Here is a 281,759-nt window from a genome sequence, read left to right on the forward strand (position 1 = left end):
TTGTGCTTGCTGGTGTTGAGCAAGCTAGATGACCTTTCAGCATGTTCAGTTTTGGGTGGAATATAGAGAGTGTAACTTATAACCAGATGCATCTAATTATTCTTAGTAAAAGATATACCCATTAGCTTTATTATTAACAGCTCAATTCAGTTGGTCCTCAACTTCAGTTTCCTTGATTTTTTTTTCTATTAGGAAAATATCTACAGTTATTAATCAAGATCCACAAAGTTATTGTTCTTTCGTCATGCTTCAAATTTGTTCTAAGTACTTCTTAGGTTTAAAATTTGTGATTTATAGTTGTCCAAAAAGTAATTAGAAATCCCTTGTTGGTAGGCTTCCGGGAAGAACTTATTTTTAGAAAAATCCACATTTAGTAACTAGTCTTACCCCTCTACTCGTGTGAATTGTTTAAATTAACTTGATACCTTTATAAAACATGAACACTTTAGCTGTCACGTTTATTTGTCAATTTCTTGAATATGATAAAAGCATGCTTTTACACGTTTGTTGCAATGGAACACCACGTCTTTCTCCTAGATTAATGAAATTGTAACTAAGTATTATGTACATGATATTATGGTAAATATCTTCAATTACATTTTTGTGTTGGGTTCAGTTGCATGAATAACAGAAGTTATCATTCAGCAAACCTTAAAATTCTGGTGATTCTTTAAAAAAAATACTCAAAAGGGATATTTTGAAGATTTTTAAAAACTGCTTGTTTAGGCAAAAAAAACTTTTAAAACAAAGTTGCCTGTCAAAGAACAGTAACTTACTTGACGCCATTTATATATTGTTGCCTTTGCCATTTCTATTCCATTCTGTTTTGATTTCTAATAACACTAAATAAAGGTGCCTTAATATTCTGCCAATGCTAGGCACTTTGTAATATGATTGAATTCATGTTTATAGATACTGTACTTGGTGCCTGAAATTATTTGGAAGTTACAAGACCCTTACATCAGTTACGAAGATTTCTTGAAATTTATAGATTTAAAAAAAATTGAGTTCCCTGTAGAAAATGTGCCAAAAATGCTGAATAAAATTGCTTTTAAAATGCAAATTCCTGTTGTCATGTCATTTTAATTTCCTTTTTTGGGGCTGTAAATTTGAAGGGCAAAGTAAAATGCAGTGTTGCTGGTGGTCAAATAACAATTTGCATTTGTATAGCACCTTCTACATAGGGATAACATCTTAAACTACTTTACAAATATAGAGTAGGTGCCTGAGATGAAGATGGAGACCTGAAGATTAGGGGGGAGGTGGTTGAAAGTGCAATCATAGATACTGATTTTTTTAGACTGTTTTTGAAAGCTGCGAGGGAGGAATAAGGCAGATGTGTATATGAGAACAGAATTCAGAGGGCAGAGGCGAAGTGGCTACAAGTTTGCCTGTAAATAACAACAAGATTACATTTGTACAGCGCCTTTCACGTCGGGAGGACGTCCCAAGGCGCTGGACAGTGTACAGCATTTCAGACCCGAGCTGGGGTCAGGGAAGAAGGGAGGGGAGGGGAAGGGGGCTGACCGATGGCATGGTCGAAGAGGAGGGTTTTGAGGCGGAACTTGAAGGAGGCTAAGGAGGGGGTGAGGCGGAGTGATTGGGGGATGGAATTCCAGAGGTTGGGGGCAGAGTGGCTGAAGGCTCTCCTGCCAATGGTGGGGCAGGTGGGTTGGGGGACGTGGAGCAGGTCAGAGCCATCTGAGCGGAGGGAGTGGGCGTGTTGGTAGGGGGTTAGGAGGTCGCAGAGGTAGGGTGGGGTGAGGCACTGGAGGGCTTCGTATGTGAGGACCAGGATCTTGAACTGGATCCTCAGAAGGATAGGGAGCCAATGGAGTCGGGCGAGAGTGGGGGAGATGGGGTCACGGAGTTCGGTGTGGGAGAGGACACGGGCTGCAGAGTTCTGGATTATCTGCAGCCTGCGGAGGGAGGAGTTGGGAAGGCCGACAAGCAGGGGGTTTGCACAGTCGAGCCTGGAGGTGATAAAGGCATGAACAAGAGTTTCAGTGGCCTGAGGGATGGGGTAGTGGTGGAGTCGGGCAATGTTACAGAGGTGAGGGAAGGCAGAGCGGGTCGTGGCTTGGATGTGGGAGAGAAAAGACCGTTGAGGGTCAAACAAGACACCCAGGTTCCTGACTGGCGGTAAGTTGTAGTGTGCAACCATGGAGGTTGATACTGCCAGAGCCTGAGGTGCTGAGGCGCTGGCGTGAGCCAGTCAGGAGGGCCTCAGCCTTGTTCACATTCAACTGTAGGAAATTTGCCCTCATCCAGGACTTGATGTCTGACAGGCAGTCTGTCAGGACAGCAGTGGTCCTGGAGTTGAGGGTGAAGGCAGAAAGATAGAGTTGGGTGTCATCCGCATACACGTGGAAGTTGACCCCATGTCTGCGGATTATGTCACCAAGGGGGAGCATGTAGATATTAAAGAGGAGAGGGCCAAGGACAGCCCTGGGGGACGGCCAGGGAGAGATCAGACAGTGGCATGAAACAGGACCTAGTTGGTGAAGAGGAAGGAGTGGATGGGGAAGTAGGGCCCAGAAGATTTTGAGGACAAGTCGTGGGACAAGGCCATGGAAGGATTTCTAAAGCTAAGGATGAGGATCTTAAAGTTTGATCTGCTAGGAGACGAGGAGCCATACAAAGTGCAGTTTTGCACAGGAGCAGAAACCAGTCGTTGTTTAAAAATTTGACAACATGCTCTCATAAAATCATAGAATTATACAGCGCAGAAGGAGGCCATTCGGCCCATTGTGTCTGTGCCGGCTCTTTGATGAGCTATCTAATTCAATCCCACTCCCCTTCGCTCTCCCCATAGCTTGCAAACTTGTCCTCAAATAATTATCTATGCTCTGGTCAAAAATGTTTTTTAAAAAAAAACAAAGTGTACAGAGCTTAAAATCAATGACTTGATGTCCGACAGGCACCATTTTACAAAACCAGAAATGTTTTTAAAATTCACAAATTTTGTCTAGATGGCTTTTGTTAATTCTGCAGGAATTTATCAAAGCTGATAAGACTCTTTATTACATAACTAGCTGTACCCGTTGCAGCTTCGCTTGCAACCAAAGGATCCAATATGGAATGTAAATTTCAGTGATACTGCTCACAAACCATTTAACGTGCCATAAACCCTGTGTCTACACCATAAGCAAAACTGCCATACATGCATGATGAGCTTGTTTAGGTCATAGCTCATCAACGAAAGAAGATTCTATCAAAGGGCCATAGCTCATGAACGATAGATCTTATCCAAGCTACACTAACCAAAGGTTTTTACTGTTTGATCCAGCAGGTTCTTGAGTTATTGCAAGGCTTCCGTGTAGATGACATTTGCAGTTTTTCATCCTTCAACCATGATGTACAGGTTTTGAGATGAACCCACAACATAATGGGAAAAGCAGGGTGTATTCAAGAAAAGGCCAGCAACCTTTAAGCTCTGCCCCTATGCCTTGTTAATTGACATGGCAAAGCACATTTGCTCGTTGGATTGGATTGCTCGTTGACACAATCACTTATGATTATAGTTATGGTTGAGGTTCAGGAAAACTTTGTTTTTGAGCTCTGCTATTCATGTACAATGGTCTCACAACCTTGGGAGATCTGAATTTGGCCATCTGTTGGATCCACTGGAATTTTGCCATTCCCCAATTTCCACAAGGAGGTCGGCATATGCTCCAGCTGTGGAACTGCCATGAAGATGGACTTGCATGTTTGTCCTGAGCTTCATCTTCTCTGCACACACCCACAGCCTGGAAGTCTTACGACTGGCATCCAGTTCATCAGCAAAGGTACCTGGTTGTATGATAAATAGTGTCTGGCTTACAACCAAAGGATTTCCCAACAAAATAAGTGTCACCCCTCTCATCGTGTTTTCCCTGATGTCCTGAAGTGTCTTGTCCAGAGCCTCCAAGGTATGATTGTGCAACATGGTGCATTCATCCCACACATTGGTTTTATAGTCCTTGATCAATATGGCTGCAGCTGTACCTTTCTTGATATTGCACACTGGCTCCTCTGTATGAGAAGGGTTCAGTGGCAGCTTAAAGACAGAATGGGCTATTCTGCCGCCCGTAAGTAAAAGTTGCTGCAATACCAGAGGATGCAACAGTAAGTGCAATTTAGCCCCTGGACCGAATCTTGGCCAAGATAAGATTGATGAGGTATGTTCTTCCTGTACCACCAAGCACACCATGAAAGATAATAACTCCTTCATCGTGGTCAACCTTGTGAAGGATACTCTGATACCCTGCAGCTTGATCTTCTGTCATGGTTGATTCTCTCTCCTGGACAAAGTTTTGCATTTCATCTTAGTTATAGTTGATTTCCTGCAAAATTTCTCTGGCCAAGCTGACATCCTCTTTTCTGTGAGTACAGGGCAACAACAGTAGCAGCAAATTACACTTGTGTAGTGCCCTTCATGTTGTAAAGATGTCTCAGGGTGCTGGACAATCAGGGGTTTTGGACCTGAGCTGGGAGTTGGGGTCAGAAGGGAAGGAGGGCAGGTGGGGGGTGGGGGTAGTAGGGTTGCAGAAGGCACGATCAAAGAGGAAAGCTTCAAACAAGACTTGAAGGAAGCAAGAGACAGTGAAGCAGAGGGATTGCAGGATAGAGTTCCAGAATGTGGGGACAGAGATGTTGAATGCCCGACCAGTGGTGGGACAGGATGTGCGGGGACCTGAAGTAGGCCAGTGTCCAATGAGCGGAGGGAGTGGACAGGCTGATATGGGGTTATGAGGTCGGAGAGGTAGGGGGAAGCAATACCGTGGAGGGCCTTGAAGAGTTTTGTACTCGATTCTCTGAGGAATAGGGAACCAGTGAAGCTGGGCAAGAATGGGGGTGATAGGTTCCTAGAGCCTGGTGCGGGAGAGGACATGAGCTGCAAGAGTACTGAATAATCTACAGTTTATGGAGAATTATTAGTTGGGAAGTCCAGTGAGCAGGCAGTTGTCGTAGTCAAGCCGGGACAACGACAACAAAAATTACATTTATAGAGCGCCTTTCACGTCGGGAGGACGTCCCAAAGCGCTGAGTAATTAAAGCGTGGATCAGGGTCTCGGCGTCCTGCAGTGGCGGAGGCGGGCAATGTTGCGGAGGTGTGGAAAGGTGGAACGGGTCACGGCACAAATGTGGGGTTTGAAGGATAGCTGAGGGTAGACCATAGTGTGACAATGCCTTTCCTCCCAATGCCATTAGCTTGTCTTCTAAGTGTATGAGGGCCTGGTTGACGATGGCATCACCGTAGTCCAACTCTGTTTGTGGAATTGCACTGCTTAGCTAATGAAAAACGTCTTCTGACATGCTTTCTTTGTGGTTATTCCACAGCTGTCTCGGATTAGACAGACCGCAGGTGTGCACCACGATGGTAAATAAATTCCTCAGTCAGGTAGTAGACTGTACCAAGGTTGCTTCTTCTAATGTCTAGTTCCAGTGAGCATTGTCTTCTCGAAGATCCCTGTGGTGGCATGCTTCTCGGAATGTTTCGCAGACTTCATCATCAACGGTTTTAAGATCCTTACAGCTTGTTGGGCCTCTCACAGTGTGCAGTAAAAGCCTTAGGAAGTAGCATTTAAAGTTGTTTGGATGCATTGTGCACACCCTGCCGAGTACATCACTGGACTTGATACGGGAATAGCCTTCCACAGGAGTACCTTGAACTTTTCTCTTCCACTTCTTGGCCTGGGAGTTCCATGTGAAATACTTTGAGAACTCAACAGTAGAGAAGGATTCTTGCAAACTCGTCCTGTTGGTATAGTTCGAAGAATGCAGTTAGCGTGGTTTTGCGAGATTCAAGTGAACATTCCCGAACATTTGCTTCGTAAAAAACACCCTTTGGCAGTTTTCAAGGTGAATCTGAAGGTGTTGGACCACTGAATGTTGATCATGTATGTGGAAGTCCAAAGTTCTCCAGTTTGCTTCATTGATGCTCACATATCTGCTAATCTGGTAGTATGTTATCTCGAATCTTCGGGCTTCCTCCCTCTCAAGTCCAAACACAGCCATGTTGCAGCCCTTGTTCACATATTTGATGCTCTTAACAGAGTTGCAAAACTACATTGATGTGAGCGTTGAAGAGTTGAGAGAGATAGGGATTGTATGGGACAACCCAATGGTTGTCCACTTCCACCTACTGTTTGTTGTTTGTCAGTACTGCATGGAATCCAACACCTCCAGTTGACCTCTGCCTGTACAAAGAATACCCATCATGACCTGTTTGGGTCTCCTGTACATAACTCCTTGGCTATTACTCTGAGCAGGAGCCATCTTTCATGCAGGGAGATTTTTTGTTGAATTGTCTACATGGGCCATGAATTATGTGTTTCTTTATGATTTCAAAGAGCACAGGGTCTCGGTCTGGGTTTGGCACTTCTGCAGAGATGACATTGATGATTTGGTTAGGTCGTATATTTTTGTTGAGCCACAGAAGAATGTGTGCATGAGGAACACCATGCTTTTGCCTCTCAATGGTGTAGAGATAACAATGGACTTTGCTAAAGACATGATTTTTGGTGATAAGCTCCATCAGTTTAAGAACTTTAAGGTGGAAAACCCTGGCTATGAGATCATGGCTCTGGCTGTTGTCCAGGCAACAGTTCCTGCTTGATCTCCTCCCAATTACGATTCCAGGTGAATGTGATGAACAGGTCAGGTCGACTGTACTCTCACACATAGCACAATGCATCCTGAATTCTTTTGTGCATAAACCATTGTCCCCCAGTGAAACTGGATGGCAAGACGATCAGTTGACCTATGTCACCATCATTTATTTATAAGTTTGTCCCGCAAATGAATGTTCTCCTTAGCCCTGAGTTACTTCTGTTTCAAGCCTCTCAGCTTCGATCTTGGCATACAACAACAAAATTACATTTGTAAAGCGCCTTTCACGTTGCGAGGACGTCCCAAGACGCTGGACAGACAGAGTCACGGACCCGAGCTGAGGATCGGGGGGGGGGAAGCAGGGAGATCAAAAGCATGGTCAAAGAGGAGGGTCTTGAGATAACACTTGAAGATGGCAAGGGAGGGGGTGAGGCAGAGGGTCTGCGGGATGGAGTTCCAAAGGGTAGGGGCAGAGTCGCGGAAGTTCCGCCCGCCAATGGTGGAGTGAGCGAGGCGGGGAGGTGAAGCATGCCGGAGCACCGCCTCGCTCATCATACATGTCTATGATGAATTGATGGTGCAGGTCTTTTGTATGCAGAAAGTTGTCATTGCCTTCACATTGCATCAACCTGTGCACATAAAGAGCCACAGCAGACACCTTTTTGTCAGGTCTTGACTGTCCAGTGCTGGGATTTGTTTGCCATATCTGGAAATGGTAGCCATCTTCACCACATGGGAATAAGATTGGGTAGTTGATTGGGTACTGGAGGGCATTGTTAGTCTCACACATTTGTTTGAGTTTGTTGTCACGTTGCTGCAACACAATGTCCCGCTTACCATGTTCTTCACCCACAATCAGGATGGCTACTTCATCAGTAGTCGGTGCATTGTACCATCGCTCATTATCTGCATGGATGATTATTCTATATTCTTCTGCAGTCATTCTTTCCATTGCAGACTTTAAGCTCCTGATGTATGTGTTGCTGTGAAGTATGTCTTGCAGATCTAGTATGAGGGCTTCGTTCAACCCCAGAACATTGTTTCCACACTGTATGGCTTGTTCTTCTCGGTTCGTCATGAAGTAGATCTGTAAGAATTTTGGTGACTCATTTGGTGTTCAGAGATCCTGATAAGGGATACACTTGTCCTTGCTTGGAATCATTTGATGTACCATCCAGCAGACTTTTCAGGTGTTCAGATGGCTCTGTGAGTTGCTCTGGTTTCACTTTGCCAAGCGAGCAGCACATGGAAGGAACTTCTTTTGCCCATTTCATGGCTCCGGAGTGGGCACATACGTTCAACATATTCCCTATATGATTCATAGTCTCTGCCTGGATCATAGTTGAGCCCAGCTAAATGGAGTGACCTCTGCTGCTGGGTGTCATTTATCCGTATTCTTGCATGCTTTTCTGCGTCGAATTCCAGCCGTGCTGTTCTTTGTTCTTCAATGTAATTTAATCAGCTTTCTCTCTTTTGTCTAGCAATTTTATTTATCCTTGAACGGCTTGATCTTCGCTGATGCATCTTTATAGTGGTAAATATAAATTTATAATTTATAATCACTGTGATGTCCTCCTGTGAAAGTTGCTTTACAAATGTCATTTTGTTGTTTTTGTTGTATATTGTTCCCGTTGTTGGTTATCTTGTTCCCGTTGTTGTTTATCTTGTTCCCGTTGTTGTTTATCTTGTTCCTGTTGTTGTTTATCTTGTTCCCGCCACTTGGCTTCGTCTGAGTGCGTGCTGCGTGCGTATATTCGTGCTCTGTGAAGCTTGATGCCACAGCGCCACTGGGAGTCGGCACAGCCACCAGGTGTAACTGCAGCGCAAAACGCAAAACTGCCATACATGTGTGATGAGCTTATTTAGGTCATAGCTCATCAATAATAGGAGATACCTGAAATTTTTTTCAAAATATGCCCATGACACTCCTAGATGCAAGACCATTCCGATGAGGTATAAATCATGTCTCTATGTCAATCGGTTATTGAGATCTTGGCTAATACACACCCACACACAGACAGTCATTTTATTAGTGCAAATTTTCAATAAATTGCAACTTTGTTGATTGTGACTGCCACTTGTGAGACAATATCATGTTTAACAGCTTACATTAAATAAAATACTTTTTATACAAAAATAATTTAAGGGATCAGATCCGTGTTCAATGTGGGGGTGGGGGTGGGGAGAAAGCACAGTATAAAGCTTGAATGAAGAAGTCTACCAATTAAACAATTTGAAATTGAATGAGCTAGTGTACAGTAAGATGTCTTGCCCTTTTGCTACACCTTAAATACAGTTGTATTCTATTAGTGGAAAATATATTCAACTTATGTACGTCAAACTAACAAAGAATTCAAAAGCTAAAATAAATTGCCATTCTTCCAATTTCACTCATGGTAGATCCATTATTGACATATCCTTGACCTGGAACTATGGGAATATTTTCATAAATTTGGACAGGGTGAGGGTTAAGGAAAGAGAAGGGTTTGTATCTGCCGGACAATGCTTTTTTTTTTTAACTGTGTTAACCTTCCTTTCAGTTTGTAGTTCCCTTTCAGATTGCAAATTGAGCAATTCCAACAGGTCTGGTATAAATGATGAGCTCCGTTTCCATTTCCTCTCTCTCTCCCCCCTCCCCCCCACTCTTGAGTGGGCAGTAACCTGGCCGTTCAACATTCACATAGTTGCATGAGACATTAAAATAAGTGAAATGCAAAGTTATACCCAATAATTTCACAAACGACTTAATTGCAGCCAATTTCTGGATTCACCAGACTTTTACAACAATTTTAACAATTAAGTATTCGGGAGGAAAAGATTCCTGGCTTCAGAACTCCATGATTCAAACTTCTCCCTAAATTCCAAATTCTGTTGGGCATTTTATGTGAACGTTAAATGTCTAAATCAGGTTTACAACTTTAAAAACATTTCTATGAAACAAATGGGCAATTAAAAGTTTCTTCATATAGAAAATTTTAAAGTTCAACAATAACAACTTGCATTATATAGTGCCCTTCATGTGGGATAGTATCTAGGAGTGCTTCACTGTAATTAATGACATGATAAGGTGCTATATCAAATGCAAGAACTTTTATGCAAAATTCAAACTTCAACTATAATTGTGCAAAACTTGAGGTATTAGTATAGTTAAATAGTTTGAAATGCAGATCTCTCCATGCAGCTAGAGTGCAATTTTATTTCACTTTGCAGAGTAACAAAGGTACAGAAAAATAGATTTATTTGGTCCCCATGGACCTACATTGTTGCTGTAGGTTTGATTGGCATTTGCCAAATCAGGATTTGAGAATAAAAGCCTTTGTTAGTTTTACCCAAGTCTCAGTGACCTGTATTGTAACAGAAAATAACTCAAGTCCTTCATGTTCTACACTAGTTGTACCCGTTGCAGCTATGCTTGCAACCAGTGTCATTTAATTGTCTTTCTCTCTTTTGTCTGACATTTTTATTTGCTCTTGAAAGGCTTGATCTTCGCCTCTTAGGCATCTTTATCCCTAAGATTAAGAAAATGTGCTATTAAACTCATTGGCATCCCTTGTTCACATATTTGTAACAACAACTTGCATTTATATAGAGCCCTCCACACCGGGCGGGGTCTCAGTACACTTAACAATGGCGAAGCCCGAGGCCAAGCCAGGGGGAGAGGGAAGATGACCGTAGACGCAGTTGAAAAGGAAGGTCTTCAGGCATGATCTGAAGATAGGAAAGGAGGGGGCAAGGCGAAGGGGTTGAGGAAGGGAGTTCCAAAGTTTCGGGGCGTAGTGGTTGAAGGTACGGCTGCCAATGGTGGAGCAGAGGATTCGAGGGACAAAGAGTAAGCCGGACTCAGTAGAGCTGAGGCAGTGGGTACTGCTGTGGGGAGAGAGGAGGTTAGAGAGATAGCAGGGTGCCAAGGAATGGAGGGATTTAGAGTATCCAGCCGAGAGGTGACAAAAGCATGGACAAGGGTTTCTGCAGCTTTTGGGGTGAGGTATTGTCGGAGACGGGCAATGTGGCAGAAATGGAAGAAAGCAGTCCTGGTCAGGGACCGGATGTGGTGGAGGAAGTATAACTGGGAGTCAAACCTGAAGTCTAAGTTGCGCACAGGTTCAGAGAGTTTTAAGGACAGGTCGGGTAAGTTGAGGAGGTCAGAATTGTGGGATAGAAGACGTCGGTGGGAGCCAAAGGTTTCTGGCTTGTTGACGTTTAACTGCAGGAAATTTACACTCATCCAGCTCCTGATGTCCAACAGACAAGCTGACAGAACATCAGGGGATTGGGGCTCACAGCTGGAGGTGGAAAAGTAGAGTTGAGTGTCATTTGCATACATGTGGAAGTTAACCCAGTGTCTGCGGATGACATCACCGAGAGGGAGCATATAGATGAGGAAGAGAAGGGAGCCAAGGATGGTTCTTTGGGGTACCCTGCATGTGACCGGGGTAGCTTCATCCCTCTGCCCTGTGTCGCCTACCACCACCCCCTTAAGCGCAAAGAAAAGCCATTTGCAGAAATGTAGTGCTGGCAGTTTGTAAGGTAGGACTCGAACCAAGTGAGTGCGGTCCCATTGACGTGGACGATGGAGGACAGGCGGTGGTGGAGGATGGCGTGATCAACTGTGTCGAACGCGGCGGAGAGGTCCAGGAGGATGAGGATGCAGAGGGAGCCATGGTCACAGATAGAGAGTATATTGTTTGTGACCTTCACAAGTGCTGTCTCTGTACTGTGGGCAGGGCAGAAACAGGACTGGAGGGGTTCGAGTAGGATGTGGAGGGAGGGGTGTACACGAAGTTGGTTGGCAACAACGCGTTTCAGAGCTTTGGCAAGGAAGGGCAAGTTTGAGATAGGGCGGTAGTGGCCGAGGTGGTGGGATGGAGAGTAGGTTTTCTAAGGAGGGGGCGATGACTGGAGTCTTGAGGGCGAGTGGAACTGATCCTGAGGAAAGAGACTGGTTAATAGTGTCTGCCAACAGTGGGCAGAGGAGGGGGAGCTGAGCGATCAAGCAGATGGGTGGGGAGTGGGTCAAGGCAGCAGGTGTTGGGCTTCATTGTGGTGAATGTGGATGAGAGGGAGGAAGGGAAGATGGGGGCAAATGAATGTAGGATGGGGGCTGTAGTAGGAGCTGAGGGCAGGGTGGGTGAGGGAGATGGAATGGGGATGGTGGTAGGCAACACGGGGCAGAGGGATGAAGCTGCCAGGCGGATGTTGTCAATTTTAGAGGTAAGGAAGTCCATGATCTCTTCGACTTGGCGTTAGATGTGGTGATTGAGAGTACTTGACGGGGTGCATGGAGAAGGTAGTGAGCGTTGGAGAAAAGGATTTTGGAATTATTGTTGGCCTCCAGTATGATGTTTGAGTAATGCGCAGTCTTTGCTTGCGACAGGGAGCGGCGGTAGGTTTGAAGATGCTCAAGCCACAGTTGGTGGTGAACTGTTAGGTGGTCTTCTGCCACCTGCGCTTGAGCAGCTGGATTTGGGATTTTAGGGAGCAGAGATGGCTGTTGTACCAGGGGATGTGGGTGGGTTTGGAGACGATCCTGGATTTCAGGGGGATGAGGGAGTTAAAGGTGGAGGAGAGGTAATCATGGAGCAGCTTGACGGCTGCTTCAGGTTTGCTGCAGGTGGAAGGCCAGAGGAATAGGAGGTCTGAGGATGAGAGGGCCTTTGTGAGCGTCTCGGGGTGGGGGGCAGCCTTTTCCATGGGCGGAAAAGTATGGTTGAGGTCTTGATGGAGGGGAGAAGGATGTGAGAGGAGGAGATGAGGAAGTGGTCCAAAATGGCCTTGTCCGTGATGCACAGGTTGGCAATGGCGAAACCATGTGTGATGATGAGGTCGAGGGAGTGGCCACGGTTGTGGGTCGGAAAGTTGATGTAGAGGGTGAGGTTTAGGGCGGAGAGGAGGGCATTAAAATCTGAGGATGTGGTGCAAGGGGAGTTTAGGTGGAGGTTGAAGTCACCCATTATGAGCAGGTGTTCTGAGCAGAGGGACAGGGATGAGAGGAGAGAGGAGATATCGGAGAGGAAGGGACCAGGGGGTTTTGGGGGCAGTAAACAAGGAGAATTTTGAGTGAGAGAGGAGGGTTGATAGAGGGTGAAGTGCTCCAATGAGGAGAAGCAGCCAGAGGAATAAGGGGATAGACCAAGGGAAGCTTGGGAGATGAGGGCTACCCCACCACCATGTTGGTTTGGGCGGGTGGTGTGGTGGAAGGTGTAGCCAGGAGGGGAGGCTTCAACTCGGTGGATGGAGTACCTGGGGGAGAGCCAGGTTTCTGTAAGCCCAAGAATATCCATGTGCTCATCCAGGATGAGGTCTTGGATGGTGAGGGCTTTATAATAATAATAATAATAATCCTTGCATTTGATATAGTGCTTTTCACGTCTTCTAGATGTCTCAAAGTGCTTCATAGAATATATTGTAAAGTGAATTGACCGTATATGGGCGAAACGCAGCAGCCAATTGCGCAAAGCAGTGTCCCACAAACAGTCGTGGATTGAAACTGACCAGTTTATTATTGTTTTGTTTTGGAGAGATTATTATTAGGGGTGTGGAGTAAGGAAACTTGCTCAAGGTTTCGCCCTGCCTGGAATTGAATCCAGGTGTCTCGCTTGTAAGGCGAGTGCTCTGACCACTGAGCTACAGGACTCCACAAATTGCAGAGGGAACGGGCATTTTGTAGAAAAATGTGGATGGTGCTGGTGGGTGGGGGTAAACGGAGGAGAGAGTGGTATGGAGAGGATTCGGGGTCGTGGGGGAGAAATGACTGCAGTTTGAGGAGGGAGGAGAGTTGAGAAGGTATGGCTGAGGAAGGAGGAAGGGGTGTTTGCCTTTCGAAGGCTGTTCACGTCGATGGTTGTCCCAGAGCAGCCACCCCGACTGCCCCCTTTCCCCCTCTCTCTACAAGGCCCTCCTCCACCTCTAAAAGGCAAACCTGGTCCATTCTCCTCCCCCCTCAAACCCCACGGTCATTTTCCCCCACAGCTTACAACCCCCAAACCCCTCAGCCCCTCCACCCTCTCCCACCAGTGCCCCTACCCATATCGGCCAGCAAAACGTCCACTCCCTCATCATCCATGACCTCATCCTGGATGAGCATATTGACATCCTAGGGATCACATAAACCTGGCGGTCCCCTGATGACCCCGTTTACCTCATCGAAGCCCCCACCCTCCAGCTATACTTTCCACCCCGCTCCCCCACCCCAACCATCATGGCGGTGGGATGGTCTTCATCTCTCAAACCTCCTATCTCCCTGCTCCTGTAACTGTTTCCCTTCATTTGAACACCTCATCCTATATCATTCCTCCTCCCTCTCCCTCAAAATTTTTTCTAGTTTACCAACCCCAAAACCTCCTCGCTCCTTCCTCAAGGATATCTCCTGTCTTCCCTCATCCCTATCCCTCGGCACTGTGTCCATCCTCGCCTCATCCCTAAATTGTCTTATTCTACAAACATCTTGGAGGCTAACAACAATCCCAGGATTCTCTTCACCACCACAAACCAGTTCCTTCTTCCACCTTCCCATACTCTCAACTTACTCCAAAAGTGAGATGATGGACTTCCTTGAGTCGAAAATCTAGGGGATCCCCTCTGCTGTCTCTGCCCTTTCTACCACCACCCCCTCCCTACTTCCCTCTCCCCTGCTATATCAAGTAATGATCTCTTGAGAGAGAGGGGGGAGGAGAGAAGCATATTTCTTTTTCAATACACCAACAGAAATAACCATCCAAAAAGATTGTTTTAACCAATGCTCCAAGAATCAAGCTTGAGCTAGTTTTAATAATTATCAGGCCCAGAGACTTAAGGATGTGTGTTTGTATGTATATATGCCCTCCTCACCACCATATCAAACAAAACTGATTATGGGCTTCACTCTAAAAAAAAATCCCACGCTATTGTAATTTTGTGGGACACTGCTTTGCGCAATTAGCTGCTGCGTTTCGCCCATATACGGTCAATTCACAATTTAGAGTAATTACTTGTGCTTTAAGAAGTTTTCATTGTGATCAAGGCCTATAAAAATGTTTTGTAAGTGGAGGCCAAGGAAAGTTCTTCACAGGCTAAGATTGCCCCCTAAGGTCTATAAAAAAGCAGTAATCACATGTTCAGGGTTTCTTATTTCAGATGAAAAGATTTCTTTCTTGACCATTTGACAAATTTTCGTTGTAATGGACACTTTAACCCTGAGGGAGATGACAACCACAGGTACCATCTAAGAAGATAAAGGTTTGCAATGTTCTCAAATGCCCAAAGATTCCAGGATATTCATACAATTGTACAACCTGCATTTACCACTTTGACCAGCTGTGATCTACAGGAGTCTCTGCCATCCATGGTTTCAGAAGCAATTAAGTATTTTGTGTTCCTATTTGAAAAGGGAGACTGATTAAAATTAAATCCTCTTGAATTTCACACATCAAAATTGTGTCACAAGTTTTAAAGTAGCCTTAGCATATGTAAAGTAATGGGTTACACTCTGTCTTCCACCACCTCCACAACATTGACTGGCTCCACCACTGTCTCACACCACAGGACCCTCCTACATGCATTCATTACATCCGGGCTTAACTGCGGAAACTCCCTGCTTGTCGGCCTCCCAAACTCCTCCCTCCATAGGTTGCAGATTCATAGATTCATAGATTCATAGAATGTTACGGCACAGAAGGAGGCCATTCGGCCCATCGAGTCTGTGCCGGCTCTTTGACAGAGCGTCACTCTCACTAACCCCAATCACCAGCTTTCTCCCCATAACCCTGCAAACCCGTCTTCCCCAGATACCTATCCAGTTCTCTCTTAAAAGCTGTTATCGAATCGGACTTCACTACCCTTTCAGGCAGATCATTCCAAATTCGAACAACTCGCTGAGTGAAAAAATTTCTTCTAACCTCCCCTCTGCTTCTTTTGGTAGATATCTTAAGACTGTGACCACAGGTCACAGACACACCTACCAGTGGAAGCAGCTTTTCCTTATCTCGCCTGTCGAAACCTTTCATGATCTTGAAGACCTCTATCAGGTCCCCGCGTAACCTTCTCATCGAGAACTCTGCAGCCCGTGTCGTCTTCCGCACCAGGCTCCGTGACCCTGTGAGATGTTTATGTCCCCTTCGGATGAAGGCCCTATGGAGTAACTTGTCTGTTTTGGTCCTCCTTGTGGGGAAATCTCTGTTTTCTACTTTGCTCTGGCTCATGGCNAAAAAACATTGATCATTGTGTGGAAAATCATTGATATAATAATAATAATAAAATCCTTGCATTTGATATAGCGCTTTTCATGTCAGGAGGACATCCCAAAGTGCTTCACAGAACATACTGTAAAGTGAATTGACTGTATATTTGTGGGCGAACGCGGCAGCCAATTGCGCACAGCAATGTCCCACAAACAGTCGTAGATTGAAAATGACCAATTTAGTATTGTTTTTGGTTTTGGAGGGATTATTATTAGGGGTGTGGAGTAAGGAAACTTGCCCAAGGTTTCGCCCTGACCTGCCTGGAACTGAACTCAGGTCTCTCGCTTGCAAAGCGAGTGCTCTAACCACTGAGCTACAGGACTCCACTATAAATGTCCTAAATAGAATAATTCATCAGCAATCTTTATTTTCAATGGTTTATTTCCACTGTATGTAGCAATCTCTTTATTTCTACTGACTTATGACTGACCAAACCCGCTTTTGATATTGAAGTTTACCTATCAGTAAGTAGGAACCCAGTTATTAGTTGATTGGTGGATCGCTTTTCCGGGGTAATAATTCCTTCCAAAGAAATAATAATAATAAATTGGTCACTTCAATCCACGACTATTTATGGGACAATACTGTGCACAATTGGCTGCCGCATTTCAATTCACTTTACAGTATATTCTGTGAGGCGCTTTGAGATCTCACGAAGATATGATAAGGCGGTATATAAAATGCAAGGATTATTATTATCAGTATGAAGTCTGGGAGTTGTTCAGATCTACTACATATAAAAAAACCCTCTTTTATATTGTTTTTATGTAACACATGTTGTAGTTACTCAGTTATTGTCTGCTGATAAAACAAAGGTGGAATTCTTATCTTATGAATCAGGCTATTGAGAAATGCCTTCTGTGTTAGTCCTGTGAAAATATTCAATATGGCATCAATTAATCATTAATCTAATTGCCATGGGGATAGTCTGTTCAATTGTGGTACAATATGGCAAAACCAATTAGAACATTCATTCAGTTCCTGCTCTACAACAACAAGAAGATTACATTTGTACAGCGCCTTTCACGTCGGGAGGACGTCCCAAGGTGCTGGACAGTGTTCAGCATTTCAGACCCGAGTTGGGGTCAGTTGGGGGGAGGGGAGGGGAAGGAGGGTGACTGATGGCATGGTCGAGAGGAGGGTTTTGAGGTGGGACTTAAAGGAGGCAAAGGAGGGGGTGAGGCGGAGTGTTTGGGGGATGGAATTCCAGAGGTTGGGGGCAGAATGGCTGAAGGCTCTCCCGCCAATGGTGGGTCGGGGATGTGGAGAAGGCCAGAGCCGGCTGAGCAGAAGGAACGGGTGGGTTGGTAGGGGGTTAAGAGGTCATAGAAGTACGGTGGGGTGAGGCCATGGAGGGCTTTGTAGGTGAGGACCAGGATCTTGAACTGGATCTTCTGAAGGATAGGAAGCCAATGGAGTCGGGAGAGAATGGGGGAGATGGGGTCACAGATTTTGGTGTGGGAGAGGACGCGGGCTGCAGAGTTCTGGATTGCCTGCACCCTGTGGAGGGAGGAGTTGGGAAGGCCGACAAGCAGGGCGTTTGCATAATCGATCCTGGAGGTGATGAAGGCATGAACAAGAGTTTCAGCGGCCTGAGGGGTGAGATGGTGGAGGAGTCGGGCGATGTTATGGAGGTGAGGGAAGACAAAGCGGGTCATGGCTTGGATGTGGGGAAGAAAAAACAGTTGAGCATCGAACAAGACACCCAGGTTCCTGACTGGCGGTGAGTTGTAGTGTGCAACCATGGAGGTTGATGCTGCCAGAGCCTGAGGTGCAGAGGCGCTGGCGCGAGCCAATCAGGAGGGCCTCAGTCTTGTTCACATTCAACTCTACATTTGCCACTAAATATTATTGCAGTTCAAAACTAACATTGAAATATATTTTAGCTCTTCAGCAGTGCAGGTTACACTGTGTGCAATCTGTAGTAACTACATTGGCTTATCACAGTAAGATTGGAATATTAGTTAATATGTTCCCAAATTCTTGTAATTGGCAACTAGATGTCTAACTCAGTGAGATGGTCCATATAGCTTTTCTTTTAGATGGTAAAGCTCTATCAAAATTAGATAGTGGGATTTCATTATAGCAATAATCTTCATCTATGTTGATCATTTATATGCTAATTATATGTTAATTACAAATAATTAAATAATAATAATCCTTGCATTGATATAGAGCTTATCACATTGTCAAAACGTTTCAAAGCGCTTCACAGGATATATTGTAATACCTTAATATACTGTTTGATATGGCTGTATATCAAAAACAATAATAAATTGGTCATTTTCAATCTACGACTGTTTGTGGGACATTGCTGTGCGCAATTGGCTGCCGCGTTCGCCCACAAATATACAGTCAATTCACTTTACAGTATATTCTGTGAAGCGCTTTGGGACGTCCTCCCGACGTGAAAAGCGCTATATCAAATGCAAGGATTATTATTATTATATTTTGTGGATGAAACTCAGCAGTCAATTGTGCACAATTTACTGTGAAGAATAAAAATATTTTATTAAATAATACAATTGATTGACTGTACAGTAAATCCTTTGCCATAGGTTAATTCCACTCTTTTGGGAACATAATTTTTTTTCTAGCAATGCTTTTCAGGCATGAAATAAAATATTCTTAATCCCAAGAGAAAGTTTTTAAAATGTAATCTGAAAGATTCCTCTCCTGTAATTACCTAGCACTCTGTACCATGTACATAAATGGGAAGACTGCAGAGCAGTTTAGGAACTGGAGAAGGTCACAGTTCAAGCTGCCACAGGTCATGTGTTTAGATGGTAAGCACATTATTGCTGGGTAAAATAGCCAAGGAGAGGGAGGAATAGAACAGCAAAGGAACAATTTCTTTGCTTTTGATTTCAGATTTAGTTTGATCATTTATTTTTTTAAAAAAAGCTATTTATGGAACTGCATTGAGAAGATTTCAGTAATGCCATTTTTGAGCCATCACTATGTTGTGCCATGCAGGATTTGCCAGAACAAGTGATAGGCACATCCCTTTAAAACACTTCTGTGCTCAAAGAGCATATTACCTGCCTATCCTATCAGTTAGCGAAATGCATCTGGGAAATTTAAGGAGAATGGAATAAAATTGAAAGAAATAACAATACTTGTGAGGGGATTGAATGACAGGGAATAGCTTCTCTTAAAAAATATATGGACAACAGCTCAAGAGGAGCTGCTTTTTTATTTCAAGTTAANTTTTTGTTTGGAAAAACAAGTCAAATTTTTGACAAAGCTTTTCATTTTCAACTAGCTGTACCCGTTGCAGTTATGCTTGCAGCTAGTTTCATTTAATCGACTTTCTGTCTTTTGGCTGGCTTTTTCATTTGTCCTTGAAAGACTTGATCTTAGCTTCTTAGGCATCTTTATCCCTTAAGATTAAGAAAATGTGCTATTGAACCCATTAGCATCCCTTGTTCACATATTTACACACATATCCTTTTGGGAGGACTCCTGTTGGGAGGACTCAGTGGGAAGACTCAGTGGGACGACTACTGGTTGGGAGGACTACTGGTTGGGAGGACTCCTGTGGAATTCTCCTGTGGGAGGACTACTGGTTGGGAGGACTCCTTTTGGTGTCTCTACATCAATCGGTTAGACTTTTCGTCTTTATTAGTACAGATGTATCTCTCTAGAAGGGTGTGCAACCTCTGTCACTACTTTGTTGCAGAATACTATGCATACCTTTTTGGGGGCTTAATTAAAACATTTTTTCAATACATTTTTTAATATAGCTCATTAGCGATAGGAAAAAGATATATGCCCGTGACACTGCCCCATGCAAGACCTTTCCGATGAGGTATAAATCATGTCTCTACGTCAATCGGTTATTGTGCTCGTGGCGGACAGACAGACACAGAGACACAGATGACAGAAGTTAAATAAATCCAGAGCAGGTTCTCTAGTCTCCAGATACTTAAGTACAAGTTCCCTGGGGAAAAATATTCTTATTTCTTAACTTTCCACAAATAGAAAAAGGATAGCATTTATAATATCAACTTGTGATCTGAGTGCAAACAGCGACCATATAGTGAAAGACTCAAATTTCATTGTTGGCATGTATTTATAATATAAGAAGTTGTAAGAGATTTATGACAGTCAGAGGCATTGTAAGATTAGGTTGGACAAGGGGAACTGTAATTAGGACAACTGGCTTGCTTGAAATGCTGTATTGTTGAGTCTTGTATGAGCATTAAAGGCTACCTCTTAACCTTTAAACTGCAGTACGGAACACAGAGGTAATACTGCCAAGCAGTAGACACCATTTCTGGATCTACTCCCAGTATGAATTATGATTGTTGTTCACAAAGTATAATAAATGTAATGCTTTGGGCACTGAAGATTTGACACTCATAAACATTCCATTTTGATTTAACTAAGTGAACTTGTTATACTTACTAGGGTGCAGAACTATACAGTAATATACAAATCAACTAAGTTAATAGAGCCTGTTTTAGCCTTTTCATAACTTAATTAGTTTATTTAACAATTTCAAAAAGTCTATATGGGTGGTAATAAATTGAATATCTCAGTTTTATCTGGTTTTCCAGGAACATGATTGTTTTCTGTTGATTGTTTGGCATGGGATATCTAAGGTTGCTATGTAAACGTGAAAGCTAACTTTCTTCAGTCGAACGTCAACAAGACCGAAGCTCTCCTGATCACCATCCATGGTTGCACACTCCACCTTGCTAAGCCAGTCCAGAACATTGGGGTCTTGTTTGACCCTCAACTATCCTTTCTACCCCACATCTGTGCCATGACCCGCTCTGCCTTCCCCCACCTCCGCAACATTGTCCGGCTCCACCACTGTCTCACACCGCAGGCTGCCGAAACCCTCATACATTACATCAATACATCGAGACTCAACTATGTAAACTATGTAAACTCACTGCTTGTCGGCTTCCTCAACTCCTCCCTCCACAGGCTGCAGATCATTGAGAACTCTGCAGTCCGTGTCCTCTCCTGCATCAGGCTCCAGAACAATATCACCCCCATCCTCGCCCAACACCACTAGCATCACGCAGAGGATACAGTTCAAGATCCTGGTCCTCACCTTCAAAGCCCTCCACGGTCTTGCTCCCCCCTACCTCTGCGACATCGTAACCGCGTACCATCCTGCTCATTCCTTCCGCTCAGCTTGCTTCATGTCCCCCGCCTTGCTCGCCCCATTATTGGCGGGCGAGCCTTCCGCCACTCTGCCCCCACCCTCTGGAACTCCATCCTGCAGTCCCTCCACCTTGCCCCCTCCCTTGCCACCGTCAAGACCCATCTCAAGACCCTCCTCTTCGACCATGCTTTCAATCACCCTGCCCTCCACACTCCCCAACCCCCACCTCGGGTCCATAACTTTGTCTGTCCAGCGCCTTGGAATGTCCTCCCGATGTGAAAGGCGCTATACAAATGGTTTGGTGGTGGTGGTGTTGTTGATGGTCCCTGGTTTTGGTCCCCCCACCAGTGGAAACATCTTCCCTATGCCTACCCTATCAAAACCTTTCATAATTTTAAAGACCTCTATCAGGTCTTTACCCTCCTCGCGCTTTCAAGTAGTAGTGCTTTAATCCCCAACCTTGGAATAGAACTCCATTTCCCAAACGATCCATTATTACAGTCTTTCTGAATCTGATTGACAATTGATGCTGAATTATAGGCTGTAGATATACACATGAAGTAATGCGTCCAGGCTACCCAAACTCATTTCATTTAGTTCTCTTGCAGTTATCAGAATGAATAGATATTAATTCCAACACACTGAATTGGATGAAGCCTAACTCGAGAGGTGAAGCATCAGCTACAGTACTGCATCACCAATTCACCCTTCCCAAAGTGGATTCGATTTCAACAGCTTGGAGTTTTGTACTTTGAGGATTTCTTCAGCACAATTTAAATCAGAAATCCTCAGTGGATATGTGCATGTAGAAACCTCGAGCAGAAGCACAGAAGCAAGAGAAATCTGAGAAGAACAAACTCGAGTCCTTCTTTCACAATACAGTTTTTTCCTACCAATTTTCTTTTCCAATCTTCTCCCCTCCTCACCTGATGATATTTGGCACATAGTTCCATGGCACATTCCACCATTGTCCATGTGTGAATGTTGGCAGTGTCACAGTAAGCCATACTGGCAAGTAATGCATTAAGTAAGCCAAACCCAATCTTGTCCTTGTGCAATATTCAAAGACATGCATCTCCAGCAGAAATTGTTGTATTGTAATCAGGGAAGAAAAGTGGTTATACAATATAAAGACAGAGGAATAATATCCAGAGAGCTCGACCTATCTTCTCGAGGGCTCGACGGGTGGGCGTAGAGGGGGAAAGAGGGGGGATTAGATGGAGGTTACATGGGGGTAGAGAGGGGGGGTTAAGGGGTAAGAGAGAGAGTATGTGTGTGAGAGAGAGGTAAGAAAGGGGGAGTGAAAGAGTTTGTGAGAGAGTGATTGAGAGAGCAGAGAGATTGAGAGTGTGAGAAGGGGAGAGTGAGAGGGGGACAGAGTGAGCAGAGAGGGAGTGTAATTGAGAGTGTGAGAAAGAGTGGAGGGGGAGCGAGTGGTTGGGGGCTGAGGGCGAGATGGAGTGTGAGAGGGAAGAGAGAATGTGAGAGGGTGTGAGAAGTGGAGTGAGAGAGTAATTGAGAGAATGTGTGCGAGAAAGTGGGGGAGCAGAGAGAGTGTCCCCCACGATCTATGTCCTCCCTCTATGTGCCTCTATGATATAGTTTTTTCTCAGCATAAAATTTATATTCTTCAAAGGACTTTTACAACTTGTCTCGTTGTTTTCACTGGTAATATTTATTAAATTGCCTAATAACTCGAGCGTGTCATGGACACCTTATTTTTATTAAAGCTCTGCCTTGATCTAATGATATTTGCTGTAGATAGTCTGTTTGGGTTAAAATAAGCCGCTTCACTTTAAGCGCAATTATATTATATAATTTAAAGCAATACTGCTTGAAGACAAAAAGTCTGATCTGGGTGAGTGTTGCAACAAAAAAAGTGGGAAAAGATATCGAGGGATGCATTTGAAAAGGGGAGGAGTTAAAAATCGTATAAAAGGAGGGGGTTCATTAAACTCGGAGTCGCTCTTCGCCTTTAGTGTCATCAAGGAGGTACATGTCTGACCTGAGAGCCTTGTCTCCAGATGAAGGTTGTTTTTTCATTGTCTACTCACTTTGGGTAAAGCTGCTCGTGTCACAGTTATGGTGTCAGGGTTTTTCTATGTCTTAACATTGTGACGGTTTATTGTATTATCGGGCAGTGTAAGTGAGGCCTAGGGCTATAAGGACCAATAAAATACTGTTGTGTTTTCTAAAAAGTGCATCTCAAGTCTTTGTTGAATTCAGGAGAGAGGGCGCGACATGACCAGGTCATTGCTGAGGTCGGCTCTCTGGTAGTGTGAGGGGCACTGATTGGGGCATTCCATTGTTCCATAAGGCTTTGGGATTCCTGATGTTTGATTTTCATACACAGCGAAGTTCCACAACCTGTAGGTCACAGAGGCTCCTGGTAACTCCCTGCGCTTTACACATGGGGGGTATTCATTAAGGGCTGAGACCCGTTACACTTGGCGCCCAACGTCGGGCTCAAGAGCACTAAACAGACCAACAGAACATGTATTACTACTTACACTGAAGGATAAAATAGTGGGAGATCCAGCAAGCTTTAGGATGGAATACTAATATGTCCCTTATGCCTGTCTGTTGTTTAAATATATTGAGTGGAGCTTTAAATACATTTTATAATGCATGTTATAATGTATTTAATGTTTTTGATACTAACCCTAAGTTAAAGTCGATTGCAACAATTTTGCAGTAACTGACTATCTATAATTTGCATAAGTGGATAGGAAGGTGCACTATTTCCCTATTGGGTCACTTAAAGGATGATTTTGATGGGACCAGAAGAAAGGCACCAATTACATCAAGGGATTGGTGCTGTACAATTACCAATTAGGGGAGGGGTTCAATACCCATAAAAGAATGAGCGCCATGTGCTCATGGTCGCTATTTTTCTACCTGATGACGTCAAAGTTACGTGCTCTGACTATTGATGAGTAGTAGTCAGAGGTTGGTTCTTCGTGCACTTTACATGAACTTCATTAGCTAGCATGTACAGTTTAAGTGTGTTTAATGTTTGTTAACTCATAGTTGTGTTGGTTGATATTTATTGTGTCGTTTAAGATTTAATGCTGATAGTTGTGAATTTGAAGCTACAATAAAATTCTGTTGAGCTAACTTAACCATGCTTAACGCGAGCTTTCTGTATACATCAAAGAAGGAATACACAACCAGGTTCAGCCTAGGTCACAGAGGTGTAAAATAAACCTTTGATTGACTGAAGCTTCCCAATTTGCTTTCATTTAAATGGCAATTGGTAGTACCTGTTGTCATGGAAGACCTCATTGTCAAGTTACACCTAGTTATGGGGATTCAGCAAGAGATGAGTTTTTGGGGTTCAGGCGAGGTAATAAACATACCTACAACAAACGGGAGAGTGAGGGGTAAGGGCAGGGACCGCATGGGAAAGTGTCACAGCATGGAGAAAATATCCCAAGAATGCTCAATCAATTCAGGATTTCTGGAAAGAACCTTAGCAAGGGGAATGAGGAGCGAATGATTGTAGACAAAACTCCCAATAGGAGAGCAGATCCAATACTGCATCTAAACTGCATCTTTCTCAAGAAAAGAAAAACAGGAGCAGCCATTTTGGCTCTCGCAGTGTTGCAGTATAGGAATCGCGCAAAAACCCTCGTTAGGGTTAGGAAACTTATACTCAAGTTAGAAAGGTATGAGATAATCGTTAATGCAAGATAGCGTTGAAATGGGATTACTAAAAAGAATTTGAAGTGTGGAGACATAAGACTACAAACAAATGGAAACAGAAGAAATAATGAAAAAAATCAACAAGGTTTTGGAAAAAGGGGACTGATGAAAGGGGAATACACAATAAGATTAAAAGAAACAGTAAAGCCAGTGATATTGCCGCTTAGGAGAGTGCCAGAAGCGCTGAAAAAAGGCTAAAAGAAAGGTTAGATAAAATGGAAAAGGACCAGATAATAAAAAATTAGAGAAACCCACTGATTGGGTAAGTGCTGTGATAATTGTTGAAAAAACGGATAAATCGTTAAGAGTATGTCTCGACCCACAACAATTGAACAAGGCAATAAAAAGGGAGCACTATGCGATACCTACTTTAGAGGATATTCATGCGCTATTGCATGGAGCCAAATTTGTCTCGACATTAGACTGTTCATCTGGGTATTGGCAGTCATATTGTCAGAGGAAACTACACATTTGACAACATTTATGACGCCTTATAGAAGATATTGCTTCCACAGAATACCATTCGGCATCAAATCGTCTCAAGAGGTATTTCAGAAAAAACTGTCACAACTAATAGATGGAATACCAGGAGTCATAAACTATATTGATGGCATCTTAATATATGGACGAACAAGAAAGGAACACGATAAAAGTTTGAAACAAGTACTGAAAAAACGTTTGCAGGATAATGTTAAATTGAACAAGGAAAAATGCTGGATAGGACTATATAAAGTAAAATATTTGGGACATATCATTACCCAGGATGGGTTGAAAATTGATCCACAAAAAGTTACTGTAATCACAAAAATGTCTACACCTATAGGTAAAACGGTAATAAAAAGTAGGAATGGTGAATTGGGTGGGGAGATTCACTCCCAAAGTTACTGAAATCATGGAGCTTGTCAAAAAAAACAGAGAATTCATATGGGGAAAGGAACAGCAACGACCCCAAAAATAAAAGAAGTCATATCAAAAGCTTCAGTATTAAAATTTTATGATGTAAGTGCACCAGTGACAATATCTGTGAATGCAAGTCATCAGGAATAGGAGCAGTAATAATAATAATAATATAATAATAATCCTTGCATTTGATATAGCGTTTTTCACGTCGGGAGGACGTCCCAAAGCGCTTCACAGAACACACTGTAAAGTGAATTGACTGTATATTTGTGGGTGAACGCGGCAGCCAATTGCGCACAGCAATGTCCCACAAACAGTCGTGGATTGAAAATGACCAATTTATTATTGTTTTTGGTTTTGGAGGGATTATTATTAGGCTCTGTGTGGAGTAAGGAAACTTGGCCAAGGTTTCGCACTCTGTCTGGAATTGAACTCAGGTCTCTCACTTGCAAAGCGAGTGCTCTAACCACTGAGCTACAGGACTCCACATAATAACAATACTACTAATAATTACAAATAATCAGCTGCGGCCAAAGGCGACTTAAAATCGTTCGTTTAAAAAAATAAAATTAAATTCTCGCGCCAAGCTTAAGATTTGAACGAAATGGACTTAAGTCTCAAACCCAAGTCGAATTTCAGCGATAGGATAGGAAAATGTGGGGCTTTTCCCTGTTTCCTCCCCCCCCCCACCCCCGTGCTCTGAGATGGGTGGGGATTGATTTGGGGGGGGGGCGGTGTGGGGGCGGGGGGGGGGGGGGAGTGTGGGGGGGGTGTGGGGGGTAAGGGTGATTGAGAGAGAAAGGAGGAGGCAAAAAAGTTTTTATGTCTTTGGATGGTGGTAGTGGGGGAGGGTGTGGGCATTCGGGCACCATTTACCCAGTCACCTACCCATGGGGGGGCGCAGGGGTGGGTGGGTGGGGGGGAGGAGAGCAGGCACCGGTGGCCAGGGATGGGATTCTTTTTGCGTCACAAAAATTCCCACCTCCCCTACCACCCCAATATGTTTTTTGTGCGTGTGTGTGGGGGGGGGGGGGGGGGGGAGAGAAAGAAGGTAAGAGTTAATTGACCTGAATATATATATATATATTTTCCTTTCGTAACTTTTTTTGTTATACATATCGCGCATTGAAAAAAAGTACCCCCAGAAAATTACAATTTTCTCTTCTGAATGTGCAGTACAAAAAAGGATATAAAATATGTGGTGGGGGTGTGTGGGAGTCGTGGGTGGGGGTGGTGTGTGGTGCGAGGGGGGAAAACGGGGGACGTAGAAAATAGCTGGGAGTGGGTTCGAACGAATTGTCATGTTGTTCTTCGGTAACACTGTGCTCTTAACTTTTGCGTCAATTCTTGTCTGTTTCCCTCCTCTCTCACATCCCTCACACTGCCCGTCCCATAATTTTTTGGCTCAGGATCTTTCCGTCGCCGAGTAATTGGTACACGGTGGTGGTGGTGGAAGAGGGGGGGCTTTAGTTGCTCAGGGGTACGTTGGGTTTCACCCCTCCCCGTCCGACCCGGAGCCATGGCAACTTGGAGCGGTTTTTGAAGAGCTGTTCGATGGCGATGTAACGGACCTGTAGCTCGGACGACAGAGAATCTTTCTCCTCCAACTCCTGTGTCAACTCCTCGAAGACGTCTTTGATGTGACCCAAGAGTTCATCGTTCAACTGTGTACCAAGTCCTCAACACTGGAAGCGTTCAGTTCCTCTCGGCTCCTGTGACGATGCCGTTGTTGCCGGGACCTGGCGGTTGTTCCCTCCGAGCGAGGCACCCCCTCCCATTCCTCCTCCTCCTCCTCTGCCCGCTCTCCGTCTCTTCCTCGCCCTCCTCTTCCTCCTCTTCTTCCTCCTCCTCCTCCTCTGGCGACCACCGGACGCAGACCCCGGCCAAAGCCGCCCCCGGACGTGCCCAGTATCCCCAGCCGGAAGGCGCAACCCACCTCGCCCTCAAGGACACCCCGAGCGCACTCCGAGAGTCCCCGGGGGCCGCTGTCCGGCCAGCAGGGGGCGTAGCGCGGCAGCTGCGACCCCACCAGCAGCGTGTGGCCCGGGTGCAGGTGTTGGAAGGGGATGGAGTCCAGGCTGGAGCCTGTCCTCAGCGAGACTCGGGGGCTGTCCTGCTCGAGGTCAGCCTCCACCCGCTGATTCTGGGCGTACTGCACGATCTGCTGATCCTCCGGCTCAGCACGTCCTTCATGTCCCTGTAGGTGCTCCTGGACACCTTGGGGCGAGGCAGGTCCTGGTTGGCGATGAGGTGACATTTCTCGAAGCAGTCCCGGTGGCCTTTCAGCGACTGGGTGTGCAGGAGAGTGGAGCGGGATATTCCTTCGATGCTGAGTTCAAAACAGAGGTGGCAGAACGAGAGCATCTCGGTCTCGGTCTCCGTCTGACACACGCAGCAAACATTGTCGTCGTTCAGGTCGATGTTAACAAACTGCTCTTCGTTCATATCGCACGGAAATGGCAACGCTGTATCCGAACAGAGACTCACAACCGGTGACACTGTCGCAGTAATGGGACCCAGACTTTGTATTAATGTAAGGAGGAAAAATCATAGCATATGCATATGCATATCTTTTGGAAATCGAGAAAAAATATGCCCAGATAGAGGAGTGTTTAGCTGTGGTGTTTGGATGCGAAAGATTCAAGCAATATGTATTTGGGAAAAAAATGATTATACAAAATGATCACAAAAGATTAGACGCCATTCTGGGAAAAGGGCTCAATGAAACACCATCAAGACGACAAAGAATGAGAATATGGCTACAGAGATATAGCATTGAATTTCAGTACAAACCTGGGAAAATACTATATGTGGAAGACATACTAAGTCAAGCCACCAGTCAAAAGGCAAGTAAAGAGGACAAGCAACTAGAAAAAGAAATGGAATTCTAGGTATGGGAAATAGCAAAGCAACAAGACAGGAGAAAGAGATTAGAGAAGCAAACGAAAGAGATAGCATAAGTAAATATACCAGTGAAAAGGCATCATATATTGAGGAGACAGAATAATGATACCAAAAGAATTAAGGAATAACGTATCGAAAAACATACATGAAGGACACTGGGGAATAGAAAAAGCAAAAAGAAGAGCGAAGTTCTGTTTTGGCTGGACATAAATAAGCAGATAGAGGACTGTATTGGAAAATGTGAAACGTGCGAGATATCAAAACCAGGAAAGACACAAACCAATTATATGGCATGAGAAACTAAGTAAAGCCTGGACCAAAATAGGAACTGATTTGTTTTATTTGTTTGTTTTTATTTGTTTTATTATAATTTAATGATAATAGACTATACATTGAGATATAGTGAGTATACAAGAGTTGATTGACACAACATTGGAAACTATAGTGGAAACAAAACAAGGAAATCTTTGCCCAGCCTGGCATACCAAAGCAGATACTTAGTGACAATTTTCAAGCAAAGAATACAAGAGATTCACAAGGAAATAAACCACAAGACAACTTCACCGGGGTATCCCTAAAGCAATAGTCTGGTGGAACGGGAAATACAGACTAAAAAGAAAATGTGGAAGAAGTCAGGCAACGCAAAGGCAGATAAGCACCTAGCAATTCTGGCTGATACAAACACACCAAAACACAATGAGAGACATTCACCAGCACAAATACTGATGTCAAGACAGTTAAGAGATTTGTTAATATCGGAAAAGAAAAAATTGAGACTGCAGGTACAACACAAGAGAAATGGAGGGAGACCACAAAATGAATCAGGAAAGGAGAACATTTTTACAAGAGGAGAGGGAATCTGATTCAGGAAGAAAAACCTAAAAACAGAAGGTTGGACAAAAGGAGAAATTTGGAAGAAGGATAAAAACCCAAGATCACATTGGCTTAAAAGTGATAAAGGAAAAATATATTGAAAGACATCATGAGAAATATGCCATAGAAGGACAGAGGAAGATAAGTAGAGCAGAAAGAAGATCCGAGTATACAAGAAACATTGAGAACCACCAGGTCAGGAAGAGTAGTAAAACCACAAGGAGATTATTGAACAAAACTGAGACACAAAGAAAAAATATAAGGAGAAACCAAAAAGGGGAAGAAGTTGGATATTAATTAATAAATAAGGACCAATTGACTAGGACCAATGGAAGGAGATCAGGAGTGAGAGAAAGCAGGAAGCAGAGAGAACTGAGTAGAGGGTATTTGGTGGGATTATTGGATTTTGGACTATTGGACTATTGGAAAAAGAGTGTTCTACACATTGTTTGTTGAGAACATAACAAATCTGAGACAAACTTGCCTCTTCTGCCAGTTAAAAACTCAATCGGTCCTGGAGAATGGTGGTTGATTTCAGACACCTTAATAACGTAACCGCAAAAGCCGCAGGACAACGTACCTACTTAAGTGGTGAATTAGACAATTTACCTAGAGGTAAATCCAAAACCACTTTAGATTTAGCTAATGGTTTTTGGAGCCCACCTTTAACAAGTGAAGATTGGTGGAAAACTGCCCTTACATTCAAGGGTCAGCAATATGTATGGAATTGGATACCACAGGGTTGATGTAATAGTCCATCCATTTTCAATGAATGTACACAACAGCCAGTGATAGGGACACCAGGGTAACCTGTTAAGTTGACGACATATTCTGGGCTGACGATAACTCGAATGACCTTGTTGAAAAATTAAAAAATGTGCTGGAGGCACTTACGACAGCACGGTTTAAAATAAACCTATGTACAAGCCAAGTAGTAACATTCCAAGTGGAAATCCTAATTTCCGATGACAGGGTAGGTTTTTCTGAACGCTACCTTGAAAAAATTGAAAAGTTGAAAACACTACAGACAGAAAGCAGTTACAGGGGGTTTTAAGAAGACGTAACAATATAGCTACATTATATTGGTAAGACCACTATAAAAGAGGCTTACTAAGATCGGGGGAATAGAGAGTATAAAAGACTTTGACCAAGTTAAAACGGAGGTAGGGAAATTGCAAAAAGCAATTTTGCTGGGTTGTCCTCTAGCAAACAGAATTTTGTAGCCATTAGAATACGAGGAACAAATTTAATAGTAACCCTTCACGTGGGGGAAAATACTGCAGAATTGGGCAGGAGAAAGAACTATTCCTTTTAAGTATATTAGCTTCAAGTGCAGAGTGCAGAATGGAACAGCAACCGATCAGCTGTGTAACGGCTTGGCATGTCAGACACTCTCCGATTGCATTGATCGTCAATGTTGGGAAACCTCTGCCCTCTGGCCAGTCGACTTTTGTGTCAAGATGCTGAGTGGTTGGTGTGACTGTGGGGGGTGGGGGTGGTTGGTGTGACAGTGACTGAGGGGCTTGTGGATGGTGTGACTGTGGCTGTGGGTGGAGGGGGGGGCGGAGTGGTTGGTGTGACTGTGGCTGTGGGGACGGGGAGTGGTTGGTGTGACACAAGGTGAATGTCAGGTTGGAGCTGTTGGTACGCCTTGTGTTATGAGTGATTGTGCCAAAGCACTCCAGCACATAAGGGGTGTTGCTGACCATGACATCTGGGTGAGGCTGTGTGTGAGGCCTGACAGCGCGGATTTATCAACTGACGATGTAGCCAAGAACTTTTATGCTTCTGCAGCGAGGTAGTAAGGAAGCGGAATCTGCAGCCTGTAAGGCACTCCTTTCTGACATGGGGCTTATCAAGGTAATGAGAAAGGGAAGGAGAGCCATTTGATGAAAGCAGAGGCCTTTAAACGGGTTTGGAAACTTTCTTCAAGCAAACTAGAACCACTGTAAAGGCAACTTACGACCAAGCACGGCATGAAGCCAGAAAGGTTATTAGAGAAATGAAGTGGGATCATCACTCAATAAGGAAGTGTAACTATACATGAACAATTCCAAATCTTTTCTCCGCTGGCTGAAGTCTGTCATCAATCATAACTGGTCTCTCTGGGCTGTGTCACTGTTTGACAAATCCTTAGGGGGGTCTGCATTAACTAGAGTTGGCATCTGACCCAACAGCAGAGATTTATCTGCATGGAGGGTGGAAGAACTGCAGGAAATGTGGAGCAGATTATTTGGAGGTTCAGAATGGTGTCTGACACATTCGGAAACCCTCATCATTCTGAAGAATATCCAAAGCAAACTGAGAATTCCATGTATCCCACCTACAGTGAAATTCCAGAGATATTTGTTAGGATGGAATAAGCACTCTCTCCCTGGAGGGACGCATCCTGCTTATCTAATTCCAGAAAGTAGTATAATAATAATAATCTTTGTGTTTGATATAGAGCCTTATCACATCATTTAGATGTCTCAATGCACTTCACAGAATCAGCGCAGTTGGCATAAACCAAAGCTTGGCGACCCCAGAATGTGTTGCGGTACTGCTGGAGTTCAACCAGCTAAAAAACTCATATCTTGCACTACCTGGCAAGCTTTCCAGCTGCTTGTCCAGTTTAAGACCACGTTACCCGTTAGAGCTTTGGCTTGCAGGGTTAACAGCAGCTGAGTGGGAAGAATCCCTGTCCTTCCAAGATCTGCTGATTAGCCAGATCTGCTGTGCTGTCATCAACAGTGCCTTGGAATACCGTGAACCCACCTGACTCAGGAACTGCACTGCCGAGACCACCACAGAGGGTGGGTTCGATTCCAACAATCTGTTGCCAAACCTGTCATCTTGTAGCCAGTTCAGCTCCAAGGAAACCCTGCTTACTCCACCCCTCCCTACCACCATCCAGGATAATAGTCACTAGTTTGTCATTTGACATCTGACAGACAAGTGAGGATTTGAGCTCACTAGGTGGATGGTAGGTACTAAAAACTCCCTGCAAGCTTCTGGTGGGCAACACAGCTCAGCAAATGTGTGAGAGCATTGCCATCATGTTCCTGTCCACAGCTCAAACATACATCCCTTCCCATTTAGCGATGGTTCCACCAGTATCTTAAGCAGCAGCTGCTTGCCTCTCTGCAGGTCAATTAAGGTGGATGGCAGGCACTGAGGCAGTATGTTCATGAATTTGGACTCCAGGTAACGCCTTCCAGAAGCTGTCATCCCAAGCCTCAGTTTCCTCATCGGCTATTTGGGAAAAAAAAGTCCTCCCCAGGTGGAGCAGATTAAAGGCCTCAGTAACCCAATCTGTTGAGTGGACTGCAACACTTTGCTTACCATAATGACGGCGACACTTTCTAATGGCAAGGCAGCAGATGTGGATGGCATTAATGTTGAGTTCCTAAAAACTCCTTTGAAGGCGGAGGTAGTGAGTGGCGAGGATTTTATAGATCTAAGCCAGGAACCTCCAATTGGCCTCGGACCTGCCCTCCTAGTGTGTGTCAGCAAGACTCTGAAGGCATCAGTGTTCCTGAGTGCAATGGTAGTATCTCTCCACAAGAAGGGGCACCCTAGTGAGACCAAAAACTACAGAGGATTCTCACTGATTTCGGTGACTCTTAACTTGGTGCTTCAGGTCGTCACTGCACATGTATCGCATGCATTTGGAGGCTTGTGATTTGATCAGGAAGGAGCAGGCTGGCTTGTGTTCTCAGGAGGAATGTGTGGGACAGATTGTGGCTTTGTATGAGACGCAAAATGTTGTAAGGCAGAGGGGAAATCCACCTATGTTGCATACATTGATTTTTGCAAGGCTTTCGACCTCATGGCTCATGAAGCCCTCATAATGAAACTGGAAGCCATGGGAGTACATGTCCAAATCTTGATTTTATTTGGAATGTGTACTCCAGCTCCAAGCTCTGTGTCAGGATCAATGGTTGGGTAAGGGGGTAAGGAATCACCTTTCTCCCACCATGTTTGATGGAGTCGAGTTCAAGATCATTTTTAAAACTTTCCAGTCTTACCCCACCCTACTTCTATGGCCTTCTAAAACCCTACTAACCCGCCGCTCCCTCTGCTCGCAAGGCCGTGTGCCCCACAATGGGGAGGGTGAGGAACATGAAGCAGTCTTTCTGCCCCCAATTTCTGGAACTCCATTCACCTGAACTGGCTCTAAGGTGTCGCCCTGTTTGGTAACGGAATGTCAGAATTGAGCCAAACCTCTGTGGCGGTCTCAGTAGTCTCGTTCCTGAGCCAGGCGGTTCCGAGTACTCCAGGGCACTGCTGATCACAGCCCAGCCTGGCTCATCAGCAAAACTTGGAAGGGCAGACACTGGGGGCAGGGATTCTTCCCACTCAGCTCCTGTTAATCCTGTAAGACAAAGCAGTATTATCCACCCTTATCCAGCTAGGGTGATCCTAGCTGGACAGCAGTGGGAAGCTTTCCAGAAAGTGATATCCGTATCAACCTATGTAGTTTTAGGTGGTTTGATTCCAACAGTTACCCCTTTGCACACCGTGGGGTCCCTAGGCCTTGGCTCTTGTCAACCTGCGTCTAATACTTTCCAGAAAACAGGATGCGTCCCTCCTTTGAGAGAGACTATTCCATTCCAACACTCTATCTCTGGAATTTCCAGGTGTAGGTGGAATACATTGAATTATCAGTTTGGTCTGGATATTTAAACATGGTGATGGATTTCCGTATGTTTCCGATCCCCTCGCTCCCAGTCCATTCCTGATTGCTCCCCTGTCCATCTGCCCTTGCATCCCAGTCTATTCCCCTCGCTCCCCAATTTATCTTCTCTCATTCTCCACTCCACTTGGCTCTGCTGTCTATCCCTTTCTCCCCTGTCTATCCCCCACTCGCTCCCCTGTCTTTCCCCCCCCTTGCTCTCCTGTCTATCCCCCCCTCACTCCCCTATTCCTCCTCTCTAAGCTTTTCTGATTCCCTTGTAAAATAATTGAGTCTCAATCTCTGTGAGTTCCACATTCTCACTATCCTCTATGTAAAGACGTTCTCTAACCTCCCCTTCCATTCTTTTTGGATTATCTTCAATTCGTGCCTCTGGTGACTGACTCACTGACTAATGACCAGGGCTCCTCTCTCTGTGACCAGGGCTCCCTGTGCCTCCTCGTCCTCCTGGATCTCTCTGCCATGTTCAACAGTCGACTACTTCATCCTCCTCTGCTGCCTCTCCTTCCTCATCCACTTTAGTTGGACCTCACTTGCATGGTTCGAGTCCTTCTTAACCAACCACCTCCACTTCATCTTGGCAAATGCTTTCTCCTCCCACCCCTGCCTGATCATCTGCAAGGTACTCCAGAGCTCCATCCTTGGTCCTCTTCTTTTCCTCATCTATATGCTCCCTCTTGGACATCTGCAGACACGGGGTAAACTTCCACATGTATGCGGAAGATACATAAATCTACTTTGCCTCCTCCAGCTGCGATTCCAGGTCCGCCGATGTTCTTTCAGTTGCCTGCATACTTGCCTGGACCAAACTCTGTACCCCCATGTACTCCCCTGGCTCCCCATCACCGAACAGATTGACTTCAAGATCCTCACACTTGTTTTCAAATCACTTAATTCCCTGACAACTCCCTCCCTCTCCGACCTCCTCACTCCCCAATCCACCACCCAGCGCATCCGCTCGATAGGCACCGTCCTCCTTCTTGTCCCTTGCACCCTCCACTCCACCATTGGAGGTCGCGCATTCAGCCAGCATGCCCCGAAACTCTGGAACACTCTCCCTCAATCCCTCCGCCTTGTTCCCCATCTCTCCCCTTTTCAAGTCCTGCCTGCAAACCTTCCCTTTTGACTGTGCTTACAGTCACCTCAACCCCCCTCCCTCCCACCCCAGCTCAGAGTTAGGACGGTCACTGTTAAGCCCTCTGAGACGCTACCCTTCCTGGAGAGTGCTATATACAACAATAACAAGAAGATTCCATTTATAGAGCACCTTTCACGTCGGGAGGACGTCCCAAGGCGCTGGACAGTTGGGTCAGGACCCAAGCAGGGGGGAAATGGTCAGGGTGAGGGGAGGGAAGGGAGGGAGCGAGGAGGGGGTAGAGAGTCGAGAGGGGAGCTGAAGGCACGGTCAAAGAGAAAGGTCTTGAGACCGGCCTTGAAGGAGGAAAGGGAGGAGGCAAGGCGAAGGCACTGGGGGATAGAGTTCCAGAGCCAAGTGCATATAAGTGCATGTTGTTGTTGTAGTGGAAATAATCTGTTACTATTTACCGCATCGTAACCTGTCAATTGTGAAGAGCTCCAGCAGGGCACCCTTTACCTTCTCAGCTCCGGTCAAAAAGCCCCAAATTCTCAAACCTTCATAACTGAATTTCTTGTCCCTGGTAACATCCCAACAATCTACACTGCTCCTTTTCAGTTACTTTATATCGTTGGAGTAATACGGTACCCAAAACTATACACAATACTCCCAACTGTGGGTTAACCAAAGTCCTGTAAGACTTGGGACATCAGTGTCAGCGCCTTGGACGTCCTCCAGACACAAAAGCCGCTGTACAAATGTAATTTTATTGTTATTGTAAGAGGTCCTCGCTATTGTAATTTGTGTCTCTGGATAGAAAACCAACCTTTTACTTTATTTACGGCTTTCTCTCTGTGCGCTGCCTCCTTTAATAACCTGTATACTCTGCTTCTCTACACTGTTTAAAATCTCATCACTTAAGGTATAATTCCTGACAAAATGTCCTACATTTCGGTATTAAACTGCATTCATCATCTCTATCTCGGAGTCCAGGAGTTGCGTTCGCAGAAGTTGTGACTGAGCACTAAGTACTATTAAATGTTATTATTTTAATGTTATATATTAAATATATATTATTTATTATTATTAAATGTCTCCTGCTATGCTCCCAGTTCCATCACTCTCTTCCCAAACTTATCGTGTCCGCCTCTCTCTCCCCACGCAAGCCTGCGCTGTGCTGTGTTTTGGGGATTCTCAGTCACACATATTAGACGGTGCTGCAAACCAAGTTTAATAATCAACAAGATTGATTTCAATCATGTTGCTCCTCTTCAGCCTCTGGCCTCTCACATCGCGGGCCTGTCCGCTTTCATCCGCTCCGCCAGTACTGCCAGCAGCCGGGCTGAGCAACTCCCAGCCTCGGACAAGCACTGGCTGATCCTCTCCCTCGCCTGTAACACACCCAGATAGTTACCCACACAGCCAGTCACACGCACAGCCTCACCCACAGACACAAATATATCCACACAGACAGTCTCACACACACAAATACACAAACACAGTCACACACACAGTTACACACGGCCTCACACACACAAATACACAGTCACACACACACAGCCTCACACACACATGAAACAAACACAATCACAGCCTCACACACACAAATACAGTCACACACCCAGCCGGTCACACGCACAGTCTCTCACACAAACACACACACAAACAATCACATACACACAAGGAGAAAATTGACTCTCATACAGAGACAGTCACACGCACACACAAAGTCTCACGCAAACACATAAAGGCGGTCATAGACACAGCAAACACACACACAAACACAGCAAACACACACAGCACAATTACAAACACAGCAAACACACACACAGCAATAGGAGCAGAGAGCCCAGCAGCGTGAAGAGGGAATTGAGTGAGATGGAACAGAGTGAGAATTCTGTTAAGGAATTTAGTGAGAGGGGAATTCGGTGCAGTGGGGGAAGGAGGTGCATAATTATAAAATATATGATAGTTATATTAGAATAATATAAAACATGTCTGGGAATATGGCAGGACAGCTGAGACCGGTTGCATGCACAATGTGTGCCATGTGGGAACTCCACGATGCTTTGTTTGCCCTTGACAGACACATGTGCAGGAAGTGCCTCCGGCTGCTTGAGCTTGAGCTCAGGGTTTTGAGCTTAAGGAGAGACTGGTGTCATTACATAGCATACGGGAGGCTTCATGGATCGAACATTTCAGGAGGTGATCACCCCACAGCCACACAGGGTTCAGAAGGAGAGTGAGTGGGTGACCACCCACCGTGGTAGAAAGAGGGGACGGGCACTGCAGAAATCCCTTGAGAGTGTGGCACTCACAAACCAGTTCTCCGTAGTGAATACCGGTGAGGGTGATGATACCTCTGGGGAGAAAGTCAAAAGCAAATGGATGCACAGGGGGACACCAGGAAGACTGTCAATGCAATAGTTATTGGGAACACAACAGTGAAAGGAGCAGGTAGACGTTTCTGCAAACAAAAACGTGACTCTTGCATGGTACGTTGTCTCCCTGGTGCCAGGGTTGAAGACTTCATGGAATGGGTGCAAAACATTCTACAGGGGGAAGGGGAACATCCAGAAGTCATGGTCCATGTTGGGATCCATGATGTAGGGAAAAAAGGGCTGAGATCTTACAAGGAGAGTATCAGAAGCTAAGGAAAAAGCTAAAGAGTAGGACCTCAAAGGTGGTGATCTCTGGATTACTCCCAGTGCCTCGTGCAAGTGAGCATCAAAACAGCAGGATGCATGGCTGGAGAAATGGTGCAGAGAGGAGGGCTTCAGGTTCCTGGATCATTGGTACCAGTTCTGGGGCAGGTGGGACCTATATAAGGAGGATGGGTTACACCTGAACAGGGCTGGGACCAATCTCATAGGATTATAGAATTGTACAGCACAAAAAGAGGCCATTCGGCCCATCGAGTCTGTGCCGGCTCTTTGAAAAGAGCAAGTCAGTCCCACTCCCCAGCCCTTTCCCCATAACCCTGCAATCGCGTCCTCCTCAAATATCCATCCGCCGCGTTTTTAAAAGTTATTATCGAATCGGCCTCCACCACCCTTTCAGGCAATGCGTTCCAGATTCGAACAACTCACTGCATGAAAGAAAATTCTCACCTCCCCTCTGCTTCTTTTGGAGACTATTTTAAATCTGTGACCCCGAGTCAATGGGAGCTGAATATTCCTGGCTACAATGTATTCAGGAGGGATAGGGAACAAAAAAAAAGGAGTGGGGGTGGTTAATATTGGTTAAAGACATGGTTACGGCCCTGGAAAGGGATGATTTGCTGGAGGGTCCAAAAACAGAATCTATTTGGTTAGGGTTAAGGAACAGTAAAGGAGCTGTTACTATGTGATGTATATACTATAGACCACCAAATAGTGGGCTTGTACCTGACAATTGAACTGCTGGTCACTGATGTCCCTGAGGTTGGTGAGGACGTTGCACTGAGCCCCGAACACTCCCAGCTCCAGTGCTTTCACTGCAACCTAGAAATTAGATTGTTTCAGACACATTTGATATCTTGCTGACACCACACCGACCCCGTCCTCATGCTAACCCCTGACCTCACGCCAATTGCACAACTGAGGGTATATGGGGGAGCATATATGGGGAAGTGTGTATGCGCGGAGAGTGAGGACACGGGGATACTTACCTGTAGGTCTGAGGTACAGGCCAGATTTCCACAGGTTGCCAACTCTTCCAGCGTTGACCACAGGCTGGTCACTGTCTCTGCAAGAGCGAGGGGCACATTCACTGCCTCCTTCAGCCCCGCCTGGACTGCAGCATTTCGCCTGTCAGTGGACAGGTCAGTCACTCCCCTGTACTCTCTTCCTGTACTTCTCTCCTTCACTCTCCCCATATCACTCTCGCCCATCACTCTCTCTCAGTCACTCTCCCCCATCACTCTCTTTCTCTCCGTCATTCTCTCCCCCATAACTCTCTCTCCACCATTTTCTCCCCCATCACTCTGTCTCCTTCACTCTTTCTGTCACTCTCTCCATCACTCTCCCCCCATCATTTTCTCTCCCCTGTCGCTCTCTCTCCGTCACTCGCTCCCCATCACTTTCTCTCCGCCACTCTCCCCATTATTCTCTCTCCGCCATTCCCTCTCCATCACTCTCTCTCCCCCATTACTCGCTCTCCGTCACTCTCCCCCACTCTCCCCCATCACTCTCTCCGTCATTCTTTTTCCATCATTCTCTCCCCATCACTCTCTCTCGATCATTCTCCCCCATCACTTTCTCTCCCACTGGCACTTTCTTGCTGTCACTCTCTGCCCCATCACTCTCTCGCCATCACTCCCTCTCCCGTCACTCTCCGTCACTCTCTCCCCCACCACTCTCTCTCCCCATCTCTCCCTCTCCAGTCACTATCCCTCTCCGTCACTCTCTCCCTCTCGTCATTCTCTTCCTGTGATTTACTCCTCGTCACTCTCTCTCCATCACTCTGTCTCCGTCACTTTCTCTCCTATCACTCTCTCCATCATTCTGACCGCCACTCTCTCTCCATCACACTCTCTCCATCACTCTTTCCCTGTCACTTTCTCCTCATCACTCTCTCTCCATCACTCTCTCCCTGTCGGCTCTCTCCCCATCACTCCACTCCCCCCCTCCCCCACCTCACCGCCTTGTTACCTTGCTCTCTCCTCCATCGTGGATTTGGGCAACTTGAGGGCAGCCTGAAAAGAACAGAACAATTTAAGACAAATCAGGTACAAGTCTGAGTGGGACACGCAGAGCAAAGCCTGGCCAGACAGTGCTCTCAGGGCAAGCTATGTGGAGCCTGTAGCTCAGTGGTCAGAGCACTCGCTTTGCAAGCGAGAGACCTGGGTTCAATTCCAGGCAGAGGGCGAAACCTTGGGCAAGTTTAATTACTCCACACGCCTAATAATAATCCCTCCAAAACCAAAAACAATAATAAATTGGTCATTTTCAATCTACGACTGTTTGTGGGACATTGCTGTGCGCAATTGGCTGCCGCGTTCGCCCACAAATATACAGTCAGTTCACTTTACAGTGTGTTCTGTGAAGCGCTGTGGGACGTCCTCCCGACGTGAAAAGCGCTATATCAAATGCAAAGATTATTATTATTATTTTAGCTGGTTAGACTCCAGCAGTTACCCCAGTACACATTAAGTGGTTCCCTCTTGTCAGCCTGCACCTAATAGTCTCCAAAATTAGGTAAGCAGGGTGTATCCCTTCAGGGAGAGAGTGTGCATTCCATTCAAAACACAGGAATTTCCATGTGTTGGTAAGATGCATGAAAATCTCAATTTGGTTGAGAGTCAAACAAGACACCAAGGTTCCTTTCTAGCTCCGTGAAGTGGATTATGCATCAAGTGATGCTTTAAGTGTTTGAGATGAGGAGGCGCTAACGGGAGAAAAGCAGGAGGGCCTCTGTCTTGAAGACATTTAGTCCTGCAGATCAGTGGTTTCTTGGAGTCCTGTAGCTCAGTGGTTAGAGCACATGCCTCGCAAGTGAGATACCTGGGTTTGATTCCCGGCAGGGCAAAACGTTGGGCAAGTTTCCTTACTCCACACGCCTCTGTTTGCCTAGCAGTAAGTAGGAACCCGATTGTTAATCGATTGGCAGATTGTTTATCCAGGGGTAATAATTCCTTAAAAAATGATAAAAAATTGCTCCCTCAATCCACAACTGTTTGTGGGACACTGCTGCGTCAATTGGCTGCCACATTTCACCCACAAAATATAGTCAATTCACTTTACAGTATATTCTGTGAAGCACTTTGAGACGTCTCAAAGACATGATAAGGCGCTATATCAAAATGCAAGGATTATTATTATTTGAATGATGAAAGTTAACTCTCATCAAGGACTTGATGTCTGTTGGTCAGAACAGCAGGAGTCCTACAACTGAAGGTGGAAGCAGAGAGATAGAGTTGTCATCTGCATGTAGATATTAAAGAGGAAATGGACAAGGATAGAGCCCTGAGGAAGCTCTGAGGAATGCCACATGGGACAGTGTGAGGAGCAGCTGTTGGCAGAAACAAAATGAAGACGTTGGGATAGGTAAGAGTGAAACCAGGAGAGGATAGAACTGTGAAGTTGGAGCTGAGAGAAGAGGCTGCAAAGAATAGTGTGAAGATGGCAGAGAGGTGAGAACCACCTACCATGTAATTGCTGAACACGCGTGAGTCAGTGTCCACCATAGTGAGCAACTGGTGGGCGGTGTGGTGCAGCGGGGGGATCACACGTCTCATCACAGCATCAACAACTTCAAACTGTCGCTTCCCGTAACTCATCAACCCCACCATTGAGCCCAGGGCTGCACCCTGGAGACACAGAGTGACAGACACAGTGACACAACAGTGACACAGCAACACAATAACACAGCAACAGACACACAATGACACAGACATCCACAGTGACACAGAAACACAGTGACACAGACATCCACAGTGACTCAAACACATGGTGCCACAGACATCCACAATGACAGACACACAGTGCCACAGACACCCACAGAGACACAGACACAGTGCCACAGACACTCACAGTGACATAGACACACAGTGACACAGTGGCATAGCAGCACAGTTACAGACACAGTGATACAGACACACAGGGACACACACACACACACACAGTGAAATGGCCACAGTGATACACAGATGCAGTGAGAAAAAGTGAGACTCAATGAGAAACAGGGAGGCACAAACACAGTGATACAATGAGAGACAGCAAGGCAGTGAGACATTTGCCATCTCCATCATCCTGAACATGAGGGAATGTGAGTGAGTGAGCGAGGCTCACCATGGCAGCCACAGCAGCAGCGACGGACCCTCCCCCGGGGGCCGCAGTCCTGGCTCCCACACTCCGGACAAACCCAGTCAGCGACAGCGATGCCAGACCCGCCTCTTCCTGTCCAGGGACCATGTACCTGCCAGGAGACATCCAACGCTGACACATTATTACTTCAGCACCCGGCTCCGATGAGGGTTTACAATCAAGCTGGGTGTTGGAATCAAGAGTGGTGGAGCCAGTGGAGGTGGGAGGGAGGCCAAAGGCACAATCAAAGAGAAAGGTCTTGAGATGAGCCTTGAATGAGATGAGGGAAGAAGCAAGGAGAAGGGAGTCCGATTCAGAGTTCCAGAGGGTGGGGGCAGAAAGGTTGAAGGACTGACCACTGATGGTGGAGCGGGCAGGGCAGGAGACATGTGCCTGCCAAGTGGAAGGAGTGGGGAAGTTAGTTTTAAAAAGTCACAGAGGTAGAGTGGGGCAAAACCATGGAAGGATTTAAAAATGAGGATGAGGATCATGAACTCTATCCTCTGGGGGATGGGGAACCAGTGGAGCCGAGCAAGGATGGGGGTGATCGGCTCATGGAGACTTGTGAGGGAGAAAACATGAGCTGCAGAGTACACAATCTTACAGTTAGGGGAAAGCTGAACAGATCAAACCAGGATGTGAAGTTTAAAGGACAGTTGAGAGTCAAACAAAACTCTGAGGTTCCACACTGACTCCAAGTGTGCATCCATGTATCCTCATGCTGGCAATTCCTGAGATGAGGAGGTGCTGAAGGGAGCTAAGCATGAGGGCCTCAGTCTTGTTGACATTCACTGGAGAAAGTTAGCTCTCATCCAGGACTTGATGTCTGATAGGCAATTAGTCAGGACAGCAGGTGTCTTGGAGTCAAGGGTGGAGATAGACAGGCAGAGTTGTATGTCATCCACACAGGCATGTGGAAGTTAACTCCATGCCTGTGGATGACATCGCTGAGGAGCAGCATGTAGATATTAAAGAGGAGAGGAGCGAGGATTGAGCCCTGAGGACAGTACAGGAGGAGGAGGAGAAGCCATTGGCAGAGACAAAGGGGAGACATAGGGATAAGTGAAACTAGGAAAGAACAGAACCATGGAGATGCAGGTGAAACAAAAGAAAGTGAAGAAAGGATAGAATAGTCAACAGTGTTGAAGGTGGCAGAGAGGTCAAGAAGAACAAGGAGGCAGAGAGAGCCCTGGTCACAGATGGACAGAATGTTTTATGACTTTGACCAGGGAGGTCTCAATACTGTGGGCAGCACAGAAGGCGGATTGGAAGGACTAGTGCAGGGATTGCAGGGAGAGAAAAGAGCGAAGCTGGGAAGCAAAGACTCGTTCAACTGCTCTGGAAAGGAGAGGCAAGTCCCAAGTCACTTGACATTTGAGGGGAGGGGAAGCGATGGGAAGGGAGAGCGAGGGCAGGAACACTTACTCTATAATTCTCTCTTTCACATTGAAAGGAGCCAATAAATTGAGGCCAAGTCTGCTCACAACCTACAGTAAAACAATGGAGGTTAACAGGGAAACACCCCACCCCACACCCTGCACTCACTCTTCTTCTCTCTCTCACACACTCACACTTTCACACTCACACTCACACTGTCTCACGCTCTCAGATGTGATAAGATAACAATTATAAGATGAATGTTGAGGGAATAGAGGAAGAAGTTGTGAAAGAGGGGGAAAGAGAAGCTGTGAGGGAAGAGGTGGGGGAGGAGAGGAGAAGGAGGGGAGGGAAGTGGAAAAGGGGAAAGAGAAGACGAAGGGAAATGGGAAACAGGAGGGAGGGAGGGAAGGTGAGAGTGTCGACAACAGAGTGTGAATGAAATGGATTGTTGGAATTTGTGGGGATGGTGGAAAGAGAGTCTCCATTGATGACAGAGGATTTCAATTTTGGAGAGTGAAGGAGAAGGGAATTCGAGAGGAGCAGATAGGGCTCTCACACAATCACTCAATCTTCCTCTCTCACACCCACTCTCTCTCTCAAACTCACATCCTCTCTCGTTCTGTCACTCTCTATTTCACACACTCAATCTCTTTCTCTCTCACACACTCTCTCAAACTCACATCCTCTCTTTCTCGTTCTCTCACTCTCTTTCACACACCAGTCGTAGTTTCTGCTCCTCTGTCAGGATGAATAGTTTGTCCCGTGTGATGTAATACTGGGCGGTGTGGAGCATGGCAGCGAGAGGCACCAGCCCCACCAGCTGTGACCCAATCACCGGCATCTTCAGCTCCTGTGGATACATACCGTTAGCTCACCCAGCCTAACTCCACTCCATCCTCACTCCCAAACCTAACCCACACCCCCTCATTCCCCAGCCTAACCCCACTCCCCCTTACTCCCCCAGCCTAACCCCACTCGCACCTCACTCTCCCACCCTAACCCTACTCTCCCCTCACTCCCCCATCCTAACCCCACTCTGCCCTCACTCCTCCAGCCTAACCCCATTCTCCCCTCACTTCCCCAGCCTAACCCCACTCTCCCCAGTCTGATCCTACTCTCGCCTCACTCCCCCAGTCTAACCCCACTTTCTCCTCACCCCACAAGTCTAACCCCACTCTCCCCTTGATTCCCCCCACCTAACCCTATTCTCCCCTCACTAACGCAGTCTAACCCCACTCTCCCCCAGTCTAGACCCACTCTCCCCTCACTCCCCCAGTCTAACCCCAGTCTCCTCTCACTCCACGAGTCTAACCCCACTCTCCCTTCACTCCCTCAGTCTAATGCCATCTCCCCTCGCTCCCCCCAATCTGACCCCACTCTTCCCCAGTGTAACCCCACTCACCATTCACTTCCTCAGTCGAACCCCACTCTCCCCTCACTCCCTCAGACTAACCCCACCCTCCCCTCACTCCCCCCAGTATAACCCCAAAGAACCAGTCTAACTCTACTCTCCTCTCACTTCCGCAGTCTAACCCCATCACTCACGCCCCCGTCTAACCCCACTCTCGCTCCACTCTCCGAATTTAACCCCACTCTACCCTCACTTCCCCGTCTAACCCATCTCTCCCCTTTCTCCCCCATCTATCCCCACTCTACCCTCATTCCCTGAATCTAACTCCACTCTCCCCTTGCTCCCCCCATTCTAGCCCCACTCTCCTCTCACTCCCCCAATCTAACGCCACTTTCTGCTCACTCCACCCCCCTGTCTAACCCCACTCTTGCCTCACTTCCCCAGTCTAACCCCACTCTCCCCTCACTCCACAAGTCTAACCCTACTTTCCCTTCACTCCCCTAGTCTAATCCCTCTCTCTTTTCACTCCCCCCATTCTAACCCCACTCTCTCCCAGTCTAGCCCTACTCTCCCCTCACTCCCCCAGTCTAACCCCACTCTCTCACTCCCCCAGTCTTACCTCACTCTTGCCTCACTCCCCAGTCTAACCCCACTCTCCCCTCACTCCACAAGTCTAACCCTACTTTCCCTTCACTCCCCTAGTCTAATCCCTCTCTCTTTTCACTCCCCCATTCTAACCCCACTCTCTCCCAGTCTAGCCCTACTCTCCCCTCACTCCCCAGTCTAACCCCACTCTCCACTCGCTCCCCCCAGAGATAGGCAAAAAAGGAGAGACTGTAGAGAGAAATGTAGATAGACAGATGAGAGATAGAGAGAGATGGAGAGAAAGAGGTAAAGGGAGATAGCCAGTTGGAGAAGTGGAAGGGGGTCAGTGTGACCTTGGCGTCTCTCCGGATCTCCTCATATACGTTGTGCAGACCCGTCACCTTGAAGTCCATCAGGTTAGTGGAAACCTGAGCAATGTCCTCCTCCTCCAGGTACCAACCCATCGCCTGCACCTTCAGCAATCGCCCTGGCTACAAGAGTGCACACACTGTAGACACCACACACTAAACACACTTTACACCCCTGACACACTGTATATATACACTGTACATGCCTCCACACACTGTGCACACCCCACACACATTGTACACCCCCCACACATTGTACACACTTTACATTCTCCACACACTGTACACATTGTACATCCCCCACACATTGTACACATCCCACACACTGTACACACCACACACACTGTACACACCCCACACACTCTACACACACTGCCCATACCTCTTACATGCTGTAAAATGTTCAAACTGCATACACTGCGGTACCCTGTGCATTGGCACTGACCTGCCCGGGGCCGCGGCCCTGCTCCCTGATGTTGAGGGCGAGGCGATGGGCCTGCTCCCTAGTGCTCAGCAGGTTGATGTTGAAAGCGATGAGGAAGGTTCGGGCTCCGGTCACCGTGGCTCCCCAACTCGGCACGAACTCCACCGGCCCAAAGTCAGGCTTCCACTGGGCATCGCACAGCTGTAACCACAGCCACAGGCTGACCCCACCCAATGTCAGCCTGACCCCAATCTGACCTCACCCTGACCCCACTCTGACCTTGCCTGACCTCACCCTGACTCTGCCCTGACCTCACTTTATTTTCACCTCCACCCTCACCTTCATCTTACCTTCTCCCACACTCTCAACTCACCATCACCTCACCCTCACATCATCTTTCCCTTAACTCACCCTCACCGCACCCTCATCTCACCCTCACCCCCATCTTCACTCCACATCACCTTACCCTTACCTCACCCTTAACTCACCCTTACTCCCACCTTCACCCTTACCCTCAACTTACCTTCTTCCTCACCTCCACCCTCACCATTACCTCACTCTCATCTCACCCTCATCACCACCTCACCCTTACCTCACCCTCATCACCACCGAATGGCTCTCCATAGAGAAGACACAAAGCCCTCCCACCCAGTTACGTACCTTCTCCTGAAGCCCTTCATACTCCCCAGCACGGATACTTGGCAACGTCCGGCGATGCTGATGCCGCGCAGCTTCTCCATACAAATACACTGTAACAGAGACCACACCATCACTCGACCAAACCGTCACCTCCCCCACGTTGTCACCCCAATCACACCATCAGCCCCCCACAATCACACAGTCACCACGTCCACACTGTCACACCCCCAACACTGTCATCACCACCCCCCCACCAACACCATCATACCCCCACACCATCACACCACCACCCCACCCTCACTTGTGGTTTGTATGCGGGTGGGGTCGGGTGAGAGTGGGATTGTAGTTGGGGTGGGGTTGTGGATGGGGTGAGGGTGGGTTGTGGGGTTCGTAGGCAGAGGGTGAGGTTGGTTTGCGGGGCATGTGGGGTGACAGTGGAAGTGTAGTTGGGGTGGGTGTTTGGTGGGGTCGTAGTTGGGGTGGGGATGTAGTTGGGGTGGGGGTGTACTTGCGGTGGGGGGTGGTTGGGGTGGGGGTGCAGTTGAGGTGGGGGTGCAGTTGAGGTGGGGGTGGGGTGTAGTTGGGGTGGGTTGTAGATGGGGGTTATAGTTGCAGTGGGGAGTGGTTGGGGTGGGGGTGTAGATGGGGTGGAGGTGGGGGTGTAGATGGGGTGGAAGTGAGTGTGCTGTTGAGGTGGGGGTGGGGTGTAGTTGGGGTGGGATGTAGTTGTGATGGGGATCTAGTTGTGATGGGGGTGTAGATGGGGAGGGGTTTTGGGTGGGGTGGATTTGTAGTTGGAATAGGTGTGTAGTTGTGGGGGGGTGTAGTTAGGGTGGGTGGTGGTTGGAGTGGGAGTGTAGTAAGGGTGAGGGTGGGGCTGTAGTTGGGGTGCGGGTGTAGTTGGGTGAGGTTAGGGTTGGGTCAGGGTGTAGTTGGTGTAGAGGTGTGGTTTGGGTGGGGTGGTGGGGGTCGGGGTGCAGTTGGTGTAGGGGTATAGTTAGAATGGGGCTATAGTTGGGGTGGGAGTGGGGTATAGTTGGGGTGGGGGTGTAGTTGCCATGTGGGTGTAGTTGGGATGGAGTTGTAGTTTGGGGGGTAGTTGGAGTGTGGGTGTGGTTGGGGTGGGAGTGTTGTTGGGGGTGGAGTTGTGATTTGGGTGGGAGTGGGGATGTGGGTGGGGTGGGGGTGTAGTTGGGGTGTGGATGCAGTTGGGGTGGGTGTGGAGTGGAGGGTATTTGGAGTGGGATGGGGTTGGCGGTGAAGCTGGGATTGAAGTGGGTTTGGGTGTGTAGTTGGAGTGGGGGTGTAGTTGGGGTTGTATTTGGGGTGGGGTGAGGGTGCAGTTGGTGTGGGGATGGGGGTGTAGTTGGGGTGGGTGTGTAGTTGGGGTGGGTGTGTAGATGGAGTGGGTGTGTAGATGGGGTGGGGATGTAGTTGGGGTGGGGGTGTAGTTGGGGTGGGGATGTAATTGGTGTAGGGATGTAGTTGAGTGTGGGTGTAGTTGGGATGGGGTTGAGATCAGGTGGAGTTAGGGTGGAGTTCGGGTTGGGGTTGGGAGTGTACTTAGGGTGGGGATACAGTTGGTTTATTGGTGGGGGTGTATGGGGTGGGGGTGTAGTTGGTGTGTAGTTGGAGTGGGTGTGTGGTATGGATGGAGTTGGGGTGTGGGTGAAGTTGGGATAGGGTTGGGGTGGGGTCGGGTGTAGTTGGGGTAGGGGTGTAGTTGGGGTAAGGGTGTATTTGGGGTGGAGGTGTAGTCAGGGTGTAGTTGGGGTGGAGTTGTGGTCAGGGTGGGGTGGGGGTTGGGGTGTATTTGGTGTAGGGGTTTAGTTGGGGTGGGTGTAGGGTGGGGGTGTATTTGGGGTGGGGTGTGGTTGGCGGTGAGGCTGGGATTGGGATGGGGTTGGATGTGTAGTTGGGGTGGAGGTGTAGTTGGGGTGGGGTTGGTGGTGTAGTTGGGTTGAAGTTGGGTGTGCAGGTGGGGTGGGGATGTAGTGGGGGTATAGTGTGTGTGGGGTTGCCGTTGGGGAGGGGGAGTTGTTGGGGTGGGCCGCATTGGGTGTGGAGGTGTAGCTGGAGTAGGGGTGTAGATGGGGTCGGTGTGTAGTTGCGGTGGTGTTTGTGATGTAGCTGGGGCGGAGTTGTAGTTGGGGAGGGAATGGGGTGAGGGTGGGTTTGAGGTGTAGTTATGAGTTTATTTGGGGTGGGTGTGGGAGTGTGTTTGTGGTGGGGTTATGATTGGGGTGAGGGTGGGTTGTGTAAGTAGAGGATGGGAGTGTACTTGGGGTAGGGGTATACTTGGGGTTGGTTTGAAGGGTGTTTGGGTGGGATTGGGGTGTGGTTTGGGTGGGGATGTGGTTGGGGTGGGGGTGTAATTGTGGTGGAGTTGCAGTTGGAGTGGGGTTGTGGTTGGGGTGAGGGTGGTTTGTGTATGTCGAAGGTGGAGCTGGGGTGATGGTGTAGTTTGGGTGGGTGTGTAATTAAGGAGGGGATGTAGTTAGAGTGGGCTGGTCATGTAGTTGGGATGGGGGGGACTGGTGGTTTTGTTGGGGTGAGGGTTTCGTTGGGGCGGGGTTGTAGTTGGTGTGGGTGAGGGGGTATAGTTGGGTTGGGGGTGTAGTTGGGGTGGCAGTGTAGTTGGGGTGGGGGTGTAGTTGGGGTATAGTTGGGGTGGATGTGGAGGTTGTTGTCTAGTTGGGATGGGGTGGGGTTGACGGTGAGGCTGGGATTGGGGTGGGGTTGGGTGTGAAGTTGGGGTGGGAGTCTAGTTGGGATGGAATTGGTGGTGCAGTTGGGTTGGTGGTGTAGTTGGGGATGGGGGTGAGGTGAGCGTGGGATTGTGGTTGGGTTGGGTTGTGGTTGGGGTGAGGGTGGGTTGTGTAGGTAGAGGGTGGGTGTGTAGGTGGGGGTGTAGTTGGGGTGGGATTGGCGGTGTAGTTGAGGTGGGGGCGAGATTGGGGTGGGTGTGTAGTTGGGATGGGGGTGTAGTTAGGCTGGGGTTGTAATTGGGTGGGTTAGGTTGGAGGTGTAGTTGGGGTGGGGGTTTGGTTGTGGTAGGGGTGTAGTTGGTATAGGGGAGAAGGTGCAGTTGGGGTGGGGGGTACTTTTAGTGGGGGTGGTTGGGGGTATAGTTTGGTTGGTGGTGTAGTTGGGGTGGCAGTGTAGTTGGAGTGTAGTTGGGGTGGGGGTGTAGTTGGGGAATAATTGGGGTGAGTATGGGGGTGGTTGTCTAGTTGGGGTGGGGTGGAGTTGGTGGTGAGGCTGGGATTGGGTGTGAAGTTGGGGTGGGAGTTTAGTTGGGGTGGGATTGGTGGTGTAGTTGGGTTGGTGGTGTAGTTGGGGAGAGTGTGTGGTGAGGGTGGGATTGGGGTGGGGTTGTGGTTATAGTTGGGGTTATAGTTGAGTTGGTGGTGTAGTTGGGGATGGGGTTGGGATGAGGGTGGGATTGTGGTTGGGGTGGGGTTGTGGTTGGGGTGAGGGTGGTTTGTGAGGTGTGTAGATAGAGGGTGGAGGTGTGGGTGGGGTTGTAGTTGGGGTGGGGCTGGTTGGAGTTGGATTGAGTGTGTAGTTGGGGTGGGTGTGTAGTTGGGATGGGGGTGTAGTTGGGGTAGGGATAATAATAATAATAATAATAATCCTTGCATTTGATATAGCGCTTTTCACATCAGGAGGACGTCCCAAAGCGCTTCACAGAACACACTGTAAAGTGAATTGACTGTATATTTGTGGGCGAACGCGGCAGCCAATTGCGCACAGCAATGTCCCACAAACAGTCGTAGATTGAAAATTTCCAATTTATTATTGGTTTTGGTTTTGGAGGGATTATTATTAGGCTCTGTGTGGAGTAAGGAAACTTGCCCAAGGTTTCGCCCTCTGCCTGGAATTGAACTCAGGTCTCTTGCTTGCAAAGCGAGTGCTCTCACCACTGAGCTACAGGACTCCGATTTGGTTGTGATGGGGGTGTAGTTGGTTAGGGGTGAGTTGTAGTTGGGATGTGAGTGTATTTGGCGTGGGGTTGGGTCTGTTGTTGGGGTGGGGGTTTGCTTGGGGTGGGGTGGTAGTTGTTGTGGGGGAGTGGGTGTAGTTGGGGTGTGGGTGTATTTGGGTGGGTGTGGGGGTTGGGTGGGGGTGTAGTTGGGGTGCGGATGGGTTTGTGGTTGGGATGGGGTGTGATTGGGGTGGGTATTTGTTTTGGGGTGAGCTGTTGGTGTAGTTGGAGTTGGGGTTTGGTTGGGTCGGGGTATAGTTGGAGTGATGGAGGGGGTGTAGTTGGGGTAGGGGTGGGTGGTAGTGTAGTTGGGGTGGGGTTGGCGGTGAGCCTGGGATTGGGGTGGGGTTGTATTTGGGGTGGGGTGAGGGTGTAGTCGGGGTTGGGGTGTGGGGGTGTCGGTTGGGATGGGGTTGTGGTTGGGGATGTGTAGCTGGAGTAGGTCTGAGGTGGGGGTGTATTTGGGTTTAGGGGTGGGTGTGATTGGGGGTGTATTTGGATTTAGGGGTGGGTGTGGTTGGGGGTGTGGTGGGGGAGGTGGTTGGGAGTGTGGTTCGGTGTGGGGGGTGGTGCGGTGGTTTGGGGGTAGGGCAGTGCTCACCAGGTACCAGCAGCTGGCTGGCGAGCTGTTGGCCGAAGCTGACAGCACACTGGACACACTCCTCCATGGTGACGTCACGGACAGGAACAAATGGGCAGACGTCCAACGCCCCCAGGCGTGGGTGTTCACCTACAGCACAGTGTACATCACACACAGCTCAGGGTACAGCACAGTGTACATCACACACAGCTCAGGGTACAGCACAGTGTACATCACACACAGCTCAGGGTACAGCACAGTGTACATCACACACAGCACAGAGTACAATACAATGTACAGCACAGTGTACAGGATAATGTACAGCAGTGTATAGCACATACATCATAGTATACAACACAGCACACAACACAGAATGTATAGCACAGAGGCACATTTGCCCTATCCACATCCCCGCCCTTACCCAACGCCCCTCCCCTTTGCCCACTCACGTTCTCCCTCTCCCCTCACCACTGTGCGTTGCCATATTGATGAGTCGGTGGGCTTCACGGGCTGCGTTCAAAGCTCCCTCCACCACGGCCGCTGGAGATCCCACAAAGGTGTAGACGGTGCGATTGGTGGAGGGGCCAGGGTCCACATCCAGGAGAAAACAGCCATCTGACTGGGCAATGGCCTGAGCAATGGCATCAATAATCTGCAGGCAAGGGAGCCCACACCCTGACCGTCAGTCACACACACCCTGACCGTCAGTCACACACACCCTGACCGTCAGTCACACACACCCTAAACGTCGGTCACTGCAAGACACACACACACAACAATAACAACAACTTACATTTGTTGTTATTGTTGACATACCGAAAGAATAATTTGCATCTGTCTTCACAAAAGAAGAGGATGTAGCCAATGCCACAGTATCGGAGACGAGGGTAGAAAAATGACAGTGCTCAAGTCACCCAGTCATGACGTGATGAGATTACTGAGGGAAGTAAGGGTGGAAATAGCGGAGACTCTAGTCACAATCTTTCAATCCTCCTTAGATATCAGGATGATGCCACAGGAGTGGGGGGTTGCAAATGTTACTCCCCTGTACAAAAAGGGCCAAAGGATAAATCCGGGAACTACAGGTCAGCCAAAGGACAGCCAACACGGATTTGTTAAAAGCAAGTTTCCTTATTCCTTACTCAAGAAAAAAAACAATATTAAATTGGTCATTTCAATCCACGACTGTTTGTGGGATGCTGCTGTGCGCAATTGGCTGCCGCGTTTCGCCCACAAATATACAGTCAAATCACTTTACAGCATATTCTGTGAAGCGCTTTGAGATGTTGAGAAGACGTGAAAATGAAAATGCAAGGATTATTATTAATTTCACGTCTAACAAACCTGATCGAATTTTTTGATGAAGTAACAGAGAGGGTGGATGAAGTTAGTGCAGTTGATGTAGTTTATATTTAATTTTAAAGGCATTTGATAAAGTGCCACATAAGAGACTTATAAAAAAAACAGAACCCCACGGTATTAAAGGAATAGTGGCAGCATGGAAAGGGAACTGACTGGGAGACAGAAAGCAGAGAGTGATGGTGAACAGTTGTTTTTCTGACTGGCGATGTCCCCCATGGTTCGGTATTGGGACACCTGCTCGCTTTGATCTATATAAATGACCTGGACTTGGGTATATGGAGTACAATTTCCGAGTTTGCAGATGATACGAAGCTAGGAAAAGTAGTAAACAGTGAGGAGGATAGTAGCAGACTGCAAATGGACATAGACAGACTGGTAAAATGGGCAGACATGTGGCAGATGAAGTTTAATGTGGAGAAATACAAAGTGATGCATTTTGGGAGGAAGAATGAGAAGAGGTAATATAAGCTGATGGTACAATCTTAAAGGGGGTGAAGGAACAGAGAGACCTGGGGGTTAAAGATAAGTAGTTGGCAGGGCAGGGCATAGAATTCAAAAGTTAGGAAGTTATGATGAATCTTTATAAAACACTGGTTAGGCCTCAGTGGAGTCCTGTAGCTCAGTGGTTAGAGCACTCGCTTTGCAAGCAAGAGACCTGAGTTCAATTCCAGGCAGAGGGCGAAACCTTGGGCAAGTTTCCTTACTCCACACAGAGCCTAATAATAATCCCTCCAAAACAAAACAATAATAAATCGGTCATTTTCAATCTACGACTGTTTGTGGGACATTGCTGTGCGCAATTGGCTGCCGCGTTCGCCCACAAATATACAGTCAATTCACTTTACAGTGTGTTCTGTGAAGCGCTTTGGGACGTCCTCCCGACGTGAAAAGCGCTATATCAAATGCAAGGATTATTATTATTATTATTATATAGCTGTGTTCAGTTCTGGGCACCAAACTTTAGGAGGGATGTCAAGGCATTGGAGAGGGTGCAATGGAGATTTACCAGGATGGTATCAGGAATGAGGGACTTTAGTTATGAGGAGAGGCTAGAGAAGCCTCTTCAGTTCTGGGCACTGCACTTTAGGAAAGATGTTAGGGCATTGAAGAGAGTGCAAAGGAGGTTTACCAGGATGGTACCAGGACCTTAGTTATGAGGAGAGGTTAGCGAAACTAGGATTATTCTCCCTAGAGCAGAGAAGATTAAGAGGGGATTTAATAGAGGTGTTCAAGATCATGAGACGATTTGATAGGTTGAACCGGGAAAAACTGTTTCCACTGGCATGTGGGTCAGTAACCCAAGGACACCGATTTAAGTTAGTTGTTAAAAGAAACAGAGGGGAGGTTAGGAAAACATTTTTCACCCAGCAAGTTGTTTGGATCTGGAATGCATTACCTGAAAGGGTAGTGGAAGCCGATTCAATAACAAGTTTTAAGAGAGAAGTAGATGGGTATTTGGGGAGGACAGGATTGCAGGGCTATGGAGAGAAAGCGGGCCAGTGGGATTGAGTTGGATTGCTCTTTTCGGAGCTGGCGCAGACACGATGGGCCGAATGGCATCTTTCTGTGCTGTATGATTCTATAATGCTTTAAGCTAGGATTATTCTCTTTGAAGCTGTAAAGGTTAAGAGGAGACAATAGAATTTTTCAAAATTATGAGCGGCTTCGATAGGGTGAACAAGGAGAAACTATTTCCACTGGAGGGTGGGTCGGGAACCCGAGGGCACCCATTTAAAAAGGTTGTTAAAAGAAACAGAGGGGAGGTGAAGAGAAATGTTTCCACACAGCGAGTTGTTCGGATCTGGAATGCATTGCCTGAAAGGGTGGTGGAAGCCGATTCGATAACAACTTTTAAGAGAGAACTTTTCAGGGCTATGGGGAGAGACCGGGGGGAGTGGGATTGATTTGGATAACTCTTTTTAAAGAGCTGGCACAGATACGATGGGTCGAATGGCCACCTTCTGTGCTGTATAATTCTATGATTCTCTAATCAGGTAGTGGTATAGGGAGAGAGCAGATTGGTAGGAATAGGGGGTGTGCCAGGTCATGAAGGGATTTAAATACAAGAGTGAGGATCTTCCAATCGATCTGCTCTGTGGCAAGGAGCCAATGGAATTCGGTAAGGACTGGGGTAATGGAGGTGAGGAGTTTAGTGCCGGTGAGAATGCAGGCGGTGGCATTTAGAATTTTAAATTTTGTGAATAGTGAAGCAGGGGAGACCAGTGAGAAGGGCATTTGAGTAGTCGAGGCAAGAGGTGACGAAGGCCTGGACGAGGATTCCGGCAGTAGAGTGAGGTACAGATGGAGGCGGGCAAGTGGCGGAAGTGGAGGAAAGAGGTACTCAGTCCCTCCACCCTCTTACATCAGTACGCCTACCCGCATTGGCCTCCAAAATGTCAGCTCCCTCTCAAACAAAGCTCTCGCCATCCACGACCTTATCCTGGACGAGCATATTGACATCCTAGGGCTCACAGAAACCTGGCTGTCCCCTGATGACCTCATCCCCCTCATCGAAACTTCCCCGCCAAGGCTACACTTTCCAACCCCCACTCCAACTGTCACGGTGGTGGGATGGCCCTCATCTCTCAAACCTCCCTTGGTCTATTCCCCTACTCTTCTGGCTGTTTCCCCTCATTTGATCAATTCACCCTATATCATCCCTCCTCTCTCTCTCCCTCAAAATTCTCCTAGTTTACCGACCCCAAAACCTCCTGGCTCCTTCCTCAAGGATATCTTGTGTCACTTCTCAATTCCTGTCTCTCTACACTGATTGCCTGTTCATCGTGGAGTCCTGTAGCTCAGTGGTTAGGGCACTCGCTTTGCAAGTGAGAGACCTGAGTTCATTTCCAGGCAGGGCGAAACCTTGGGCAAGTTTCCTTACTCCACACGCCTAATAATAATCCCTCCAAAACAAAAACAATAATAAATTGGTCATTTTCAATCTACGACTGTTTGTGGGACATTGCTGTGCGCAATTGGCTGCCGCGTTCGCCCACAAATATACAGTCAATTCACTTTACAGTCTATTCTGTGAAGCGCTTTGGGACGTCCTCCCGACGTGAAAAGCGCTATATCAAATGCAAGGATTATTATTATTATTATTATTATCATGGGCAACTTCAACCTTCACCTCAACTCCTCCTGCTCCATCTTCTATGACTTCACTGCCCTCCTCTCTGAACAACGTCAATGTCTCCCTAAACTTCACCCTCCATATTAATCCACCCGAGTCCCTCACAAACGCCTTCTCAGCATTGGACCTTCTCTCCCTCTGACCTTCCACCCGCAGCGATCTCGATGCAGCCGTCAAGCTGCTAAACAATTGCTTCTCCTCCACTTTTAATTCCATTGCCCCCTGAAATCCAGGACCATCTCCAAACCTACCCGCTCCCGCTGGTACAAAAATCACCCTCACGGTTCACTGCCAAATGTGGCTCGAACATCCTCACACTGCTCCCACTGCCTCTCGCAAGGCAAAACTGCATTCTACTCACAATTCATCCTAGAGGCCAAAACAACTCCAAAATCCTATTCTCTACCAACCACCACCTCCTCCACATGCCCCATCAAGCAACCTCAATCCTAACATCTAATGCCAATGCAAAGAGTTTGTGGATTTCTTTATCTCCAAGATAAATGTCCCATGTCCCCTCCTTACCACCCCCCATTCCTTCAACCGTATGCGATACCGTCTCATGTCAAACCTGCCCTTTCTGGCCAAAGTCCTGGAATGCAAACCAACTTGGCTCACCACTCCCTACTCAAACCCCTCCAGTCCGGTTTCCACCCAGCCCACAGCACAGAGACAGTACTCATCAAAGTAAGAAATGGCACACACACACTGACTATCACACGCACCCATATTGACCGTCAGAGACAGTGGCCAGAACGCACACATAACACACACAGTGGTACAAACACACAGTACATACACAATACAGCCACAATACATACACAGCTCAAACTCACTTCCTTGCTTCGCCCATTGGAGAAGTTGGGAACACACTCTACCAGTTTAGACATGGTGACCGACTTTCACTCCAGGCTTGGATGCTGGACTCAGCAAGAGGACAGAGAGCTCCAGATCCCAATGTCACTGATTAACAGTGACTGACAGACACTCTGTAAATGAGTGACTCAACATTCCTCCTGTTCTAAGTAGTATCTGACTGTCAGGGGGTTAGGGGGTAGGGGAGAGCGGAGTCTTCTCGGGGCTGAGCTCAAAGTGGCTCCAACTGGCACGGAATGTGGGAAATGATTCCGCTCTTTGTGCCAGTCTCCAGTCCAGTTCTTGAGCCACAGGAGAGCTCCTCCAGGGCACCAGGCTGGCTCAATGGAAGGACATGAAGGGCAGAGCTGATTTGGGATGAAGTGACCAGCAGACATCCCTCTGGGGAGAGTGTGTGATATTGTTGTTTGGTTTTGAGACACGAGCCAGATGATGGTGTGCATAACAGAGAGCTGCAGGTAGCTGTGATGGAGGTCCTGACTGGGCTGGGTCATGGGAGCTTGAAGTCCTGGCTGGAGGGGAGGGGCTAAGGTCTTGGTGGTGGGGGCTGAGGTCCTGGTCAGGGTGGTGGGGGGCTGAAGTCCTTGTAGTGGGGGGGTTAAGGTCCTGGCCATGGGGGCTGAGGTTCTGGCTGTGTGGGGAAGCTGAGTAGGCTGAGCCGCATTCACAAACACATGAAGGTTAATCAATGACCAAACATGAACTAATGGTTTAAATAATAAACAAACCATCTGTAACTAACTCTGTAATTCTGTAACCAAGGAATAAGTGACTGAGTTGAGATTGTGTGTGTGTCAGTATATGTATGAAAGTGTATGAGACGCTGTGAAATGGTATGTGAGAGAGAAGGGCAGGCTCTGTGTGTGAGAGTAAATGAGTAAGTGTTAGTGTGTGTGTGAGAGTGTGTCCAGTGAGAGAAAGTGTGTGAGAAAAAGTGTGAGAGTGTATGAGAATATCCTTATGTGAGTGTTGTTAAACTCCAGCAGTACCGCCAACTCACACTCTGAGGTCCACAAACCTTGGTTCTTTCCAAGGTGTGCCTAATACTTTCAGAAATTAAGCAATCAGGATGTATCCCTCCAGAGAGACAGTGCACATTCGATTCTTACTTTCAGGAATTCCCATGAGGTAGTGGCAGACTTGCAAATCTCCTTAGAATTTTGAACACCTCTATTAAATCTCCCCTCAACCTTCTGTGCTCTAAGGGGTTTTGACTGTTTCCTCTGGTGGGTTGGTTGGTAACCAGAGGACATGGATCTAAGACAATTGGCAAAAGAACCAAAGGCAAGATGAGAAGACTTTTTGTATCCAGAAAAATTGTTATGATCTGGAATACATTGCCTAAAAGGGTAGTAGAAGCAGATTTCAATAGAAGCCATGATGAACCGAATGACCTCCTTGTGTGCTGTAAGATTCTCTGATTTTAAGTTGCTCTTGAGGCTGTTCAATAAAATATTTCAGTTGGGAACTGGCTCAGCAACTGAACAGCAAAAACATTAAGGATTTGAGTAGCGAGAGCTGGAGAGTGGGATAGATTTAGAAAACAGACACACAGAGACAATACCAGAAGCACAGCTTCTGGTGAAACTATTTAATATTCTTTTTTATCATTCCATGGTTAGTGACCACACCCCAGCCTTCTTGGAACAGAGACTGAAATCAGCAGCCAGCGAGCAAATGAGTGAGTGTCAGTGAGTGAGTGAGTTAGAATTATGACTGAGTCATTGAGTTAGTCAGTCAATGAATGAGTAAGAGTGACTCAGTGAGTGAATCATTCAGGTTGAGGTCAGGGATGTATAGAGGCACTGGTCACCAGGGGAAGAGGGGCTTCTTGTCGCTGCGGGACAGCTCACACAGGCAGTTGAGCAGCACTAGGGTGTCACGGAGGAACTTGGCTGGTACCATGTCGATGACCATCTTACGCAGGATGATTGGGTTGTAGGTGATGTTGGTGTAGGCATTCGGCCGCTGTTTGAGGATGCCATAGGTATTGATGAGAAACTCACTGAAGCCAGTGTGGATGTCATTGTTGTAGTTCAGCTTCTCCAGCTTGGACAGCAATGCAGTGTAAGTCTGAGTCATCTGGCGCCACTTTTGCTTATCCACACTTCCATCAAGGGGATTAATAGAGTTCTATACCAGACAGTGTGAAACCCAGCATCAAACACAGAGCAATATGCAGTGCACAACCCACCAACTCCCCGTTGGGATTAAGGTTGGGGTTGGGGTTGAGGTGGGGGTTGGGATTGAGGTTGGGGTTGATATTGGGGTTGGGTGGAGGTTGGGGTTGATATTGGGGTTGAGGTGGAGGTTGGGGAGGAGGGTAGAGGTGGAGGTTGGGCTGGGGGTTGAGCTGGGGGTGGGGGTTGGAGTTTGAGTCAGTATCAATGTCATGATTGGTACCTGCTTGATCTTGGAGGGAATGTTGGAAACAGTGTAGCCGTAGAGACGGGTCAATCCTGGGAAGACGTTTGCGAGGATCCGGCGGTCCAGCTGGAAGGCAATCTCTCCAATAACACGGCTGTTTTTCTCCAGGTTAGAAAACGAATCCATCTCTGAGAGAGAGAATGCAAAACAGATAGAGTAAGAGAGAAAGTGAGAGAGTGTGTGGGAGAGTGTGTAAGTGTGTATATGTGTGTGTGTGTAAGCATGAGTCTTGCTCTTACACCAGCCAAATCAGCCATTATCTAGAGTTGGCAGTGAGCATGGCACACTGTTGTGAAATATATCTTGTTTGTTCGTGCAAAACAGATCTGCTAGCACAGAGTGTAATAGAAAAGATCTGTTCTTATTGTACATAGCCCTGAACCATGTGCAATATTATTCTGGACTAAGATGGGTGGAATGTGTAACATCCGACAAGGAAGTAAAATGTTCACATGCTGAAATGTCAATATGCGGATTAAACATGCAAAGATGAAGGAAGTGGAAGTAACTGTGTTGGGGTTGTTTAAAATATTCTGGGTTGGAGGAAACAAACAAAAATGCTCAGACATGCAGGAGAAAGAGTGGAGCCTCTTCTGCCATGATCGATGAAGAACATCCTCGCAAGCAAATAGCACAAAAGAGAGGACAAGAAGAGAACAAGAAGAGAAGCCAAGAGAAAAGACAATCTAAAGTGTTGTAATTAAAGGAGAAAATCAACGCCCCCCAAAACAGCGTTCTCCTTGAACTAAAGACACTTGAATCAGATTGCATGATACTGGGGATGAATAGTTTGGCCTATGAGCGGAGACTGAAGAAATTGGGACTTTTCTGCTGGAAAAAAAAAGTTGAGGGGTCTTAGAAATGTTGAGGGGATTTTATAGAGTCAATAGGGAAAAATTATTTCCATCAGTTAGTGAGTCAGTGACTACAGGACATCAAATTTAAGATAGTTAGTAAACTATGCCCTGCTAGGAGTGGTGATTGCGGCAAATCCATTTTGGCCTTCAAGAGAAAAGTGGACAAATACCTCAAAATGAATCAGTTACAGGGGACAGGGCAGGTTAGTGAAAAGATTGTTCTTGAGGGAACGCCACAGACAAATTTATGTGCATTTGTGAGCATAATAAATTGTTGAATTTGATTCTTCCTTTCTTGGGTCCTACAAATTAGTCTCATGGGTCTTAGTGGTGGAGCCAGTTCACCCTCACTGCAATATCACACACACTCTCACTGTGCGCTCTCACCATTTACATAAAAGACTCGTGTTTTGTTGCCTTCCTCCAGAAACAGTTTCTTGGATTCTTCACTGTTGGCCGACTCCGAGAACCAGATCTTCTTGGCTTTGTTGTGAGCTTCGGCATCTGGTAACTGCTTGCTGATCTCCTCGTCCGGTAACCCGCCCGGCACATTCGGTGTCCGTTTCTCGTATAGTTGGGGGGAGCGGCAGTAGCTGGGCAGCTTGCTGGGATGTGGGCTGGGGAGAGAGCTGCCATAGGTCAGAGATCGGGGATCATCAGACAGTGAGAGGGTCAGCAGGTTCTGCAGCGTGGGGCTGGCCTGCCGTTCCTGCAGGCCAGTCACACCACATGGCTCAGGGGAACTGCACAACGTGACACCTGTAAGAGAACAGACACAACACTCAACATGGGCTGGAAGCGCAGGCCAGAGAGTGGGCATCACTGCTTCCCAGGCTTAACTATTAAAACTGAGAACCTTATCAGAGAGTCAAGACACCTCAAAATGCTTCACAGGATTTACTGTTGTGCCTGTATATTTTTAGGCAAACGAAGCAGCCAATTTTCACACAGCAATGTTCCACAAACAGCCGTGAATTCATAGAATCATAGAATTATACAGCACAGAAGGAGGCCATTTGGCCCATCGGGTCCGTGCCAGTTCATTGAAAGAACTGTCCAAATTAATCCCGCTCTCCCGCACTCTCCCTATAGCCTTGCAAATTTGTCCTTCCAAAATAATAATCTACTTCTCTATTGAAATTTGTCATCAAATCGGCTTCCACCACCATTTCAGGCAATGCATTCCAGATCAGAACAACTAACTGAAAAACATTCTCCTCACCTATCCTCATTGAGAGTGGAGTGAACAATATTCCCCCGCTCCCACTGTGGGTATGGGGGTTCCCTGGCATTGGGGGGGATACCTGGCAGTGGGGGGGCGGGGTAGCTGATAGTGCGGGGGGCGGTGTACCTGGCATTGGGGCAGTGGGGGAGGACCTGGCAGTGGGGGGGTGGGGGGAGTGAGGGTAGGGGGGTACATGGCAGTGGGGAATGGGTACCTGGCAGTGTTGGTGGGTACCTGGCAGTGGGGGGTGGGGGGGCGCACCTCACGGAGGGGTCCCTAGCATTGGATGGGGGTAGCTGGCAGTGGTGGTGGGGGGGGGGGGGGAGGTTGGTACCTGGCAGTAGGGGTACCTGGCAGTGGTGGGGGTGTAGCTGGCAATGGGGGTGTTTCTGGCAGTGGGGAGGCAGAGTACCTGGCAGTGGGGATGGATACCTGGCAGTGGGTGGGGGTACTAAGCAGTAGGGGGGGGGTATCTGGCAGTGGGGGCATAATTGGCAGTGGGTTGAGGGTACCTGCCATTGTGTGAGGTACCTAGCGGTGGGGGAGGGGTTCCTGGCAGTGAGGAGGGTGGACCTGGCAGTGGGGAAGGTGGACCTGGCAGTGGGGAGGGGGGTACCTGGCAGTGGGGAGGGGGGTTACCTGGCAGTGGGGAGGGGGGTTACCTGGCACTGGCGGGGGGTTACCTGGCACTGGCGGGGGGGTACCTGGCAGTGGGGCGGGGGGGGGTACCTGGCAGTGGGGCGGGGGGGGGGTACCTGGCAGTGGGGCGGGGGGGGGTACCTGGCAGTGGGGGGGGCGGGGGGGGGGGGTACCTGGCAGTGGGGCGGGGGGAGTACCTGGCAGTGGGGCGGGGGGAGTACCTGGCAGTGGGGCGGGGGGAGTACCTGGCAGTGGGGCGGGGGGAGTACCTGGCAGTGGGGCGGGGGGGTACCTGGCAGTGGGGCGGGGGGGGTACCTGGCAGTGGGGCGGGGGGGGTACCTGGCAGTGGGGCGGGCGGGGGTACCTGGCAGTGGGGCGGGCGGGGGTACCCGGCAGTGGGGCGGGCGGGGGGTACCCGGCAGTGGGGCGGGGGGGGGTACCCGGCAGTGGGGCGGGGGGGGGGTACCGGCAGTGGGGCGGGGGGGGGTACCCGGCAGTGGGCGGGGGGGGGTACCTGGCAGTGGGGCGGGGGGGTACCTGGCAGTGGGGCGGGGGGGGGGTACCTGGCAGTGGGGCGGGGGGGGGGGCGGGGGGGGGGTACCTGGCAGTGGGGCGGGGGGGGTACCTGGCAGTGGGGCGGGGGGGGGTACCTGGCAGTGGGGCGGGGGGGGGTACCTGGCAGTGGGGCGGGGGGGGGGTACCTGGCAGTGGGGCGGGGGGGGGTACTGGCAGTGGGGCGGGGGGGGTACCTGGCAGTGGGGCGGGGGGGGTACCTGGCAGTGGGGCGGGGGGGGGGTACCTGGCAGTGGGGCGGGGGGGGGTACCTGGCAGTGGGGCGGGGGGGGGGTTACCTGGCAGTGGGGCGGGGGGGGTACCTGGCAGTGGGGGGGGGGGGGTACCTGGCAGTGGGGGCGGGGGGGGGTACCTGGCAGTGGGGGCGGGGGGGTACCTGGCAGTGGGGGCGGGGGGGGTACCTGGCAGTGGGGGGGGGGGGTACCTGGCAGTGGGGGGGGGGGGTACCTGGCAGTGGGGGCGGGGGGGTACCTGGCAGTGGGGCGGGGGGTACCTGGCAGTGGGGGCGGGGGGTACCTGGCAGTGGGGGCGGGGGGGTACCTGGCAGTGGGGGCGGGGGGGTACTGGCAGTGGGGGCGGGGGGGTACCTGGCAGTGGGGGCGGGGGGGTACCTGGCAGTGGGGCACCTGGCAGTGGGGGCGGGGGGTACCTGGCAGTGGGGGCGGGGGGGTACCTGGCAGTGGGGGCGGGGGGGTACCTGGCAGTGGGGGCCTGGCAACTGAGGCGGGGGGCAGGGTGGGGGGGGTACCTGGCAGTGGGGGCGGGGGGGTACCTGGCAGTGGGGGCGGTGGGGGGGCGGGGGGTACCTGGCAGTGGGGGCGGGGGGTACCTGGCAGTGGGGGCGGGGGGGTACCTGGCAGTGGGGCGGGGGGGTACCTGGCAGTGGGGGCGGGGGGTACCTGGCAGTGGGGGCGGGGGGGGTACCTGGCAGTGGGGGCGGGGGGGTACCTGGCAGTGGGGGCAGGGGAGTACCTGGCAGTGGGGGCGGGGGGGTCAGGTACCTGGCAGTGGGGGTGGGGGGGGTCAGGTACCTGGCAGTGGGGGGTCAGGTACCTGGCAGTGGGGGTGGGGTGGGGGGGGGGGTGGTGAGTGAGTGTGTGGGTGTGCGTACCTGGCGGAAGGGTTCCTAGCATTCGTTGGGGGTTACCTGGCAGTGGGGAGGCAGGGTCCCTGGCAGTGGGTGGAGAGTACATGGCATTGTGCGAGGTACCAGTAAGTGGGGGAGGGGTACCTGGCAGTGGGGGGGGTAACTAGCAGTGGGGGAGGAGTAACTAGCAGTGGGGGAGGGGTAACTAGCAGTGGGGGCTGGAGGGGGGATGGTACCTGGTAGTGGGGAGGGGGGTAGTTGGCAGTGGGGGGGGTGCTATCTGGCAGTGGAGGGGGTGTTATCTGGCTGTGGGGGGGTGGGGGGGAGTGGTACCTGGCAGTAGGCGGTCTGGGTTGTGGAGGTTGTAGCTGGATGGTTGAGGTGTGACTAATGGGGCACAGTTGGAGGAGAGGAGGTTGCGGAGCTCCTCATTCTCTTTGAGGAGACTGATCTGTCTCTTCAGAGCCTTGTTCTCTGCCATGAGCTTCAGGTTGTCTCGCCGAATCAGGTCGGCATCATCACACATGTTTAAAGATCAGAAAGCAGAGGCCAAGGCCGGTGAAGGCCGGCAATTGTGAGTCAGAGATCGGAACGCGCTGTCACAGAGAGAACTCTGACACATAGAACAGCGCAGAACCCATCCCATCTATTCCATTACCCCGACCCCCGCCAACTCCATTACTTCCAACCACCACTGTAAGAAAACTATGTGTTTCTTATTCAATTAATAAAATAAAGTGAGTAATTTCATAAAATCATAGAATTATACAACACAGAAGGAGGCCATTCGGCTCATTGTGTCTGTGCCGGCTCTTTTAAAAGAGCTATCCAAATCAATCCCACTCCCCCGCTCTCTGCCCATAGCCCTGCAAACTTATCCTCCCAAAATAATTATCTAGTTCTCACTTAAAAGGTTGTTATCGAATCGATTTCCACCACGCTTTCAGGCAATGCATCCTAGATGCAAACAACTTGCCGTGTGAAAATTTCTCACCTCCCGTCTGTTTCTTTTAGCAATTTTAAATCAGTGTCCTCGAGTTACTGATCCACCAGCCAGTGGAAATAGGTTCTCCTTGTTCACCCTATCGAATCCCCTCAAAATTTTGCAAACTTCTATTAAGTCTCCTATTCTATGCCCCTATTTATAAAGCCTGGTATCCCGTATGCTTTTTTTGAACAGCTTTATGTACCTGTCGTGCCACCTTCAAAGATTTACTGATATGAACCCCAGGTCTCTCTGTTGCTTCACTTCCTTGAAGATTGTACCATCAGCTTATATCGCCTCTCCTCATTCTTCCTCCCAAAATGCATCACTTTGTATTTCTCCACATTAAACTTCATCTGCCACATTTCTGCCCATTTTACCAGTCTGTCTATGTCCATTTGCAGTCTGATACTATCCTCCTCACTGTTTACTACTTTTCCTAGCTTCGTATCATCTGCAAACTTGGAAATTATACACCCGATACCCAAGTGCAGATCAGTATAGATCAAAAACAGCAGTGGTCTCAATACTGACCCCTGAGGGACACCACTGTACACTTCCCTCCAGTCAGAAAAACAACCGTTCACCACCACTCTCTGCTTTCTGTGTCCCAGCCAGGTCTGTATCCATGCTGCCACTGTCCCTTTTATACAGTGGATATACTGTTTGATAAAGTGCCATATACAAGACTTTTGCTTACAAGTCTTGTATATGGCACTTTATCAAACAGCTTTTGAAAATCCATATAAACTACATCAACTGCACTCCTTCATCCACCCTCTCCATTACTTCATCAAAAAACTATCAGGTTTGTTAGACGTGATTTACCTTTAACAAATCTGTTAGCTGTCCTTTCTTAACCCATATTTTTTAAGTGAAGATTTACTTTGGCCCAGATTATAGTCTCCAGAAGTTTCCCCACTACTGATGTTAGCCTGACTGGTCTATAGTTCCTAGCTTTATCCTTCAGCCCCAAGAGAGTAACATTTGCAACCTTTAAGTACTCTGGCACCACCCCGGTGTCCATGGAGGCTTGAAAGATTGTGGCCAAAACCTGTTATTTCCTCCCTTACTTCCCTCAGCAACATCCAAACCGGGTGACTCATCTATCTTGAGCACCGTCAACCTTTTTAGTAGCTCCTCTGGTTTTATCTTATTCAATTACTCTATCCTCTCCTCTTGACACTGTAACAATAGCAGCATCCTCTTCTTTTGGGAAGAGGAGTCACCCTAACTTTGACTAACCTTTTATTTTTTGTATGCTTATAAAGTATCTTAGGGTTCGCTTCTATGTTTGTCCAGTGCCTTGGAACGACCTCCCGATGTGAAAGGTGCTTTACAAATGTAATTTTGTTGTTCTTATGTTACCCGCTAATCTTTTCTCATACAATCTCTTTGCCACTCGTTTCCTTTTTTAGCTCTCTTCTGTACTTTCAGTATTCTATTTGATTATCTTCTGTATTTTGAACCTAACATTTATCCTTACGAATTTGAATGTTAAACATAGTTTCCTTTATTAGTTCAACAGTTATACAGAGAACATTGAACGGCAATCACTTGATGTGATTATAGCAGCAACCAGGTTTCAGAGAACAAGCACAGATGACCTATCCCTGGGAGAGCAGCAGGAAGTTGGTCCGATCTGCATTTCAGTGAAACCAACCAAAACTCCTTTATACACAAAGTCTATACTCGTGAAGATTGGTTACAGAGGTGGAGTTTGAAGTTGGTTTGTCCAATGATAGAACTAGTTTGGTCAATCGCAGCTCAAAGCTGTTTAATCTAATCTTCTTACGACATCCCCATCATCAACCCGCCACCATCACCCTGGCTCATTACCACCCCACCCCCATCACCCCAGCCCATCCCTGCCACCACCCGTCCAGCGTCACCCCCCAGTCCCTCCGCGCTGATCACAGCTGAAGTTTGCCGGCCAGATCGCTGTTGGGGTAGAGTCTTGCAAAGCGGCCGAGGGTCCAAATGGGGAAGATGTTGCGATATGCAGAGTAGCTGATGGCACAGGACTTGTTGAAGACACCGGCGATGTTCTCCTGGGAATAAAGATCAGGCATCACCGGCAACATACAGCACCACCAAGGGCAGGGGGGCAGGGCAGGGGGGGTTTCGAGACATCTCAAAGCATTTCACAGAATGTACTGTTAAGTGAATTGGGCATAAACAGAGGTGTTTGCAGTAAGGAAACCAAGAAAAAAATAAGGAAAATAAGGAAACAACGTATCGCCCTGCCGGGAATCGAACCCAAATCTTCTCACTTGTGAGGCGATGCACTCACCACTGAGCTACAGGACTCCACAAAATAAAACAAGGAGGTTTGAGGTTTCGTTAAACTCGGGGTCCCTCTTCACCTTTAGTGTCATCAAAGAGGTACGTGTCAAATCTGAGAGCCTTGTCTCCAGGTCAAGATTGTTTTTTCATTGTCTACTCACTTTGGGCAAAGCTGCTCGTGTCACAGTTATGGTGTCAGGGTTTTTCTGTTTCTTAACAGTGCGACCGTTTATCTTGTAAGTGAGGCAATAAAACAGTTGAATTTTCAAGTCTGTTAAATTCAATTCCATTTAGTACACTGAGCGCTATTATAACCCAGGTATACAATTAGATGTGAGAACTGTCACAGTACCTGAGGCCAGTCTCCATTCAGCTGTTGTTTGTTTATCAGGGTTTTGATGCCTTTCTCGATCGCCCGGGTCCCGGGATATCTGCACAGAAAGAAAGAGAGAGAGAAACACAGACTCATGCGGCTGGTGTTACCACTTCCCTCAGCCCCCCCTCACTCCCTCCCCTCACTCCCCCTCAGCCCCGCCCCTCACTCCCCCTCAGCCCCCCCCCTCACTCCCCCTCAGCCCCCCCCCTCAGCCCCCCTTCCCTCACTCACCTGGCCACCCCTCCCCACCTGGCTGCCCCTCCTCTCACTCACCTGGCTGCCATCAGTGCAAGCAGGGCCCAGCAGGTGTTGTGGACTTGGGAGGAGCTGCTCTGCACGTACTGTCGACTCTCACAGGACTCAAAGTCTTCGCCCCAACCCCCGTCCACCATCTGTTTTGAGAGCAGGAACTCACACGCTCGGGTTATCTCTCGACAGGCAGCCCTGGAAGGAGGGGGAGAGAGAGAGAGAGCGACAGTGTCCATCATAACCCTTTATCTACAGAAAGAGGTTCACACCCGCAAACACACCAGAAACACACAAAAGCCTGATTGTCCAGCGCCTTGCGACATCCTCTCAACGTGAAAGGCACTTTACAAATGTAGTTTTGTTGTCGTAAATCCAGAGACAAACTCCTGATGTCAAAGGCTCCATATCAAATGGAACGATTATTATTATTATGCAATTGCTGGTCCATATGAAGACATGATGGGAAAGTGTTTCTAAGCAATAATTATCTACTTCTTTCTTAAAAGTTGTTATCGAATCAGCTTCCGTCACCCCTTCATTCTGGATCCAAACAACTCGCTCTGTGGAAACATTTCTCCTCACCTCTCCTTTTTCTTTTAACAACTATAGTAAATCAGTGTCCTCAGGTTAGGACCCACCCGCCAGTGGAAGTAGTTTCTCCTTGTTCATCCTATCGAATCCCCTCATAATTTTGAAAACGTCTATTAAGTTTCCTCTTAACCTTCTCTGCTCCGAGGAGAATAATCCTCATTATTCCCTCATTCCTGGTACTATCCTGGCAAATCTCCTTTGCACCCTCTCCAATGCCTTGACTTCCTTCCTAAAGTGTAGTGCCCAGAATTAAACACAGTACTCTAGCTGAAACCTAACCAATGTTTTATGGAGTTCATCATAATTTCCTGACTTTTGTATTCTATGCCCCTATTTAATCAAACCTAGTATCCTGTATGCTTTTAAAAAAAAAAACAGCCTTATCCACCTGCCACCTTCAAAGATTTACTTATATGAAGCCCCAGATCTCCCTGTTCCTTCACCCCCTTTAAGATTGTACCATCAGCTTATATTGCTTCTCCTTATTCTTCTTTCCAAAATGCATCACTTTGTATTTCTCCACATTAAACTTCATCTGCCACGTGTCTGCCCATTTTACCAGTCTGTCTATGTCCATTTGCAGTCTGATACTATCCTCCTCACTGTTTACTACTTTTCCCAGCTTAGTATCATCTGCAAACTCGGAAATTGTACTCCTTATACCCAAGTGCAGATCATTTATATAGACCAAAAACAGCAGTGGTCTCAATACCAAACCCTGGGGGACACCATTGCACACTTACCTCCATTCAGAAAAACAACTGTTCACCACCATTCTATGCTTTCTGTCTCCCAGCCAGTTCTGTATCCATGCTGCCACTGTCCCTTTGATATCGTGGGCTTCTATTTTGCTTACATGCCTCTTAAGTGCCTTTTGAAAATCCATCTAAACTACATCAACTGCACTCCTTCATCCACCCTCTCCATTACTTCATCAAAAAACTTACCAGGTTTGTTAAGACACGATTTGCCTTTAGCAAATCCATGTTGGCTGAACTTTATTAACCCATATTTTTCTAAGTGAAAATTTATTTTGTCTGGGATTATAGTCTCTAGAAGTTTCCCCACTTCTGATTTGGCCTGTCGTTGGGCTATAGTTAGGACGTTAGGCTGATTGGCCAGTAGTTAGGCTGTAGTTCCCGGGTTTATCTTTCTGCCCCTTTTTGTACAAGGGAGTAACATTTGCAACCCTCCATTCCTCTGGCACCACCCCCCGGTGTCCAAGGAGGATTGAAAGATTGTGGCCAGAGCCTCTGTTATTTCCACCCTTACTTCCCTCAGTAACCTAGGCTGCATCCTGTCCGGACCAGGTGACTTATCTACCTTGTGCACCATCTAGCTTTTTAGAACCTCCTCTCGGGATTTTTTTTTTTTTTTTATCCAATTTCTCCACCCTCTCCCGTTTTAACTCACTGAAATTAGCCCTCTTCCAGTTGAGTATCTTCACCTTTGATTGTTCCTTTAATCAATAAGTACTCTAAACCTAATGATGTTGTGATCACGGTTATCCAGATGCTCTCCTACTGAAACCTGCTCCAGAACGTTATCCTATACACATTTCAAGAATCTTTCCCCCTCCTTGCCCTTTCCACTGTTATTTTGCCAGTCTATGTTAGGATAATTGAAGTCTACCATTATCATTACTCTTATGGTGGAGTCCTGTAGTTCAATGGTCAGAGCACTCGCCTCGCATGCGAGAGAGCTGGATTTGATTCCCAGCAGGGCAAAACCTTGGGCAAGTTTCCTTACTCCACACGCCTGATAATAATCCCTCAACAAAAAAATTGGTCACATCAATCCATGACTGTTTGTGGGACACTGCTGTGCGCAATTGGCTGCCACGTTTTGTTCACAAATATAATCAATGCACTTTACAGTATATTCTGTTAAGCCCTTTGAGACTTCTATAAGACGTGAAAAGCGCTATATCAAATGCAAGGATTATTACCCTTTTGGTTTTGCATCTTTCTGAAATCTACTTGCAGATTTGCTCGTCTATCTCCTTCCCATTATTTGGTGGTCTATAGTATACACTTAACAGCTCCTTTTCTGCTCTAACCAAGTAGATCCTGTTTTAGGACCCTCTAGCACATCGTCTCTTTCCAGGGCCATAACTGTGTCTTTAGTCAATATTGCCACCCCACTCTCCNTTTTTTCTTCCCTATCCCTCCTGAAGACATTGTAGCCAGAAATATTCAGCTTCCATTCCTGCCCTTGTTTGAGGCAGGTCTTCGTTATTGCCACTACATCATAACCCCATGTGGCACCTTGCGCCTGCAGCTCACCAATCTTATTTGTCACGCTCCGTGCATTTATGCACATGCACTCCAACACCGACTGAGTCTGCTCTGCATTTCTCCCCAGTCTAATCCCTCCTTTTTCTGGACTACTTATTGCATTGCTATTTGTCTCTCCCAGCCCTCTATGTAAATTGTTTCCCCCCCTCTGATGTTACATACTGATTCCCTTCCTTGCTCAAAAGTACTTTAAACCCTTCCCCACAGCACCAGTTAACCTCCCTGCGAGGACATTGATCCCAGCCCTGTTGAGGTGTAACCCATCCACCTTGTACAGGTCCCAACTGCCCCAAAACTGATCCCAATGTTTCAGGAACATGAAGCCCTCCTTTCTGCACCATTTCTCCAGCCATGCATTCATTGACAGTCTTCTCTGTGTCCCCCTGTGCATCTATTTGCTTTTGACTCTTCTCCTCAGAGGTGTCACCACCCTCATCGGTATTCAGTACGGAGAACTGGTTTGTGAGTGCCACACTCTCAGGAGATTTCTGCACTGCCCATCCCCTCTTCCTACCATACCAAGTGGTCACCCACTCACTCTCCTTCTGAACCCTCTCTGGCTGTGGGGAGCCCACCTCCTGAAATGTTCGATCCATAAGCCTCCCGTATGTTATGTAGTGACTCCAGCTTCTTGTTGAGCTCAGAAACCCTGAGCAGCCAGACGCACGTCCTACACACGTGTTTGTCCAGGGCATACAAAGCATCCTGGAGTTACCACATGGTACACATTGCACATGCAACAGGTCTCAGGTTCCCTGCCATATTCCAGAAATGCTTTATATTATTTTAATATAAATATATATTTTACACAACAACAAAATTACAAATGATGCACCTGTCTCCCCCTCTGTACCTGTTTTCCACTCTCACCAAATTCCTGAACAGAATTCCCACACCGTTCCAACCTCACTCTGCTGGGCTCTCTGCTCAAGTGAAGCTCTTGCAATTCTCCCTTTTATTTAGGCCTTTGACACAACCAGTTTCAACTGGTCAGCAAATAATTAACTAATTAACTAATCCCTAACACCTGGTCCATGACTAACTGCCAATTTTACACCACCTGCTCTCTTGATCCCCACCCCCAACCCTCTCCTTTCCTCCCAGCTCCACCTCCATGCCTCTCTACTCTCCGACATCATCAATCTCTCCCTATCATCCAACACTATTCCCATCCCACTAAAAACAGCTATGATCACCCCCATCCTGAAAAAATCTTCCCTGGACCCATCCCTGCTTTCCAACTACCAGCCCATCTCCAAGCTCTCTTTTCTTTCCAAGGTCCTTGAAAAAGTTGTTCTTCCCAACTGTTCTGGTCAAGGTTACAAACAACACCCTGTCCATCTGTGACCAGGGCTCCCTCTGCCTCCTCATCCTCTCTGCTGCCTTTGCTACCACAAACCACTCCATCCTTCTCCACCGCCTCTCCTCTCACCTCAACCTTCAAGGTTCTTTCCTTGAATGGTTCATATCTTATCTCTCACACTGTCTCCAATTTGCCCCTACAACGGTTTCTCTTCCAGTCTTATAAGGTGTTCCTCGGGGCTCTGTCCTCAGTCCCCTCCTTTTCGCTACATACCTCTACATACTCCCCATTGGTGACATCATCTGCAGACATGGGGTCAACTTCCACATTTATGCGGATGACACCCAATTCTATCTCTCTGCCTCCACCCTCGATTCCAGGACCACTGACGTCAGTCCTGGATGAGAGCCAACTTTCTGCAGCTGAATGTCAGCCAGGAGGCCCTCCTGATTGGCTTGCGCCTCAGGCACTGGCAGCATTAGCATTCACGGATGCACATTCCACCTCACCAAGCCAGTCAGGAACCTAGGCATCTTGTTCGACCCTTAACTGTCCTTTCTCCCCCATATCCGAACCATGACCCACTCTGCCTTCCCCCACCTCCGCAACATTGCCCGACTCTGCCACTGCCTCACCCCGCAGGCTGCTGAAACCCTCATACACACATTTGTAACCTCAAAGGTCGACTACGGAAACTCCCTCGTCGGCCTCCCCAACTTTTGCCTCCACAAGCTGCAGATCATCCATAACTCTGCAGCTCATGTCCTCTCCCACACCAGGCTCCGTGACTCCATTATCCCCACCCTTGCCCGGCTCCACTGACTCCCCATCCCTCAGAGGATAGAATTCAAAATTCTCGTCCTCACTTTCAAGGCCCTCCATGGACTTGCCCCTCCTACATCTCTGACCTGCTAATCCCGTCAACCTGTCCACTCGTTCTGTTCAGCAGGCTCCGGCCTGCTCCATGTCTCGCACCCGACCCGCCCTACCGTCAGTGACCGGGCTTTCAGCCCCCACCCTTTGGAACTCCATCCCACAATCCCTTTGCCATGCTCCCTACCTTGCCTCCTTCAAGGACTCAAGAACCTCCTTTTCGAACATGCCTTCAGCTGCCCGCCTACCTCTGCCCTACCTCATCTCAAACCTGCCCCTTCACGCTCGGGTCCTGATCCCCAACTGTTCACTGCCTTGCGATGTCCTCCCGATGTGAAAGGCGCTTTACAAATGTAATTTTGTTGTTGTTGTTACCACGTCTTTGAGATGTCTCAAAGCACTTCACAAAATATACTGTAAAGTGAATTGACTGTGTTTAGTGTGGGCAAAACGCAGCTGCCATTTGCAGAAGAGGTGGGTCCTATAAACAGTTGTGGATTGAGTGACCAATTTACTACCTTCTTTTTGAAGGAATTATTACCGCCGGAAAAGCAATCCACCAATCAACTGACAACTGGTTCTTACTTACTGCTAGGTAAACTTGATTTATGCCATGAATCAAAAATTTTCAATCAAGAAAAAAATGAAAACACACTATGATCGAACGCCGACTTACCAAATCTCATGTGAAATTTAGCAGGGGTCGGTGGGGCCACACCTTGCCCACTGCTGCTTTAGGCTTTCAGCAGGTAATAATAAATAATAATAATCCTTGCATTTTATATAGCGCTTTTCACGTCGGGAGGACGTCCCAAAGCGCTTCACAGAACACACTGTAAAGTGAATTGACTGTATATTTGTGGGCGAACGCGGCAGCCAATTGCGCACAGCAGTATCCCACAAACAGTCATGGATTGAAGTGGCCAATTTATTGTTTTTTTTAAGGAATTATTACCCCCGGAAAAGTGATCCACCATAAGGAAACTTGCACAACGTTTCGCCCTGCTGGAAATCAAACCCATATCTCTCACTTGGGAGGCGAGTGCTCTAACCACTGAGCTGCAGGACTCCACAGGTAGCAGCCAGCCACTTGGATCAGACAGTCGTGGATTGAAAGCTGACTTTGGGAACTGAGCTTATAATGTTACTGAGGGCAACACCTCAGTATTGCCCTGATGGATTGCTGCATCATCAGATCCATGAATTCCTATGATCAAATTGTCTCTCCTATGAAGTAGAACTGCGTGTTTTTGGTTGTTTACTTTCTCTATTGAATGTATGATTAACTGGAATGGGAATGAGAGAGGGGAAGGGGGTCTCACACACACACAGTGAGAGAGGGGATGGGTGGGGAGTCACACACACACACATTGTAAATGGGGGGGGGCCTGAGATGCCAGGACAGACAAGCTATTGACACTCACCCTCTCTGGTACGTGTGTCCCATACAGGCAAACGCCTCCATCCCAAACCAGGTTCCGTAAGTGAAACACACACCCCAACTCCTGCCGAGAAAGCAAAGAGTAACCCACTGTACCCAACCAGCACCCCAACCTGCCCAGCACCCCAACGCCCCCACCAGCACCTCAATGCTCCCACCAGCACTCAAACCCTCTCACCAGCACCCCAATGCCCCCACCAGCACCCCAATCCACCCCCAGGACCCCAACATTCCCACCAGTATCCTAAAATCCCAGCACCCCAAACCACCAACAGCACCCCAACCACTCCACCAGTACACCAATCCCCAGCAGCCCAAGCCCCCAGCAGAACCCCAACTCTCCCAGCAGCCTAACCACCCAACCATCACCCCAACCCGCCCAGCACACCAAGCCCCACACGAGGACAACACCCCAACCACTCCACCAGCACCCAAAACCCTCCACCCCAAACCCCAGTATGCAAATCCCCACCACTCAGCCCCCCCAGCACCCTGCCCCCAGTATTCAAACCCCCAAGCACCCCACCCCCCCACCAACACCCACCCCACCCGCAGCAGTACCCAGCCCCTCCAGCACTCAACCTGCACAACACCCCATCCCCACAACCCCAGCATCCCAAACACCCAAACAGCACCCCAACTTGCCCAGCACTCCAAACTGTCCATCACCCCAACCCCTCACCAGCACCCCAACACCCCACCAGCACCCCAACTCCCCACTAGCACCACCAACAACAACTTGGATTTATATAGCGCCCTCCCTGCCAGACGGGGTCTCAGAGGAAGGTGACCAAAGGCGCGGTAGAAAATAAAGGTCTTCAGCAGAGACCTGAAAGTAGGAAGGGAGGGAGCGAGGTGAAGGGAGTGAGGAAGGGAGTTCCAGAGTCTCGGGGCATAGTGGCTGAAGGCACGGCCGCCGAGGGTGGAGCGGAAGACTCCAACCTTCCCACCAGTACCCTAAAACCCCAGCACCCCAACCCACCAACAGCACACCAACCACCCCACCAGTACCCCAATCCCCAGCACCCCAAAACCCCAGCAGCACCCCAAACCCCCAGCAGCACCCCAACTCCCCCAGCAGCCCAACCATCACCCCAACCTGCCCAGCACCCCAAACCATGCACCAGCACCCCAACACCCCCACCAGCACCCCAATCCCACCAGCAACCGAACCAACCCACCAGCACACCGACCCTCCATCCCCACCAGCACCACAAACTCCCAATAGCACCCCAACCCCCACAACAGCACCCCAAACCCCCCACCAGCACCCGAACCCACCCAACATTACCCCAAACCCTCACCAGCACCCCAACCCCACCACCAGTACTCCAAACCCCCAGCACCCCAACCCCCCAGCACCCCAACAACCCCACCAGTACCCCAACCACCAGCACCCCAAGCTCCCAGCAGCTCCCCAAGCCCCCAGCAGAACCCCAACTCCCCCAGCAGCCCAACCACCCACTCATCACCGCAACCCGCCCAGCACCCCAACTACCTCACCAGCACCACCAGCACTCCACCCCCCCACTAGCACCCCAACCTCCCCAGCACCCCAGTCTCCCCCAGCACCCCAAATCCCTCAGTTCCCCAACCCCCCCACCAGGACTCCAACTCGCCCCACCAGCAGCCCAACCCTCCCAGCATCCCAATCCCACCAGCACTCCATCCACCCACCAGCACCCCACCCACCCTTACCCTTCCCATGATCCATCCGGCCGCTGGCAGCCACGGCAGAATTCCAGGCCTTTGTTCAGTGTGTCTCTGGAAGAAGAGATGAAGAGTTCAGAACTTGCTGAGTCAGGCGGGTTCGCAGCATTCCAGAGCACTGCTGATAACAGTGGTTGGGGTGATGGTTGGGTGGTTAGGCTCCTGGGAGAGTTGGGGTTCTGCTGGGGGCTTGGGCTGCTGGGGATTGGGGTACTGGTGGAGTGGTTGGGGTGCTATTGGGGGTTTGGGGTGCTGGGGTTTTAGGGTACTGACTCACCTGGAAGGGCAGACTAGTCACCGGGGTCAGTGAAACCTCCCACTCATCTCCCATTGACTCTGCAAGCTAAATCCCCAATGTGTAGGGTGGTCTTAGCTGAATAAGAAGTGGAAAAGCTTGCCAGACAGTGCTCTCAATATCGAGTTGAGTGGTTTTAATTGGCTCTTGCCAACCTGCGCCTAATACTTTGCAGAATTAGGTAAGCAGGATATGCCCTTGAGGGAGAGAGTGTGCATTCCATTCCAACAATCTATCTCTGGGATTTCCATATGTAGGTGGGATGCATGGAAATCTCAGTCTAGTTTGGAGATTCTTAAGCCTGTGATCAGTTTCCGCATGTGTCAGACACCCGGCTACACAAAAACAGTGTAAATGTTATAGACACACCTCAACTGTGACTGATACCTCAGAGAGTAACAGGTTATTCTAGCCCCCGCACACATTCTCGCACACACTCACACCCCGCCCCAACCCCACTACTGCACATGCCCTAACCTGATTTCGAAGGCTCGGTGGTGGGGGTGTTTCTGCTGGAAATGTCTGAGTGCCTGAATCACAGCCGACGTGCACTCCACATACGTGTAGTCAATCATTATATCACCTGTAACAGGAGGAGGTCAGAAGTCAAGAGATCAACCAAGCCCCAGTGACTGAACCCCGTGGATACCGATTGCGGAAAAGAAAGGCAGTGACTGACCGAAGACCTCGGAGGGGTTCAGTAGTTCGAGCAGCCGCCCCCCCCGTTTTCTCTCATACGTAGAGAAGCCGCCATCTGTATTTCTCATCGTTAGTAACTGAAACACAACCAGCAGCTTGTCACCCCCACCACAGACCATTCATAGCCCCACAGCACCCCCGCCCCCCGCTGGCCCCAGCAAACCCCAAACCGCTTCCACACCCTCGTCCCCCACTGCTCCTGTCACCCTTCTCCCCTACCTCCCTCCAATCCACCACACCCCTCTCTTCCCCACTGCTGGCCCCGGCACCTCCTCCCCCACCACTGTTTACACCCCCTCCCCCCGCGCTCTCTGTCCCTGCCTCCCACACCCTCTCGGGCCAGTAGCTCACCACATGGACGGCCTGGTGCAGCTGCTGGTCGATGACATGGTCACTGATGAACGGACATGTTTCCTGAAGCAACAGCAATGACTTCAGGGCCTCGGCCGTGCAGTCAGCCACCACCCAGCCACAGTCCCGCGTGCTGAACGAGAATCCGCCCTGCACACAGGGATCGTCATCAAACAGGGCACTAGACACACAAACAGACACGCCAGGTACACACACAAACGTCGGGCACACACGCTGGACACACAAACACACACACACCGGGTACCTACTCACCAGGCACACACACACACTGGGCACACAAACACACACACACTGGGCACACACACATCAGGCACACACCCCAACACATACACAGACACACATGCCGGACACACACACACACCAGGCACACACCAACACAAACACACACTGGGCACAAACACACCAGGCACACACATACAGACACACACCGGGCACACACACAGTGCACAGACACACACCGGGCACACACACGCTGGCACACACACATAAACGCCAGACACAAACACACAAACTGGCATGTACACCCACACACACAATGGGCATGTAGACACACACCCAGCACACACATGCTGGGCACACACACAAACCCAGCACACACATGCCGGGCACACACACACACGCCGGGCACACACACGCACACATGCCAGGCACGCATATACACATGCCAGGCATACACGCACACACATGATAAACACGCACATACCCGATGGCCATACACACACACTGGGCAAACACATACAGACACACACAGTGTGGACTCAGATTTTGCTCACCTTGTTCAACTGCCGGTAATACTTATCGTAGTCAGGGGGGGCTTCCTGCACCTAAAACAGGACAATCAACATCAGCTTGTCCGCAGGGAACTCCGGGGTCTTTCCACATACCCCATGATCTCCCCAACCCGGGGTCTCCCCCTCTGGGTTTCCCCCCACCCGCCCGGGTCTCCCTTCTCAGGTGTCTCCCCCCACCAAGAGGTCTCCATCCCCCCCAGGGCTCACCCCCTCCTCCCGGGTCTACCCTCCCCTCCAAGGTCTCCCCTTCCCCCGGTACCTGTGTGATGCGCAGATACTGATGGGCAAGCGTGAGGCTGGTGGTGAATTCTGGGCAATTCTGAGCACCGGCCTGAGACAGGAAACAGAGTCAGTGATTCGATCCCCTCAGATACTCCCACCCCCCACCAGCCCGCCCCAGAAACTACCCTCCCCACACCGCTTACCTCCAAGAAGGCCTGGACGGTGAATGCTGTGTCCCACAGCTGAGAGCCATTCGTCCCCTGGACATAAACAAACAGTTCACAACGAGCCCCTCCCCCACAACACACCCAACAAGCCCCACCCCCAACCCACCAACAAGCCCCGCCCCCAGAACGCCCCCACCAAGCCCCACCCCCACAACACCCCTTACAACCCCCCACAAGCCCCTCCCTCACAACAAGCCCCTACCCCACAGCACCATCCACAGCAAGCCCCTCCCACCAACACCCCCATCCCATCCCCCCAACAACCCACCCCTTGCCCCCGACAATTCCTGACCTGCATCTTCATTCCATCGACTCCGAGCCTGGGGACAGATTATTGGAAATTTGAGAGAACGTCTGTCCGCTATTACGGGAAGAGCCACTGCCTCCTCCTCTCCCCACCCCCACCGGTCACTGCTCCCCCCCGTCAATGCTCCCCCTCCGTCACTGTTCACCCCCCCATCACTGCTTCCCCCCCGCCACTGCTTCCCACCGTCACTGCTCCTCCTCGCCACCTCCCCCTCCTCACACCCCCATTGTGGACCCCGCCTCCTGTTGGCGTGTACCAGAGGTAGTCTGTGATCCGCTCCACATGCTGCTGGAAGGCAGCTGATTGAGGCCCGTCCACACTCCAGCGAACCAGCATGTTAATGGTCTTCGAGATCTACAACATCAACACATCATCAACCTCCACCCTGACACCACCACCCTGACACCATCATTGCCCCATCCTGATCCGTCAACCCCCCTCAAACCCGTTTCCCCTCAACCCCCATGTGTGGTCCCCTCACACACACACACACCTCGCCCCCCCACCCCGGGTCCCCCTGTACCGGGCCAATGCTGATGCACTTGGTGAATCTGTCGTCCGCGGTGATGTGATCGTAGACCTCGGTGATGGCCCAGCATCGAAGCCGCTCACTGTGATGATCCTCATATACATTCAGCACGGCTGGAAACAGCGGTCACAGCACCGTCAACTAGCACACTCCGCATGCACACCCCACATGCATACACACCCTGCACGCGCACACACCCCGCACGCGCACTCACCCCGCACGCGCACACACCCCGCACGCGCACACACCCCGCACGCGCACACACCCAGCACACACCTTCCGCACACACAAACAACCCCCACACACAGGCTCACACACGCCCCGTGCATACACACACACACCGCACACACACCGCCCACGCACACAACAACAACAACAAAATTACATTTGTAAAATGCCTTTCACGTCGGGAGGATGTCCCAAGGCGCTGGACAGACAGTTACGGACCCGAACTGGGGGTTGGGATCAGGGAAGGGTAGAGGACAGGGGGGGGAAGCAGGGAGATCGAAAGCACGGTTGAAGAGGAGGGTCTTGAGATTGGCCTTGAAGGTGGCAAGGGAGGGGGTGAGATGGAGGACTGCAGGATGGAGTTCCAGAGGGTGGGGGCAACGGCGGAAGGTTCGCTCGCCAATAGTGGGGTGAGGAAGGTGGTGGAGGTGAAGTAGGCCGGAGCCCGCTGAGTGGAGGGAGCGAACAGGATGGTAGGCGGTTAGGAGGTCACAGAGGTAGGGGGGAGCAAGACCATGGAGGGCTTTGAAGGTGAGGACCAGGATCTTGAACTGTATCCTCTGTGTGATGGGAAGCCGGTGGAGTTGAACAGGATGGGTGTGATATGGTTGCAGAGCCTAGTGCGGGAGAGGACACGGGCTGCAGAGTTCTGGATAATCTGCAGCCTATGGAAGGAGTCCTGTATGCCTGTATGCCTGCAGCCTACAGTGGAGTCCTGTAGCTCAGTGGTTAGAGCACTCGCTTTGCAAGTGAGAGATCTGAGTTCAATTCCAGGCAGAGGGCGAAACCTTGGGCAAGTTTCCTTACTCCACACAGAGCCTAATAATAATCCCTCCAAAAAACAAAAACAATAATAAATTGTTCATTTTCAATCCATGACTGTGACATTCCTGTGCGCAATTGGCTGCCACGTTCGCCCACAAATATACAGTCAATTCACTTTACAGTGTGTTCTGTGAAGCGCTTTGGGACGTCCTCCTGACGTGAAAAGTGCTACATCAAATGCAAGGATTATTATTATTATTATTATTATTAAGGAGGAGTTGGAGAGGCTGACAAATAGTGAGTTTGCATAGTCAAGCCTCGATGTAATGAAGGCATGTATGAGGGTTTCGACGGCCTGTGGTGTGAGACAGTGGCGAAGCCAGATGATGTTGCGGAGGTGGGGGAAGGCAGAGTGGGTCATGGCACAGAAAGGATAGTTGAGGGTCAAACAAGACCCCAAGGTTCTGGACTGGCTTAGCAAGGTGGAGTGTGCAACCATGGATGGTGATGCTATCAGCGCCTGAGGTGAGGAGATGCTGATGGGAGCCAATCAGGAGAGCCTCGGTCTTGTTGACGTTCAACTGTAGAAAGTTAGCTCTCATCCAGGACTTGATGTCCAACAGAGAGAGCAGTGGTCCTGGAGTCAAGGATGGAGGCAGAGAGGTATAGCTGAGTGTCATCCGCATACATGTGGAAGTTGACCCCATGTCTGCAGATGATGTCACCAAGAGGGAGTATATAGATATTGAAGAGGAGGGAACCAAGGACAGAGACCTGAGGAACCCTGGCACCCACACACGCACGGTCCAGCGCACACACACCCCACAGACACACACCCTACACTCACTCACACACCCACAAACACAGCCCGCTCCCACCCGTACCACCTCCCACCCACACCAGCCACCCCCCCACCTGACCTGCACACGCTTTCTCCCCCACTACACAACCCACACACACAGCGCACGCCCTCCACACACACTCTATACCAACCCCCTGCACACACACGTCCCTCCCCGTTCCCCTACACACGCTCACGCCACTGAACATGCGCCTCCCCCTGCACATGCCCCCTCCCCTGCACACGCCCCCTCCCCTGCACATGCCTCTTCCCTTGCACACACCCTCTGCAAACGCTCTGCCCTGCATATGCCCCGCCCCCTACACACACACCCTCCCCTGCACACGCCCCTTCCCCCTGCACACGCCCCCTCCCCCTGCACACGCCTCTCCCCCAGCAAATGCTCCGCCCCTGCATATATCCTGTGCCCTGCACACGCCTCCTCCCTCTACACACACGCCCTCTCCCTACACATGCTCCTCCCCTTGCACACAGAGCCACTCCCTTGGAGACATCCTCACCGTACGCAGTGTTCAGTAACCAGCTGTGTGGTGTATACAGGTCACACGGGGCCACATTGTTCCTCTGGGCCGGCCAGTCAATACTGCAGTAATCCTGCACATACAACTCCTGAGAGTCAGAGAGAGAGGGTCAGAGAGAGACAGAGAGAGAGAGACAGAGAGATAGGGTCAGAAAGAGAGACGAGAGAGAGGGTCAGAGAGAGGGAGGGGGGTCAGAGAGAGAGATTCAGATTGAGAAACAGAGATCAGAGAGAGTAACACAGAGAGAGAGGGTCAGAAAGATACAGAGAGAGGTCAGAATGAGAGTGAACGTCAGACAGAGAGGGTCAGAGAGAGGTGGTCAGAGAGAGGTCAGAGAGAGCGATAGAGAGAGGGTCAGAGAGAAGGTTAGAGAGGGTCAAAGAGAAGGTTAGAGAGGGTCAGAGAGAGGTGGTCAGAGAGAGAGAGAGATAGAGAGAGGGTCAGAGAGAGAGAGAGAGGTCAGAGAGAGAGATAGATTGTTAGAGAGAGAGAAGAGTTAACAACAACAAATTACATTTGTATAGCACCTTTCATGTCGGGAGGAAGTCCCAAGGCACTGGACAGTCAGGGATTTGGACTTGAGCAGGGAGGAATGAGGCGAAGGAACTGTTGAATTCCAAAGGGTGGGGGCTGAGAGGATGAAGGCCTGACCGCCGATGATGGGGCAGGGCAGGCAGGGGATGCGGAGCAGGCTGCAGAGCGGAGGGAGCGGACAGGTCAATATGGAGTTTGCAGGTAACAGGGGTAGGGAGGAGCAAGGCTGTGGAGGGCTTTCAAGATGAGGACGAGGATTTTGAACTCTATCCCCTGGGGGATGGGGAGCCAGTGTAGCCAGGCGAGGGTGGGGTCCAGGGAAGTTTTTTTTGAGGATGAGGGTGATGACGGCTATTTTTAAGGGTGTGGGAATGGTGCCAGTGGATAAGGAAAGGTTGACGATGTCTGTTAATAGAGGGTCAAGGAGGTGGAGCTGGTGGTTAAGGAGACCGGAAGGGATGCTGTCAAGAACGAGGTCAGAGAGAAAGATTTCAGAGAGAGATTGAGAAAGAGAGCGAGCGGGGGTTCAGGGGACGGGGAGGGATTGACCTGGCGAAGGCTGTGGATGAGTGTGTCCTCCTGTGCTGTAAGCCGGACGGCAAAGCAGTAACTCATGGGCAGGTAAACCTGGCGACAATGACACCACAGAGTGGATGGATGGGCGGGCATCCAGCGTGGGAGCAGCCTGTACCAGAGAGAGAGGGTCAGCTACACTGTACCCACAAAACCCTCATACACACACCCTCACAAACACACCCTATACACAAACTCTCACACACACATATCCCCTCACACACACCCTATGCTCACCTACTTTTTCTTTTCATTTCATGCTGAGATGTATTGCCCACCGGGAAGCTGGCAGGGAATTCCTGGTACCTACCATCCACCTAGTGAGGGCTCAAACCTGCATTTGTCGGGTGTCAAATGACCTACCAGTGACTATCCTCCTAGTGGAAGGTGGGGAAGCAGACTCTCCTTGGAGATGAATGCCTCTAAGGTAACATGCACGGAGAGTAGGAATCGAGCAAACCCTCTGGGGTGGGCTCGGTAGTCCGGCTCCTCACTGGCAGGACCTGGAAGGGCAGACCAGTTACTGGAGGCAGGTAGTCATCCCACTCAGCTTCTGTTAACTCTACAAGCCACTGCCCTAACGGGTAGGGTGGTACTAGCTGGAAAAGGAGCGGGAAAGGCTGCCAGACACTGAAAATAACAATGGCAAGCTATGTGGTTTTAGCTGGTTAGACTCCAGCAGTTACCCCAACACACACACTAGGGTCCCCAAGCCTATACTTACCTATTTCCATACTTTCCGGAAATAGGTAAGCAGGATTTGTCCATCCAGGGAGAGAGTCTGCATTCCATTCCAACAAACTATCTCTGGGATTTCCACGTGTAGGTGGGATGCATGGATATCTCAGCTCGGTTTGGATACGCTTAAGCATGGTGATGGGTTTTCGCATGTCAGACACCTGCTCCTCCCACCTCCCAAAGAAAGCTGACTGGCACCCGCTGGGGGTGGAGGGTAACTCACCACATCTCAGGAAACAGGCTGTTGAGCCCCTCCCAGCTGTAGACGTTGAGGACAGCTAACCAGAACTTGCCCCAAGATGGGATGCCCACCGCACCTCCTGAAACAACACAACAGGGAAAGGCCATGAGTCTGTTCCAGCTCCTGACTTTATTCTCTAGATTCTCTAGGTGAACATCACATTATAATAATAATAATCCTTGCATTTGATATAGCGCCTTGTCTCATCTTCGAGATGTCTCAAAGCGCTTCACAGAATATACTGTAAAGTGAACTGAATTTGTGGGAGAAACACGGCAGCCAATCGCTCACAGTAGTGTCCCACAAACAGTCGTGGATTGAGTGAGCACATTTTTAAAAAATATATATTTTGAAGGTGGGGTTTGCCCTGATTGACAGGTACTGTACCTAAGAATTTGATCTTAACAATCTAGCTCAGAGGGGGGTCGAACCTGCTGCCAGGGGCCAGATTCCCTGTTTGAGAAAGGTGTGCGAGTCTCATATAAAATATGTTTGTCTTTTCCTTCCAGAAACATAGCAATTATTCAGCGCCCTTTTCATATTGGAAAGACGGCTCAAAGCGCTCGACACTGCTGGCTGGCCACCTGAGCTGGAGGTGGGAGCTGAGGGAGGTGGGATGGCAGGGAAAAAGATGACCGTAAGAGTGGTCAAAGAGTTAGATCTTGACGTGCCTTGAAAGAGGAGAGGGAGTCGGAGGGACTCCAGGTATGGAGCTCCAGAGAGCAAGAGCAAAACAGCGATGGCAGTGCAGATGGGATGCCCTGGACGGACGCATCACTTTACTGGAGCCCCCAGTACAGTACGGGGGGCTCCAGTACAGTCCAGGGGGACTCCAGTACAGTAGGGCTACAGTACAGGGGGGGCTCCAGTACAGTACGGGGGGCTCCAGTACAGGGGGGGGGTCTCCAGTGCGGGGGGGGGCTCCAGTACGGGGTGGGGGGGGGGGGGCTCCAGTACAGAGGGGGGACCTCCAGTACAGGGGGGGTCTCCAGTACAGGGTGGGGGGGTCTCCAGTACAGGGGGGGGGGGGCTCCAGTACAGGGACGGCTCCAGTACAGGGGGGCCTCCAGTATAGGGGGGGCTCCAGTACAGTACAGGGCGGGCTCCAGTACAGTGCGGGGGGGGTCCAGTACAGTACGGGGGGGGGACTCCAGTAGAGGGGGGGATCTAGTACAGTACAGGGGGAGCTCCAGTACAGTACAGGGGGGGCTCCAGTACAGGAGGGATTCCAGTACAGTACGGGGAGAGAAAGAGCTGACAGTGACCCTGGCTAACCTTTGGTGTGAAGATTGTTCCGGGCCCGAACCAGATCAGGGTCGTCAGCCCCCACCCCGAGCAGTCGCAGCGACGTGTAGTTTAGAGCCGTACCCAGCACCGTGCTGCTGTCCTCAACATGTCTATGTGAGAGAGACAGTGAGAGAGAGTGTGTGTAAGAGAGGGTGTGAGTGTGTGTGAGAAAGTGAGTGTGTGAGAGTGAGTATGAGAGTGAGTGTGTGAGAGTGTGTGAGAGTGAGTGAGAGAATGAGAGTGTACGTGGGAGAAAGTGTGTGAAAGAGTGAGAGTATGAGAGAGTAAGTGTGAGAGTGTGTCTGAGTGTGAGAGAATAAGAGGGAGTGAAAGAGTGTGTGAGAGAGTGAGTGTAAGTGTGTGAGTAAGAATGTGAGAGAATTGGTGAGTGTGTGAGAGTGAGAGTGTGAGAGAGAGCATGAGACAGTGTGTGAAAGAAAGTGAGTGTGAGTGTATGAGTGAGAGCGTGTGAGTGTGAGAGAATGTGTGAGTGTGAGTATATGAAAGAGTTTGTGAAAGTGAGTGTGAGTGTGTGAATGAGAATGTGTGAGAGAATGTGTGAGAATATGTGAGAGAGAGTGTGTGAGAGGGATGGAGAGAGCGTGTGAGAGACGGATGGAGAGAGGTGTGAGAGAGGGATGGAGAGAGTGTGTGAGAGAGGGATGGAGAGAGGTGTGAGAGAGGGATGGAGAGAGTGTGTGAGAGAGGGATGGAGAGAGTGTGTGAGAGAGCGATGGAGAGAATGTGTGAGAGACAGATGGAGAGAGTGTGAGAGAGGGATGGAGAGAGTGTGTGAGAGAAGGATGGAGAATGTGTGAGAGAGGGATGGAGAGTGTGTGAAAGAAGGTGAAGAGCTCACACTCACAATCCCCAGCCTCCGTCCAGGAGCTGTACCGAACGCAGGTACCTCACCATCTCCTGTCTCTGAGAGTCCGCCAGCCCAGCCCCCGTCACATGGCAGGCAATGAGGAGCCCTGAGCCACACACAGCGGGTTAGTCCAATCAGCCCCCCTCGCGCTCTCCTCCCCCTCGCTCCCTTTCCCCCTTGTACCCCTCCCTGCTCACCCCCACTCTCTCCCCCTGGACACCCACCTGGCAACAGGAAGAGGGGCCCTCCGTAGTCGCCAGCCCAGTGGCCATCCTCGGCCTGGAGAGGGGCATAAAACCTCAACCCCTTTAGCACGGCCTCCTGTGCGGAGCGAGCAGCAGCTGAGATCCCCACAAACCGGCTCTGAAACAGCCACAAGACAGCATCAATGTCCGCACCCCACTTAGCCCCATCACAGCACCCGCTCATTCCTCACACACATCCTCCCTCCTCATATCCTTTGCACTGAACATCTCTGCATAATGACTTCCGCCAGCACCCGGACCCCTCCTGCCCCATCAGCCTCCACATCAACTCCCACTCCACCAACCACCAAGGCCACTCCTTCACTCTTATTTCTCCCTCCCAACTATCATCACCCATATCAAACCCACCATCTTCTGCCTCAAATCCCCCCCACCCAGCTGTCTATAGCTGGCAGTCAACTGGTCCATCTTCTCAGGCTCTGTCCCCTCCCCCTCCAAACCCATCACCCCCTCCTCAAAACTCCACTCTTCATCCTTTGCAAACTACTGGCCCATCTCAAGCTTGCCCTTCATCTCTAAAGTCCTGTAAAGTGTTGTTGCCACCTAACTTTGTTTACATGTCTCCCTTCGCTCCTTACTCGAGCCCCTCCAGTCTGTTTTCCTCCACAGCAGAGATGGCGCTCATCAAAGTCACAACTGATATCCTCTCTGTGTGACCAGGGCTCCCTCTGCCTCCTTGCCTTCCTGGACCTCTCCACTGCCTTAGACACAATCAATCACCCTATCCTCTTTCATCACCTCCCCTGGCTCATCCACCTTAATGCACTGCACTCCCCTGGATGAAGTTCTGCTTGATGCACCGCCATCATTTTGTCTCCTCCAATGGTTTCTATGCCCAACACAGTCACTTGTAGTGGATTCCAAATCCCCTCACTTTTCTCATTACATCCTTCCGCTCGGTAATATCATTACAATGTCTGCAGATGACACCCAAATTTATTTTTCCTCCTCTAGCCGTGACCCCAGGTCCGTCCCTGTTCTGTCCACCTGCCTATCACTCTTCAAGACCTGGACGAGCACCAACTTTCTGCAACTGAATATTGTGAAGACCTGTCAGCCTGAGCTCCCAGTATTGACCAGCAGCAAATCACCTCCCCCACCACAACCCCGTCGCTCAATCAACCCACAGTGGTTTCGCAGCCAAGGAAAAGCCTGGGCCATGTCCTTCCTGTGAACTGCGGGGGTGGGAGGGTGGTAACATACGGTGTCCAGTCCCAGTGAGTGCAGCTCCAGCATTGTCTGTGGCCTGGCGTCTCGCTGGTCCACGAAGCTCCAGCTCTGTCTTCCCTCCACGTTACTCAGTCTCCAGCGGCTCAGGTCCGTCGCTGCCGCTGTTTTATACGGACCCCCCCTCCTCCGCAGACACCTACAACATCCAAACTGCTGACACACCAAAGAGATCTCCACACAATCAGGCCATTCAGTCACCATTACCGATCAGTGATTGCTCCTCAATATAGAGCTCTCCAGCCAGCCAGCGGGACATCACAACCTTCCCCAACCTCGCTTTCTCCTCCCAGTCGGTCAGCTCATCCCATCTGGTGCATCACTCACACACACACTGCTCACACACACACAGCTTGCGCACTGCTCACACACACTGCTCACACACACACTGCTCTCACACACACACTGCTCTCACACACACACTGCTCTCACACACAGACACACTGCTCACACACACACACTGTTCACACACACACAGCTCACACATACAGACACACTGCTCACACACACAGACAGTGCTCACACACACACTGCTCTCACACACACACTGCTCTCACACACACACTGCTCTCACACACACACTGCTCTCACACACAGACACACTGCTCACACACACACACTGTTCACACACACACACTGCTCACACACACAAACACACTGCTCTCACACATATAGTCCATATACACACACTGCTCATAAACACACATGCACTGCTCATACACACATTGCTCATACACACACACACTGCTCATACATACACATACACTGATCATACACATAGACTGCTCACACACACACACACACACACACTGCTCATACATACATACTGCCCATATGCACACACTGCTCACACTACTCATACACACACACTACCCATACACACACATTGCTCACACACACACACACACTGCTCACACACACACTGCTCACACACACACTGTTCATACACACACACTACCCATATACACACACTGCTCACACTACTCATACACACACACTACCCATACACACACACTGCTCACACATACTGCTCACACACACACTGCTCATACACACACTGCCCATACACACACACTGCTCACACACACTCTGCTCACACACATACACTGCTCACACACACATACTGCTCTCACACATACACTGCTCACACACACACTGCTCATATGCACATACACCTCTCATACACACACACACACTGCTCTCTCACACACACACACACTGCTCATAAACACACATGCACTGCTCACACACACACTGCTCATACACACACACACTGCTCTCACACACACACACACTGCTCATACACACACACTGCCCATATACACACACAGCTCACACTACTCATACACACACACTACCCATACACACACTGCTCACACACACACACTGCTCACACACACATACTGCTCATACATACACACACACTGATCATACACACACTGCTCACACTGCTCTCACACACACACTGCCCACACACACACACACTGCTCTCACACACATAGCCCATATACACACACTGCTCATACACACACACACTGCTTATACACACATACACACACTGCTCATACATATTGCTCACACACACTACTCATACACACGTACACACACTGCTCACACACACTGCTCGCACACACACTGCTCACACGCAGACTGCTCATAAACACACACTGCCCATACACACACACACTGCTCACACACACAGACTGCTCACACACACACATGCACTGCTCATACACACACACTGCTCATACACACACTGCTCATACACACATACACCGCTCATACATACACACACACTGATTATACACACAGACTGCTCACACTGCTCTCACACACACTGCTCATACACACACTGCTCACACACACACTGCTTACACTGCTCTCTCATACACACACTGCTCATACACACACACTGCCCATACACACACACACACACTGCTCACACACACACACTGCTCACACACACGGACTGCTCACACAGACACTGCTCATACACACGCACACTGCTCGCACACACACTGCTCATACACACGTACACACAATGCTCACACACACTCATTAACACACACACACTGCTCACAAACTGCTCATACACACACACTGCTCACATACACACACATTTCTCATACACACACTGCTCACTAACATACACTGCTCATACACACACACACTGCTCATACAGTGCTCATACACACCCACACATTGCTCACTCACACTGCTCATACACACACACTGCTCACACACTGCTCATACACACACACTGCTCACACACACACACTGCTCATACACACACACTGCTCACACACTGCTCATACACACACACTGCTCACACACATACAGCTGAAGACCTTTCTTTTTGACCACGCCTTTGGTCACCTTCCTCCCCCTCCCCCTGGCTCGGCCCCGGGATCCGTCACTGTAAAGCACTCTTGAGACGCCGTACGGCGTGGAGGGCGCTATATAAATCCAAGTTGTTGTTGTAACATATGCACTGCTCATACACACATTGCTCATACACACACACTGCTCACACATACACTGCTCATACACACACATTGCTCACACACTGATCATGCACACACACACTGCTCACACACACACTGCTCATTCGCACACAACTCACACACATACATACACTGATCATACACACACTGCTCACAAACATACACTGCTCATACACCCACACTGCTCATACACACACACACTGCTCATACATACTCACACACTGGTCATACACACAGACTGTTCACACTGCTCTCTCAGACACACACACACACACTGCTCACAAACACACTCTGCTCATACACATCGACACTGCTCACACACCCACTGTTCACACAAACACACATACTGATCATACACACACTGCTCATACACACGTACACACACTGTTCACACACACACTGCTCAAACATACACACTGCTCACACACACACACTGCTCATACATACACACTGCTCATACACACACAGACTGTTAGTACACACACAGCTCACACACAACTCATACACACTGCTCAAACACACAGACACTGCTCATACACACAGCTCATATACACACACTGTTCGTACACACACAGCTCATACACTGCTCACGCACACACAGCTCTTACACACACACACACACAGCTCAAACACACACACTGATCATCCATTGTTCACACACACACACACTGTTCATTCACATACTGCTCAAACACACACACACTTCATACACACACACTGCTCACACACACACTGCACATACTCTCACACATAGTGATACTGTTCCATGACTCTCTCACACACACTCACTGTTCCATGTCTTTGGATCTGTGTTTATCTGTCGGTCTCTCTCTCGCTGTCTGTATTTCTGCGCGTCTCTCTCTCACTGTCTTTCTGTTTCTCACTCTGTGTCTGTGTCTTTTTTCTGTATCTCTCACTCTCTGTATGTGTCTATCTGTGTATGTGGGGTATGTGTGTATCTGTATGTCTGTGTGTGTCTGTCTGCGTGTCTCTGTGTGTCAGTGTGTGTGTATCTGTTTGTGTCTCTCTCTTTGTATCAGTGTGTATGTCTCTCTCTCTCTCTCTGTATCTGTATATATCTGTGTGTGTCTCTCTGTGTATCTATGTCTCTCTATGTGTCTGTCTCTGTGTGTGTCTCTCTGTATCTGTCTGTGTCTCTGAGTGTCTGTCTCTCTGTGTGTCTGTGTCTCTCTTTGTGTCTGTGTCTCTGTGTGTGTCTGTGTGTGTCTCTATGTCTGTGTCTCTGTGTGTGTGTCTGTGTGTCTATGTCTCTGTGTATATCTGTCTGTGTGTCTCTGTCTCGCGTGTCTCTCTCTGTCGCTGTGTGTGTGTCTCTCTCTGTCGGTCTGTATGTCTGTGTATCTGTGTGTGTGTCCCTCTGTGTGCGTGTGTTTCTCTCTGTCTGTCTGTGTCTCTGTCTGTCTGTGTGTCTCTGTCTGTCTGCCTGTGTGTGTGTGTGAGTCTTTGTCTGTCTGTCTATCTGTGTGTGTGTGTGTGTGTGAGAGAGTCTCCGGTCTGTGTGTGTGTGTCTGTCTTTGTCTGTCTGTGTGAGTGTCTGTCTGTCTGTGTGTGTCTGTGTGAGAGTCTCTGTAGTCTGTGTGTGTGTGTCTGTCTTTGTCTGTCTGTGTGAGTGTCTGTCTGTCTGTGTGTGTCTGTGTGAGAGTCTCTGTAGTCTGTGTGTGTGTGTCTCTGTCTGTGTGTGTCTCTGTGGTCCGTGTGTCTCTGTCTGTCTGTGAGTCTCTGTCTGTCTGTCTGTATCTGTGTGTATGTCTGTGTGTGTGTGGGAGTCTCTGTGGTCTGTGTGTGTGAGTCTGTCTGTGTGAATGACAGCCTCTGTGGTCTGTGTGTATGTGTCTGTGTGTGTGAGTGAGTCTCTGTCTGTCTGTGTGTCTCTGTCTGTCTGTGTTGTCTCTGTCTGTCTGTGTGTGTGTGAGTCTCTGTCTGTCTGTCTGTGTGTGTGTGAGAGTCTCTGTGGTCTGTGTGTCTCTGTCTGTGTGAATGACAGCCTCTGTGGTCTGTGTGTCTCTATCTGTGTGTATGTGTCTGTGTGTGTGAGTCCCTGTGGTCTGTGTGTGTGTCTCTCTATCTGTGTGTCTGTGTGTGTGTGTGTGTGTGAGAGAGTCCCTGTGGTCTGTGTGTGTGTGTCTCTATCTGTGTGTCTGTGTCTGTATGTGTCTCTATCTGTGTGTGTCTCTATCTGTGTGTCTGTGTGTGTGTGAGGGTCCCTGTGTCTGTGTGTGTGTCTCTCTATCTGTGTGTGTGTCTCTATCTGTGTGTGTGTGAGTCCCTGTGTCTGTGTGTTAGTCCCTGTGTCTGTGTGAGAGTCCCTGTGGTCTGTGAGTCTCTATCTGAGTCCGTGTCTGTGTGCGTGAGAGTCCCTGTGTCTGTGTGAGAGAGTGTCTGTGAGTGTGTGAGAGTCCCTGTGTCTGCGTGTGTGTGAGAGTGTCTGTGAGTGTGTGTGAGTGTCTGTGTATCTCTATCTGAGTCCCTGTGTCTGTGTGTGAGAGAGTCCCTGTGTCTGTCTGTGTGTGAGAGTCCCTGTGTGTGTGTGTGTGAGTCCCTGTGTCTGTGTGTGTGTGTGAGTGTCTGTGTGTGTGTGTGAGAGAGTGTCTGTGTGTGAGAGTGTCTGTGTGTGAGAGTCCCTGTGTGTGTGTGTGTGAGAGTGTCTGTGTGTGAGAGTGTCTGTGTGTGAGAGTCCCTGTGTGTGTGTGAGAGTGTCTGTGTGTGAGAGTCCCTGTGTGTGTGTGTGAGAGAGTGTCTGTGTGTGAGAGTCCCTGTGTGTGTGTGTGTGAGAGTGTGTGTGTGTGAGAGTGTCTGTGTGTGAGAGTCCCTGTGTGTGTGTGAGAGTGTGTGTGTGTGAGAGTGTGTGTGTGAGAGTTTCTGTGTGTGTGTGTGAGAGTCCCTGTGTGTGTGTGTGAGAGTGTCTGTGTGTGAGAGTCCCTGTGTGTGTGTGTGAGAGAGTCCCTGTCTGTGTGTGTGAGAGAGTGTCTGTGTGTGTGTGTGTGTGTGTGAGAGAGTCCCTGTCTGTGTGTGTGAGAGAGTGTCTGTGTGTGTGTGAGAGAGTCCCTGTGTGTGTGTGAGAGAGTCCCTGTCTGTGTGTGTGAGAGAGTGTCTGTGTGTGTTTGAGAGAGTCCCTGTCTGTGTGTGTGAGAGAGTGTCTGTGTCTGTGTGTGTGAGAGAGTGTCTGTGTGTGTGTGAGAGAGTCCCTGTGTGTGTGTGTGAGAGAGTGTCTGTGTGTGTGAGAGAGTGTCCTGTGTGTGTGTGAGAGAGTCCCTGTCTGTGTGTGTGTGAGAGAGTCCCTGTCTGTGTGTGTGAGAGAGTGTCTGTGTGTGTGAGAGAGTGTCTGTGTGTGTGTGTGTGAGAGAGTCCCTGTGTCTGTGTGTGTGAGAGAGTGTCCTGTGTGTGTGTGTGAGAGAGTCCCTGGTGTGTGTGTGTGTGAGAGCGTGTCCTGTGTGTGTGTGTGAGAGAGTGTCCTGTGTGTGTGTGTGAGAGAGTCCCTGTCTGTGTGTGTGAGAGAGTGTCCTGTGTGTGTGTGAGAGAGTCCCTGTCTGTGTGTGTGAGAGTGTCCTGTGTGTGTGTGAGAGAGTGTCCTGTGTGTGTGTGTGTGAGAGAGTCCCTGTGTGTGTGTGTGTGAGAGTGTCTGGTGTGTGTGAGAGAGTCCCTGTGTGTGTGTGAGAGAGTCCCTGTCTGTGTGTGTGAGAGTGTGTCCCTGTGTGTGTGTGAGAGTGTCTGTCTGTGTGTGTGAGAGAGTGTCCTGTGTGTGTGTGTGTGAGAGTGTCCTGTGTGTGTGTGTGTGAGAGAGTGTCTGTGTGAGAGAGTGTCCTGTGTGTGTGTGAGAGTCCCTGTCTGTGTGTGTGTGTGTGAGAGAGTCCCTGTCTGTGTGTGTGTGTGAGAGAGAGTGTCCTGTGTGTGTGTGAGAGTCCCTGTCTGTGTGTGTGTGTGTGAGAGAGTCCCTGTCTGTGTGTGTGTGTGTGTGAGAGAGTCCCTGTCTGTGTGTGTGTGTGTGAGAGAGTGTCCTGTGTGTGTGTGTGTGTGTGAGAGAGTGTCTGTGTGTGAGAGAGTGTCCTGTGTGTGTGTGAGAGAGTCCCTGTCTGTGTGTGTGTGAGAGAGTGTCTGTGTGTGAGAGAGTGTCTGTGTGTGTGTGTGAGAGAGTCCCTGTGTCTGTGTGTGTGAGAGAGTGTCTGTGTGTGTGTGAGAGAGTCCCTGTCTGTGTGTGTGAGAGAGTGTCCTGTGTGTGTGTGTGTGAGAGAGTGTCTGTGTGAGAGAGTGTCCTGTGTGTGTGAGAGAGTCCCTGTCTGTGTGTGTGTGTGTGAGAGAGTCCCTGTCTGTGTGTGAGAGAGAGTGTCCTGTGTGTGTGTGAGAGAGTCCCTGTCTGTGTGTGTGAGAGAGTGTCCTGTGTGTGTGTGTGTGAGAGAGTGTCTGTGTGAGAGAGTGTCTGTGTGAGAGAGTGTCCTGTGTGTGTGTGAGAGTCCCTGTCTGTGTGTGTGTGTGTGAGAGAGTCCCTGTCTGTGTGTCTGTGTGTGTGAGAGAGTGTCTGTGTGTGTGTGAGAGAGTCCCTGTGTCTGTGTGTGTGAGAGAGTGTCTGTGTGTGTGTGAGAGTGCCTCTGTATCTCTATCTGAGTCCCTGTGGTCTGTGTGTGTGTCTCACATGACCTGACACCTGCGACCAATCAGAATAAAGAAGGCGAGGAGAGTGTTGACCAATCACACCGCAGCTCCTCGATGTGGCGACAACAACAGCCAATCACAATTGCGCCAATAACTCCCAGAAGGCACCACGGTTTGGAAAGCGGCCAGAGAGCCAGAGTGACAGTGAGGGGAAGCGGCCAGAGAGCCAGAGTGACAGTGAGGGAAGGGGCCAGAGAGCCAGTGTGACAGTGAGGGAAGCGGCCAGAGAGCCAGAGTGACAGTGAGGGAAGTGGCCAGAGATCCAGAGTGACAGTGAGTGCAGTGGCCAGAGAGCCAGAGTGACAGTGTGGGGAAGCGGCCAGAGAGCCAGAGTGTCAGTGAAGGGAAGTGGCCAGAGAGCCAGAATGACAATCTGAGCAAATGGCCAGAGAACCAGAGTGACAGTGATGGGAAACGACTAGAGAGCCAGAGTGAGAGAGAGGGGAAGCGGCTAAAGGTGAAGGGGAAGCGGCCAGAGAGCCAGAGTTACAGTGAGGGGAAGCGGCCAGAGAGCCGGAGTGACTGTGCGTGGAAGCGGCCAGAGAGCCAGAGTGACAGTGAGGGGAAACGGCCAGAGAGCCAGAGTGACAGTGAGGGGAATGGGCCAGAGAGCCAGAGTGACAGAGAGGTGAAGCGGCCAGAGAGCCAGAGTGACAGTGAGGGCAAGCGGCCAGAGAGCCAGAGTGACAGTGAGGGAAGTGGCCAGAGAGCCAGAGTGACAGTGAGGGAAGCGGCCAGAGAGCCAGAGTGACAGTGAGGGGAAGCGGCCAGAGAGCCAGAGTGACAGAGAGGTGAAGCGGCCAGAGAGCCAGAGTGACAGTGAGGGGAAGCGGCCAGAGAGCCAGAGTGACAGTGAGTGGAAGCGGCCAGAGAGCCAGAGTGACAGTGAGGGGAAGCAGCCAGAGAGTCAGAGTAACATTGAAGGGAAGGGGCCAGAGAACCAGAATCACAGTGAGGGAAATTGGTCAGAGTGCCAGAGTGACAGTGATGGGAATTGACTAGAGAGCCAGAGTGATAGTGATGGGAATCGACTAGAGAGCCAGAGTGACAGTGAGTGGAAGCGGCCAGAAAGCCAGAGTGACAATGAGGGGAAGCGGCCACAGAGCCAGAGTGACAGAGAGGGTAAGCGGCCAGAGAGCCAGAGTGACAGTGAGGGGAAGTGGCCAGAGAGCCAGAGTGACAGTGAGGGGAAGCGGCCAGAGAGCCAGAGTGACAGTGAGGGGAAGCAGCCAGAGAGCCAGAGTGACAGAGAGGGGAAGCGGCCAGAGAGCCAGAGTGACAGTGAGGGGAAGCGGCCAGAGAGCCAGAGTGACAGTGAGGGGAAGCAGCCAGAGAGCCAGAGTGACAGTGAGGGGAAGCGGCCAGAGAGCCAGACTTACAGTGAGGGGCCAGAAGGCTGATCAGTGTAAGAGACGGGGAGACCAGTGAGGCTGATCAGTGTTAGATAAGGGAGAGCAGTGAGGCTGATCAGTGTTGGACAGAGAAGAGACCAGTGTGTCTGAGCAGTGTTGGAGACAGGGGAGAGCAGTGAGGCTGATCAGTGTTAGAGACAGGGGAGAGCAGTGAGTCTGAGCAGTGTTGGAGACAGGGGAGAGCAGTGAGGCTGATCAGTGTTAGAGACAGGGGAGAGCAGTGAGTCTGAGCAGTGTTGGAGACAGGGGAGAGCAGTGAGTCTGAGCAGTGTTGGAGACAGGGGAGAGCAGTGAGTCTCAGCAGTGTTGGAGACAGGGGTGAGCCTTGAGGCTGATCAGTGTTGGAGAGAGGAGAGAGCAGTGAGGCTGATCAGTGTTAAACTGGGAGAGCAGTGAGGCTGATCAGTTAGACAGGGGAGAGCAGTCGGCTGATCAGTGTTAGAAACAGCGGAGAGCATCAATGCCTGACTCGCTCTGCCTTCCTCTACCCCTGCAACATCACTCCGACACTGCCTCATCCTCTTCGATCGTGCTTTTGGTCACCCTCTTTCCCCTGCCCTCCACCATCCCCAATCCTGCCCCCCAGCTCGGATCCAAATCCCTGACTGTCCAGCGCCTTGGGACGGCCTCCCAACGTGAAAGGCGCTATACAATTTTGTACTGTATTTTTGTATTGTTTTACCTAGCAGTAAGTAGGAATCTGGAAAACAACAAGATTACATTTGTATAGAGCCTTTCACGTCGGGAAGACGTCCCAAAGCGCTGGACAATGTACAGCATTTCAGACCCGAGCTGGGGTTAGGGGGGAGAAGGGAGGGGACGGTGTGTGGCCGATGGCATGGTCGAAGAGGAGGGTCTTGAGGCGGATTAGTGAATCGCTTTTCCAGGGATAATACTCCCTCAAAAAAAAACATTTGTAATATCTACAACACTTCACATTAAATAGTGCTCTTCACTCAGGGCATCAATGTACCTGAAAGAAGTTTATATATGATCCTAATTGGAATTGAGAAGGTAAATCTAGAACAAAGCGGCACAGGGTCAGGGGATGAGAGTAATTTCAGCACAGACAGTTTTTTCTTTACCAAGAGGGTAATCAACCAATGGAACAGGTTATTGGGAAGTGTGGTTGAAGCCAGGACACTGGACTTGTTTAAGCTTATAATGGAGGGACAAGACTGGGAAGATTGAAGGATGAGATCCTAGCTGCTCGGGATGCTGAGGTGTAAAATGGATGAGGAGCACAGCAAGAGCAGTGTGTCTGGGAGCTGGGCTTATGTGCAGTGAAACATTTGGCAACAACTACTGAGTTAAAGTTTATTTATGCAAAACAGACTACTTTTTACAAAAATAATTTCTTGATAAACATGTGACAAATGTCTGCAGATGAGGTTTGCCAGTGCGACCTGAGAAAAGTACAGCTAGTGCCAACCAGTCTCTCACTCTGGAGGAACATGCCTTGATCGTGTTCACACACATCCTCTACACACGTGTGTACACCCCCCCAAAAGTACACCCACCCTTACATGTACCCTCGTCTATCCCCCCTACATGTATGCACATATCCCCTCACACACACACCCACTGATCAGACTGAACCATTCCACTTGGTGAACACAATACAAAGCATGCACTCAATGCAAATACCCGATGGCTGTGTGATCGGTACCGGTATAGCAATAAAACTCTGAGCGAGCTCTCAATCCCTACAGTGATCGGTAATACACACACACAGCTTCAGAGCACAGAGAAGAACTGTGCTGTCCTTTGCTGGTCAGACTGTCATACTTCACTTCATGTCGTTTGTGTGCTGGGGAGAACCTGGGGAGGAAAGGAGTGGAAGAAGTGAGATTAACCATGAGGAAAGACGTCATACGTCTCCTGGCACACAGCAGAGAAACATCACACAGGCACCCGCTGCCCGACCCCAACCAGCAATTGAATCCTTCCCACTCTGTCCACTCGCTCTACCACCCCTGGTCAGTCACCTCTCTCTTACACTATGTATCCTCTCTCTCTCCTCTTCTGTATCCTCTTTCTCTCCCCCTCTGTATCCTCTCTCTAACTCTCCACCCATCTCCCCCCCTCTCACCCTCTGTATTCTCTCTCTCTCTCTCCCCTTTTCCTTCCTCTCTCTTACTCCTCAGTCTCTCTTCTCTCACTGTCCCATCTCCTCTCCTGTTCTGTCCTCACTCTGACAATCTTCCTTTCTCAAAGACGACTCCCCTCGCTCACACATTCCTCCTTTCACAACTCTCTCTCTCTCAACAGTAGGCGCCGGGTACCTCTTTCTAAGTCAATCGTTCCAGGTTCACAGTAATCATTCTCTCAGAAGCCTCATGTCCTCAAGTGACTGAATAACACCAATCTCCCCTCCTGTGTTGTGTGGAGCACAGTAGGGAGCCTGGCATTGCACTGGAAATATGCAATGAACATGAGCATACCTGTGTGCCCCCCTCCCAGATGATGCTGGATGGCCTCCAGTTTCTGAATATAGTTGGTCAGCATGTGCTCGGGATCCAGGCCAGAAATGGAGACAGATACAAGCGACTGATTGGGCCTGAAATCAAACATTGAGAAGTCAAACACAGACCGTCTGACCATGAGGACGCACTCACACAATCGTGTGTAGCACTGTACCAGCACATAGCAAACAAAAGAGTGACCTTAGGAGAAACTTCTTAAAAATAATAACATGGGATCTTCAATATCCACCTGAACTATTGGCAATCCCTCATCTGAATAATGGCACCCCTATAATAATTCTCACTTGATATAACACCTTATCACGTCTCAAAGCTCTTCACAGAATATACACTGGAATTCTCTTTAGGTGTGGACCCATAAATTGAAAACAGCCAGACCCGATATTTGTATATTTATCTGTTGTAAATATAACGGTTGATTCAAGACAAAAATCCAGGTAAAATGGATCTTGGTTGCTGGTCAATGTACTCACTCTGTGTGTTGAGCGGCTCCAGGAGGGAGATGTGAGGAGTCTAAGATTGATTGACAGCAGACTCGAACCATTCACAAGCATCTGAAGTTGGGCTGTCAATCAGTGAGGGGTCAGAGGAACAGGGAAGACCAAAGGAGGGAACTGGAGGTGTCAAATCGCAATTGATTAACAGTTTAGCTGCTTGTGAATGGCTGGAGCCCAAACATGTACAAGCTGTTCCAAAGCTGTCAAACACATCAGCACTGTCATTAATTGGTCTCCTTCCCGACCAATGGGAACGGCAATGGGAGGGAGATATCGCCATCATTCTGCTGGGCGGGAATGTTATTTGGCTTAACCTCGAATGCCTCTTAAGCCGGACAAAACGGGCGTCCCGATGTGTCTGTCTCAACGGACACTGTATTGTATTATGTATTTTATGGGAGAAACAAGGCATCCAATTGCGCACATCAGTGTCCCACAGTCGTGAGTTGAGTGACCACATTTTTTTGTGCTCCTCCAAGTACTGCACTGGACGGTCAGGGGTCAGGACCTGGGGGAGGGGTGGGGTAGTGGTGAGGGAAGGCAGAGAGGTGAGAGGGCGACTGAAGGCACGATCGATGAGGAGGGTCTGGAGACCGGCCTTGAATGAGGCAAGGGAGGAAGTGAGGCGAAGGGACTGTAGGATGGAGTTCCAGAGTGTGGGGGCAGAGGCTGAAAGCCCGGCCACCGATGGTAGAGCGGGTCGGGTGGGAGATATGGAGCAGGCTGGAGCCCACTGAACGGAGGGATCGGTCAGATTGGTAGGGAGTCAGCAGGTCAGAGAGGTAGGAGGGGGCAAGGCCATGGATGGCCTTGAAAGTAAGGACGAGGATCTTGAATTTGATCCTCTGGGGGATGGGGAGCCAGTGGAGTCGGGCGAGGGTGGGAGTGATGGGGTCACGGAGCCTGGGGGGTGCGCGAGAGTACGCGAGCTGCAGAGTTTTGGATGATCTGCAACTTGTGGAGGGAAGAGTTGGGAAGGCCGATGAGGAGAGAATTTCCATAATTGGGCCTTGATGTGACGAATGTGTGGGTGAGGATTTTGGCAGCCTGAGGGGTGAGGCAGTGGTGGAGTCTGGCGATGTTGCGGAGGTGGTGGTAGGCAGTGACGGTCATAGCGAGGATGTGGGGGAGAAAGAACAGTTCAGGATCAAACAAGATACCCTGGTTCCTGACTGGCTTAGTGCGGTTGAGTGTGCAGCCGTGAGGCTGATGCTGCCAGTGCCCGAGGTGCGGAGGCGCTGACGCGAGCCAATCAGGAGTCCCTCAGTCTTGCTGATGTTCAGCTGGAGAAAGTTGTCCTTCCTCCAGGACTTGATGTCGGACAGGCAGTCGGTCAGGACGCCAGTAGTCCTGGAGTTGAGGGTGGAGGCAGTGTGAAAGGTAGGACCTGAACCAATCAAGGACAGAACCTTGAAGGTTGAGGTGGGAGGAGAGGCGGTGGAGGAGGATTGAGTGGTCCACAGTATCAAAGGCGGCAGAGAGGACGAGGAGGCTGAGGGAGCTCTGGTCACATATGGTCAGGATGTCATTTGTGACTTTGACCAGAGCAGTTTCCGTGCTGTGGGCAGCATGGAAATCTGATTGGAGGGGTTCATGGAGGGAGTGGGAGGAGAAGAAAGAGCGAAGCTGGGAGGCGACGACTCTCTCAAAGACCTAAGACAGAAAAGGGAGATGAGATGGGCCAATAGCTGTGATGGGTCAAGGGAAGGTTTCTTCAAGGTGGGGGTGATAGTGGCTGTTTTGAGTGGAACAGTGCCAGATGACAGGGAGAGGTTGATGATGTTGGGGTGAGTAGTGGGGCAAGGAGCTGGGATTTAAGGAAAGGGGTGGGGAATGGGGTCCAGGGAGCAGGTGGTGAGCTTCATGGAGGATATGGTGGTGATGGAGGAGGAGGTGACAGGTTCAAAGGTGTGGAAGGAGGGATGGGTAGTGGTCTGAGTGTGGTGGGGGGGGCGTGCAGGGAGAGGGTGGAAGCTGAGCGGATTCCCTCAATTTTGGACTCAAGGAAGTCCAGCATTTCCTCGCAGTGGGAGTTGGAGGAAAGAATCTGCAAGGCGTGGCGGGGAGCACCGATGAACCGGTTGGTGGTGGTGAACAGGAGTCTGGGGTTGCCCTTCGCCGCAAGGATTAACCTGGAATAGGAGGACCATTGAGCTGAGTCAAGAGCGGAGCGGTAGGTTTTGATGTGGTCCTTTGGACCGTTAGGCCAGATTTGAGCCAAGTGCGTTCGGCAGTCCGCACCTGGCCCTTGAACGAGTGGAGGTGGCTGGTGAACCAGGGTGAGGATCGAGAATAGGAGGCAGTTTGGGAGGTGAGGGGGGCAAGGGTGGCGGAGAGGGTGCTGTGGAGGAGAGTAAACAGAGGATGGGTTGGTGCAGGAGGTGGGGAGGAGTTCAGAGGACTCCAGGGCAGCGGAGAGGGATTGCGGGGAGATCTTCTTCCACGGGCGGTGGGAGATAGTGGTAGGTTTGGAGGCAGTGGGAAGAGGGATATAGGAGTTGAGGGAGATGAAATGGTGGTCAGAGATGACCTTGTCGTTGATGGTGAGACGCTGAGGCCCCAGGTGATCACTAGGTCGAGCGGGTGGCCGTTAACGTGGGAGGGAGAGGTTGAGAGAGGAGGTGGAGCAGGAGGGGGTGAAGTGGAGGTTGAAGTCGCCCAGGATGATTAGGCGGTCGGAGCAGAGGAAGAGGGAAGCTCGAAGGGTGGAGATGTCAGAGATGAAGGTGGGGGAGGATTTTGGGGGACGGTAAATTAGGAGAATTTTTAATGAGAGATGGCAGAGGGTAAGGTGTTCAAAAGAGGGGAATGAGCCAGTGGAGTAGGGGGATGTGACGCCCTGGAAATGATGGCCACCACCACCACGTCGGTTTGGGGTGTGGGGCGTGGTGTTAGGTATAGCCGGGTGGTGTGGCCTCAGTGAGGGGCAAGGTGTCACCTGGGGTGATCCAGATTTCCGCGAGGGCCGTAATATCAACGTTCTCATCGAGAATGAGATAATTGGTGGCCAGGGTCTTCTTGCAGATGGAGCAGACGGTTTGAAGGCCAATGCGGAGTGTACAGTTGGCAGGGGGATGTGTGGGATAGTAGGGGGTAGTGGATTGGTTGGCAAGGAGGGTGGATGCGGATGAGGGAGGAGGTTAGCCCACTGGGTCTGGGGGGTGGCTTGCGGCGGTAGTGGGGAATGGGGCATCGGTGCGGCTGCTGCTGGACAGCCAACGCTGAGTGCCACGATGAGCCCATGGAAGATTCCCAGGCTGGAGCAGAGAGAGGTAAAGGCCGCTCCCACTTAGGGCAAACAGAGAATCAAGCAAGGGCCGGGCGGGAGATGGCAGAGGTAAGGTGGGAAGGAGGATGGGAGGAATTGAAGGTTGTAGAGGAGTTTCTCACTGGGGAAAGAGTCACCTTTGCTGTGAAGAAGCTGCTGGATGGTGAGTGTGAGAGGGTCACTTGAGAGGGTGACAGGCGTTCTTGTGAGATCAAGGGGAGCCCGGTGTGGATCCCGTTTAAAATGATCTCACTATCTGTCAAGAGGCCAATCGCCATGGGAGGGCATGTCACTGTCTGGCAGCAAGAATGGCCTCTCTGCTGGACGCATGCGCTGTGTGGCTCACTATGTGGCAGTGGCTGGATGCAGTGGGTAAGGAGAGTTGTTTGCCTTCTCCTCAATTCCACAGCGAGTTCCTGACACACTTCCTGAAGTTGGAAATGGCTCTTGGGCCGGAAGGAATCACCCCCCAGGCCGTCAATTGAATCACCCTGGCCTAAATCATACTTGCACCCGAGTCCCATTCAGTGTCCGATCTAAACCACTTTACACTAGTCGTATTAATCATCTCCTGACTCGTAACACTGCTCCCCTATGCTCCATTACTCTTGCATTCACCAGCTGCTTTGAATCTAGGGAAACTTAGTCTTGACCTAACGCCACATGTATAGAAGAACTTCATTTCCTGCGATTCATTGCAATTCCACAGCTTGCCAGTAAGTGCACATGTAGCGATCGGTCAAGACGCATTGAATCATATAGTCCTGACCTGTCACCGCATGCACAGTTACTGGCTGCATTGAATTATGCATGCACTTTGCAGGTTATTGATTATATCCGATTTTATATGACTTATACAAGTTTGCCTGCAACGTGGACTTTGTATAAGTCATATTAAATGTCGTAGTCCCAAATGATATGACTTATGTGAGTTTTACTGTATTTAATATCACAAATTATTGTGTCATCAAAACATCTCAAAGCGCTTCACAGGATTTACTGTAAAATACAATCACTATTTTGTGGTTCAACGCAACAGCCAGTTTGAGCAAACAGCCATGGAGTGAGTGACCAATTCTATCTGGGGAATTGTTGGCCACAACACCAGAAGAGAGAAACTCCTTTCTTGTTTGAATAGTACCACAGGACATCCACGTGAACAGGGAGAAGGGACCTCTGGGTGTCCTCTAAAGGATGAACCTCTAACAATGTTGCACTCCCCCAGCGTCGGCCAATACTGTCATTTCAAAGTCCCCACAACCTTCTGACTCAGGGGAGAATGCAACCAACTGACCCAAGCACATGCAGCCTGAATTCACTAGAGCTCCAGACGAGAGAGATCAGCGCTAGGGGATGCCTGACCTGTGTTGGAGCTGGATGGGTGGTTTGGATGGCTGGAGGTGAGGCCGGCAGCTGGAGCCACGATCTCGAGTGGGCGGCGAGTTGGTGCTGTGACTGGAGTAAGTTTGCTGTTGGCGAACCACCTCTCCCCTCGGGCTGACTGCAATCACAAGGCCTCAGGTCAGCAGCGAACGACCAAAGCAGCACTGTGTCTGCTCAGTGCTGCGGCCACACAACACTCACGTCTCAGGCTGCACCCAGCACCAGGTGGACAGAGAGAACGCATCAAACAACAAGTGTTGAATTCCCTATTAAAAGCTCCTGTGCATTCTGCTTCACCACATAGTTCAGTCCACAGTCCATGTAAAACACTAACTAGTGCGTCCCTTCGGATTTTGGTCATGACCGTAAAGATATGAGTTACTGACCCTTAGACTATTCACCATATAAAAACTCCCAGAGTCCCTCCACCTCGCCCTCTCCCTCCTTTTTCATAGAATTTTACAGCACAGAAGGCCATTTGGCACATCATGTCTACTAACTAGTCCCACTCTCGCACTGTTACCCCATAGCCCTGCAATTTTTTTCCTTTTTAAGTACCTATATCCAATTCCCTTTTAAAACAATCTACAAAGTTGGCCTCAGTTTGTGGCACAAGCTGCTGTGTATATTTGCAGAACCAAGGCTAGGGGATGCCTTTTACACAGCCTCCAGCAGTGAGTGCCACCCTATGAGAAAGAGTCAGCCTCTGACCTGGGCTGTGCATTGACCCCTGACCTGGGCTGTGTCCTGTGTTGTTCACTGTAGAGTGCAGACCTCGGCATGTTGCTTTCCGCCATTTCTTCACCAGGAAGCTGAGTCTGAGCAGACAAGAGTCATGAAACACCAGTTACAGCTTGTTTAGAGTCTAACCGTGAGGTGGTGATTTGGTGGTGATTTGCCAGAGAAGAGGACATTTGATTTGGTGATTTGCCAGAGAAGAGGACAGTCAGATGGTAAGAGTAGGAAACAGACTGGGGGGGTGGAGGGGGCAGGTATGCACTGTGAGGGATGCCTGAAGGGGAGGGGAGGGGCAGGGACAGAAGGTGGAACAACAACTTGCATTCCACGCAGGCAGTCACACAGCCCCCTCCACGCAGGCAGTCACACAGCCCCCTCCACGCAGGCAGTCACACAGCCCCCTCCACGCAGGCAGTCACACAGCCCCCTCCACGCAGGCAGTCAGACAGTGCCCTTCACATACAGATAGCATTTCGGAGGTTAACAATGACAGAGTTTGACGAGAGCTGACCATAGGCACAGTTGAAGAGGAAAGTCTTCAGACACACTCTGAAAGAGGGCAAAGTGGGGGTGAGGTGGAGGGATTGAGGCAGGTAACAGGTGGTGAAGTTCATCATCTGCTACCTTGACTGCATCCCCACCCAGCTGCTGGTCACTCAACTCCCCCTTCTCTCCCCACTGCTGGCCAACACAGTCAACCAGTCACTCTCCTCAGGCTTTGTTCCACTCCCCCTGAAAAACGCCGTTATCACACTCCTCCTCAAAAAACCCACTCTCGATCCCTCTAATCTCTCACACTACCGTCCCATCTCCAACCTACTCTTCTTTGCCAAAATCCTGTTTTTGTTGCAGGTCAACTTCGGTCACACCTCTCCCTCCTCGAGCCCCTGCAGTCTGGTTTTCGCCCTGCCCGCAGCACAGAGACAGCGCTTGTCAAAGTCACAAACAACATCCTCTATCTGTGACCAGGGCTCTCTCTGCTTCCTCGTCCTCCTGGATCTCTCTGCTGCATTCGACACAGTCGACCATGCCATCCTCCTCGATTGACTCTCCTCCCTCATCTACTTTAGTGGGATTGCACTCGCATGATTCGAGTCCTACTGAACCAACCGCCTCCATTTCATCTCAGCAAATGGTTTCTCCTCCCGCCCCCGCCTGGTCATCTACAGGGTACCCCAGGACTCCACCCTTGGCCCTCTTCTTTTCCTTTTCTCTATGCTCCCTCTGGGTGACATCATCCACAGACATGGTGTAAACTTCCACATGTATGTGAATAACACACAAATCTACTTTGCCTCCTCCAGCACCAACTCCAGGTCTGTCGATGTTCTATCAGCTTGTCTGGCAGATATCAAGGCCTGGATCAGTATAAACTTCCTGCAGCTGAATATGGAAAAGACAGAAGCCATACTCCTTGGCTCCCGTCAACATCTTCACTCCTGTGGATCTAAACTCCTCAACCTCCCTGGGCTCTCCCTCAGACTCACCGAACTAGTACGCAATCTAGGCGTCCGGTTCAACCGCCAACTGTCCTTCCTCCCCCACATCCAGTCCCTGACCAGGAACACTTTCTTCCACCTCCGCCATATTGTCCACCTCCGACCGTACCTTACCCTAAGTGCAGCTGAAACCTTTGTGCATGCGTTTGTCACTTCCCGTTTGGATTATTCCCAATGTACTTCTCACCGGTCTCCACAGCTCCATCATTCACAAAATCCAGCTCATTTAAAACTCTGCTGCCCGTATACTGACCTGAACCAAACTCCGTACCCACAACTCACCAATTCTGGCTAAGCTCCGATGGCTCCCCATCACCAAACGGATTCACTTCAAGATCCTCACTCTCGTGTTCAAATCCATTAACTCCGCACCTCTCCGACCTCCTCACTCCCCAATCCACCACCTGGCGCCTCCGCTCCACTGGTACTGGCCTCCTGCTCATCCCTCCCTCAATCCCTCCGGCTTGTCCCCTCTCTCCCCTCTTTCAAGTCCCACCTGAAGCCTTTCTGTTCGACTGTGCTTACGGCCACCTCTCCACTCCCCCAGTCTGAGTCAGGCTCTGACACGGTTAAGCGCTCTGAGACAATACCCTGCGTGGAGGGCGCTATATAAGTGTAAGTTGTTGTTGGAGCTCCAGAGGTTCGGGGCGCAATAGCTCAAACCTGTTCTGTAACAGAAATCATTGCAGCTGGCAAGGAACAGATGGTAGGTGTTCTCTCACCTGGAGATTGCAATGACCACTCGTGTCACAGAGCGGAACCTGGTGAAGGCACGGGAACGCTGGCACGGAATGAGCAGGTCTGAGGGAGACGGATAAACTCCCATCCTTGCAATCAGCGAGAGTGTTGCCTGCTCACAATCCTGGAATCCTCCCAAAAGCAGCAATAGATATTTCTTTTGGTAGACCAGCGCCTTGCGGAAACTCTCTGCCCGCAAATACTTGCTGTACAGTCGCTGCATCTGCACATAGAGTGAGTCGCACACATAGTAATGTAGGCCTGTCACACATACACACAGAGCAAAGTGTGAGCCAGTCACACACACACACACAGCATAGTGTAAGCCAGTCACACACACACACAGAGCATAGTGTGAGCCAGTCACACACACACACAGCATAGTGTGAGCCAGTCACACACACACACAGAGCATAGTGTGAGCCAGTCACACACACACACACACAGAGCATAGTGTGAGCCAGTCGCACACACACGCAGCATAGTGTGAGCCAGTCACACACACACACAGAGCATAGTGTGAGCCAGTCACACACACAGCAGTGTGAGCCAGTCACACACACACAGAGCATAGTGTGAGCCAGTCACACACACACACACACAGAGCATAGTGTGAGCCAGTCACACACACAGCAGTGTGAGCCAGTCACACACACACAGCACAGTGTGAGCCAGTCACAAAAACACACACACAGCATAGTGTGAGCCAGTCACCACACACACAGCACAGTGTGAGCCAGTCACACACACAGCACAGTGTGAGCCAGTCACACACACAGCAGTGTGAGCCAGTCACACACACACACAGCACAGTGTGAGCCAGTCACACACACACACAGCACAGTGTGAGCCAGTCACACACACAGCACAGTGTGAGCCAGTCACACACACACACAGCAGTGTGAGCCAGTCACACACACAGCACAGTGTGAGCCAGTCACACACATACACAGCACAGTGTGAGCCAGTCACACACACACACACAGCACAGTGTGAGCCAGTCACACACACAGCACAGTGTGAGCCAGTCACACACACACACAGCACAGTGTGAGCCAGTCACACACACAGCACAGTGTGAGCCAGTCACACACACACACAGCAGTGTGAGCCAGTCACACACACAGCACAGTGTGAGCCAGTCACACACACACACAGCACAGTGTGAGCCAGTCACACACACACACACACAGCACAGTGTGAGCCAGTCACACACACACACAGCACAGTGTGAGCCAGTCACCTACACAGAAAATCACATTTACTTTTGCGCAATTCTTTTCACATGGTGAAGATGTTTCAAAGTGCCTCACACAGCTTTCTGGGAGACTGAACTGGGGGAGGGAAGTGTCTGTGAGCACAGTCGAAAAATCTTTAAGGTGGAGCATAAAGTCAGAGGCGGGGGAACTCCAGGATGGATTTGCTGAGAATGCTGGGCAGGATGGGCCTGTCACTGACCTTGGTGTTGCAGCTGTCGGTAGGCTCATACAGGAGAGGCCGGTTTTCGATCTCGGCCAGCACTCCGGCCAGCTGCAGCTCAACCTCTTTTAGGGCGTTGAGTATCTGACTCCTCTCTGTGGACCAGGCTGCCCGTTCAGCATCTCCACAGCCTGTGGGTCTGGCCTGAAATAATATGTGAGGCACAGGTTTGTGAGGGAGACAAGAGGATGAAGTAAAAATTAAACGGAGGTTGTGAGCTCCATGCGCACTGAGCTGCTTAGCTCCTGTGTGCCTGCAGACCTGCTGCTCTACTGTCAGTTTGCTCATGTGGCCTCTCTCCTCACAAAGCTTGGCCACAGAATTTCTCAGCTCTGCATTCTCCCTCAGCAAACGATCCACAAGAGACACGGAGCCCTGAGAGGAGAGACATATAGAGCAGCTGAAACTCAGCAGCTGGCAGAACAGATACTACCCCCCCACCCACTGGTGAGCAAGCAAACCAGGCCGCTGTGAGGGTTGGCGCGGGGGAACGCATTGCAGGATGCGCACTGTGTTGTCAGAGTGTTGGGCTGAGAGGTATAGGATGAACAAGGGTGCCAGCTGACCTCAGCTGCTCTCGGTGTGAGCCTGCCAGTCTCAGTCATCGTTCCCCCGTTAGACAATAGAGGAAGAAGCAAAAGTGAACAAGAGCAGATTACAGGACATTAGCCTGGGCTCTGTCGCTGTAGCGCTCTCACATCTTGACCCCACTCACCTGAGGCCTGGAGTAAAGCTGCTGCACGTCACAGCTGATTTCTGACAGGGAACCCAATAGGTTCACAACTTCCTCTTCAGTCCTCATACCACCTGTCTCCAGTCTGCGGACACACAAGTGGCTGGAGCTGAGCACTTAGCGGGTGTGTATCTATGGAATATCCTTTCTCTCGGTGCTCACTGGGGGTGGTGGGCAAGACACAGCACTACTATCATACAATTGACATTGCTACACCCCTTTTCATACAGGGAGGACACTTCAAAGCATTTTATACTGTCAACTGGGCACCTGAGTAGGCAGTGGGAGCCGAAGCTGGGTGGGGTGGGAAAGATGACTGAGAGAGTTAAAGAGTTAAGTCTGGAAACAAATCTAGAACGAGATGAGAGGAACAGAGAGGGTTTCCACGCTGCATCCTACACATCAAGAGACGTGGAGTCCTGTAGCTCAGTGGTTAGAGCACTCGCTTTGCAAGCGAGAGACCTGAGTTCAATTCCAGGCAGAGGGCGAAACCTTGGGCAAGTTTCCTTACTCCACACAGAGCCTAATAATAATCCCTCCAAAACCCCCCAAAAATAATAAATTGGTCATTTTCAATCTACGACTGTTTGTGGGACATTGCTGTGCGCAATTGGCTGCCGCGTTCGCCCACAAATATACAGTCAATTCACTTTACAGTGTGTTCTGTGAAGCGCTTTGGGACGTCCTCCCGACGTGAAAAGCGCTATATCAAATGCAAGGATTATTATTATTATTATTATTATCAATGTTAGAGCCACAGACAGGGTTAGAAGTGTGGAGAGACAGACAGACAGGGTTAGAAGTGTGGAGAGACAGACAGGCAGTGTTAGAGGTGTGGAGAGAGGGAGAGACAGTGTTAGAGGTGTGGAGAGAGACAGTGTTAGAGATGCGGAGAGAGAGACAGACAGTGTTAGAAGTGCGGAGAGAGAGACAGACAGTGTTAGAGGTGTGGAGAGAGAGACAGACAGTGGTAGAAGTGCGGAGAGAGAGACAGACAGTGTTAGAGGTGCGGAGAGAGAGACAGACAGTGTTAGAGGTGCGAAGAGAGAGAGAGAGAGACAGTGTTAGAGGTGTGGAGAGAGAGAGAGGGACAGTGTTGGAGGTGTGGAGAGAGACAGGCCACATACTGGTTTCTGGTGCTCTGCAGGAGCTCACTGAGGTGAGTGATGAACTGAGGTTCCTTGTCGTCTTCAACACTGGATGTGGGGGCACGGAAACTGCTGGTCAGGAGGATGCGGTGCCCCTCCACCTGCTGGTGTGTGCGGGATGTTAGGTTGCGCTCCTGCTCCTCCAGCTCTGCCAACATCTGCTGCAGCTGTTGTCCTCGTTGCTGTTCCCCCTGGAACTGCTCCTCCAGTGCCCGCTGCAGAGAGGCCATGCAATCAGGGGTCAGAGTTCAGTCAGATCAGACCCAAAATACATTCTAACCCATTCAATCCCATGGGGAAAAGAGCAAAATAATTGCTTTGTTACCATTCTCTCCCTGGTCCTGTCATGGCTTTGCTCGCTCTTGGCCAGCGCCTGACTCTCCTCTCTCTTCTCCCGTGCTCTCTGCCTGCTCTGGCTCCGCTCCCGCCGCTTGACTATCAGCACGGCATCCTGGAGACGCTTGCCGTGAGCCTGGAGCTGCAGTCCGTGCTGCCGTTCAGCCTGGAGCAGGCGGCTCAGTTCTTGGGCTTGTTCCTGCACTGAGTGCAGGGTGGAGCGCAGGTGGGAGCTGACCTCATGCTCTCTCTGGCTTTCTTGCCGGCTCAGCTGGATCTCGGTTTCCAGCTGGCGTTTTGCTGCAATCATCTGCTGCTGGGTCTTCTCAATCATGGCGGCGAGCTCCACCGTCCGGTTTCTCTCCTTTTCCAGCTGCCTCTGCAGCTCCTGCATGAAAACATGCTCCTGTGAGGGCTGCGACTTCTGCTGTAGGCCGCTGTCAAGCTGCTCAGCCACCTGCTGGCTGCACTGGTTGCTCAGCAGCCAGGACTCAGGCTCAATGTACAGGGGTGGGCTGTGCTGGACCGCCCGCTGTTGCTGGAGGCTAACGGAGAGCGCAGTGCTGCCCGCGTGTTGCTCCAGAGCACACTGCAACTCCTGACAAAAGAAAAACTATTTACAATCCGACAGAGTTACGCTGGACAAAATCCAGATAAAACAGCAAAATCACATGTTCATACGCCACAGGCTCCGATTCCAAGTCAGGAAACATTGTTAGTGCACACAAAGCCCCAGGAGATTGGGACTGAATTGGCAATGCAATGTGGAAAGATACAAACCAGGTCAACAACAACTTGTATTAATTTAGAGCCCCTCACACAAGGTAGCATTCCAGATTGCTTGACAGTGGGGGCCGTGACCATAAGCACGGTTGAAGCGGAAGGCCTTCAGACGTGACCTGAAGATAGGGGGCAAGGCGGAGAGATTGAGTGAGAGTGTTCCAGAGTATCGGGGCGTAGTGGCTAAAAGAGTGATCACCGACGGTGATCATGAGGGTCAAGCAAAATTCAGTGATTATTGAGTATGCAAGTGGCGGAGTTCTGGATTAACTGAATTTTGTGTATAGTGGAGCTGGGAAACCGGCGAGGTGGGCATTTGAGTAGTTTAGGTGGGAGGTGACAAACCCATGGACAAGTGTTTCGGCTGTGTTTTGGTACGGTCGGAGGCAGACAATACAGCGAGGTGGAGGAAGGCGGTACTGGTCAGGGATCGGAAGTGGGAAAGGAAGGACAGCTGGGGATCGAACCTGATGCCTAGGTTCGGTGAGTCACAGATAGACCGGGGAGTTTGAGAAGATCAGAGCCACAGAAGTATGGCTTCCGTCTTGACAACATTTACTGCAGGAAGTTTATGCTCATCCAATCCCTGATGTCCACCAGACAAGCTGACATGACATCAGCAGACCTGGAGTGGCAGCAGATTTGGGTGTCAACCTCATACATTTGAGGAGGGGAGTGATGACAGTGGTTTTACGGGTGAGTGGAGAACAACTGCGTTTGCCAACAGAGGAGAGAGAAGAGGGGAGTTGAGCGACCAACTGGTTGGAGAGGCATTCAAGGCAGCAGGTGGTCAATTTCATGTAAGAAATGGTGATTGAGAGGCAGGGGGGAAGAATTGGGGGCAGGTAGAGTGTAGGGAGGGAGAGTGGTAGGAGCCATGGCGGAGAGAGTGGCTGGTGTTGACGGATCGGGATGGGGTGGTGTAAGACACACGCACTGAGAGAGAAACTCACATTCACACAGAGAGGGAGAGAGAGAGAGACCCATACTGAGAGAGACCCACACTCACACACTGAGAGAGACCCACACACACACACCGAGAGAGACGCACACACACACTGAGAGAGACCCACACTCACACACAGAGAGAGACCCACACTCACACACTGAGAGAGACCCACACTCACACACACCGAGAGAGACCCACACTCACACACACTGATTGAGACACCCGCACACACAAACACCAAGAGACACACACTCACACAAACCAAGAGTGAAAGATCCATTCTCAAACCGAGAGACACAAACTCTCACACACACCGAGGCCCACACTCACACACAAAGAGAGGCCCACACTCATACACAGAGAGTGAGAGAATCACTCGCACACAACGAGAGAGACACACTCACATAGACCGAGAGAGAGAGTCGCACTCACACACACACCGAGAGAACCACACTCACACACTCCGAGAGAGAACCACACTCACTCAAACACAGAGAGAGACACACATTCACACACACCGAGAGATCCACACTCACCCACACTTAGACAGACCCACACTGACACACACCGAGAGACCCAGCCTCACAGACAATTAGAGAGACCTATACTCACACACACCGAGTGAGACCCACACTCACACACACTGAGAGACACACGCACTCACACACACCGAGAGGCCCACACTCACCCACACTGAGAGAGACCCACACTCACATACACCGAGAGACCCACACTCACACACACTGAGAGAGACCCACAATCACATACACCGAGAGACCCACACTCACACACACTGAGAAAGATCCACACTCACACACACGGAGAGAGACCCACACTCACACACACACTCATAGAGACCCAAACTCACACACACACACACACCCAGAGAGACCCACTCACATAGGGAAACCCACACTCACACACAGAGAGGGAGAGACCACACTCAAAGACACCGAGAGAGACCCACACTCACACACACCGAGAGACTCACACTCACACACAGAGAGACACCCACACTCACACACACTGACTGAGAGACCCACACACACAGAGAGTGAGAGACTCACTCGCACACACCGAGAGACAGACCCACACTCACACACACAGAGACCCACACTCACCCACACTCACACACACTGACTGAGAGACCCACACACACAGAGAGTGAGAGACTCACTCGCACACACCGAGAGACAGACCCACACTCACACACACAGAGACCCACACTCACCCACACTGAGAGAGACCCACACTCACACACACTGAGAGAGACCCACACTCACACACACTGAGAGAGACCCACATTCACACACACCGAGAGACCCACACTAACCCACACTGAGAAAGACCCACACTCAGCCACACTGAGAAAGACCCACACTCACACACACCGAGAGAGACCCAAACTCACACACACACACACACAGAGAGACCCACACTCACACACACCGAGAGACTCACACTCACATAGGGAAACCCACACTCACACACAGAGAGGGAGAGACCACACTCAAAGACACCGAGAGAGACTCACACTCACACACAGAGAGAGACCCCCAAACTAACACACACACCCAGAGAGACCCACACTCATACACACCGAGAGAAACACCACACTCACACACACCGAAAGAGAGACCAACACTCACACAAACCAAGAGACAGACCCACACTCACACACACCGAGAGAGAGACCCCCAAACTAACACACACCCAGACAGACCCACACTCAATCACAGTTAGAGACGCACACACACACACCGAGAGAGAGAGAGAGACACACTCATATACACTGAGAGAGAGAAAGAGAGAGAGAGAGACGCACTCATACAGAGAGAAAGAGAGAGAGAGATGCACTCATATACACCGAGAGAGAGAGATGCACTCACACACACCGAGAGAGACTCCCACTCACACACAGAGAGACATCCACACTCACACCCACTGACTGAGAGACCCACACACACACACACCAAGAGACACACACTCACACAAACCGAGAGTGAAAGATCCATTCTCACACCGAGAGACACAAACTCTCACACACACCGAGGCCCACACTCACACACAGAGAGGCCCACACTCACACACAGTGAGACTCACTCGCACACACCGAGAGACAGACCCACACTCACACACACCGAGAGACCCACACTCACACACACAGAGACCCACACTCACACACACTTAGAGAGACCCACACTCACACACACCGAGAGACCCACACTCACACACACTTAGAGAGACCCACACTCACACACACCGAGAGAGACTCACACTCACACACAGAGAGACACCCACACTCACACACACTGACTGAGAGACACACACACACACACACAAACCGAGAGTGAAGGATCCATTCTCACACCGAGAGACAGAAACTCTCACACACACCGAGACCCACACTCACCCACACTGAGAGAGACCCACACTCACACACACCGAGAGACCCACACTCACACACACTTAGAGAGACCCATACTCACACACACCGAGTGAGACCCACACTCACCCACACTGAGAGAGACACACACTCACACACACGGAGAGAGACCCACACTCACACATACCGAGAGAGAGACCCCCAAACTAACACACACACCCAGAGAGACCCACACTCACACACAGCGAGAGAGAGACCCACACTCACCCACACTGAGAGAGACCCACATTCACACACACCGAGAGACACACACTCACACACACTGAGAGACCCCACTCACACACACCGAGAGAAACACCGCACTCACACACACGGAGAGAGAGACCAACACTCACACAAACCAAGAGACAGACCCACACTCACACACACCGAGAGAGAGACCCCCAAACTAACACACACACCCAGACAGACCCACACTCAATCACAGTTAGAGACGCACACACACACACCGAGAGAGACCCACACTCACACACATGGAGAGAGACCCACCACTCACACACACCGAGAGAGACCCACACTCACACACACGGAGAGAGACTCCCACTCACACACAGAGAGACATCCACACTCACACCCACTGACTGAGAGACCCCCACACACACACACACACACCAAGAGACACACACTCACACAAACCGAGAGTGAAAGATCCATTCTCACACCGAGAGACACAAACTCTCACACACACCGAGACCCACACTCACACACAGAGTGAGAGACTCACTCGCACACACCGAGAGACAGACCCACACTCACACACACCGAGAGACCCACACTCACACACACAGAGACCCACACTCACCCACACTGAGAGAGACCCACAATCACACACAGAGAGACACCCACACTCACACACACCGAGAGACCAACACTCACACACACCGAGAGAGACTCACACTCACACACAGAGAGACACCCACACTCACACACACTGACTGAGAGACGCACACACACACACAAACCGAGAGTGAAGGATCCATTCTCACACCGAGAGACAGAAACTCTCACACACACCGAGACCCACACTCACCCACACTGAGAGAGACCCACACTCACACACACCAAGAGACCCACACTCACACACACTTAGAGAGACCCATACTCACACACACCGAGTGAGACCCACACTCACCCACACTGAGAGAGACCCACACTCACACACATCGAGAGACCCACACTCACACACACTTAGAGAGACCCACACTCACTCACACCGAGTGAGACCCACTCACACACACTGAGAGAGACACACACTCACACACACTGAGAGAGACCCCACTCACACATACTGAGAGAGAGACCCCCAAACTAACACACACACCCAGAGAGACCCACACTCACACACACCGAGAGAGAGACCCACACTCACACACACCGAGAGAGACCCAAACACACACACACGCACACACACACACAACCAGACCCACACTCATACACACCAAGAGACAGACCCACACTCACATACACCAAGAGACCCAAACACACACACACACACCCAGAGAGACCCACACTCACCCACACCGAGAGACCCACACTCACACACACCGAAAGACCCAGCCTCACAGACAATTAGAGAGACCCATACTCACACACACCGAGAGACCCACACTCACACATACTTAGACAGACCCATACTCACACACACCGTGTGACACACACACTGAGAGAGACACACTCACACTGAGAGACCCACACTCACACACTGAGAGAGATCCACACTCACACACACTCAGAAAGAAACCCACACTAACACATAATGAGAGAGAGACCCACACTCACACACACCGAGACAGATCCACACTCACACACACTGAGAGAAACCCACAGTCACACACAGAGACACCCACACTCACACACACCGAGAGAGACCCACACTCACACCCACCGAGAAAGAGACCCACACTCACCCACACTGAGAGACACCCACACACCAAGAGAGACCCACAGTCACACACCGAGAGATCCACACTCAAACACACTGAGAGAGACCCATACTGACACACACCGTGTGAGACCCACACTCACACACACTGAGAGACACACACTCATACACACTGAGAGACACACACTCACACACACCGAGAGAGACTCACACTCACATAGGAAAACCCACACTCACACACAGAGAGGGAGAGACCACACTCAAAGACACCGAGAGAGACCCACACTCACACAGACCGAGAGAGACTCACACTCACACACAGAGAGACAACTACACTCACACACACTGACTGAGAGACCCACACACACACACAACAAGAGACACACACTCACACAAACCAAGAGTGAAAGATCCATTCTCACACCGAGAGACACAAACTCTCACACACACCGAGACCCACACTCACACACAAAGAGAGGCCCACACTCACACACAGAGAGTGAGAGACTCACTCGCACACACCGAGAGAGACTCACACTCACACACAGAGAGACACCTACACTCACACACACTGACTGAGAGACCCACACACACACACAACAAGAGACACACACTCACACAAACCGAGAGTGAAAGATCCATTCTCACACCGAGAGACACAAACTCTCACACACACCGAGACCGACACTCACACACAGAGAGGCCCACACTCACACACAGAGAGTGAGAGACTCACTCGCACACACCGAGAGACAGACCCACACTCACACACACAGAGATCCACACTCACACACACACCGAGAGATCCACACTCACACACACTTAGAGAGACCAATACTCACACACACTGAGAGACACACACTCACACACAGAGAGACACCCACACTCACACACACCGAGAGAGAGACCCACACTCACCTACACTGAGAGAGACACACACTCACCCATACTGAGACCCCCTACACTGACACACACCAAAAGAGACCCACACTCACACACACCGAGAGATCCACACTCACACACACTTAGAGAGACCCATACTCACACAAACCGTGTGAGACCCACACTCACACACACTGAGAGACACACACTCACACACACTGAGAGAGACTCACACTCACACACATCGAGAGAGACCCACACTCACACACACCGAGAGCCACACTCACACACCGAGCGACAGACCCACACTCACTCACAAAGAGTGACCCACATTCACACACACCGAGAGACAGACCCACACTCACACAAACCGAGAGACAGACCCACACTCACACACACCGAGAGAAACCCACACACACACAAAGACGGAGAGACAACACTCACACACACCGAGAGAGACCCACACTCACACACACCGAGAGAGACTCACACTCACACACACTGAGAAGAGAGATCCCCAAACTAACACACACACCGAGAGAGACACACACTCACACACACCGAGAGATCCACACTCACCCACATTCACACACACTGAGAGAGACCCACACTCAGACACACCGAGAGACCCATACTCACACACACCGAGAGACCCACACTCACTCGCACGCAGAGAGACCCACAGTCACATACACCGAGAGAGAGACCAAAATAATAATAATAATAATCCTTGCATTTGATATAGCGCTTTTCACGTCAGGAGGACATCCCAAAGCGCTTCACAGAACACACACTGTAAAGTGAATTGACAGTATATTTGTGGGCGAACGCGGCAGCCAATTGCGCACAGCAATGTCCCACAAACAGTCGTAGATTGAAAATGACCAATTTATTATTGTTTTTGGCCTTTTGAAGAGATTATTATTAGGCTCTGTGTGGAGTAAGGAAACTTACCCAAGGTTTCGCCCTCTGCCTGGAATTGAACTCAGGTCTCTCGCTTGCAAAGCGATTGCTTTAACCACTGAGCTACAGGACTCCATAGATGTCTCAAAGCTCTTCACAGAATAGACTGTGAAGTGAATTGACTGTATATTTGTGGGCGAAATGCGGCAGCCAATTGCGCACAGCAGTGTCCCACAAACAGTCGTGGATTGAAGTGACCAGTTTAGTATTTTTTTTCTTTGAGGGATTATTATCAGGCATGTAGAGTAATGAAACTTGCCCAAGGTTTCACCCTGCTGGGAATCGAACCCAGGTCTCTCGCTTGCAAAGCGAGTGCTCTATCCACTGAGCTACAGGACTCCACAAGTACAGGACTACAGGACTCACACACACCGAGAGAGAGACGCACTCACGCACACCAAGAGAGACGCACTCACACACACCGAGAAAGAGACGCACTCACACACACCGAGAAATAGACGCACTCACACACACCGAGAGAGACGCACTCACACACACCGAAACAGACGCACTCACACACACCGAAACAGACGCACTCACACACACCGAGAGAGATACACTCACAAACACCGAGAGAGAGGCACTCACACACACCAAGAGAGAGGGACATACACACACCGAAAGAGCGACCCGTACACTCTGGACTTCTGCTGTTACCTGCAGCTCCCGCTGTTGCTCTTCAGTTTTCTCTCTGAAGTACTGACGCTCATCTTCCATCAGATCCTGGAGCCCAGACACCTTCTGCCGTTCTTGTGTGAGTGACGTCAAGGCAGCCAGCAGCTCATTCTCTTTTACACTCAACTCTCCCCTGAAACACAGATTGAAAAAAGTGTGTGATAAAGAGTTAACAAAGAAAGAAAGTGATCCAATCAGTAGTTAAGAAAAGTGGGGGTAGCCTTTACTGAAAAGCTAAATTATAAGCCATTTGAAGGTCGTCTCTGAGGCACTGAACTCTGTGTGTGTGAGACAGTGTAGGTCTCCCTTGGTGTGTGTGAGCACGTGAATGCTTCTCTCGGTGTGTGTGAGTCTCTCTCCCTCTCGGTGTGTGTGAGTGCATCTCTCCCTTTCTCACTATCGGTGTGTATGAGTGCATCTCTCTCTCTCGGTGTGTATGAGTGCATCTCTCTCACTCGGTGCATATGAGTGCGTCTCTCTCTCTCTGTGTATGAGTGCGTCTCTCTCCCTCTCTCTCGGTGTGTGAGTGCGTCACTCTCTCTCTCGGTGTGTGTGAGTGTGTCCCTCTCTCTTGGTCTGTGTGAGTTCGGTGTGTATGAGTGTGTGTCTCATTCTCTTTCTCTCTTGGTGTGTGTGATTGTGTCTCTCTCTCTGGTGTGTGTGAGCGTGTCTCTCTCTCGGTGTGTATGAGTGCGTCTCTCTCTCTCTCTCTCGGTGTGTATGAGTGCGTCTCTCTCTCCTCTCTCTCACTGTGTATTAGTACATCTCTCTCGGTGCGTATGAGTGCGTCTCTCTCTCTCTCTCTCTCTCTCTCTCTCTCGGTGTGCATGAGTGCGTCTCTCTCTCTCTCTCTCGGTGTGTATGAGCCTTTCTCTCTCTCGGTGTGTGTGAGTGCGTCTCTCTCACTCTCTCTCTCTTGGAGTGCGTCTCTCTCTCTTATGTATGAGTGTACCTGTGTTTGTGTGTGCGTATGTGTGAGTGCGTCTCTCTCTCTCTTGGCCTGTGTGAGTGAGTCTTCCTCGATCGGTGAGTATGAGTGCGTCTCTCTCTCTCTGTGTGAGTATGAGTGCGTCTCTCTCTCTCTCTCTGTATATGAGCGCGTCTCTCTCTCGGTCTGTGTGAGTGGGTCTCTCTCGGTGTGTGGAGTGCGTCTCTCTCTCTCGATCTGTGTGAGTGTCTCTTTCTCTCTCTCGGTGTGTGAGATTGCGTCTCTCTCTTTCTCGGTCTGTGTGAGTGCATCTCTCTCCGTGTGTTTGAGTGCGTCTCACTCTCTTGGTGTGTATGAGTCCGTCTCTTTCTCTGTGTGTATGAGTACCTCTCTCCCTCTCTCTCGGTGTGTGTGAGTGCGTCTCTCTCTCTCTCTCTCTGTGTATGAGTGCGTCTCTCTCTCTCTCTCGGTGTGTGTGAGTGCGTCTCTCTCACTCGGTGTGTGGAGTGCGTCTCTCTCTCATGTGTATGAGTGCACCTGTGTGTGTGTGTGTGTGTGTGAGTACATCTCTCTCTCGGTTTGAGTATGAGTGCGTCTCTCTCTCATGTGTATGAGTGCACCTGTGTGTGTGTGTGTGTGTGTGAGTACATCTCTCTCTCGGTTTGAGTATGAGTGCGTCTCTCTCTCTCGGTGTGTATGAGTGCATCTCTCTCTCTTTTGGTGTGTATAAGTGCATCTCTCTCTCTCGGTGTGTATGAGTACGTCTCTCTCTCTCTCTCTCTCACTCGGAGTGTGTGAGTGTATCTCTCTCTCTCTCTCTCTCTCTCTCTGTGTATGTGAGTGTATCTCTCTCTCTCTCTCTCTCGGTGTGTATGAGTGCGTCTCTCTCTCTCGGTGTGTATGAATGTCTCTCAGTGTGTATGAGCGCACCTCTCTCTCTCTCTTGGTGTGTGTGAGTGCGTCTTTCCTTCTGTGTGTGTGAGTGCGTCTCTCTCTCGTGTATATAAGTGCACCTGTGTGTGTGTGTGTGAGCGCGTCTCTCTCTTGGTCTGTGTGAGTGCGTCTTTCTCTCTCAGTGAGTATGAGTCCGTCTCTCTCTCTCGGTGTGAGTATGAGTGCGTCTCTCTCTCTCTATATATGAGCGTGTCTCTCTCTCAGTGTGTGAGATTGTGTCTCTCTCTCGGTGTATGTGAGTGCATCTCTCTCTGTGTGTATGAGTGTATCTCTCTCTTTCTCGGTCTGTGTGAGTGCATCTCACTCCGTGTGTTTGAGTGCGTCTCACTCTCTTGGTGTGTATGAGTCCGTCTCTCTCTCTCTGTGTATGAGTGCATCTCTCTCTCTCAGTGAGTATGAGTGCGTCTCTCTCTCTCGGTGTGTGTGAGTGTGTCTCTCTCTCTCTCGGTGTGTATGAGTGCGTCTCTCTCTCTCGGTGTGTGTGAGTGTGTCTCTCTCTCTCGGTGTGTGTGAGTGCGTCTTTCTCTCTGTGTGTATGAGTGCGTCTCTCTCTCTCGGTGTGTGTGAGTGCATCTCTCTCTCTCGGTGTGTATGAGTGCGTCTCTCTCTCTCTCTCTCGGTGTGTATGAGTGCGTCTCTCTCTCTCTCGGTGTGTATGAGCGCACCTCTCTCTCTCTCTCTCTCTCGGTGTGTGTTAGTGCGTCTTTCTCTCTGTGTGTATGAGTGCGTCTCTCTCTCTCTCTCGGTGTGTGAGTGCGGCTCTCTCACTCGGTGTGTGGAGTGCGTCTCTCTCTCGTGTGTATGAGTGCACCTGTGTGAGTGTGTGTGTGAGTGCATCTCTCTCTCTCTTGGTCTGTGTGAGTGCGTCTTTCTCGCTCGGTGAGTATTAGGGCGTCTCTCTCTCTTGGTGTGTATGAGTCAGTCTCTCTCTTGGTGCGTATGAGTGCATCTCTCTCTCTCGGTGTATATGAGTGCATCTCTCTCTCTCTTTCTCTCTGTATGAGTGCGTCTCTCTCTCTCTCTTTCTCTCTCTCAGTGTATATGAGTGTGTCTCTCTCTCTCTCTCTCGGTGTGTGTGAGTGCGTCTCTCTCACTCGGTGTGTGGAGTGCGTCTCTCTCTCATGTGTATGAGTGCACCTGTGTGTGTGTGTGTGTGTGTGTGAGTGCATCTCTCTCTCGGTTTGAGTATGAGTGCGTCTCTCTCTCTCGGTGTGTATGAGTGCATCTCTCTCTCTTTTGGTGTGTATAAGTGCATCTCTCTCTCTCTCGGTGTGTATGAGTACGTCTCTCTCTCTCTCTCTCTCTCACTCGGTGTGTGTGAGTGTATCTCTCTCTCTCTCTCTCTCTGTGTATGTGAGTGTATCTCTCTCTCTCTCTCGGTGTGCATGAGTGTGTCTCTCTCTCGGTGTGTATGAGTGTGACTCTCTCTCTCGCTCTGTGTGTGAGTGCGTCTCTCTCTCTCTCGGTGTGTATGAGTGCATCTCTCTCTCTCTCTCTCTCGGTGTATGAGTGCGTCTCTCTCTCTTGGTGTGTATGAGTGTATCTCTCTCTCTGTGTGTATGAGTGCCTCTCTCTCTCTCTCTCTCTCGGTGTGTGTGAGTGCGTCTCTCTCACTTGGTGCGTGGAGTGCGTCTCTCTCTCTCTCTCTCTCTGTGTATGAGTGCGTCTCTCTCTCTCATTCTGTGTATGAGCGCGTCTCTCTCTCTCTCAGTGTGTATGAGTCCATCTCTCTCTCTCGGTGTATGAGTGCGTCTCTCTCTCTTGGTGTGTATGAGTGCGTCTCTCTCTCTCGGTGTGTATGAGTCCATCTCTCTCTCTCGGTGTATATGAGTGCGTGTCTCTCTCTCTCTCTCTCTCTCTGTGTATGTGTGCCTCTCTCTCTCTCTCTCGGTGTGTGTGAGTGAGTCTCTCACACTTGGTGCGTGGAGTGCGTCTCTCTCTCTCTCTCTCTCTCTCTGTGTATGAGTGCGTCTCTCTCTCTCTCACTCTGTGTATGAGTGCGTCTCTCTCTCTCGGTGTGTATGAGTGCATCTCTCTCTCAGTGTGTATGCGTCCATCTCTCTCTCTCTCGGTGTATATGAGTGCGGTCTCTCTCTCTCTCTCTCTGTGTATGAGTGCCGCTCTCTCTCTCTCTCTCTCTCTCTCGGTGTGTGTGAGTGCGTCTCTCTCACTTGGTGCGTGGAGTGCGTCTCTCTCTCTCTGTGTGTATGAGTGCGTCTCTCTCTCGGTGTGTGTGAGTGCGTCTCTCTCTCTCGGTGTATGAGTGCGTCTCTCTCTCTCGCTCTGTGTATGAGTGCATCTCTCTCTCTCGGTGTATGAGTGCGTCTCTCTCTCTTGGTGTGTATGAGTGCGTCTCTCTCTCTCTCTGTGTGTATGAGTGCGTCTCTCTCTCGGTCTGTGTGAGTGGGTCTCTCTCGGTGTGTGGAGTGCGTCTCTCTCTCTCGATCTGTGTGAGTGTCTCTTTCTCTCTCTCGGTGTGTGAGATTGCGTCTCTCTCTTTCTCGGTCTGTGTGAGTGCATCTCTCTCCGTGTGTTTGAGTGCGTCTCACTCTCTTGGTGTGTATGAGTCCGTCTCTTTCTCTGTGTGTATGAGTACCTCTCTCCCTCTCTCTCGGTGTGTGTGAGTGCGTCTCTCTCTCTCTCTCTGTGTATGAGTGCGTCTCTCTCTCTCTCTCGGTGTGTGTGAGTGCGTCTCTCTCACTCGGTGTGTGGAGTGCGTCTCTCTCTCATGTGTATGAGTGCACCTGTGTGTGTGTGTGTGTGTGTGAGTACATCTCTCTCTCGGTTTGAGTATGAGTGCGTCTCTCTCTCATGTGTATGAGTGCACCTGTGTGTGTGTGTGTGTGTGTGAGTACATCTCTCTCTCGGTTTGAGTATGAGTGCGTCTCTCTCTCTCGGTGTGTATGAGTGCATCTCTCTCTCTTTTGGTGTGTATAAGTGCATCTCTCTCTCTCGGTGTGTATGAATGTCTCTCAGTGTGTATGAGCGCACCTCTCTCTCTCTCTTGGTGTGTGTGAGTGCGTCTTTCCCTCTGTGTGTGTGAGTGCGTCTCTCTCTCGTGTATATAAGTGCACCTGTGTGTGTGTGTGTGAGCGCGTCTCTCTCTTGGTCTGTGTGAGTGCGTCTTTCTCTCTCAGTGAGTATGAGTCCGTCTCTCTCTCTCGGTGTGAGTATGAGTGCGTCTCTCTCTCTCTATATATGAGCGTGTCTCTCTCTCAGTATGTGAGATTGTGTCTCTCTCTCGGTGTATGTGAGTGCGTCTCTCTCTGTGTGTATGAGTGTATCTCTCTCTTTCTCGGTCTGTGTGAGTGCATCTCACTCCGTGTGTTTGAGTGCGTCTCACTCTCTTGGTGTGTATGAGTCCGTCTCTCTCTCTCTGTGTATGAGTGCATCTCTCTCTCTCAGTGAGTATGAGTGCGTCTCTCTCTCTCGGTGTGTGTGAGTGTGTCTCTCTCTCTCTCGGTGTGTATGAGTGCGTCTTCTCTCTCGGTGTGTGTGAGTGTGTCTCTCTCTCTCGGTGTGTGTGAGTGCGTCTTTCTCTCTGTGTGTATGAGTGCGTCTCTCTCTCTCGGTGTGTGTGAGTGCATCTCTCTCTCTCGGTGTGTATGAGTGCGTCTCTCTCTCTCGGTGTGTATGAGTGCGTCTCTCTCTCTCGGTGTGTATGAGTGCGTCTCTCTCTCTCTCTCGGTGTGTATGAGTGCGTCTCTCTCTCTCTCTCTCGGTGTGTATGAGTGCGTCTCTCTCTCTCTCGGTGTGTATGAGCGCACCTCTCTCTCTCTCTCTCTCTCGTGTGTGTTAGTGCGTCTTTCTCTCTGTGTGTATGAGTGCGTCTCTCTCTCTCTCTCGGTGTGTGAGTGCGGCTCTCTCACTCGGTGTGTGGAGTGCGCTTCTCTCTCTCGTGTGTATGAGTGCACCGTGTGTGAGTGTGTGTGTGAGTGCATCTCTCTCTCTCTTGGTCTGTGTGAGTGCGTCTTTCTCGCTCGGTGAGTATTAGGGCGTCTCTCTCTCTTGGTGTGTATGAGTCAGTCTCTCTCTTGGTGCGTATGAGTGCATCTCTCTCTCTCGGTGTATATGAGTGCATCTCTCTCTCTCTTTCTCTCTGTATGAGTGCGTCTCTCTCTCTCTCTTTCTCTCTCTCAGTGTATATGAGTGTGTCTCTCTCTCTCTCTCTCGGTGTGTGTGAGTGCGTCTCTCTCACTCGGTGTGTGGAGTGCGTCTCTCTCTCATGTGTATGAGTGCACCTGTGTGTGTGTGTGTGTGTGTGAGTGCATCTCTCTCTCGGTTTGAGTATGAGTGCGTCTCTCTCTCTCGGTGTGTATGAGTGCATCTCTCTCTCTTTTGGTGTGTATAAGTGCATCTCTCTCTCTCGGTGTGTATGAGTACGTCTCTCTCTCTCTCTGTGTGTGTGAGTGCGTCTCTCTCTTGGTGTGTATGAGTGTGACTCTCTCTCTCGCTCTGTGTGTGAGTGTGTCTCTCTCTCTCTCGGTGTGTATGAGTGCATCTCTCTCTCTCTCTCGGTGTATGAGTGCGTCTCTCTCTCTTGGTTTGTATGAGTGCGTCTCTCTCTCTCTCAGTGTATGAGTCCATCTCTCTCTCTCTCGGTGTATATGAGTGCGTCTCTCTCTCTCTCTCTCTCTCTGGGTATGAGTGTCTCTCTCTCTCTCTCTCGGTGTGTGTGTGTCCATCTCTCTCTCGCTCGGTGTGTATGAGTGCGTCTCTCTCTCTCTCTCTCTCTCGGTGTGTGTGAGTGCGTCTCTCTCACTTGGTGCGTGGAGTGCGTCTCTCTCTCTCTCTCTCTGTGTGTACGAATGTGTCTCTCTCTCTCTCTCGGTGTGTGTGAGTGCGTCTCTCTCTCTCGGTGTGTGTGTGCATCTGTGTGTGTGCGAGTGCATCTTTCTCTCTCTTGGTCTGTGTGAGTGCGTCTCTCTCACTCGGTGTGTGGAGTGCGTCTCTCTCTCGGTGAGTATGAGTACGTCTTTCGCTCTCGGTGTGTATGAGTGCGTCTCTCTCTCTCTCTCTCTCTCTGTGTATATTAGTGCGTCTCTCTCTCTCGGTGTGTATGAGTGTGTCTCTCTCTCTCGGTGTGTATGAGTGCGTCTCTCTCTCTCGGTGTGTATGAGTGTGTCTCTCTCTCAGTGTGTATGAGTGTGACTCTCTCTCGCTCTGTGTGTGAGTGCGTCTCTCTCTCTCTCTCTGTGTATGAGTGCGTCTCTCTCTCACTCTGTGTATGAGTGCGTCTCTCTCTCTCTCGCTGTGTATGAGTGTGTCTCTCTCTGTCTTGGTCTGTGTGAGTGCGTCTCTCTCGCTCTGTGTGTACGAGTGCATCTCTCTCGGTGAGTATGAGCGTCTCTCTCTCTCTCTCTGTGTGTATGAGTGCGTCTCTCTCTCGGTGAGTATGAGTGCGTCTCTCTCTCTCTGTGTGTGTGAGTGCGTCTCTCTCTCGGTGTGTATGAGTGTGGCTCTCTCTCTCGCTCTGTGTGTGAGTGTGTCTCTCTCTCTCTCGGTGTGTATGAGTGCATCTCTCTCTCTCTCTCGGTGTATGAGTGCGTCTCTCTCTCTTGGTGTGTATGAGTGCGTCTCTCTCTCTCTCAGTGTATGAGTCCATCTCTCTCTCTCTCGGTGTATGAGTGCGTCTCTCTCTCTCTCTCTCTCTCTCTCTCTGGGTATGAGTGTCTCTCTCTCTCTCTCTCGGTGTGTGTGTGTCCATCTCTCTCTCGCTCGGTGTGTATGAGTGCGTCTCTCTCTCTCTCTCGGTGTGTGTGAGTGCGTCTCTCTCACTTGGTGCGTGGAGTGCGTCTCTCTCTCTCTCTCTCTGTGTGTACGAATGTGTCTCTCTCTCTCTCTCTCGGTGTGTGTGAGTGCGTCTCTCTCTCTCGGTGTGTGTGTGCATCTGTGTGTGTGCGAGTGCATCTTTCTCTCTTGGTCTGTGTGAGTGCGTCTCTCTCACTCGTGTGTGGAGTGCGTCTCTCTCGGTGAGTATGAGTACGTCTTTCGCTCTCGGTGTGTATGAGTGCGTCTCTCTCTCTCTCTCTCTCTCTGTGTATATTAGTGCGTCTCTCTCTCTCGGTGTGTATGAGTGTGTCTCTCTCTCTCGGTGTGTATGAGTGCGTCTCTCTCTCTCGGTGTGTATGAGTGTGTCTCTCTCTCAGTGTGTATGAGTGTGACTCTCTCTCGCTCTGTGTGTGAGTGCGTCTCTCTCTCTCTCTCTGTGTATGAGTGCGTCTCTCTCTCACTCTGTGTATGAGTGCGTCTCTCTCTCACTCTGTGTATGAGTGCGTCTCTCTCTCTCTCGGTGTATGAGTGCGTCTCTCTCTCTTGGTGTGTATGAGTGCGTCTCTCTCTCTCAGTGTGTATGAGTCCATCTCTCTCTCTCGGTGTATGAGTGCGTCTCTCTCTCTCGGTGTGTATGAGTGTGTCTCTCTCTCAGTGTGTATGAGTGTGACTCTCTCTCGCTCTGTGTGTGAGTGCGTCTCTCTCTCTCTCGGTGTGTATGAGTGCGTCTCTCTCTCTCTCTGTGTATATTAGTGCGTCTCTCTCTCTCGGTGTGTATGAGTGTGTCTCTCTCTCTCGGTGTGTATGAGTGCGTCTCTCTCTCTCGGTGTGTATGAGTGTGTCTCTCTCTCAGTGTGTATGAGTGTGACTCTCTCTCGCTCTGTGTGTGAGTGCGTCTCTCTCTCTCACTCTGTGTATGAGTGCGTCTCTCTCTCTCTCGGTGTATGAGTGCGTCTCTCTCTCTTGGTGTGTATGAGTGCGTCTCTCTCTCTCAGTGTGTGAGTCCATCTCTCTCTCTCTCGGTGTATATGAGTGCGTCTCTCTCTCTCTCTCTGTGTATGAGTGCCCCCCTCTCTCTCTCTCTCTCGGTGTGTGTGAGTACGTCTCTCTGTCTCTCGGTGTGTGTGAGTGCGGCTCTCTCTCTCGGTGTGTGTGAGTGCGTCTCTCTCTCTGTGTGTATGGGTGTGACTCTCTCTCTGTGTATGAGTGCATCTCTCTCTCTCTCTCGGTGAGTATGAGTGCGTCTCTCTCTCGCGGTGTGTGTGAGAGCGTCTCTCTCTCTCGGTGTGTGTGAGTGAGTCTCTCTCTCTCTCTCGGTGTGTGTGTGTGAGTGCGTCTCTCCCTCTCTCGATCTGTGTGAGTGTGTCTGTCTCGCTCTCTCTCTGTATGTGTATGGGTGCATCTCTCTCGGTGAGTATGTGTGCATCTGTGTATGTGTGTGTGTGAGTGCGTCTCTCTCTCTTGGTCTGTGTGAGTGTGTCTCTCTCTCAGTGTGTATGTGTGCGTCTCTCTCAGTGTGTACGAATGTGTCTCTCTCTCTCTCTCGGTGTGTGTGAGTGCATCTCTCTCTCTCGGTGTGTATGTGTGCATCTGTGTGTGTGCGAGTGCGTCTTTCTCTCTCTTGGTCTGTGTGAGTGCGTCTCTCTCACTCGGTGTGTGGAGTGCGTCTCTCTCTCGGTGAGTATGAGTACGTCTTTCTCTCTCGGTGTGTATGAGTGCGTCTCTCTCTCTCTCTCTCTCTCTGTGTATATTAGTGTGTCTCTCTCTCGGTGTGTATGAATGTGTCTCTCTCTCTCGGTGTGTATGAGTGCGTCTCTCTCTCTTGGTGTGTATGAGTGTGACTCTCTCTCGCTCTGTGTGTGAGTGCGTCTCTCTCTCTCTCGGTGTGTGTGAGTGCGGCTCTCTCGGTGTGTATGAGTGCATCTCTCTCTCTCGGTGTGTATGAGTGCATCTCTCTCTCTCGGTGAGTATGAGTGCGTCTCTCTCTCTCTCGGTGTGTATGAGTGCGTCTCTCTCGGTGTGTATGAGTGGGTCTCTCTCTCTCGGTCTGTGTGAGAGCGTCTCTCTCTCGGTGTATGTGAGTGGGTTTCTCTCTCTGTGAGTATTACTGCGTCTCTCTCGGTGGGTGTGTGTGAGTGCGTCTCTCTCTCGTATGTATGAGTGCCTCTCTGTGTGTATGTGTGTGTTTGTGAGTACGTCTCTCAGTCTGTGTGAGAGCGTTTCTCTCTCAGTAAGTATGAGTGCGCCTCTCTCTCTGTGTACGAGTGCATCTCTCGCTCGGTGTGTGGAGTGCGTCTCTCTCTCGTGTACATGAGTGCATCTATGTGTGTGTATGTGTATGAGTGCATCTCTCTCGGTGTGTGGAGTGCGTCTCTCTCTCTCGATCTGTGTGAGTGTCTTTTTCTCTCTCGGTGTGTGTGAGTGTGTCTCTCTCGGTGTGTATGAGTGTGTGTCTCTCTCTCTCTCTCGGTGTGTGAGTGCATCTCTCTCTCTCTCGGTGTGTATGAGTGCGTCTCTCTGTGTGTGTGAGTGCTTCTCTCTCTCTCTCGGTGTGTATGAGTGCGTCTCTCTCTCTCTCGAGCTCTCTTGGCGTGTATAATAATAATAATAATAATCCTTGCATTTGATATAGCGCTTTTCACGTCGGGAGGACGTCCCAAAGCGCTTCACAGAACACACTGTAAAGTGAATTGACTGTATATTTGTGGGCAAACGCGGCAGCCAATTGCGCACAGCAATGTCCCACAAACAGTCGTAGATTGAAAATGACCAATTTATTATTATTTTTGTTTTTTTTGGCGGGATTATTATTAGGCGTGTGGAGTAAGGAAACTTGCCCAAGGTTTCGCCCTGCCTGGAATTGAACTCAGGTCTCTCGCTTGCAAGAGTGCGTCTCTCTCTCTCGGTGTGTATGAGTGCGTCTCTCTCTCTCGGTGTGTATGAGTGTGTGTCTCTCTGTCTCATTGAGTATGAGTGCATCTCTCTTTTCTTTCAAAGGTCCTTGAATCGTTGCTTTCCAGCTTTGTTAATTCCTCTCCTACCACTCCATTCATGAGCCCCTCCAACTGGGTTTCTGTGCTGCTCACAGCATGGAAACTGATCCAGTCAAGGTGACAAACAACATTTTGTCCATCTGTGACCAGAGCTTCCTATGCCTCCTCAACCTCTCTTCTGCCTTCGATACCGTGGATCACTCCATCCTCCTCCACTGCCTCTAATCTCACCTGAATCTTCAAGGTTCTGTCCGCAACATTGCCCGACTCCGCCACTGCCTCACCCCTCAGGCCGCCGAAATCCTCATACACGCATTCGTTACCTCAGGCTCGATTACGGAACCTTCCTCCTTGTTGGCCTCCCAAACACTTGCCTCCACAAGCTGCAGATTATCCAGAACTCTCCTCTCCTGAACAGGCTCCTTGACCCCATCATCCCCACCCTCGCCCAATTCCACTGGCTCCCCATCCCACAGAGGATAGAATTCAAAATCCTCATTCTCACTTTCAAGGCTCTCCACTGCCTTACCCCCTCCTACATCTCTGACTTGCTGACCTCCTATCAACCTGTCCGCTCCCTCCGCTCAGCAGCCTGCTCCATGTCTCCCACCCGACCCTCCCACCCGGCCGAGCTTTCAGCCCCCACTCTTTGGAACTCCAACCAACATTCCCTTCACCTCACTTCCTCTCTTGCCTCCTTCAAGGCATGACTCAAGACCCTCCTTTTTGACCGTGCCTTCATTCGCCCTCCTACCCCCTCTGCCCTCCCTCATCTCAACCCTGCCCCCACACTCGGGTCCTGATCCGATTGTTCAGCACCTTGGGACGTCCTCCCGAAGTGAAAGGCGCTTTACAAATGTAATTTTGTGTTGTGTTTGTGTGAAGGAGAGATAGTGAGAATCCTAGGATCAGTGTGTGTGTGTGTATAATAGTGAGTGCTCTGAGATGCTACTCGTGTAAAGGGCACTATATAAACTGCTGTGTGTGGATGCAACAGTGAGAGATCGGAGATCAACACTGTCCTGTAATTGTGTGAATGGCTAGGTCCCTTGCTCACACACCTCAGACTTTCCAGGTGTTGCCGCAGCTGTTGCTGAGCGGGGATGGCAGCCTCCAGCTCCAGGGTGACTGCAGACAGCTCGGTCTTCAACTCAGTCACCAAGGCTCGCTCAGCCTGCACGTCCTGCTGCAGCTGAGCTGCTGTGCTCTGCTCCACACGCAGCGAGCTCTCGATCTCCACGGCCAACACTTGCTCTTGCTGGAGCTGAGACTGCAGCAGATCCACTGAGTGAAGAGGTCAGAGGTCAACACACAAACAAAGCAGCAATTCTCAGGATACCCCCCACCCTCAATTTTACCCTTGCCAGCCCAGGCCTGCTGGACCCCACTGCTCCACCCACCCTGCTCACCCTGGTTCGGTGGTGTCCATACCTTGCCTGCGGAGGGGGCCGGCCTGCTCCTGGGAAGTGCTCAGCACTTCCTGGTGCTGCAGGGTCAGGAGGCGGAGATGGGCGTGCAGAGCCTGCACCTCGGTCAACAAGCTGCTACCATCTGCCACCAAAAGGTACTCCACACCTGTTCTCTGCTGCTCCTCCTGCAACCCAACAGCAGTTGAGTGTGGACACGCCGCTCCGCAACAACTATTAACACAACCTGTGCTTCAGTGAAATGGTTACATCCAATGTCCCCGGGCGTGGACTATGGGGGCCAAGGGGGAGGAGGGAGTCCTGGGGGAGGAGGGAGTCCTGGGGGAGGAGGGAGTCCTGGGTGAGGAGGAAGGAAAGGGAGAGAGAAGATGGAGGAAGGGAAGGGGGAAGAGTAGAGGGAGAAGGGAAGGGGAGAGGGATGAGGGGTTGGCTAGTGGGGCGGGGCAAGAGAGGAGGAAGGAGGTGCATTGGAGGTTTGGCCGAGAGGGGAGTTGGGGGAGCTGATTGTAAGTTGAGAGTTGGACAGATGGAGAGATTGAGGGACAGATGGAGAGATTGAGGGACAGAGGGAGGGAGTTTCTTGGTCACCACTACAGGACAGGGACGTGCACCAACCCTAAATTAGCCAATCAGAAAAAGAGTCCATCAAGACGTTTTGATGATGTGATCAGGTGCGAGGCCAGGTGCCAAGCTGTGAACGGACAAGAGCCGAGGAAAGGAAACCCGGTCTGTGACAGTGATCTGGCCTCAGTGTGAGGCTTGCTCTGCACACGCTGAACCGAGCTCACCTGCTCTTTAATGAATTGCTGGAGGGCGAGGGTCAGAGAGGTGTGTTTTCCCGCCGCTCACTGCTTCAGTAGGCCAACACCCACTCTTGCTCTTAGCTGAAGATGGCTGGATAGCCCAGAGGTAGTCAACAACAATAACAACTTGGATTTACATAGCGCCCTCCACGCTGGACGGCATCTCAGAGCGCTTAGTCACCTCATACTGGTGCAGGCTTGCCACACAACACAAGAGGGAAACACCCACATGCATGAAAAAAGTGGCATATCTTTTCCATTCCCCACACAATATGTCAGCACAGGGATAGAATGGCCCAACACTCAATATACCCTGTTGTGTAAGCAAATGAACGAACATGGGGAAGGGATCCTGTCCAGCAGGCAGGCAGCGTTACTCCGGCACATTGAGTGGGATCCTTTCGCTAAATGCAGGCAGCAGTTACCTGGGGGATGGAGGGGCTGTGTAAGGCCGCAGTTACCGGGTGGTGTGAGGCTGGAGTTACCTGGTGGTGTGAGGTTGGAGTTACCTGGGGGATGAGGCTGGAGTTACCTGTGAGTGTGAGGCTGGAGTTACCTTGGGGGTGAGACTGGAGTTACCTGTGGGTGTGTGCAGGCTGCGTGAGGCAGGAGGCTCCTCAGGAGCTGAATGGTCTGGAGCAACGATGCCTTTTCTCGCTGCCATTCCTCCAGCCGTATGCGAGAGCCACAGGCAGCCTGAGAGCCAGGCCATGCAGTCAGAGCCAGCACCCGGCACCCTTCCTCATGTACCTTCCTGAGCAGCACCTGAGGGGGAGAGAGAGCAGCACTTTCACTCACACGTTGCCCATGTTCAGTAATGAAGAAATCATTCTTCAAACAACTGAATCGTCAGCATCATGTTGTTGGGGGGAACATTCTATCAGATGTGACGCTGTTAGACAACACGTGGCCTTTTCTCTACATCTACAGCGCCTGGTCAGTACTCACTCACCTTGTCGGCTCTCATGCTCGTCCTAAAGATTGGGGAAAAGAGAAGGGAGATTCTCTCCAGAACAACAATCCTCATGATGAAATGGCTGTTCACCTTGTGGCAGCTTTACAACATTGCTGATGCACAATGGCTTCTATTTGCCTATAATACAGTTATGTCACCTCCCAGCAATTAGCTATGAAACGATGAAGACATCTGACATGATAAACCTAATGGTCTTCCTTTTGATATTGTGCAAGATGTTCACAGGGCTGAAAACAAGATTGCCCAAGCCTGGGATCAGACAGGAGGGTATTGAATAATAATAATATTCATAATCTTTCCATTTGATATAGCGCCTTATCACGTCATCAAGATACCTCAAAGAGTTTCACAGAACATACTGCAAAGTGTTTTGATTTTTTTTGTGAGTGAAATGTGACAGCCAATTTGCCCACAGCAATGTCCCACAAACAGCCATGGAGTGAGTGATTAATTTTATTTGGGGGAGTGTTGGCCAGGACACCGGGAGAGAGAAACTCCCTTCTGGTTTTGAATAGAGCCTAGCCCAAACAGGCAGACAGGACCTTGGTTTAATATCTCATCCGAAGGACGTCACTTCCAATGTTGCAACACCCCCCAGCGCTGCATTGCGAGTGTCAGTTTAGACAATGTGATTCCAAGTCCCTACATGGGGCTTAAACCTTCTCACTCAGAGGCAGGCTGGTCACATGAGAAAAGGAAGCAGATATTTAGGGGATTTCTCTCTTCATGACATCCACGTCAAAACCATCTGAATCACAGATCTGCTCTCACAAGGCTGTAATAGGGCCCAGACCTGGAGATGTGGAGAAAGCGCTCCCCCCTCATTGGCATCATTGGTCAGGGTAGAGTCTCCCTCTGTCAGCACTTCAATTCCATGCTGCTGTAGATATTCCACAAAGCTGCTGTCTAGCCGTTCTGTCCTCTCTAGCTCCTGATTCAGTCTCACTCCCAGATCCCAACTGGCATCTGTGAAAGGAAATGTAAGCAACAGTTCATTGGTCGCACCTTTCCCAGAGTGCAGTCTATGCCTTCCACTGAGAGCAGAGCGATGATCAGGGTCTCTGTCACTCTGGCATCACATGAACCTCACTTGGAAGCACACCTGACCTCCAGCCTACAGGAGCCAGTGGGGAGACATGATAAGAAGCTCCAGGTGCCCTCAGCCAGAGATCCCTTGACAACATGCAACCCAACACTTAAAGGAACAGTGCCTCAGATTGTTCCTTTGCTCTCAGTGGAAGGATAAACTGCACTGAGAAAGGTGAAGCTGGGAAATGGTTATTCCTCTCCCCAGTGTGCGTTCTTATTTGATTGTATTCCCCCACACACACAGTCAATGTATTTGATGTCCATTTCCCCCCACACCCAGTCAGTGTATTGGGTGTGTATTCCCCCTCACACAGTCAGTGTATTTGATGTGTATAGACACACACACACACCCTCTCCCCTGCCTCCTCCCATTCATCCACTCCTTCTCTGTGAAACTCTTGGGAGATATTTCCGCACATGAAAGCCTTAAACTGCACACTATTTAGACACGTCATAGGTGGCAGGGCTCCCCTTCACTGATACTCACTGCTGCTGCAGCCATCGCTGATCCATTCCGGGATGGATAACGTTGATGACCTCTCCACTCTCAGCTCATTCTGTGGCTGGAGGCAGAAACAGAAACCATCATTCATAGTACAAGGGTCAAGCCTGACAAGCCCTCCACCCCCTGCCCCCACTTCCCTGGCACTCACAACCTCCCTGGCACTCAAATTCGCACTCATCGACCTCCCTGGCACTCACACTCACCAACCTCCCTGGCACTCAGCGCTTACAGCCCAGGGATAATAGCCAATCGGTGGGTGGGTCAACAGGTCACAAGAGAGGTTCAGTGAATGTTTGGCTATTTAATCTCATTCCTCCAGAATCCCCAAAGAAGTCTTCCGATCACAGCGTCAAGCTGGGTTTCAAAGGAATCCAGTGTCCTGGCCTCAACGACCTTTCCTGGAAATCTGTTTCAGTCATTAATTATCCTCTGGGTAAAGAAAAACTTCCTGGTGTCTATCCTGAAACTGCCCTCAACCCGCTTGTCCACTACCTGGTGTGTCTGACATGACTGTTCGGGGTTCACTTTCTCATTCCCAGTTCACACAGGGACTGAATCATTACATTTCCAAAGAAAATCCCCCAAAATAAAGTTAACTATTGTCTGTCTCTCACCTTGTCTGTCTCAGACTCTGTCAGAGAGTGTGCAGACTGGCCCAGGGCCTCAGTGTGCTGTGGTGGTGACAGCGGCTGTGGTCGCTGATGGCTCTTCCCAATTGCTTTGTCCTGTAGCGAGGCCCTGCTCAGGCTTATGCTGTGTCCGCCACTCAGCTCCGAGATACGGGTAGAATGCAGCTCTTTCATCCACTCCATGCTCTCCTCATACTTCCTCATCAACTCTGGAGAGCTCAGAGAGCTCTCAGCCCCAATATGGTTATACACAAAATCAGGCTGCTTCTCCTGACCCATAGCCAGAGATGGCGCTTGGAAATTCATTTCCTCAGTCTCCACAGCAGAGAACCGCTGAAGTCCCTGCTCCGGCCTATCTTGCTTCCTCATCACTTCCATCTGACTGGCCTGGTCAGCTAGCTCCTCCTCCTGCCTCAGTAATGCTGCCCGTAGCTGACTGACCTGGGTCCGCAGGTTACACTCGTGCACCTCCAGGTCAGCGATGGTGCGATCCTTCTCCTGAACAAAACAACAAGAGCATGAGTTCAGCAAAATGTGCCCTCACTTGGTTATCATCAGTACTAAAGAAACTCTCAAAACCGGGAGCTGAGCAACACTGGGAGCTTCGGGGATGTATGGTGGTCAGGAACTCAGCATTTTGTTTTCACAAATTAAATTGAACTGTTGCACGACTCAACTTGGGCCCAAGAAATCTTCAGTGACTGTCTCAGGTCAACAACAACACATGGTGAAGTCCTCATCCACTCCTACTGAATCCCAGGGAATCTCACTGCCTCACACTGAGAGTTTCTAGCCACAAAAACTCTCAGTCATAAAACCAAATCCCCCGAGTCCCCCCATCCATTTAGATTCTCCATGGCACTCGTTCCCCTCCACACTGGGACTCAGTTTGACCTGCATCTGTTCCAATAGTATCTGGATGCTCTCGGTGTTGGAGTTCAGTTGCTCTTTGGCCAGAACCAGCTCCTCATGGGTGGCCAGGAACTGGCTCATCTGTTGCTCCTGGTGCTGCCCATCAGTCTGTAACATAACATAACATAACATAACATAACATGTAGGAGCAGGAGTAGGCCATTTGACTCTTCGAGCCTGCCCCGCCATTCAATCATAGCTGATCTTCTAATCTCACTCCAGCTAATAACCTGACCCTGCCTTATCTTCATATCCCTTAATCCCTTTTGCAATAAGAAATCTATCTATCTCAGTCTTGAATATGTTCAAGGACTGAGCGTCAACAGCCCTTTGGGGTAGTGAGTTCCATACATTCACCACCCTTTGAGTGAAGAAGTTCTTCCTCAACTCAGTGCGAAAGGGCTGGCCTCTGATTTTAAGGTTGTGACCCCTGGCTTTAGTTTCTCCAACCAGGGGAAACAATCTCCCACTATCTACTCTATCATGCCCTTTGATCATCTTATAGGTTTCTATAAGATCCCCTCTAATTCTTCTATATTCTAGAGAATATAGGTCCAAATTGGTCAGCCTATCCTTGTGACTCAACCCCTTCATCCCTGGTAGTAACCTAGTAAATCTACGCTGCATCCCCTCCAAGGCAAGTACATTCTTCCTTAAATAAGGAGATCAAAACCGCACACAGTATTCCAGGTGTGGTCTCACTAGGGCCCTATACAGTTGCAGCAAGACTTCCCTACTCTTATACTCCAATCCTTTCATAATGAATGCTAACATACCGTTCGCCTTCCTAATTGCTGCTGCACCTGCAGACAACTTTCTGTGATTGGTGTACAAGGACATCCAAGTCCCTCTGGACGCTAACACATTCCAATCTCTCCCCTTCTAAAAAAATAACCCGCTCTACTGTTTTTGCTACCCAGGTGGATGACTTCGCACTTCCCTACATTATACTTCATCTGCCACCTACCTGCCCAATCACCTATCTATGTCTCGCTGCATTTTTTTAATGTCGTCCTCTGTGTTGGCATTTCCTCCTAGTTTTGTGTCATCCGCGAATTTAGATATATTAACTTCGATGTCCTTATCTAGATCGTTGATATAGATGGTAAATAGCTGAGGCCCAAGGACTGATCCTTGTGGCACTCCACTGGTCACATCCCGCCAATCTGAAAAGGACCCGTTTATCTACTCTTTGTTTCCTACCCGTTAACCATTCCCCAATCCACGTTAATATGCTCCCCCAATTCCATGGGCCCTTATCTTTTGGACTAACCTTTTATGCGGCACCTTATCGAATGCCTTCTGGAAGTCCAAATAGACCACATCCACTGATTCACCCTTATCTAGTTTACTGGAAATGTCCTCAAAAAACTCTATGAGATTTGTCAAACATGACTTCCCTTTTGTAAAGCCATGTTGACTTGGCCTAATTATATTGTGCTCCCTAAATACCGCACTACCACATCCTTAATCAATGATTCTAAAATTTTTCCTATCACTGATGTGAGACTAACTGGCCTATAGTTCCCCATCTTTTCCTTTCCACCTTTTTTAAATAGTGGTGTGACATTTGCGATCTTCCAATCCATGGGGACTGTTCCAGAATCCAAGGAATTTTGGAAGATCAGACATAAGGCCTCCACTATCTCATAAGCTCCCTCTTTTAAAACCCTGGGATGCAAGCCATCCGGACCAGGGGATTTGTCACTTTTTAGTGCTAACAGTTTCTCAGCACCAATTCTCTACTAATGAAAATTTCCCTAAGTTGCTCCCTGTCCTTATCCCTTTGGTGCATCTCTATTGTTGGCAGACTTGTTGTGTCTTCTAGGGTGAAGACAGATGCAAAGTACCCATTTAGGGACTCTGCCATGTCCTTATCCCCCATTACAACTTCTCCCGTCTCTGACTGAAGTGGACCTACATTTACCCTCACTAGCCTATTCCTCTTAATATATTTGTAAAAACTTTTACAATCAGACTTAATGTTCCTAGCTGGCTTACCCTCATACTCCTTTTTCTTGCTCTTAATTAGTTTTTTTTGTTTTATTTTGCTGGTTTCTAAAACTCTCCCAATCTTCAGATTTGCTGCTTTTCTTGGCAGTTTTATAAGCCTTTTCTTTTAATTTGATGCTTTCCCTAACTGCTCTAGTTAGCCACGGATGAATTGCTTTCCCTGTGGTACTCTTATTCCGCAAGGGAATATGCGACCGCTGAGAATTTTGCACTACATCCTTAAATATTTGCCACTGTTGGTCTACATTTTTACCTCTTAATCTTATTCTCCAGTCTATTTTACCTAAATCTTTCCTCATACCTACAAAATTAGCCCTATTTAAATTCAGAATACTTGCCTCGGATTTAACTATATCCCTCTCTAACTTAATGCAGAATTCAATCATATTGTGATCACTCTGCCCTAGAGGATTCTTAATACCTACACTGCCAACTAGCCCTGTTTCGTTACACAAAACAAGGTCTAGGATGGCCTGTCCCCTAGTTGGTTCCTCGGCATGCTGCTCTAGAAAGTTATCTCTCATACACTCAATGAACTCTTCTTCTGACCTACTTTTGCCGATTTGGTTTTCCCAATCTATGTGGAGATTGAAATCACCCACTATTATCGCTTTACCTTTCCTACATGCTCCACTGATTTCTTGATTAATACCCTGTGCTATATTGTGATCACTGTTTGGGGGTCTATAAACCACTCCCATTAATATTTTCTGCCCTTTATTATTTTTTATTTCCACCCATATTGTCTCGACCTCCTGGTCATCGGATTTCAGATCCTTCCTCTCCACTGCTTTTATTTCATCCCTAATTAACAGGGCTACTACACCCCCCACCTCTTTTCCCACTGTGCCTATCTTTCCTGTAAACTGAGAACCCTGGAATATTTAACTCCCACCCTAGATCTCCTTGTAACCATGTTTCAGTGATGGCTACTAGATCGTATCCATATGTGTCTACCTGTGCTTTTAATTCATCAGTTTTATTCCGAATGCTTCGCGCGTTCAGATATAACATTTTTAATTTCCACTACTCTCTGATTCCATATCTATTTTGCCAAGCTTCTTACCCCTAGTTAATATATTCCTGTTATCTGACATGCTATTCTGCACTGTCATCTTTACTTTTTCTAATGCTAACTTATGTTTTCTCTTATCTATATATTCCCCCCACCCCTTTACTAGTTTAAATTCCTATTTATTTCCTTGTTAATTTGTTCAGCTAGGACATTTGTCCCAGCATGATTTAAATGCAGCCCTTTTCTCTGAAAGAGCTCTCTTTTCCCCCAGTACTCGTGCCAATGGCCCATAAAAAGACACCCCTGAGTTCCCCACCACTCTTTTAGCCATGCGCTCAAGTCCTTAATTTGTTTGTTTCTGTAATAATAATAATAATAATCCTTGCATTTGGTATAGCGCTTTTCACATCGGGAGGACGTCCCAAAGCGCTTCACAGAACACACTGTAAAGTGAATTGACTGTATATTTGTGGGCGAACGCGGCAGCCAATTGCGCACAGCAATGTCCCACAAACAGTCATAGATTGAAAATGACCAATTTATTATTGTTTTTGGTTTTGGAGGGATCATTATTAGGCGTGTGGAGTAAGGAAACTTGCCCAAGGTTTCGCCCTCTGCCTGGAATTGTCGTATGGTACAGGCAGTAGTCCTGATATTACCACCTTCGATGATCTCGACAATTTGGACCCCAGCTCTTCGAATTCCCTTCTCAAGTCATCTTGGCCAACTCTACCGATGTCGTTGGTACCTATGTGAAGGACCACCAATGGATCCTTACCCTCGTATTTTAAATTATCTTCTAGCCCTGCCGAGACATCCTTCACCCCGGCCCCAGGGAGGCAACAAAGCCTTCGGGTCTTCTGGTTGGTGTTGCAGATGATTGTGTCTGTCTGCCTAATAGTCTCATCCCCAATGAAGACAACCATCCGTTCTTTTGCCCCAGTGTTAGAGGTAGTTTTTCCTTCCACCTCACCAGCTTTCTTGTCGATACAAGTTCCAAGGATTTGTTGTTCTAGGTTAATGCCGGATTTACTGCCACTCTTTCCGTTGTCCCCCTGATCTCCTGACTGTCCATTGACCTATCCTGACTATAACCAATGTTGACTGTATATTCCCTCAGGGGAGTGGATGTAGCTATCCAGGAAGCACTCACTGTCTCTGATACTCAGCCACTCTGAGCTGCGCTGCCTCAGTTGCAGACATCTTCTGCAGATGTGGTCACCCGGGATCAGGCTGCCCTTCATCAGCTCCCACATGTCACACTCCTCACATAACACCTGCCAGGCCATTATCACCTCTTCCAACTTGAGTTAGTTAATTAGTTAACTTCAGTTAATTAAGTTAATTAGGTTAAGTTAATTATGTTAAGTTAATTAAGTTTTAATTAATCAAGTTGATTCAATTAAGTTGATCAAGTTAAGTCCGTGGTGTGTGATGTGTTGATAGTTTACTGTTGATATTGACGTCGCTCTGACGTCACTTTTTAATTTTCTTGCTGATGTTTTATCCTCTGACACGGCCTGCTCTCCTCGCCCCACCACTGACTGACTGGCTGCTGCTCTCCTCGCCCCACCACTGACTGACTGGCTGCTGCTCTCCTCGCCCCACCACTGACTGACTGGCTGCTGCTCTCCTCGCCCCACCACTGACTGACTGACTGGCTGACTGCTGCTCTCCTCGCCCCACCACTGACTGACTGGCTGACTGACTGCTGCTCTCCTCGCCCCACCACTGGCTGACTGACTGCTGCTCTCCTCGCCCCACCACTGACTGACTGACTGCTGCTCTCCTCGCCCCACCACTGACTGACTGGCTGCTGCTCTCCTCGCCCCACCACTGACTGACTGGCTGACTGACTGCTGCTCTCCTCGGCTGACTGGCTGCTCTCCTCGCCCCACCACTGACTGACTGGCTGACTGCTGCTCTCCTCGCCCCCCACTGACTGACTGGCTGCTGCTCTCCTCGCCCCACCACTGACTGACTGGCTGACTGCTGCTCTCCTCGCCCCACCACTGACTGACTGGCTGACTGACTGCTGCTCTCCTCGCCCCACCACTGACTGACTGGCTGACTGACTGCTGCTCTCCTCGCCCCACCACTGGCTGACTGACTGCTGCTCTCCTCGCCCCACCACTGACTGACTGGCTGACTGACTGCTGCTCTCCTCGCCCCACCACTGGACTGACTGGCTGCTGCTCTCCTCGCCCCACAACTGGACTGACTGCTGCTCTCCTCGCCCCACCACTGACTGACTGGCTGACTGACTGGACTGGCTGCTGCTCTCCTCGCCCCACCACTGACTGACTGACTGACTGAACTGACTGGCTGACTGACTGCTGCTCTCCTCGCCCCACCACTGACTGACTGACTGCTGCTCTCCTCGCCCCACTGACTGACTGACTGCTGCTCTCCTCGCCCCACCACTGACTGACTGGCTGCTGCTCTCCTCGCCCCACCACTGACTGACTGGCTGCTGCTCTCCTCGCCCCACCACTGACTGACTGGCTGACTGACTGCTGCTCTCCTCGCTGTGGCTATATCCCCACTGCTCGGTCTAGGCTCCGCCCCTCGCTCGTGTGCCGCTGACTCTGCACAGACAGGATCAGAGTTTCCACAAGCCCTGGACAATATAATAATCACCTGACCAGCCGCTCCAACAGTAAATACTCTGTCAATTTTGTAGACAGCCGGAGCAGTCAGATTGTGAACAAGGAACATCACACAAACATCGAGAAGTGAACGTAGGTGCCAAGCTGGCCCAGTCATTGAACTCTCACTTCCGAGTCAGAAGGTCGTGGGTTTAAGTCCACAATGGAGCCTGTAAGCTCACAGTCTAGGCTCACACTGCAATGCAGTGCTCTGCGGTGGAGAGGTGCCAACCTTCAGATGATACATTAAGGTTCCACTTGCCTTTTCTGATGGATAATAAAGAGCCCATGGCTGTGTTCAAAAAGAGAAGGGAGTTTCTCTCTCCCGGGGCCAACAATCCCCAGATAAAACTGGTCATTCACTCCACAGATTTGTGGGACATTGCTGCGCACAAATTGGCTGCTGCGTTCGCCCACAAGATACACTCTGGCTACACTTTACAGTAAATTGTGTAAAGAAATCTAGGATGTTTTGATATACAAAAACATCAAGTTATATGATAGAATTATTTTAATCCTTCCTGTAGTTGATGGAGGGTGGGTCCAATTGTGGATGAACGAAGGCCTAGTACAAAGTCATTCTATCGTATTCCTGGTCTCTGCATAGAAAACAGAGTATTACAATATTTACTTCAGGCAGCATCTCTCATAGCAGGGGGACATCTCAAAGCTCTTAATAATACTAGCTGGACACATGAGCTGGGAATGGGGGAGATGACCCAAAGCATGGTCCAAGAGGTAGATCTTGAGATGGAGCTTGAACCAGGTGAGTAAGGGAGCGAGTCAGAGAGATGGAAATGCAGATCAGGGGGGTGGGGGGCAGATAAGCTGATTTCACAATTTTACTGAAAATTTCAGGGATTTTGCAAAATCCCTGGTTTCACAACTGCTGTAACATATATCCAGCCTGGCCTGGGGTGGACACAGACTGTTCAGTGATGGTGATCCCTACATTGACCAAAAGAGGGCAATAGGAAGAGTGGAAATTAAATCAGCTTACCAATCCATCTCCTGCTCCGATTTGCGAGTGTGCGGTTGGCAGGCCATTGTTGGTAACTCCCCGCTCCTTCTGCAGTTGCTTCACATGTTCTTTCAGCTCCTCGCTTTGTGCCTCCTGCTCCGCCAGCTCTTCTTGCAGCTTCGCCAGCTCTTCCTGGCAGGTTAAATACTTCTGGATGGCGGCTTCCAGCTGTGAGTCCCGCTGTTTGAGCTGCGAGTGCAGTGTCTGCATTTCAGCGCTGGCTTGCTGCACACCGGCCGTCTTTTCCGACACTTCTTGTTCGAGTTCCACCAACCTTGCAGGCAAAGCCTCCACTTGCTGTAGCCGCACCTGTTCATATCTCAGCTGCTCCTGTAGTTCCTGCACGCGGGTGGAGAGCTGCTGCACCTCAGCCCCATGCTGCGAGATGTGACGTTGCAGCAAACAATTGTCCTCCCACAGGGTATCCTGTTGCAGGTGCAGGGAGGCTAGTTCCTCCCGCTGCTGCCCATTGACACCCTGCAGATGTTGGAGACTGGCCTGAAGAGCGGCCTCCCTCTCTTGGAACTCAGCCTCCTTCTTAGCCCAGGGCGGAAGGGATGCAGCGGGCTGACTCAACACTGCCTCCTCCTGATGCCGACAGCCAGGAGCACACTCCTTGCACTCTGCAGGCCGCACTGCCAGGAATGCCAGCTCTTGCTGTAGGTTCTCACTGTGTCCTGTCCAGCGTGGTAAACCCAGCCTGGACTCCTCCAGGAGGCCAGACTCCTCCTGCATGTCACTCATTTCGTGCCGGTTTGGGTTCAAGAGCAGCAGCTCTTGTTGGAGCTTCTCGATCACCTCGTGGAGCTGCTCTGTCTCTTCCTCTCGGTCTGCCCGCAGCCTCTCTTGCTCCACAGTCAGCCACTCAATTTTGCCTTTCAGCTCCTCAATTTCACTTTTTTTCTCTTCAAAAACCTAATGAAACAGCAACAATGAGCAGACAGCACTCGTCACATCAAAGAGCAGGAGCGAGTACAGGGCCTGCAGACTTGATCACTCAGTGCTCAACATTGGTAAATTAACAGACAGTTTTATATTTCCCATCCTTCACCCAGCACTGAGTAATGACCACCTGCACAATACCATCAATGTTCAACCTTTTGGCTGCACGGCCGGATTCCCTATTTGAGAAAGAAAGGTCCACGGGCCACATCTAGCGTGGGCCAGCTGGCGGGCCACATCTGGCCCGAGACCATTTCCAACATTCCAACCCGCTCACTCCCTGGCGAACGGCAGGAGCAAGTGATTCGAAGGATGAAGCCCACAGAGCCTTTACTGCAGTCTGTCAGGAATGCAAGAGTGTCTCTTACCAACTCTGTGCTTAGCAACCAACTGCTGTGTCCTGCTGCTGAAGATAGTGACCCGCACTTGGGAGAGAAATGGGGAGAGAGGGGTGGTGGGGGTAGAGAAGAGGGAGGGGAAGGAGGCGATAGAGGGAGAGGGGGTAGAGGGAGAGAAAGAGGGGGGACGAAGTGGAGGAAAGAGAGTAGAGCAGAGACCATAGCAGTGTGAAGAGGAAACTGAGTGAGGTGGAACCAGCTGAGAATTCTGTTAAGGAATTTAGTGAGAGTGGGAATTCAGTGCAGTGGGGGAAGGAGTTACATAATTATAAAATATATAATAGTTATATTAGAATAATATAAAACATGTCTGGGAATATGGCAGGACAGCTGAGACTGGTTGCATGAACAACGTGTGTCATGTGGACTCCACAATGCTTTGTTTGCCCTGGACAAACATGTGTGCAGGAAATGCCTCCGGCTGCTTGAGCTTGAGCTCAGGGTTTTGAGCTAGAGGAGAAGCTGGTATCATTACATAGCATATGGGAGGCTGAAGAGTTCATGGATCAAATGTTTTAGGAGGTGGTCACCCCACAGCCACACAGCGTTCAGAAGGAGAGTGAGTGGGTAACCACCCGGCGTGGTAGGAAGAGGGGACGGGCAGTGCAGAGTGTGGCACTCATAAACGGTTTTCTGTACTGAATACCGGTGAGGTGATGACACCTACGGGGAGAGGAGTCAAAAGCAAATGGATGCACAGGGGGACACCAGGAAGAGTGTCAATGGGGACACAACAGTGAAAGGAGTAGACAAACGTTTCCTCACCAAAAATGTGACTCTCGCATGGGATGTTGCCTCCCTGGTGCCAGGGTTGAAGACATCATGGAATGGGTGCAAAATATTCTACAGGAGGAAAGGGAACATCCAGAAGTGGTGGTCCATGTTGGGATCCATGACGTAGGGGGAAAAAGGGCTGAGATCCTACAGGAGAGTATCAGAAGCTAGGGAAAAAGCTAGAGTAGGACCTCAAAGGTGGTGATCTCTGGATTACTCCCAGTGCCTCATGCAAGTGAGCATCAAAACAGCAGGATCAAACGCATGAATGCCTGGCTGGAGAAATGGTGCAGAAAGGAGGGCTTCAGATTCCTGGAACATTGGGTCCAGTTCTGGGGCAGGTAGGACCTGTCTAAGGTGGATGAGTTACACTTGAACAGGGCTGGGACCAATGTCCTCGCAGTGAGGTTAACTAGTGCTGTGGGGTTTAAACTAATTTCGATGGGGGAAGGGAATCAGGATATAGCATCTGAGAGGAGAAACAAGTTACATAGAGGGCTGGGAGAGACGAATAACAATGTAATAAGTAGTCCAGAAAAAGCAGGGATTAGACGGGGGAGAAATGCAGCGCAGACTCAGTCGGTTTTGGAGTGCATGTGCGGAAAAATGCAGAAATAGGAGCTGAATATTCCTGGCTGTAATGTATTCAGGAGGGATAAGGAAGAAAAAAAAGCAGGAGGAGGATGACAATATTGATTAAAGATACTGTTAGGGCCCTGGAAAGGGACGATGTCCTAGAAGGTCCAAAAACAGAATAACATAACATGTAGGAGCAGGAGTAGGTCATTTGACTCTTCGAGCCTGCCCCGCCATTCAATCATGGCTGATCTTCTAATCTAACTCCAGCTAATAACCTAACCCTGTCTTATCCCCATATCCCTTAATCCCTTTTGCAATAAGAAATCTATCTATCTCAGTCTTGAATATGTTCAAGGACTGAGCGTAAACAGCCCTTTGGGGTAGTGAGTTCCATACATTCACCACCCTTTGAGTGAAGAAGTTCTTCCTCAACTCAGTGTGAAAGGGCTGCCTCTGATTTTAAGGTTGTCACCCCTGGTTTTAGTTTTTCCAACCAGGGGAAACAATCTCCCACTATCTACTCTATCATGCCCTTTGATCATCTTATAGGTTTCTAATTCTTCTCTAATTCTTCTATATTCCAGAGAATATAGGCCCAAATTGATCAGCCTATCCTCGTAACTCATCCCCTTCATCCCTGGTACTAACCTAGTAAATCTACACTGCACTCCCTCTACATCCTTCCTTAAATGAGGAGACTAAAATTGGACACAGTATTCCAGGTGTAGTCTCACCAGGGCCCGATAGAGTTGCAGCAAGACTTCCCTACTCTTATACTCTAATCCTTTCATAATGAAAAAGTATCTATTTGGTTAGAGTTAAGGAGCAGAAACGGAGCTGTTACTATACAAGGTGTATACTATAGACCTCCAAATAGTGGGAAGGAGAAAGACGAGCAAATCTGCCAGCAGATTTTAGAAAGATGCAAAACCAATAGAATAATAATGGGGGACTTCAATTATCCTAACATAGACTGGCAAAATAACATCGACTGGCAAAGTAAAGGGCAAAGAGGGGGAAGGATTCCTGAAATGTGTGCAGGATAACTTTCAGGATCAGTATGTTTCCAGCCCAACGAGGAAGGAAGCAGTGCTGGATCTAGTTCTGGGGAATGAAGTGGGGCAAGTGGAGCAGGTTTCAGTCAGAGTGATCACAATATCATTAGGTTTAGAGTACTTATGAAAAGGACAAGGAACAATCAAAGTTGAAAGATACTCAACTGGAAGACGGCTAATTTCAGTAAGTTAAAAAGAGACATAGCCAAAGTGGACTGGAAACAAAGATTGGCAGGTAAAACCGCTAATGAGCAATGGGAAGCCTTCAAGGGGGAGATAGTTCAGGGACAGAACAAATACATTCCCAAAAAGAAGAAAGGTAGAGCATCCAAACCTCCCTGGATGAATAAAGAAATTGGGATTAAAATAAAATAGAAAAAGGAGGTTTATGATAAATGTCAGGTCCAAAATACAAAAGATAATCAAATAGAATATAGAAAGTAGAGAGGAGAACTGAAAAAGAAAATAATTAGGGACCAAAGAGGAAATCTTCTTGTGGAGGCAGAGGGCATGGCTGACGTACTGAATGAGTAATTTGCATCTGTCTTCACAAAAGAAGAGGATGCTGTTATTGCCACAATATCAGACGAGGGTAGAGAAATTGGATAGGATAAGAATAAACAGAGAGGAGGTACTAAAGGCATTGATGGTGCTCAAGGTAGTTAAGTCACCTGGTCCCGGACGGGATGCATTCCATGTTATTTCCACCCTTACTTCTCTCAGGCTACAATTTCCAAGTTTGCAGATGGTATTAAGCTAGAAAAATTAGTAAACAGTGAGGAGAATAGTAGCAGACTGCAAGAGGACATACACAGTCAGGTAAAATGGGCAGACACATGGCAGATGAATTTTAATATGGAGAAATATGAACTGATGCATTTTGGGAGGAAGAATGAGCAGAGGCAATATAAACTGATGGTACAATCTTAAAGGGGGTGAGGGAATAGAGAGACCTGAGGGTTCATACAAGTAAATCTTTGAAGGTTGCAGGACAGGTAAATAAAGCTGTTAAAAAAAGCATTCAGGATAGATACTAGGCTTTATAAATAGGGACATAGAATACAAAAGTCAGAAAGTTATGGTGAATCTTTATAAAACACTGTTAGGCCTCAGCCAGAGACTGTGTTCAGTTCTGGGCACCAACACTTTAGGAAGGATGTTAAGGCATTGGAGAGGGTGCAAAGGAGATTTACCAGGATGGTACCAGGAATGAGGGAATTCAGTTATCAGGAGAGGCTGGAGAAGCTAGGATTATTCTTCTTGGAGCAACAACAATTTGGATTTATATAGCACACTCCACACAAGACGGCGTCTCAGAGCGCTACATAGTAATGGATCCCGGGGCCGAGCCAGGGGGAGGAAGGTGACCAAAGGCGCGGTCGAAAAGAAAGCAGAGCAGAGAAAGTCAAGAGGAGACCTAACTGAAGTTTTCAAAATTATGAGGGGATTCGATAGGGTGAACAAGGAGAAACTACTTCCACTAGTGGGTGGGTCGGTAACGTGAGAACATTGATTTAAAATAATTGTTAAAAGAAGCAGAGGGGAGGGGAAGAGAAATGTTTTCATACAGAGAGTTGTTCGGATCTGGAATGCATTGCCTGAAAGGGTGGTGGATAACAACTTTTAAGAGAGAAGTAGATAATTATTTGGGGAGGACAAGTTTGCAGGGCTGTGGGGGGGAGAGCGGGGCAGTGGGATTGAATTGGATAGCTCTTTTCAAAGAGACGGCACAAACACGATGGGCCGAATAGCCTCCTGCTGTGCCGTATAATTCTATGATTCTAAAGAGAAGGTGGAGAGAAAGAGAGGGGGAGGACACTTTCTCTTTATTATTCTCTGTCATTCCCCTTCTCGCACCCTCTTACACTCTCTCTTCCCTCTCACACTCCACCTCCCCACTCTCAATCACTCTCTGCCCCCTCTCCTCTCTCACACACTCTCTCCCACGCACTCTTTCTATCCCCTCTCAAACTCTCTTTCAATCACCCGCTCTCAATCTCCCCCCCGTTTCTTTCTCTCCCCCTCTCCCTTACATTCACTCCCTCCCACCTTACATTCTTTTTCACACACAATCTTGCTCACAATTACTCTCTCAACAACAACTTGCACTTATATAATGCCCTCCACCCAGGGTAGCGCCTCAAACGGCTTGAGTGTCTCACTCCCCTACTCACACCCATCACCCTCTCACACTTCACCTCCCCCCTCACCTCTTTCCCTCCACTCCTCCTTTCTTTCATACACAAACTCTCTCTATCCCCTCTCAAACTCTCTCTCAATCTCCCCCTTTCCCTCACATTCACTCCCTCCCACCTCACACTCTCCGCCTCTCTCACACTCTCACCCTCTTTCAATCTCTCTGCTCACCCTAACCCTCCCCAACACCCCCCTCTCCCGCAGCAGCAGGAGCCAGCGCTTCATTGCTAAGGATGTGGCTGGTAAGAGACGCGCTTGCCTTCCTGACAGACTGCAATAACGGCTTTGTGCGCTGTGTCCTCCCAACCACTGGCTCTTGCAGCTGCCCTGTGAGGACCTTCACCAAGGAGGGAGGAAGTGAAAGTTGGAATGGTGGAAATGGTCGCGGGCCGGATAAATTCACAGGCCCGCAAGCCACCTATTGGACCGTGCTGGCTCACTATCCAGTGCACAGTTAAAGTGATCACAATTAGATCTCTGGGCAAAATATGGACATTCAGAGCCAGTGTTAAAGAAGCAGAGGCGACAAGGCAACTTTAAGTTAATATGCTGAACTTAAATATATGTGCTGGGGCTTGTTTTCCACTCTAATCCTATTCCCTGCTTTTCCCTCCCTGTTCTGGTGCTGCCGATACTCCCCATTGAAGTTTTCCACTCTGCTCCTGCTCCGACTCTTTCCCTGAGCTGGGATGAATGAAGGTGGCTTGCAGAAGAGGAAGATTTAATGCCTGAATATTTTGCAGGTCTTTTCTCTGGTGTCTGTACCTTGTTATCTAAGGTGACTGGAAATTCATGCTGCAGTTTGAAGATCTGTTGGTTTAACTCATCAATTTCCTGGTTCTTCTCCTGGAGCAGAACCTGGGGAAGCTGTAGTGCCGGTCCTTGACCACTTTCTGCATTCAGACCCAAACGCAGACGCAAGCCAGCTACATCCTCCTGTTGGGAGGGAGAAACGCGGCAAAGGCGCAGGTCAGGGGAGACTTCTTGGAGCATTTAGCAAGGAGACAGGCTAAGACAGAAGTGCTTTACAGCCAGTCAGAGGGCTGCAGATTACACTCATCACAATTTACACAGAGCCTTTCACATATTTAAATGTTTCAAGGTTCTTTCCAGAGGCAGAGAGGGAGCCCCGACATGGTGCAAGATGGCAAAAGGGAAGTTTTCAAGATAGGATTTGAAATTAGAGAGGCTGGTGGAGGAATTTGTGGACAGAGCTCCAGAGAATGGGAGCAAGAGTCTGGCTGAAGTTTTGTGCACAGATGGAGAGCGTGGGTTGAAATAGGACAAGTGGACACCATGTCGTGTGGGACAAGGGCATGGAAGTATTTGAAAGTTAAACAAAAATCAGAAAGTTGATCTCCAGGGAGTCTGGCAAGGATGTGGGTGATGGACCCCTGAAGCTACATATAGGAAAGGAGGCCAGTCGGAGAAGGTATGGCCACCGAGCTTACCTCGAGTCGCAGGTTGTCCTGGTTGAGCTGAGTGAGGGCCGCGGATGAATGCCGAGTCTGGACCTCCAGCTGCATGCTCAGTTGCATGACTTCATCCGTCTTATTCATTAGGTTCTCCCGGAATTGATCAAGCTGCTCTTCCAAGCTGTGGATCTGAGCACAGATGTAAGCAAGACAGTTTCAAAGCCATTCATCAGTTGCCTTTAGTTGTTGGTAGTCATCTCTTCCCATTTCCATGTCCTGCCTTGGGCAGCTAGCTCTTCACTATTATAGTAACAAAATATCCCTTTCCGTTGTCAATGGGGTTTAAAGTGCTGGCTGGGCTGAAATCCCATGGGCTACCTCCACAGTTCCTCTTAGCACTTGTATATTTGAACATGGCTCTAGCACAGCCAACATTTTTGACCCCAAAAGTTGAGTATCGGGCTCAGCATCTAGCCACACCGCTGTTAAGCACTCTGCTTTATCTGTTTGATAACTTTAAAGTTTGGATTATCTCCGAGGATAAATTCCAGGTGCAGTGAGACTGTAGAGGAAGGAGGGAAGGGCTTTGGTGGTGGAATGGGAGATAATCTACAGGAAGAGGAAAATCTGTGCATTTGGTACAGCAGAGAAACTGCCTTCTCTTTTCCAATAGTGATGGTACATTTAATGTCCATCTGACAGACATTTCGGTTTACAGTCTCACCCAAAAGCAACCCCTCAACATGGGCTTAAAACACACCTTCTGAGTTAAGAGTGTCAGTGACTACAAACATCAAATATTCTTCATTTGTTCTTCACCCACCTACAAGGTACTGAGGAAATGGAGGTGCCTGATGACAATGTTGACATGAGAGACGCTCTAATAAGTAAATTGTTGAGCCCACCATAGCTGCCTGAATTGTCAGAAACAACATCACTGAAGGAAGCCGCCATTCAGCTGATCGATCCATCTCCTCAGACTCAAATTCTCTGTGTTCCTTTTCAAAGATTTACCCAATTCCCTTATAACTGTCATGATTTCCGTTTCAACAGCCACGTGTGGCAAAGCATTCCCCTCGATACCAAAATATTTCTTCTCATCTCCTCTCAACTCTCTCAGTGACAATTGGAAGTTTTACGGCTTGTTACCCATAACTGAGGTCAAGAAACACTCGCTCTGCGCGTGAAGCTGTTGTAGTGGTTAGTATGTTCCCAGAGACAGAAGCAAACAGGCAAAGCCAAGCGCATGATCTATAATAATAATAATCCTTGCATTTGATATAGTGCTTTTCACGTCTTCTCGACGTCTCAAAGCGCTTCACAGAATTGACTGTAAAGTGAATTGACTGTATATTTGTGGGTGAAACGCGGCAGCAATTGCGCACAGCAGTGTCCCACAAACAGTCATGGATTGAAAATGACCAGTTTATTATTGTTTTGTTTTGGAGGAATTATTATTAGGCGTATGGAATAAGGAAACGTGTCCAAGGTTTCGCCCTGCCTGGAATGAACCCAGGTGTCTCGCTTGCAAGGTGAGTGCTCTAACCACTGAGCTACAGGACTCTGATATAAAGGCCTGTGGAAGATGTGTTGTGAGTGACAATTCTGTATCCCAGACACTCTCTCTTCTACCCTGCCCCACCCATTCCAAGCAGTTTTGTATGCAGTACAGGGAAGTCTGACGCTGACCTCAGCCTCCTTGTTGCACAGTGCCTGCCGTTCCTCCTGCAGCTGCTCCTTCAGTGTCTGCTCTGACAAGCCTTCAGTGGGGACTCTGTGCCTTGCCTGGTCCAGCTTGGACTGCAGAGCAGAGATCTGCATCAGGTTATTGTAATGCTGCTGCTGGAGCGATTCTTTGTCCTGTCAAACAAAATGCATAACGGTCACTGCCATTTCTATAGACAAACAGTATGAAAACTCTTGAGTTTAACATTTACACTCAGAGGATGCAGTGTAGAGGGTGCATACCAATAACTGGGTAAAATAAGAACTCTGTTTTTAACCCTACACCAACAGAGGAATATTAAGAATGTGGGAGAGCGAGAGGAATAGTGGGGTTAAAGTGGATTGCTGATGAGGAGAGAATGGCACAGAATGTGGACTCTGGATGGTGGGGTCTTGTCACTGGTGCTGAACTGTGATAACCATAACCTCACAATGGGTCTCAAGATACACAGATCTGGTTAGATGGTATGACTGACACGTTCAGTTCCTCACAGTCTAGTTTCTCTGGTGTACAGAAACTCATTCTGCTTGTGTTAAGATGAAGGAAATCCTTCTTTTCTCTTCAACCACAGCAACTTGCACGTACATAGTGCCATTCACATGGGGTAGCAAGTCGTAATGCTTCTCTCGGGAAACCTCACACACCGTACTCTCCCTCAAGAGCCTGGCCCAAGTGGCGATCTCAGTGCACGAGGCTAGGCAGCGAGTGTTAGGAGGAGGATAGCCACAACCGCGACACAGCCCAGCCAATGCATACCCTTTTAAACACGGAATCTAGACACCAATGGGAGTGGCTAGCATTTCCCTTCCTTACTCAGCTCATTCAGCATAAGCCAGAGATGGAACACGTGTTTAACACTGGATAAAAGCTTTACCTACAGCCTCAACAAAAAAGATAACATGCATTCATTTACTGACCCGCAAACCCATTCAGTGGGGACTCGGTGCTTTATAGCAATGTTGCTATTGGAAAACAGAAGTCTTCAGCACCAGCTATACATCAGGGAAAGGCTGCCCCGCTGCTGGGGAAAACCTGCTGAACCTGTCAGAAGCCCCACAGAGCAACATTTGATTGGGATAAGCAGACCTGGGTGAACTCCTCCTCCAGCCGTTTCATCCTCTGCACCTCCTGCTCGAGCTGGCTGGCCCGAGTCTCTGCAGTACTATGGGGCAGCAGAGCCTGTTCAAGCTCCTTGATTCGCGTATTCAGTTTGCCCAGCTCCTCCTGCTGCTCTGCCACCTCTTGTTCCAGGTGTTCCTTTGCCAGCAGCAAGTTATTATAATCTTCCATCCTGGCCTGGATCTGGGCCTCCAGCTTACAGGAAAGCAAAGCAACATAAAAACAGGCAGCAAGGTTAGAGCCACAAGCCTAGGGGACAGGTCCTCCCTTGCCATTAAACCTCGGCTGAAATACTGGGCTCTGACACCTCTGACACAAACAACTTGTAACTTCACACTAAAGAATAATTGAATAGCAGAAAGTGCTACATTTATATCAGAGACTACTAGTCACTTGTCCCAAGATCTCTCTGGTTTATCCCATCAGCCACACAGGACAAATGCCACAGATCAGGAATTTCTGATTTCAGTAATGAAAGCTACTTGTTTTATTCATTTCCTTCAATCCATCCAGGTTAAACAGTTCATCCTCCATTGCCCTCAACACTGGCTCCCAGAGGTGTTCTGGGGAAGCTAGATGCAGAGGAGCTGATCCACCAAAGAACAAGTGATTTTAGACATTCCCGAGAGAGTGTCATTATTCTGGTCAGGTTTCGTTCTGCCCCCTCTGGGGCTTTCAGGCCCTAATCTGAACCCAGCTTTCAATGTTCAGCATTTGGCTTTTCTATCACAAAAAAAATCTGCTTGATTTGGTTACAGAACAAATGAATTAGTGACACCGAATGTGGCTCCAGAAACATGGGACAGACCCAATTAGGCTGCACGGCTGCAGTATGACCGCCTTTACGGCTCAGGACAGAACATATATGACACCTTCTATTGCAAAAAGTTCTTGCATCCTGGGTGAAGCAGCAGCAGAGAGGAAGATGTTGGAGAAGAATGCCATGCAACAGGGTGACTGCTGAGGAATCAGAGAAAATGAATAGTTTCTCATACCTGGAGGCTCAAATACTCCTAAAACCGCCAAGTCAGGAAAACAGAAAAAAAAATCTTTAGGAAGATTCTGCATTACAAATTGCACTTTCAAATAAGTGAATAGAACAAGGACAGGGAGAATTGAGAAGTTACCTACCTTGGAATCGGCACAATCACTGGCTCCCTGTGATTTTACTGCTACTTTTAGCCGGGTCTCCAATTTTGTAATCTCGGTCTGAAACTCGTCCCGTTCATGCTCCCTCTCTGCTGCTTGTTCCTGGAGGCAGAGCAGATGATTAAATCCAGGAGTTCGGCTCCTGTGTCCCCAGTGCATAGCTCTCCTTCTGAGACAACCATGAGCCCCAGAGACGACAACAAAAAGTCTCAAATCGTTCAAGTCATTTTAGCCACATCCACACACTCAACCCCTGAATTCCACCCTACCGTGCACACAAACACACACACTCTCTTGGGGAGTTTGACTCCCCCACACATTCTTTCCCGAGGGGGACTCAGTCCCCCACAGTCGGCTCCCTCTAATCCTTACGTCCATAAACTGCCGGTAGTTCTTGAGCTGCTTCTCCAGAGCCTGGATGTGCTGCTGCAGGTCAGTGACCTCGGAATGCCACTGGGCCTCCAGTGGAGGGCCACGGATTGTCTCCTCCTCCAGCTCCGCTTCCAGCCTGGTAACGCGGGACAGGAGCTCAGCACAATCCTTCTCCGCTTGACACTGGATTTCCAGCTTCTCCCTGGACAGCCGCTCAGTCTCCTCCAGCAACCCTGAACACAGCAAATGGTGTTTCCTCACAACAGCAACAACAACTTGCATGTATATAGTGCCTTTCACATCGGGAGAACAAGACAACAAGTAGCATATCACCACAAATCTCAACGATACCACTCCTTCAGAATTGAGCAGAAAATGGATCTGGAAGCTCAATGTTCATTCACAGATAATCTAGTGTTTGGCAGACACAGTAAAGACAACATTCCTTAATAACTGCCAACTCCGTGTTGTCTCATTCCCCCTTAATTTCAGTGCGTCACATACAACACCACCAACAACAACTTGCACTTATATAGGCACCCTCCATGCAGGGTAGCATCTCAGAGGGCTTAAAAAGTGCTCTGAGGTGATACCCGAATTGTCACATACCACAAGGATGAGACAAAATTGTTAGGCAGGTATAAAGTACTGTGGGGGGACAGACCGGATACGTTCCTATGCTGTTACGTCAGACTGGCTGAATTAGGGACAGTCACCATTGGTCACCAAGAGGCTATACAGACTCAAACAACTCTGACCCCATTTCCACCAACCTCCATGTCTGTGCATTTCAACTAAACCAATGATGTATTACACAGAAAAACCTGCCTCCTCTTGGATTACTGCTGGTGTTTCAACTCCTGAGAACCAGAGAATCAGAACACAGGCATCACCAGGGTGTCTGTGGCACACATTCAGTACCTCTGAGGGCAAGGAGAGAGCCAACCACTAAAGTCTGTGTGTGAACTGTTTATGAGCGAGAACCCCTCTCCGCTAACCTCCTCAGGCCCAGGGAATGGAATCCCAGCCAGCCAGCCTCTTATCAGAACTTCAGACCAAGTGTCAGAAACAGCAGTCAGTCCTCCCAAGGAGCTCTGCATAGGCGATACAGCACTTTTTACTGATATATTCACAGAAAGCTATTGTGACTGCTTTCTGCACTTATAATTATTATTATTATAAACTACGTTATTGGTTTATGCACTGTCCCCTCACCTCCAGACCATCACCAACACTCAGAACGCCCCCCGACATTGAGACCCCCTCCCCCCCCCGACACTCAGACTTCGACCCAGACATTCAAAACCCCCTCCGACATTCCAAGCCCCCGCTCCCTGTCACTCAGCCACCCCACCCTCTCTCCCCCCGACACTCAGCCCCCCACTGGCACTCAGAAACCCCCGGCACTCAGACAACCCCCCCCCCAGCATTCTGACCATCCCCCCACTGGACACTCAGAACCACCCCCCCCCCAACCGACATTCAGACCACCCCCCACCAACACTCAGACCTCCCCCTCCCAACACTCAGAACCCCCACCGACACTACGACCTCCCCTCTCCCAACACTCAGACCCCTCTCCCAACACTCAAACCGCCACATCGACACTCAGACACCCCGACACTCACACTACCCTCTCCCCCAACATTCAGATGCCCCGCAGCACTCAGATGCCCCCGGCACTCAGAACCCCCTCCCCCCCTGACCCCAACACTCAGACCGCCCCGACCCCCAATAGTCAGACTTCTCCCAACACTCAGACCCCTCTCCCAACACTCAAACCCCCACATCGACACTCGACTCCCCCCCCCCGACACTCAGGCACACCCTGACACTCAGACCCCCACACCATCAACAGTCAGACCTCCCCAACATTCAGAACCCCCGCCCCCGACACTCATAACCCCCACCCGACACTCAGAAACTCCACACCGACACTCAGACACCCCCACCCGGACACTCAGACGACCCCCACCCGTCCCCCACCGACATTCGCACCCCTCACTCCTCCTACACTCGCACCCCTTACACCCCCAACACTCGCACCCCTCCCCCCCAGACACCCCTCCCCCACCGACACTCAATCCCGGCCAACCGACACTCAGACCCCCACACCCCCGACAATCAGACCTCCCCAACATTCAGAACTCCCGTCCCCGACACTCAGAACCCCCCACACCCCGACACTCAGACACCCCCATCCTGACACACACACCCGCCACCGACACTCAGAACCCCCACCAGCCCCACCCTCCGGCCCCCAGCCCCACCCTCCGGCCCCAGCCCCACCCTCCGGCCCCCAGCCCACCCTCCGGCCCCAGCCCACCCTCCGGCCCCCAGCCCCACCCTCCGGCCCCCAGCCCCACCCTCCGGCCCCAGCCCCACCGACCCACAGGCACCCCACCCCGACGCTCGACCCACCCTCGACACTCAGACCTCCCCACTCGACACTCAGAATCAACCCTTACACTCAGAACCTGCACCTGACACTCCGACCCCTCCCACCGGCACTCCGGCCCCCTCCACCCGACACTCCGGCCCCCTCCACCCCATACCCAGACACTCCCTCACCGCATCCGACATCTGGTTAGCTGGAGCTGCTCACCTTGCTGCACCTGGTTGGCAGCCATGGCCTGGAGTTGGTGTGTGAGGAAGTCGCGCTCTTTCCGCAAGGCGTGCTGCTCCTGTCTCAGAGTGAGTAGCTGCTGGCTGAAGCTCTCCACATCAAGGACCAAACTGTGTTCGGATTTCTCCTTTTGAAATAAGGCTTCTTCCAACTCTGCCTTGTCAACCACATAGCCCTCGATCAACCCTAACAGAAATTGCATGTCAACAAGAAGCAGCTACAGCCACCACTCACATAGAGTTGCCCACCTTCTAGCTCGTGGATGGCCACATCAGGGACCTCAGCCGTCTGCATGTTTAAAAGCTCTCAGTTTAGAAAAGACACCGATGAGGATATCTGCCTGCTCATTCTGCCTTGATCATTCATCAAGCTGAAGACACCGAGGTCAAAACTGTAACGATTTCAAGTCCTGTAGTGGTTAGAGCACTTGCCTCACAAACAAAGAGACCTGGGTTCGAATCCAAGCAGGGCAAAACCTTGGGCAAGTTTCCTTACTCCACATGCCTTATAATAATCCCTCAAGAAAATACAAAATAGTAATTTGGTCACTCAATCCACAACTGTTTGTGTGACACTGCTGTACACAATTGTCTGCCGCGTTTCACCAACAAATATAGAATCATAGAATTTTACAGCACAAAAGGACGCCATTCGGCCCATCGTGCCTGTGCTAGCTCTTCGAAAAGAGACATCCAATTCAATCCTACTCCCCTGCTCTCTCCCCATAGCCCTGCAAACTTGTCCTCCCCAAATAATTATCTAATTCACATTCTATACAGTCAATTCACTTTACAGTATATTCTAGAAGACGGGAAAAGCGATATATCAAATGCAAGGATTATTATTATTATAAATGCAACTTCTTCTTAACAGCTGAGTGACATTTATCCCAGTAACTGGGTTCGTCACTCCAGCCTATGGGACCTCTACTCCAAAAAGAAGAGGGCATCAGAGCAGTGTTCTCCTGGCTCCTGCAGAGCGATCCACACAGGCAGCTTTACCAGCTGGGCTCAGCAGCACTGCCTTGTAGAGAGAGAACGGGTCCGAGGCCTGTGCCTGGACTGCTGCAGCCTCGTCAGCCACACACACACACTGATCCCCAGAGTCTAGGATCGCGCAGATGAGTATCAGAGCTTCACAGGTGCATGTAACTGTCTTCAAACATCGCTCTCTGAAGATCACACTGAGATCACAGGCTGACAATGCCCACACAGCCTGTGTACAGCTCCTCTTCCAGTACAGACTGACTGAGAGACCTTTACATTCTCAGCCACAACTTATCCTTTCCTCTTGAGAACTCGGCTATTAGAGACGGTTTGTTCTCAGTGTCAGTAAAATAAATGGTATTTGCCTTTATAAAAGTGGCTCTCACAGAGACAATAAAGAGCACGATGCTCTGCTCATTTCCACTCGCAAAGCAAGATTGGGTGCTGACTATGAGGCCAGGTTTAATGTCTGGTTTCTAGCTCACAGCTCTTACCCTCGGCTTTGTGCAGCTCCAGTGTGAGTTGCTTCTTGCCTTCAGCCTCCTGGCTCAGATGGTCCAGCAGCTGCTGGTGCTGTTTGCCCACGAACTGCACAGCCTCCTGGCCTCTGCATGTCAACTCCTCCTCCAAGTGCTCCTGGATGCCATGGGTCTGAGCCAGCTACAGGAGAGCACAAACAAGTATCACTTTCTCATTTATATCCAATCAGTGAAACATGCCCCAGTGAGAAAACAAATGCCATTCAGCTCAGCCAGCCCTACTGTCAGCCCATACCACCGGTCCTCATCTTCCTATGAACTAGCTGGTGCTCTGGAATCAGTACCTCTCCTTCAGCAGATTCACTGCATGATAACAGCCTATTGCAGAATGAATACTCCAGATTCTCCAGTTATTATTTTAGCCCATGGTTCTGCCCTCATGGCTGGATTCTCCTGGTATTGCACATAGCACTCAATTTGCTTTCCACCTAATCCAATTCCCTTTGCAATCTCAGCTGCTGCTTTACTGGTCTCCCACTAAAGTCACAAACAAAACAAACACATTGAACATCAAGTCACACCTAAATGCCAGAGCTTTGAGATACTGTCTGGATTCAGTTTGTGTATCAAGATAACATGAGACTTAAAATGATGATCCTCGCAGTTTAATATAATTCAGAGACATTATACTGTGCATATCCAAGCCAGTGTAGAAATCTACATTACAAAATAGCAGAACCAGCAAACATCTATATAGCTATGTTAAAATACAGGAGCATCAGAGCTTAACAATGGAAGAATTTGGGTCCGGATCAAAGAGATTTTAGGTGGTAAAGTGCTAGCGGGGAAGTATTTGGCGACAGGTCCAGAGGAGAACACAGTGGTGGCTGAAGATTCAAGTCTCCGAGTGAAGCACAGGAGGTGGGGCTCCAGCAGGAAACACAGCTAGAGCCAGTGCAGTCTGGGGGCAGCAAGGGTTCAGGTGATTATACTCAATCTGCAGAAGGCTGGGATGGACAGGACAAGGTTAAGTGGTCAAAGAAAGAGCCTGGGAGTAAGAACAACAACAAAATTACATTTGTATAGCACCTTTCACATCGGGAGGACATCCTAAGGCGCTGGATAATCAGTGTTTCGGACCTGAGCTGGGGTCGGGATCGGGAGGGGTGGAGGGCAGGAGAGTGACCAAAGGCACGGTCGAAGAGGAGGGTCTTCAGATGGGTCTTGAAAGAGGCAAGGATTATGGGATGGAGTTCCAAACGTTGGGGCAGAGTGACAGAAGGCCACCCACCATTGGAGGGGTGGGCGAGGGGGGGTGGGGGGGAGAGACGTGAAGCAGGCCAGAGCCCGCTGAGCAGAGGGAGCGGGCAGGTTGATAAGGGTTCAGGAGGTTGCAATGGTGGAGTCAGGCGAGGATGACAGTGATTGAGGAGCCTGGTGGGGGAGAGGACACGGGCTGCAGAGGGAAGGCAAAGCGGGACATGGCACGGATGTGGGGTAGTTAGGATAGTTGAGGGTCAAACAATATGTCAAGGTTCCGGACTGGCTTAGTAAGGTGGAGTGTGAATTCTTGCATGGTGATGCTGTCATTGCCTTGAGTGTGGAAGTTGACCATGTCTGCGGATGATGTCATCAAGAGGAAGAGTATAGATATTGAAGAGGAGGGGACCAAGGACAGAGCCCTGAGGAATGCCGTACGAGACAATGCTGGGGCTGGAGAAGAAGCCGTTTTGGAGATGAAGTAGAGATTGTGTGATAGGTAGGAACTGAACCATCATGAACAGAACATTGAAGGTTGAGGTGAGAGGCGAGGCGGTGGCGGAGGATAGAGTGGTCAATGGTATCGAAGACAGCAGAGAGGTCAAGGAGAACGCGGAGGCAGAGGGAACATTGAAGGTTGAGGTGAGAGGCGAGGCGGTGGCGGAGGATAGAGTGGTCAATGGTATCGAAGACAGCAGAGAGGTCAAGGAGAACGCGGAGGCAGAGGGAACCTTGGTCGCAGATGGACAAAATGTAATTTGTTATTTTGACTAAAGCTGTTTCTGTGCTGTGGGCAGCACGGAAACCCAATCGGATGGGTTTGTGAAGGGAGTTGTGGGAGAGGAAGGAGCGAAGCTGGGAAGCAACGACTCGTTCCAAGACCTTTGAAAGGAAAGGGATGTTGGAGTGGGATGTTAGTTTGAGAGCAGGGATGGGTCCAAGGAGGGTTTTTTAAGGATAAGCGTGATGACAGCTGTTTTTAAATGGGTGGGAACTGAGTGGACAGGAAGAGGTTTATGATCTGTGAATAGGGGGAAAGGAGATGGAGTAAGTAGAGGGTAGGGATGGGGTCAAGGAACTGGGTGGTCAGTTTCATGTGAGTAATGGTGGTGATGAGAAGAGGGGGAGACAGGTTCGGGGGTGTGGAGGGAGGAATGGGTAGGGCCATGGTGTGAGGGGGAGATGGGGAGGGGGTACAGAGAGGATTATGAAATTCTAAGCGGTGACAAACAACAACTTGCATTTATATAGCGCCCTCCACACCAGTTGGCATCTCAGAGTGCTCAACAATGGCGAAGCACGAAGCCAAGCCAGGGGGAGGGGGAAGATGACCTTAGGCGTGGTCGAAGAGGAAGGTCTTCAGGTACGACCTGAAGATGGGAAAGGTGGGGGCAAGGCGAAGGGGTTGAGGGAGGGAGTTCCAAAGTTTCGGGGCATAGTGGCTGAAGGCACAACCGCCGATGGTGGAGCAGAGGATTTGGGGGACACAGAGGAAGCCGGACCCAGTAAAGCTGAGGCAATGGGTACTGCTGCGGGGAGAGAGGTTAGAGAGATGGGAGGGTGCCAAGGAATGGAGGGATTTAAAGACTGGAGTGAGCATCTTGAAGTCGATCTGCTCTGTAACAGGGAGCCAGTGGAGTTTGGCAAAGACTGGAGTAATCTGGGTGTGAAGTTTGGTGCAGGTGAGAATGCAGTGGTTAAGTTTTGAATGAGCTGGATTTTGTGAATAGTGGAGGAGGGGAGACCGGCGAGGAGGGTGTTAAGAGTATTCAGCCGAGAGGAGCTAAGAGATGGACAAGAGTTTTGGCAGCTTTTGGGGTGAGATGTTGTCAGAGACTGCAACGTGGTGGAGGTGGAAGAAAGCAGTGCTGGTCAGGGACTGGACGTGGCGGAGGAAGGATAACTGGGAATCGAACCTGACACCTAAGTTGCGCACGGGTTCAGAGAGTTTTAAGGACATGTTGGGTAGGTTGAGGAGGTCGGAACAGTGGGACAGAAGACGTCGGCGGGAGCCAAAGAGTATGGCTTCTGTGTTGTTGGCGTTGAGTGAGAGGATCGGGGTGCTCACACCTAGTGTATGAGAGGATCAGTGTGCTCACACCCAGAGTGAGAGGATCGGGGTGCTCACCCCCAGAGTGAGAGGATCGGGGTGCTCACCCCCAGAGTGAGAGGATCGGGGTGCTCACACCTAGTGTATGAGAGGATCAGTTGCTCACACCCAGAGTGAGAGGATCGGGGTGCTCACCCCCAGAGTGAGAGGATCGATGTGCTCACACCCAGAGTGAGAGGATCGGTGTGCTCACCCCCAGAGTGAGAGGATCAATGTGCTCACACCCAGAGTGAGAGGATCGGGGTGCTCACACCTAGTGTATGAGAGGATCAGTGTGCTCACTCCCAGAGTGAGAGGATCGGTGTGCTCACACACAGAGTGAGAGGATCGGGGTGCTCACACCCAGAGTGAGAGGATCGGGGTGCTCACACCCGGAGTGAGAGGATCGGTGTGCTCACCCCCAGAGTGAGAGGATCAGTGTGCTCACACCCAGAGTGAGAGGATCGGTGTGCTCACCCCCAGAGTGAGAGGATCAGTGTGCTCACACCCAGAGTGAGAGGATCGGGGTGCTCACACCCAGCATGTAGATGAGGAAGAGAAGGGGGCCAAGGATGATTTCTTGGGGTATCCCTCAGGTGAGCGAGTGGAAGCGAGAACCCATTTGCTGAAATGTAGTGCTGGCGGTTTGTAAGGTAGGACTCGAACCAAGCAAGGGTGGTCCCACTGACGTGGATGATGAGGACAGGCGGTGGAGGAGGATGGCGTGATGTGTCGAACGCGGCGGAGAGGTCCAAAAGGATGAAGAGGCAGAGGGAGCCCTGGTCACAGATAGAGAAGATATCGTTTGTGACTTTCACAAGCGCAGTCTCTACTCTGGGCAGGGCAGAAACCGGACTGGAGGGGTTCAAGTAGGACGTGGAGGGAGAGGTGTGTGCGTAGAAGACAACAGTGAGTTAAGGGTGGCGAAGTGGTGTCAGCAATCATTGTTGCTCTGGCGGCTGAAAGTCCCTTTCAGGAAGGAGAAATGTCTCAAAGCACTTCACAAAACTAGAGGACTTGCTAAACAATAAAATAGGACATCAACTGATAAGCAAGAAGATATAGGATTTTAGGAGGCAGGCAGGAAGAGAAGGAACAAGGTATAAAGTGGACCTGCTGGTCCCGGCAGCAAGTAGAGCCTGGCAAAAATGAATAGCAGACTGGTAGGAGAGAATACAGGCTGCAGAATGTTTGATGATTCACATGAAAGGCTCCGCAATACAAATAGCATTTGTTACACTGAAGTGTCAGAGGCAGGGATGGTGCCGGTCACCTTATTTGTGATGACAAAGCTGATAATGTAACAATCCAATCTTTAAGAGGCAGAGCAGAGGAGGGCTGCTGCTGCCTCCACTCATTGGCCCAAACCAGAAACTCTGCATTGCTGGTATTAATGAACTATTGTGTGTGGGTCCGAGGATTAGTATGCTCACACCCAGAGGGAGAGGATCGGGGTGCTCACACCCAGAGGGAGAGGATCGGGGTGCTCACACCCAGAGGGAGAGGATCGGGGTGCTCACACCCAGAGGGAGAGGATCGGGGTGCTCACACCCAGAGGGAGAGGATCGGGGTGCTCACACCCAGAGGGAGAGGATCGGGGTCCTCACAACATCCTCATAGTACCAACCTACTTTGCTGGCGAAGTGCTTGGAGTAGTAGGAGAGGTTGCTGGGTCCCGTGATACAAGTTCTGCAGAGAGATCCGACTGGACTTACCACCAGTGACCTCAGCTGATCCTGGGATCCTGTCAACCAAACAAGAACGGGTTGGGTGGTGCTGACCCACCGCATTGCCCGTGGCTCTCCTGAACAATACTCACTTGTCTGGTCGACTCAGTGACCAACTCCAACAACTTTTCCACTGCAACCTGCAGCCGGGCACATGTGCTCCGCACCAACTCCTGGTTTTCAAGCCCCACCTCAGGCCCAGCAAACATGCTCTCAGACAACCACTGCGACAGCTCCTGGCCCTCATCTGGCATTGCTGACCATGCACTGTTCTCCTCTGTCACACTCTCACTGACCTGGCTTGTGTCCAGTGACTCGCCTGAAGAAACAGCACAGGAATGGTCAGTGTCTTTCCTTCATATTGTTACAAGCTGTGTGTAGTGTGGACAACAGACAGAATTACCTGAACACTTACTAACCCTTATTTTAGATACCTTCCACATGATAGATTACGCCAATCTCAGGTACAGAAGAATCCCACAAAACGGCACTTGGTTATAGTGTCGCCTCACTGATGAGCCGGCGCCTGCACTAAAAAACAACAGACTTCCACGTCCCTAATAATTTCACTCCTCGTACACTGCCATTTCCCCCTCCCTCGCCACCGTTCCCCCCACCCCCACTCACCGCCGTTCTCCCCCCCCCCCTCGCCGCGGCCACCCTCTCTCTCACCGCGGCCCATCACTGCCGCCGACCTAAAACTGCAGCCTCTCTCTCGCTGCGGCCCCCCTTTCTCGCTGCAGCCCCCCTCACTCTTAGCGGGTAATATAAAAGGGAACACTAAAGTCTTTTCTAAACTTATTAAGAGTAAAGGGATGGTCAAAGGAAAGATGAGGCTGATTAGGGACCAAAAAGAAAAACTTCTTGTGGAAGCTGAGGTACTGAATGAGGACTTTGCATCAGTTTTTCCAAAAGAGGATGCTGCCAATGTCACAGTAAAGGAGGAGGGTAGAGACTTTAGATTAGATAAAAATAGGCAGAGATGTGGTACTTGATAGGGGAAGCTTAGCTATGAGGACAGGCTGGAAAAGTTAGGACTTTTCCCATTAGAGCAGAGAAGATTACGTGGGGACCTGATAGAGGTCTTCAGGATCATGAAAGGTTTCGACAGGCGAGATAGGGAAAAGCTGTTTCCGCTGGTAGGTCTGTCTGTGACCTGTGGTCACAGTCTTAAGATATCTACCAAAAGAAGCAGAGGGGAGGTTAGAAGAAATTTTTTCACTCAGCGATTTGTTCGAATTTGGAATGATCTGCCTGAAAGGGCAGTGAAGTCCAATTCGATAACAGCTTTTAAGAGAGAACTGGATAGTTATCTGAGGAAGATGGGTTTGCAGGGTTATAGGGAGAAAGCTGGTGAGTGGGGTTAATAAAAGTCAGTTGCTCTGTCAAAGAGCCGGCACAGACTCAATGGGCCGAATGGCCTCCTGTGCCGTAACATTCTATGATTCTATGATAGGTTAGCCGCGCTCAAAGTAAAAAAAGGCACCTGTAGAAGTAGAAAAGTAGAAAAATGGGATGCATCCTGGGGGAAATAACGGTGGAAATAGCAGAGGCTCTGGCCACAATTTTTCAATTCTCCTTGGATATGGGAGTGGTGCCTGAAGACTGGAGGGCTGCAAATGTTACACCCCTGTTCAAGTCTATTATGTGGCACTTTCAAAAAGTTTTGATAAAGTGCCACATAATAGACTTGTTAGCAAAATTGAGGGAACAGTGGCAGCATGGAACCAAAATTGGCCAGGAGACAGAAAGCAGAGGGTAGTGGTAAACAGTTGTTTTTCAGATTGGAGACAGGGAAACAGTGGTGCTCCTCAGCGGTTGGTATTGGGACCTTATCTTTTTAATGTATAGAGAGCAAAATTTTAAAGTTCGCAGATGACACAAAACGTGGAAACGTAGTAAACAGTGAGGAGGATAGTAGCAGACTGCATGAGCACATAGACAGACTGGTGAAATGGGCAGATGGAATTTAGTGCAGAGAATTGTGAAGTGATGCGTTTTGGGAGGAGTAATGAGGCAATATGAGATAAATGGTATAATTTTAAAGGGGTACAGAAACAGAAAAACCTAGCGATTCTACATACATAAATCTTTGAAGGTGGCAGGACAGGTTGATAAGAGCTGTTAAAACAGGCAAATTGAATCCTTAGCTTTATAAATAGAGGCATAGTATCAAAATAAGTTATGTTGAACCTTTACAATCGTTGGTTAGGCCTCAGCTGGAGTATTATGTCCAATTCTGGGCACCACATTTTAGGGAGGATGTCAGGGCCTAGGAGAGCGTGCAAAAGAGATTTACTAGAATGATACCAGGGATGAGGGCTTCAGTTATGTGGAGAGCCGAGAGCCTGGGATTCTTCTTCTTTGAACATAGAAGAAATTATGAACGGGGTTTTGACAGAGAAATTGTTTCCACTGGCGGGTGGGTCGGTAACCAGAGGACACAGATTTAAGATAATTGGCAAAAGAACCAGAAGGGAGATGAGGAGAATTTCTTTTAACCCAGAGATTTGTTACAATCTAAAATGTACAAAGGGTGGTGGAAGCAGATTCGATAATAGCTTTCAAAAGGGAATTAGATAGGTACTTAAAAAGAAAGAATTTGCAGGGTGTCACCTGAAAACTTTAGCTTACATTGGGTCTGTGAATACAGGACAAGGAACAGGAGGGGTCCTTACACCGATCCCTGAGGAACCCATTTAATGACCAAACTCCTCTTAATTTGCCAATTACTAACCCACATCCATGTTTTCCCCTCAACACCAACAGTCTGTGAAGGAGTCCCTCACGTGGTACTTCATGAAGGCCTGTTAAAGATCTAGCTACACTAGGTCACAAGGCATCCCACAGCCAGCTATAAAATCGCCTCCTCAACCTGTCAGCTCAAGCACTTGAGGTCATCCGTGTAGTCTGACTGATTCCCTCACCCACTATCAGCATCCAGTTATGCATCAATACAAGTTGTATTTTCTGAACTATTGAGTAAGTTGTCAGCAAGAGAAAAACATTGATATGAACAGCTGGAGCAAGAATGGGGCAGTGACACACTTAATGCAAGCAACTTGAAAAGCTCAAAACATCTTCTCTTCAACTAAATACACGTGGTAGGCAAAGTACATAAGGGAGGACATAACGGGGAAGGGCGAGGAAAGGAGCAATGCAGTTTAAAGTGCCTTGGGATGTGCTCTATCGCCTTGGGACATTCTCCCGACGTGAAAGGCGCTATACAAATGTAATTTTGTTTTGTTGTCGTAATGAGTGGGATACCTGCGTCTTGATTGAGCAAAGTTTTAGACTTGTTGGTCAAGTGTCTGGTGGCTGGGCTCTGGTTGTCCTGCAGACATCGGGCCCGGTTGTTGTCCAGGCAGATTCCGATCCGTCTGCTGATCAGATCTTCTGAGGCAAACGTTGTCCTCACCACATCAGATAGGAGCTTCAGCGCTCGCTCGTGCGAACATTGCAAGTCTTTCCTAAATGGTGTGGGAGGATGTGGGATTAGTTTGATATTCTTACACTGAACAGGAGTCCTGTAGCTCAATGGTTACAGCATTCGCCTCGCCAGTGAGAGAAGAGACCTGGGTTTGATTCCCTGGAGGGCGAAACCTTGGGCAAGTTTACTTTCCAAATGCCTGATAATAGTCCCTCAAGAAAAAATAAAAATAAATTGGCCACATCAGTCCACGACTGTCTGTGGGACATTGCTGTGGGCAATTGGCTGCCGCATTTCACCCAAACATAGTCAATTCACTTTACAGTATATTCTGTAAAGCGTTTTGAGACATCTAGAAGGCATGAAAAGCGCTATATCAAATGCAAGGATTATTATTATTATAAACATCCCGAGATGAGAAAAGTATGGAGTGGAGGACTCCATTCCAAATGGTGGAGTCGTGCATTGATTAGTGCACTCGCCTCACAAGTGAGATGACCCAGGTTTGATTCCTGGCAGGGCAAAATCTTGAGCAAGTTTCCTATTTCCACACCCTTTTGTTTGTCTAGCAGTAAGTAGGAACCTGATTGTAGGAACATAGGAATTAGGAGCAGGAGTAGGCCATTCTGCCCCTTGAGCCTGCCCCACCATTCAATAAGATCATGGTAACCTAACTCCATCTGCTCGCCTTATCCCCATATCCCTTAATCCCTCTATCCTTTAGAAATCTATCAATCTCAGTCTTGAATATGTTCAAGGACTCAGCATCTACAGCCTTCTGGGGTAGAGAATTCCACAAATTCACTACCCTCTGAGTGAAGAAGTGTTTCCTCAACTCTGTTCGAAAGGGCTCTCCCTTAATCTTAAGACTGTGACCTCTAGTTCTAGATTCTCCCACCAGAGGAAAAAGTCTCACACTGTCTAGTCTGTCAAGCCCCATAAGAATCTTATATGTTTCTATAAGATCACCCCTAATTCTTCTATATTCTAGAGAATATAGGCCTAGTTTACTCAACCTATCCTCATAGGTCAACCCCCTCATCCCAGGAACTAACCTAGTGATTCTACGCTGCTCACCCTCTAAAGCGATCACGTCCTTTCTTAAATAAGGAGACCAAAACTGCACACAATATTCTAGGTGCAGTCTCACCAAGGCCCTATACAGTTGCAGCAAGACTTCCCTACTCTTGTATTAATAATAATCCTTGCATTTGACGCAGGTATCCCACTCATTACAACAACAAAACAAAATTACATTTGTATAGCGCTTTTCACGTCGGGAGGACGTCCCAAAGCGCTTCACAGAACACACTGTAAAGTGAATTGACTGTATATTTGTGGGCGAACGCGGCAGCCAATTGCGCACAGCAATGTCCCACAAACAGTCGTAGATTGAAAATGACCAATTTATTATTGTTTTTGGTTTTGGAGGGATTATTATTAGGCTCTGTGTGAAGTAAGGAAACTTGCCCAAGGTTTCGCTCTGCCTGGAATTGAACTCAGGTCTCTCGCTTGCAAAGTGAGTGCTCTAACCACTGAGCTACAGGACTCCACGACTCCAGTATTCTAACCCTTTTGCAATAAACGCCAACATGCCATTAGCCTTCCTAGTTGCTTGCTGTACCTGCATACTAACTTTTTGTGACTGGTGTACAAGGACACCCAAATCCCTCTGAACACTAACACTATCTAGTCTCTCGCCTTCTGGAAGATAATCTGCTTTTCTATTTTTACTACCTGGTGAATAACTTCACACTTCCCCACATTATATTCCATCTGCCACCTTCTTGCCCACTCACCCAGCCTATCTATATCCCTTTGCAATCTTTTTGTGTCATCCTCAGAGCTTACTCTCCCACTTAGCTTAGTATCATCTGCAAATTTAGATATTTTAAGTTCTATGTCCTCGTCTAGATCATTGATTGTTAATTGACGGATCGCTTTCCAAGGGCAATAATCCCTCCAAAAAATAAACTGGTCATTCAATCCAGTTTACAGTATAGAGTGCACAGGCACCAAACTAAATTTGAGTAGGGGAAAGACGGGAAAGCTGGGACAATGCTCAGTTCTCCTGTGACTTAAATGAAAGTCGTCATCACACAAAACATATTGTATATTTCAGAACATTTATGGTGGATTTTTGGCAGGGCAGGATGATGTGTGCAGCGGGAGGCTGCTGGTGCTGCACTTTCCCACTCACCGCTCACGAGTCAGATGCTGAATGTCTGCACGGAGCATGGCTTCCAGGTTCGATCCTTCTTCGTTCTCACGGTTGCGCCGCTGCAGCAGTGTGTCCAGCTCAGACCTCTTGTCCTGCACTTCCGCCTGAAGCTGTGGGAGTGGCACCAGTGAAACAGAGACAAGAAGCCTGTCATTCTCAGAGTTTACTTAAAAAGTGGAAAACACAACCAAGAAGGTGACAGGCACCTGAACCCGTGGACTCAGCATGAATCTGACCCAAACAGAGCAAACACCACTCTACCCTTCACACAAGCACTCCACGGGTTCTCAGGGAAAACAGTTCAGATATTGACCAGACCACAAAATACTCACATTTCACACACAGGCCTCAGATCATGTCCTCTCCTGGTCAGAGCAGGCAAGTGGGCAGCAAAGCAGAAACCATCTGAGGTGCACAGCCCAAATCCAAAGGGATCCGTTAATCCCAGGGTTCCTCCGCGAACAAGCATAAATTGCTTAACAACGTTGAGAAGAAGCACCACCCAGCCCACCCCGTGCACTGCATGAACTCACTACCTATTGGCATGACAACAGCCCGCCTCTCTGAAGTCAAGCACAGTTCCCTCTTGTTCTGGAGAGATTGCTGATCTGTGAAATCATTGCACATGGGAGTCTAAAAGTTGGGAACTGCCTGGAACAGTCACATTAACACATTGCAACCAATTCTACTGAAGGAATAGCACCTCATGACTCAGTGCCTGCTGCAGCTCTGCTCACACAGCTCTGTGGGAACATGGCACATGCAAAAGCAAGACAGAGATAAACAATCAAAACAACCTGTCCCAAAACCTTTTCATGGCAATTAAATGGAGCTGACCAACTTGCTGAATCAACATTGAAAGTCACTCCCATGCTTAATTTCTTTTAAATTATGTTTTAGGACCAGCTGGGCTAACTGATTCCAGCTCTCAGCTGTCCTGCATGTAAAGCAGAAGTGCAAACCAACAGCTCAGCACATAAAGCACACCATGAGCCACAGGAAAATATCTCACCAGCCAGTGAGTGAGGCAAACATCACAATTACCACACAGAATTATCTGTCTCACACACACCAAGTTTTTCTATCGTTGGAAAGTTCTCATGAAAAAANTGTGTGCCACATAGAATCATAGAATTTTATGGCACAGAAGGAGGCCATTTGGTCTATTTCTTTGAAACAGCTACCACCTAGTCTCATGCTTTTTTTCTTTTTTAAGTACCTATTTGAAAGCTATTATCTAATCTGGTTCCACTGCCCTTTCAGGCAGTGCATTCCAGAAAGTGACAACTCACTGGGTTAAAAAAATCTCCTGTCTCCTCTCCGGTTCTTTTCCCATTTATCTTAAATCTGTGTCCATCTGCCAAAGGAAACAGTTTTTCCTTATCTACTCTATCATAATTTTGAAAATGTCTATTAAATCTTCCTTCAATCTTCTCTGCTCTAAGGAGAATAATCTCACCCTGTCTAGTCTCTCCACATAATTGCAGTCCCTCATCTCTGGTATAATTCTGGTAAATCTTCTATGCCCCTTCTCCAAGTCCTTGACATAATAATAATCCTTGTATTTGATATAGCGCCTTATCACTTCTTTGAGACTTTTGAAAGCGATTCACAGAATATGCTATATAATTTGTGGGTGAATCCCTCCTAAAGTGTGGTGCCTAGAATTGGACAAAATATTCCATTTAAGGCATAACCAGCGATTTGTAAACGTTCAACATAACTTTCTTGCTCTTATACTCTATGCTTCTATTTATAAAGCCAAGAATCCCACACTTTTTTTAAAACACTTTGTCAACTTGTCCTGCCACCATCAAAGATTTGTTGTGCATGTTAACACTCCAGGTCTCTCTGATCCTAACCCCCCGTTAAAATTGTACCATTTATCTTATATCATCTCTCCTCATTACTCCTTCCAAAATGCATCACTTCACAATTCTCTGCATTAAACTTCATCTGCCATGTGTCCTCCCATTTCACAGTCTGTCTATGTCCTCCTGCAGTCTGCTACAATCACTGTTTATTACGTTTCCAAGTTTTGTGACATCTGTGAACTTTGAAATTTTCTTCTTTGATACCCAAGACCAGGTCATTAATGCATATTAAAAAGAGCAGTGGCCCTAATACCGACCCCTGGGGGACACCATTGTATACCTGTCTCCAGTCTGAAAAACAACCGTTCACCACTACCCTCTGCTTTCTGCTTCTCAGTTAATTTCAGATCCATGCTGCTTCTGTTCCCTTAATCCCATAGGCTTCAATTTTGCTAACTGATAAAGTGCCACATATTAAACACCTTTTGAAAGTCCACATACGCAACATCATCGGCACTACCTTCATCAACCCTCTCTGTTACTTCATCGAAGAACTCATTTCACATAAACTTTATACATGTTATATATGTCACCCCCACCTACCTATCACACACTTTGCTCAATCCCCATATGAAGCAAGTCTGCACCATGGGCAATAAACACCCTCAGATCCAGGGAAGACACTCATGGGTTACATTAGGCTTCACCTGTGTGACATGCTCGACCTGCTGCTGGAGCTGTGCTGCCATCTGCCTCTTCTCCTCCTGGTGCAGCTGCTTCTCTTCCTCTAACTTTTGGGCGTAGGCCTCCTCCAACTCCCACAACAATCTGCTCTTCTCAACCCTAAAGTCCTCCTGCACAAAAACAAAGTAGCTCAGGGCACTGCAGAGCTCTGTGATGCACTTCAAGTGGCAGAGCAGGCACAAGGAAGGGCCATTCCTGATGAAGATGGGGTGTGGCACTTCGTACAATGATGGAACCTGGACTCACCTTCCAGAGAGTAAACAAATGCTGTTCAGATACATGCAGTCACACAGGAAGGAAAAGCTATGACTGAAAGGTGCAAGCCTTTCCCACTGGCAGATGGAATCACAGGACTTCATGTTACCAAAGCTAAACATTTTAAAGGAATATCATATCACAATTCTCTCAGTAGAATATGAAAATTGCAAATTAAAGTGCTGGGATGGACATGAGGACACAAATTGGGCCGGTGACAAATTGTGAGAAATCTTTTAAAGACTTATAAGAGGACACTGAGACCAGAAAAATGCGATACAAATGGCAGATGTAGTTTAACACTGATAAATGCAACATTTGGGAAAACGAATAGGGAGTGAAATTATTGAGAGACGGTAAAAGTCAGGGGAGTAGAAGACTGAGGGATAAGAACATAAGAAATGCTAAACGAAAAAAGACTGAGGTCCATCTAGTTCGCCTTCCACCTCCCTGGCGGTCGCATACACATATGTCCCAAACTACCTATGTATTATTTCCTAAAAGAAAACTATCTAATCTGTGTTTGAAAAAATCAACACTTCTTGCTTCAATCGTCTCCCTAGGAAGCTTGTTCTACAGGGTCACTATTCACTCACTGAAGTAGTGTTTGAGTAATTTGTTCTGAATTTACACCCCTTCAATCGCAAGCCGTGTCCTCTGGTTTTACTCTTCTGGACAAGTTGAAACAGCCTGTCGTGATCTATATTGTCTAGCCCCTTTAGAATCTTAAAGATAGCAATCATGTCATCCCTCAATCTTCTCTTTTCCAGCATGACCATGACAAATTTACTTAGTCAGTCCAGTCCTTTCATTCCCTCAATCATTTTGGTTGCCCTCCTCTATACCTTCTCTATTTCTCCAATACTTCTTCAGTACTCTATGTATGGTCTCACCAATGATTTATCCAGTGGCAGGATTACCCCACTATTGATCTTTTGATACATCCCAACATCTGGTTTGCTTTACTCACTGCCACAGAGCATTGTTGGAAGAGCTTCAACTTATTGTCAATCAGGACCCTAGGTCCTTTTCATTTTCCATGTTTATTTTTTTCCTTCCGTTTAAATAATAGTCCCTTCCAGGATTTTTTGTCCCCATGTACTTTACATTTCTCCACATTGAATTTCATCTGCCACCGATTCCCAGTTCCCAATTGTGTTCAAATCCTCCTGTAACCAATCTTGTTCAGCTTCGCAATCTACCACCTTCATTAGTTTGGGATCATCTGCAAACTTAGCCACTGTGCTTGTGATTCCTAATTCCAGATTATTTATAAAAATATTAAACGAAAGAGGTCCCAAAACAGACCTTTAGAACTCCACTGGTAACATTTTCTCAGTCTGATGACATTTCCTGTACCACCACCATGATGGGTTCTTCCAGTCAACCAATTACGTATCCATTGTAATATATCTCCACTGATTCCCGCTTTCTTTACTTTCAGTACCAGCCTCTCAAGAGGAACTGTATCAAAGGCCTTACTGAAATCTAGACATACAACATCCACAGCCTTACCCTTATCAAGCTTCCTGTCACACTGTCAAAGAAAACCAGTAAATTAGATTGGCAAGACTTGCCTTCATGAACCCATATTGCCAATCATTTATGATTTTATTTCTGTCTAGCTGCTCCATGATTTTATCCTTTGGGATGGGGGAAACAAGAATGACTCGTTTATAAATCAGTAACAGTGAGACGGCAGAAGCAGGAAGCAATCAAGGAGGTAAATGGGTGTGTGGGATTTATTAACCTGGGTGGTGAAGATAAAGATAGGGAAGTTATGCTGAAATTTACAGGACTTTGGTTTAGTCACAAATTAAATGCTCTGCTTACTTTTGGGCTCATTACAGGGAGATTGTCAGTCAGGGAGGGAGGCAGTGCAGTTTCACTGGGTGGTGGCCATGTATGAGACAATCTATACTAATAAAAACAAAATGTCTCTGTGTCTGTCTGCCAAGAACACAACAACTGATTGACTTAGAGAGATCATCGGAAAGGTCTTCCATGGGGAGTGTCATGGGCATATTTTCAGGGTGATCGGCCATCATTGATGAGCTATATTAAAAAATGATTTCATTAAGCCCCCAAAAAGTATGCATGATATTCTGCAACAAAGTAGTGACAGAGGAAATCACACACCCTTCCAGAGAGATACATCTATACTAATAAAGACAACATGTCTGTCTGTGTCTTGTCTTTATTAGTATAGATAGTCTATGTGTCAACAATGCAATAACCGATTGACGTAGAGACATGATTTATACCTAATCGAAAAGGTCTTGCAGGGTAGAGTGTCATGGGCATATTTGTTTTCAGGAATCCCCTATCGTGACCTAAAGAAGCTCATCATACATGTATGGACTCCAACAAGGAGTCCTCCCAGCAAGGAGTCCTCCCACAGGAGTTCTTCCAATACGAGTCCTACTAAAAGGATATGTTCCACTGAGGTCTTCCACTGAGTCCTCCCAACAGGAGTCCTCCCAAAAGATATGTGTGCAAATATGTGAACAAGGGATGCTAACAAGCTGAATGACACATTTTCTTAAATCTTAAGGGATAAAGATGCCTAAGAAGCAAAAATGAAGCCTTTCAAGGAAAAATAAAAATGCCAGACGAAAGAGAGAAAGCCGACAGTGGGGGAGGTTAGAGGAGAAACAGTGGGGAGTTTAGAAGTGAGACAGTAGGGGAGGTTAGAGGAGAAACAGTGGGGAGTTTAGAAGTGAGACAGTAGGGGGAGGTTAGAGGAGAGACAGTGGGGAGTTTAGAGGCGAGGCAATGGAGAGGGTGGAGGAGAGATGGGGACAGCTTAGAGGAGAGGGAATACTTTCACTCGGGATTGTCAGTGTTCAGAATCATTGACATAAGTTGCTCTTGAGGCTATTCAATAGAATCTTTCAATAGGGAACAGGCTCAGCAGCAAAAACATTAAAGATTTGCAGGAGAGAGAGAATTGGAGAGTGGGATAGATTTACAAAACAGTTAACAGTAGCGAAGACACAATGAGGCAGGTTGTTGAAGCCTTTGTAGCTTTCAAAAAGTACCTGAATATATGTAAATGCAGGGAGTGGGGAAAGGGCAGGTCAATGGGACTGAAAGAGGTGCTTTTGAACAGCAAGGACACGACAGAACAAATGGCCTTCTTCTGTGCTGTAAATTTCTATGGTTCTCTGGATGGGTTAATTGGCTGTAAATTTCAACATAAACATAAAAAGCATAAACTTTATATATCCTTAGCTGCACACATCCAACTAATACAAAAACATTCATCTCAATGCTCCCCTGAATTGGGATGTGAAGCCACATCAGCTGCTTTGGTTTGCCCATCACACTGTCAGACTCCAGCAATAACAGCGCTACCTGACTTGCTGACAGCATTTACGTGGAGCTGTTTTATCTGTTGCTCGAGCAGCAGCTCAGACTGACACTTCAGCAGCTCCATCTTCTCCTGGAACTGACATAGCTGCTTGCTTTTCTTGGTTTCGACCTGTGACCGCAGCATCTCTTGTGCCAGCAACATCCCTGACACCGATCTCTCACGCTATCAGCAAAGGACAGAGAAATCCAGGATAACGGACACAAAGCCACAGGATGATTCGATAGCTAGACCACTCTCACAGAATAAATCCTTATGTTTCATACATCACATCAACATCAAAGCGTTTCAAAGCTTTCAGAGCATTGCTGTCAATTGTAGTGACTATTTGTAGGCAAACATGACAGCCAGTTTGCACTCAGCAACTCCCACAAATGGTGATGAACAATAGCTTGCATTTATATAGCACCCCTCACAAAGGGTCATGTCCCAGAGCACTTGACAGTGGCGGAGCATGAGAGGTGACGGTCCAAGAGTAAGGTCTTCAGGCGTGACCTGAAGATGGAAAGGAGGGGGCAAGGCAGAGGGAATGAGGGAGTGTTCCACAGTTTAGGGCTGCAGGGGCTGAAAATGCAGCCACCAATGGAGGAATGGAGGGCACAAGTGATAAGCAGGAGGCTGGAGCCAGTTGAGCAGAGGCAGGGGGTAGTTGGGGAGTAAACAGATCAGAGGTAGGGAGGTGTCAGGGCATGAAGGAATTTAAAGACGAGTGTGAAGATCTTATGTTCTTATATGCAAATACTATTTCAGTGAGCGAATAGTGAACCTGTGAAACAGACTCCCTGGGGAGATGGTTGAAGCAGGAAGTGTTGATTCTTTCAAACATAGATTAGACAGTTTTCTTTTAAGAAATAACATTATAGGATATAGTACATAGGTAGTTCAGGGCATATGTGCATGCAACCACTAGGAAGGTGGAAGGCAAACTAGATGGACCTTGGCCTTTTTTCGTCTGGCATTTCTTATAAAGATCTTGAAATCGATCCGTTCGATGTTAGAGAGCCAGTGGAGTCTGGCCAGAACTGATATAATAGGTATGGAGTTTGGTGCGGGTGAGTATACGGGCGGCGGAGTTTTGGATTAACTGGATAGTGGAGTTGGGAAGACCAGCAAGGAGGGCATTTGAGTAGTCAAGACAGGAGGTGACGAACACATGGACAAGGGTTTTAGCAGCTTTTGTGGTAAGGTACGGCCAGAGGCTGGCAATGTGGCTGAGGTGGAGGAAACAGGTCCTGGTCAGGAACTGGATGCGGGGTTGGAAAGACAGCTGTGGGTTGAACCTGAGAGCGAAGTTGCGTACCAGCTCTGTAAGTCTGAGGAATAGGCCAAGGAGGTTGAGGAGGTCAGAGCCACAGGAGAGAAGACTTTGACGGGAGTCAAGGAGGATGGCTTCCGTCTTGACAACATTTAGTTGCAGGAAGTTTGTGCTCATCCAAGCCTGGATATCTCCCAGACAGGCTGACAGAACATCAGTGGACCTGGAGTTGCAACTGGAGGAGAAATAGATTTGGGTATCATCCGCATACTGTGGAAGTTGACATCAGGTCTGTGGATAACATCGCCAAAGAGGAAACATGTAGATGAGGAAGAGGAGGGGGCGAGATTTCACCCACACTCTCAGGGAATTCTCTCCCTAAATCTCTCCATCTTGCTCCCTCCTACTCCGCATTAATATGTTCTAAAAAAATTCTGACTCCATCTCCCTCCCCCTCTCCCCCATCTCCCAGTTTGTCTCTGTGAAATATTTTAAGACGTTTTCCTACATGAAAGTCACTGTATAAGTACAAGGTGTTGTAGTTGATTGTAAATGATAAAAACAATAAAGTGAATTGACAAGCTAATGACGACGCTTGTAGAAAGATCGAAAACAAGGAAACATTAGAACAAGGTCCTTTGGAAATGAGGTCAGAAAGGGCTGTGAGAATGTGGACCGCACTACTCCAGAAGCCTATAGAGGTAGAATAGACTGAAAAGTCTGGAATGGACTGAGATAATTGGGAAATCAGAGTATTAAGGGAGACTGGGTAGAGAAATATCATTAAAAATCTGACAAAGGGGGGAACAGGTGGAGCAGGCTGCATGCTGAATGCCACAGTGGACTGACCTGTTCCATTATGTTGTTGGCTTGGAGCCGCTGCAGCTCCTCAGTGAGCCGCTGTGCGTTCTCCTCTTTCTGTCTGTCCGCCTGCGCTGTGTGCAAGTGCTGCAGGTCCCCCAGGGTCTGCTGGTGATGCTCTTCAAGGCCCAGAAGCTCATTGCGAATCACATGCAGGCCAGACTGCTGCTCCAGCACAGTGCGTTGCTCTCCCAGTGCCTGCTCTATAGCTACCTGTCAGGGCAATGCAAAAGTCAGCAGCCTTCCAGCAACAGCCCTGTGCTGAACACAAACAGTCCCATTCAAAACCATTCAGCGCTTGTCCCATGAGCAATGGAAACTCAATAGAAACTGCACGATTGGGCTGCTCATGGGAAAAGTCGAAAAGTCAAAGTACACTACAGAAGGGGGCCATTCGACCCATCGTGTCTGTGCGGGCTCTTTGAAAAGAGCTATCCAAATCAATCCCACTCCCCAGCTCTCTCCCTATAGCCCTGCAAACTTGTCCTCCCCAAATAATTATTTACTTCTCTCTTAAAAGTTGTCATTGAATCAGCTTCCACCACCCTTTCACTCAATGCATTCCATATCTGAACAACTCACTGTGTGAAAACATTTCTCCTCACCTCCCCTCTGTTTCTTTTAACAACTATTTTAAATCCGTGTCCTCGGGTTACCGACCAACCCGCCAGTGGAAATAGTTTCTCCTTGTTCACCCTATCGAATCCCCTCATAATTTTGAAAACTTCTATTAAGTCTCCTCTTAAACTTCTCTGCTCCAGGGAGAATAATCCTAGCTTCTCTCGCCTCTCCTGATAACTGAAGTCCCTCATTCCTGGTACCATCCTGGTAAATCTCCTTTGCACCTTCTCCAATGCGTTAACATCCTTCCTAAAGTGTGGTGCCCGGAACTGAACACAGTCTCTAGCTGAGGCCTAACCAGTGTTTTATAAAGGTTCATCATAACTTCCTGACTTTTCATTCTATGCCCCTATTTATAAAGCCTCGTATCCTGCATGCTTTCTTAACAGCTTCATCTACTTGTCCTGCCACCTTCAAAGATTTACTTATATGAACCCCCACGTCTTTCTGTTCCTTCACCTCCTTTAAAATTGTACCATCAGCTTATATTGCCTCTCCTCATTCTTCCTTCCAAAATGCATCACTTCGCATTTCTCCACATTAAACTTCATCTGCCACGTGTCTGCCCATTTTACCAGTCTGTCTATGTCCATTTGCAGTCTGATACTATCCTCCTCACTGTTTACTACTTTTCCTAGCTTCGTATCATCTGCAAACTTGGAAATTGTACTCCCTATATTCAAGTGCAGGTCATTCATATAGATCAAAAACAGCAGTGGTCGCAATACTGACCCCCGGGAGACACCACCGCACACTTCCCTCCAGTCAGAAAACAACTGCTCACCACCACTCTCTGCTTTCTGTCTCCCAGCCAGATCTGTATCCATGCTGCCACTGTCCCTTTAATGCCCCAGGCAGTGGCAGCATGGATACCATCCTGGCTGGGAGACAGAAAGCTGAGAGTGGTGGTGAGCAGTTATTATTTTGCTTACAAGTCTCTTATGTGGCATTTTATCAAACGCCTTTTGAAAATCCATATAAATTACATCAACTGCACTAACTTCATCCACCCTCTCCGTTACTTCATCAAAAAATTCTATCAGGTTTGTTAGACATGATTTGCCTTTAACAAATCCGTGTTGGCTGAACTTTATTGACCCATATTTTTCTAAGTGAAATTTATTTTTGTCCTGGATTATAGTCTCCAGAAGTTTCCCCACTACTGACGTTAGGCCGACTGACCTGTAATTCCCGGGTTTATCTTTCTGCCCCTTTTTGTACAGGGGAGTAACATTTGCAACCCTCCAGTCCTCTGGCACCATACAGGAGGATTGAAAGATTGTGGCCAGATACTCCGTTATTTCCACCCTTACTTGCCTCAGTCACCTAGGATGCATCCTGTCGGGACCAGGTGACTTATCTACCTTGAGCACCGACAACCTTTTTAGTACCTCCTCTCGGTTTATCCTTATCTTATCCAATTTCTCTATCCTCTCCTCTAATACTGTGGCATTGGCTGCATCCTCTTCTTTTGTGAAGACAGATGCAAAGTACCTTTGTGGAGTCCTGTAACACAGTGGTTCGAGCACTAGCCTTGCAAGCGAAGACACCTGGGCTCGATTCCTGGCAGGGTGAAACCTTGGGCAAGTTTCCTTACTCTACATGCCTAATAATAATCCCTCAAGAAAAAAAAGCAATAATAATTTGGAAACTGAATCCACGACTGTTAATTTGTTAATTTGGTCACTCAATATATGACTGCTGTGTACAATTGGCTGCTGCGTTTCGCCCACAAATATACAGTCAATTCACTTTACTGTATTTTCTGGGAAGCGCTTTGCGACATCTAGAAAACGTGAAAAGCCCTATACCAAATGCAAGGATTATTATTATTAAGTACTCATTGAGTACGTCAGCCACAAGCAGATTTCCTCTTTGGTCCCCAGTACCTTTGACTAACCTTTTATTCTCTATATGCTTAAAAATACCTTTTATGTCACCCGCTAATCTTTTCTCATACAATCTCTTTGCCACTCTTATTTCCCTTTTCAGTTCTCCTCTGGTCTATTTTTTATTTGATTATCTTCTGTATTTTGGACCTAACATTTATCGTAAGCCTCCTTTTCCTGTTTTATTTTTGTCCCAATATCCATATTCATCCAGGGAGGTTTGGATGCCCTACCTTTCTCCTTTGTGGGAATGTATTTGTTCTGTCCTCGAATTATCTCCTCCTTGAAGGTTTCCCATTGCTCGTTAGCTGTTTTACCTGCCAATCTTTCTTTCCAGTCCACCTTGGCTAGGTCCCTTTTTAACTCACTGAAATTAGCCCTCTTCCAGTTGAGTATCTTCACCTTTGATTGCTCCTTGTCCCTTCCCATAAGTACGCTAAACCTAATGAGGTTGTGATCACTGTTGTCTCCTACTGAAACCTGCTCCACTTACCCCACTTCATTCCCCAGAAGTAGATCCAGCACTGCTTCCTGATCCAGAAAGTTATCCTGAACACATTTCAGGAATCCTTCCCCGTCCTTGCCCTTTACACTGCTATTTTGCCAGTCTATGTTAGGATAATTGAAGTTCCCCCATTATCACTACTCTATTGGCTTTGCATCTTTCTGAAATCTGCTTGCAGATTTGCTCGTCTATCTTCTTTCCATTATTTGGTGGTTTATAGTATACACTATTAATGGACTGTTAATCAAAAGCTACACTTAACCACAAGAATGAGTGATACAACACTCATCATATAGTTAAATACCTCAAAGCATTTACATAGGTAGAGTGGGAGCTCGAGTAGGTGGAGGTGAGGGCGATGGCAGTTAGATAGGTTTTTATTTTGCAAGATTTTGAAGCAAAGGGAGGGTTTTACACACAGAGATTTGGAAGAATTCCAGAGAGTGGAGTGACATGGCTGAAGGCTTGCCACCAATGGTAGGATGGATAGGCAGTGATGTGGAGCTTTCATTTTATAATTGTTTTAAAGCTTTATATCACAAGGTCCGTGAGAAAGGATTAGGCATTGCCACTGGCTCATGCACCAATTGTTGGTAGTCTTAGGTTGCTTCCTCACTGGTTGGGAGTAGAGAATCAGAACTTCTGATCACATGATCCCATCCAAATGATCACTGGGAGGAGCTACCTTGCAGCATCCATGGCAAGCAGCAGGGCAGGGAGTTGATGCAGTTGCAGCATTGTGCTGCACTGAATGAGCAGCTGCCTGCTGCTGTCCAGGAAGCACCCTGTCTGAAGCCTGGGTGGTGTGGATGGATACTTGTCTACATCCAAAGCCTCTGGGAGTGGGCTGGTTACTGACGGTGGGTCTCAGAGTTAGGTATTAACAGAACATGTGACAGGTATTGGGGGGGTATTTCATCCAAGCTTCACAACTACATGGTGCAAAAGGAGCAAACGTGCCAATAAAATGATACTCATAGAAACTATTGCTTTCCCCAGCCCAGCCCTGTGACAGAGAGTCAGATGCCCCAGGGACTACCTTGTGTGCATCCTCCAATTCTGCAGCCATGGCTTGGAATTGTCTTCTTTGAAGAGTGGCCATCTCAGTGCGGATGCTGTCCTGGGCGCAGCTCAGCTCAAATTGATGTGCAGCTCGCAGCTGGTGGGCTTGTTTCATTGTGCTGTGACTGATGGCCACCTCTCGGTCTCGCTGCTGTCTGCTCTCGGCCTCCAGCAGCAGCTGCTGGTGCTCCTGCTGCAATGCTTGGAGAGCAGCCTGGTGACGCAGCTCACCTTCCTCCAACTCTGCCTTGTGCTCCAGGGCGGCAGCTTTTAGCTTCGTCTCCAGCTCAGCTTGGTGCTGCATTTTGAGCTTTACCTCCACACCAGCCAGGCGATCCTGGTGACTTGCATTCAGATGCTGGCTGTGAGATTCCAGCTCCGCCTCATGTTTCTGCTTCAGCTCCAGGAGGAGGATCTCTTGGTCAGACAAAAAGGTCTCCATCATCTGCCGGTGCTCTTCCATGAACCTAACAAGGCAGTATAAAAGTTAAGATTCAGCATGTCCTGAACATATCAAGCGTTAAATCACCGACTGTGCTGGTAATCGCTCCCCACTCTAATCCCATTCCCTGCTCTCTCCCCCATCGTGTCTGTGTTGGTGCTCGCTCCCCACTGGAGCTCTCTAATTTCATTCCTTGCTCTCTCCCCCATCGTGTCTGTGCTGATGTTCACTCCCAACTGGAGCTCTCTAGTCTAATTCCATTCCCGTCTTTTTTTTTGTACGCATAAATTCTTCACAAAACTTGGGAACTTCCTCCCAAAATGCAGCACCTCACAATTCTCTGCATTAAACTTCATACCTCCTATTTCACCAGTCTGTCTATGTCCTCCTGCAGTCTGCTACCATCCTCTTCACTGTTAACCAATATACAATAAATATATAGGTTTAGGAAGGATATCAATGCCATGGAGAGGGTGCAGAGGAGATTTACCAGAATGGATATGGGACTTTAGCTCTTTGGAGACGAGAGAGCTGGGATTGTTCTTATAGCAGAGAAGGTTAAGGGGAGATTTAACAACAACAACAAAATTACATTTATAGAGCGCCTTTCATGTCGGGAGGACGTCCCAAAGCGCTGAACAGTCAGGTGTCGGGGCCCAAGCATGGGGGAGGGGTGGTGTAGGGGTGAGGGAAGGCAACAGTGGTGTTCACAATTGTGAGGGGGTTTTGATAATGTAGATAGGGAGAAACTGTTTCCACTGGCAGTTGGGTCAGTAATCAGGGCACATAAATTCAAGATAGTTGGCAAAAGAACCAGAGGGGAGATGAGGAGAATTTTTAACATATTTTTGTTATGGTCTGGAATGCCTGAAAAGGTGGCGGAAACAGATTCGATAACTTTCAAAAGGGAATCAGATGGGTACTTGAAAAGGAACAATTTGCAAGGATATGGGTAAAGAGTGGGACTGATGGGATAGCTCTTCTAAAGAGCCAGCACAGGCACGATGGGCCGAATGGCCTCCTTCTGTGCTGAAATATTTTATGATTCTTCCTTGTCAAAGGTTTATCTAAGAACAGTTATCAATCTGTTTCAAACATTTTTCGTTTAAAGAGGAAAAAATCTTCTCATCATCTGAATCACAGCCAGACAAGGCCTAGTTACAAACGGGGGCTAATTAATAACTGAAATGAAAAAGGATCTAGAGACTATGAGTTATGAGTCTCCTGAGTTATTTTGGGGAGTGAACTTGGATCTGGATGAAATACTGATGCTATAATTATCATGGTCTCAGCCTCAGTAGCCACTTGTTAGTAAGGCTTATTTACACAACTCCCTGTAAGGAAAACACGACTCAAGGCTGCCACCTCACCTCTTCCAGTGAGATTCCCGAGTCCAGGGCCTTATGGCTGCAGTTGTGGAAACTCAACTGGAACCTGAGTAAGTCTCTTCAGCACCATTACTTTCTGGGGACCCAATTTACAACATTCACAAAGTGGAGCAGACAGCACAAGAGGCCATCAGCCCATTGTGACTGTGCCATCTCGCTGACACAGCTCTCGGTTTAGTCCGATTCCTCTACGGATGGCCTCTTTACCCCCTCCCCCCAACACCTTTTAATATTTCTCATTTTCAGACATTTGATAATTGTTAAATACAATTGCTAATTGTTAAATGTTAAATAATTTTGTGAAATTGTTTCACAATCCAGTTTGTGAAAATTTCCAGTTTGACTCCGCTGGTCCTGCAGGTGTTCGTGAGATCGCAAGCACCAGCCACCAAGAACGTAGCCAAGGACTAACCTGCTCTGTGCTTCCAGCAGTTTGCCAGCCGACTGCTCCTGGAGAACGGGAGCAAGCTGAGGAGACTGTTCGTCCTCCTGACTGTCACGCAGCAATTGCAGCTGGTTCTGCTCCTCTTTCAGCTGCTTCTCCAGATCTGCAATTGTGGCCGTCTGCTCATCCTTCAGCAATTTCTGCTCCGCTGCACTGTGTTCAGCCTGCTCCAGCAGAGCCCGTCTCTCTCTGTCAAACTGATTGCTTAGCTCTTGGCGGAGTGCTGAGAGTTTCTCCTGGGTGCTGGCTTGCAGCTCCTCGCGTACACGCTGCAACTTAGACTTACACACCAGCCCTTTAGCTTCATCCATTTGTCGCCTGACCTCTTCCACTTTCTCCTTCTGCTCCTCCAGCAACTGGGTTTTAATCTATAGCAAACATACATGGAGGTTGCACAATGCTTCTAAACTGCCCTATAAAGGAGGAATGCATCTGAAGCATAGAGAAAATCTCTTGTTTGGATAAACAAACGAAAATTGGTCATTATCTTCATGGCTGTTTATGGGACAATTGCTGTGTGCAAATCAGGAGGCCATGTTCACCTACAAAACACACAGTCACTCCATTTCACTCTATATCCTGTCAAGCATTTGGGGACTTTGTCCTGACATGAAAGGCGGTGTACCAAATATAAGGATCATTATTTAATTATTATCATTATTAATAATAAACACCTATAATAATAATAATAATAATCCTTGCATTTGATATAGCGCTTTTCACGTCGAGAGGACATCCCAAAGCGCTTCACAGAACACACTGTAAAGTGAATTGACTGTATATTTGTGGGCAAACGCGGCAGCCAATTGCGCACAGCAATGTCCCACAAACAGCCGTAGATTGAAGATGACCAATTTATTATTGTTTTTGGTTTTGGAGGGATTATTATTAGGCGTGTGGAGTAAGGAAACTTGCCCAAGGTTTCGCCCTGACCTGCCTGGAATTGAACTCAGGTCTCTCTCTTGCAAAACGAGTGCTCTAACCACTGAGCAAGCTACAGGATTGTCGGCCAAGAGTCCTGAAGAACCTCCCTTCTCTTTTTTTGAACGTCCAGTTGAACAGACACAGATGGGACATGAGTTTAACATCTTATCTAGAGGATAGCATTTCTAATAATGCAGCGCTCACCAAAACACTGCAATTTGATTGTCATCCTGGACTGTGAGTTCAAAACCTCAACTCAGAGCTTCAACCCACAAGACTTGTTTAGTCTAGGGACAGTACTGGGTGAGCTTTTTGTCATCCTTTCAAACGAGTTGTTAAAACCAAGGTTAGGTCCAGCGGCCTGTTCCTCTGGTGGACGTCAAAGATTCCAATGAGGTTTTATTTTCAGCACGTGAAGGAGAAAGGCAGGCTAATACTGAGTCTGAATAACCCCGGACAGCAAAGCGAGGAGCCACTTTACCTCCTGTAGAACCATTGATTCCCACCCACTGAGGACACCAGCTCAGCTAGTCCTGCTACATGGTCCATCAGGGGGAACAAAGTGGGTGAGTTACCTGCTCCACCTGCAATTGGGTTGTGTGGCAGTGCTGTGCAGTGAGCTGGTTGACAGCTGTAGCATGCTCTTCCTTTAACCGCACCAGCTCCTCCTGTAGATCAGCTGCTCTGTGCCTTTCAGCCTTGCTCACAGTCCTCTCCTCCTCCATGGCTCGGAGCCGCTCAGCCACCTCTGCCTCAACCTGCCGGGCGCTTTCCTGCGCACACTGTAGCCGTAGTCTGGTCACCTCTACAAAACACCCTCACACACTTAGAAACAGACAACCTCAGACTCTGCTCAACCAGTCTCACAATGAACTAGGGTCATACCTGTACAGCTCTTTAAGCCCCCCGCACCCCGCGCTCCCAAGACATTTTTCAAGGATGAGGTGTCCGAGCTTGTCTAATCATTCCTCATATCTCATTCCTCTTACACTGGAGATGATCCTTTTAGCCCTCCTCTGTACCATCCCTGTGGCCTGGAAAGCCCTCTTGTTGGAGTGTCTACAGTATTCATGATGCGATCTGACCAGAGCGCTGAGTATGACGTCCAAGGATCTACACTCAACAGATTTAGTAATGTAGCCCAGTATCCTGTTTGCCTTATTCATTGTCTCCTCACAACATTTTGAAATTGTGAGCGACAAGTCAGCGAACAACCCTACATCTCTTTAGCTTTCCCCTAAGCAGCTTCCATCCTGTCCATGGAGTAAGCACACGCATGTCCAGCTTGGATTTTCTAAATGCAGTTTTTTGTTTCGAACGTTGTCAGTAATCCTCCCACTCAAACCTTGTCCTCACCTGATTTCCGTCCGCACACACACGCAGTGCCCGACGTCTGTCCACACACACGTACAGTGCCCAACATTTGTCCACACACACGCACAGTGCCCGACATCTGTCCACACACACAGTGACCTATATCTTTCCACACACCCAGTGCCCCATGTCTGTCCACACACACACAGTGTCCTATGTCTGTTCACGCACACACAGTGTCCTGTCTGTCCACACACACAGTGCCCTATGTCTGTACACACACACACACACACAGAGCCCGATGTCTATCCACACGCACACAGTGCCCCATGTCTGTCCACACGCACACAGTGCCCGACGTCTGTCTACACACAGTGCCCCATGTCCGTCCACACACACAAACAGTGGCCCCGCAGCGGCGCGCAGCGACCAGCGTCCGTCCACACACCGGCGCGCAGCGACCAGCGTCCGTCCGCGCACGCGCAGCGACCAGCGTCCGTCCGCGCACGCGCAGCGACCAGCGTCCGTCCGCGCACGCGCAGCGACCAGCGTCCGTCCGCGCACGCGCAGCGACCAGCGTCCGTCCGCGCACGCGCAGCGACCAGCGTCCGTCCGCGCACGCAGCGACCAGCGTCCGTCCGCGCACGCAGCGACCAGCGTCCGTCCGCGCACACAGCGACCAGCGTCCGTCCGCGCACACAGCGACCGTCCGCGCACACAGCGACCGTCCGCGCACACAGCGACCAGCGTCCGTCCGCGCACACAGCGACCAGCGTCCGTCCGCGCACACAGCGACCAGCGTCCGTCCGCGCACACAGCGACCAGCGTCCGTCCGCGCACACAGCGACCAGCGTCCGTCCGCGCACACAGCGACCAGCGTCCGTCCGCGCACACAGCGACCAGCGTCCGTCCGCGCACACAGCGACCAGCGTCCGTCCGCGCACACAGCGACCAGCGTCCGTCCGCGCACACAGCGACCAGCGTCCGCCCGCGCACACAGCGACCAGCGTCCGCCCGCGCACACAGCGACCAGCGTCCGCCCGCGCACACAGCGACCAGCGTCCGCCCGCGCGCACAGCGACCAGCGTCCGCCCGCGCGCACAGCGACCAGCGTCCGCCCGCGCGCACAGCGACCAGCGTCCGCCCGCGCGCACAGCGACCAGCGTCTGTCCACGCGCGCACAGCGACCAGCGTCTGTCCACGCGCGCACAGCGACCAGCGTCTGTCCACGCGCGCACAGCGACCAGCGTCTGTCCGCGCGCACAGCGACCTGCGTCTGTCCGCGCGCACAGCGACCTGTGTCTGTCCGCGCGCACAGCGACCTGTGTCTGTCCGCGCGCGCAGCGACCTGTGTCTGTCCGCGCGCGCAGCGACCTGTCTGTCCGCGCGCACAGCGACCTGTGTCTGTCCGCACGCACAGCGACCTGTGTCTGTCCGCGCGCACAGCGACCTGTGTCTGTCCGCGCGCACAGCGACCTGTGTCTGTCCGCGCGCACAGCGACCTGTGTCTGTCCGCGCGCACAGCGACCTGTGTCTGTCCACACGCACAGCGACCTGTGTCTGTCCACACGCACAGCGACCTGTGTCTGTCCACACGCATAGCGACCTGTGTCTGTCCACACGCACAGCGACCTGTGTCTGTCCACACACACAGCGACCTGTGTCTGTCCACACACAGTGACCTGTGTCTGTCCACACATACACACACACACACACAGTGACCTGTGTCTGTCCATAGACACACAGTGGTCTATGTCTGTCCACACACACACACACACACACACAAACACAGTACCCCATGTCTGAAACAAAAACAGAGAGAGTTGGGAAAACTAGAAGCTGTGCTGCTGGAGATGACGTCTCTTCTGAACACCTCAGTGACATAGGGCAAGGACTGATAACAGATGCTTAGTCTCAGCCCAGCATTCAGCAATCGGAGGCTCACGGCCCTTTGTCCACAAGAAGTTGAGGCTTGCGCTGGAAGCTAGTGATAGGATCACATTCAGCCTGTCGGAGGGTTCCTTACCTTTCAGGTGGTCTTCTGAGTGGTTGGTGTGTAAGTCCTGTAACTCCAAGCAGTGCTTGACCTGCAAGTCCTGCCACTCTCTTAGGAAGCTTTCCTTCAGCTGCTGCAACTGCTGCTTGTGCAAATGCGAGGAGGCGGCCTGCTGTTTGCGTGTCCCCTCCAGCTCCTCTTGCAGCCCCCTTATCTCCTCCTAAAGCAAACAGCACAGCAGGATCAAACATAAGATTTCCCAGTTTCTATATGCTGCAGGACAACTGGATTTAAAATCGCCAAACTTTCTAATTCAAACATGCTGAACATTTTTTAATTAGAAAGTTTCTAATTTCCCCGCCACAACTTTTGTGCCATTTCAAAGTATGCCGCTGCACCCAAGTGCCGACCAGATCATTAATATAAAGAGAAACACAATGGTCCAAGTCCTGAGGACCCCACTGTTTACACCCTCGTGTGAGAAACACCCATTTACTCCCCCACTCTCTGATTTCTGACCTTCAGCCACCTATCTACATTCCTTTCAATATTGTGTACATGAAGCCTCCAAAGTGGCACTTTATCAAATATCTTTTGAACAGACATTCTGAGGCAGACTTGCACAGCTCACGTCGACTGTCAGGAACGCCTGCAGGCCTCTCTCAACCATCAGAATTATCATGCTGGATTATAGCTCCTAATGTCAGACTGACTGCTCTGGACGTACCTGGCTGATTCCCTATGTAAACGCAGTCAGCACATCAGCAAGTTAGACCTCCAGGACAAGCCTCACACTAAGCCACGTGTGAAAGATAGTGTTCAGAACCTCTACTCCTCCCTCTCAGATGTCCTGCCTGACCCCAACACTGCCCTGTCCTCCTGTCAAATCTCCACTTTCACTTCAGTCAGTTTTTCACTTTCCTTTCTCACATTCCTTCCGTCGCCTCCTCTCTCACATTCCTCTCTCACTCTGTTGCCTTCTCTCCCACATTCCCTTTGTCACCTCCTCTCCCTCATAGTCCTTCCATCACCTTCTACCTCCTAACATTCCCACTACACTTCTGGGAGTAATAAACACCAGTATTCCTGCAATTTCTTTATTCTCTCATGTTGTTTCCAAAAGGAGGGAAAGCTCTAGAAACACTGCAAGCTTCCTGATTTAAGCAGACAGTGACTGGCTCAGGAGTTGCCAGGCAGTGCTCCGCAAGTACCTTTTGCTGTTCTAGCTTGTGTGCTAAGTCCTCCAGCAGCTGGATTCTGTGCTGGAAATAGTTCTTCTCAGCATGATCAGTAAACGACAGCAAAGACAAACTGGTGAGGAAGAAACACAGCATTAGTAACTCCCACCCAGCTCAGGGAGTGACCAGAACAAACGCAGAGCAGTGAACCCCAACCACCAACGCAGTCACCCCCCCCCCCCCAACCCAGCAACGCCCCCCCCACCCAGAATAGTGCCACCCCAGCATTGTACCCTCCAGTGGGGCCCACTCCGAGAAGTGACCCCCCCAGCACAGTGCCCCACCCCCAGCATAGGACAGTGCCCCACCCCCCCCCCACCCAGTACAGGGCAGTGCCCCCCTCCACCCAGCAGAGGACAGAGTCCCACCAGCCCCCACCCAGCACAGGGCAGGGACCAGAATAAATTGACAATTGTTAAATTCCCATCTTTACTTTTAAAACTTCTCACAAATTACAATTCAAAACAACATCACAAGATTGCCTTAAAGCATGGCCGACTGTAGTGACAGGAGGAAGCCATCCAGCCCACTCTTCCATTTTACTATTCATCACGGCTCTTTGGATAGGAGGGAGATTGGGCCCAGGTTAAGTGCTGGTACTTCCCTCTTTAGCATACGTGAACAATGTGGAAGTGGATCGATTCCAGATAAGGTGGGTGGGTTGCTAGTAACAGTGCACAAGTGAACATAATGCAGTGATCTGGATTGGCTGGGTGTATGGATTGGTAGAAGAGGCAGGTGTTTAATAGGGATAAATGCAAGTATTGAGCTTGGGATGGGGAAATTTAAATATAAGTCATCCATAGATACTTATAGAACACAGTCCAGAAGGAGCTAGGGTACTGGCAGGGAGTTCTTTAAATCCATTAACAGTGATCGGCAGCGGCAAGGAAGGCAAAGGTTCAGGATTTATGGTTAATAGGATTAAGCGGCAGTGCTAGGACAGGCAGCATGAATCCCACAGCACTGTTGAGAGCTTAGGACAGACTGAAAGCTGCAGATATTTACACTGAAGAGACAACTCAGAAAGAAAGATCTTGTTGACTTTTAAGATTAGAAAGAAAAGCGAGATCCGAGATTCCACAGAGTGCACAGGGTCACGTATCAGATGAGACAGAGGGTGAACATAATTCAGATTAACCTCTTCACTAACAGGTTGATAGAGATGGTGAACATCTTGTAGGGACCGGGATAGTGGTGGATAATACACAATGTGGTGTCCAATAATGGATTGTTTTGTCTGTTATCTTATAGTAGCGTGGTCCAACAGATTTAGGGGTTAGAGGGGGGAGAGAGAGTATGTGTATGAGAGAGGTAAGAAAGGGGAGTGAGAGAGACTGTGAGAGTGACTGAGAAAGGGAGAGAGATTGAGAGTGGGAGATAGTGCGCATGTGAGGGGGGAGGGAGTGAATGTGAGGGAGAAAGGGGAGAGAAACAGAGGGGGGAGATTAAGAGAGTTTGAGAGGTAATAGAGAAAACATGTGTGAAAGCGGAGACGGGGGAAGAGAGTGGTTGAGAGGGAGAGGTGGAGTGTGAGAGGGAAGGGAAAGTGTGAGAAGTGGAGTGAGAGTAATTGAGTGAGAGAGGGGGAGAGAAGGAGAATGTGCCCCCCTCTCTCAACCAATCAGCCGTGCAGGTCACTATCTGCAGCGGCAGGACTAAGCTGCTGAGGACGCGGTTGGTAAGAGACACGCTTGCCTTCCTGACAGACTGCAATAAAGGCCGATATTATTTGCTGTATGGAGAGTGAATAATATTAAATAACAATTTTTTGGAGAAAAAATGGCGGCAGGCTGAAATCGTGAGGAGGTCACCAAGCATGATTGCAAAAACAGAGGGAAAAATCCTGTTTTTTTGCAATCCTGGCAAAAGGAGCTCAATAGGAGTCCCATTGGAGTGGAGCAGGGGAGGGCAGGAGTTCTTGGACTTGAAGCGATTTCACACGTGCGACACCTGGAGCGAGGCCTAAACCGTCGCCTGGAGCGAGGTCTCAACTCGACACCTGGAGCAGGACCACTGGCCTACACACGAGCAGGGCTCGGGGGCCACACCGACATGGGGCCCGATGCCCCAAATGGCGTCCAGATCCAACTTAGGCACCGAGGTCCACCTACCTGAGCCTGAGCTGTGCGGAGCCAACATGGGATTCACCGCCTCAACCATCGCTGACTCTCCTGGTCAACATCCAACTGGAGACCGGCTGCCACGTGATGTCACATCCACCCACCACCTTTGAATCTCTCAGCTTGGACTCACTGGGACTATAATATTGGCACACCCTCCCCATGATGATCCACACCACCAGGCTAACCATGCCTCGCTGACCCTCCCAAACCCACCTTTTGCTCTTAGTCTCAGTGTGCGCATTTTGGCTGCTACCACCGATCCAAGCTGCTTTCCCAAAATGCTCCCACTCCTGTCCTCTAACCTCTATTACTCCCGTTCGGTCCTCCTCTCCCACCGCCTTCCCCGACTCCTGGATCACTCCAGGCGACAACTTCCCCCTAATAGAGGCCACACCACCCGGCTATACCTTCTATCATATCCGTCGACTTAACCACCATGGTGGCGTTGTGGCTCTCATCTCCCAGCCTCTGTTAGGCCTATCCCCTTATTCCTCTGGAACCTTCCCCTCCTTTGAGCACCTTACCCTTTATCACTCCTCTAACCGTTCCCTCAAAATTCTCCTCATCAATCGCCCACCCCCAGCCCTCCCCCACCTTCATCCCTGACATCTCCACTATATCTTCCCTGTCCCTCTGCTCCGAACGTCTCCTCATTCAAGGCAACTTCAACTTCACTTCACCCACTCCTACTCTACCTCTGCTGACTTCTCCTCCCTCAACCTCTCCCTCCACATCCACTCGGCCACCCACATCTGCGGTCATCCCCTTGACCTGGTGATCACTTGAGGGCTCACCGCCTCGGACCTCACCATCATCAACAAAGCAATCGTGGACCATCACTTCATCTCCTTTAACTCCTCAATCCCTCTCTGCACTGCCACACAACCCACCTCCATTTCCTACCAGCCCTGGAAAAAAATCTCCCCCCCCACTACATCTCGGCTGCCATCGGAACTCCTTCCCCTCTGGGCTTCTTCCCGCAATGAACTATCCTCCTCGGTCACTCCACAGCTCTCTCTCCTCCACTCTTGATTCCCTTGCTCCCCTCTCTTCCCGAACCGTCTCCTATTCACGTAAGTCACCATGGTACACCAGCTATCTCCACTCCCTTAAAAGCACAGTTGTGTGCCGCTGAACCCATCTGGCTTAATTCGAACTTAGCGGTCCATCAGCAGATCTGGCTGAACCCAAATAAATCCTACCACTCTGACCTCGCCTCCGCTAAATCCTCATTCTACTCCAAGACAATCTTGGAGGCCAAGGACAACCCCAGGCTCCTTTTCTCCGCCCACCCCTTCATGCCTCACCCATCCTCGCCTCCAATGCCAACTGCAAGGCAATGCTGGACTTCCTCAAATCCAAAGTCGAGGTGATCCGTTCAACTGCCTCTGCCCTTCCATCTACTACACCTCTCCAATCTCCCCCTCCCAGCCCAGCCCCTACCCATCCCTCCCTTCACACCTTTGAACCTGTCTCCCACTCCTCTCTCACCACCACTATAACCTGCCTGAAACGACCACCTGCTCCCTCGACCCCATCCCCTACTCCTCTCCTTAGCTCCCAGCTCCACCTCCTTACCCCCCTATTCACAGGCATCATAAACCTCTCCCTGTCCACTGGTTCTGTTCCCACCCCAATAAAAACGGCTTTCATCACTCCTATCCTTAAAAACCCGTCCCTGGACCCATCTCTACTCAAACTACTACCCCATCTCCAACCTCCCTTTCCTCTCCAAGGTCCTGGAACGAGCTGTTGTTTCCCAGCTTCGCTCCTTCCTCTCCCGCCACTCCCTTCACGAACCCCTTCAATCAGGTTTCCGTGCCGCCCACAGCACAGAAACAGCCCAGGTCAAAGTGACAAATGACATTCTGTCCATCTACAACCAGGGATCCCTCTGCTTCCCTGACATCCTTGACCTCTCTGCTGCCTTCGATACCGTCGACCACTCTATCCTCATCCACCGCCTCTCCTCTCACCCCAAGCTTCACAGCTGTCCTTGACTGGTTCAGATCATACGTCTCAGACCGCCTCCACTTTATCTACACAAACAGTTTCCCCTCGAGCCCCTGCGTTGTCTTGTGCAGCGTTCCTCAGAATCCTTGGTCCCCTCCTCTTCAATAACTGGAGGGGTCATTCGCAGACACGGACGGGGTCAACGTCCACATGTATGCGGATGACACCCAACTACACCTCTCTGCCTCCATCCTCGACTCCGGACCACTGTCCTGTCAGTCATCAAGTCCTGGATGAGAGCTAATTTTCTTCAGTTGAATGTCAACAAGACTGAGGCTCTCCTGATTGGCTCCCATCAGCACCTCCACACCTCAGGCGCTGACAGCATCGCCATCCATGGTTGCACACTCCACCTTGCTAAACCAGTCTGGAAACTTGGCGTCTTGTTTGACCCTCAACTATCCTTTCCACCCCACATCTGTGCCATGATTCACTCTGCCTTCCACCAGCTCCGCAACGTCGCCCGGCTCGGCCACTGTCTCACACCACCAAAACCCTTGTACACACACACCAAGGCTTGACTATGCAAACTCCTTGCTTGTCGGCCTCCCCAACTCCTCCCTCTATAGACTGCATATCATCCAGAACCCTGCAGCCCGTGTCCTCTCCCGCACCAGGCTCCGTGATCCTCACCCGACTCCACTGGCTTCCCATCACACAGAGGATACAGTTCAAGATGCTGGTTCTCACCTTCAAAGCTCTCCATGGTCTTGCTCCCCCTTACCACTGCGACCTCCTAACCCCCTACCATCCTGCCTGCTCCCTCCGTTCAGCGGGCTCCAACCTGTTTCACGTCCCCGGCCTCTGACTGTCCAGCGCCTTGGGGCGTCCTCCCGACGTGAAAGGAGTTATACAAATGTAATTTTGTTGTTGTTTCTCAACTGCCTGCTCCTGCTGCTGCCCTGGGAGGATGTTCACTAGGGAGGGAATGGAAGTTGGAATGTTTGAAATGGTCTTGTGCTGCATTCAATCATCGGCCGCATAAAATCACGGGCCATGCCGGATGTGGCCAGTGGGCCACCAGCTGGCCCACGCTGGATGAGGCCCATGGACCTTTCTCAAATAGGGAATCCGGCCCATGGCAGCAAATAGGTTGGACCACCCTGATTAAAGAATCACAATGAACTCTTGTGAACAGTTGCAATTTAAACTGAAGTTCCCAGTCACAAACAGTGAATCATATCCAGTCTGGACATTATAGCCAAATGTGGACAGCTTAGAAGAGAATGGAAATGGTTTTCGGGTGGACTTGAGAGGCATGACAGACAGACACAGAGGGTTTCAAAAACTGGAACTACTTGCTGAATGACAATGTAAACTAAGGTTCCACCAAGTGGGCCAAAGCTAGATGCTGAGTTACTTCCCTCAGGAGAGGAAGCCTCTAAGGCACAGCTGGCCTCAGCACTGAGATTAGAGAAGGGAAAACTCAGGCAGAGTTTGTGTTCCTGAAAGAATGGTATGTACACATGGGGTAGGGACAACATCAGCTGTGACACTGCCTACCACTCCCTGTCTAAACTCATACATCAACAACAGCTACATGGGTCAGCTACCAGTGGGCAGAGCGGTCAACTTTAGGAGAGGAGGGAAAAACACAAGACATGGAACAGTAAGAGACAGATTACGGTCTTCTCCAATTACACGTGGTTTTATAGAAACCAGCTGTTACCTAAGCTCTGGGGTCTGGTTGAGACTGACATCGGGCTTCAGTGTGAACGGTGGCTTCAGCTCCTCTTGGATCTGCTTTTCCACTTCCGTAATTTCCCGACTATGTTCCTCCTTCATCTCTGAGATTTGTTTCTCAAAGAAAGTCTTCAGCTGCTGCAGCTGAGCATGCTGCTCAGCCTGCAGGTGCTCTCGCTGCTCAGCAAAGTCCTGCTTCAGATGCTCCACCTCATCCATGTGTGCCGTGCGAGCGAGCAAGTGTTCCCTGAACTCTACACGAGCAAGTAAAATTACAGGATTCCTGACTCAATCCAGTACCCACGCAGCTCAGACCAACCCAGCACCCGCAAACTCAGCGCAGTCCAACCAGCACACGCGCAGCTCAGCGCAGTCCAACCCAGCACCCGCCCACCTCATCCCATCCCAGCACCCACGCAGCACAACCCAGCTCAGCAACCGCACCACTCAGCACAGACCAACTCACTTCTTGTCCTAAGCACCGGAGCTAGTGAAAAATATTGAAGCTGGAAATATCTGAGTGTGAGAGGCCTCAACTGCCAAATGTGCTCACAATCTCACAATTATGTAAGCAGGATGCATCCCTCCAGGGAGAGTGCGTGCATTCCCTCCCAAGATCTCTGGAATTTGCATGTGTAGGTGGGATGCACGGAGCTCAGTTTAATTGGATACTCTTAAGCAAGGTAGTGGGGTTCCGCATGTATCAAACACCTGACTGACCAAAACCAAAAAGGACACGAGTGGCTAAGCAGTTGAGGCCAACTTTTCACTCGTATTTCAGGCCTCAACATTTTTGACAATGTTTCTTTCATCAGTTCAAGTGCTTAGGGCCACTCTACTTTCACTCAAAAAACAAGTATTTACCATTCAGCTCCTGGCGACTAGTCCTCATACATTCCATCTGGGACCACAGGTGTTCGAGCTCCTGTTTGGATTGTGACTTCATGTCATCATAATTGCTCTGCAATATCTCGATCTGTCAAAAAGAAGCGTTCAAATCTCAATCATTGATGGGATCAGACATGAGGAGTTCATAGCTCCCACTATCCTGAAAACCAAGAGCCATTGGTCCAGTCACCAGGACTGAGGTGGAAAGAGAGGCTGAGGCAGGTGCAACAAGTCTAAAAGTGAAAGTATCAGCGCCAGCTAAGAAATGCTCCAAGAATGAAGCAAAACGTGATCAAAATCCAGGAACACAACTTTGCAGAATCACAATGATCCAACCTGTCCTGGTGAGCAGCACAGCTGGAGTTCTTCGTCCCTGCCCTCCACCACATGAGAGCTCAATCCTGAGTTTGTCAGTTGTTAAATGAGTAATTAGTGACCAAGGTCAGTCACTAGGTAACTAAGGTCGGCAAGAAGAGAGAAGTAAGCAGGGATGCCTTACAACAGAGCAGGCACCAACGTAACACTTGGCAACAGAATATCAGAATCGAATCCACCCTCTGTGCTGAGTTCCTGAGGCCGATTCCCAGTACTCCAAGGCACTGCTAGTAACAGCCCAGCCCATTAGCAGGACTTGGGAGAGGCAGACCAGTCACTGGGGGCAGGGATTCTTTCCATTCAGCCACTGTTAACTCTGGTTAGATTCCAGCAGTTACCCCAACACATATTCTGCGGTGCCTGATCTCCATTCTTTCCCCGCACTTCTACTCTAACCACACTCTCCTCTTACTCCCTAGTCAAATGGAAGTCTCCCCTTCACTCCACTCATACCTTAAATATTCTTCCTCTTCAAGCATCTCACATTCGCTTTGCAAAGAATTGTCATTCTGCTTATGCTCATTTATGAATTCCATGTCCCCAGCATCCTCTGGTTTCCAAAATCCCCTTTTGTGATTTTAAATGCATCTTCTCACGGTCTGGAGCTTCATGCATCACCCTTCACGTTTCTCTACCCTGACCTCTCTCACTGACCTGGGCACGGTGTCCCTCCGCCCTAGGCTCTCATTGACCTGGGTACGGTGTCCCTCTGCCCTAATCTCTCACTGACCTGGTGTCGCTCCGCCCTAATCTCTCACTGACCTGGGCACGGTGTCCCTCCGCCCTAATCTCTCACTGACCTGGGCACGGTGTCCCTCCGCCCTAATCTCTCACTGACCAGGGCACGGTGTCCCTCCGCCCTAATCTCTCACTGACCTGGGCACGGTGTCCCTCCGCCCTAATCTCTCACTGACCTGGGCACGGTGTCCCTCCGCCCTAATCTCTCACTGACCTGGGCACGGTGTCCCTCCGCCCTAATCTCTCACTGACCTGGGCACGGTGTCCCTCCGCCCTAATCTCTCACTGACCTGGGCACGGTGTCCCTCTGCCCTAATCTCTCACTGACCTGGGCACGGTGTCCCTCTGCCCTAATCTCTCACTGACCTGGGCACGGTGTCCCTCTGCCCTAATCTCTCACTGACCTGGGCACGGTGTCCCTCTGCCCTAATCTCTCACTGACCTGGGCACGGTGTCCCTCCGCCCTAATCTCTCACTGACCTGGGCACGGTGTCCCTCCGCCCTAATCTCTCACTGACCTGGGCACGGTGTCCCTCCGCCCTAATCTCTCACTGACCTGGGCACGGTGTCCCTCCGTCCTAATCTCTCACTGACCTGGGCACGGTGTCCCTCTGCCCTAATCTCTCACTGACCTGGGCACGGTGTCCCTCCGCCCTAATCTCTCACTGACCTGGGCACGGTGTCCCTCCGTCCTAATCTCTCACTGACCTGGGCACGGTGTCCCTCCGCCCTAATCTCTCACTGACCTGGGCACGGTGTCCCTCCGTCCTAATGTCTCACTGACCTGGGCACGGTGTCCCTCCGTCCTAATCTCTCACTGACCTGGGCACGGTGTCCCTCTGCCCTAATCTCTCACTGACCTGGGCACGGTGTCCCTCTGCCCTAATCTCTCACTGACCTGGGTACGGTGTCCCTCTGCTCTCATCTCTCCCTGGCCTGGGCACGTTGTCCCTCTGCCCTAATCTCTCACTGTCAAGATGTCCCTCCGTCCTAATCTCTCACTGACCTGGGCACGGTCTCCCTCCGTCCTAATCTCTCACTGACTTGGGCATGGTATCCCTCTGCCCTAATCTCTCACTGACCTGGGCACAGTGTTCCTCCGTCCGAATCTCTCATTGACCTGGGCACTGTGTCGCTACGCCCTGACCTCTCACTGACCTGCGCATGGTGTCCCTTCACCCTGTTCTCTAACTGACCTGGGCACGGTACTCCTTCTCCTGGTCTTCAAGCTCTGTCTGCAGATCGTGTCGCTGTTGGGCACATTCCTCTTTAAGTTGGGTCAAACTGCACTGGTGCAGTCGCTCCAGGTTCTGCCGAGTCACTGTAAAGTATTTGAGGGGAAATTTATAGAAGTGGCAAAAAACTGATACATTACAACTTTGTACACTGCTACAAGCTCCATGAGCCGGTCACCCCCATTCTCGCCCAGCTTCACTGGCTCCCCGTACCCTAGAAGATCAAGTTCAAGATCCTCATGCTTACCTTGAAAGCCCTCCATGGTCTTGTTCCTCTCTATCTCTGTGGCCGACTAAACCTTTCACCAACTTGTGCACGCAGCAGGCAATGGCCTGTTCCACGTCTTCCCATCCTGCCCATTCCACCATTGACACTCGGGCTGTCAGCCCTTCTGATCTCACCCTCTGCAACTCCATCCTGGAGCCCCTCCGCCTCGCTCCCTCCATTGCCTCCTTCAAGGCCTGTCTCAAGACCTTCCTCTTCAACTGGTCATTTTCCCACCCCCACCTCACCTTGATTCCAACCCGTAGTTCCAGTGCAAACCCTTCACTGTCCAGTGCCTTGGGATCTCTTGCTGACGTGAAAGCAATCTGTTGCATTTATACAGCACCCCTCATAGCGGGTAACATCTGAGTGAAACAGTATGTTGCTGAGCCAGGGAAAAACAAGAGATGGAACAGTCGAAGAGGAAAGTTTTCAGGTGTGATCTAAACCTTACTGAAATGATCGGATGGGGAGGGAGGTTGAAAAATTTACCTGGTGCTCCTCACAAAATTCGAGTAAAAGGGGCATAGCACATGATGAGACTCAGGTGAGGCCCCCATTCTAACATACCACAACAAGGCAGCTAGATCGAGCCATATCTACCTGTTCTGACCCACACTTACAAAAATTTATGTAGCACCCATCACACAGGAAGGGTCTTAAAAGTGCTGAAACCTAGAGAAAGTTCACACTGCTACCAGGAGTGGTACTGAAGGGTGCGAGTGGGAATGAGATGCTTAAAGAAGTTATGGACACCAATAAGGTAAATAATCACTCCTCATTCATTTGCTATAGCTTGTACAGTCTTGAGACTGAGCAGTGACCCTGACCGGATGAGCTGAGCAATTCAATCTCAAGAACTGATGTACCAAACACAAAAACTGGCACACTGGCTCCCACAGTGTATTAGCAATTGCTCAGGTGGTAATGTGGCTCTCACCTTCATCCTTCTCCTGCTGCTGTCGCTCTTTGGCATATGCAGCCTCCACTTCACTCTGCAGCCTCTCCACCGTCTGCCGCCACTTCTCCAGTTCCACCTGGTGTTGGGTTCGTCCAAACTGCTCAAACACTTCCCTCTGCTTCTGGGACTCCTCCTCCCATGCCTCCCGCGCGCTCTGTCAAACAGCAACAAATGCCAAACAATCCACAAACACAGAGTTTCCTCTCAAAACCCCACATCTCAAAGTGGGTGGTTTAAATTCCTGTAAATCACACACAATAGCATGACTCAGTCTGATACACTCTGGCCTCTGAGCAGTGTAAGGGTCAAGACTGAGAAGACTGTGGCTTCAAGCCCCATATCAGGACATTGAGATCAATATAGGCTGACACTTCAGCGCAATGTAGGGAAAGCACTGACTGTCAGAGGTGCGTCCTTCAAGTAAGACAATAAACCAAGGTCTCTTTTGCCTGTTCAGGTGGACATTGAAGATCCCATGGTGTTATTGGAAAAGTGAAGGGAGTTTCTCCCAGTGTCCTGGCCAACATTCCCATGATAAAACTGGTCATTCAACTGGTCAATTGGTCAACATGGTTGTTTGTTGTTTGTAATTCATTGCTGTGTGCAAATCGGCTATCACATTCTCACAAGGCATGCAGTCACTGCCCTTTAGAGTAAAACCTGTGAGGCACTTTGAAACACTGACATAATAATAATATAATAATAATCCTTGCATTTGATATAGCGCTTTTCACGTCGGGAGGACGTCCCAAAGCGCTTCACAGAACACACTGTAAAGTGAATTGACTGTATATTTGTGGGCGAACGCGGCAGCCAATTGCACACAGCAATGTCCCACAAACAGTCGTAGATTGAAAATGACCAATTTATTATTGTTTTTGGTTTTGGAGGGATTATTATTAGGCTCTGTGTGGAGTAAGGAAACTTGCCCAAGGTTTCGCCCTCTGCCTGGAATTGAACTCAGGTCTCTTGCTTGCAAAGCGAGTGCTCTAACCACTGAGTTACAGGATATGTGATAAGGCGCTCTACCATATAGAAGAATTACTGTGCATAGTTACTGGAAATCACAAGAAAGACTCAATCAAACAATTTGGACCAAAATTCAACCTGTATCATCCTCAACACTGATCTTAATATTTCAGATTGTGCAGAAATTTGGCAAAGTCTTAAATCTGAGTTTTGTAAGTACTCCAGTAAAACTCACATAAGTCGTATCAGTCGGGACCATAACAATGAATGCGAGTTACACAAAGTTCGAATTGCAGGCGAACTTGCATAAATCGTATAAAATCTGATTTAATCAATAATCTACACTGCAAATTTGTAATTCAATGCTGCTGGTAAATGCACATGCGATTAAGGGTCAAGACGACATTTTCCGCGAATGAATTTGTCTTGACCTGGCATCACACGCACACTTAGTGGCAATCGTTGGAATCACAGGAAATTAGCTTCTTCTGCATATGTGCGATGGATCAAATTCATATTTCCCGGTATTGAATGCAGCCGGTAAGTGCGGGAGTAATGGAGGGTAGGGGAGCGCGCTACAAGTTAGATGTTTAATATGATTAGTGCAACGAAATCCAATTGGTTTTGATAGTAAACTAATTGGGACTCAGATAAATATACTTGGATGTATATAGACTTCTGTAAGTTTTACTGTATACAAGACTAGCTTCAGCGCAGAAATAAATTTATGAATTTGTCCAAATTCTGCACAATCTGTAATGTTATGTGAATAATCTTTAGGCTAAAAAGCAAGTGCAATTTCAGGTCTTCGACTCTAATCTGACCAATTCCAGGTGCGTGTTTGGGGACAGATCTGTTGTGATGTACTGATGGTGAAGAGGAGCCATCCCCACCAAAAGCCAGGACACTGCCTCTCCCTTCCCCGAGACCTAGAGTGGATGTGGGAGGGGTGGTGCAGCCCTGGGATCCCATTGATCTGAGACCACAGCTGCTCAGGGAATGTTCTGGCTACTGTTTGGGATTTGTTGAGGTCATCAATACTTATTAAAGGCGGCCACACAGGCCTGGGTACCTGCATCCTCTCTGCTTCCACCACATCCACCTTGGCCTTCAGAGCAGCTGCTTCTTCCTCCATGACCTTCTGCAAGTTCTCTGAAAACACGTCAGAAAAGAAAGCCGTCAATCAGTCCCTCATTCCAGCCACATTATAAAGTATGCATTATATGTGAACAAAATCAGAACACAGCAATAATAATAATCCTTGAATTTGATAAAGCAGTTTATTACATATTTGAGATGTCTCAAAGCACTTCAATGTACAAGAGCTCAGTACTGTAGCCAGTCACCAGGACCAGGTGGCTAGAGTAACCTTCAGAATTTGACAGCTGGATTAAGTATAAGGTTATCATCATTATTAAGATGTAATTATAATAATGTAATAATCAAATGCAAAGACTGCATTACACCCACAAAACATACAGTCAATTCACTTTACAGTATATTCTGTGAAGCAGTTTGAGATGTTTAGAAGACATCAAATGCAAGGATTATTATATATATGATATGGACTTTCGGAAGGCGTTTGATAAGATGCCACATAATAAACTAGCAAAATTGAAGCCCATGGGATAAAAGGGATAGTGGCAGGTGGATACAAAATTAGAAAGGAGACAGAAAGCAGAGGGTAGTAGTGAATGGTTGTTTTTCAGACTGGAGGGAAGTATACAGTGGTCCACTGCTCTTTTTGATATAAGTGATGAGGGACCTTAGTTATGTGGAGAGATTAGAGAAGCTGGGATTGGTCTCCTTAGAGCAGAGAAGGTTAAGGGGAGATTTAATAGAAGTGCTCAAGATTATGAGTTTTGATAGAGAAGATAGGGAGAAACGGTTTCCACTGGCGGTTGGGTTGGTAACCAGTGGACACAGATTTAAGATAATTGGCAAAAGACCCAGAGGGAAAGATGAGTTTTTAAAAACTTTTTTTTACACAAAGAGAGTTGTTATGGTCTAGGAAACACTGCCTGAAAGCGTGGTGGAAACAGATTCAATAACAACTTCCAAAGGGTAGGTAAATGAAAAGGAAACACTTGCAAGGATATGGGGAAAGAGCTGTAAGTAGGATTGGGTTGCTCTTCCAAAGAGCCAGCACAAACACAACAAGCCACAATGTGTTATAATATTCTGAGTCTATGATTCTATGAAACTGCAATTGTGTGCCATAGGTCGACAGCCAGATTAGTTTAGTACCAATGTGAGTTGGCAGCTGAAAAGGTCCCTGTGCTGACCCAGCGTACCTCGTTCCTGTCGGTGTTGTTCCTGGCATTCTTCTATGTGCTGACGTGTCTGCTCCCTCAGGCGCTCGGACTCCAGATGCTGTTGGCTCTGCAGCACGGCCAGCTCCTGGCAGCGTTTCTCATTCAGCACCTTTTGCAGCTCAGCCAGCGCCTCCTCCTTCTCGCGCTGCAGGTTGCACTGCACCAGCTCCAGCTGGGCCCTATGCATGTTGTTCAGACTCAGCCGCAGTGACTCCAGCTCCAGCTTGTGCTCGGTCTATTGGGAAACAGAATAAAATTGGAATATAAACAAAACTGTACTCAACTGTAGGACATGACACAAGAGTTGAGAATCTGATGAACAACACTAAAATATCAGAGCATTGGTAACATTATTGCCAATGTCACAGTAAAGGAGGAGGAGGTAGAGAAATGGATAGGATAAAAATAGATACGTAAAAGGTTAGCAGCGCTCAAAGTAGAAAAGTCATGGGATACATCCTAGGTTGCTGAGGAAAATAAGGATGGAAATAGCAGAGGCTCTGACCACAATTTTTCAATTCTTCTTAGATATCGAAGTAGTGGCTGAGAACTGGAGGGTTGCAAATTTTACTCCTCTGTTCAAAAAGGGGAAAGGGATAAACCTGGTAACTACAGGCCCAGTCACCTAATGTCAATGGTGGGGAAGCGTCTAGAGACCATAATCTGGGCAAAATTAATTTTCACTTAGAAAAACACAAGTTAATTAATGACAGTCAACACGGATTTGTTAATGGCAAATCGTGTCTTACAAACTGAATTGAGTTCTTTGATATAATGCGAGAAGATTGATCAAGGTAGTGCAGTTGATGTAGTGTATATGGACTTTCAGATGGCATTTGATAAGGTACCACATAAAGGCTAGTTATCAAAATTGAAGCCAATGGGATAAAAGGAACAGGACAGCATGGATATGAAATTGGCTGCGAGTCAGAAAGTAGAGTAGTAGTGAATGGTTGTTTTTCAGACTGGAGGGAAGTATACAGTGTGTCCCCCAGGAGCCGGTATTAGGTCCATTGCTCTTACTGATACGTGAATAATTTGGACTTGGGTATAGAAAGCAACATTTTAAAGTTTGCAGATGACGCACAATTTGGGAACGTGGTAAACAGTGAGGAGGATGGTGGCAGACTGCAGGAGGACATAGACTGGTGAAATGGGCAGACACATGACTGATTAAGTTTAAGGCAGAGAAGTGCGAGGTGATGCATTTTTGGAGGAAGAATAAGTAGAGGCAATATACAATAAATGGTAGTTTTGAAGGGGGCTCAGGAGCAGAAAGACATGGGAGTTTACATACACAGGTCATTGAAGGTGGCAGGACTGGTTGATAGAGCTGTTAAAAAAGCATATGGGATCCTTGGGAGGGAGCGAGGAGGGGGAAGAGAGTCGAGAGGCTGCCCAGCTGACCTCACTCCCCGGCCGACCTCACTCCCCGGGCTGGCCGGCCGGCCGACCTCACTCCCCGGGCTGGCCGGCTGTCCGGCCGACCTCACTCCCCGGGCCGGCCGGCTGTCCGGCCGACCTCACTCCCCGGGCCGGCCGGCTGTCCGACCGACCTCACTCCCCGGGCTGGCTGGCCGGCTGACCTCACTCCCCGGGCTGGCTGGCCGGCTGACCTCACTCCCCGGGCTGGCTGGCCGGCTGACCTCACTCCCCGGGCTGGCTGGCCGGCTGACCTCACTCCCCGGGCTGGCTGGCCGGCTGACCTCACTCCCCGGGCTGGCTGGCCGGCTGACCTCACTCCCCGGGCTGGCTGGCTGGCTGACCTCACTCCCGGGCTGGCTGGCCGGCTGACCTCACTCCCCGGGCTGGCTGGCTGGCTGACCTCACTCCCGGGCTGACTGGCTGGCTGACCTCACTCCCCGGGCTGGCTGGCTGGCTGACCTCACTCCCCGGGCTGGCTGGCTGGCTGACCTCACTCCCCGGGCTGGCTGGCTGGCTGACCTCACTCCCCGGGCTGGCTGGCTGACCTCACTCCCCGGGCTGGCTGGCTGGCTGACCTCACTCCCCGGGCTGGCTGGCTGACCTCACTCCCCGGGCTGGCTGGCTGACCTCGGTGTGAAGCTGAGCTTGTTGCAGCTCGGTCTCCCTCGCTGAGTCCCAGTGAGCCCGTAGACCATCAAACAGCTGCTGCTGCTCCCGAGTCAGCTTGGCTCGCAGCTCCTGCACCTCTTGCTCATGCTCAGTCATCAGCCGGCTCAGTTCCCGCTCCCTCTCCCGCTCGTGCACCTGTGAATGAGAACGGCAGTACGTAACTCAGCTCAGTCAATGGTCTCTCAGATTCACGCACTGGAAGGTCAGAATATTCACACCCGAATCCAGAGTTTGCTGATCTCAGGCTGATCAACACAGGGGTCAATGCAACAGGCATCTGTTCCCATGGGAAAAGGTCATATTAGGTCCTTGCTCTAGATCAGGGTGGTCGAATATTTTGGCTGCCGAGGGCTGATTGCTTCTTTTGAGAAATATCTGCTCTCCGCATAAGCAATATTCTTGCCTCCTTCGAGGCACGTCTCAAAACCCTCCTCTTCAACCCTCCAGTCACCCTTCCTACAGCTTGGTTCGAAATCCCTGACTGTCCAGCGCCTTGGGATGTCCTCCCGACGTGAAAGGTACTGTACAAATATAATTTGTTGTTGGGTGTTTCCCTTCCAAAGACATAACATTTACACAGCACCTTTTTCATGTCGGAGGGACGTCTCAAACCGCTCAACGCTACTGGCTGGATTACCCGAGCTGGGTGTGGGAGCCGAGGGAAGATGACTGAAAGCGCGGTGACGGAGTTAGGTCTTGAAGTGCCTTCTTGAAAGAGAGCAGTGAGTGAGTCGAAGAGACTCCAGAAATGGAGCTCCAGAGAGCGGGTGATGGTTGGTAGGGCAGATGGGGTGTGGGGACATGAAGCAAGCCAGTGTTTATTAGGCAAAGGGAACAGCAAAGCGAATAAAGGACGTAGAGAGGTTTCTTACTGGAGAAAGAGGGAGCTTTCTGTGAAGAAACTGTATGTCATGTCGCTCAGTATCTGTCCTCGGTCCCCCTCGCAGTGGTCGAGAGAGGCTCCGATCGTCTGTCCTGACAACGAACCACTGCCATCACTCTTTTTATTTCTCTTCCCCGGCCTCTCCCCTCCCTCAATCACTTTCTTCTTTCTCTCTCCCTTCTCCCTCATGCACTTTCTTGCACATTGTCTAGCCCCCTCGCTTCCCTGTCCACCCCCCTTGCTCCTGTCTACCACCCTTGCTTCTCTGTCTATTGCCCCTTGCTCCCTATGTATCCCGTTAATATTCCTCCTCTTTAAGCATCTCTGATTCTCTTGTAAAAGGGTTGACAGCCTCAGTGATAGTTTCACATGCCCACTATCCTCTATGTAGACTTGTTCTCTAACCTCACTTTCCATTCTTTTTGTGATTATGTTCAAATTTTTTGACTCTGGTGACTGACTCGCTGACTAGTGGAAATAATCTGTTACTATTTATCCCTTCATAAGCCATCAATTGTGAAGAGCTCCAGCTGGTCACCCTCAGCTCTGGTCAAAAAGCTTCAACTTCTCAAACCTTTGTAACTGAACCTCTTGTCCCTGGAAACATCCCAACAATCTATGCTGCTCCTTTGTCGGTTACTTTATATCATTGCAGTGATAAGGTACCCAAAACTATACACAATACTCTCAACTGTGGGCCAACCAAAGCCCTGTAATACTTGATTCATCAGCGTCAGCACTTAGGGACGTCCTCCAGACGTGAAAGTCACGTACAAATGTAATTTTATTGTTGTTATAAGAGGTTCTCACTATTGTAATCTGTGTCTCTGGATAGAAAACCAATCTTTTACTTTATTTACGGCCTTCTCTCTGTGCGCTGCCTCCTTTAATAACCTGTATATCTGAACTCTGCTTCTCTACTGATTAAAATCTCATCATTTAATGTATAATTCCTGACAAAATGTCCTACTTCACAGTTTTGGTATTAAACTACATTCATCACCTCTCAGCCCACCCGCACCCACCAATCCAGCAAACCTTCCAGTTTAGTGTCCGCGGAATGTTGATATCGTTCCTTCTATTCTTGGGTTCCAAATAAGAGCGGCCTGAACACGTGAGTAATATCATCCTTACATTTCATACAGTGCCTTTCACAACAGAAGGAGTCCCAAAGCACTTCACAGGATTTATAGTAAAGTATCTGAACTTTGTGGGTGAACTTGGCAGCCAATTTGGACATAGCAATGTCCTACAAACAGCACAAAGTGAATAATCCAATTTTATTGGGGGTTTGTTGGCCAGGACAAACTCCCTTCTCTTTTTGATTAATGCTATGGAATCTTTAACACATGACTGAACAAACAGATGGGACTTCAGTTTAATGAATCACCACTCACTGCATCTTCCAAGTCTTCATTTTATCCAGACTCTGCTTTCTGTCCTCCAAATATATAATAAAATTATTACATTTCATATAATATATTTATCATGTCTTCGAGATGTCTCAAAGCGCTTCACAGAATATACTGTAAAGTGAATTGACTTTGGGGGTCAATTCCGCACTCCTCGGCTCCTGCCAATGTCTGATCAATTATGACTCTGACCTCCTCAACCTCACGGCCTCTCTCTCTAACTTACTGAACCAGTGTACAACATTAGCATTTGGTTCAATTCTTAGCTTTCCTTTCTTCCTCACATTCTTTGGTATATTTGGGGGAGAAACTCTGCAGCCAATTGCGCAAACAGTGTTCCACAAACAGTCGTGGATTGAGTGACCAATTATTTACTTGTTTTGAAGGAATTATTACCCCTGGAAAAGCGACCTGCCAATTGACTGACAACCAGGTTCCTAATTACTGCTAGGTAAACAGAAGCGCGTGGAATAAGGAAATTTAACCAACGTTTCGCCCTGCTGGAAATACAAACGAGGTCTCTCGCTTGCGAGGTGAGTGCGCTAACTACAAGACTCCAATGTCTTGCTTTGTGCAGTCCACTTCGCCATCAAACATCAAGGCCTGGATGAGCCAAATTTTTCTGTAGCTAAACATGGACATGACAGAAGCCGCACTCCTCGGCTCCTGCCAATGTCTGATCAATTATGACTCTGACCTCCTCAACCTCCCGGCCTCTCTCTCTAACTTACTGAACCAGTGTACAACATTAGCATTTGGTTCAATTCTTAGCTTTCCTTTCTTCCTCACATTCTATCTCTGACCAACATTGATTCTCTTCACCTCCACCCCAGTTCTCTGCGCCGGTCTCAGTAGTTCGGTTCCTGAGCCAGGTGGGTCTGCAGAACTCCAGGGCACAGTTGATAACAGCCGAGCCAGCCTGGATCACCTGCCTCGACTCCTGCCAATCTGCATAATACTAATACTTTCTAAAATTAGGTAAGCAGTGTGTGTCACTCCCAGGAGAGTTTGCATTGCATTTCAATAAATATCTGTAGAATTTCCATGATTAGTTGGTAAGCATGGAACCGTTTGGTTTGGATACTCTTAAGCATGGTGATGGGTTTCTGCAGGTGTCAGGCACCTGGGTGACCCCAAAAAAATCATTAAATGCCACCAGAACCCTTACATGTGCCTTCGTCACCTCCCAGCTGGAATTGTCTAATACACTCTTCGCTGATCTCCCTCACTCCACCAGCCATAAACTTCAACTTAATCCAAAACTCCACACCCACATCTTCACCCACACCAGACTCTGTAAGTCACTCACCCCAGTCCTCACCAAGCTCCACTGGCTCCTGGTCTCTCCATTTCTACTCACCTGCTTAATGTAGCCAATCTGCTTTCTGCTCTCACCCTCCTGTCTCTGCTGCGCATCCCGCACCGCCCTGTGAGTCTCGTCTTTTAATTCATCCAACTGAAAACAGTGTTCACAGTGAGCAAACAAACCACACATTAACCAGACTGTACTGCACAGCTCTCCATTTCACTGCACCAAACTCCACAGTAAAGATGTACAAACCAAGCCTCTGCACTATTCAGTAGTGATTTTAGTAAAACACTCTGGCCCTATCACCCACTCATATTCTCACAGTAACCTCTCTGCTTTTAATGCTGCAATTCCTCTGTGGCACTGCTGCCTCTCAAAGCACAGAGAGCTTTCTCTGCAGTTTTCTCAGACCACTGCAAGGGGCCGAGGTGAGGTCCCATAGTCTGCTAGCTGCTTTACCCATACTCTTAAGATTTATAATTGCAGCAAACCTCTTTCTGATGCTTTGCTCTCAAGTTTTGCGTATCAGAGGCATGCAGCTCCTTGCTTTTCTTCATGGCTTCCTGGTACTGGATGGTAACCTGCTCCTGGGCCTCCTGCACAGCCCGGCACAGCCTTTCCTCCTGTTGCAGCATCTCTGCAGCACGTCTCTGCTCCAACTCCCGCTGCGCTGTCCTGTGGCTGCTCAGCTGCAACTCCAGAGTTGCCATTCTCTGAAGGTACTCACACTCTTGGTCCTTCAGCACTACCTCCAGTTGTTGCAATTCAAGAATCTTTCTTTTCAATTCATCTCTCAGTAGCAGCCTCTCAGCCTCCTCACCGAGAAGGAGACGCCTCAACTCCTCGCTGTTTTTCTTCAGGAAGTTATTCTCAGCTCTGACCTGACGAAGGGTTTCTTCTATCCTGAACAGGTCCTGTCCTGCCCCCGACAAGTTACCCTCCAGCTGCACTCTCTCTCTCTGGAGTTGTTTCTCCTGCTCTTGGCTCTCTCTCAGCACAGAGTGAAGGGCAGCCAGCTCTGCGGACAGGGATTCTTCCTGCATGGTTTTATGTCCCAGCAGTTCAGATGTGGTTTGATTCCTTGAAATCTGAGTGTCGAGCTGAGTCTGCAGCTGATCACGCTGGTTCTGGAGGGTCGCCAGCTGCCGGCCAAATAAGGCTTGAACCTCACTGGTCACCGAATCGGCCGCCAGCTTCTGCTCCTGTACCTCCTGGACCAGCTGCTCCTGCTCGCGAAGCTGGGTGAGCAACCGTGCCTTTTCCTGCTTCAGATCCTTCACCATCTCCTTCAAAGTCACCAGCTCCTTCAAAGTCACCAGTTCACTGTTCGCGGGACCTTCCAGACTGGCTTGTTCACATTGCTCAGTCTGGCCCTTCACGGTCAGCTCCTGCCCAGCTTGGAGTCTGGTCTGTTCCTCATGGTGCTTCCTGCTTTCATTGTCTAACTCTGAACACACAGTCGATAGCTCATCAGTGACAGCCTGACATTTCTTCAGAGCCTCCGCTGGTTGGCTCCTCGCGGTCTCTAACTCACTCTCTTTTTGATGCAAGGACATTGCCAGCTCTCGACACCGCTCAACCAGGTTCACCTCATCTGGTCTCTTACCCATGGCATTCTGTGAATCATCATCGTACACGGTCTTCACACCAGCCAGCTCACTGCTGAGAGGCACTGCTTTCATGCACTGCTGCTCCCTCAGCTCCTCCCGGAGATGGCACATCTCTGCTTCATGGCTGAACAGCAGCTCATTTCGAAGCTTCTCCAGCTCAGCTTCCTGAGATTCGGCCAGGCGGCTCAGGACCTGGTCTTTTTCACGCTCCATCATCTGCAGCTTGATCTGATAGTTGGTTATTTCATGCTGGTGATTGTGCCTCAGCTCCTCACTGAGCTTCACTTCCTCAGCCAGGCGGGCATTCAGCTCATGAATATCCCTCGTCAAGCACTCGTGCTCGCATTTATACACCTTTAACTCTTCCTCCAGATTCCGGACTGAACTCCTGCACTTCTCCTCCATTCCAGCTTTCTCTTCCTGAGCCTCCATTACACTGTGGTGGGGGAGCTGCTCCTGCTCCTTGTTCAGCTCTGCGATGTTCGCATTTAAAGGCTGGGCCTGCTCATTCATCATCTGTTTATCCAGCTGATTTTGCAAGTGCTCTAGATCGGCTTTATGCATGGCATTTAGATCATCCATCTCCTGCATGATGTGCTTACGCATCTCTTGTTTTATTCGCACAATCTCCTGGCTGTGCACAGCTTCCAGCTGAGCCCTGAGCTGCTCCCCTTGGTCTGGACTATAAGCAGCAGCTTTGTGTGGGATCACCACACCCTCCTCCAGGGATGGCTCACAATGTTCAATTTGCTCCCTCAAATTCTGGTCTCCAAGTGAAAGCTGCATTAAGGCAGCATCTTTAAGGTCCAGCATTTCCCTCAGTTCCTTCATGGCTTCCTCCTTCTCCTCTATCCACTGGTTTAGCTGTTGTATTGTGTTCTCTGTATTTTTCTGCTGGTCGACAATCTGAACAAGGAGATTCTCTTTGTCTTTCACATTCTTTATAGAGAAAGAAAATATATATGGTTAGTAACGTGCCTAATACCTCTCCGGTGGGTGTCACTACATGAGTTTCTCACCTAATGGCGCGCTGCTTTTCAATATAAATTTGAAGTTTTTTCTACATTTCAACAGAAAAACATTATGAGCTGTAAACATGAATTTCTGACCACAACACTGCTGTGGGGTGGCGAATGAGCAGAGCAAATACTCAGCGTCCAAAATAAAGAGAATTGTAAGAGAGACATATAGCAGCAACCACCTCTCCCACACCCCCGTCCTGAAAACGCAGTATTCAGCCATGCTGCTAACTGACACAGATTTGTTCTGCCATCGCACACAAAGCTAAAGGAAAACAAGTCTCAGAGCTCTGTGTGGACTCCAGACTTTACTCACTTGCTCAGAATCCTCCAGCTGTAATTGCAGCTGATGTGCTCGCTGTTCCACACTCTCCAAGTGTTTGCTCTGCTCCTTCAGGCTCTGCTGGAAAACAGAGATTTGTTCTTGGGCCTGAAGCAGCTCCAGGATCCCAGGGCTTCTGCTCCTCAGGATCTCACTGGCCTGCACAGCAAGAGCATTCACAGGTACGCATAAAGATAGACAACCACCCCATTTATTTTACACTGCGTTTAAGCTGTGCATTAACAACTTGCATTTATAAAGCACCCTCAAGCAGAGGCACTTAACAATGGCGGAGCAAGATACCAACCAGGGGGAGGTGACTGGAAGCACAGTCGAGGATGAAGGTCTTCTGGCGCAACCTGAATTTGGGGAAGGAGGGGGCAAGGCAGACAGATTGAGGGAGGGTATTCCAGAGTTTCATAATGGCTGAAAGCACAGCTACCGATGGTGGAACTGAGGGCACAAGGGACATGCAGGAGGCCGGGAGTCAGTTGAGTGGAGGCAGCGGGTAATGAGCTGGGGAGAATTCAATTCAATTCCAGGCAGGGCGAAACCTTGGGCAAGTTTCCTCACTGCACACACCTGATAATAATCCCTCCAAAACAAAAAATAATAATAAATTGGTCATTTTCAATCCACAACTGTTTGTGGGACACTGCTGTGCGCAATTGGCTGCCATGTTTCGCCCACTTTACAGCATATTCTGTGAAACGCTTTGAGACATCTAGAAGACGTGAAAAGTGCTATATCAAATGCAAGGATCTATTTATTTATTATTTATTTATTTAAAGCAGGTCGGAGAGGTAGGGAGTTGTCAGGGTATGAAGCGATTTTAAGAGGAGTGTGAGAATCTTGAAATCGATCAGTTCGGTGATAGGGAGCCAGTAGAGCCTGGCAAGAACTGGCGTGATAAGTGTATGGAGTTTAGTGTGGGTGAGTATGCGGGTGGTGGAGCTTTACATTAACTGGATTTTGGATAGTGGAGTTGGGGAGAACGGCAAGGAAGGCGCCAGGCTGTGGAGTCCTGCAGCTCAGTGGTTAGAGCACTTGCCTTACCAGCGAAAGACCTGGGTTTGATTCCTGGCAGGGTGAAACCTTGGGCAAGTTTCCTTATTCCACACACCTGATAATAATCCCTCAAGAAAAAAAATACTAAAATTCGTCACTTCAATCCACGACTGTTTGTGGCTGAGGAAGAGGAGGCGGCCAAGAATGGAGCCCTGGGGTACTTCAAAGGTAACTGGGCAGGGGCAGGAAACAAATTAAGCCATAGGCTAGTGAGTGGTGTGCAGGTGTAGGCAGTTTGCGGGACAGTACCTGGTGTAACTGGTGCTGCAGAGACTGAATCTGGTCAGTGAGCTCCACCGTTTCCTGCTGCACCTGGTCTCGGTTCTGAATAGCCAGCTGCAGGTTCTCAGTCAGTTGGCCAATTATGTCATTCCTCTTCTGTACAGCCATCTCCAACTCCTGTTGAGACAGCACAAAGCACATATAATTCAAAGCACACAAACATTATCTTCTGATGAATGGAATGGGGAAAGGGCAGGTATCATAGAATCATACAGCACAGAAAGATGCCATTCAGCCCATTGTGTCTGCGCCAGCTCCGAAAAGAGCATTCCAACTCAATCCCACTGGCCCGCTTTCTCTCCATAGCCCTGCAACCCTGTCCTCCCCAAATATCCATCTACTTCTCTCTTAAAAGTTGTTAACGAATTGGCTTCCACTACCCTTTCAGGTAATGCATTCCAGATCCAAACAACTCGCTGGGTGAAAAATGTTTTCCTAACCTCCCCTCTGTTTCTTTTAACAACTAACTTAAATCGGTGTCCTTGGGTTACTGACCCACTTGCCAGTGGAAACAGTTTTTCCCGGTTCAACCTATCAAAATGTCTCATGATCTTGAACACCTCTATTAAATCCCCTCTTAATCTTCTCTGCTCTAGGGAGAATAATCCTAGTTTTGCTAACCTCTCCTCATAACTAAGGTCCTGGTACCATCCTGGTAAACCTCCTTTGCATCCTCTCCAATGCACTAACATCTTTCCTAAAGTGCAGTGCCCAGAACTGAATGCAGTATTTTATAAATATTCAACATAACCTTCTGACTTTTGAATTCTGTGCCCCTATTTATAAAACCTAGTATCCCGTATGCTTTTTAAACAGCTTTATCGACCTGTCCTGCCACCTTCAGAGATTTGCTTATGTGGACCCCCAGGTCTCTCTATTCATTTGCCCCCTTTAAGATTGTACCATCATCTTATACTGCCTTTCCTCATTCTTCCTACCAAAATGCAATACTTTGCATTTCTCCACATTAAACCTCATCTGCCACGTTTCTATCCATTTTATCAATCTGTCTAAGTCCTCTTCGAGTCTGGTGCTGTCCTCCTCACCATTAACTACCTTTCCTAGCTTAGTATCATTTGCAAATTTGGAAATTGTGCTCCCTATATCCAGGTCCAGATCATTAATATAGATCAGAAAGAGCAGTGGTGCCAATATCGACCCCTGAGGGACACCACTACACACCTCCTTCCAGTCTGAAAAGCAACTATTTACTACCACTCTCTGCTTTCTGTCTCCTAGCCAGTTGTGAATCCATGTTGCCACAGTCCCTTTATGTTGCCACAGTCCCTTTAATACCGTGGGCTTCTATTTTGTTTATAAGTGTCTTATGTGGCACTTTGTCAAATGCCTTTTGAAAATCTAGATAAACTACGTCTACTGCACTATCTTCATCCACCCTCTCAGTCACTTCATCAAAAAATTCTATTAGGTTGTCAGACACGATCTGCCTTTAACAAATCCGTGTTGACTGTCCTTTATTAAACCATATTTTTCTAAATGAGAATTTATAGTGTCCCGGATTATAGTCTCCAGAAGTTTCCCTACTACTTCTCAGGTTTATCCTTCTGCCCCTTTTTGTACAAGGGAGTAAGTAACATTTGCAACCTTCCAGTCCTCTGGCACCACTCCAGTGTCCAAAGAGGATTGAAAGATTGTGGCCAGAGACTCTGCTATTTCCACCCTTGCTTCCCTCAGTAACCTAGGATGCATCCCGTCCGGACCGGGTGACTTATCTATGTTGTGCATCGACAGCCTTTTTAGTACCTCTGTTGATTTTTATCATATCCAATTTCTGTTCCCACGCCTGTGATATTGTGGGATTGGTTGCATTTTTTGTGAAGACAGTTGCAAAGTACTTATTTAGTACATCAGCCATGCCCTATGCCTCAACAAAAAGATTTCCACTTGGGTCCCCAATTGGACCCACCCTACCTTTGACTAACGTTTTACTCTTGATATGCTTATAAAATACCTTAGGGTTCCCTTTTATGTTTCCTGCTAATCTTTTCTCGTACAATCTCTTCACCCCTCTTACTTTCCTTTTCAGTTAGGGAAGTATAAAATTAAAAGAGACCTATAATATTGCCAAAAAGAGCAGTGAACCCGAGGATTGGGAGGGCTTCAGAAACCAAGAAAAACTAAGAAACTGATTAGGAGGGAGAAAATGGATTATGAGGGCAAACTAGCTAGGAACATAAAGACAGACTGCAAGAGATTTTACAAATACATTAAGAGGAAGAGACTAGCAAAAGTGAATGTGCGTCTATTACAGGCAAAGACGGGAGGAATTATAATGGAGGATAAAGATATTGCAGAGTCATTAAACAAATACTTTTCTTCTGTCTACACGTTAGAAGACACAGAAAACTTACCAAAATAGAGGGGAACTAAGAAGCTAATGTTAGAGCACATGATTAAAGGCAATATATTAGCGTGGATTGAAGAGTGTCTAACGGGAAGGAGAGAGTAGGGATAAACGGGTCCTTCTCAGATTGGCAAGATGTGACTAATGGAGTGCCAGAAGGTTGGGCCTCAACTGTTTACAATCTACATCAATGATCTAGACGAGGACATGGAACTTAAAATATCTAAATTTGCGGATGATACTAAGCTACGTGGGAGAGTAAGCTCTGAGGATGACACAAAAAGATTGCAAAGGGATATAGATAGGCTGGGTGAGTGGGCAAGAAGGTGGCAGATGGAATATAATGTGGGGAAGTGTGAAGTTATTCACCAGGTAGTAAAAATAGAAAAGCAGATTATCTTCCAGAAAGGGAAAGACTAGATAGTGTTAGTGTTCAGAGGGATTTGGGTGTCCCTGTACACCAGTCACAAAAAGTTAGTATGCAGGTACAGCAAGCAACTAGGAAGGCTAATGGCATGTTGGCGTTTATTGAAAAAGGGTTAGAATACAAGAGTAGGGAAGTCTTGCTGCAACTGCATAGGGCCTTGGTGAGACCGCACCTAGAATATTATGTGCAGTTTTGGTCTCCTTATTTAAGAAAGGACATACTCACCTTAGAGGGGTTGCAGCATAGATTCACTAGGTTAGTTCCTGGGATGAGGGGGTTGACCTATGAGGATAGGTTGAGTAAACTATATTCTCTAGAATATAGAAGAATTAGGGGTGATCTTATAGAAACATATAAGATTCTTATGGGGCTTGACAGACTAGACAGTGTGAGACTTTTTCCTCTGGTGGGAGAATCTAGAACTAGAGGTCACAGTCTTAAGATTAAGGGACAGCCCTTTCGAACAGAGTTGAAATACTTCTTCACTCAGAGGGTAGTGAATTTATGGAATCCTCTACCCCAGAAGGCTGTAGATGCTGAGTCCTTGAACATATTCAAGACTGAGATTGATAGGTTTCTAAAGGATAAATGGATTAAGGGATATGGAGATAAGGTGAGCAGATGGAGTTAGGTTAGAAGCTCAGCCATGATCGTATTGAATGGTGGGGTAGGCTCGAGGAGCTGAATGGCCTTCTCCCGCTCCTCATTCCTACGTTTTTGCTGGACTATTACTTGTTTCATTTCGATTTGTCTCTCTTCGTATGTAACTCGTTTCCCCTCCCTGATGCTACATTCTGATTCCCATCCTCTCTCGAAATCAGTTTAAACGCTTCCCCACAGCATTTGTTATCCTTGTTGCAATGACATTGGTCCCAGCCCCACTCAGGTGTAATCCATCCCTCGTGTACAGGTCCCATCTGCCCCAGAAGTGGTCCCAGTGGTTTAGAGACCTGGAGCCCTCTTTCCTGCACAATTTCTCCAGCCAGGCATTCTGTAGGGTCTCAGCCCTTTTATTACCTACATGGATCCCAACATGGACCACAACTTCCGGATTTTCCTCCTCCCCCTATAGTATATTTTGCATCTGTTCTGTGACGTCATGCACCCTGGCCCCAGGGAGGCAGCATCCCATGCGCGAGTCCCGTCTTTTATGTCAGAAACGCCTGTCTATCCCTTTAACTGTTGTATCTCCGATAACAATAGCATTGGTGTTTTTCCCCTTATCCTCCTGAACATCTATTACCTTTTGACTCTGCTCGCCAGAGGCGTCCTCACCGGTATCCAGTAACAAGGACCGGTTTGTGAGTGCCACATTCATAGGGGATTTCTGTATTGCCTGTTCTTTTTTTACACCACATCGGATGGTCACCCATTCACCCTTCTTCTGAGCCCTCTGTGTAGCTGGGGTGACCACCTCCTGAACTCTCTCTGGCTGTGGGGTGACCACCTCCTGAAAAGTTCGATCCTTAAATTCTGCAGCCGCTCGTATCCTATGTAGTGACTGTAGCCTCTCCTGAAGCTCAGTGACTCTGAGCTCAAGCTCAAGCAGCCGGAGGCACTTCCTACGCACGTGTTTGTCCAGAACACATGAACCATCCTGGAGTTCCCACATGGCACACAGTGTGCATGGAATGGGTCTCAACTGCCCTGCCAGGTTTTCCAACAGTATCAGGCTAAATAGGTAAAAACAAGTAATTTCACACCTTTTATTCCCTTGCTCACACTCCTTATATACTAAACGCCTACTCAACACCTACCGCCACAGGAATGTGACCTTTTGTGCAGGCTCTTGGGGGTTTTGTTTCTCCTTTACAAGTTCTCACCTGCACCGAATTCTCCCTAGGCACCGAAGTCCCACTTTCACCTAATTTCCAAACAGAATTCTCACTCTGTTTCTCCTCACTTCGTTTCCCTCCGCACGCTCCTGGGCTCTCTGCTCAAAATGGTAAATGGGACTGAAATGATTGCTCTTAAGAGCCGGTACAGACACGATGTGCCAAATGGCCACATTCTGCACTGTAAATTTCTGTGGTTCTTTAGACGTTGGATTTCATAAAAAGGATCAGGAAATGCTCTTCCAGTGACGAAGTGCTGGTCAGACCTCATTCATGCAGTTTTGGACAGCCAATCTTAAGAAGGATAAACTAGGCTTTGTTTGTGTCCAGTGATGAATCACTAGATTAACGACAGGGATGAAAAAGGCTAGGTAGATGTGCTATTTTCTTGCCCCTCCTCTCTCCATCAGCACAGAGAGTAACTATGAGAGCCTCCTGTGCCAGTCTATCTCAGCACGGGGTGTAACGGTGAGAGCCACCTCTGCCAATCTCTCAGGACAGGGAGTGACAGAGCAGCAGGATTTGTTTCACCAGTGATGTGCTGAGGATTCTCATCACAGTGGAAACATGTATTGACCCACTCTCAGGACAGGCAATGGCACAGAAGCATTAGCACCCAGTATACAGAAGTAAAATAAAACCAGCTGCTTTTGCCACAATTTACTGCCTGGAATAGAGCATTGTCACCTGTAATTGCTCAGTGCTCTGGCAAGCAGTTAGCTGCTCCTGCAGGTACTCCACCTCCCCCGTCAGCTGCTCCATCACCAATTCTTTGCCATTCAATTGCTCTTCCAGCTCAGTGATCCGGAGCTGCTGCACTGCCAGCTCCACTCGGGCACATTTCAGATGATCGTCCTGGAACACATCGTCTGCTGTCAAACTCTTTATCCAGTGGAACACTGGACATCCAGACTTCTGAGGACCATCCAAGCGCGGGTGTCATCAATGTTATGCCTTGAGATGCCTAGGGCACCTTATCCATATTCAACAACTGAATTTTTTTAGCGACCTTCATGCAGGGTACCATCCCGGAGGGCTTAATTCAGACTCAGAGGCACAATGGGACCTCTGCTTTACTTCAGGCCAACATTTTAGCAACTTCTATGTGGTCACTGCATTCAATGGTGCCTTGCCCCACCTGCATCCCTGGCCTCACACATGCCCTGGGTGCGGCAGAGAAACACATGCAATACATATTATTAGCTCCAGTTTGTGACAATAAGTCAGCATAGCCGGATGAGTATGGGGGTGATCGGCTCATAGAGTCTTGTGCGGGACAGGACACAAGCTGCAGAATTTGCATCTTGTGGAGGGAAGAGTTGTGAAGACCAGCAAGCAGAGTTAGCATAGTCAAGCCTGGAGTTGATGAAAGGTTGGATAAGGATAAGGATCTCGACAGCCCAAGGTTCCATATTGGCTTAGTAAGTTGCATTCATGCAGAGTGATGCTGCCAACGCCTGAGGTGAGAAGGCGCTGATGAGAGCCAAGCAAGAGAACCACTGTTTTGTTGACATTCAACTAGAAGAAGTTAGTTCTCATCCAGGACTTGACAACTTAGAATTGAGGGTGAAGGCAGAGAGATAAGAGGTGGGTGTCATCCACATACATGTAGAAGCAACGAATTATACAGCACAAAAGGAGGTGACTCAGCCCATCGTGTCTTTGAAAAGAGCTATCCAATTCAATCTCACTCCCCCACTCTCTCCCCATAGTCCTGCAGAATTGTCCTCCCCAAATAATTATCTACTTCTCTCTTAAAAGTTGTCATTGAATCGGCTTCCACCACCCTTTCAGGCAATGCATTCCAGATCCAAACAACTCGCTGTGTGAAAATATTTCTCCTCACCTCCCCACTGTTTTGTTTAACAACTATTTTAAATCAGTGTCCTCGGATTACCGACCCACCCGCCCGTGGAAATAGTTTCTCCTTCTTCACCCTATCGAATCCCCTCAATTTTAAAAACTTCTATTAAGTCTCCTCTTAACCTTCTCTGCTCCAAGGAGAATAATCCTAGCTTCTCTAGCCTCTCCTGATAACTGAAGTCCCTCATTCCTTGTACCATCCTGGTAAATCTCCTTTGCACCCTCTTCGATGCCTTGACATCCTTCCTAAAGTGTGGTGGCAAGAACTGAACATAGTAATTTAGCTGAGGCCTAACCAGTGTTCTGTAAAGGACGTTAACCTGATGCTTGCAGGTGACATCACCAAGTGGTTGCATATAAACGTTAAAGAAAAGGACCAAGAGCTCTAAGGAACACCGCACATAACAGATAGATAACAATGTCAGTCAGGATAGATCACACCCTGGGTAGATCACAGTCATGGTTACGATGGAGACTGCCAGTGCCCGACTTCTGGAGCAGAGAGATTTCCATTGAACCAGGTTCCAACTAGCATGGAAACAGGACCAAAATCTCACCACAGTTGCAATGTCTGGTGTTAGATAGGTCACCATCAGTCTGAAGAAAGGAAGATTGCAGCATTACAAGGAAAATTCAGGTCGTTTCTCAAAACATTTAACAGTCTCAACACTCTTCACACTGTAATGTTGTAGTGACCTTGTGTTTGAAGGCCAACAGGACAGCCAATTTGCACACACAAGGTCCCACAAACTGTGTGAAGTGAATGACCAATTTCATTTCCTAGATACTATTGGAATGGAATATGCACCTCACACTCTCCCTAGAGAGACGCATCTTGCTTCCCTAATTTTGGAGTGCAGGGTGGCAAAAGCCAAGGCTTGGGAGTCCACAGATTGTGTTGGGGTAACTGCTGAAGTCTAACCAGCTAAAACCCATCCCAAATCCAATACCCAGCTCAGGGCAAACCCGCGACTATCCAGCTCCTTGGGATGTTCTCCTGATGTGAGAGATGCTATATGAATACAGCTTGTTGTTGTGGATGGCAGGTACCAGGAACTCCCTGCAAGCTTCCTGGCAGGCATGAAATGAGTGAGTGCATTGTTACCATCTTCCAGTCCACAGTTCAGACACACACCTAACCACTGAGCCATGGCTTCACTCATTGGAGGTGTGGATTTTGAGCTGCAGCTGATTAACTCCATGCAACCAATCAAGGTGGATTCCAAACCCTGAATACACAAACATGCATTCACAGACTCCAGTGAACGCTTTCTAACAACTGCTGCCGGAAGCCTCAGTTTCCTCAGCTATCTGATGCACATCTGCCTTCATCCCGTCTCTTATACAACTGAGGCCCTGAGATATGAGGTCTAAGACAAGTTTCTCATTCTTGTCTGCTCCTCTTGCCCCTTTGAGGATCATTCCGCAACCTCATAACTGGACTCCTGGTTTAACCAGTTTTTAAAGAGTTTCCCTTTCTTTGTCAACTCTTCACTGCTCAGGGGTTCAGTCTTTTTTCGGAATTTTCTCCCTTGGGATTCTCAACTCCTCTCCCTTTGGAAATCTCTCAATGTGATACTTGCAAACCAGAAACTGTAGTTGACACAATCAATTCAGTTTCAAACTTTGCCTTTTAGGCTCTATTTTGAACACTTCACCAGGTAGCTCTGCCATTCACCTCACCCACCTTCACCTCACTGCTCTGCTCCACTCCGGAGGGCCCCAGGACCACTAGTGAGTGCTCTTGCGGTGGAAGGTCATCCGGGTAGACAGCCGCGCTCTTCTTCTTCCTCTTCTTCTTTTGCGCCGTATCCGTGCCGTCACCTTTTGCTTTTCGTTGTCGGAAGTCAGCAAGCTGCGAAGGAACGTGAAGAGCAGGTAAAGGGAGAGGTACGCCAGGAAGAGGTAGCAGGAGCACAGCACCAGCATGCTGCCCAGGCGCTGCACGGTGAGAACACATACAGGCTGCTATGTCCTCCTGTGGTGAGCAAAATCAAAATGTGAGTCCAGACAGTTCTTTTAACAGGGGCGTCCCTGGTAAACAAATCTCTGCAATAACTTCTCTCAAGATACCTTTTTGCACAAAGCAATCCTGCGTTTGTTGGCTGGAGAGCTGCATTCTCTTCTACCACCGTTTAAGCAGCTTACAGAGATTACAGCTTTGTCACACAGCCTTCACATTCAGTGTCTGCAAAATATTATCTAACCGTTGGATCCATAAAGGAGGATGAAGTAAAAGGGAAGCAGAACCCCGAGTGCTGGATATATACAGGTAGAGTCATGTAGATCAGTGATTAGAGCACTCGCCTTGTAAGCGAGAGACCTGGGTTCTATTCCCGGCAGGGCGAAATGTTGGGCAAGTTTCCTTACTTCACACACCTCCGTTTACCTAACAGTAAGTAGGAACCCGGTTGTTAGTTGATTGGCAAACCGCTTTCCTGGGGATAATAATCCTTCAAAAAAAATAATAATTTGGTCACTCAATCCACGACTGCTTGTGTGGCGCTGCTGTGCGCAATTGGCTGCCACATTGCACCCACAAAATACAATCAATTCACTTTACAGTATATTCTGTGAAGCGCTTTGAGGCGTCTAGAAGACGTGAAAAGCTCTACATCAAATGCAAGAATTATTATTTTATTATTTACTAAGTAAGATTGCATCCTGGAAAGTAAATTGATACAATGGTCACAGCCACTCACATTATCTACCTTTCTGATGAAAAAAAGTTTTAGCACAGTGTCGACCTCAAAATGGTGCACCATTATTAGTAATCTATACTAATAAAGTAAAGCAATAACCGATTGACGTAGAGACATGATTTTTACCTCATCGGAAAGGTCTTGCATTTGGCAGTGTCATTGTTTTTTTTTGGGTAGGATCTCCTATCACTGATGAGCTATATTAAAAAGTGCTTTAATTAAGCCACAAAATATGAAGTATGCATCGTATTCTGCAACTACATAGCGACAGAGGAAAGTACGCACCGTTCAGAGATACTTTGCAACAAATGTATGGCACTTTTTTCTGGTTGTCATGGTAGCTAGAGTCCTCCCATGTTGGACAGACAGAGAAAGAGACAGAGAGAAAGACTGAGATAGTGAGAGAGACTGAGCTAGCCAGAGAGACACTGTGAGAGAAAATATATTATAAAATGTAGTGACTGTGTGTTTTGTGGGAGAGACAGAGAAAGACAGAGACAGACAGAGAGAAAATATATTAAAGGAGTCCTCCCAGCTGAGTATAATTTCTAAACAAAATGTCTGTCTGTGTGTCAATCTAGATTCCACATTGGATCCTTTGGTTGCAAGCGAAGCTGCAATGGGTACAGCTAGTTTAATATAAAGGCTGAAGGTCTCCACTGACATCAATTGTATTTGACAAAGGACAAGAGTGCTGCAGTGAATATCTAATATGTGCAATCTGTTCAATGACAAACACCTGTTAGGTGCTCCATTTCCTACAAGCCTCCTCCAACACCATCACTAAAGTGTCACTTCTTCCGTCAATAAGAAGCTCCTGGTTGAGCAGGCCCAGCACACGGGAATCGCCCATGCTCAGCACAGGAACACCAGACTTACAGTGAGGAATTCTGAATCAATTGGGAGTTGGAGGAAGATTTGTTGCAATTAAAAATTACAGTAGGAACTTGGCTCAGCTGATAACACTTACCTCCCATTTCCCCAAACCCTGTAGTTTACTCCTTTTTAGGTTTATTTCCCTTTTGAAAGTCAGCATAGATTCTCTGTCTCACTAGAATCACCCTTCTTGCAGATTATAAACCACAATCAGTTTGGATACATGGGTTTCCACGTGTCAGATACCTGACACCAAAAAAAATTGGTTGCGTGAAAACATTTCCCCGAACCTTCCCCATTTAATGATTTACTGACTATCCTACAGTCACGTGCAGGGGTTATATATTTATATGCACCTAATCGGTGATATCATCCGCAGACACTGGATTAACTTTTACAGGATGACATATAATTCTCTCTGCCTCGACTCCAGCACCACTGCTGTCCTGGTGGACTGTCTTGCCTGTCAGCTTCAGTCTTGTCAACATTCAACTTCAGAAAGTTGACTTTTGAGACAAAACTGAAGCTTTCCTGCTTGGCTACTGTCAGCGCCTCCTCACTTCATGGATGCACTCTTGCACCTCATCCAGCCAGTACTTTGGTGTCCTGTTCGATGCTCAGCTATCCTTTAAAACCCCACTTCCTTGCCATGACATGTTCTGCCTTCCCTCATCTCTGGAACATTGTTCACCTCCACCACTCTGTAGTGGCGAAAGCGGGCAAAACCCCTCGGGCCGCTGAGATCCTCACCCACGCTTTCATCACATCCAGCCTTGATATGCTAACTTCCTGTTTGCCGTAATTCCCAGCTCTTCCCTCCACAAGTTACAGATTATTCAGAACTCTGCAGGGCATATCCTTTCTCGCATTAAGCTGCTTGAGCCGATCACTCCCATCCTCGCCCAACTTACTTTGGCTATCCCCCAGAGGATCAAGTTTAAGATCCTCGTTCTCACTTTCAAATCCTTCTACTATCTTGCTCCTCCCTACCTTTGCAATCTCTTAATACCTGACTAACCTTCCCTCTCCCATGTTCGGTGGGCACTGTCCTCCACCATTTCATCTTCACATTACACCTGAAGACTTTCCTCTTTGATCGTGCTTATAGTTACCTCCCTCCTCATCCTTGCTCAGCATCAAGCTCCGCCAATGTTAAGGTTTCAGAGATGCATTCCTATATGAAAGGCGGTATAGAAATGCAAATTTTTTGGTGGGGTCAGATATGTCTGACACATGTGGAAATCCATTACCATGCTTATGAGTATCCAAACCAAACTGAGAATTCAATGCACCCCACCTACACATGGAAATTCCAGAGATAGACTGTTGGAATGGAGTGCACTCTCTCCCTGGAGCGACACATCCAGCTTACCTAATTCTGGATATCAAGGTCAATTTCTCTGCATGAAGGGTGCTATTTATATTAAATATTATTTGTATTAAATGCAAGTTGAGCATTGTTGGACATCCTCCATATGTGAAAGGCGCTCCTCACATTTGTCTGGACTAAATTCCATTTGCCATTTCTCTGTCCAATCCAAGTCCTTCTGAAGCTGCTTAGAAATCTTCTTCACTATTAGCTATTTTCTCTATTTTTCTATGTAGCTCTACTTTCGTGTCACCTTGAAATTTAGAAATTGAGCACCTTATACCAGAATCCAGATCATTTATATAGAGAAAAGCAGTGGTTCTAACACTGCTCCCTGGGGGACACCACTAGTTACATCTCTCTATGCGAATAACAAACCTGTACTCCCACCATGTTGTCATCATTTAACCAACTTTCTATCCATGCTGCTACTTTTCCATTAATACCATTTTTAACAAGCCTCCAATGCACCACTGTAACAAAAGCTTTCTGGATTCCACATATACCACATCAATACCTTCATCTATTCTCAATTATTTCATCAAAAAACTCTTTCAGAATTGTCAAGGAAGTCTTGCCTTTAGACTGTCATGTCCTCCTGATGAGAAAGGTGCTATACAAATGTAATTTTGTTGTTGTTGTTAATGTATAAACCCACACTGACTATCTTTAATTAACCCATGTCTGCCAAGTGCTTTGAGCCATCCTCCCAATGTGAAAGGCAATGTGCAAATACATTTTATTCTGGGTTCACATCAAGTTTATAGTTTATGGCCTGATCCAGTGACACGTAGGATGGGCCCACAACTGCTTGAATATAAGAAATGCTAAACAAAAAACAGACCTTCCTGACGGTTGCATGCACAATACAACTACTTATGTATTGTATTCTATAATGTTATTTCCTAAAAGAGAACTATCTAATCTGTGTTTGAAGGAATCAACACTTCCTGCTTCAACTCCCCCTACCAACCTGCCTGCTCCCTCCGTTCAGCGGGCTTCGGCCTGCTCCATGTCTCCTGCCCGACACGCCCTACCATCGGTGGCCAGACTTTCAGCCTCTCTGCCCCCACACTGGAACTCCACGATCCCTTCGCCTCATTTCCTCCCTTATCTCCTTCAAGGCTGGTCTCAAGACCCTTCTCTTCAACCGTGCCTTTGTTCGCTCTCCCACCTCTCTGCCTTCTTCCACCCCTACAACCCCCCTCCCCCATGCTCGGGCCCCGACACCTGACTGTTCAGCACTTTGGGACGTCCTCCCGACGTGAAAGGCGCTCTATAAATGTAATTTTGTTGTTGTTTCCCTTAGAGAGTATGTTCCTCAGGTTTACTATTCGCTTCACATCCCTCACTACAGCGCCTTCGGTTTCCCCTCCCCAATTCCTGGCCCCTTCCTTCTCCTATCTGTTGACACTCAACATCCACTCGGTTATAAATCACATCCACCTGAAAAGGGAAGAAGTGGGAGGGTGAATGAGCCACGTGTAACCTATACCTGTGTGTCAACCTGCCTCATTGGTAGCACTTTCACCTCTGAGGCAGAAGCCTTTTTGGTTGGTCCACAAAATAATCATAGCGACTGTGCATTTTGCAGATGAATGCAGCAGCCAATCTGTACAAGCAATGCCTCATGAACAGTCACGAAATGAACGACCAATTTTATTTGATTATGTCACGGTCACCTTGTTTAGATTAATGATCCACTTCTTCTGTTGGGGTTATTAATATAGATGTTCTGTATATATTGAGATTTTGTGCAGAGCGGGACGCTTTCACCTTAAGTGGATTTATGGTCCAGGAACCAAAATATAATTTAAGAGCGGCAAGGACAGCCTTGGAGACAGCCTGTGACCTCGGTAAGTTACTGAAACAAAGAATGGAAAGGATCACGTGGTCCTGAAGGGGGAAACCTACTGATACATAAAAAGGGAAGAAGATTTAAAATGGAGGAGAAAAGTATCAATGTGATACACTGAAAGGATTTAGGACAATATAATTGGAAGAGATTCGCTGAACTTGTGATCGCTCTTCGCCTTGTGTGTCATCAAGGAGGTACATGCCTGATCTGAGAGCCTTGCCATAATACATGCTGCTTCTGGTTATGGATCAGACAGCTCCAACAGCTCACTTGTACCAAATCAGCATATCAAGTTCAATAAATTGGGCAACTGCTTTGCCATTTCAGATCAAAAGATGCTACAAGTTGATTTAGAATTACAATATGAACACACTGAACAAAAGTACTTGATTTTAATAAAAATAATCCTTGCATTTGATACACTGCAAAGTGGTTTGATTATGTATTTTATGGATGAAATAATAAGGTCTTATATGCAGGGTAACCAAAACGTTGTTACTATCACAATGTCTAATACGTCTTAAAGAAATTATTTATTGTAGATAATAGGGTAATTATCACAACTTTTTGGTCACACTGTAGATTGTATGTAACATCTCAAAATGCTTCATATACAATTACTGTCAAGTGTAGTGACGATTTGTAGGCCTTCACACACAAGATCCCACACTCATCCACGGGGTAGATCAGTGGTCCAAACTTTTGGCTGCTGTGAACCGGATCCCTATTTGAGAAACATCTGCAGGTCGCATAAGCAATAGGTTTCCCTTCGAGAAACACTAAATTTATCTTTTTTTAAAAAACACAGTACCTTTTTCACGTTGGAAGGATGTCTCAAAGCACACGACACTGGCAGCTACCTACCTGAGCTGAGAGGTGGGATGGGAAGGTAAGTCTCTGGCCCGGGCAGCTCCTCTACCTCTCTTTCTTGCGTGCAATTGCCCCCTGTCACTCTCATAGTACACAAGCCTGTACCTCTCTCTCCGCACACCCTCCACCTCCTCTCCCCCCCCCCCCTCTTGTTGTGTTTCTCTCACACACAATCACTTTCTCTCTCTCTCTCAATCAGCTGTGGTAGTGGGAACAGCCGCTCTCCCGGCCATATCACACACTGCAGTAACGGCCGGCACTATTTTCACTCCTTACAACTGTGTCATCCCAACCATGAAGACTCCCATGGTCTCAGGCCAAATGACCCGCCTGAGGTAAATGATCAATTAATCTGAAGGAACAGGTCCAGAACATGTGGCATGATTTGAATTTGAACAGGGTGGGCCTGAAGACGAATGGATAGTAGCAATGATTGCCATGGTCTGGGGCATGACCACCCAATTTCTCAACATAACCTAGGCTCCAAGACAATGATCCATATACCAGCAACATTGTCTGATACCAGAAAGGTTCAGCCACATCTGGAACAGTGCTAAGTCAAATCGACAGCAATCAATGAAAGCACCTGACGGAAAAGTTTAGAAGCGTACACTGGGTTGCATCGCAGTAACCACAAATATAAAATGAACAGAACTTGACGATTTTCCTTGTTTGTTAATACAATTATAGCATCACCAATAAAAAGTCCTCAATGATAAGACAAAGACCCTGAACACAGAAACTGAAAGAGAACAAATCCAATAATTGTAGCTAACTGTAAGTAACCTTGCTCAGGCTCCAACTCCACCTATGAGAAGTCCTTCAAAATGTAATCGTATAAGATTTTAAATAAGTAAACTTGCCCAATTTGAATCGGTTTTTATTCCAGACAGATGCTTATTTTATCTTGAATGTTTTTAGCAAACTGACTAGAAATGAAACCGAGTCCCAGGTCGTAAGATCGCCACAGAAAATAAGCCCACAGTGAAAAAGTGACAATCAGTGCTGCCTCACACAGAGACATGGTAAGGAAATTTTCAGGAATGAGGCCAATTTATGGTAAGTAAATCTCTAAGTAAATCTCACCCTTATCTCTCTGGACGAGAGACAACTTTCTTCAGCTCAACGTACGCAAAACTGAGGCCCTCCTGATTGGCTCATCTCAGCGCCTCTGCACTTCAGGCGCTGACAGCATCAGCATCCAAGGCTGCACTCTCCACCTCTCAAAGCCAGTCAGGAACCTCGGCGTTCTGTTCGACCCTGAGCTGTCCTTTCTCCCCCATATCCGCACCACAACTGGCACCGCCTTCCATCACCTCCGGAATGTCGCCAGACTACGGCACTACCTCACCCCTCACGCTGCTGAAACTCTGGTCCACACCTTTATCACCTCAAGGCTGGACTATGGGAACTCTCTCCTCGCCGGCCTTCCCGGCACCTCCCTCCACAAGCTGCAGGTCATTCAGAACTCTGCAGCTCGTGTACTGTCCCGCACCAGGCTTCGGGACCACATCACTCCCACCCTCGCTCGCCTCCACTGGCTCCCCATCCCCCAGAGGATTGATTTCAAGATCCTCATCCTCACCTACAAGGCCATTCACGGCCTTGCTCCCTCCTACCTCTCCAACCTACTATCCCCCTACCTACCTGCCCGTACCCTCCGTTCCTCTGGCTCTGGTCTGCTCCACATCCCCCGCCCCAACCGCCCTACCATCGGTGGTCGGGCCTTCAGCCTCTCAGCCCCGAGGCTCTGGAACTCTATCCCCCAGTGCCTTCGCCGCCTCCTCCCTTTCCTCCTTCAAGGCCGGTCTCAAGACCTTTCTCTTTGACCGTACCTTCAGCTCCCCTCTCGACTCTCTACCCCCTCCTCCTCCCTCCCTTCCCTCCCCGTGACCATTTCCCCCCAATGCTCGGGTCCTGACCCAACTGTACAGAGCCTTGGGACGTCCTCCCGACGTGAAAGGCGCTCAATAAATGGAATCTTGTTGTTGTTGTTGTTGTAAGTATAGTAAAACTCGCATACATCTTCCTCATAAAGCATACAATCGCCTAAATCAGCATGGTCCAACAGGGGGAATAATACCAGCCAATACTGCAGTCTGTCAGGAAGGCAGGCGCTTCTCCTCCCAACCATGGTCTGAGCAACCACGTCAGCTGCTGTTACTGCAGACAGTGGCTGTGGGAGAGAGAGGGGTATTGAGAGGGGGCGGGGAGGTGGGGAGCGCGAGAGGAGGGGAGAGAGTTAAGAAAGGGGGAGCAAGAGAGAGATTGAAAGACGGAGAAGGGGGAGATACAGGAATGAGTGAATGTGAGGTAGAAGCAGAGAGCGAGTGGGGGGAGCGAGAGACACACACGCGCGCTCCGCCCCCCCCTCGCGCGCGCGCACTCCGCCTCTCCCCCTAACACACAGATTGAGCCCATCTGCCCCGGTACACACCCACTCACTCAGCCCCTCTCCCCCACACACATACCACTCAGCCCCACCTCAGACACACACACTCCCTTCCCCTCCTTTGAGACGACCCTCGAGTGTTGAACATAAAAGTCATTGTATAAACAGACTTGCCTGATATCGACCCCTCACTCACTCTCTTTCTTTCGTTACCTTTTCTCGTCCAACCTCCACTTTCTTCCTTCTCTCTTCGTCCTCCATGACCGAGGTCGGTGCGGAGTCCGATGCCCAAGGCTTCACGAACCGTCACTAACGGCTCCTCTTCAGAGGAACAACATGGCCGCTGACCGGAGTGATTAACGGCCGCTCCGACCAATAAGCTGCTCTCACCAAAGGACCCTGAACCACGTGATAGCACCAGGCCCCGCCTGTCGCTTAACCAATGAAAGAGCGCATCTGAGGCCAACCAATCGCAGAGTGCGTGGTGTACCTGTCACCCAATCAATTTGGTGCAAGCTGCCGAGCCCATGTTATGATTGGCGAAGCTCACCAGCCAATTACATGAGGAACACGGCGCGGGGAAACTTAACCAGACCAATGCCAGCAACTCCGAATCGTCATCAGTGTGGCAGTTGGGTGCGCGTGCACTCTCCCGCCACAGAACAAGCGCGTCCCTCCACACACACCCACCCCTCCCCGCCACACACCAACGCACACAGCTGTACACCATCCCTCCCTCACAGCCTCACACCATCTCCCCCATTCCTCACAGCTCCTCATTTACCACTCAATGCACCTCGTGCAGCCTTACCTCCTGTCACCACAGTGATCCTGAATTACTTGTATCTTTGACCAGCTCTTCAATCCCATCAAGAAGGGTGCAACAACAACAACAACAAAATTACATTTGTAAAGTGCCTTTCACATCAGGAAAATGTCCTAAGGCGCTGGACAGACAGAATTACGAACCCGAGCTGGGGTTGGGGTGGGGGAGGGTGGAGGGCAGTGGGGGGGAAGCACGGAGATCGAAAGCATGGTCGAACAGGAGGGTTTTGAGATGGGTCTTGCAGGTGGCAAGGCAGGGGATGAGGCGGAGAAACCTGTGGATGGAGTTCCAGAGGGTGGGGGCAGAGTGGCTTGAGGCCCGCCCACCAAAAGTGGGGCAAACAAGATGGGACGTGAAGCAGTCCGCTGAGCGGAGGGAGCGAGCAGGATAGTAGTAGGTGAGGAGGTCGCAGAGGTAATGGGGAGCAAGACCATGCAGGACTTTGAAGACAAGGACCAGGATCTTGAGCTGTATCCTGTTTGATGGGAAGCCAGTGGAATCGAGCGAGGATCGGGGTGATAGAATCGCGGAGCCTAATGCAGGAGAGGACACGGGCTGCAGTTCTAGATGATCTGCAGACTGGAGGGATGAGTTGGGGAGGCCAACAAACAATGACCTTGCATAAGCCTCGATGTAATATTGAGCTTCAGAAAGCATGTCTGAGGGTTTCAGCTGGGACAATCTACAACAACAAGGTTACATTTGTATAGCGCCTTTCACGTCAGGACATCCCAAGGCACTGGATAGTGTACAGCATTTCAGCACACACCCCCTATCATGGTGCTCTGCAGCCCGTGTCCTCTCCCGCATTAGGCTCCACGACCCTATCACCTCCATCCTCGCTCGACTCCACTGGCTTCCCATTAAACAGGATACAGCTCAAGATCCTGGTCCTCGTCGTCAAAGCCCTCCATGGTCTTGCTCCCCCCTACCTCTCTAATCAACAGCACGCACACCCTGACTGGCTCCTATAAAATGGATGCTGCTTTGGCAATGTCCTTTTTTTTGGTCAGCCAGGTGTCGGACATCACCATGAGTATCCAAACCAAACCGAGAATTGCATATATTCCACCTACACATGGAAATCCCAGAGATAGATTGTTGGAATGGAATGCACACTCTCGCTGGAGGGGTGCATCCCGCTTACCTAATTCTGGAAAGTATTAGGAGCAGATTGGCAAGAGCCAAGGCTTGGGAATCCTACCACGTGTGTTGGGGTAACTGCTGAAGTCTAACCAGCTAAAACCACATAGCTTACGATTGATATCTTGTCTGGCAAGCTTTCCCACTGCTTGTCCAACTGGGACCAACATTAGGGTTTGGCTTACAGGGTTAACAGGAGCTGAGTGGGAGGAGTCCCTGCTCCAAGTGACTGGTCTGCAATTCCAAGTCCTGCTGTGCTGTCGGCAGTGCCCTGGAATACTGCGGACCTGCCTGGCTCAGGAACCGCACTACCGAGATTGGCTTGATTTCAACATTCCATTGCCAAACGTGTCACCTTGAAGTCAGTTGAGCTCGAAGGAGAACCCGCTTACTTTCTCCCAACTCCCCCCAGGAGTCAATCGTTAGTCGTTTGACATCCAACAAAAGGTTTGAGTTCTCACTACGTGGACGGTACATAATAGGAACTCTCTGTGAGCTTCCCGCTCCAAAGCTCAGTATGAAATACATGAAAGCATTGACACCATCTTCCTGTCTGAAGCTTGAGCACATATCCCTTCCCATTGAGCGATAGTTCAACCAATTGGAGATGCGGAGCTTGAGCTGCAGCTGCTTATCTCTGCAAGCCAATCAGTGGATTGTAGGTGCTGGACGCACAAACTCGTGTCACAAACTCGGACTCCAGGTAAAGCCTTCCAGTAATTGTCACCCCGATCCTCAGAGTTTCTTCATCAGCTATCTGCGGACATCTGCCTTCAGCGTGGGTGGGAGGACATTTACAGTATAGCTTGTGATGTCTAGCCACCTTGATGTTTTTGAGGTCAAAGTCAAATGCTGCATACCAGGCTTACTCAGCACTTAATCCAGGTACTCGAGCGAGGGGCCTTGGCAAATAAGACTCTGTAAAGCCACCTCCACCTCCATATATATATATATATATATATATATATGTACCATCAGTTTGTTCACTCGACACCATGAGTTGGTCTGGTGAGGAGCCATGTCCCTTACTTGGTGGCAATTTGTCAATTTAATAAATCCATCGATCGCCTTACCCTGTCCTGGATCCAAGGCTTCAATATTCTGTGTACAATCCAGAGACTCAATTCATTACAGCCAGAATCTGCCTTCTTGCCATAAGTGCTCCTAAAATGAGGAGCTGTTTCTCTCAATCACTGATTTCAATCTAAATTGAACACCCTATGATCCCCAGCCATTCAGATCACCAATACACTACACGCTCACTTAGATATTTAGCTAACAACTATTGTATTCTCATTTACAAATAAACATTTAACTGCAGCTTCCAAATGCATCTTTAATACAGAAAAATAACGTGCCAGATTTTAAAAACAAATTCTGCATTTAACAGATTTCCCAAGCCAGTGACCATGATGCATGCAGCTCCGGTATAAACTAAATTACTGTGTGCCCTGTATACATCATACAGATCATACTGTATACATCATACATCATATCATACATCATACAGAATATTCTCTAGGTCACACACATCACACACATGTTGGAAAAGAAAGACACTCATGCCGACTGGGTATGTGTGGGATGCATCTACCGGTATTAAGCACTCAACAGATCTTGAGCATCCAATAGGTTTGTATGAATGAATGGACAGCTCCTCAGCTCATACACAAACTCCTCACTGCCTTGCGTCACTTGTCAGGATCCCAAGTACACATTAGATTTCTTTGCTTCCACGTGTTCAAATTAATGTCAGGCACGGTTTGTTTAACCAGAGTTCATTTCTAAAATTATAAACATGAAAATCATAAGAAACAATGGAGCCGCCAACACACAGCACAGTATGAGCTTCAGCGGAGTTCTGCCTTAGGCACAGGTTCCAGGTCTCTGCTGTCTGCTTCACGTGTCTGTAAGGTCCAGGAGAGTGGCCAGGTGCCGCTCACATGCCATCTCTTCCTCCTGACTGGCCCGGATTAAACGGTTAAACTTGTTCATCTTATCCGATAGCGTCAGGGTGGAATCTTTCAGCCACCCACAGTCATTCACAGCCACTTGTTGGTTGTGACCACCCGCAGCAGCCATCTACAAAAGTAACACACAAAAATCAGCACTTGGCCACACAAGATTTTCAGACAATCCCAGGAGCAGGAACAGGTTACCTGTGGTGAGACTGGAGTTGTGACCCTGTCCAAGGGCAAGATCCCTTCGGCAGCCCAGACCACAGTTTGTGGCAGGCAGAGCGGGAGCATGAACGCCTGATCGGAGCCCTCATCCAGCCAGCGATACAGCTGATCCTCACACCTGCAGCAACAAACACACAGTTCGGTCATGTTTCATTCAACACACTTAGACTTCAGACACGCTGTACGGTAACTTGGTAACTTCAGAGTCAGTAGAATATGGAACACCCACAATCAGCAGTGAAGACTGAAGAAATCTGCTGAAGATAGAAGGTATCTTGTAGATCCTGTTTCTGGAGAAAACCTTACAAATGATTGCAAAAGTGACCTTGTTTTACTCAAGCAGTCCCCAAACCTTGTTTTTTGCCATCCTGCACCTAATTAGGTAAGCAGGATCCATGGAGAGAGTGCGCATTCCATTCCAATACATGGGAATTGTCATCTCAAGGTGGCATACATATGTGTCTGGTTTGGATATTCCATGCATACTGCCAGGTTTCAGCATAGTGCATTCCGCATCCAGCTGACCAGAAAAATCCCTTTCAAACACACCCTTTGAAAGATGAGAATGTGCTAGAAACAACGTCGAAAGAGAAAATCACGCATTCATCACATCTAGACTCGACTACGCCAACTCCCTGCTTGTCGGCTTTCCCAACTCTTCCCTCCATAAGCTGCGAATCATCCAGAACCCATGTCCTCTTCCGTATCAAGACTCCTTGATCCTATCAACACCAGCATCACCACCGTCATCCGGCTCCATTGGTCCCCATCTCCCAGAGGATAGAGTTCAAAATCCTTGTCCTCACCTTCAAGGCCCTCCACGGCCTTGCCCCCTCTTACCTCTCCGACCTGCTAACCCCATATCAACCTGACCACTCCCTGTGGTCTGCTCCACGTCCCGCCCCACCATCGGCGATCGATTCTTCAGCTTCTCTGGCCCCACTTTTTGGAACACCATCCCACATTCCCTTGGTCTTGTTCCCTCGCTCTCTTCAAGGCACATCTCAAGAACCTCCTCCTCAACCGCGATTTCAGCCACCCTCCAACCCTCCACCCTGCCTGATCACAACCCCCAGCTCGGGTCCAAATCCCTGACCGTCCTGCACCTTGGGACATACTCCCGTGAGTGGGAGAGCTCTGAAGAGCTCTGTAAGCAGCCGACTCAGTTTATAACACAAACTCCATACAGCTTTTGGGAGGCAGGTATTGCCTTAAACAACAGCAGATAATGACCACCCTCCCTCTAGCAAAAAAGTCAATACAAGGTCAAATGTACAACAACAAGATTCCATTTATAGAGCGCCTTTCACGTCGGGAGGACGTCCCAAGGCACTGTACAGTTGGGTCAGGACCCGAGTAGGGGGGAAATGATCAGGGTGAGGGGAGGGAAGGGAGGGAGCGAGGAGGGGGTAGAGAGTCGAGAGGGGAGCTGAAGGCACGGTCAAAGAGAAAGGTCTTGAGACCGGCCTTGAAGGAGGAAAGGGAGGAGGCGGCGAAGGCACTGGGGGATGGAGTTCCAAAGCCTCGGGGCTGAGAGGCTGAAGGCCCGGCCACCGATGGTAGGGCAGTTGGGGCGGGGGATGTGGAGCAGACCGGAGTCAGAGGAACGGAGGGTACGGGCAGGTGGGTAGGGGGATAGTAGGTCGGAGAGGTAGGAGGGAGCAAGGCCGTGAATGGCCTTGTAGGTGAGGATGAGGATCTTGAATTCGATCCTCTGGGGGATGGGGAGCCAGTGGAGGCGAGCGAGGGTGGGAGTGATGTGGTCGCGAAATGTAAAGTATTTCTAAACTAGCGCACACACTGCTGACGTATGCAGAGGTATGAAGCCCCATGAGATATGGTGCCCATTGAGACTCACTTACCTTCGATTCTCCACGAGTTCTGATTCAATCCCTGAAAGCAGTTGTTCTGGTAGAAGCTCTGCTGCTGATGGGATGCTGGTGATATCCATGGCGGAGGCACCCCTGCTCGCAAGGCTATCATTAGAGACGCAGGCTGGAGGGACAGACCGGCGCTTCCTCAAACACACAGTCTGCTTGTGTGGCATCCTGGGGCAGAACCAGAGTCAGTGCCTTCCCTTCCCAGGCCTGAGCCTCCCACCACACCAGCCTGAGCTCCCCATCCCGCACCGCCCCCGCCCCCGGGCTCGAGACTCCCCCTGCTCATCCTGGGCCTGAGACACCCCTGGCCTGAGCCACTCTGTAGGAAGGGCTGTGCTCGAGGGCCTCAGTACCTGGCAGACAGTTGCTGAATGTCCCTCTGGGTGCGAGTCCGGGCCTGATGCCACAGTGCTGGGGGCGAATACTTTGTGACGTCCTCCGGGAAGTAATAGAGAAGAATCTGTCCATCTTCACTCACAGCTTCCCAGAAACAAGCAAAGAGCATAAATGTGAGGGGCTTCTTAGAGTCAACACATTGCCCCCTCCCTCAGCAACATCCCCTTCCCTCAGCCAGGATACAAGTTTTGTGTCACACCAACACCACCCAGCCACGGGATAGGTGGGGTGGGGGGGGTGGGAGTTGAGTTGACTGTAGTAATGGTTGAACAGCAAGATACAGTTGCTCATAAAAAGCTGGTACTGAGAATAAGGAAAGCAGGAATCAGTGGAATGGAAACTTAATTCCCTGTACCACCACCAATAGAACTCAGAGGGAATGTCATCAGGCTGGGAGAATGTTACCAGTGGAGTTTTACAGGGATCTCTTTTATTTAACATTTTAGGGCCTCTTTTATTTAACATCTTATTAAACAACCTTGAGCAAGGAGTAACAAACACAGTGCCTACATTTGCAGATGACACAAAGCTAATGAAGGTGGTAGACTGCAAAGATGAATAGGATTGGTTTCAGAAGGACTTGAACGTACTTGGGAATTGGGCAGATTGATGGGAAATGTAATTCAATACAGAGAATAGCTAAATGCTTCACATGGGGACAGATAATAATCTGTACGGAAAATGAAAAGGACCTGGGTGTCCCGATTGACAATAAATTTAAGCTATCACAAAAACCTTACAGTGAGTAAGGCAAACCGGATGCTGGGTTGTATTAAAAGGTCAATGTTAAGTCAAAATCCAAGAATCATAGAATTATACAGCACAGAAGTAGGCCATTCAGCCCATTGTGTCTGTGCTGGCTATTTGAAAAGAGCTATCCAATTCAATCCCATTCCCCTGCTCTTTCCCCATAGCCCTGCAAACTTGTCCTCCCAAATAATTATTTACTTCTCTCTTAAAAGCTGTTATCAAATCGGCTTTCACCACCATTTCAGGCTATACGTTTCAGATCTGAACAACTCGCTGTGTAAAAACAATCCTCCTCTCTGTTTCTTTTAACAACTATTTTGAATAGTGAGGTAATCCTGCCACTTTCCAAATCACTGGTGCGACTGCACTAGGAACATTGTGTGCAGTTCTGATCACCGCAATATAAAAAGGATATTGCAGCAATTCAGAGGATAGAGAGGGCAACCAAAATGCTGGAGGGGATGGAGGGAGTGGACTAGATGGAGGGAGTGGACTAGGAGCAATTAGACAAACTGAGTATGTTCACTTTGGAGAAGAGAGGATTGAAGGGAGACATGATTACAGTTTTTAAGATTCTGAAGGGACTAGATAATGTAGACCATGATAATCTGTTTTATCTTGTATTCAACAGTAGAACCAGAGGACACAGTCTGCGATTGAAGGGGGATAAATTCATGACAAATCTGTGGAAACACCACTTCAGTGAACGAGTAGTAAACGTATGGAAAAGGTTCTCCAAGGAGACGGTGGAAGCAGAAAGTGTTGTTTGTTTTGACAACAAATTAGATAGATTTCTGTTAGAAAATAATGTATCAGGATACAATATAGTTTGGGACATGACATGTCAAGCAACTGCCAGGATGGTAAAAGGCGAACTGGATGGACCTTGGTCTTCATTTGTCTAGCAAATTCTTATGTTTCTATGTTCTTAGGACCATGCTACCCATTCGGGCTTTGGCTTGCAGGGTTAACAGGAGCTGAATGGAATGACTCCCTGCCCCTATTGATTTGCCCTTCTAGGTTCTGCCAATGAGCAGGGCCAATAGAAAATTGCGGGGTGTTTGCCACAATTTTGCGGGGAAGTGCGGAGGTTGAGATGCATTTTGTGAAACAACCCAGATTAAAACTACAGGCATATATTTCCTGAACATATAGTTATGTTCAACATACTAAGTATTCATCGCAGGAGCTCAGTTTAGACCGGGAATGCCGGGCGAAGCCAATTTTCCATTCGCACTGCTTCTGCCATCCCAACACTCCCCGCCCATCCCCATACTCCCCATGACTGGAGCCGTTCCCCCCACAGTAGCAGCAGCGAGCAGAAGCCCGGGGCCAAGCACACTGTGAATACAGGTTTGTAGCGGAGGATGTGTGTAGCGGAGGGAGAGGTCTAGCGGAAGTGGTGTGTGGAGTGGGAGGAGGAGTGCAGCGGAGAGTGTTTGTGTAGCGTATTCTGCGGTAAAAGGCCGGCCACAATTTTCTATTGGCACAGCGATGAGCCAGACTGGCTGTGCTGTCATCAGCAGTGCCCTGGAATACTACAAACCCATCTGGCTCAGAAACCAGACTACTGAGACTGCCACAGGGCTGGCTTGATTCCGGCAATCCATTTAGATTTTGTGAATGGTGGCGCTTGGGAGACTGTTGAGGAGGGCAATGGAAAATTTGAGGTGACAAACACTGGGGACAGTTTCAACAGCGTTCAGTGTGAGGTATGGTCGCAGACAGGCGAAGTGGCAGGGCCTGGGTACCACCCAGTCACTCACCGGTAGGGCACAGCTTGCTGGGCAGGCTGCAGTCTCTCAGCCGATGATCAATACAGAGTGCAATAATCTCATCCCAGGGTACATGGCAAGCGGCCAGCTCCAAGCCTGCGGTGACACTGTTTCCCTCCTTCCACTCATCGGACACTCTGTTCAGCACCCGCACGACCCTGGAGAGCAGCAGTGGCCAGGTCTGCTGCGAGGCTGGTATCTGAGATACGTAAGCTAGGATCATGTCATAAAGCTCCGGCCACGAAGCTGGGGAACAGAAAACAAGTTCAATACAGCAGCGACCGACACTCAACACAGCGTGACGCGACTGACACTCAACACAGCGTGACGCGACTGACCCTCAACACAGCGTGACGCGACTGACACTCAACACAGCGTGACGTGACTGACACTGAACACAGCGTGACGTGACTGACACTGAACACAGCGTGACGTGACTGACACCGAACACAGCGTGATGTGACTGACACCGAACACAGCGTGACACGACTGACACTGAACACAGCGTGACACGACTGACACTGAACACAGCGTGACACGACTGACACTGAACACAGCGTGACACGACTGACACTCAACAGAGTGTGACGCGACTGACACTCAACAGAGTGTGACGCGACTGACACTCAACACAGCATGACGCGACTGACACTCAACACAGCGTGACGCGACTGACACTGAACACAGCGTGACGTGACTGACACTGAACACAGTGTGACGTGACTGACACTGAACACAGCGTGACGTGACTGACCCTGAACACAGCGTGACGCGACTGACACTGAACACAGCGTGATGCGACTGACACTGAACGCAGCGTGACGCAACTGACACTCAACACAGCGTGACATGACTACACTCACCACAGCGTGACATGACTGACCACCCGCACCAGGCTTCAGGACCACATCACTCCCACCCTCGCTCGCCTCCACTGGCTCCCCATCCCCCAGAGGATCGATTTCAAGATCCTCATCCTCACCTACAAGGCCATTCACGGCCTTGCTCCCTCCTACCTCTCCGACCTACTATCCCCTACCTACCTGCCCGTACCCTCCGTTCCTCTGGCTCCGGTCTGCTCCACATCCCCCGCCCCAACCGCCCTACCATCGGTGGTCGGGCCTTCAGCCTCTCAGCCCCGAGGCTCTGGAACTCTATCCCCCAGTGCCTTCGCCGCCTCCTCCCTTTCCTCCTTCAAGGCCGGTCTCAAGACCTTTCTCTTTGACCGTGCCTTCAGCTCCCCTCTCGACTCTCTACCCCCTCCTCGCTCCCTCCCTTCCCTCCCCTCACCCTGACCATTTCCCCCTTCCTCGCTCCCTCCCTTCCCTCCCCTCACCCTGACCATTTCCCCCCAATGCTCGGGTCCTGACCCAACTGTCCAGCGCCTTGGGACGTCCCCCCGACGTGAAAGGCGCTCTATAAATGGAATCTTGTTGTTGTTGACACTGAACACAGTGTGACGTGACTGACACTCAACACAGCGTGACACGACTGACACTCAACACAGGGTGACATGACTGACACTCAACACAGCGTGACGCGAATGACACTCAACACAGAGTGGCGCGACTGACACTCAACACAGCGTGACTCGACTGACACTCAACACAGCGTGACGCGACTGACACTCAACACAGAGTGGCGTGACTGACTCTCAACACAGCGTGATGCGACTGACACTCAACACAGCGTGACGCGACTGACACTCAACACAGAGTGGCGCGACTGACTCTCAACACAGCGTGACGCGACTGACACTCAACACAGCGTGACGTGACTGACACTGAACACAGTGTGACACGACTGACACTGAACACAGTGTGACGCGACTGACACTGAACACAGTGTGACGCGACTGACACTGAACACAGCGTGACGCGACTGACACTGAACAGAGCGTGATGTGGCTGACACTGAACACAGCATGACGTGACTGACACTCAACACAGCGTCGACGCGACTGACACTGAACACAGCGTGACGTGACTGACACTCAACACAGCGTCGACGCGACTGACACTGAACACAGCGTGACGTGACTGACACTGAACACAGCGTGACGCGACTGACACTGAACACAGCGTGACGCGACTGACACTGAACACAGCGTGATGCGACTGACACTCAACACAGCGTGATGCGACTGACACTCAACACAGCGTGATGCGACTGACACTCAACACAGCGTGACGCGACTGACACTGAACAAAGCGTGACGTGACTACACTCAACACAGTGTGCAGCAACTGACACTCTACACAGCATGACGTGACTGACAAGATTACAGCATGTGACAATGCTTGTACCAGTCTCTGCAGGCAGCTCCATGTCTGGAATCTGAAAGGACAGCACAGCGTCCCGCAGCCAGGCCAGGTGGCTGCCGGAGTTCCACTCCGTGTGTGCCAGGATGGGATGGGCCGCATGGCCGGTGAACTCAGCCAGGGGCCAGGAGAGGTGGCCCAAGCGCTCCGAGGAGACTGCACATGACAAGAAGTGCAGCACGTGATTGTAGAGTTGAATGATGGGCCGGGGTTCCTGGGAGGGCAGGCCTGACACCTGCCTCTCACACTGGTCACTGTAGAAATGGTCACTGAAGTCTCGACACAGCCCATCTTCCACATACTGCTGCAGAGTCTGGCAGCAGAGATTCGGGGGTGAGGGACAGTACAAGGCAAGCCACCCGACGGCCTCCGACACCTACACACAAACATCACCAGGTCAGGCAAGTTCTCCACAAATGAACAATTCACAGTTACACAGTGCCCTTCACCCATAATTACAGAGTCAGAAATATCAAGGGACAGGAGAGAAGGGGAAAGTGACCATAAGCACAATCAAAGAAGAAGGAATTTTGGTGAGACTCGAAGAAATATAAAGGTGAATGAGACGGAGGGGAAGTTGCCATAATGACTAATGGCTTGGCCAGTGATGGTGGCAAGGAGAGCGTGAGGGATGTGCAGCAACATGGAGTTCTGTAGCTCAGTGGTCAGAGCGCTCGCCTTGCAAGCGAGGGACCTGGGTTTGATTCCCAGCAGGGCAAAACCTTGGGCAAGTTTCCTTACTCCATATGCCTGAAAAAGTCCTTCAAGAAAAAAATAAATAAACTGGTGACTTCAATCCACAACTGTTTGTGGGACATTGCTGTGCGCAATTGGCTGCCGCGTTTCGCCCACATATTCACTTTACGGTATATTCTGTGAAGTGCTTTGGGACATCTAGAAGACACGAAAAGAGCTATATCAATTGTAAGAATTATTATTATTATAACCCTGAGTTAGCTGAGCAGAGGTGTAGGATCAAAGAAATAGGGAGGGGCTGGAGTGTGAAGGACTTAGCAGTGAGGTTGAGGTCCTTGCAATGGGTTCACTGGGAGACAGTGAGGTCTGGCGACAACTGGGGTGATGAGCATGCAGATGAGGATGCCGGCCATGGCATTTTGGGTTTTATAGATGGTGGAGCTCGAGATAGGAGCGAGCCTGGAGATAGACGAGGACAATGGGGCAGGCGATGAGGCGAGGGTGAAGAAAAACAGTGTTGGTCAAGGCGCAGCGTGAGGGAGAAAGCAAAGCTGAGGATTGAACCATGCAGCAGAGAGGTGAGAAGGTTGGAGCAGAGGATAATAGAAAAACTGATGAGAATCCAGAGAATGAAGTCACAAGCAAAGGAAAGAGAGCGTGGGAACGATTATGGAAATGGATGGCATATGGTGGGTGAGGGGTAAGACGGGGGTGAGGGTGGCCCAGGTCCATGCTGAGCAGACGTGCTGCATCACTTACCCGGTTGGTGTCCTGCAGGTCACTGGTTGAGCCAGAAATGGAAACAATCAAGTATTCGGATACCAGCCCACCAGTCACCAACTCCTCCAACTTCAGCCCTTCACGCACAAGACATGACTAAGCTCCACTCCAAGCTCCAAACCCCCTCACATTTCCCCACCCCACACATTCCACCCCCTTTCACACTCCCCACCCCCACTCTCCACACACATACCCCCACATACTTCCCCCCCCACACACATCGTCCCCTCACACAGATCCTCCCCTCGCACATAGGAACAGAAGTAGACCATTCAGCCCTTTGAGCCTGTTCCACCATTTAATCAGATCTGTACCTCAACTAATCCTTTCAATTCTAATTTCCCGCTTTCTCCCCATATCTCTTAAAACCCTGACCTATCAAAAATCTCTCAACCTCACTCTTGATGGTGTGGATGGATCCAGTATCCATGACCTTTTGGGGGAGAGAATTTCAAAATTCTACCACCCTTTGAGTGAAAAAATGCTTTCTGATTTCACTCTTAAATGGCCTGGTTTGAATTTTAAGACTATGCCCCCTTGTTTTGGATTCACCCACCAAAGGAAATAGCTTCTCTGTATCTACCTTACCGAATCCCTCTATCTTAAATACCCCAATCAAATCACCCCTCAACCTTCTAAACTCAAGGGAATGCAATCCAAGTTTACGCAGCCTTTCCTCGTAACTTAACCCTTTTAGGCCTGGTAACATTCTGGTAAACCTATGCTGCACCCCCTCCAGGGCCAATATATCTTTTGTGAGGTGTGATGCCTAAAACTGAACGCAGTACTCCAGATGGGGTCTGACTAACGCTCTATACAGCTCAGCGCACAGCTGCATAGATCATTTCTTCCCCGTTGTATTCCAGGCCCCTTGAGATAAAGGCCAACATTCCATTCGCCTTTTTGATTACTTTTTGCACCCAGGAACTAGTTTTTAGTGATTTGTGGATATGGACACCCAAACCTCTTTGCTCCTCCAGTTCTTAATTACTCCCCATTAAGAAAATATTCCACTTTATCTTTTATTGGTCCACAGTGGATAACCTCACACTTTCCTATGTTGAACTCCATCTGCCACAGTTTAGCCCACTTGCTTAACCTGTCTAAGCCCCTTTGTAGCTTCCATCTACACAACTTATTGAGCCTCCTAGCTCAGTGTCATCTGCACACATTACCCCCACCCACAATCCACCCCAATCGCCCATCCACCCCCTTCCCCCCTCACATCCACCCCACACCGCCTTACGTGGGTTTGTAGAGATCAGCCTCACCTTGCTGCACCTCCTCCAGGATGAGTGGAGAGTGGGGCTTGGGCACAAGGATGACAAGGGGCAAGGCAGGGTGCAGGGGTTTGGCCTGCAGGACCTGCCTGACCTGGAGCATGGCTGACAGCCAGTACACCTCCTCCTCAGCCGGGTCGCCAGGCTGCGTGCGGGCCCGCAGCAGCAGTAGTAGCCCCGTTGTTCCCAGCAGCTCCTTCCCCTGCTCTGCCTGCTCCAGGCCGGCCTCAGTCAGCGGGCCCTGAGTCGCCTGCACAATAGAGTAGTGCTTACAACACAAAACAACAACTTGTTGCACTTATATAGCACCCTCCATGCAGAGTAGCATCTCAGAGCACTTAACAGTGGCGGAGCCTGACTCCAAGCTGCGGGGGGGGGGGAGAGAGCCACCCCCACACCCGTCACAGGCACCTCACAAACGTGTGGACAATGCGGGGACAGGACTCACCTTTATACAGATATGCACAGGGCGAGGCCGGCTAGGAGAAGGGGCAGAGCTCACTGCGCTGCACAGTGAGAGGGTGGAGATGCCATTCAACGAGTGAATCACTCCACCGTCTCCACGAAACTTGTTTTTCAACCAATCAGCTAGAGCTCTGAACAGAGAAAAATATTAGATCCCACACGGGGAGTGGGGGGTAGGGGTCGCTGGGGTGGGAGGGGGTGGGGAACAGGTCAGGCGGTGGTGGGGACGTGGGCGGGAGGAGGCAGCCCAGGCTCTGTATGTTTTCTCACTTATTGATGTCACTGAGCCCATCATCCTCGTCACTTGGTAACAGCAGCACCAGCTTCCAGAAGATCCTATCACTCTGAGTCGGGACGCTCAGAGCCACCAGCGAGGCAAGATCTAGGGGGTTACAGGCAGCATCCCTGCAACAGGAAATCCATCATTTGTGGGCCAAAAGGCATCATCCAGGCCACCCTCCCTCCACACACACAGCCCTACATATATGCACATAGCAACCTACTTCACCGAGAGATGACAGTGCTCCCTCGACAGAGCATTCTCTGACACAACAGTGTAACAGTGCCTGATGTGCCCCTATATTGTATGTATTTTCCTACCAGAGCAGCTGTTGGTGAAAGTTCTGGATTCTCATCTGATAGTCTGTCTCCTTTCTCACCCACAGCAATCTGAAACCCCAACACACAAAACACTCAGGGTCTGCATTTGGCTGTGCCCACCCCACCTGAGCCCCGCTCACCACCTAGGCCTTGCCCACCCCACATGAGCCTGGTCTTGCAGGCCCCACCGACAACCCATCCTCACATCCCCATCATGCCCCGACACCCCAGCCACGCACCCACACACCTCAGCCCCGCACCACCCAGCCCCGACACACAACCCCCAGCCCCGCACCCACAGCGCCGACACACACACCCCAGCACCACACCCACACTGCCCCAGCCCCAACACACACCCACCTAGCCCCACACCCACACACCCACAGACCCGACACACGCACACCCCAGCCCCGATACATGCACCCCAGCCCTGACACACGCACACCCCAGCCCCGACACACGCACACCCCAGCCCTGACACACACACCCCAGCCCCGACACACACACCTCAGCCCCGACACCCACACCCCAGCCTTGACACACACATCCCAGCCCCAACACACACACCCCAGCCCCGTCCCACACACCCCAGCCCTGGCACACACCCCCTCCAACCCCGCACCCAAACACCCCCACCCCACAGCCAAAACCCCCCACCCCATAGAGGCAGAAGGACTGCAGTACCGTGTGCAGGAGATGCCCAGACTCTCAGGCCGAGCTTGGCTTGGCAACCCTGTTTCCATCTCCTCAGGTGCTGTCAAGGAGCTGGTGAGATGGGGGCAGTGATCACTCCAAGTGTGCAAACTGCCCGGTGCCGCAGGAAAGCTCCACATCTGTCTCCTCAGCTGCATGCGGGCAGCAGCGGTCGTTCTCCACCTGCTCAGGAGGAGGATGGGTCAAAGCAGGAGACAAGGAAGAGGCCAGCAGCTCGCGGGCGAACAACACTGCTCTTCAGTCCCTGCCCTGCCCACTCTGGCTCCTCACCCTTCTAGCTCGACCCCTCCCCCGCCCGACCTGGTACCACCCCCAGCCACCCCGGCCCCTCCCCTGCCCGAACTCTCACCTCTTCAGGTACTTGCAGAAACAATGGAGTTCCTGTAACGTTTCCTTCACCACCTGAAAAATCTCGGTGTCCAGGGTCTGGTGGATGAGAGAGCTGCACTCCTGGATTGAGCAGCGGGCAACCCGAGCCTTTCTATCTTCCTCTACAGCAAGTCTACAAGAGAGAAACTCACTCAGTCACACCACAACTGACCACCCTCCCCGCCCGGTCCCTCACCCACCTCTTCCCACGCCCAGCCCGGCCCCTCTCCCACCTAGCCCAGCCCCGCCACCTAGCCCTCCCCCGCCTAGCCAGGCCCTTCCCAGATCATTACCTGAGCTCCTGAGTGGCGATGTCCTTCAGTGTGTGGGTCACCACCTGGTCTGTGAGCTCATTGCATAGCACCTGACAATAACAGCTCTTCCACAGCTCTCGCTCCTGCTTTAGCCTGTAACACACGTGCAGTCCAACACACCGATCACACACAGGTACTTGCAGAGTACACACAGTGTGTGTCCTTTAGGTCTCCTGTCTGATCTGTGACCAGGGGGATTGACACTCACCTGTCCTGCTCCATCCTGTCCTGCTCCATCCTGTCCTTCTCATCCTCTATTCTCTGCTGCTCAGCCGCCACCTCCTCACTCACTATCTGCCTCAGGATCTCCAACACCACGTCCCAAACCATCTCATCCACAGATGCCATTGATACGCTTGAAAAGGCAAGAGGCAACGGGTGAGCAGCATTCATGCAGGGCACTGCAGACAGCTGTGTGAGGCTGTATCCAGGGGCTCACCCCTGGATATCTGTACCCAACATCACACACATAAGTCGCTACAGACGAACTCCTCTCCCTTTCTAAACATCCCACAGACCCTAAGCCCGGGGGAGTCCCTGCCCCCTGACCCCAGGAGAGTCCTCAACCCCTGATCCCAGGAGTCCTCACCGCCTGACCCCAGAGGATTCCTTGATCCCAGCGGTCTCTGACCCCTTGCCCTCAAGCACCTGTTGGCTTCCGTTGCATACTTCACCCCAGCTCGTGCCAGCTCCTTGCACTCCACACGCACCACATCCTTCACCAGTTCCCTTACCACATCGGTGAGCACCTGAGAGAGAAATACAACCTATCAGTCCCCTCCCACACACACAGCCCATCACACACACAGCACTTCAGTCACCCTCTCACGCACATATACACACAGCCCGTCAGTCACCCTCCCACATACACAGAGCCCTACAAACACACACACGCAGCCAACACACTCACACACACAGGAAACGTCCGGGGCTGGCATGGAGCTTCCATTCGAGGCAGCTTCACTGTGGGCACTGGCTTTTCCTCTTCCTCTTTCCCAGATGCAGCTAGAAACATAGAACAGAGGGTGAACCCACGAGCCAACTCCTCTGCAACACAACACAGCACATCAAGCATGTGATCCAGCTAGGCCATTGTGTGCATCTCCATCCAGCCTCTATACCCAGACACCTTCCAGTCTCCAGGCTATATCTCAATCCATTTTTTATCAGACAACAGGTTTCTGATGCAATGTGGAAACTCATGTAAGAGTGTATAAGAGTCTACAAACCAAAGTTCCATGCCTGCTACCTACATGGAAATTCCTATCTAAAAATGGAATGCACACTGTCTTCCAGATGGGACATATCCTGCTCATTTTCAGAGAGTATTAGGCTCAGGTTGGTAAGAGCCAAGGCTTGGGGAGTGTTTTGTTTTACAGTAACTGCTGAAGTCTAACCAGCTAAAACCATATAGCCTGCCACTGAGTGCACTGTCCGGCAAGCTTTCCCACTTCTTGTGCAGCTAGGACCACCCTACCCATTAGGGCTTTGGCTTGCAGGGCTGAGTGGGAAGAATCCCTGCCCCTGGCCTGCCCCTCCAAATCCTGTCAATGAGCGAGGCTGACTGTGCTCTGCAGTGCTCTAGAGTACTCGGACCTGCCTGGCTCAAGAACAAGTATACCCTGACTGGCTTCTCTCCTACCACCTTCCCAGCTCCCCTACCACACCCCATCTTCCACAGCTTCCTATCCTTCCAGAACTTCCATGCTCTCCCCAAAACATTCACTGTCTACAACTTTGTCCTGGATAACAACATCTGACAACACTGACACCTGGATCACCCCCGGCAATACCTTCCCCTTAAGCGAGGGTGCCCCACCTTCCATGAGTCCACGTGCCCCAACCCTGGTGATGCTGGTATTGCTGCAGTCTCCAGCACCCTGTTCATCTTACACCTTTGCTGCTTTCATACTAACATCCAACACTTCACTATCCCTGCAATCACTTCCCTAAAAATTCTTATCTAAAGTCCCCTTAGCACTTTCCTCTCCAACACTGCCTCCCTTCTATCTTCTCTCAGCCTATGCTCCAATCCTCTCTTCATCTCCACTTCACCCCTTCTTGCTTCACCTCTGCCGGCCCTCCTCTTCCCTCCACTCCTCTCTCAATCTCTCCCTCCACATCAACTCTGCCACCGACATCCACAGCCCAACCTCCAATTGACCTGGTGATCACCGTCTCAGACTCCTCCTCCCGCCACCAAACTCAACACCATCTCCTTTCACCTCTGGAAGAAACTGATCCCCCACTCCCTCTCTACTGCCATTGAGTCCTTTGAACTCTGCCCCTCTAGTCTTCTTCCTGCCCCGATCTTACCTCCCTAGCACCCTTGCCCTACCACCTCCCACACCCCCATACGAGTGAGATTCTTGGTGAGCAGCTCAGTGTCAACTGTGTCAGAGCACCTACCTTCAGCAGGCTGGATCAGCTTCTGGGTGCTGCCAGCTGCCTCCTGGTTCTCCTCCACATATCGGTTTTGGCTGTCAAAGCTCAGGACAGGGATATGTGGCACAAAGTGTGGCAGACGCCCTCCATTCACCACCTCTCCGACTAGCGCTGGTCGCTTCTGCTCAATCAACGACGACTTCTTGGGCAGTAGCGAAATGTCCGTCTCAGTGAGCGTTAGTCGGTTCAACTCCACAGCCCTGTAAAACGCCAGAGTTCAGCCCTGCAACACGCCAGCGTTCAGCCCTGCAACACGCCAGCGTTCAGCCCTGCAACACGCCAGCGTTCAGCCCTGCAACACGCCAGCGTTCAGCCCTGCAACACGCCAGCGTTCAGCCCTGCAACACGCCAGCGTTCAGCCCTGCAACACGCCAGCGTTCAGCCCTGCAACACGCCAGCGTTCAGCCCTGCAACACGCCAGCGTTCAGCCCTGCAACACGCCAGCGTTCAGCCCTGCAACACGCCAGCGTTCAGCCCTGCAACACACCAGCGTTCAGCCCTGCAACACGCCAGCGTTCAGCCCTGCAACACGCCAGCGTTCAGCCCTGCAACAGGCCAGCGTTCAGCCCTGCAACACGCCAGCGCTCAGCCCTGTAACACGCCAGCGCTCAGCCCTGTAACACGCCAGCATTCAGCCCTGTAACACGCCAGCACTCAGCCCTGTAACACGCCAGCGCTCAGCCCTGTAACACGCCAGCGCTCAGCCCTATAACACGCCAGCGCTCAGCCCTGTAACAGACCACGCTCAGCCCTGAAACAGACCAGCGCTCAGCCCTGTAACAAGCTCAGCCTGCGCCCACACTCACCCCTCGCTCACAATCAATCCGTAGTGATTGACCAGGGTAACAGCGCTCTCCGGGTTCTCTAACAGCAGCATTCTGGCCAACGTGTGGAGCGGGAACATGGTGGAGCGCTGGGAGCTGACAGTGTGAGCCATGGTCAGAGCGCTCACCGCCTCACGTCTCACCTGTAAAAATCAGCAAGGGAAAACTGCACCATTACAGCCCAGCCGACCCCATCTCACTCTAGCTCAGCCCATCTCACTCCAGCATAGCCAACCCCACCCCAGCCTACCCCATCTTACTCCAGCCTGGCCGACCCCATGTCACTCCAGCCCAGCCAGGCCCACCTTATCTCACTCCAACCCAGCCCACCCCATCTCACTCCGGCCCGGCCCATCCCATTTCACTCTAGCCCACCCCATCTCAGCCAGTGTCACCCCAGCTCACTCCAGCTGAACCTGGCCCACCCCATCTCACTCCAGCCCAGCCCAGCAAACTCCACCTCATTCCAGCCCAGCTCAATCCACCCCAGACCAGCCCAGCCTGGTACACAACAATCCGGGCCAGCTCAGCCCACCCCAGCCGAGCAATCACTGATACGAGCAATACTGATACTGCTGGAGCTAAGGCGGGTGCTGAGGGTCAGTCCATTTCTGTAACCGTTAGTTGCAGTACAGGTTCTGTACATTTTTTACTTTCCCCCCAAAAAGCTGCATTTCACTGTTCAACCCAATCCATTTCAGCTACTGATGGTTTCTGTAACAAGTTCCTAATCTCAGCTGGGATAGCTGTCCAACTATAATTGGACTCATTTCTTCTCCCAACCCCACCCCCACCAACGCGCTGAGTTACAGAATGGGAGGGAACATCAGCCAGTGAGTACACAGGGAGATGGTGCTGATTATACAGGGAGCCGGGTGTTGCTGACCTGTTTGTAGTAACGGTGCAGGATGCAGGCATTGAGGTAGGGAGCCACTCGCACAAGCTTGAAGAACCTGACAAAGTTGTTATTGTTTAAAGCAGCGAAAGTCTGCACAGCAAACTTAACTTCTGGAGAGTTCCGAACCTCCGAGCGGAACTGCTGAGCCTCCCTGTGCAAAGATCATAACGTGAAAACCATGTCCATGTATCACCCGCATTCCCCGTCGCCACACATCTCCCCAAACCCCCACGGTTTCCGCATCCACGCGTCTCCCAGTCCCCTCGTCTCCCCGTCCCCTCGTCACCTTGTCTCCCAGTCCCCTCGTCTCATCACCTTGTCTCCCTGTCCGCTCATCTCCCGGTCTCCTCTTCTCCCCGTCCCCTCGTATCCCCATCCCCTCATCTTCCCGTCCACGCGTGTCCCTGTCCACGCGTCTCCCCGTCGGAGTCCTGTAGCTCAGTGGTTAGAGCACTCGCTTTGCAAGTGAGAGACCTGAGTTCAATTCCAGGCAGAGGGCGAAACCTTGGGCAAGTTTCCTTACTCCACACAGAGCCTAATAATAATCCCTCCAAAACCAATAACAATAATAAATTGGTCATTTTCAATCTACGACTGTTTGTGGGACATTGCTGTGCGCAATTGGCTCCCGCATTCGCCCACAAATATACAGTTAATTCACTTTACAGTGTGTTCTGTGAAGCGCTTTGGGATGTCCTCCCGACGTAAAAAGCGCTATATCAAATGCAAAGATTATTATTATTATTATTATTATGTGTTTCCCCGTCCATGAGTCTCCCATTCCTCACAACCCCTCGTCTACGAGCCTCCCCACCCCCTCGTCTCCCCGTCCACTCGTCTCCCAATGCCCGTGTCTCCCCGTCCCCGTCTCCCCGGCCACACGTCTCCCTGTCCACGCGTCTCCCCGTCCCCTCGTTCACGCATCTCCCCCAAAGTCCACCAACCGGAGAATGTCACCCTCGTTCAGATTAAGCAACACGTGATAACTCCGGAACTCGGCCTCGGTCTGGCAGTAGATGCCCTTATTGGCCAGGTCCTGGTACATCTCCTTCAGGCTCTGCAGACACTTGGTCAGGTTCTCGTCATTGATCTTAGCATCATAGGAGGACATGGGCTCCTCACACAGAGCGTGGCTGCAATGAATGTGGAAGCGGGTGCACTGCTCAATCAGCACCACCGTCTGCTCGTCACACAGGTGCTGCTGTGTGATATCCTGGTTCAGAAATAAAGAACACAGTGTGTGATGTCCCTGCACAGGTCACATGGACAATCATAGCTGGGTAGTATGTCGCTGTGTGTCACACCGTGACTCACACAGAACAAGAACAACAACAAATTACATTTGCATAGCATTTTTCATGTCAGGAGGACATCCTAAGGCACTGGACAGTCAGGGATTTGGATCCGAGCAGAGGTTTGGATCAAGAGCGGTGGAGGACTGGGAGGGTATAGGTAAGAGGGGGCTGAAGGCACGGTCGAAGAGGAGGGTCTTGAGACGCACCTTAAAGGAGGCAAGGGACGGAACGAGGTGAAGTGCTTTGAAGGCCAGGATGAGGATTTTTAGCTCTATGCTCTAGGGGATGGAGAGTCAGCAGAGATGGCCAAGTGTGGGGCTGATAGGGTCACGGAGCCTGATTCATAGATTCATAGAATGTTATAGCACAGAAGGAGGCCATTCGGCCCATCGGGTCTGTGCCGGCTATTTGACAGAGCGTCACTTTCACTAACCCCAATCACCAGCTTTCTCCCCATAACCCTGCAAACCCGTCTTCCCCAGATACTATCCAGTTCTCTCTTAAAAGCTGTTATCGAATCGGACTTCACTGCCCTTTCAGGCAGATCATTCCAAATTCGAACAACTCGCTGAGTGAAAAAATTTCTTCTAACCTCCCCTCTGCTTCTTTTGGTAGATATCTTAAGACTGTGACCACGGGTCACAGACACACCTACCAGCGAAAACAGCTTTTCCCTATCTCGCCTGCCGAAACCTTTCATGATCTTGAAGACCTCTATCAGATCCCCGCGTAACCTTCTTTGCTCTAATGGGAAAAGTCCTAACTTCTCCAGCCTGTCCTCATAGCTAAGGTTCCCCATTCCTGCTATCATTCTCGTGAATCTCCTCTGCACCCTTTCCAGTGCCTTAATGTCCTTCCTGAGGTAAGGTGCCCAGAACTGGACGCAGTATTCCAGCTGAGGCCTAACCAGTGCTTTGTATAGATTAACCATAACCTCCCTACTCTTATATTCTATGCCCCAACTAATAAAGCTGAGTACACCAAATGCCTTTTTTACTGCCTTATCTTCCTGCCCACCGCTACCTTTAATGATTTGCTTACTTGAACACCCAGATCTCTCTGTACATTCACCCCCCCCTTAAGATTGAGCTACCAAGTCTATATTGCCTCCTATCATTTTTTCTACCGAAGTGTATCACCTCACACTTATCCACATTGAAATCCATCTGCCACATGTCAGCCCATTCCGCCATTCTGTGTTTGTCTGCCTGCAGTTGGTTACAGTCCTCCTCACTATTTACTACCCTACCTAACTTTGTATCATCTGCAAACTTGGAAATAGTGCTTCCTATGCCCAAGTCCAGATCATTAATATATATAAGAAAAAGCAGTGGTCCCAATACCGATCCGATGCGGGAGAGGACACAAGTTCTGGTTGATATGTAGCCCGTGGAGAGAAGAGTTGGGAAGGCTGACAAGCAGAGAGTTTGCGTTGTCGAGCCTAGATGTGATGAATGCCTGGGTGAGGGTTTCAGTGGCCCAAGAGGAGAGGCAGTGTAGGAGCTGGGTGATATTGCTGAGGTGGGGGAAGGCAGAGTGAGTCATGGCACAGATGTGCATCCTTGGATGGTGATGCTGTCAGTGCCTGGAGACAATGACGGGAGCCAATCAGGAGAGCCTCGGTCTTGTTGACGTTCAACTGTAGAAAGTTAGCTCTCATCCAGGACTTGATATCTGACAGACATTCTGTCAGGACAGCAGTGGTCCTGGAGTCAAGGATGGAGGCAGAGAGATAGAGTTGAGCGTCATGCGCATGTATATGTGTGGAAATTGACCCCATATCTGCAGATGATGTCACCAAGAGGGAGCATGTACCTTCCTGATGCCACGAGTCCTGTTCCATACAAAGTCGTACCAGTCCCGGGAATTGCCTTCTCCCATGTCCATGATCCTGATCATCAGGTAATCCATTGTCATGGTCAGCACCGTTGCGGGTCGCAGCTCATGGGCCAGCGGCTCCTCCTGGTCCGCCGACGACCTACTATACTCTTTGATGGCAGCTTCGTGATGGACCTGTGAGGTGGCAGATAAGAGTCTGACACAGCTCGCACAGCCCAGACTAACCCACGAGACGAGAGAGAGAACGGGAGTGAGGCCGATCAGCAATGCACACCACAATCACATTCCCTGTTTTCTCATTGTGTCCGTGCTGGTACTCGCTCCCCACTGGAGCTCTCTATTCTAATCACATTCTTTGTTCTCTTCCCATTGTGTCTGTGCTGGTGCTCCCTCCCCCACTGGAGCTCTCCATTCTAATCCCATTCCCAACTCTCCACATTTGTTTCTGAGCTACTGCTTGCTCCCCATTGGAGCTCTCTAGTCTAATCCCATCCCCTACTCTCTCCACATTGTGTCTATGCTGGTGCTCGCTCCCCATTGGAGCTCTCTAGTCTAATCCCATTCCCTACCCTCTCCACATTGCGTCTGTGCTGGTGCTCGATCCCCATTGGAGCTCTCTAGTCTAATCTCACTCCCTGCTCTCCCATCGTGTCCATGTTGCTATTCGCACCCCATACATCACTCTTGGGGTGAACAGTCCAGTGTGTGTCTAAATGAAGTTTATGAAACTGACCTTGTCGGTGCCAGGAAGCAGCTCGAAGGAGCTGAGCTGATAGCGGGTCTCCCTCATGTACCGTTCCTTTTCTGGACACATATCAGGACAGGTTCCCACCATAGCTCTCGCCTTCTCCAGGTCAGTACTCTTCACCCTTGCTGAAAGCACATCCACACATCAGGCTGTGCTGATACCAGCCCCAGTCCACCCCACAAGGCTGCTCAGGATAAGCAGCCATTACCACATCCCCCACCCCCACAGGCTTTTGGGCCCTCTCCTCAACAGAGGTTTGTCAGCAGAGCAGAGTCCTGTACTTGTCCTCTATGCTTACAATTCACACAGCCTGTCAGCACATCTGAAAGGGCTTCACAGGTCATGTTGTGAAGTGCAGTGACTTGTTTCTTGGCAGAAAACACAAGTCAAATTTGCACAGTGTGGGGGGATTCTTCAAGGGCTCTTCCAACTCAGCTCCTGTTAACCCTGCAAGCCAAAGTCCTAATGGGAGTGGTTTAGTTGGACAAACTGCAGGAAAACTATGCAGTTTTAGCTGGTTGGACTCCAGCAGTTTCCCAACGCACACTCTGGGATCCCCAAGCCTTGGCTCTACCCAACCTGCACCTGATACTCTCCAAAATTAGGTAAGCAAGAAGTGTTCCTCCAGTGAGAGTGCGCATTCCATTCCAATACATGGGAATTTCCATGTGTCGGTGGGATGCACGGAACTCTGTTTGGTTTGGATACTCTTAAGCATAGTGATGGGTTTCCAGATGTGTCAAAACAACCAAAACAAAACTCCCCAACACAGCCATGATGCAAATAATTAATTGTATCTCTAGAATTGTTGGCCCAGACACCAGGAGAGAAATTCACTTCTCTTAACCCACATGCGTCTAAACAGGCAGACGGGACATCGGTTTTAAGTCTCATTCTGAAGGAAGGCAACTCCAACAATGCAATACTCCTCCAGCACTGCCTTGGAATGTCAACCTAGACTATGAGCTCAAAGTCCCCGACGTGGGTCTTAAAACTGCAGAGAACTTGTATCTGAGCCAGACCAACAACAAAATGACATTTGTATAGCAGCTTTCACATCAGGAGGATGTTCCAAGGCGCTGGACAGTCAGTGTTTCGGAGTCAGGATCGGGGAGAGTGGAGGGCGGGGAGAAAGAGGGTGATCGAAGGCACAGTCGAAGAGGAGGGTCTTGAAGGAAGCAAGGGAGGGGACGAGGCAGAGGGACTGCGGAATGGAGTTCCAGAGGGGGCAGAGTGGCAGAAGGTTCACCCACCAATGGTGGGGCGGGCGAGGTAGGGGACATGAAGCAGATCGGAGCCCACTAGTGGAGGGAGCAAGCAGGTTGGTAGCGGGTTAGGAGGTCACAGAGGTAGGGGGAGCAAGGCCACAGAGGGCTTTGAAGAAGAGGACCAGGATCTTGAACAGTATCCTCTGTGCGATAGGGTCACCGAGCCTGGTACGGGAGAGGACACGGGCTGCAGAGTTCTAGATGATCTGCAGCCTATGGAGGGAGGAATTAGGGAGGCCGATTAGCAGGGAATTTGCATAATCAAGCCTGGATATTATGAATGCGTGTATGAGGGTCTCGGCCGCCTGCGGTGTGAGACAGTGGCGGAGCCGGGCAATGTTGCGGAGGTGGGAGAAGGCAGAGCGGGTCATGAGCAGGCAGAAAAGAGTTGAGGGTCAAGCAAGATGCCAAGGTTCCAGACTAGCATAGTAAAGTGGAGTGTGCAACCTTGGATAGTGATGCTGTGTGCGCCTGAGGTGTGGAGGCGCTGACGGGAGCCAATCAGGATGTTCAACTGAAGAAAGTTGGCTCTCATCCAGGACTTGATGACTGACAGATATTCTGACAGGACAGCAGTGGTCCTGGAGTCAAGGATGGAGGCAGAGAGGTAGAGTTGGGTGTCATCAGCATACATGTGGAAATTGACCCCATGTCTGCGGTTGACATCACCAAGAGAGAGCATATAGGTATAGAAGAGGACCAAGCCAGACCCCAAGGAACGCCGCACAAGGTGGTTCAGGGGCTAGAGGAGAAACCGTTTGTGGAGATGAAGTGCAGACGGTGTGATTGGTAGATGTAGAGACCAGCATGTGGCCCTGTGGTCAGTGAGCACTGGATCTGAGATCACACAGAAGACAGTGTTGGGGGAATGGGAGAGCTAAGGCTCCGGTGTACCTTGTCTCATTAGCTTGTCCCTCTGGTCCAGGATTCTGTACTTGTCCTCGGCGCTCTCTGCCACCATCGCAACCAGGTGGCTGAGGGAAGCAGGCAGAACTCCCCCTCGCTCCCCCACCATGTCCGGGCCCTCTTCAAACTGCAGGCTCTTTGACGAGGCTGGTTTCTTGGTAGCAGACCTGCCGAACACATGGTTCAGTGACCATGTTCCCCGTTCATCATCAATCTCATACCACCCACCACCCCTTCCAGCCAGGCGCCCGCCCCTTCGCCACCCGTGCTCGCTTGGTGCTCTGCAAAAATATGCCCCCTGCATTGCTGCAGCATGTGACACTTTTACAGTGTTACACGCCTTTCTGCGCCACGGGAGTTTACCAAGTGCTGCCTGTGCCAATGACTGTGGAGGTTCTGGTCATGGTGCTGGATGGTCGGGGCGAGTACTGGAAGCTCATGGGCTCCTCACTGGATAGCTCCCCCTCCTCTTTCACCTCCTTTTCTTCTCTGGATGACGACCAGTCAGATTTCTTCACGGGACCTGGAGGGAGAGTGGTGGAAGATGACAGGACTGAAGGGCACCTTTCTCTTTGGAAGGTTACTTGCTGCTCCTGCAATGGAGGCGGAGCAAATAATCCTTAATAATTCAGAAATTTGATATTCATGTGTCAAACGCGTCACAGGATTTACTGTAAAGGTGAGTGACTATTTTGGTGATCGTGGCAGCCATTTTGCACACAGCAATGTCCCACAATCAGCCAGGAGAAACTCCCCTCTTGTCCAATCCCTTTGTCAACAGTGCTCTCCTTGAAGTTTGCTAATTCCATAGCATTGGTGTAGAGTGCAGAACAGCACACGATCAAGTGTTGTGAGTTGTTTGGCATATCCGATGCTCCACAAAGGTATTGTTTGGCATTGCTGGGAAACCTCTGACCACCTACTGTGTCAAAAGGGATACAGCCGCGTTGCTGCCCGTGACGGGGTAACTGTGAGGGAGGGGCCAGCGTAGTTCCCAGGCTCTCTCCCAGTGAGCACAAAGCCCAGGACCGAGTCTGAAGCGCGGCCTGCCAAGGTAACCAAAAACAGAAGGAGATCTATTAAGCGAAAACAGAGGCCTTTAAATCAGGTTTAGAAGCTTCTTCAGAGCTAACTGAAACCACTAAAGACAACTTACGACCAAGCACGGCATGAAGCCAGAAAGGCTTTTGGAGAAATAACGTGAGATCAATGGGTTTGTGACGGACGTGGTCTGTTACCCGCTCCGTGTGCAGCCTTTCTTTCTCCCCCTCTGAGGCGGATGCAGAGTTCACATTGACAGTAGGAGGAAGGCTGGGTGGACGGGGGTAGGAGAGGCGAGAGCATGAAGTGCAAGAAGAGTCCACGGGCACGAGGCCTTTGTGCTCTAGCTGCCCGAAAGGATTGCTTTGGCGCCAAAAGTGAGTTGGGGTCTCTTTGGTAGTGTGTGATAGGTTGGTTGCCCGCTCGTGATGGGGAGAAGCTAAAGAGGGTATAAAAATCGGGGTGCTTGGAGTCTAGTAGTCGGTAGGTGGTAAGTCAGGCAGTGGGGTCGCTTCTGGTTAGGGAGGGTTAGGAGACGTGCGTATCGGTGTTGCATTCCTTGATGAGCTAGAAGTTTTGCAGTTTGTATATTACAGAAGCAAGGTAAGTCAATTCTGGATAAAGCAAGGGTACTTGTGCTTTGAGGTTAGTATTGGGAGGTTTGTGTTACGGGTTGTTGGTGCAGAATTGCTGGGGTTAAGCTAAGAGAATATTAAAATTAAATACTTGACTTTAACCAAGTACTTTTCAGTTTATGTGAAGGTTAACAGAGGCCACCAGAGATGGCGAGAACAGTCACTGGTTGCATCAGTCCATGAAGCCACACAACTATGCATGAACAATCCCAATCTCTCCTCTACTGACTGAAGTTTGTCATCAGACATGGCAGGAGGGTCCCTCTGGCCTGGGGCCAGTGTTCTACAACAGACCCATGAGGGTCCCATGAAAGAAGCATTATGCAGAGTTGGCAGTTGACCCAACACCAGAGATAATAAGAACATAAGAAATGATAGACGATAAAAGACCAAGGTCCATTTAGTTCGCCTTCCACCTTCCTGGTGGTCGCATGCACATATGTCCCAAACTACTTATGTACTATATCCCATAATGTTATTTCCTAAAAGAAAACTATCTGATCAGTATTTGAAAGAATCAACATTTCTTGCTTCAACCGTCTCCCTAGGGAGCCTGTTCCACAAGTTCATTATTCGCTCACTGAAATAGTGTTTTCTTACATTTGTTCTGAATTTAACCCCCTTCAATCGCCGGCTGTATCCTCTGGTTCTACTATTCTGGACAAGCTGAAACAGTCTGTCATGATCTATATTGTCTAGCCCCTTTAGAATCTTAAAGACAGCAATCATGTTGCCTCTCAATCTTCTCTTTTCTAGCGTGAACATGCCCATTTACGTCATTGCTCCTCATAGTTCAGTCCCTCCATTCCCTCAATCATTTTGGTTGCCCTCTTCTGTATCTTCTCAATTTCTCCGATACGCTTTTTGCACTGCGGCTACCAGAAATGAACACAGTACTCTGTATGGTCTCTCCAATGATTTATACAGTGGCAAGATTACCCCATTATTGATCTTTTGTACATCCCAACATCTGGTTTGCTTTACTCATTGCCACAGAGCATTGTTGCGAGTTTAAATTTATTGTCAATCAGGACCCCAAATACTTTTAATTTTCCATTCATATTATTTTCCTTCCATTCAACTAGTCCCTTCCTGGATTTTTTTTGTCCCCATGTGAAGTTCTTTACATTTTTCCACATTGAATTTCATCTGCCATCGATCTGCTCAATTTCCAAGTATGTTCAAATCTTCCTGTAGCCTATCTTCAGCTTTGCAATCTACCACCTTCATTAGATTGGTGTCATCTGCAAACTTAACCACTGTGCTTGCGACTAGTTCCAGATCATTTATAAAAACATTGATCAAAAGAGGTCCTAAAACAGACCCTTGTGAAATTTCACTGGTAACATTTTCCCAGTCTGATGACATTCACTATATAGGTTCTTCCAGTCAACCAATTGTTTATCCATTTTAATATACCTCCACTGATTCCCACCGTCAAAGAAAACCAGTAAATTAGATTGGCAAGAACGTCCCTTGATGAACCCATATTGGCTAGGATTTATGATTTTATTTCTGTCCAGATGCTCCATTATTTTATCCTTAATAAAAGTCTCCATAATTTTACCCACAATGGACATCAAACTTACTGGTCTGTAGTTTCCAGGGTAATTTTTGCTAGCTTTCTTAAAAATAGGCATCTGCCTTTCTCCTGTTCCCCAGCATCTATCCAGTATTCAGTGATTTTTGAAAGATTTGTGCCAGCATTTCTGCGAGTTCCTCCCTTAGTTTCTTAAGGATCCTTGAATGCAATTTATCCGGCCCCTGAGATCTATTTACCTTAAGTTTGTACAGCTGTTTGGCAACCATGCTGGTAGTGATATGAATAGTATCGCAACTTTTCGCTGTGACATCCTTTTCTTTCCAGATCAGATAGTTTACCCGTCTCCTCCTTGGCGTAAAGGGTTAAAATATGGTCCTAGTTTTAGATACACAGAATAGTTTCATATAGTAATACCAATAAAGGAATAAGATGCTTGCCATATAAACATCACAGAAACTGGGATAGAAAACATACTCAAGTTAGGCTAAGGTATTCACTGATACTGGAACGTGGCTTCTGGACAAGAGGGCAAAGGAGCGGAGATAACAGGGCTTGTGAAAGCAGCGTTGGGAGTACCTGGGTCCTCACCTAATCGGTACAAGCCAGCACAAAAATACATTAAGAACGTGGGCAAGATAGCAACAAATGCATCATGGGTATAAAAAGCCAATTAGGCCGCACACACGCAACAGGAGGGAGATAATTGATCATCTAAGGTTGTCAAGGCCAGGAGTCAGGAGGACTGGTTGGGACAGATAGGGAAGAAAGAATGGAAAGAATGGTGAAGGATAACAGCAGTCAAGAATGCGACTAATTGGACAAGGTAACAAACCCATGGATTAGAAGGAAAGCCAGGGCAAGGGTTACAGACAAGGCCAGAGAAAGGAGAATCAGGGAGTTATGGGAGAATGAGTGTGACGTTGTCCCGATGGGTGAAAAAGGGTACAAGATTGGCAGCCAGAGCGAGGGATAGCACACACCTTCGAGGGGAGAGAAAGACGCGGGTCTAACTCTCACTGAAGGGGAATGCCAGGAGCTGAGCAAAGACTGTCCGAGTCCAGAGGCGAGAGAAAGATTGTTCGAGCCGAGAAGCAAGTTGAAGACTTTGTTCCACTGACACCTAACAGACTGGTAGTATTCTCTTCCTAAAACACGCACCCAACAACGCAACAAGCTCAGAGAGGTACACACATATACCACATAGGAAACATAATAGGTCCAAATATGTTATAGTGGTTAGATTGGTTAAAAATGAGTGTGATGATCGAGCAGAATAGAGTATAAGTAAGTTCATTGTGTATGCGTCGAATGATTAATGTGCGTCAGGTGTAATTATGTAATTTATATGTAGAGCAGGTTTATAATCATCTGTGTACTGGGACTTTGATAGTTTGGAAATAAAACATTTCAAAATATATGACTAGAGTGACTCCGTCTAGTGCTTGGTTATACCAGTAGGAATTCCTTACATTGGTAAAGACTGATTGGCAAAAAAACGTATTTAGCGCTATTGCAGCCTGCGCAGCATTATTTGTCATGTTCTCTCCCAAACCCACCTTCAGTGGCCCTATTCCACTGCTTGTTTTTCTTTTACTCATAATGTAACTTTTTGTTATCTCTTGCCATGTTCAATTCAAAGCTTTTCTTTGCCATTCTGATGCCTTTTTTGCAGTCTTGGCATGCCTTCTGGTATTGAATTAGATTTAATTCTGTGCCATTTTCCTTCATGGCGTTAAATGCCTTTTCTCCCTCTTTATGATTTGCTTTGTAGCCCCGTCCAACTAGGCAGGAGTGCCTTTAAGCTTGTTACCTATGCTTCGTATGGGTACATACTGTTCCAATTGTGCTCCCTATATCCAGGTCCAGATCATTAATATAGATCAGAAAGAGCAGTGGTGCCAATATCGACCCCTGAGGGACACCACTACACACCTCCCTCCAGTCTGAAAAGCAACCGTTTACTACCACTCTCTGCTTTCTGTCTCCTAGCCAGTTCTGGATCCATGTTGCCACAGTCCCTTTAGTACCGTGGGCTTCTATTTTGTTTATAAGTCTCTTATGTGGCACTTTTGTCAAATGCCTTTTGAAAATCTAGATAAACTACGTCTACTGCACTATCTTCATCCACCACTCAGTCACTTCATCAAAAAATTCTATTAGGTTGTCAGACACGGTCTGCCTTTAACAAATCCGTGTTGACTGTCCTTTATTAAATCATATTTTTCTAAGTGAGAATTTATATTGTTTTTTTGTGAAGACAGTTGCAAAGTACTTATTTAGTACATCAGCCTCAACAAAAAGATTTCCACTAGGTTCCCCAATTGGACCCGCCCAAGCTTTGACTAACTTTTTACTCTTGATATGCTTACAAAATACCTTAGGGTTCACTTTTATGTTTCCTGCTAATCTTTTCTCGTACAATCTCTTCGCCCCTCTTATTTTCCTTTTCACTTCTCTTCTGTACTTCCTATATTCTATTTGATTATCCTGTGTGTTTTGGACCTAACATTTGTCATAAGCCTCCCTTTTCTGTTTTATTTTAATCCCAATTGCCGTAGTCATCCAGGGAGGTTTGACTGTCCTACCTTTCCCCTTTGTGGGAACATATTTGCTCTGTCCCCGACTATCTCTTACCTGCCAATCTTGCTTTCCAATCTATCTTGGCCAGGTCCCTTTTTAGCTCACACTTCCAGTTAAGGGGTCTTTAACCATTGATTGATTGTTGTCCTTTTCCATAACTGTTCTAAACCTAATGATATTGTGATCAGTTATCCAGATGCTCTCCTACTGAAACCTGCTCCACTTGCCCAGAACTAAATCTAGCACTGCTTCCTTCCTTGTTGAGCTGGAAACATGCTGATCCAGAAAGTTCTCCTGCACACATTTCAGGAATTCCTCCCCTTCCTTGCCCTTTACACTGTGTGTTTCCCAGTCTATGTTAGGATAATTGAAGTCCCTCATTATCAATACTCTATTGGTTTTGCATCTCTCAGAAATCTGCTTCCAGATTTGCTCATCTATCTCCTTCCCACTATTTAAGAGGGAGAAAATGGAATATGAGGACAAACTAGCGAAGAACATAAAGACAGACTGCAAGAGTTTTTATAAATATATAAAGAGGAAGAGGCTGTCAAAGGTAAATGTGGGTCCGCTACAGGCAGAGATGGGGGGAATTATAGTAGGGGACAAAGACATGGCAGAGTCATTAAACAAGTACTTTGCTACTGTCTTCACCTTAGAAGACACTGAAAACCTACCAAGAATAGAGGGGAACCAAAAAGGCAATGTTAGCGAGCAACTTGGGGGAATTAATATTAGTAAAGAAATGGTTTTTCGGTAAATTGTCAGGTCTTAAAATTGATAAATCTCCTGGACCTGATGGCCTACATCCTAGGGTTTTAAAAGAGGTGGTTACTGAGATAGTGGATGGCTTGTCTTTGATCTTCCAAAATTCTCTGGATTCCAGAACAGTTCCCATTGATCGGAAGATCGCAAACGTAACACCACTAGTTAAGAAGGGTGGGAGAGAAAAGATGGGGAACTATAGACCAGTTAGTCTGACATCATTGGTAGGGAAAGTTCTTGAGTCCTTGATTAAAGATGTTGTTATGGGATTCCTGGAAGACCATAACAAGATTAGGCAGAGTCAACATGGCTTTACAAAAGGGAAGTCATGCTTAACTAATCTTTTAGAGTTTTTTGAAGATGTATCTAGCAAGTTTGATAGGGGGGAACCAGTAGATGTAGTATATTTAGATTTTAAAAAGGCATTTGACAAAGTGCCACACAAAAGGCTATTGCACAAGGTTAAGACCACGGGATTAATGGGAACATATTAGCATGGATTGAAGAGTGGCTAATGGGTAGAAAACAGAGAGTAGGGATAAACGGGTCATTCTTGAATTGGCAGATGTGACTAGTGGAGTACCACAAGGATCAGTGCTTGGACCTCAGCTATTTAGAATTTACATCAATGATCTAGACGAGGACATTGAATGTAACGTATCTAAATTCACGGATGACACTAAACTCGGTGGGAGATTAAGCTCTGAGGATGATGCAAAAAGATTGCAACGGGATACGGATAGGCTTGGGGAGTGGGCGAGTAGGTGGCAGACGGAATTTAATGTAGGGAAGTGTGAAGTTATTCACCTAGGTAGAAAAAATAGAAAAACTGATTATTTCCTAGAGGGGGAGAGATTAGATAGTGTTAGTGTTCAGAGGGATTTGGGTGTCCTTGTACACCAGTCTCAAAAAGTTAGTTTGCAGGTGCAGCAGCAACTAAGAAGGCAAACGGCATGTTGGCTAGCGTTCATTGCAAAAGGTTTAGAGTACAAGAGTAGGGAAGTCTTGCTGCAACTGTATAGGGTCTTGGTGAGACCGCACCTGGAGTATTGTGTGCAGTTTTGGTCTCCTTATTTAAAAAAGGACATACTTGCCCTCGAGGGGGTGCAGCGTAGCTTCACTCGGTTAGTTCCTGAGATGAGGGGACTGACCTATGAGGATAGGCTGAATAAACTAGGGCTATATTCTCGAGAGTATTAGGGGAGAAGAATTAGGGGAGATCTTATTTTAAAGTTTCCAGATTATACAAAACTTGGAAAATATACAGTGAGGAGGATGGTAGCAGACTGCAGAAGGACATAGTGGTGAAATGGGCAGATACATGGCAGATGAAATTTAATGTGGAGAAGTGTGATGTGATGCATTTTAGGAGGAGGAATGAGGAGAGGCAATATAAGCTAAATAGTGAGTGCAGGAACAGAGATCTGGGGGTTCACAAACGCAAACTTTGAAGGTAGCAGGGCAAGTTGTTGAAGCTGTTAAAAAAGGATATGGGTTTATAAATCGAGGCATAGAGTACAAAAGCAAGAAAGTTATGCTAAACATTTACAAATCACTGGTTAGGCCTGAGATAGAGTTTTGTGTCCAATTCTGAGCACCACCCTTTAGGAAGGATGTCGGGGTGCAAAGAAGATTTACAAGAATTATACCAGGGATGAGGGACTTCAGTTATGTGGAGAGTCTAGAGAGGCTGGGATTGTTCTCCTTAGAGCAGAGAAGGTTGAGGGGAGATTTAATATAGGTGTTCAAAATGATGAGGGATTTTGATAGAGTAGATAAGGAGAAACTGTTTCCTCTAGTGGGTGGCCAGTAACCAAAGGACACAGATTTAAGATAATTGGCAAAAGAACCAGAGGGGAGACTAGTAGGTTTGTTCTACCTAGCAAGTTGTTACGATCTGGAATGCACTGCCTCAAAGGGTTATGGAAACGGATTTGATAGTAGCTTTCAAAAGGGAATTGGATATGTACTTGAAAAGGAAAAAATTGCAGGGCTTTGGGATAAAAACTGGGGAGTGGGATTATTTGGATAGGGCATTTCTCTAAACCTGAAGGTGTGGGTTAAAATAAAGCCCTATCTATTTTGTGTCTCCTGTGGCATTGCATTTCTGGGTGGACTGAAATGTAAAGGAACTTTTTTGAAAGATACTCAGACAGAATGGCCACAATTATTTCTTAATTCTTTGCATTATTTAATATAATGTACAATAGAACAATTTGAAATTTTCTTATGAAGTTATTTAACCTCCATTCTAATCCAAGTAATTCAAAGACTATTGTAAATAACTATATTTTAAATCTTTAAATCTGGAAATCTTAAAAAGTAAAGGCAAAGATGAGGCTGTGTGTAATACTATATTTTTAATAGGAATTGATTGCTTTTTTGTGCTCATTCAATTTGAGATTTTAATCTAATCCTTGGCTAAACCGAGTTTAGCAAATCGAGAACCCACAGTGCCATAGTGTACATGTTGTTAATCGGCAAATGCAATAAAAACATGTAAGATCATCAAAGGGCATGATAGAGTAGATAGTGGGAGATTGTTTCCCCTGGTTGGAGAAACTAAAACCAGGGGTCACAACCTTAAAATCAGAGGCCAACCCTTTCACACTGAGTTGAGGAAGAAATTCTTCACTCAAAGGGTGGTGAATGTATGGAACTCACTACCTCAAAGGGCTGTTGACACTCAGTCCTTGAACATATTCAAGACTGAGATAGATTTCTTATTGCAAAGGGGATTAAGGGATATGAGGATAAGGCAGGGTCAGGTTATTAGCTGGAGTTAGATTAGAAGATCAGGCATGATTGAGTGGCGGAGCAGGCTCGAAGGGCCAATTGGCCGACTCCTGCTCCTACATGTTATGTTAATTAGGGGAGATCTTATTGAAAACATAAGATTCTTAAAGGGCTGATAAAGTAGACACTGAGGGTCTGATTCCCCTGGTAGGAGAATCTATAACCAGGGGTCACAGTCTTAAAATTAAGGGTCAGCCTTTTAGAACAGAGTTGAGGAAACATTTCTTCAACAAGATTCCATTTATAGAGCGCCTTTCACGTCGGGAGGACGTCCCAAGGCGCTGCAGAAGGCTGTAGATGCTCAGTCCTTGAACATCTTCAAGGCTGAGACTGATAGATTTTTAAAAAATAGAGGGATAAGGGGATATGGGGATAGGGCAGGTAATTACGAGTTAGGTCAGAAGATCAGGCATTATTTTATGAAATGGCGGGGCAGGCTCGAGGAGCTGAATGGCCTACTCCTGCTCCTAATTCTTATGTTCTTATTTGGAGGTCTATAGTAAATACCTAACAGAGTAACAGCTCCTTTTCTGTTCCGTAACTCTAACCAAATAGATTCAGTTTTTGGACCCTCCAACACATCGTCCTTTTCCAGGACCATGACCATGTCCCTCATGAGTATTCCCACCCCTCCTCCTTTTTTGCCTTCCCTATCCCTCCTGAATAGGTTGTAACCAGGAATATTGAGCTCCCATTTCCTGTCCTTGCTTGAGCCAAGTCTTTGTAATTGCCACTGCATCATAACCCCATGTGGCAACTTGAGCCTGCAGCTCACCAAGCTTATTGGTCGCGCTCCATGCATTTACACACACTCACTCGAAGACCGGCTTAATCCGCTCTACATTTCTCCCCCGTCTCTTTCCATTTTTTGCTGGACTATTCCTTGTTTCATTTCTATTTGTCTCTCCTCGTCCACTAGGTAACTTGTTTCCCCTCCCTGATGTTACATTCTGATCCCCACACCCCCTTGAAGTCAGTTTAAACGCTTCTCCATAGCATTTGTTATCCTTGTTGCAATGACATTGGTCCCAGCCCCGCTCAGGTATAACCCATCCCTCGTGTACAGGTCCCATCTGCTCCATAAGTGGTCCCAGTGATTTAGAAACCTGAAGCCCTATTTCCTGCACCATTTCTCCAGCCAGACATTCATGTGTTTGATCCTCCCAGTTTGGTATTCATTTGCATAAGGCATCGGGAGTAATCCAAGATCACCACCATTGAGTTCTGCTCTTTAGCTTCTTCCCAAGCTTCTGATATTCTCCCTGTAGGATCTCAGCCCTTTTATCACCTGCATGGACCACAATTTCCAGATTATCCTCTTCCCCCTGTAGTATATTTTGCATCTGTTCTGTGACGTCATGCACCCTGGCCCCAGGGAGGCAGCATCCCATGCGCGAGTCCCGTCTTTTATGGCAGAAACACCTGTCTATCCCTTTAACTGTTGTATCCGATAACAACAGCGTTGGCGTTTTTCCCCTTATCCTCCTGAACATCTATTACCTTTTGACTCTGCTCGCCAGAGGCGTCCTCATCGGTATCCAGTACCGAGAACTGGTTTGTGAGTGCCGCACTCTTAGGGGATTTCTGTACTGCCTGTTCTTATTTTGCTCCACATCGGATGGTCACCCATTCACCCTTCTTCTGAGCCCTCTGTGTAGCTGGGGTGACCACCTCCTGAACTCTCTCTGGCTGTGGGGTGACCACCTCCTGAAAAGTTCGATCCATAAATTTTGCAGACTCCCGTATCCTATGTAGTGACTGTAGCCTCTCCTCAAGCTCAGCGACCCTGAGCTCAAGCAGCCGGAGACACTTCCTACACACGTGTTTGTCCAGAACACATGAACCATCCTGGATTTCCCACATGGCACACAGTGAGCATGGGCTGCTTCTTAGCTGCCCTGCCAGGTTTTCAGACATGTTTTGTAATAACAGTTTTGGGGTAAGTAGGTAAAAACAAGTAATTTCACACCTTTTATTCCCTTGTTCACACTCCTTATATACTAAACGCCTACTCAACACCTACTGCCACAGGAACGTGATCTTTTGTGCAGGCTCTTGGGGGTTTTGTTTCTCCTTTACAAGTTCTCACCTGCACCGAATTCCCCCTTTGCACCAAATTCCCAAACAGAATTCTCACTCTGTTTCTCCTCACTCTGTTCCCTCCTCATGCTCCTGGGCTCTCTGCTCGAGTTGGCAGTTTTGTTTGTGTTTTTATAACCTCACCAATTCTTGCGACATCAAATGTGACTGCATTGTGATCGTTGTTGTTTAATGCTTCTCCCACCTTTATGTTGGAGATTTGGTCATCCCAGTTGCTTTTTATCAAATCCAAGATGTTATCTCCCCTTGTTGGCTCTTCTACAAACTAAGTCATAAAACAGTCTTCCTTTAACTCTAGAAACCACTTCCCTATCTTACCAGTAGACACATTATTATCCCAATCAATTTTGGGCAAGTTAAAATCTCCAACTACTATGGTTGGCCCCTTACTAGTGGCTTTCCTTATCTCATGCCACAGTTGTAGATCAAGGCTTTCACCCTGGCTTGGGGGTCTATAGCAGATCACCACTAGTAGCTTACTTCTGTTACCATCTTTTAATTCTACCTAAAGTGATTCTGTGTCTGCCCTTTCCTTTTTTATAGCCTCTCTCACTTGTGTCTCAATAATGGAGCTCATATATAGTACCCACCTCCTCCTCTTCTCCCGATACAATCCCTCCTAAAGTTTATAACCTTCCAGATACATATCCCATTGATTGGATTAATACCAACATGTCTCTTTTATGCTAATGATGTACAATCCATCAGCTCCTATAAGACCTTCCAGATCACGTATCTTATTCGTCAGACTTCTCACATTAATGCAAGTACAACTCCATTCTTTTTTGCCTTTCCCATTTACTTTAAAGGCATTTTTTGTTTCTTTTTCACCAACCTTTGGAATTAAACCCGTTACACCCACCACCTACTCCATCCCCACCCCTCTCCTTAAATCCCAGCTCCACCTCCTTGCCCCACTACTAGCCAACATCATCAACCTCTCCCTGTCATCTGGCACTGTTCCTTCCCCCCCCCCTCAAAACAGCCACTATCACCCCCACCTTGAAGAAACCTTCCCTTGACCCATCACAGCTAGCGGCCCATCTCAAACCTCCTTTTCCTATCCAAGGTCCTTGAGAGAGCCGTTGCCTCCCAGCTTCGCTCTTTCCTCTCCTCTCACTCCCTCCATGAACCCCTCCAATCAGGTTTCCATGCTGCTCACAGCACGGAAACTGCTCTGGTCAAGGCCACAAACGACATCCTGACCATGTCGACCAGGGCTCCCTCTGCCGCCTCGTCCTCCTCAACCTCTCCGCTGCCTTTGATACTGTGGACTATTTAATCCTCCTCCACCGCCTCTCCTCCCACCTAAACCTTCAAGGTTCTGTCCTTGACTGGTTCAGGTCCTACCTTTCACACTGCACGAGACAGTACAGAGGCTGGAGGAGAAGCCATTTGCTGCGACGAAGTGGTGGTTCTGCCCTCGGTCCCTTCCTCTTCACCCTCTACATGCTCCCCCTTGGTGACATCATCCGCAGACATGGGGTAAATTTCCACATGGATGACACCCAACTCTATCTCTCTGTCTCCACCCTCAATTCCAGGACTACTGGCATCCTGACCGACTGCCTGTCAAGTCCTGGCCAAGGGACAACTTTCTCCAACTCAAGTCAGCAAGACCGAGGCCCTCCTGATTGGCTCGCGCCAGCGCCTCCGCACCTCAGGCACTGGCAGCATCAGCCTCCATGGCCGCACACTCAACCTCACTAAGTCAGTCAGGAACTTGGGTGTCTTGTTTGACCCTAAACTATCCTTTCTCCTCCACATCCGCTCCATGACTGACACTGCCTACCACCAGCTCCGCAACATTGCCAGACTCCGCCACTGCCTCACCCCTCAGGCTGCCGAAACCCTTATCCATGGATTTGTCACATCAAGGCTCAATGATGGAAACTCTCTCCTCATCAGTCTTCCCAACTCTTCCCTTCACAAGCTGCAGATTATCCAAAACTCTGCAGCTCGTGTACTCTTGCGCACCAGGATCCGTGACCCCATCACTCCCACCCACTGGCTCCCCATCCCTCAGAGGATCGAATTCAAGATCCTCGTCCTCACTTTCAAGGCCATCCATGACCTTGCCCCCTCCTACCTCTCTGACCTGCTGACTACCTACCAACCTGCCCGCTCCCTCCGTTCAGCGGGCTCCAGTCTGCTCCATGTCTCCCGCCCAACCCGCCCTACCATCAGCCTCTCTGCCCTCACTCTGTAACTCCATTCCACGGTCCCTTTGCCTCGCTTCCTCCCTTGCCTCCTTCAAGGCCGGTCTCAAGACCCTTATCTTCGATCGTGCCTTTGGTCGCCCTCCCACCTCTCTGCCTTCCCTCACCCCTACACTACCCCTCCCCTATGCTCAGGTCCCGACCCCTGCCTGTTCAGCGCTTTGGAACGTCCTCCCTACGTGAAAGGCTCTCTATGAACGTAATTTTGTTGTTGTTGTTGTACGCCTTAAGGTTTTCCCTAATCGGTTCGGGTGCTCTCTTACACCTACCACAACCACCCATGTGCCTAGTTTAAACATTCCCTAACTAAACTATCTATCCTGCCTGCCAACACCTCTACCCCCTTTTGTTTAGGTGGAGCCCATCCAGTCAGTATAGATGCCCCCTATTCCAAAAGGTGCTCCATTGTTTGAGGAAACAAAAGCCTGACTCCCTACACCAATGCCTTAGCCACGCATTGGTCTCCTAATTACCCTCTGTCTTTCCTCATTAGCAAGTGGAAAATACTACATTTGAAGTCTTTCACTTTAACTTCCTTCCTAATGCTTTAAGTTAAGCATGAGCTATCTGCATTAATGCAGAGGTTTTAAAAGCTGCTTGGGGTGTGGGCGGCGACAGAGAATGGTGAGCATTTTACAGATCCAAGCCAGGAGCCTTCAACTTGCCTTAGAGCTGCCCCCCTAGCACTGGTCAATAAGATTCTCTCTGAGCCACGTAATGCCATTCTCCCAATGGGCTAGGCCACTGTCATCAGCAGTACTCTGGAGAACTGCGGACCTGCCTGACGCAAGAAGCAGACTGGAGACAGTGGGCAGAGAGGTGACTCAATTCCAATATTCCATTGCCAGCATATCACCACTCCACCGCCACTTACCCCCCCAGGAAGATAGACACTATCACTAGTTAGTCATTTGACAATGGGACAGGTGCGGGTTTGAGCCCTCACTAGGTGGATGGCATGTGCCAGAAACTCCCTGCGATGCGCAGTACAGTTCAGCATGAAATGTTTGAGAGCATTACTACCATTTGGAGCCTCGCCCAATGTCCTGCCAGACAATCCCCCAAATAAAATTGGTAATTCACTTCATGGCTGTTTGTGGGACACTGCTGTGCGCAAAAATACCTGTCACGATTGTCCACAAAATAGTCACAATACTTTACAGTAAATCCTGTAAATTCTACGCTTTGATAACGTGATGTGAAAGGCATGGTATCAAATGTAAGATTATGATCTTCCAGGGTACAGCTTAGGCAGATGTCCCTTCCCACTGAGCGATGGTTCCACCAGTTGGAGGTGTGGAACTTGAGCAGCTGCTGCTTATTCTGCTCTAGATATACAAATGTGTGTCACAAACTCAGACCCCAGGTAATGCTTTCCAGCAGCGGTCACCCCAAGTCTCAGAGTTTCCTCATCAGCTATTGTTTGCCTTCAGCGTGGTGGGAGGACCTTTACAGGTCAGCTTGCAACTTGCTAGCCACCTAGATGTTCTTGAGGTCCAAGTCCAATGTCGCATACCAAGCTTACTCAGCTCAAGCTGCTTAATCCAGGTCCTCATACTATGGGGCCTTGGCAAATAGTTGTGCTCGCTGTAAAGCAAACTGCACTTCCAGAGTGCCTAGCAACAGGTCAGCGTAGACCGGAGCCCTCCCTCCCCGCAACCGCTTTCCATGTTTGCCACAAAACCACCTCGCTGCTTGATCCTGAACTTTGCAAATGGTCTGGAGGAAGTCTCTCCACTGCACCCCCAGGAGCTCAAATCCAGAAGAAAACCTGTTTGCACAGGTCTTATATGCCACAAGTTTGACCCACAATGAGACCTTGCTGTCCTTGAAAAGAGATAAGCATGACCAGAGTGCCCTTCACCCTTTCTCAGCACGGTCCCCCAGTACAGTGTCCAGGCAAAAATTGGTGTCCACCATGACCCTCAGATACGGATACGAATCACAATTGGAACTGATGCCCCTTGTATCTTCCAATCAATACCCTCAATGGTCCCTCTTGGGGTGTGCAGGGCCATGACTCCGTTCTTGTGAGGAATGGATGGCCAGGTTTGATCTTTGTGAGGGATCACAAGGCCAGGTTACAGGGGAAAGCGGGAGGAGAAATGTGTATCACTACTCACTGATTTTCTTCCGTTGCCAAAATATCTCCATCTCCACCCCTTCCCGCAGTTTCTTGCCCTTTCTCTTCGCCCGAGCAGCCGACGCCTTCAACAAAAAGTGATTTGTTCAGTTTCTAACAGATGTAGAGATAGCATGGCCTGATTCACAGCTTATCACCTCTGCACCATCAGCTTTACTCTGTATCTCACCATTGTTGCTACCATTGATGTCCTGTCCTAGTCATCCTCCCCACACCCCCCACCCCGGGCATCACTCACGTGGTCGCTGAAGTGGACGATGGCCAGGCTCCTCGTGGGGTAGCAGTAAACTCGCTGCACTTTACCAAACAGAGAAAAGTGCTGCTTGACCAGCTCCTTGCTGTTGATGTGCTCCGGGATGTTCTTACACTGGATAGCGGTCAGCTCAGCCACTGGCGTGCCTGGACCAGGGGTTGTACCTGAGCCGGCCAGGCTGTCTGAGCTCTCTGTCCGGCGCATCCTGCGTATCAGAGGTTTGCCAGCAGAGCCTGTCAGACAACAAACTTCAATCAACTTCAAAATAACCTTATATTTCATACAGCTCCTCCGGATATTTGAAACTACACATGCTAGGAAGTGTAGTGACTGTGACGCCAATATGGGTTTATGAAGGGAAGGTCTTGTCAATCTAAATTACTAGTTTTCTTTGACAATGTGACAAGGGAGCTTGAGAAAGATCATGCTATGGATGTTGTATATCTGGATTTCAGTAAGGTCTTTGATACAGTTCCTCTTGAGAGGCTGGTACTGAAAGTAAAGAAAGCGGGAATCAGTCAAAGTATTATTACAATGGATTCACAATTGATTGACCGGAAGAACCCAGAGGGTTGTTGTACAGGGAATATCATCAGACTGGGAAAATTTTACCAGTGGAGTTCCACAAGGGTCTGTTTTGGGACCTCTTTTGTTTAACAAATGATCTGGAACTAGGAGTTGCAAGCACAGTGGCTATGTTTGCAGATGACACCAAGTTAATGAAGGTGGTAAGATTGCAAAGCTGAAGATAGGTTACTGGAAGATTTGAACATACTTGGAAATTGGGCAGATCGGTGGCAGATGAAACTCAGTGTGGAGAAATGTAAAGTACTTCACTTGGGGACAAAAAAATCCTAGAAGGGACTATTATTTAAGTGGAAGGAAAATAATATGAATCGAAAATGAAAAGGACCTGGGAGTCCTGATTGACAATAAATTGAAGCTCTCCCAACAATGCTCTGTGGCAGTGAGTAAATCAAACCAGATGTTGGGATGTATCAAAAGACCAATAGCAAGCCAAAATAGTGGGGTAATCCTGTCACTGTATAAATCATTAGTGAGACCGTACTTAAGAGTACTGTATACAGTTCTGGTTGCCATAGTACAAAAAACATATTGGAAAAATCGAGAAGATACAGAAGAGGGCAACCAAAATGATTGAGGGAATGGAAGGACTGGACTATAAGGAGCAACTAAGTAAATTGGGCTTGTTCAGGGGCAAGACAACATAGATCATGACAGGCTGTTTCAACTTGTCCAGAAGAGTAAAACATGGCCTGCAATTGAAGGGGTGTAAATACAGAAAGAATCTACACAAACACTATTTCAGTGAGTGAACAGTGAACCTGTGGACAGGCTCTCTGGGGAGACAGTTGAAGCAAGAAGTGTTGATTCTTTCAAACACCGATTAGATAGTTTTCTTTTAGGAAATAACATTATGGGATATAGTACATAGGACATATAGGACATATGTGCATGCGACCGCCAGTAAGCTGGAAGGCGAACTAGATGGACCTTGGTCTTTTTTTGTCTAGCATTTCTTATGTATTCTCGGCAAACATAGCAGCCAATTTACACTGAGAAACGTCCTTCAAACAAGAAATGGAGACTGGAGAAACTGAGTCTTTTTCTATTGGAACAAAGAAGGTTGACGGGTGACCTGATCAAGGTCTTTAAAATGAGGAGTTCTGATGGAGTCATTTTCTTGGTCAGCTGGAAACCCATCACAATACTTAAAGAGTATCCAATTCGGAGAATTGCACGTCTCCCCCGAACATGGAAACCGCTAAGATATTTATTGGAATGCGCATCTCTCACTGGGCTGACGACCTGCACTGCACTGATGGTTCCAACTCCGTCATTTTTCCACTACAACTGTATATATAACTTACTCTCTCCCCTCCGCCCTCTGGGTGTAACTATCTCCCTCCCTGGCGCGGGTTTGACTCTGGCAGCGAGTGGACGCTCACCCTCTCGGCCTCTCCTCTTGCTGCGGGCGGGTCCGAGTGGGGAGCTCCGGGGTGGCCGTTCCTCGCGGTCACTGAACAAGTCCCTGAGAGTGCGGCTGAAGATGGCGAGAGGCCGGTGCGGCCTGGGTGCGGGTGCGGGTGCGGGCGGCGGAGAGCGGCGGCGCTGTGTGTGGGGGGGGTCGGGGGCTGGCGCGGGCCCAGGGGCCGAGAAGCTGAAGGTGGGGCCGGGGGCCGCGGGTTGGGAGAAGCGGAAGATGCCAGACTCGGGGGCGGCCGGTGGCGGCGCGACGCTGAACGTGTTGAGCGGAGTCCGCGGTCCGCGGGGGGCGGCGGGAGGTTTGAAACTGAAACTCGGGACCGGAGACTGATCGTCGGCGGCGACTCCGGTCTCCATCCTGCACTTCCGGTCCGTCCCACACTCTCACTCAAGCTTCCGGTCCGTCCCTCACGGTCTCCCCCAAACGTCCGGTCCGTCCCTCACGGTCTCCCCCAAACGTCCGGTCCGTCCCTCACGGTCCTTCCCCCGCTCCCTGGAGCCGGGGGATGAGTTTGCTGATCCGCGCCGGGAGGGTCCCGGTGTGTCTCCGCCGGGCCAGGCTGCGGCGGGAGGTGGACGGGGTGCGGCGGCTCCTCGGACTCCAGCGCTTTGACCTCGGGCTCGTTTGTGCGGACAACAAGCGGATTCAGGCCCTGAACCTGCGCTATCGGGGCCACGGGGCCCCCACAGATATCCTGGCCTTTCCCTTCTACCCGGTTAGTGACAGAGAGAGAATGTGTCCCCCATCAGTCAGTCAGTCAGTCAGTCAGCCCGCCTGCCTGCCCGCCTGTCAGCCTGCCTGCCCGCCTGCCTGCCTGTCAGCCTGCCCGCCTGCCTGCCTGCCTGCCCGCCTGTCAGCCTGCCCTCCTGCCTGCCTGCCTGCCCGCCTGTCAGCCTGTCAGCCCGCCTGCCTGCCTGTCAGCCTGTCAGCCTGTCAGCCCGCCTGCCTGCCCGCCCGCCTGTCAGCCTGTCAGCCCGCCTGCCTGCCTGTCAGCCCGCCTGCCCGCCTGCCCGCCTGTCAGCCTGTCAGCCCGCCTGCCTGCCTGTCAGCCCGCCTGCCTGCCTGCCTGCCCGCCTGTCAGCCCGCCTGTCAGCCTGTCAGCCCGCCTGCCTGCCTGCCTGCCTGCCCGCCTGTCAGCCTGTCAGCCCGCCTGTCAGCCTGTCAGCCTGTCAGCCCGCCTGCCTGCCTGCCTGCCCGCCTGCCCGCCTGTCAGCCTGTCAGCCCGCCTGCCTGTCAGCCTGCCTGCCCGCCTGTCAGCCTGTCAGCCCGCCTGTCAGCCTGTCAGCCTGTCAGCCCGCCTGCCTGCCTGTCAGCCTGCCTGCCTGCCTGCCTGTCAGCCTGCCCGCCTGCCTGCCCGCCTGCCCGCCTGTCAGCCTGCCTGCCTGCCCGCCTGCCTGTCAGCCTGCCTGCCTGCCCGCCTGTCAGCCTGCCTGCCTGCCTGCCTGACCGCCTGTCAGCCTGCCTGCCTGCCTGCCTGACCGCCTGTCAGCCTGCCTGCCTGCCTGCCTGTCAGCCTGCCTGCCTGCCTGCCTGTCAGCCTGCCTGCCTGCCTGCCCGCCTGTCAGCCTGCCCTCCTGCCTGCCTGCCTGCCCGCCTGTCAGCCTGCCTGCCCGCCCGCCTGCCTGCCTGCCTGCCTGTCAGCCTGCCTGCCTGCCTGCCCGTCTGCCTGCCTGCCCGCCCGCCCGCCTGCCTGCCTGCCTGCCTGTCAGCCTGCCTGCCTGCCCGTCTGCCTGCCCGCCCGCCCGCCTGCCTGCCTGCCCGCCTGTCAGCCTGCCTGCCTGCCTGCCCGTCTGTCAGCCTGCCTGCCTGCCTGCCCGCCTGTCAGCCTGCCTGCCTGCCTGCCCGTCTGCCTGCCCGCCTGCCTGTCAGTAACGGGATGGGTGTGTGTGGAAGTGCGGTGTAAACTCAGATCCCGATATAACTTGTTACTCCGCCCCCTCCTCAGTCTCCTTCAAGTGCCGCCTCAAGACCCTCCTCTTCGACCTGCCATCGCCCCCCTCCCCCCTGACCTCAGCTCGGGTCTGGAATGCTATACTCTGTCCAGCGCCTTGGGACGTCCTCCCGACGTGAAAAGCGCTGTACAAATGTAATCTTGTTGTTGTGGGTTACAGGAGCTCAGAGCCGGTGAGATGCCACAGCCCCAACATCCAGATGAGTGGAATCTGGGGGACATCTTCCTGGGAGTGGAATACATCCACAGACAGAGCCAGGAGGATGGTTTGGACTTACACAACCTCCTGACAGTGAGCAGACATTCTTCTCTCTAACTCTCACACACTCTAATGTACTCGCACTCTCTCTCTCACTCTCGCGAGGGCGAGCTCTCTAACTCGCGCTCTTTCTATCATTAGAACATAAGATTTAGGAGCAGTAGTCGGCCATTCAGCCCCTCGAGCCTTCCCCGCCATTCAATAAAATCTAACTCCACCTCCCCGCCTTATCCCCATATCCCTTAATCCCTTTATCCACAAGAAATCTATCAATCTCAGTCTTGAATATGTTCAAGGACTGAGCATCTACAGCCCTTTGGGGTAGAGAGAGCGTTCTGCTCACTGTAACTTGCGCGCTTGCTATCTCTCCCTCTAATTTGCGTGCGCTCGCTATCTTTCTCTCTAACTTGCGCTCGCGCTCTCTAACTTGCACACGCTCACTATCTCTCTTACTCGGGCTCGAACGCTATCTCTCTCTAACTTGGGCTCGCTCGCTATCTCTCTCTAACTTGGGCTCGCTCGCTATCTCTCTCTTAACTCACGCTTGTTTTCTCTCTCTCTCTAACTCGCTATCTCTCTCCCTCTCTAATTCACTCTCTCTCTCTCTACCTCGCACCCACTCTCTCTATAACTCACTCTCTCTCTCTAACTCACGCCCGCTATGTCTATCTCTAAATCGCTTTCTCTCTCACTAATTCACGCTCTCTCTCTAGCTCGCGCTTGCTCTCTAACTCGCTCGCTCTCTCTCTCTCTAACTCATGCCCGCTATCTCTCTCTCTAACTCGCTCGCTCTCCCTCTCTCTAACTCATGCCCGCTATCTCTCTCTCTAACTCGCTCGCTCTCTCTCTAACTCATGCCCGCTATCTCTCTCTCTAACTCGCTCGCTCTCTCTCTCTTTAACTCATGCCCGCTATCTCTCTCTCTAACTCGCTCGCTCTCTCTCTCTCTCTCTAACTCATGCCCGCTATCTCTCTCTCTAACTCGCTCGCTCTCTCTCTCTCTCTCTAACTCATGCCCGCTATCTCTCTCTCTAACTCGCTCTCTCTCTTTAACTTGGGCCCACTAACTCGCGCGCGCTTGCTCTCTCTAACTGGTGTTCGCTCTCTCTCTCTCTCTAACTGGCGCCCACTATCTTTCCTCTCTTTCTCTCTCTAACTCGCGCTAGCTCTCTGTCTCTCGAACTCGCGCGCTCTCTCTCTCTAACTCGCGTGCGCTTGCTCTCTCCAACTCGCGCGCGCGCCGCCTCTCTCCAACTCGCGCGCGCCGGCCCTCTCCAACTCGCACGCGCCCGCCCTCTCCAGCTCGCGCGCGCCGGCCCTCTCCAGCTCGCGCGCGCCCGCCCTCTCCAGCTCGCGCGCGCCCGCCCTCTCCAGCTCGCGCGCGCCCCCCCTCTCCAGCTCGCGCGCGCCCGCCCTCTCCAGCTCGCGCGCGCCCGCCCTCTCCAGCTCGCGCGCGCCGGCCCTCTCCAGCTCGCACGCGCCCGCCCTCTCCAGCTCGCGCGCGCCGGCCCTCTCCAGCTCGCACGCGCCCGCCCTCTCCAGCTCGCGCGCGCCCGCCCTCTCCAACTCGCACGCGCCCGCCCTCTCCAGCTCGCGCGCGCCCCCCCTCTCCAGCTCACGCACGCCCGCCCTCTCCAGCTCGCGCGCGCCGGCCCTCTCCAGCTCGCACACGCCCGCCCTCTCCAGCTCGCGCTCGCCCACCCTCTCCAGCTCGCGCGCGCCGGCCCTCTCCAACTCGCGGGCGGCGGCTCTCTCCAACTCGCGCGCGCTGGCCCTCTCCAACTCGCGGGCGGCGGCTCTCTCCAGCTCGCGCTCGCCCACCCTCTCCAGCTCGCGCGCGCCGGCTCTCTCCAACTCGCGCGCGCCGGCTCTCTCCAACTCGCGGGCGCTTACTATCTCTCTAACTCGGGCTCGAACGCTATCTCTCACTAACTCGGGCTCGAACGCTATCTCTCACTAACTCGGGCTCGAACGCTATCTCTCACTAACTTGGGCTCGCTCGCTATCTCTCTGTAACTCGTACTCGTTTTCTCTTTCTAACTCGCGCTCGCTATCTCTCTCTCTAACTCGCTCACTCTCTCCCTCTCTAATTCGCGCTCTCTCACTTTAACTCGCACCCGCTCTCTCTATAACTCGCTCTCTCTCTTTAACTCACGCCCGCTATGTCTCGCTCTTACTCGCTCTCTCTCTCGCTAATTCGCTCTCTCTCTCTCTAGCCTGCTCTCTAACTCGCTCTCTCTCTCACTCTCTCTAACTCGCGCGCGCTTGCTCTAACTCGCGCTCGCTATCTCTCTAACTTGCACGCGCTCGCTATCTCTCTAACTTGCATGCGCTCGCTATCTCTCTCTCTAACTCTCGCGCGCTTGCTCTCTCTCTAACTTGCACGCACTCGCTATCTCTCTCTAAATTGCATGCGCTTGCTATCTCTCTCTCTAACTCACATGTGCTCGCTCTCTCTCTAACTCACGCTCACTCGCTCGCTCTCGAACTCACGCGTGCACTCTCTAACTCATGCGCGCTCTCTCTCTCTAACTCATGCGCGCTCTCTCTCTCTAACTCATGCGTGCTCTCTCTCTCTAACTCATGCACGCTCTCTCTAACTCACGCATGCTCTCTCAACTCATGCGCGCGCTCTCTCTTAACTCGCGAGCGCTCTCTAACTCACGCTCTCGCTCTCTAACTCACGCACGCGCTCTCTCTGTTTCTCTCTCTCTAACTCACGATCGCTCTCTCTCTCTAACTCACGCTCTCTAACTCACACTCTCACGCTCTCCAACCCACGCTCTCGCTCAAACTCTGTCTCAAACTCTTTCGCTCTAACTCACAGTTTCTCTCTAACTCAATCTCTCACACACTCTAATTGACTCGCACGCCCTTACTCTTGCTGTTGCTCTTACAGTGTTGCTCTTACACAGGTGACTGTGGTGCACGGAATTTGCCACCTCCTGGGCTACAGACATGACTCACTGGCCGAACACGAGCAGGTAAGACCCTGTATGCCCCCGGGGAAGGGGCGGGGGCTGCATTGCTACAGTGACAGGATGACGAGTGCTGAGGGGTTGCCAGGTCACTTCAACTCTTGCTCTGCTTCAGTTCGGTACTCATCCCTGTCTTGCTCTAACTCACTGGTGATAATCTTATGGATTGGCCAACCAAGTAAATGTTTCTTTATTGAATTTTTTCCTCATTTGTGGCCGTACCACAGATATCACGCCTTTGCAGCATCTGGAAACATGGGATTGGCCTGTGGCTACTTTCAATCAGTTTATTTGGTTTGCTGATCAAAAAGGTTATCGAAATCTATCTCTCTGCCTCCACCTTCGCCTCCAGGACCAACTGCTGTCCTGATAGAATGTCTGTCAGACATCAAGTCCTGGATGAGAGCTAACTTTCTTCGGTTGAACTCAACAAGACCGAGGCTCTCCTGATTGGCTCCTGTCAGCACTTCCATACCTCAGGCGCTGACGGCTTCACCATCCATCTTGGTATGGCAGTCCACCTTGCTAAGCCAGTCCAGAACCTTGGGGTCTTGGTTGACCTTCAGCTATTCTTTCTACCCCACATTCAAGACATGACCTGCTCTGCCTTCCCCCACCTCCACAACATTGCCCGACTGGGCCACTGTCTCACACTACAGGCCGCCGAAACTCTCATACACACTTTCATTACATCCAGGCTCGACTAAGACAAGGCTCCCTGTTTATCGGTTTATCGGTCTCCACAACTCTTCCCTCCATAGGATGCAGATCATCCAGAACTCTGCAGCGATGTCCTCTCCCACACCAGGCTCCATGACCCCATCACCCCCATCCTCGCCTGACTCCACTGGCTTCCCATCACACAGAGGATACAATTCAAGATCCTGATCCTCACTTTCAAAGCCCTCCATGGTCTTGCTCCTCCCTACCTCTGCGACCTCCTAACCCCCTACCAACCTGACCCCTCCTTGCGCTCAGTGGGCTCCGGCCTGCTTTATGTCCCCCACCTCACCCCCCCCACCATTGGCAATTAATCTGGTGTTAAGCCTTTAGCCACTCTGCCCCCACCCTTTGGGATTCCATCCTGCAGTCCCTCTGCCTTGCCCCCTCCCTTGCCTCCTTCAAGACCCTCCTCTTCGACCATGCGTTCGATCACTCTCCTTTCCACCCCCCCACCCCGCCCTCTCCGATTCCGACCCCCAGCTCAGGTCTTAAACACTGATTGTACAGCGCCTTGGGACATCCTCCCAACGTGAAAGCCGCCATACAAATGTAATTTTCTTCTTGTTCACTGCTCTAACCACTCTAATCTATCCCTAAACCTCTTTGCCAGATGTACAGGCGGGAGCAGCACATCCTCCAGATGTTGAACAGGCAGACCGGTGCTCATCTACAGCCACTGATGAGGAAGATGGGCTGAGCAGGGACCCCGGGGTTGGGAAGTGAATGGAGCTGTGGAATGGGCTCAGACTGTGAGGAGCCTGGGCCAAGAGAGAAGCTAAATCACTGCTCACTTCGGCAGGGTCGGGGGGCCTAACACCAGATTAATAAAGACGTAACTCACATGCCTGCGCATCCTAGTGATTTCCTTTGAAAATTCTGATCTTATTTTCCAGAATTAATGAAGTAATGAAGCAGCAGAAAGAGCTGGAGATATGGGGGGTGAGAGAGAGTGAGGGAGAGAGAGAATGGGGGGGAAAGAGGTGTCATTGACTAAAATGAGATGACAGAAAGTCAGAAATATCTGTATTATAAAAGATTTATTTGGGTTTCGATTTCTTGGTCCAGTTCAGCTGCTGTCAGGATACTGTTTTCGTGACAATATGATCCTCACCTCTTCCTGTTCCCCCCCCCTTTCCACTGTCAAAACCAGGATTGTTCAGTGCCTTGAGGCTTCCTCCGGACATGAAGGCCTCTGTATAACTTATGTATGTTTGTACTTGAGCAGCTGAAGGTGTTAGTGACGATACGATAAGCTCATTGACTACAGTCCTGGTGAGTGGGGAGGGCGTGCACCTGAAGTCCTGGGGTGGCCCGAGAGAGCGGCTCATCCATTGCAGCCCTTCAAGAGACAGGAGCAGTGGTCAGTCTTTGACATGACATCACTTTCCCCCACTGCCCCGCCCACCGCTGATCCCCACATCCCTCTCGACTTTCCTTCTATCCGCCTCCCCCCCATCACTCCCTCACCCCCCAATCCCCTCGCTCTAATGCCCTCCACTCCCAACGCCCTTCCCCCCCCACTCGCCCCTCACTCTCCTCCCTCTCGACTTCCCTCCTACCTACCTCCACTCCTCTCTTCCCTCCCGACACCCTCCCCCCACAACGCCCTCCCCCACACTGGCGTCCAACAACCCCCCCCCCAGGGCTCACGTATGCAGGGTGGGGAGGGTGACGGCGGGGCCCACCACATGGTGGACAGAGGGCTGTAGGTGGCTGAGTTGCCCCCCCGGCAGGATTGATGGCCACAGGGGGTGTGCGATGGGTGGTAGAGGCAGGGGGTGGGGGCTGGGTGGCCCTTGGCTGGCGTAGTGGTGGTGATGATGCACCGAGGAGGTCCTAGGCTTCGTCCCAGCCTGTAACTCCTACACAACACACACACACACACAGTCAGCAGCTCATGCCCTGACACAATACAAGTTTACATTGATAAAGTGCCTTTCACAGTGAGAATGTCCCATGGGGGCTGGAGGTGAGGAGGGGAGAGAAGACCGAAGGTATCGAGGCAGACCCTGATCCCAATTTAATGTCATCTGTATTCCAGTTTGACCAGTGATACTGAGTTGGGAGGTGTGGTAAGGTATGAGGAAGACATTGAAA

At 49.4% G+C, this 281,759-nt stretch overlaps 8 protein-coding genes across 17 annotated transcripts; 1 reads left to right on the plus strand and 7 right to left on the minus strand.

Annotated features, from left to right (window-relative positions):
- Positions 1 to 26,876: 26,876 nt before the first annotated feature.
- Positions 26,877 to 29,367, minus strand: cunh21orf91 (chromosome unknown C21orf91 homolog). Its single transcript, XM_007909131.2, is given in 3 exon segments — positions 26,877 to 27,206; positions 27,209 to 27,699; positions 27,702 to 29,367. Coding segments are annotated over 3 exon segments (975 nt in total). The 5' UTR covers positions 27,982 to 29,367; the 3' UTR covers positions 26,877 to 27,002.
- Positions 29,368 to 36,276: 6,909 nt separating this feature from the next.
- On the minus strand, positions 36,277 to 56,640 carry ftcd (formimidoyltransferase cyclodeaminase). 2 transcript variants are annotated; one of them, NM_001292812.1, is given in 14 exon segments: positions 36,277 to 36,457; positions 38,453 to 38,548; positions 38,716 to 38,854; positions 39,698 to 39,741; positions 41,194 to 41,355; positions 41,837 to 41,963; positions 43,277 to 43,338; positions 43,950 to 44,081; positions 45,521 to 45,658; positions 45,981 to 46,160; positions 46,620 to 46,708; positions 51,188 to 51,316; positions 51,635 to 51,818; positions 56,498 to 56,580. In NM_001292812.1, coding segments are annotated over 14 exon segments (1,641 nt in total). In that variant the 5' UTR covers positions 56,552 to 56,580; the 3' UTR covers positions 36,277 to 36,352.
- Positions 56,641 to 58,238: 1,598 nt separating this feature from the next.
- LOC103188929 (spermatogenesis and centriole associated 1 like) lies at positions 58,239 to 60,649 on the minus strand. The gene is made up of 3 exons (XM_007909121.1): positions 60,209 to 60,649; positions 58,941 to 59,092; positions 58,239 to 58,670 (listed from the first exon to the last, which is right to left on the minus strand). The coding sequence occupies exons 1-3, from the start codon at positions 60,639 to 60,641 to the stop codon at positions 58,347 to 58,349; spliced, it is 909 nt and encodes a 302-aa protein (XP_007907312.1). The 5' UTR covers positions 60,642 to 60,649; the 3' UTR covers positions 58,239 to 58,346.
- Positions 60,650 to 65,824: 5,175 nt separating this feature from the next.
- On the minus strand, positions 65,825 to 90,367 carry lss (lanosterol synthase (2,3-oxidosqualene-lanosterol cyclase)). Its single transcript, XM_007909122.2, has 22 exons — positions 90,303 to 90,367; positions 86,986 to 87,148; positions 85,741 to 85,879; positions 85,514 to 85,622; positions 84,637 to 84,758; positions 83,344 to 83,440; positions 82,359 to 82,494; positions 81,255 to 81,363; positions 78,894 to 79,012; positions 78,627 to 78,724; positions 78,356 to 78,383; positions 78,040 to 78,096; positions 77,874 to 77,945; positions 77,597 to 77,647; positions 76,803 to 76,952; positions 76,432 to 76,528; positions 76,230 to 76,335; positions 75,446 to 75,511; positions 73,731 to 73,811; positions 67,267 to 67,437; positions 66,970 to 67,048; positions 65,825 to 66,382 (listed from the first exon to the last, which is right to left on the minus strand). The coding sequence occupies exons 1-22, from the start codon at positions 90,308 to 90,310 to the stop codon at positions 66,245 to 66,247; spliced, it is 2,196 nt and encodes a 731-aa protein (XP_007907313.2). The 5' UTR covers positions 90,311 to 90,367; the 3' UTR covers positions 65,825 to 66,244.
- Positions 90,368 to 96,902: 6,535 nt separating this feature from the next.
- On the minus strand, positions 96,903 to 229,335 carry pcnt (pericentrin). 8 transcript variants are annotated; one of them, XM_042336375.1, is made up of 52 exons: positions 229,167 to 229,335; positions 220,574 to 220,741; positions 217,711 to 217,878; positions 212,364 to 212,513; positions 211,041 to 211,124; positions 208,587 to 210,644; positions 208,147 to 208,242; positions 204,450 to 204,626; positions 202,377 to 202,632; positions 201,155 to 201,234; positions 199,093 to 199,267; positions 197,849 to 197,973; positions 195,516 to 195,627; positions 194,638 to 194,905; positions 188,803 to 188,902; positions 187,622 to 187,811; positions 184,857 to 185,086; positions 183,325 to 183,725; positions 181,060 to 181,549; positions 176,994 to 177,218; positions 171,225 to 171,371; positions 168,683 to 168,813; positions 166,320 to 166,522; positions 163,145 to 163,371; positions 157,992 to 158,157; positions 156,491 to 156,697; positions 153,886 to 154,118; positions 153,496 to 153,615; positions 153,360 to 153,377; positions 152,332 to 152,559; positions 151,209 to 151,379; positions 149,556 to 149,708; positions 148,870 to 149,040; positions 142,140 to 143,075; positions 135,446 to 135,571; positions 134,537 to 135,049; positions 133,905 to 133,980; positions 133,122 to 133,294; positions 131,932 to 132,117; positions 130,554 to 130,716; positions 130,184 to 130,406; positions 118,458 to 118,608; positions 109,888 to 110,496; positions 109,542 to 109,777; positions 108,397 to 108,499; positions 107,943 to 108,056; positions 107,661 to 107,825; positions 106,187 to 106,425; positions 103,963 to 104,045; positions 103,207 to 103,345; positions 98,038 to 98,153; positions 97,365 to 97,414 (listed from the first exon to the last, which is right to left on the minus strand). In XM_042336375.1, exons 1-52 carry the CDS (start codon positions 229,212 to 229,214, stop codon positions 97,383 to 97,385), a joined length of 12,159 nt encoding a protein of 4,052 aa, XP_042192309.1. In that variant the 5' UTR covers positions 229,215 to 229,335; the 3' UTR covers positions 97,365 to 97,382. The 8 variants fall into 8 exon arrangements, with proteins under 8 accessions (XP_042192306.1, XP_042192309.1, XP_042192305.1 ...); XM_042336371.1 differs by having other exon boundaries at positions 211,041 to 211,205; XM_042336372.1 differs by lacking the exon at positions 103,963 to 104,045 and having other exon boundaries at positions 96,903 to 97,414; positions 211,041 to 211,205.
- A 2,903-nt stretch (positions 229,336 to 232,238) lies between these two features.
- On the minus strand, positions 232,239 to 274,107 carry LOC103188932 (minichromosome maintenance complex component 3 associated protein). The gene is made up of 28 exons (XM_007909123.2): positions 273,714 to 274,107; positions 271,729 to 271,976; positions 271,471 to 271,555; positions 256,032 to 256,191; positions 255,657 to 255,835; positions 253,480 to 253,619; positions 252,723 to 252,920; positions 250,557 to 250,825; positions 249,601 to 249,763; positions 248,697 to 248,857; positions 247,855 to 248,090; positions 246,356 to 246,450; positions 246,094 to 246,194; positions 245,654 to 245,800; positions 245,425 to 245,538; positions 245,112 to 245,264; positions 244,733 to 244,924; positions 244,049 to 244,117; positions 243,719 to 243,853; positions 243,432 to 243,579; positions 242,975 to 243,233; positions 241,683 to 241,780; positions 240,213 to 240,603; positions 237,898 to 238,152; positions 235,339 to 235,465; positions 234,968 to 235,153; positions 233,082 to 233,223; positions 232,239 to 233,004 (listed from the first exon to the last, which is right to left on the minus strand). The coding sequence occupies exons 1-28, from the start codon at positions 274,105 to 274,107 to the stop codon at positions 232,822 to 232,824; spliced, it is 5,028 nt and encodes a 1,675-aa protein (XP_007907314.1). The 3' UTR covers positions 232,239 to 232,821.
- A 103-nt stretch (positions 274,108 to 274,210) lies between these two features.
- ybey (ybeY metalloendoribonuclease) lies at positions 274,211 to 280,506 on the plus strand. 2 transcript variants are annotated; one of them, XM_007909127.2, is made up of 4 exons: positions 274,211 to 274,466; positions 275,863 to 275,994; positions 278,861 to 278,945; positions 280,273 to 280,342. In XM_007909127.2, exons 1-3 carry the CDS (start codon positions 274,257 to 274,259, stop codon positions 278,921 to 278,923), a joined length of 405 nt encoding a protein of 134 aa, XP_007907318.1. In that variant the 5' UTR covers positions 274,211 to 274,256; the 3' UTR covers positions 278,924 to 278,945; positions 280,273 to 280,342. The 2 variants fall into 2 exon arrangements, with proteins under 2 accessions (XP_007907318.1, NP_001279761.1); NM_001292832.1 differs by having other exon boundaries at positions 274,229 to 274,466; positions 278,877 to 278,945; positions 280,273 to 280,506.
- A 174-nt stretch (positions 280,507 to 280,680) lies between these two features.
- Positions 280,681 to 281,524, minus strand: LOC121849406 (uncharacterized protein C21orf58-like; the record flags this gene model as incomplete). Its single annotated transcript, XM_042336381.1, is given in 2 exon segments — positions 280,681 to 281,001; positions 281,313 to 281,524. Coding segments are annotated over 2 exon segments (297 nt in total), but the record flags the coding sequence as incomplete, so codon positions are not given.
- Positions 281,525 to 281,759: the final 235 nt, after the last annotated feature.

The sequence above is a fragment of the Callorhinchus milii genome, unplaced genomic scaffold, assembly GCF_018977255.1.
Source record: "Callorhinchus milii isolate IMCB2004 unplaced genomic scaffold, IMCB_Cmil_1.0 Scaffold6, whole genome shotgun sequence".
Taxonomy (NCBI): Eukaryota; Metazoa; Chordata; class Chondrichthyes; order Chimaeriformes; family Callorhinchidae; genus Callorhinchus; species Callorhinchus milii.

Coding starts and splice junctions, on each gene's coding strand:
- LOC103188929 (XM_007909121.1), bottom strand. CDS start 60,641: ATGCCCACTCTCTGGCCTGCGCTTCCAGCCCATGTTGAGTGTTGTGTC. Junction 59,093..60,208: donor ACGAGTCTTTTATGTAAATG/GTGAGAGCGCAC, acceptor TCTCTCTCTCAG/AGATGGATTCGTTTTCTAAC. Junction 58,671..58,940: donor TTCCCTCCAAGATCAAGCAG/GTACCAATCATG, acceptor TGTCTGGTATAG/AACTCTATTAATCCCCTTGA.
- LOC103188932 (XM_007909123.2), bottom strand. CDS start 274,107: ATGGAGACCGGAGTCGCCGCCGACGATCAGTCTCCGGTCCCGAGTTTC. Junction 249,764..250,556: donor AACGAGGGTGACATTCTCCG/GTTGGTGGACTT, acceptor ATCTTTGCACAG/GGAGGCTCAGCAGTTCCGCT. Junction 243,580..243,718: donor GGGCTCAGTGACATCAATAA/GTGAGAAAACAT, acceptor TTCTCTGTTCAG/AGCTCTAGCTGATTGGTTGA.
- ybey (NM_001292832.1), top strand. CDS start 274,257: ATGAGTTTGCTGATCCGCGCCGGGAGGGTCCCGGTGTGTCTCCGCCGG. Junction 275,995..278,876: donor ACTTACACAACCTCCTGACA/GTGAGCAGACAT, acceptor GCTCTTACACAG/GTGACTGTGGTGCACGGAAT. Junction 278,946..280,272: donor CACTGGCCGAACACGAGCAG/GTAAGACCCTGT, acceptor CCTCTTTGCCAG/ATGTACAGGCGGGAGCAGCA.
- lss (XM_007909122.2), bottom strand. Junction 76,336..76,431: donor GAACCCCTCCGAGGTCTTCG/GTCAGTCACTGC, acceptor CTCCTGTTACAG/GTGATATAATGATTGACTAC. Junction 73,812..75,445: donor CCGGATGGATCATGGGAAGG/GTAAGGGTGGGT, acceptor CTTTCTCGGCAG/GAGTTGGGGTGTGTGTTTCA.
- ftcd (XM_007909120.2), bottom strand. CDS start 56,551: ATGTCTAAACTGGTAGAGTGTGTTCCCAACTTCTCCAATGGGCGAAGC. Junction 44,082..45,520: donor AGATCCGGAGAGACGCCAAG/GTCACACTGACC, acceptor ATGTATCCACAG/GAGCTGAAGATGCCGGTGAT. Junction 41,964..43,276: donor GTGAAAGAGAGAATTATAGA/GTAAGTGTTCCT, acceptor GTCTCCTGGCAG/GTACATGGTCCCTGGACAGG.
- pcnt (XM_042336372.1), bottom strand. CDS start 229,214: ATGGAGGACGAAGAGAGAAGGAAGAAAGTGGAGGTTGGACGAGAAAAG. Junction 166,523..168,682: donor CAGCATCTGACTCGTGAGCG/GTGAGTGGGAAA, acceptor CACACCATTTAG/GAAAGACTTGCAATGTTCGC. Junction 107,826..107,942: donor AACTGACAGTAGAGCAGCAG/GTCTGCAGGCAC, acceptor ATATTATTTCAG/GCCAGACCCACAGGCTGTGG.